This window comes from Acomys minous (genome assembly GCF_964271855.1).
Source record: "Acomys minous genome assembly, chromosome: 14".
Lineage (NCBI taxonomy): Eukaryota > Metazoa > Chordata > Mammalia > Rodentia > Muridae > Acomys > Acomys minous.
Genome location: NC_140496.1, coordinates 84,738,568 through 84,982,360, shown reverse-complemented (window position 1 = coordinate 84,982,360; position 243,793 = coordinate 84,738,568). Strand labels below are relative to the sequence as shown.

The 243,793-nt window shown below is 44.0% G+C and overlaps 1 protein-coding gene, 2 long non-coding RNA genes and 2 pseudogenes across 6 annotated transcripts; 3 read left to right on the top strand and 2 right to left on the bottom strand.

The window, feature by feature from the left end:
- Positions 1–1,220: 1,220 nt before the first annotated feature.
- Positions 1,221–104,625, bottom strand: ELOVL6 (ELOVL fatty acid elongase 6). Of its 2 annotated transcripts, none has more exons than XM_084756841.1 (5): positions 104,522–104,625; positions 103,683–103,803; positions 31,671–31,802; positions 7,849–8,000; positions 1,221–3,258 (listed from the first exon to the last, which is right to left on the bottom strand). In XM_084756841.1, the coding sequence occupies exons 2-5, from the start codon at positions 103,769–103,771 to the stop codon at positions 2,828–2,830; spliced, it is 804 nt and encodes a 267-aa protein (XP_084612967.1). In that variant the 5' UTR covers positions 103,772–103,803; positions 104,522–104,625; the 3' UTR covers positions 1,221–2,827. The 2 variants fall into 2 exon arrangements, with proteins under 2 accessions (XP_084612967.1, XP_084612966.1); XM_084756840.1 differs by lacking the exon at positions 104,522–104,625 and adding an exon at positions 103,954–104,093.
- On the bottom strand, positions 86,049–103,672 carry LOC311583343. Its single transcript, XR_014774461.1, has 3 exons — positions 101,309–103,672; positions 98,836–99,079; positions 86,049–87,446 (listed from the first exon to the last, which is right to left on the bottom strand). It is a non-coding gene; the product is annotated as an uncharacterized lncRNA (long non-coding RNA).
- On the top strand, positions 87,434–97,277 carry LOC311583344. The gene is made up of 2 exons (XR_014774462.1): positions 87,434–87,510; positions 94,203–97,277. It is a non-coding gene; the product is annotated as an uncharacterized lncRNA (long non-coding RNA).
- Positions 104,626–173,843: 69,218 nt separating the features above from the next.
- LOC311582496 (large ribosomal subunit protein uL6-like) lies at positions 173,844–174,558 on the top strand (annotated as a pseudogene). The gene has a single exon. The product of its transcript is annotated as a large ribosomal subunit protein uL6-like (transcript).
- A 5,628-nt stretch (positions 174,559–180,186) lies between these two features.
- Positions 180,187–180,953, top strand: LOC311583654 (small ribosomal subunit protein uS17-like; annotated as a pseudogene). The gene has a single exon. The product of its transcript is annotated as a small ribosomal subunit protein uS17-like (transcript).
- The last annotated feature ends 62,840 nt before the right edge of the window (positions 180,954–243,793 follow it).

Here is a 243,793-nt window from a genome sequence, read left to right as displayed (position 1 = left end):
GTCAATAGAAAGATAATCTATTGCAGCATAGTGGGGCAGCTACAAAAACTTGCTCGCCCGGAATGTTCACTGATAGCAGTAGTATCCATGTGGCAGTCGGTTCTCTGGCAGGTTTCAGATGTGTCATAGGCCAGTGGTCCAGCCTCGTATCTCAATATAATTAGAGCAGCTAAGCTAATGCATTGAAAACAGTGTGCTGAGCCTATGTCAGAATTCTGTTTTGTTTCGTTTTAAAAATGTGACTTTTTCTTCCCATGATGAACACTGGAAATGCCTATAAGCTATAGTTAGCTGGTTTAGGAACTATTTATTAGTTATTCATCCTGCAAATGAATAGTCTTAAGTTATTTTACAAGTGAACACGGCATGAAGCGAATGTTAAAGTGCTTTGGAAGCATAGCTTAGTCTTTTTAAAGTTTATGCTTATTTCCATAGTGTAACCTGTATTCTATGATAAATATCTGAATTAAACCGATTCAACGTGATGAACCTCAGCTTGGCCTTTTGATTGGATTCAAGTCAACTGATAGGTGGCCTCTTTGTCTGTTCTCATTATTTTTCTCACTTTCCTCTATAAGGCAAGGGGAGGGCTGCTGACTGTACACTACTGTGCATTTACAAAACGCAACACTCAACGAAGTGGCCCTGTACTTTCCGCACCAGTCAACTTCCGCCCCAACAGTTCATCCTTCCGATTGTGTGTGACTCATCAGGCACCACACAGTGTTAATATGGATGCCACGGATACCCCAGCCCCTGCTTGGCTCCCTTCCCTGGTCTTTCAGTCATGACTGGATCTGCATGGACCCTCTGTTCACTGTTTGACCCATTCATACAGAATGGAATCAAATTTTATGCTCTTCCAATTCCACACATAAGGAAGCCACTGAAAACACCCATGCCTTCTCTCACAGAAAGGCTGAGTGGCTGTTTCACAAATGGCAGCACAGTTAAAGCTAAAATAATATAAAAATAATTTGAGAAAGAAATCCCTTTTACTGTACACGCTCAAGTAAAGGAAGGTAAGTGATAGTTTCTGCTAGCCAAAAATTGTGTTGCTATTCATTAGTACCTCACACTTCTGTGTGTATGTGGTTATGTGTGTGTATCTACGCAGTGTAGTAGCCTCTAATTGTTTCTTCTAGTTTGCCTAATCATTAAGCTACTTAACCAATTAGAATACTATTATATCACATTGAACAACTTTACATAATTGCGTCTTTGAAATATTAGGAACATCGACACATTTATTTGGCTTGTAGAGGACTGAAATATTACAGATAACATTGTCTAGCTTTTTTCTTTCTTTCTATTTTTTTTTTTTTAAAGAATATGGCTCTTAATACATTGACTTTCTGAGTTCCCAAGTGAAAGTCACTTTAAAAATTTATGAAGCTTACTTGAAGCAGAGAGGTTCTGTTCTGATTTGGTCAAATGTATGACAGGTGTTCTGACAGCACGTAAAAGTTAGGGTTTAATCTATGCAGGCCCTTTGTGGTCAACTATTTTCAACCTATTATGAAGTGTGTTTGTTGTAGTTTCTCACTTGGCCAGCAGAGGGCACTTCACACGCCTCTGCATTGCTTAGTGAGCAGATGCAGAAACACAGTGTTTACCTCAAATGAGGCAGAGCCCCAGATCTGATTTTGAAAGTCACAAAAAATATAGAAAACACAGACTGTGTCACAGGGCCTTATTTAGAGATCCAGGAGTATGTGTGAAGTCAAACAGGAAGGAGACATGAACACACTGTCCAGCTCTGGTCTCTTGTCACAGTCCTTCCTCCTTTTCCAGCTCCGGTGGTGACAGGCTGAGTTTTGCCACGGACAGTACAAGATACCATTTTCAAGTCACCCGGTTGAGCTTCTGTCACTTCAATTCTGCATCTACTCTTCTGTCCTACAGTCCGGGGCAACTGAACAAAGGATGCATCACATCTCAGGGAAGCGCAGAAGTTAACGGTTGTCAATCAACGTGAGGCTTCAACTACAGGGTCTGCCGTGGTGGGGCCACTTTATTTTGGGGGTGGGGGGGGGATGTGGGCTGCATGGTTTCCATTCTCCCAGAGTGTGTCACGGGGAAGTGTTGTCCATTTTGGTTGTAGCAAATGTACTGGCCTGAGGCTGTGTCGTGAAGGGGAAAATACCTATCCTTTTCATTTCAGTTGCAGTAAAAATAGTTAAGACATCTTTTGCCAAGGGGTTACAAGCTAACCTTTCTTTAAAAGGCCTTGAGTTTTTTGTTTTTGTTTTTTTCAAAAGCATTGTCATTCTAGATATAAACCCTGTGTCTCTTCCATGTTTATCTTTTCTACCAGCTCTGGTTATATGTTGAACAGATAGAAAGGACTGTGTGTGTGTGTGTGTGTGTGTGTGTGTGTGTGTGTGTGTGTGTGTGTGTGTGTGTGCGCGCGCGCGCGCGTGCGTGCGTGTAAAGGAAACTCCTTTATCCTCGAGAAAAAGAGCTCTGAATAGATTTCCCCCTCTCGTCCTGTAGTGTTTTGCTTGCTTTCCACTAATCTCTCTACTTGTTGCTCCCTTTGGGTGGAGCGTGTTCTAGAGTTGACGGGTAAGAGGGAAGGGTCCCCCAGCAACGCTGCTGCGAGATGGAGATGCGCTCAGTGAGTCCTCACCCGGAAAGGATCATAAACTTACTGGGTTAAGTCAACCTAATCATCACCCCCAAGCTGCCTTGGGTTGTGAGTCTGCTCATAACGTATGTTTTGTTTTGTTTTAGCTGCACCATTTGTGATTCCTTGTGCCATTTTCTTTTGTCTGTTATTTTTCGTGATGCCCCTGAGCTATGTCTTCCTCCTCAGCGCGTGAGACTATTCAGCCTTCGTCGTCTTCTTCACTTTGCCGATATAGGCCTCAAAGAAGAAATGGCAGAAGAGCACAAGGTAGCTGAGGTACATGAGCGAGGACCAGAAGATGTTCTGAAAGTGGGAGTGGCACTGGCCATGGTCGTGCTGCATCCACTTGAAGACCAGGTAGTTAATGACACAGCCCATCAGCATCTGAGTGATCTGGGACAAGGTGATGAACATGGCAAACTTCCGGGAGACTCGGAAACCCGCAGCCCGCAAGGCATAGTAAGAGTACATGACGGCATGCACGCCATAGTTCATAGTCATGAACCAACCACCCCCGGCCACCATGTCTTTGTAGGAGTACCAAGAGTACAGGAGCACAGTGATGTGGTGGTACCAGTGCAGGAAGATCAGCTTCTGCTTCCTCAGTATGATGAATATCGTATCTCCTAGAAGACAAGGAGAGGAAACAAAGGGATGTGAGTGAGTGTGGACGGCAGCTGCCTCCGTAAGGGTTGGAGGGCCATCCTGGCTGCTTTTTCAAGATAGTCAATAGAAAGTTGTTGTGATCTGAAATGGACATTACCAACCAGACTCAACCATATATGTAAGAGTATGGCTGAGTATGAGCAGTAGGGGACGGGTGACAGGTCTCAGAGCAAGCACGGCCAGGAGGCAGCCTGAAGTGCAAACTCGAATGGCCAGCAAAATGCTCTGAGATTGCATTGCAGACAAATGGCGGCAGCACACACCCAAGTCTTCCTCCTCATACTTGGTGGATGGCCTAGGGTTCTTGGTACAGGCAGGGCCACGTAATGGGGGGCCCTGGGATCCCTACTGGGTTATCAAACATAATTACTTCATTTTTTTTTTTTAAAGCAGAAAGCAAAGTTGCCAGTGGTTACATTTCTAAGCCTATTATATAAAATTTCCATTGCAATCCTCTTCTCTCCTGTGAGACACTGGTTCTTATTACGCCTGGAAATGTCAGATGGGTAGAAATGACAGAAGGCAATGGGCCAAATTCTACTTGATATAAAACTACACTGCCAAGGGCCTCCCTTCCTTCTCTGGACTGCCTTTGTTAATAGTGGAAAGAAGGTGGAAGTCTAAGGAATTCAAAACAAATTTAGTCAGTCCTAACCAAGATGGTTTTTAGTGAGTCTCTTAACATTCATTAAAAACGTCAACCGACATAATGCCCAATTGTAAGAAAAGCAGTTTGCCATACGTAAGCACATCATCCTGCCTCACTGCTTAGATATCATTCGATCATATCGCTCTGGCACGATGAACTGCTTGCTTAACGAGACAGGGTGGGAACAGAAGCAAGGCTGCAGCACTGAAGGACTCTGTGCTTTCTCCTGTCCGTGGGGGGTGGCGGGGTCGGGGGGGGGTGGGTAGGGTGGGGGGGTGGGGCAGGTGTATGCTGGAGTGTCTCAGTAGGCCCAGTTACTTTGAGAGGAATGTAAGAAATGCGGAACAATCTGTCAGGAAATCCTGAAAACATAATCCATCTGAATTTACATCCGAGTCCTTTTCAGAACTCCTGTTCAGAACACTGGACGATACAGATGGTTATGAGCAGCTCTACTCAAAGCTACATTAAACTTACTGTCCCCGGCAATGGTGGCTTCCCATCATATATACATTCCATGGCAGGGTTGCCGAAGGGCCAGCCACAATCTCCGTGGCTTTTGCTGTTGCCATGAGTTGTATACCTATGTCTTCTGATCAAATGGCCCATTTCCCTGAGGCAGGCCAAATCTGGGAAATTTTAGGTATGGCAGAAGCTATAGAGGAACTAAGAAACGCATGCCACCCCAAGGACCGTGATGGGCTTGATGGGGGCCAGCCAATCTTTTTTTTGGGGGGGGGGCAGTTTCGAGACAGGGTTTCTCCATGTTGTCTTGGCTGTCCTAGACTCACTTTGTAGACCAGGTTGGCCTCGAACTCACAGCAATGCGCACCTGCCTTTGCCTCCTGAGTGCTGGGATTAAAGGCATGCGCCACCATGCCCCGGCCAATCTTTCTTGAGCAAATGTCCCTTGGTATTGTGGAATTTCTGTTGGCCAAGTATGAGCCCAGGGTTTTAATCTCTTGAAGGTGTCTGCTTTGTCATTCTGTTACCCTCCGACTCATAGCTTCCTGTTTACGCTGACCCCTACACAACCCCTGGCCCAGGTACTCCCAGCCAAGAGACTACTAGCAGACAAGACATGGTGTATCTTGTACCCGAGATCTCTGTGTAGCAATTCTCCTGCTGGGGCAATCACGGCCACCGAGAGACGTGTTGCTCTAACTCTGTATGTGGCTTGTTGCTGATGGCTGAGCTTCTCTTGGCGGCGTGAGTCGGAGTGCCGCTGAGTGAGGCCTTCAAAACAATGACAAGCTCGGCTGAGCAAGGGCCTTGACTCAGAGCAGATGTTTCCAAGTGGCAACAAAAGCAAATCTCAGCAGGTTCTAACAGAATTCAAACTGTAGGCGCTGCAATTTGGCACAAAGAGTAGAGGGGCGGCTCTCTTGCTTGCACTTGTTCTGGTGGAGCAGAGTCCTTTAAATACACTGAGAGGAGCTCACCATTTCCTCAGAGACAGAGAGCACTTATTGCCATTATTAAGAGTGGTGAGTGAGGTCAGGTGCAGCTGAGGGAGATACACGCATTCCAGAAATGGATGGCATGATGGTCTCACCACAGTGCTGGGGGGGTGGGGTGGGAGGAAAAGGTGGTGAAAACTAAAAGTGTGTGCTTTGGGGAGGATTCGTGTATGTGTATACACATATATATTTGTGTGTGCCGTGTGCACACATATATATTTGTGTGTGTACATGTGTGCACATATATATTTGTGTGTGTATGTGTGTACACATATATGTGTGTGTGTGTACACATCTTTCTCTTTTGTAGTCATAAAGGATTCCATATGTCTTAGACTATAGAAAGGCTGAAGGTAGAATCTAAAGATAAGAAAACTTAATTTGCAAACATGCTGCTGTTTTGGGGACAACTTTTTGGATTTTCAGACTTGTGACACTCAGCAGACAGGGCCATTGTTACACAAGCTGTGGAGTATTTGGAGGTCACTGTTCCATATTTTTAAATTAGGAAATGTAGTCAGGTCTTAAAATACTTCCATGAAGGAGCTGAAACCATATGACGCATATGTCACCACACTAGCGTCACTGGAGCACTGTCAGCATCTTGCAGCGTCTCTGTGTTAGTCAAGGTGAACACTTCAACAAGCAAGAGGACCTGTGTGCATCCTCAGAACTCATTAAAAAAAAAAAAAAGCAGGATGTAGAGCGATTGTCAAAGGAAAGAGGGGGAAACAAGCTTGGGGGAAACTAGCATGGTGTGCACACTAGCTGAACAAGAGACCTTATTTTCCCCTCTTCTTTTGTTTGCTTGGTCTTTTTGTTTTGTTTTCATTTTTTGTTTTTTTGGTTTTTGGTTTGGTCTTTGGTTTCTGGAGACAGAGCTACACTGTGTAGCCTTGACTGCCCTGGAACTTACTCTGTAGACCAGGCTCACCTCCAACCCTGTCTCCACTTCCTGAGTGCTGGGATTAAAGACATGTGTCAACACTCCCCCAGAGACCTTATCTTAAATGGTGAAAGGTAAGGACTCAGCCTCCAAGGTTGTCCTCCAACCTCCAAATGGATTTCATGCCATGTATATGCCACACACCAGCCCACAGTCACACAACATTTCCTGATCTGTAGTTTTCATATTGTAAAATCCTGCATAAAGTAGCTTTGCATTCTAATGGTAGGTGCTTATACAAGTTCATTGGCTGACTGAGTCCATAGCAATGCATTTTATTATGAATTTGTGTTCATGGGACTCCATGTATATGTGCCTACCGTGTGTACACACACCACTGTTTGTTTATGTATTCACTCTGGATCATGTAGAGACCTGTGTTTAAATTCTGACCCTCATAGGAAAGGTTTTTAGATAGAGCTTTCTTAGTCTTCCTTAGGAGTGGCAGACTTCCAGCACATTGTGGCAAATGGCTTAAATGGGTTAAATAACACCGCTGTAATAATTATAAGCCTAATAGTAAGCATCTATTAGGCCATACTTTTAAGAGCAACTCGCGTCCCTTAATTCCACCACTCAGATATTTGTACTAAAGCCATAATTATTAATCCTGGGTTATAAATATGAAGTCTCCCAGAGAGAAGAGTGACCTGTCTTCCTCAGGAATATATGCCACTTTGTGAGCCATGGGTTCACTCAGAGTTCCACTCTCACCAGTGGATCCCTTACTGTGGCAGTAAGGACACGTCCCCAGAGACCTGTGCCCGGACTAAGCCCTTGTCACTGGTCAATGCTTCTGTAACCCATGTCACCCTGACTTTCCAGTCCATCAAATGGCGAAGAGGGGATCTGTAAACAGAGCAAGAATGCTCACGAATTCCCAGCAGGTGCCCTACGTTCACTTTCCCCGGGGCCACACTCAGGGATGAGTAAAATCAAACAGCAGCACTCAACAGTTAGCATCTGCTAATGAGAACACGAACCCCACAAGCAAAGCTTAATTTCCCAACCCGAATCCGGAACTCCAGAGATGAAGCCCTGCTTATCTCTGTGACTTGAAAACTGATGTGCTGCTCATTCCCCCCGCCCCCGACTTTAGTATCAGCTCAGCTGTTAATGGGCCTCGGAAAAGAGGCTGTGTGTTATCATATATATTCCCAGAGAGTGGCTTATTTTTAGTACTGCTCGGAAATGGGCATTTGAAAACTCGCTTTTCTGTCAATATCCAGAATGTACAGTTACTTAAAAAGGGAGAGAGCAAAGGAGTGGCAAAGAATCAAATTCTTCAAATCCATACATTCTAGCTTTTCAGCAACCAGCAAGGACAGACCTACACACTGGGTGTGTCTTTGGTTCCTTCTTTATAAGCCCTGTGTGTGTGTGTGAAGCTGCAACGGTGGGGGTGGGTGGGGGGTGGGGGGATGGGATAGTGGGGGCTGGTGGTAAGTGGGGGAGTGGGGGGGTTGGGGGGTTGGGGAGAGGGAAAGACACTCACCTAGTTCGGGTGCTTTGCTGAGCACAAATGCATAGGCCCAGAATTTGCTGACAGGTCCATTGTAAAAACTCTGGTCACATACTGACTGCTTCAGGCCTTTGGTCATCAAAATGTACACCATGTAAGCACCAGTTCGAAGAGCACCGAATATACTTCCGGAAGGAACAGAGAAAAGAAACAACAGTTAGGGACGTGATTTCACTTATGACATTAACCTTTTGTCACGGTCTGAGTGTGAAATGCTCCTCCCCCCCCCCCCCCCCCCCCGCTCCCCCGTGGTCTCATTCATTTGAACACCTGGCCCCCAGCTGGTAGCCTGTTCTGGAAGGTTCTGGTACCTAGGTCTCTTACACCCTTGTAAAGGAGCTAACCCAACTCCTGGTACTTGGCTTTGAAGACCGTTTGCTCCTCATCAGCGTTCCCGAATGAGGTCATGGAAAAGAAGGCTCAGTCCTCAGCAGGATCTCATGTGGACCGCTTTCCGCTGAGGAACTATTTCATAGACAGGAGACAGAAGAGCTGTGTGTCCTTGGCGTTACCTCAGTTCTGTCTGCATCCAGTCACTTTCCAAGCCCCACTGGCTCTGATGATCCTTGAATGTCTATGAGTCTCTTTAAGCTAACTCTGTCTCCGCATCTGGACCAGATGCCTTGGCTCCTGTGGTAGGATCCAAACTGCTGGGCCTGGCCATCTATTTCTGCTCTTTGCTCATCTTTCTCATCACATCAGAAGTGGTGCCTTCTAGGCTTAGCTCAACCACCAGCCGTACTATGGACTCCGTCCACCCTAGAAGTAGTCACCCAAGGGTGTACACAAACTACCAACACGATTCTTCGATATCTTTGCCTCTACATAGTCACAAATGTTCAAAATGCCAGAAAGGGAGGGGAGAACATCTTACTAACAATATAAACAATATAAATGAAACAAACAAAAACCCTTTTTAACTTGGGCCTGATAAAGGAACAGGAGCATTTTGGAACATATTGAGGTAGTACTGTAACTGGAAGACATGAACGGACTTAGTAACTGGAGCAAGGGGATGCCCTTGTGTATGTGTCCCAGTATATGGAATCTAGTCTCTACGCACAGAGAGCTGGCTGGGCCCATGGAGAGATATGACAGCCTTCCCTTTGTCCCTCCATGGGATACCATAGTCTTCCAGAAGCCAGTAGGAGCTACTGTGGCATGGAGTGGCATCTTCAACCAGATTGGATAATGGAATTATCCAAGGAGACATAGAGACACTTTTTCTGTGTTAGCGTTGTCCCAGAACAAGGCATTCCGCTAGGATAATTGGACTATGAACTTTGTCCACTACATAGAACTAAGAGTTAACTTTGCTGAGACTTAGTAAGATGATATCGGCTTTCTGATGACTGTAAGCAGCGTCTCTTAGTTTAGTGTCCCTCGTTTCAATACATATTGCCACTTTTTGGTTACCGATGCAGTTTGTCCTTTGGTGGCTCTCTGCTCCTAGAACCCTTTCCTATTGCTCACCAAGGAAGTACATGATTCTGAAAGGGCATCTTTATTGCCCATCTTCACCTCCTGATGTTCTGCTCAGTGGGCCAGACTGCTGGCATTTCATGCTCTCTGCCTCAGGACCATGTGAGTAGTACTCTTTGTTCTGGGAGCTTATCTGTGTTCACTCCAAGGCTGGCTCATTGTCCCTTTCAAATCTCAAAGAGGTATCCTCCTGATGTCCTGATGGAGATTATTACACAAACACACACACACACACACACACACACACACACACACACACACACAGTCAATATATAGCCCTAGTGTACAGGGCTGTTTACTAGGTTTTACTGGTCACGTAGGATAATGGAAATTTTCATTCTTAGCTTGATTCCCTCTCCCCTCCCCCCTTACTTCCTTAGGTGATGGTTCAACTTTAATTTAAAAGGTTCCAACTTCTCCAAATTAAGGTTTAATATATTGGATACTCTATTCCTTTGGAAGGTATCAGAAACACAGATGTGTCATCCAGTGGCTGGCTGGCTGGCTGGTAAGACAGTCAGCCTTTGTTCAGAGTGTCCCAATACCTTATTCTTTTAAGAAAATCAAACACCTTATCTATACTTTAGGAGCAATTTTGAGTATCTAAACCAGCTTTAGCACTGCCCCCCCCCATTTTTCTTAGTAGAGATTTGTTAGGGGTACATGTGGCCAGTTCTAGCCAATGTGATGGGTCGGGAACGGTATCTTTGCTCTCTACTAGGCATTGTTTGAAAATACAGCAGGCATTTTGCCACGATGAGGGCAAAGTCAACCCAGGATAGCAAAACAGTCGGTTTGGATGTGGCTGAGGCGGTGAATGAAATCATGTTCCAATTACCCTGGCTTAAGACTTCCTGCGTTTGGGAAATACATCTTAATTGCATAAGCCATTTGGAAAGTTTCTATTACTGGAGGCCAAGGCCCTAGGTAAATACAATATGTGGATCTGGTTTTCAGTTGATTTTGTTTCTTTAACATTCTGTGCGGAAGTAAGTTACCTTTGTGGCTCAAAAGAGCAAGTAGTCATTGCGACTGCTGGTACAGCATACTACGTCAGTTATCTCTGATAGAGTCACATGCCAGTAGAGGAATGATTAATGACTTTTGCTGAGTCTAAAGCAAGCAAACAGGTGTGATGCCCTTCTAAACAGGCTGGCTAGATCTTGGAACATACAGTTTATATGTCCCAATCTTCCTCATCGTACCAACCCATCATACATACCCCAAACCCATGTGGCCCAGAGATATTTCTTTACTGTACTGGCCCCCAGACGGACTATGAATAGAGCAGAGGCAAAATAATCTTCCCCATGTTGGAAGTCTCTGTAATTTATTACTAATTTTTATTCATTAATAATTAAACTTAACATTTCAACTGTTAACTATTTAGCACAATGGTTTTGATAAGTTCTGGGAAACTTCATGGGTGGGGTAGACATGTGACCAGCTCTAGCCAATGTGGGGGTGAGAGTGGCTTTGAGTGGGAGAACGGTTCCTTTGCTTAGTATGTGTTGTCTGGTGATGAGGCAGACATTTTGGGGCATTTGAGCTGAGGGTAAAAAGCAATTCGCAGGGTTGAGGGTTAGAGCCTGGAAAAAGAAAACCATTGCAGAGAACCTTTGTCATCACGATGACCCACAGTACTGACAACAAGTGCATAGCAAATATTGTTGTCTCGTATCTGGACATAAGCGTCATTCCCTGAGCTCGAAACAATAACTCTGACTCAGAACTGAGGACAGTGGCACTTCTGAGGGACTGTGTCAGTGCCAGCCATTGGGCCCATGTGTTCGGGCCAAAGGCGCATTGTTGGGCTGTGACAATGCCGCTGCTGGGGAGCAGAGGAGGGCTGCTCAGCCAGTGGGGTGACTGTAGGAAGTCTGTAGGAAGCCACTTGCTCTGCCTCTGCCACATCTCAGCCATGTGGGCTTCGGATCAGGTGGCTCTTTCAACAGCACCGTGCTGTGACACATTACTAAAATATACTTGAAAGCGAGACCTCTTTGTTCATAAGCTGCGTTACTTCTAGAGGCAGTGTGACCCGGCTGCAAAAGCGCCAGCTTTGGTTCTGTGATCGCTCTTCCCTGGCAGGCTTGACAGGGCCTTTCCCTCGCTGGGACACATCACTGGCCCCTTTTATAAAGAAATACTCTATCCACACCTACAACTGAAGTTCAAGTTTTCTGGGCCTACAGAGGAACAGTTGACAGCCATCTTTCTCTTTGAAGTCTTCCCTGTGAGGTTCTGGCAGGGTGGCCTGCAGAGGTCGCTATTGAGAGGCTGCCTGGCTGCTGTTGAGGAGCCCAACGTGGGGGAGGGGGCTGGAGAGGCACTCTATACCAGGTTGGCCTAGACTCGCGGCTCTCTTATCTAGATCGCAAACACCATGTCTGCCACCCTTTCCACAATCTACATAAGCTAACAAGTTCATAATTGGGCGGACAGCAGCATTTCCCAATGAACACCCTGAAAGAGAGGTTTTTGGCATGGAAAAACAGCTAATTCCTGTGCGTGGTATATATATTTTTTTTTTTAATTTTTTATTAATTTATTCTTGTTACATCTCAAAGATTATCCCATCCCTTGTATCCTCCCATTCTTCCTTCCCTCCCATTTTCCCCTTATTCCCCTCCCCTATGACTGTTCCTGAGGGGGATTTCCTCCCCCTGTATATGCTCATAGGGTATCAAGTCCCGTCCTCTGAGTGCCTTATTTAGTCAGCTGACAAAGAGTACTCCCAGGAGCATGTACTCCCAGGAGTCTGTGGATACTATGGGCAGCTGACCACCACAGTAATGCCTGTAAAGTCATGAATTCCTGCTGTAAAGTCACACTCATCACACTCTAAGGTGTTTATTAGTTCTGAAGGGTATATGCTTTCTCTCACTAAGCTTAGCTTTGTTTTCTTTTTTAACAGCCATGGGAGAACAGAATGCCCTGGGAGGCAGTAGTATGCCTCGCTGCCCTCCCCACCATGTTAGGCATAATTGCAGCGAGGAAGTGGATGCAGTGCCCTGCTTAGCTGTGGTGCTACCTCTAGCCTCCTGATTCAGAGTGAGTGCAAGGAAGTGTGTGCTGAGTTACTACAGGAGACACCTGGAATAGCTAGTTGACACTAAACTGGGAAGGAAGAACCCACAGGTTGTCAAGAACCATGTTCTTTTTACCCCAAGTATAAGCACTCAGTATTATTTATTAAAAAAAAAAAAAAAAAAAAAACAGAAAACAAAACCAAGCACACGAATTAGACTGACATTTTAAAAAACTGCTTAAATGAGTGGCTGATCACCAGATACACTGGATAAACAATAATAGAGGTACTAGAGACAAGGCTTATGAGCCTGACTGTTCGGTGTGAAGAGGAGATGAAATATTAAACACTATGCATTAATCACAAACCGGCACTAGGATTGTTGGAGAAAAGTCTGATTCATTTACTGAGCCACCAAGTAAGTGGTTAATTAGAGGCAAGTGTCAGATACTGAAGTACTCACGGGGAAGGCAAAGCACCTCTGTGACGTGCTGTGGGTAACAGGCATTTGACACATGAAAGACACACACACCATAAAATGATTTCTTTACCCAATCCTGGACGTAATTGTACATTTGGTGCATACCGTGGAGATAGCTGGTGGTGTTTCCCTAAGGGACCATTTAGAATCCAAATACCTTGCAGCTAAGGCATATATATCAAAAGCAATTGCAAAGGTATAATTACTTCCAAGATTGGGTAACAAAGCTGCTTTGATACTTCTATTGTAATAGGTGTCTGAGATTTTGTCATTTGTTAAAACCTACCAACTGACCCAGCAGTAGCAGCCCTTTATAAACACAGGAGAGGCTGCTGATATTTCTGATAACAAAAATCTGAGCTGACATTGTTCTTGGACAATATCCACAGTGGGATGTCCAGTGATCCCAGAACAGGATCATAGAAATGAAAAATACAAGTCCCACCCCCAAAACCAACCACCACCCAGCATCCACTGTAGTGGATTTACACTAGGAGAGGATGCAGACTGCTAATGTGGTCCAGAATCTAGGCATCGCTACACCCCTTTCATCTCTACCAGTGACACGTAGATCACCTCCTGAGCCTTTCTACCCCAGAAGGCTGCATTCTCAGTAGAGAATGTCAGGCTCTAGGGGAGGAGTGTTTAGCCTTTACTAAACTGTTTTTCAACAACACAGCAAGCCAAAGTATGGACTGTTTTTTGTGCATTAAGCCAGCAGCTAACTAATCTAAGATATCTGATTGCTTACTCTGTCCCTCCACCATGCGAAGTGTATATAACTATATAATTTTTCTTTAGCTTTGATGTTGAGAAGCATTTCTGTAGGCTTTATGTATTAATTTAAAATTTTATTTTATGTAGCTTGATGTATGTCTGTGCATCATTGGCCTGCAGTGCCCATAGAGGCCAGAAGAGGGTGTTAGACTCCCCTGGGAGCCACCATGTGGATGCTGAGGATTTAACCTGGGTCCTCTGGAACAAGACAGTGCTCTTAACCTTATATTCAAGTATTTGGACTCAGAAGTACAATACAACCCTCTTCTTTCCCCCCAAGAAGCTACTGGAAAACGAATTCTAAGCTCTCATTGTTTCCTTTCATTTTTAAACCAGTTTATATTTTTAATCAACACACAAAGTAGTAGATTTCTGTGTGTTATGAAACTCTCATTTCTAATACGTATAGTGTCGATTTCATATTGTCTTTGGGATTCATTTTTAGTATTTAATTAAGATACCTTCAGAGCGCTAATGTTATGGATGCTTCCTTCTTGAAGAGCAACACTCATGCAAAAGGATAGAAATGAGTACTTGGAACTGAAGATGACGATAAGAAAGGAAAGCACTAGGGGTAAAGATGAGCCCAGCTCGTGATAAAGAGGAAAACAACACGTCACACTGGAATCGAGAAGTAGCTCCCAGCTCATATTCATGTCATGCCATCTGACAAGTAACTTAAAACAATTCATTGCGCTCATAGGCTAAGTAAATGCTACATGTTGCGGTATGGAGTCCACTAGGCCTGAAGGCTTCGTGCAGGCCACGGTCAGTGGGAAAAGTCTCAGAGAACAGAGAGGCTTTGGAAGTGGCTCATAGTGTGCCCCCAGAAGACTGTGTACTCTGGTGGGTATGCAGGGTACAGCTGCTGTCTCTAGTTTACAACAGCCCCTTGGTTTGAAGCCAGGGAACTCCTTCTTTAAGCGGTTGTTCTGATTATGTCGGATAGGATGAGCTGGCTTTGTTTCATCTTCAGAAAAATTTAAAAAATAATAATAATAAAAAAAGAAAAGCCTTAAGGGTCCAAATGTTGTTTAATAATAACTCCTTGTCTCCCAGTAACCTGACATGTTAAGCATAGCTGAGCATGGTCCCTATAGCTGGAGCGTATGACTTGGATGTGACCCACCTGGCAAAGGTACTGACACTCTGGGGCCAAGTGTTAATGACTTAACTTGATTAGCCTTGCAGAGTGGGGAGGCGAGTGGCAAAGAGGAGTTACAATAAATCATGAGGGTAACGGGTACCACGGTGGATGCCCATTAACAGCTGCCGTAGGGAATAAGATGTATGGCTGTCGGATCTGACACCTTAGTGTGGGATCATAGGTTTTCAAAATGCCACAAGATCTTCCTATGCTGAAGCAACTATTATGGGTATCTATCCGGCTAGCAGATATAGCCAGATAAGTTGTGGCTTGAGTTCCCTCGGGACCAGTAAGGGAAGTGTCACTGCCATACGCATCCTCAGTTCCAGACCTACCAATGGCAGCTTCAGATGGGCCCGGCTCAAGCTTGATTCTGCAACCATCTCAGTATGTCTCATGTTTGAGAAACTTCATTGAGCCCTAAGGTGATGCAATCCCCTAGCTCCATGAGGCATTATCATCTCTATTTCATAGGCGAAGGCATAGGAAGCAAGAGGGTTGTGGGCTAGCCCGAGGACCTCCAGTTCCTATGCAGCAGACAGTCTGTAGCTTAGCTTAGAGTTGCATCTGAAAACTCACCAGGCTGTCACTTAGGGGAGTGACTTGGTTTGTCCAAAAACAAACAAACAAACAAACAAAAAAACCCAAAACCAAACCAACCAACCAACCAAACAAAACCTCCAGCAAGCCCTAAAACAATTTCAATGCCTGGGACAAAGCTCAGACCAAGTGTTGGGAGCAATGATTGGTGCTAGCTCTAGTCTAAGAACATTCTGGAGACTTCCCACTTCAAGATACCATCTTGCCTGTCCTCTTGCTCCCTAAGCATGTGCATGACTCTACAGTCTGTAATCACTGGAGGGAGTCACCCATTTATGAGCCACAGACATTCAAGCAAGAACCCTTCTCCTTGAGTTTGAATCGAGAGCTCTGTTTAACTTTCCAAAGTCAGTGTCTTGTGCAGATATACTTTCTCCTCTGAGTTATCTTTTTCTCTCAACCACTAATGAATGCAGTGCTGCCCAATCCACTGAGAAGTCCTGAGAAGACTTGCCCAGACCCAATTTCATATGGGAAGAATAAATCGCAGGTGTCTGGACTATTATAGTGAGAACAAAACACCACCATTATGGACGGGATTACTAGAGAGCCTCACAGTTATACGGACTAGAAAGAACCTGAAATGAAAGAGGCTACAGTGAAGATTAACACTGAAGCCAAAAACCAAACCAAAGCAAATCAACAAAAGAAAACAACACCCCAAAATCAACCAACCAACCAACCAACCAAAAACCACCACCAACACCAACACCAACAACAACAAAAACTGTCTCATGAGCACCACAAAAATGGTTAGTCATCCTGTTTCTCCATAAAGCCCATCGCATTTGGAATATGAGCAGATCATTAGTGCAGTAATGATTCCAGTGCCAATAGCCTTGCTCCATCAGCAGCACTTCACAGCCACAGGAGGAAACCAAACTCCTCCACGGGTTGACTAATGACAGTCTCGAGGGTAGAGTTCCTCAAGCATGTTCTACAGAACAGTTTGTGTGCAGCCTCTCCCTGCGACCTAATTCAACCTAACCCAGGAGCAGAGGGAGGTAGAGTGAGGCCACAGTGGCTCAGTTTCTCACAACCTCGAAATGAACGGGCTGGAACGGGTACCCCTCAGGAGCCCAGAGCTCAGACTTACACCTTCAAGGAAGAGAGGAGCCACAAATCACTAAGCTTTTGCTCTTTCACATATCCAGTTTCTTCCTTTGGGCACATTAGCCTAAAGGCCCATCAGCTCTGGGTCACACTTAAACAGCACATTAGTTCCTTTGGAAATTGTCATTCTCATGACATAACTAGACCGTTAGTATCACAAGGCATATCAGAAGAGGTAAAGTTAATAGGTGGTGATAGGCTGTACTCTTCATTGAAAGGAGGTTAGTTTTGCTTTTCCACATATCTAATTATTTTTACAGGGTGGGGCATATTCATTCACTAAATAGTAATGTGCCTTTCTCTATCACTAACTCCCCCCCCCTCCCCTCTCAAGGGAATAAAGTATCTTCCTTTTAGAGGGAACAGAGCTTCCATCTTAGACCACTAAGTGGGATTTCTCTCCCCACCTAACCTTTCAGTCTCAATCTTCCCTCCTGTGTCTCTCCCTGACTCCCACCCCCACCCCCGCCACCTTGGCAAAGCTCACAAGTGCATATAACCCTTTGAACAGGAAGCCAGGCATCCATCCACATGAGGAACCTGGCATTTTTCTTTACCAAGCAAATGACCAAATAGTTATCTGGAAAGAGATGATAGGAAAAGATATTCCTTTTTAAATGATATCTTCGACTGGTTAAGGAAAGGCAGAGATAGGTTTGGGTAGCGGTATAAGTATGTTGGGTAGTTGTTTTTGTTTGTTTTGTTGTTGTCATCTTGACACAAACTAGAGTCACCTGAGAAGATGGAACCACGATTGAGAAAATGCCCCCATCAGATTGTCCTATAGGCAAGCCTGCCGGGCATTTTAAAAATTGATTTTTGATGTGAATTGACTTTTGACTGTGGATGGTTCCAGGATGGTCCAAGGGTGTAGAAAAGAGCCAACTGTGCAAGCCATGGGAGCAGCTTGGTTTCTCCAGTTCCTGCCTCCAGAATTTTTGCTCTTATTTCCCTTAGATATTAACTGTAACCCAAGAGTTGTAAGATGAATTAAAACTTTCTCTCCCCAAGTTGCTTTTGATCAGAATGTTTTACTGCAGAGACCTAACTGAGAAAGCAGGATTGTTCCCTGGGGCTTGGCAAGCGCTTTGTCAGATGAGCACAGAGAAGGCAAGGTCCATCCCCACAGGCCCTTTATCTGAAACATTTGTTTTCATACACTTCAGTTCACCACCTTGAGATGAGAAAGACAGATTGGTATGGCCTGTGAACCAACCCTAACTGACTTGCTTGAGTGCCTAACTCCTAGCATCTTGACAGTGATCCTCCAGAACACCGAGTCTGCAGGATTAAAGAAAAAAAAATAGAGACAAGGCTTATAAAAACAAGTCTTTGTACTTTTATTAAGAATCACAGGAGAGAGAGAGAGAGAGAGAGAGAGAAAGGGGGAGAGAGAGAGAGAGAGAGAGAGAGAGAGAGAGAGAGAGAGAGAGAGAATAAAAGAAAAAGAGGTACCTTTTACAGCTAGGCTTGGTGTCGCATGCCTTTAATCCCAAGCACCCTGGAGGCTGAGGCTGGCAGATCTCTGTGGGTTCCAGGCTAGCCTGGTCTACAAAGTAAGTCCAAGACAGGCCAGGGTTCTCATTACACAGAGAAACCCTGTCTCCAAAAACAAAAACAGGAATCACAGGGGAAGGCTGGAGAGGTGGCTCAGTGGTTAAGAGCACTGGCTCCTCTTCCAGAGGACCCAAGTTCGATTCCCAGCACTCCTATGGTAGCTTACAACTGTCTGTGACTCCAGTTCCAGGGACCCGGCATCCTCACACAGGCATGCATGCAGGCAAAACACCAATGCACATTGAAAAACAATTACAAAAAAGAATCACAGGAATTTGGGCAGGGATAGATACATTAGAAGTTACAAGCACTGGTTGCTCTTTGAGAAGATCAAGGTTCAATTCCTAGCACCTACATGGTGGCTCATCCTGTACCTCAAGTTCCTGGGGATCTTATGTCCTCTTCTGACCTTCTCAGGCACAAGGCACACACATATTGTCCACAGCCATCCATGCAGGCAAAACACTTATACACATAATAAAAATAGATTAAGTATAGGAATTTACCTTCTAACCAACACTATTCAGCTTTTCAGCTGTAACGTGTGCAGTATGGCAGTCCTCCTAAAAGTTGAAATCACATGACCACATTATTCAGCAGTCTCAGCCGGGGCAGACAGTTTATCAACAAGAACTAAAAAGAAGCCTTAAAAAGTTATCTTCACACACACGTTCCAGGAACCTTATTCATAACAGTGTTAGAGGCAGGAGTAACCCAAGTGTCTGTCAGTGAATGAACGGAATTGTCAGATGATGTATCAGTGGGCCACAAAAAGAAATCCTGACACAAGCTACACCAAGGGCAAACCCCGAGGACTTTGTGATAAGTGAAATAAGCCCACTACAAAATGACAACTTCTATGTGACTTAGATTGTCAAATAAGTCAAACATGTATAGACCGAAGAAAGGAAAGTGGTGACTCCCAGGGGTGCACCAAGGTAAGGGAAGTGGAAATGGGCAGTTATCTTTTAATTTGGCAAGATATACAATGTTGTTAGGTTAACACACTTGATACACACACACACACACACAGAGAGAATAGTTGATATCAAAAGTAAAAAAAAAAAAGGGGGGAGAGGAAGCTGTACTGGGAAAGGGTTTTTAGATTTACTAAGACAAGTTAGGTGTGTTTCTTGATTGATGACAATTAAGATGTTAAGGGAAAAGGGGAAAATGTACGGTAAAAGTATTGGCCAGCCTGTGCTCTTCTATAGGAAGGCTTTGTCCAAGCATCACCCACCTGCCCACACAGTAGGATGAGCTTTTGATAAAAGTGCTAAAGTGGCTTCTTGAAATTAATCAAAAGTTCTGACAATGAAGAGATGAAACACAAGTTGACTGAAGCTGTAGCAGGCACAGGCCTGCTGTAGGCCACAAAAGCCAGAGCAACGTGACAGAACACAGCAAGCAGATTACAGACATGGACACCGTGTCACAGCCAGTCTCCTGCAAGGGGATCTGGGGAGGCCCTGTTGGAGAGCGACCCTGCATGTCAAGCTACAAATCAGTTCATGGATGTCATGAGATGAGACTGGCTAAGGACAGAACTGTCTCAATGATAGCTGGGTCAGATTTGCAGGACGAACACAGAGTCAGTCAGGACCACCACGGTCATCTCAAACCAATGGAGCTTTCTGTGTTCAGGCAGGTCCATGTAAATGCCGTAACTAGTTAAAACAGTCACAACAGGAATTAGTGTCTCACCTGAAATAAGCTGGGGAACACACAGACAACCACCTACAAAAAAACTCTGGTTTAATTAGAGTGTCTCTATCTGGGTTTATTTTTAGAAAGACTTAGTCTACACTTATTACATGTGAGGTTCTCCTTAGGATCCCAGAACTAAGAAAACCAAGACAGGAAAGAAATCTGTTTTACCAATACTATATTCTGCTAAAATCAGCCAGCCAGCCAGCCAGCCACAGCCACAGACATACACACACACACACACACACACACACACACACACACACACACACACACTTGTATTTGATTTCATGTAGTGCTTAAATATGCTTAGTAATGACAAATCTTGACAACATGACTGTGTGAGTATGAGGGGGCGGGGCAATCGATGAGATGGGAAACCAAAGTGGTGACAGGGGAGCTGATAATGGAATCCTGAGAAGGCACCTGTCCTATCCAGCCTTGGTATGAACACACTGGGCAGACAAGGCTCACAGCAGACAAGCCGGGCATGCTAGTCCAAGGCCAGGAAGGCTCGTCGTACTGGGGTGGGGATGAGATTTGGCTTTGTAGGTAGTATGGCCCACAGCTTGTAGAGCCTCTGAAGATTTTATAAGGCACAATAACTAGCAACAATAAAATCATTTTTATTGGGATATCATATGGTTTATACTTTTAGAGATAATGTAGGTTGCCACGTGGAGAAAGACCAAACACGGGCTATAAGAAATTCTGCATTTTTAACATATACAAGTATGTGTTTTTAAATAAAGAATATCTATTATTATCACACGATAGGGTAACTAAACAGGGGTAGCTCTCTTATTCCCAAGAATGCTGGTGGCTGGTAAATTGTAACAACAGACATGAAAGAAAGACAAATTTGTAATGGTCTTTTAGCAGCTCTCTGAAACAGTCACGGGTGTCGCATGGCAAGGAAGAAAGAACTAAGGGCACTGGCCTCAGCAATAGGAGTCTTGAGATAAAGAGGAACTAATTTAATTATTAACTTATTTTCTGATTAACTTGTAAGGAATTCTTAGTTGACTAAAAACATTTCCTAAGGCTCTTCAGAGCCTGCTAGGTTTGAGGCAAGGTGAACTTCTGACGAAAGAAAACGTAGACTGATGTGAAGCAGGGATTCAGATCACTCCCTCTCAGAAGTCACCAGAGGGAACAGACTCGCTCTAGGGTTAACCGTCTCTCCCGGCTCTGCCAAGATGGCACTTGGCCAACTAGGAAGCGGACTGGGGAAAAAAAAAAGCCACTCCCTGAAGTGAAAGTTTACCCAGAGCAGTGCTGTTATCTCAGGTGAAGGCAACTAGTTAATAGTCCACAGGGGTGGTGAAACTGGCAGTAGAGAGGTCAGCTTATGAATACAGACAAGCATGCCAAGTGGGCGAGAATCCCAGTCAGACTGGCCAGAGCACAGCAGGCCACACTGGGCTCCCTGTTTTGACATGTCCTACAGCCCCTGGCTGTTGAAAAGAGACGTCTAGGCTGGAGCCTGGAACTGTGGCTGTTATAATAGATGCAGGTTTTCAGGCTCAGCCACCAGAGGCTCCAAGGCTTGACGGGAGAACACTGAAAACACAATTTTTCTTAACAGTCAGATGCTTGTATGTAATGGCCGCCAAGCCAGGAGCTTGAGAAGCCCTCTCTTGTCTTCCTCACTTATCTCCTTTCGGCAGCACTCTAACCAGGGAGCCATACCCCAGCCCAAACGTTCTCACAAACCAAAGCTACCTAGCCCCGTTCAAAACTCTGGCTGTCCAGGCATGTAACATGGGACTGGGCTGGAGAGATGGCTCAGTGGTTAAGAGTGCCATCTGCTCTTCAAGAGGTCCTGAGTTCAATTCCCGCAACCACATGGTGGCTCACAACCATCTATAATGAGATCTGCTGCCCTCTTCTGTAAAGCACTCATATGCAATAAATAAAATAAATCTTAAAAAAAAAAAATGGGACTGAGCAAAGAGCACTTTCAAGTTAGACCATGCTGTCTGTGTCCATGTCTGTGGGGGACATGTCTTCCCACTCTGTAAGCTCATAGGAACACGGATCGCAGCATTCTGAAATATTCCTTTTATATGATATGCTGTGGCTAATGCATACAATTCGGTGAAATGTGTACCCCCTTCCCCCATATCTATGCTATATTCAAGAGACAATTTCAAACACAGCCATGAAGGAGCAGCCCTTGCATCACCTTAGCAATTCTGCTGACTGGGCAAGTCGTTAGGTCCCCAGTCTGACCCAGGTGGAAACAGTGTTGGGGATGGACTTTGGGTGGGCTGAGCAGACGCTCCAATGCACTGAGCTATACTGCCAGACTGACTTGCTGTTTTTAGCCCAGGCCATCCTCAAAATTGCAAGCCTCCTGCCTCTGCCTCCCAGGCCCTTGCACCATGCTACATTAGTGTGCTACCACTCTGGACCAGCTGCGACAATTCCTGCTGGTAAACTCCAGCAGTGCTATTCATGTCCCCACTAAATGGGAGTGCTAAATCAACCAGCCATCAGGGCCACGCTTTCAAATAAAGAACCCCCAGCCCCAGGATGGAAAACTACTGTTAGAATGTATTCGCTGTGTTTAAAATCATGTTTTGAGCTAGGTGTGATGGTACACGCCTTTAACCCCAGCACTCGGGAGGCAGAGGCAGGTGGATTGCTGTGAGTTCAAAGCCAGCCTGGTCTACAAAGTGAGTCTAGGACAGCCAAGGCTACACAGGAAACGCTGTCTCAAAAAACACACATCATCATCATCATCATCATCATCATCATAATAATAATAATAATAAATGTTTTGAAACACGAAGTTACATGGATATGGATCTATGTGTTCTGACAATCCCTGCTTGAGTCTTATTCCCATGGGAAAGTTGATCCTGAGCTATAACAGTTCAGAAATACTTGGCTGTTCTGACTATTGAAAGAGCTTGCCTGCCATAATTAAAGGTTACAAACCTAGTTAGTATATTCTGAGTAGGTTGTTTGTAGGATGGTGTGGATAAAAAAAAACCTGACATAAATTGTATAAATTGGTTGTTATAAACTTTGAGGAAAGCCTATAATCTCTCTGTTTTCAACAGAGGAAAGCTATTCATTTTAAATTAAGGTAAAACAAGTTTTGGAACAGTGAACATTTCCCGCTAAATATGGAGGGCATCTTCCTCCCTCAGCTCCATGGTGGCTGGCTCTGCCTTTCTTCTCCTGTCCTTTCTGCAGAAGGCTTGGGTAGGGGTGGGCTCTGGGCAGTAGACCAGCCCTTGAGGGAGGCTCCCACAAAAATGCTGGTTAAAGGGTGCTCTCCCCCTGTGTACCTCGACCCAGGTCCATGTCCTACTCAGCCTTCCCAGTAAATGATCAGAGTCATCCAAACAGCCTGGCAACTTGGCAGTGAAATTCTCTTCACTTTTGGACTTGACCCAAAACAGGAAACAATAAAGGAGTCCTGGAACATTCCCAAGCCAGCTGCTGACAACATTTCCCAGTCGGCAAAATAATATCTGAATGGATTTCTTACTGTGCCCCCGTCACTAATGTCACAGCAAGGACACTCACTTGCTCATACAGTTACTTAACTACGTCTATGTTTTTATTTAACTTTATGGGTTTTCAGATAGGGTCCTATGGCAGCCCAAGGTGACCTAGAACTCTCTCCATTCTCCTGTGTGGTACCAGGCTGGTGCTGGAGGGAAAGGCTTGCGCCACAACACTTGGCTCACAGCTATGGGTCTGCATGAAGAAACAATACTTTGCAACTTCTGGTGGGCGGGTGAAGGAAGAAATAATTTTTGTCTTCAGCTTATGTGGTTTTCACTACAAAATGCTTCTAATGGAAAAGATTTCTGGTGACTTTGTTTTGTTAAAAGGTAGTTTTAAAGACAAATTTTAGAGATTTGTTATTTTTACTTCTATGTGTATATGTGAGCCTGTATGAATGCTATTTATTAAGCACATGCATATAGTGACACAGAAGCCAGACAGGCCATCAGATGCCCTAGATATGGGTTTGGAAACAGCTTGGGCTGTCTGTAAGAGCAGCAAGTGTTCTTAACTGTGGAGCCAACGCCTCTCTCCAGCCCCTAAAGATTTCTTATTTTATGCTCAGTAATTAGACTCAATTTGGCTGTCTTTCTTTATTAGATCCCATCCGTTGGAGCAAAGATGGGACATGCATGAGTACTAAATGTTGTTTTAAATTATAAATCCACTTACGGGTTTACAGAACACATCACGGGGTTAGCTTTTTAAGAAAACCAGAACTAGAGGACAGGGAGGCTGAGACCACTCTGACCATCACCAGTCTGGAAACTTCCAGGCCCACACAGCATTTTGTGTCAAAGGGGCCGGTGGAACTGTGTGTGTATGGAATTTCCGTAATCCAAAGCCAAGACAGGACTCTCATTAGGGTGCAGAGGCTGTGTACTTCATGGGAGTCAAAAAGAACATGAACATGAATTGTAATCCTATAAAAAAAAAAAAAACCAACTGACCACAACAACAGCGAGAAATTATGGGCAATTTTTTGCAGAGATACTCCAAGAGTTTGTTAGCTAGAACTTTTGCCAATTATGTTTTCCCTGTGAAAATATGCATACTAATCTTTTTTATTATGCTATCCACTTTCCCCTCTTTTCAGTAGTTGTTTTATAAACTCGACTTAGCATAGAATACTTAAAGGGGAAAATTAGCGGTGAAAACAAGTTCAGTCATCTCATAATAAACAACCGTGAAGGCAGGGTGTGTGTGTGTGTGTGTGTGTGTGTGTGTGTGTGTGTGTGTGTGTGTGTGTGTGTGTGCGCGCGCACAGACATTTAGCCCAACTATACAGACTGTTTATAAGCCCAGAGTTCATTTCTACAGCCAGTTTCAGAAACTATTTGAAATTTACTTAAGAACCTACACTTTTTTGGACATGTAAGCAGGGAATTAGGACAACAGCGGCCATAGTCTGTTGATCCGAAAGTGCTTGGTCAAGAGAACTAGGGAGCAGACAGACCAACTGCATTGTCAGAGCAGGCCACTGCCCTGGACCTGTGAATTACAGATATTACAGGGAGAGTTTGTCTGTCTGCCTGCCTGTCTGTCTCTGTCTCTCAGTCTCTCTCTGTCTCTCTCTGTCTCTCTCTCTCATTTTTTTCAGATAGGGTTTCTCTCTGTAGCCTTAGCTGTCCTGTAACTCACTCTGTAGACCAGGCTGCCTTGAACTCAGAGATCCATCTGCCTGCCTCTACTTCCCAAGTGTTGGGATTAAAGGCATACGCCACCACCACCAGTGAAAGTTTTTCTTGTAATTCAAGGCCATAAACACGACACATCTTTTTCCTAGTCACTGATCTTTTTAAAAAATATTTTATTAATTTATTCATATTACATCTCAATTGTTAGCCCATCCCTTGTTTCCTCCCATTCCTTCTTCCCTCCCACTTTCCTCCTACTCCCCTCCCCTGTGTCTGTGACTGAGAAGCCCCCCTCCCCCACTGTATATGCTCATAGAGTATCAAGTTTTTTCTTGGTAGGCTGCTATCCTTCCTCTGAGTGCCATCAGGCCTCCTCATCAAGAGGATGTGGTCAAAAATGGGGCACCAGAGTTTGTGTGAAAGTCAGTCCCCACTCTCCACTCAACTGTGGAGAATGTCCTGTCCATTGGCTAGATCTGGGTAGGGGTTCGGAAGTTTACTTCCCGTTTTGTCCTTGGCTGGTGTCATAGTTTGAGCAGGACCCCTGGGCCCAGATCTGCCCATCATAATGTTCTTCTTGTAGTTTTCTAGGACACTCTGGATCCTTCTATTTCCCCATTCACCCATGCTTCTCTTGCCTAAAGTCCCAATAGGATGCCCTCCCCTCTGACCCACTTTCTTGGTAAGTGAAAGCTTTCATGGGACATGCCCCTTAGGCTAGTGTCTGGATATAAGTAAGTATATACCATTTGACTCTTTCTGCTTCTGGGTGAACTCACTCATTATGATCATTTCTAGTTCAATCCATTTGTCCACAATTTTTGGGAATTCTAGCAAGCTGGCATCCTTGATTTAGAGCTGACTTTTAGGTCCCACTGAGTTTGTAACCATACCTTGGTGTTTGACCGTGAGAGGAGTAATTGTCAACGTATTATGAAGGCAGGTGGAAGGAAGCCCAGTAAAATAGCCACAGGTCAGACACAGGGGGCGGAAAGCAGACAAAGCAATCTCAGTGGAGATACTGGGTCATGACTTTGTTTGATCTCAAGCTATCAACTTAAGGAGCCATGCTATCAAAAAGAACAAAAAAATTAGGTACGTACTCTATGCATCAAGTGGCAGATTACAGGATGCAATAGTGTGATCCCTTTACTTCTGGCTGTGATGGAAATGAGTCCTTGGTTTCAGATGAAAAAAAATGTGTGAGATGGCAGGAAGCAGAAGGTCCAGCAGAATCGCCAAAGCCATCCAAGCCTGGAGACAGTCTTCTTCTTCTTCTTCTTCTTCTTCTTCTTCTTCTTCTTCTTCTTCTTCTTCTTCTTCTTCTTCTTCTTCTTCTTCTTTTTCAAGACAGGGTTTCTCTGCGTAGCTTTGGTTGTCCTCGATTTGCTTTGTAGACCAGGCTAGCCTCGAACTCATAGAGATCCTCCTGTCTCTGCCTCCCGAGTGATGGGATTAAAGGCGTGTGCCACACCTGGCTAGGCAAATCTTCTTAGCTCATTTTTCTGATGCATCGTTCTTGATTATTTACTTATTTAACCCAAGTCAGTATGGGGATTAATCTGAAGTTAAATGCTTTCAGAGAACCCAGACACTACCATACATAAGATAACCCCAAATGACTGGACAATTTTTTTTTACCACATTAATACAAAAAATGGGCAACGATGAACAACCATCTCTCCTGGCTACTCCCGTCACCTGAGCACACCCTGTTATGTTGCTAATGCTCTTTCACATCTCCAGGATGTGAGTGGAGGAGGAGGAAGGGAAAAAACTTCTCTGTGAGCCATTGTATCATCATAAATGAAAGGTGTCAAAGAAACCCATTGCTCACATTAAGAACTTGCATTGGGCAGGCAATGAAATATTCTCAAAAAAAAAATCAGTCATTTGAATTATACACATCTGGCGCTAAGTCTTAGGACTCTGTAAACAATGAGTAGTCTCTGATATAGCAATGAATTCAGTGGGGGTTGTTTGGCAGCCTCAAGCAAGTATAAAAATTTAGTTGTAAGTGAGACTAAGAAGGAATCAGAAAGCCTGTGCCGATTTTCACTCGTGAATTCTCTGCAGTGAATGGTAGGCAATGAATTCCTAAGAGAGCTAGCTATTAACTGAACAAATCCATCCACTGGCAGTACTGGTAAAAACAGTTGCAAGGAAGGAAAAAAACAAAAACAAAACAAACAAACAAACAAAAAAATCCCAACCAGACGAATGCTTCCTAGGTCATTGCCAAGTCAAGTGAGACCCAGGCACTGTCAATACCACAGCAGCACCCCAAACCATCAAGCACCACTATTTGGAAATGAAGAGGAAACATGCTGAAAGCTTTCAGGAAAGAACTGTTAAGACTGGGCTCGTCAGTGGCCTCCACACATCGTCTCACACAGGAAAGGAAGGGACTATGTTCAGAGAAGTCTTAGTGCCGAACCAGCAGAACCATAGAGTGAGCCAGCAGTGCTTCTGCACCACCAAGGGCCCAACTGTTTTGTTTTGGCTGTCTGCTCGCATCCGTACCTCGAGGACATGCGTGCTACTGAAGAAGGAAGGCTCAGAGCTACTCAGAGGAATCTCCCCAACATGCGTGCTACTGAAGAAGGAAGGCTCAGAGCTACTCAGAGGAATCTCCCCAACAGGAATGTCTAGCACCCACTCATGTTACTCATTTTAATTTTTTTCTGCCAATCAACAGATAGCCAAGGTTACTTCAGATTAATGATGTCTCACCTGGCACATTTCAGATTACAGAATTAGGCAGTTTCATAAAAACTCACTCCTTTGCTGTATGTCAAATTCTTGACACATACATACACACACACACACACACACACACACACACACACACACACACACCACCACCACCACCACCACCACCACCACCATGCAAAACTGTGGCAAATAAGGTCCTTTGAGGATTTGTGAGGTAACACAGGAAATTTATAAGATCATAATCTTTAGCTTAATCCTTCATTCAAAAGGATCACTATCCAATGATGCTGTTGTAAGCCCATGTAATCGCCTTTAGAAAAGGATGCTATTCCTCAGCCCAGTTTCTAGAAGACCTAAGGCGTTAGTGATTCACTTACTAATGTCTCAGAAAAACGTACGCACCTTGGGAGCCATCTGTATTATATCGTTATGGAAGCCATGTTGCTGGTCAAACTCAAATATTCTGTTCCAGAGAGTTTAAGTTGTGACAAAAGATTATTGGAAGAGCATTCATCAAAATACTAAGAGTAAACATCTGTGGGTAATGGCATTTAAGACTTTGTATGTGTGCTTTTCTTCCTTTTTTTTTCCTTTTCACTGTTTTTGTTCTCATGAACAGAGACTTCTTGTATAACTAGAAATTAAATTTTAAAAAGCTACTAGATAACTTAAAAGTAAGACTAGCAACAACTACTGGGTAGCGTTTCTAGTGATAGGTCATCAAAGGCTGTGGCTCTGTAATCTACCTGTAAAACGGGGAGGGGCTATAACCGGAAGCTGTTCTCTGTGAAGGCATGATCCTGCTGTGTCGGGTTTGTGTGCTTCCACGTCTAAAGAAGGAGAATGCCCTGCACGTCACAGCCCATCACAAGACAGCAACCTGTCCACACTGGCCAGAGCCCATGTGCTGTCTGCAGAGCAGGAGACGTACATCTTCCTGACTTCTGTTCAATAAACTCCTCCTATACCAGCTGGGAAATCCCTCCCACATATCCTACCACAAGACCACGCCGTGAATTTACTTAATTATCTAATAACTACTTTCTTGGAAATACCCAAAACTCTGCATTCAATAGGCCTTATCCCCTCTTGTAAAGAAATATATAACAGTTGTTAGTAAAGCGCTTTCCTTGATTTCCTTTAATTTTAGAAAAGGAGCTTTTAACCAGACCAGGCCTTGTTGTCTTTAGCTATGAAAACGACAGCAGGTGTCTTTCCTGCAGGCAGAAAGGCAGAACCAGGGCTCCTGAATAAACAGAAGGCGTAGTTTTCCAATGATGGTGGAGCTTTAGTTTGCTGTTTACAGCACTTAGCTACTTCCTACTGATCTCTGTGCAGGGGTGAGGTGTGTAACTCAGCGTCTGACACAGCCCTTGCCTGTCAGGTACCATGGTCCCTGGGCGCTTCTTCCTCATCTGAACTGCTTCCGGAAGGAGTGGAGTGCGAGAAGAGTATGACTCTACAAAGGAAACTTTATACATTCAAACTTAAAAAAAAAAAAAAAGACAACTATATCTGCTTTTGTTCTAAGTAGGATAATATATCACAAAGAAAAAACTTTTACGTTTCTAAATCACCAAATCCACTAAAACCAAGCAATGTTACTGAAATTTGGCTCTTTTCTAGTGAGAAAGGGTATTTAATAATTAAAAGAATGTCTTCTTAGTCTTTCCATGATGTTAGTTTTCCTCTGGTATCTGTTCAAACACTTTTACAAATATTTAAATTTATTAATGAATGACATACAGATGTTATTGTTAACAAATAACCTTTGCACATACATTAAGATTTAAAAAAAAAAACATACCTCAACCTATCTGCTTTGTTATTATAACCATACCAAATATTTCAAAATGCTCGAAAAATCTATGTGCTTCAGATTACTGGCTGTGGTGGTTTGAATAAAAATGGCCCCTGTAGGCCCGTAGGGAGAGGCACTGTTAGGGGGAGTGGCCTTGTTGGAGAAGTGTGCCATTGGGGGTGGGCTTAGGGGTTTCAGGTGCTCAAGCCAGGTCCAGTGTCACTCTTTCTGCTGCCAGCAGATCTGGCTACGGAACTCTCAGCTACCTCTCCAAGCGCTATGTCTTCCCTCCCGTGTGCTGCCATGCCTTCTGCCGTGACGACAATGGACTAAAGCTCTGAGCTGTAAGCCAGGTCCACTGAAATGTTTTCCTTTAGAAGAGTTACCATGCTCCTGGTGTCTCTTCACAGCAATCTAACCCTAACTAAGACACTGATACAGTAAAATTCTTATAGAAAGTTTTGTGAAATATTAAATATGAGTATAATCAAACAGCTTATAAGACATGCAGGGTTCAAAAGAGTAAAACCAAATAAAATTCATTCCAGAAGAAAGTCTATGGGATAAAGTATACAGAGTGAAGGGCTGGGTTTCCTCAAAGGAAGCATCAGAGAAGGAATTGGGGGGAAAGAGAGGGCAAGAAAACCTTGAGGTCTAATGAAAATACGCAGACCTCATTTTGGCCCAAGTAGAAAAACTCGAAGATTCAGCAAAGCAAGAATTACCATTAATTTAGGTGAGGAAAGGACCCTGTGCTCATTTCTTTGAAAAGAGCCTTGGCCTTTTAGTGCTCACAGAATCGCTTCAGTCTGTATTATTTCCAAATTATTTGGAGATAAAGGAAAAGTTAGGTATAGAGAGGAGACATGACCCACTGAAAACCAAGTGTGCAGTAAGCAGGCTCCTGTACTCTAATCTGTTTATGGGTTACAGATTAGCTAGGGGAAAAGGCTTAGGGGAATATTGAAAAACCACAATTTTTCAAGACTGTCCTCTTTAGAATATGGACACACACACACACACACACACACACACACACACACACACACACACACACACACACACACCCACCACCACCACCACCACCACCACCAATATCAAAGTTCTTTAGGTGGAATATAATCAACCGGAAGTATAAATACAAATGCTACTTCTTGACAGGAAAAAACCTAGAACTCTTCCGTTACAGACCCAAGGACAAGCGCTTCAAATCCCCCAGCCTCCCCAAATCCAGTGAAATAAAAAGTAGACCCTATAGAGAGACAAGCACTCAGGGTTCCACATGCAGGCAGCCAGCATAACGGAATGTGTAACTCCCGGGGCTCCGAGGGAAAAGCCTGAGTGATCCTAATATGCTTTAGGTGACTAATGAGCCTTTCAATGCCATCCACCTCTCCTTAGTGCTAAACAAGTTAGCGTATCATCCCAAAAACCACAAATGAAGAGTCGCAAGACGACAGTGACGTGTTCTGCCTTGCATGCATCTCCTCCATTCTGCCCCCATCGACCCTCCCGCTAAAACCCAGTCACAAACTCTGATGTATTTGAAAAGCTAATCACAAATAGGACAAGTGACACTGTCAGCACTGTAGGAGAACTCTGGTGCCTCCTTGGTCTCCAGCTGGGTGCTAACTGGCCTCGTGATGGCTTACATGACCAAATATTAAAAAACTATAAATGCTCCCTAAAGCTTCCAGAGGAATGCGCTTGCTTGCAGGTTGACTAGCATCCCTGGAGGAAGCAGGCATCACCTCCACAGCTTCTGTGTTGAGTTCTGCCAGGTGCACAGGAAGACCTCGCGGTGTCAGGAAGGAGCAGATGGGGCCACCTTGGGGAACGCAGAGCAACAACGCTCTCTGGTCTAGTGATGCTTGCAGGGACTCAGTCAAGTTCTTGCATTTCAGCGCTATCTTTCGATTAAGTACCAGTAACAGCGCACCCATGACACCTGGTTTCCAATGGACTTAACTTACTTGTGTGTCTTTGGATTTCACCTTCCTCTTACACTTAAGCACCTAGAATTACTGCTTGGGTAGGAAGAGACGGCCCATGACTTTTTCCAATAAAAGAGTGTGTATACCAGAGCCAACGTGACCAGAACAGAGTGTTTCTCTGTCCATGATTTTATGTTCATAGTGAATTTAAAACACTCAAAACTCTCAGAAGCAAGGATCCCTTTCTCTCGGCAGCTCTGGGCAAATGAGAGGACTACAACCTACCTGAAGACTGCAAGGGTCAGTGACCAGAGCACTAGCGGCTTCCGTAGCTCAAACTTTGCCCGCTTGTTCATCAGATGCCGGCCACCAAATATGAAGGCAGCGTACAGTGCAGAAAACAGGAAAGACTTCTTCCTATGAAGAAACAAATGGACCAAACCTCGTGAGACAGGAGCTGTGCAACACAATAGCTTCCTGTCTGTACTAAAAGACATTTTCACCTCAATGGAAAAAAAATTGATCTACTTCGAGACATGTCCCGTTGGCAAATGCATCCTGTGCTTGCCAACATGACACAGTAAACACCATTCAGCAGAGACAGATGTGCTTTCAGGACCTAAAATCAAAATTTTTGACATAGCACCAAGGTACAAGAGGTGAGCTTCTCACTAGAGGAATCATCTTTATTCTTCTTTTAGATAAATGAATTTAAAGCAGAATCATGGTTTTAGAAGAAATGTATTAAATTTCAGCATTACCATTAATTTAAAAAAAAGCATAATTGTCAGACACACACACACTGAATTTAAACACATTTCTGATAGAACCATAGGACAACTGAATTTATCTCCTTATAGTCAGTCCCTGACTGAAGATCCTGGACTTATCAGATTAAATCCACCTTGAGGGACACAACACCCACATGCATGTAAAAAACAAAACAAAACAAAACAAAACAAAACAACCCCCCCAAAAAAACCAGGATTCTTATTTGAATAAACTACTGTTAAAAGGAAGTTGTAATGAAGTAAAAATGCTATTGGATGGATACACATTCAGATATATTTATTACTGAAATAGCATCTTAGATTTGTCTTAAAATATCCCAGGAAACAAACGAAAGTGAACAAGTAGGGAAATGACACCAGGCAGATAAAAGGTACGATGGGACTGGGGCTCGTCATCTCTCCCCACTTCTCTCTTGCAAACACACAAAAACCACTTTACATAGTGAAAGGCATAAAAACATTTCAAAACTTAAAATATCCCATAATAAGCATTTCTAAAAAAGACGATTAGATTGGAAAACATGTACGTATTTGAAACCTGTATTGGGACAACACGGGAGGGGGTGGCCACTGCTGGAGTTCCTGTGGTCTCACTCACAGCAGGGTGGAGGTTAGATTTGAGGGGGTTGTCAGAAATACATCAGTAATAACACAGGAGCTCCAAGCCCCCAGGAACTGCTAGCATGTCACTGTACAGAGTTTAGTAAGGCCAAACGGTGCAGAGAAAGAGTGAGAGATGGAAAGGGGTGGAATGGGATGTGCGGACGACAAAAGCCTTGTAACCAATTTCATCAGTCACTCAAACTTCCAAGAGATAGAAACCTCTCGCTTAGAATGGCTATTCCTATTCAACTAGACAACAGGAAAATGGTTGAAGAATAAGTTGCAAGACATGTACAAAATCAGAACGTGCTGAGGAATGCAGTGTGTAAAATGTTTCAATTATTCACCTGAGTGTTGGCATAGTCCTATGTATCCAAGAAACACTGCTACTTATAGAGGCAGTGGCCTACTGGGTGAGCCCCGCTTCATAAAGCTATGAGTCCAGGAATGAACCCATTAGTAAACACTGAGGAAATCACTTCAATTGCAACCCTGCAACCTTGGCATATGCCTGCTGAGGCGCGTAGCCCTGGCACTAAGTAGGCTCTTAGTGAATACACGGCGGCAATCTCATGCTTTCAAAGTTTTTGGAGGAGGCAAATAACACCCACTGACACCACAGGTCCTCATAAACATTGAACGAATGGGCGGCTGGGTACACGGAAAGATGACTGGGTGTACTGAAAGCAGTGCATTGAAAATCAACCCAAGTCCAGCGTGGTGCCACACGCCTGTGATCCCAGCACTTGGGAGGTAGAGGCAGGCAGATTTCAGTGGGTTTGAGGTCAGCCTGGTCTACAAAGTGAGTTCAGGACAGCCAAGGCTGTTACACAGAGAAACCCTAACTGGAAAACAAAACAAGACAAAACAAAACAATAAAACAATTGAAGAAAAATCTATTCAGAAATAGATTATAGCACGTTTTCTTTCTCCAAAACAAAGCAACAAAGTAAACTAAGCAAATTTAAGAGATATTTTCATCCATAAATGCACACACATGACTATCTTTGCTCTAAAATCTGCCACGGGTATATTAGCTCACACAAAAGGAGATCCACTCTTTCTATACTCATATTTACTTAAGATACATGAACATGTAAAGCTCATGCATAAGCAATGACCTGCTAGAAAAAAAGAAAAAAAAGAAAAAGAAATGGAAACCTACTGTTGATGCAGACCAAGGTAGCATTAAATTAAGCGTGGAATTCTTTTCTTTACACAGGTACCAAGTGACTGCAGCCACAGGTCCTTATTTACTCAGCGTTCTCCTGGGTGGATAAAGGCCTTATCTCTTAGTCTTCTGAACTACCTTACCTTGCAGCCAAAGAGCTACTACCATCACAGAGAAAAAAAGAAGTGGGCTTAGGGGTTAAGATGCCCTTGGGCTTGCCTGTTCCTCTAAGTAAACTACAGCTAAAAGAAGGGTTCGTTCTTGATCTGCTGTCACTAAACAGTAAACCACTTTCCCATGAAAATCCCAAGGCACCCACCCAACACCACGATGCTCCAACGGCTGCTTCTCCCAGGCCTGTGAGCCTCACTGCTTCGAGAATGCTCAAAACTCTTCTATGAAGGCGACACTTCGTTGTTCTTAAAGATTTATTTTTATCGTATGGGCACAAGTGTGTGCTTGCGTTTATGTATGTGTGCCACGTGCAAGCCTGGTGTCTGGGGAGGCCAGAACAACGGGGTGCTGGGTCCCCTGGAACTAGAGTCAGAGAGAGTTGTGAGCAGCCACGTGGGTTGTGGGAACTGAACCTGGACCCTCTGCAAGAGCAGCAAGTGCTCCTAACCACTGAGCCATCCCTCCCACCCCTCATCATTAGTTCTTCGCCTTAAACCAGATCCTGGTTTTGGATTCATGAGTTGAATTTCTTGTAGTCGTGTGCCGACCAAGTTAAGTGATGTTTCTTTCTAGCTCTCCAGAGGAGAATAAAACCTTTCCCTTGTCCTTTTGTTTGTTTAGTTATTTATTTGCTGTAATTTCACACTTCTTGAATGAGAATTAGTTCAAAGTCACTACTAACGTCCTTGAATACCCAACTTTCTTTCTTTTTAACATGTGTCTTTAAAATGCTTCCATAACTCCAAGCACGGCAACAGATACCTGCAGCCCTAACATCCAGCAGAGGCAGGAAGATGAGTAGTTCAGAGCAGCATCACTTTGCTTGACCAGTTCGAGGCCAGCCTAAGCTATATGAGGCCATCTCTCTGAGAAAACCCTCAGTTCAACAGCTAAGACAAGCAAGGTAAACAGTGGCTCTGAACTTGACAATTACAAGGGACCTTGGCCGTAGAGTCCGGGGAGAGGTCAGAGGTCAACTCCCCCATTCTATAGGAGAGGGAATAAGAAGACTAATGGCTCATGTTCACCAGGCGTCTTCTACTTTGGTGAAATCTAAACCACGTTTTGGGTGAGTTTAGAGCTAAATATGGTTCTGCCATAAAGAATGGGATTGTGGCCTTTGCAGGGAAAAAGGATGAACCTGGGTGTCTTACTAACAAGGACAAGAAGCAGATTCAGAAAGACAAGTACAGCATGTTTTCTCTCCTATGTGAAAGTGGCACGAAAGAAGAAAGCAAAGGAAGAATGAAGAGGAGGAGGAGGAGGAGGAGGAGGAGGAGGAGGAGGAGGAGGAGGAGGAAGGGGGAGCAGGCTGCGACCTGACAGCAGAAGCGGGACTTAGTATTGGGTCGAGGCAGGCAGAAGGAAGAGGGTGACAGAATGGATGGGATTCAAAAAACACTATATGGGTGCATGAAAATATGGAGTAAAAAGTTGCGTTTTCTTTCTTGTTGTTTTTGGTTTTTTTGAGACAAAGTTTCACTGTGTAGCCTTGGCTGTCTCGGACTTTGTAGACCAGGCTGGCCTGGAACTCACAGCAATCCACCTGCCTCTGCCTCCCAAGTGCTGGGATTAAAGGTGTGCGCCACCACGACCAGCTTGGAGTAAAAAGTTTAAGACTCCCTCAGTAAGAGAGTTACTGTTGAGTATTAACTGCCTCAAAAAGTATAACTACTTTTCCATTGTTTTGAAGGCTTGGCAAAGTGGGCAACTGAGGTGACTGAGCGTCGGCATTGTCACCAGCACCTCTCTGGTGAAGGTTCAACTGAATTCATGTTGAGCAAAGACTGGCCACTGGCCTATTTAGTATTTAGGATAGATAGATTAGTGCCCGGTGCTTCAATAGTAATCCAATAATTCTCCATTTTCCTGTAGGCAGCCAGGGATGGGAATAATAGGATTACTATAATGCTTTATTAGCAGATAATTAGTCATTTCTAGGTAGCACGGAGTTACCTTGCTTAATAAATCTTAATGTACATCACACAGCACAACCCTTCCTCCCGGGAGTTTAAGTACTTTCAGGGTGGTGAAACTGGAGTTGATTGCTAGGCACCGAGCCAAATAGGTGACAGGGGAAAAAAGCAAACCTAATGTGGGGCCTGAGAAAACAGCTCCATAGAGGAGGACCTAGCTCTGACACTCCAGTACCCACGTAAACTGCCTCACATGGCCACGTGTGGGCCATCACTGTGAGGCTCACTCGGGAGGACCACGAAAGCTGTCTGGCTAGCCAGTCTACTGGGAAACTAACTGTGAGCTTCAAAAACGAAACAAACAAACAAAACCCACAACAAATGACAGCAATAAATAGGCGGAGGAGAAGCAACCCTAACACCCTCCTCCAGCCTCTGCAGTGGGGCTATGGGCACAGGCACTTACACAGGCATATGTGCAACACACACACACACACACACACACACACACACCCCTAATATATGTAACTCTGTTGTGCTTGTACTTTTCCTTTTTAACATACAGAAACTTTTTGTCCCTTACATTTCTCTCAATAATGAAAGTGAATAATAATGGAAATTAGTCTGTAATTAATTAAAAAAAAAACAAGTAAGTTACATACTTAGAGATTTGGATTTCTCTATAATACTGCTTTATCCCTAACCATGTATAAATTCAAATGCAATTTCTTCTTCTTTTCCTTCTTTTTTTTCCTCCTCCTCCATCTTCTTTTAAACTTATGGGATGCCTCCGAAACCAGCACTTAGCTTACACCTCCTTAGAGTTCACAGGGAAATCTGACAGCTATCAGGCTCTCCTCCAAGAGTCAAGCTAGCTCATTTTCTAATGAAAGAACTGTTCATGTGGGTGGTGTTTGAACACAGGACAACTGCTAATGGGCACCTTGGAAAGGCAGCCTGAGTTCCTTCCTCAATCGTTCATGGTGTATCTAAATGGCCTTGTTTATGGCTCTCATGCATGTCCAACCCCCCCCCCCCCACACAAATGGTGGAAGTGAAAAAGCCAACCTTCCAGAGGGGAATAACAAAAGAAGAGATCTATACACTTTCCAATTCAGTTGATATAACTTCTTTCGGTTTTTATTTTTTTTTTTGGTTTTTTCGAGACAGGGTTTCTCTGTGTAGTCTTGGCTGTCCTAGACTCGCTTTGTAGTCCAGGCTGGCCTCGAACTCACAGCGATCCGCCTATCTCTGCCTCCCGAGTGCTGGGATTAAAGGCGTGCGCGATATAACTTCTTTCATGAAAGGGTTTATGCTGGCTGGGCATGGTGGTGCACGTATTTAATGCCAATGCTTGGGAAGCAGAGATGGGGGAGGGTCTTTGTTAGTTCAAAGCCAGCCTGGTCTACATAGTGAGTTCTAGGACTGCCAAAACCCTGTCTCAAAGAGAAAGAAAGAAAGAAAGAAAGAAAGAAAGAAAGAAAGAAAGAAAGAAAGCAAGCAAGCAGAGTTTACATTCCAATGGAATCTAGCTCAAATGCTGACTCAAGCTTTGGTATGGTCTGAAAAGTAGCTTCTTCAAAGTTGGGGATTCCAGAGAGTAAATGAGAGCACATGCTGTTCTGGCTGTCTATGGTGGTTCCAATCTAGTAGGAAAATAAAAACAATTTTTTTTTCTTGACAACTATGTTTTTTCTTGAGGTCATTGGGTTGTACTCTTGACGTTCCAGAGATGGCTGAATTCTGTCACATTTTTGAGAATTTTAATTTTTTTTCTATGAAAGCAATCAGAATTTCATCTGTAGTTTTAATATGCAAAAACTAAACACATGCTTCAAAATTCTGAAAAATAAGTTTGTGAATAATGGAAGTATAGCCATGATTAACAGAGGCTTTGAGACAGCAAGGCAAAGCATTAACTACAGAAAAGGGTGGTGTTCTCATCTGTTAAGTTTTGACTCAGGAACCTAAATAATGTGTGATTTCTGAGCTACTTTGAGGCAAACACCTCTTTCTCATTTACCCCACACCCAGGTGCTAATCTAGAGATCACAGGTTTTCCTTATGTATTTTTTAAAGGTGAGAAAACCATGATTTTGTAATTTAGGTTTTTTTTTTTTAATCTTAAAGTAGGTCAAAATATAATTACATTTAGTGAAATTGATTGAACAAAGTCCAGCCTTCGCAGCAACAGGCCTGGCATAAGGCTGTCTATGTTATCAAACAATGCTTCCTACTCACCATATTTTTTTAAAAAATGAAAAATAAATAGGGCTGGAGAGCTGGCTCAGAGGATAAGAGCACTGTCTACTCTTCCAGAGGTCCTGAGTTCAATTCCAAGCAACTACATGGTGGCTCATGACCATCTAAAATATGATTTGATGCCCTCTTCTGGTGTGCATGTGTACAGCCAGGCAGAATACTGTATACATAATAACAAATTTTAAAAAAAAGAAATTTTTGGGCTGGAGAGATGGCTCAGCATTTAAGAGCACTGGCTGCTCATCCAGAGGTCCTGAGTTTAATTCCCAGCAACTACATGATGGCTCACAACCATCTATAATGTGATCTGATGCCCTCTTCTGTCAGATGCTCTGTCACATGGTCATACATGCAAATATGCAAATAGAGTGCTTCCAAACACACACACACACACACACACACACCCAAGCAAACAAAACCTGAGTGAGCTGGATTGTATTTGTTTCAAAGAAAATTGGTTCCTCATAATTAAGCTGTGGAGATCCCAAGTTTGAACTAAGTCTCTTGTGGCTAAAAGTTCCTCCTCTTGGGTCCAGGCAGAGTGTTTCTCTGCCCCTCACAACACAGAGGCCCTGGCTGTTCACTGCCTCACCGCCACCTTCCAGGCATCCTGCTCACAAGCCCTGCTGGTGCGGCCGTATCCACATCTCTGACTCTCAGCCTGCTGTGCCCTTTCTAGGTTCTTGCAGTCACTACAGGCCTGAGATCATTCATGACCACAACCTAGAGGGCTCTTCCGATCAAGGACTCATGAGGTGTGGTTGGCTGCACTTATTCTGAAATATCTCCCCACTTCCGCTTGCCTTAACTTAAGCCCAACTAACTGCGTGGTCTCTTGACATTACATGAAGCATGGGGACGAAAGACTAGCTTGCTGGGTCTGCTGTATGGAACCCTGAGCTCACCTAAGGACTTCTCCACTAATACCAAGAACACCATGAAGTGATACGTTTGTCACTAAGAAGGTATATGATGCTATTTCCCCCCCCCCCCCATTTTCCAACTGGCAGAGAAGTGGGAGATGGCACTTAGCTCCTAGTGTGTAGACTCTCAGGAGGCTGAGAGCTCCATCAGTCCACTACAAAACATGACCTCGATGGTGCTGAGACCAGGAAACGAGAGAGAGAGAGAGAGAGAGAGAGAGAGAGAGAGAGAGAGAGAGAGAGAGATTAATTAGGAAACCCAAAGGCATATACAGCCTCACAAATACATTTACTGAGATAGTCCAGATTATGCTCGGATGAGCTCAAACCCCGCTGGTGCTGCTACCAGATTCCAAGCAGCGTCCGTCCAGCGAGGCCTTACTCAGCAGCTCAAGTTAAAATTGAAAACCGCCATCACGGGCCCAGAGTTTCTCTCTTCCTTCTTGGAGACTATTTCACCAGTCTCACAGTCGTGGAACAGTGGTCCAGCTGCCCACGCAGGCTGCTCGATTGACTCATAGAAACAGCTGGAGCGCTGCAAATTTTCTTTGCTACACTTGAATATGCATCTACGCACAGGACCGGAGAGGGGAAACTGAGCAGAGGTAGAGAGCACTGCCAAGACATCCCCACTCTCAACCCACACAGAGTTCAAGTTCTTGGAGCAGTGTTCCAGATGTTGCTACTGCCTTCGTCTTCCCGTTCATCTTCATCTTCACAAGGTAATTATACAAAAACCAGTCTCAACGCAGCAGGGAGCAGCGCTCCCACCACCCTGCTCCCAGTTTCCGTGCAGGCAGCATGAGAGTGGTCTCAACCATGTTCAGGACACAACAATCTGATAAGCTTTCTATGGGAATCGCTCCATGTTTAGGAGCTGGAATTATAAAGGAACTAAGTGTTGGTTGTGACGAACGCATTCAAGGTCATGGAAGTGGAAGAAAGAGTGAATCACCCTGTTTTACAGCTCCGCGGAAGGCTTTTGTTCCTCTCTCTGTTTGGCAGCGTGGCGAGCAGCCGTTCTACTGAGGACACAGGTAGCTAAACAAGTAGTGTCGTCATCATCGACAGTTCCTACCCACCCACCCACCCACCCACTGTGGCCATTCTTTCTGTATGCACTGGCCCTCAGTTTCTGCAAGGAAATCCGAGTGACACTGGCCACCAGACAGTCTCCCAGCTGGCTCAAGAGCCTTATCTTCATAGTTTATATCTATTCCCATCATCTTCCACAAAGACTTTAGTGTCCCTCCTCCTTTATTCATAACTTCAAAGCCAGAAGGGAAAAAAAAAAAAGACACAAAGGCCTCTTGGGGGGTGGGGGTGGGGTGGGAAATTCCTAACAAGAAAAATGTCAAGATCGCTCAGAAAAATAAGCATTCATCCATTTCTTTGGAGAATGAACGGCTTTGTTTATCTGTAAGATTCTGTTGGTCGGTGAGATGGTCAGGTGATGCTGCTCGAGGTTACGACTGATGTGCGGCTGGGGTTGATTCCTCAGTGTGGCTTCAAAGAAAAGACTCTTAACACCCCCGTTCTGCCAGCCCTGTTCTCTTCACACCACCCCAGAAGCAAGGAAAAGAGGCATAAGCAGGAGGAAACAGGCTCCTTTCTCTTGAGCACTGGAAGACTGGTGTACCTCACATCGCCGGGGGCACTCCCTTCAGGGACATGTGTCAACTGGCACCCCACACACCCACACACAATCGTTGTCACAACAGCAGAGGACAGTTTTGCAAAGTCAATTCTTTCCTTCCACCATTAATGGGTCCCGGGGGTCAATCTCAGGGTACCTGTCACTCAGCAGGCTCCTTTACCCACTGAGCCGCCTCACCAACCCCAACTTTTGGCGTTAAGACTGTAGAGCACACCTGAAACCCACCTGTTCTCTAAGAAAGCATTATCTTTCCTCGAGCCATGATCAGAAGACAACTTCCCAGGGAGAAAAATAGATAAGAAAAGCTGAAAAGCGGTGTCCTAGATTAGAAGTGTTCCTCCCCAGGGGTCTGCATGCTTAGAGTCAGCAGCTGACAACTGCCTTTCCACCAGAGGTTTTCCATGCAGACTGACAGAGTTCCTGGACCACATAATGGCGGGATGTAATAGACGATGTTTGGGAGGCAGGACAGATACCTCAGTAGGTACGTGCCTGTTGGTCAAGCATGAGGACTGAGTTTTTAGATCCTCAACACCCACAAAACATCAGCCATGTTGGGCTGTAAGCCTAGTACGGGGCAGAAGGGGCTGGAGGGGTATAGATGGATCCCTTCCCTCAATGAAGCTCAAAGTTCACAGAGAACCCGCCTCAAAAAGCAGAGCAGCACACTTGGCAGGCACGAGGCAAGAGGAGCTCTGTGGGTTCGAGGCCAGCCTGATCTACAGAGCTAGTTTCAGGACAGCTGGGGCTACTCAAAGTAACTTTTTCTTGAAAACCATAGGACAGAATGGGGAGCATTTGTTGGCCTCTGAGCTTCTCACGTGCACTAAAGTACTGGAGTACACATATGCGTATGCCCACAGGGATTTGTACACACACCACACAAGCACACAACACAAAACTTAACTGCTATGTCACCCAGATGTTTGTGTCTTCTCACTTCAATTGTTTCTAGCTGTTCTAAAATCCACTATGGAAAAAAATGAGCCCACATTTAAAAAAAGAAGTATCAATAGGGAACTATACAAGGGCAAGAATTTTGTATTTTATAAAATATACGATTTTATCTTTCTACAGCCAGCCATGCTGTTTGTTCAGATATAGATTCTAACTTGTCATTTAGCTGATGTCTGTGAAGTCTCTAGTGTTTTGAGTTCAGCATCACCATGCTGTTACTTCTCTTTAACCTATCTCTCCTTTGTGAATCACGGGCGAGTCAGCGGGCTTGTCTCCTCTTCAAACTCCAGGGCTGCCCATAAGTGGCTCTCTATTATACAAGCGAATAGATCGCATACTGAGTATTTACAAGAGCTCGTGTTGCTGGATATGAGATGGCGTACCACGGATCATACAGCTCAGGATGCGGGGGCACGCTGATCTGAGCTTGAAGCCAGCGAAGTCTACGAAGTGAATTCCAGGCCAACCATGGCTACACAGGAAGACCCTGGTTCTAAAAATCAAGTCTGGCATCAGAAAAAGAAAATAAAATGGGGGACCAGGAGGGATAATATATGCTAAGGCGGGCTGTGAGTCTGTGCCTCAAACTCACTACATTCTAAGCCTAGACACCTAAACCCTGATTTTGTGGCTTTTCTTTCCCAGGGTGCTAAGTGTCCAGGAAGTTAGCGTAACCCCACTAGGTTTTTGTTTTGTTCTGTTCTGAATGTTTGTGGAAAGCTTGCTGTGTCGTCCTAGGCAGGCTGTTTCTTCTGCAGCTCTACGGGGCACCGCTGAGTAAGGCTGTAAAATGGTGGCGTCTATATTCCTACTCCCTGTGGGCCTAGCACCACCTACTACTTTCTCAGTGTGACTGTTGAAGTCAGCAAAGACAGTGTGGACTGGAAGAACTGGCATAGGCGCCGTGAGCGCACAGCCTTTTCCTCCCACCAGCTGGGTCCTCCGCCTCAGCCATCGTATTTGAAGGACACTTAAGTAAGCATTGTGTAAGCCAGGACTTAGTAAGCAAGTGTTTCCCACGAAACATTTTTTTTCCATCATCCTGAAAATGGGAAGATGCAATATTGTACCACACACAATAATTGGGATATTTCACTCAAAGAAATTCCTAGGGGGACAAAAGCATTTCCTGACCGAGCCTGATGGCCTGCGTTAGAGTTGCCAAAGCCACAGTGCGAGTGGAGAACGTATTCTCAAAAGTTGTCCTCTGACCTCCACACACATGCAATAGTATGCACAATCCCACTCACATGTACACACACCATACACAGACAGACCCCCCCCCACACACACACATGCACAATAGAAAAAAGATCCCAGTTCAGCATATAGGTCACAAGATTCTGAGCTGAGGTACTGCAGTACTTAAAAAAAAAAAGTTAAAATAAGGAAGGATTGCGCTAAAAGGGCTCTTATTAGCCTTCTAGAGGAGGTGTTTTCTAAAAGAAAGTTTTGTTTATTTTTCGAGACAGGGTTTTTCTCTGTGTAGCCTTGACCATCCTGGATTCGATTTGTAAACCAAGCTGGCCTCAAACTTAGAGAAATCCGCCTGCCTCTGCCTCCCCTAGTGCTGAGATTCACCTGGCTCCTGAAAGAAAGTTTTAAAAAAGATTGGCTTTTTCCTTCCTGGCATATTTATCACAGAAGAAAAAGCTCCTTAATTACTTACTGAGCAGCAGTTAGGAAAGGAGTCAGATGCCTCCATTAGGTTGATTCATGCAAAACTTAAGAGGCCCCTTATCTGCACATGCTATTTTGCAGTCATGAAACCCAGACAGCAAACTGCTTGCTCTTTTCCCCCAACCAACCAGAAGTGCTTAGTCCCAGTCCCTTTCAGGCCGGTAAGCACTGGCTGGGCTAGATTGGCCATTCAGAGTGGAGTACGCTGTTACAGCCTGTAAGTGTTATAAAGGTCATTGCTCTACTTTGGAGTGACAGGTGCAGGACTTAGCCCAAGGCTAAGTAAGTAGGAGTCTAACATCAGCTGTGAGTTTAAGCTGTGAATTAAGCTGGAGGTGCAGGCGTGGTGGCACCATCGTCAGATGGCCTGAACTAACCATGGGCCAAGAATCTGCCCTTCATCCTACATACCTGCTCGGGGGTGTGGGGTGGGGTGAACCCAATTGACACTGAGCAAACACGGGCGTTTTGAGAGAAAGTAGCACTTCGCCTTTGGGCCATTAGTAACTCATGCTCTTAGGATTTTAATATCTACCCTTTGCCCATAAAGCTCCCACAGATCCTTATATAGAAAGAAGCGATAACCCAGGTCACATAACCAAAAGAACTCTGAAGTGATGAAAGGGCCTGGGAGGTCTCCTCTGTCAATGCCCTCTTTGTATTGCTCCCTGAGGCTGGGAAGGACAGAGAACAGAACAGTGGACACCCGGTGTGTCAGCTCTGCCTGCCCCTCTGTGAGCATAAGCCGAGCTGGAGACAGAGGGACCCGGTGTGTCAGCTCTGCCCGCCCCCTATGAGCATAAGCCGAGCTGGGGACAGAGCAGTTCTGGTATGTGGTGACTAGAGAGAACTTTTTACCCAGAATGGCCTGTTGGGCTGGTCAGACCGTTCAACAGGTAAGGGCGCTTACCTCCAAGCCTGACATCTTGATCCCAGGGACCCACATGGTAGGAGGAGGGGGAAAGTTATTCTCTGGCAACTGTGCAGTGACAAGCAAACATATACATCCACACACACTAAACAAATAAGCAGACAGTTTTAAGGACGGCCTGTGGGCAGCAAAAGGCTAGTTTCTGTGTGTTATTTTCTGTTTTTGATTTTGTGCTCTGCCCCCACAACTTCAGCCCTCTCCATTTACAGTTAAGCTTTCCTTTTTCACAAACCCTTGATGAGGTGTATCCAACTATAGAAAAGTCTACCCCAGAGAAGCACCCTTTGCCCAACTGAGGGCTTTTGTGGTCTTGAATTCTTAGCCATAATTGTGTACGAATAATAACACAAGTAGAAGACGTTGGAAATGACACCATAACTTGCTTCTCTCTCTCTCTCTCTCTCTCTCTCTCTCTCTCTCTCTCTCTCTCTCTCTCTCTCTCTCTCTCTTCCTATGCTTAATTTGTTTATCTATTCTTTGGCAATTTCATGCATGTATATAATATATTTCAGTCATATCTGCTGCACAGTTTTTGTCCTCCATGATGGACAGTTATACCATTTGGACTAGTAGCCATAGTTTGTATTTGAGCAATACTTCTGAGTTATGTAGCTACAACCAGCCCTGCATAGCTGTGAATGTAATTCCCGAGGCTGAGACAGAATGACCAGGTTGAGGGAACTTGGGCTGAACAGGAAGCTCTAGGATGGCTGAGCTACAATTATGAGGCACATGTCTTTAAAGAAACAAATAAGCAAATAAACACGATACTGGCAAAGCCTCCCACTAGAGAGATTTACTTAACCCTCTTTAGCAAAGAATGCCTGTATTGTTCTTCCCACTCGGGCTTCTCTTGCCAACTCACACCTGAATATCTGGAGAGTGAAGGGCACAGCTGAGGAGATGGCTCAGTGAACAAAGCAGTTGTCATACAAGCACGAAGACCCGAGTTCAGATCTCCGGCTCCCATCTAAAAAAGCCAGGTGGGCACGGTGGCAAACCTATGATCCCAGAGCTCAGGAAGCAGCAGTAGGGGACACATGGGTCAAGCTGGCTAGCTTGGATCGTTGAACAGCTGAGCTCCAATTCTAGTGGCTCGGTAGGTCAAGAGCAACTGAGGAGGACAACCAAGTCAATGTCTGATATCTACGTGCATTCATGTACACACCAGAACCTCACCCCACCCGCACACATACACACACACCCTTCCCCAAAAAGGGCTGGCTAGTTTATTATAAACTCAACTTCTAATTTATTCACTTGACATCCCAATTGAAGCCCCTGCCTCTGTCTCCTCCTGGTTCCACCCTCCCTCTTTCACCCCACTACCCCTGCCAGTGCTCAGAAAGGGGGAGCCCTCCTCCCTTATCATCTGACCCCAGCCCCTCAACTCTCTTCTGGACAGCCTGCATCGTCTTCCTCTGAGGCCGGCAAGGCCACCCTGCCAGGGGGAAGTGATCAATGAGTAGGGCACCAGAACCTAACCCCCCCTCCCCATATTAGGGGGGACCCACAAGGAGACTGTGCTGCCTATCCACTACATCTGAGCAGGGCGTCTAGGCCCTCACCGCTCATGGTCCTTGCTTGGCAAGGCCTGGCTCTTTAAGAAAGTTGCCAAGACAGTTTCTTAGTTAGACAAGGGCCTGACTGCAGGCACATGACTCTGCTTTGCCAGCAAGCTGGTTTTAGGCCCAAGACTGAAGAAAGCGTGGATTCTTGACAGGGACACAGAAATTGATTTTCAGTTTTCTTTGTGACTCAGCAGGGAGCAGAGTACACAGGTGACTTTACAGCGCACGCGCTAGTGCACCCTGAGTGACACTGCAAAAATGAAACCACTGAGAGAAGGCATTTAGTGAATGAAGCATGGCCTTTAATCTGAAAAAAAAAAAAAAGTGAAGAAAACCTAAGCTTTACTAGCGGGGCCCGGTTATCTATCTGTGTTTCCTTTTCCAGAGCTGGGATTACAGCACACCAGCCACTTCAGGATGATGACACCTAACTCAGGTCCTCATGTTTGCGTGGCGAGCTTTTACCGACTGAGCTATCTCTCCAGCCATGTTCACACTTTCAAGTATTTCTCAAAATGGCTTGCTGCCTGCCTACCCACAGAACAACCCTCTCTGGATGTCAATAATACAGATTTCCCAGTTTCAAAATATGCAACTAGACCACAAGTAAAAAAATCAATGATATCCTATAATAAAATTAAACATCAGCATCTGCACACACACACACACACACACACACACACACAAAGAATAAAAATGAAACTAAAATAAAAAGAACAGTCTCTTAAGGGGGGGTGCAAGACAAAGTGACATAGTAGACCCTCTCCCGTATCTGAAGACAGGCTCTGTCACTGGCGTGGTTTCATCCCTACAAAGGAGAACCAGTGTCTCTCCAAGCTCCCACATCATCTCACACATGTAAGAATCTCACAAAAACATCAAAAGGGTCCTCACTGTATCTAAATAGAATCTGAAACCTAGGAATAACATTTCTCTTCACAAATCATCAGCTATATTGGGTGAAACCCACCTGCCTTCCAGGGACTGTTTTGGGGATGACAATCCAGTCTAATGACAGAGGTATTTATTTACTAAAAGATTGGAATTGGAAAGTTAAGAGAGAGGGTGGGGAAAGACAAAGGCCCCAAGAAGTATGTGGAAGCAAGAAAGTGGGGGTCCAGGTGGTGGTTTGAATAAAAATGGTCCCTATAAACTCATTGAAGTGGCACTATTAGGAGGTGTAGCCTTGTTGGAGGATGTGTGTCATAAGGGGTAGGGGGTTGCTTTTAGATGCACAAGCCAGGCCCAGGGGTCCTCGCTCTCTCTTCCTGCTGCTTATGGATCCAGACGCAGAACTCTCAGCTCCTTCTCCAGCTTCCCGTCCGCCATATTCCCCACCATGATGACAATGGACTAACCCTCTGAACTGTGAGGCAGCCCTAACTAAATGCTTTGCTCTGTAAGAGTTGCCACGGTCATGGTGTCTCTTCCTAGCAATAGAACCCTCAGTAAGACAGCTCCAGGGGACCATATGAAGTTTCCTCCAGATCTGAGCAGTAGAGAGCCACAGGTGGTTCTCCATGAAGGAAGCCAGGCTTGGACTTGGGCATCACTTTGGGGTGAAATGAAAACAAATGTCAGAAGGAGTGGCCTAGGCTTAACAGCGTCGGCCAAGGCTGAGGATACATAACCAAAGCACCATGGTAGTTTGGTTACATTCTCAGGCCAGTACACCCCAGGCAGGAATCATGTCTGAGTAGTGGATCAAATGTTTCACAGAGGTGGAAGCTTGTCTATATAAAGGTTCAACGCGTGCTTTCCGCAAACGGTTTCTCTCCCTGTTTATCGGCAAGCACTGGGCATATGGTCAAGCCTGACACTTCCTCTCTTGTTTTTTGGTGTTTAATCTTGGCTCAGAGATCTTCACCCACTATGTGTCAATGGGGCCAGCTTCAGGACTAAGAAAACTGCCACCCATGTTCCCAACCAACAGACAGTAAGCCCTCGGGGTTACCTGGAGATGTTCAAGAGCTAAAGATGGCTGCACGGGTGAGCATAGGTAAATATGAGATCTAGTGGGCAAGATAACCCTGCTGGGGGCCTCAAACATAAGACCAATTTTGTTTTCATAGAAATAGCTATTATCTTCTAAGATGTGACAAATCTACTCTGAGGAAAGGATTATAAATGTTTCTTTTGATGCTCAATTGTACTTTGAAAATATTGAGGGGAGATTTCCTCCCTGAAGAGAAAGCTTGTGAATATCAAATATTAGTCCTTAGTTCTGTATTTCCTTGGGGACACAATACTGCTGGAAGTCTTTTCCTCCTTGCCCGCTAAATAAGAGTGTTCCAAAATCCTTAAGTCTTGCAAAAGATGCCACAACACCAGAATGGGCAATATAGTCCTTGAGGTGCCCCCACCAGATGTCGTCCAACGGGAACCTAGTTTGCACTGGGCAGGTGTGCTGGCTGCCTCTCTAGGTTGACTCAACCCTACCTACAGCATGCCTCCCTCTTGCTTTTCCTTTCTAGTGACAATGGAGAAGCCGAAAGACAGAGCTGTGACAAGACTACTTAGATAGAGGTATGGCTAACTAGCATGCCTCTAAGAAAGAATCTGAAAGTGTGTCCAGACTGGTGACACATCTTTTGGGCATTTTCTTCCACCTTCCCCTGACTCAGACCTGATATTAGCTATCTTGTGCCATGAGAGCCAACACACATAAGAAAGACAATGAAAATAACAAAGGAGCTCTTATTGATACTATCAGTCAGCTTCTAAGTTCTACATTAGGTAACATGGACTTGTGAAACAAGGAAATCCCCACCCCCCCCCACCTTCAAGGTATGGCTGGTTGAGTCTTCATTACAGGCAGCACAATCTAACCTCAACACTGTTCAAACGCGAATGCGCCATCCTAAAGCCTGTTTCTATGAACTGTATAAAGAATTCTTAGTAAACACACACATCCCCACGAAGACATCTATATAGCCAGCCTCCTTCTATGAGGACACTTATCTGACCTAACCTGTGAGAAAGAGCAAGAAAACAGAACTCAAAACTCTCCACATGCTTCCTGGGCATCTTGACCATAAATTGTCCCATTTGGTCAAGTCACACGCATATCAAAATCAACTAAGAAAAACCCAGGATGCAACACACTTCCCCCACCCCCCAACCCCAGGAAAAAGGAAAAGGACAAAAGGTTTCTTGAAAACCCTTAAGGAAATTAAAGTAACATCACCCTTCCCCAGCCCTATTGGATAGTTCATTTGAAGTGAAATGGGTCATGTGGGCTGCAAGACCGCAATCACTCCATGTATGTCCTGGGGCACAAGCTGTCTAGAAGGCTCTAGGAGTCTTAGATTGGATTATGTGAGCAATAGCATTAAGATATCAAAGGCAGCGTAACGTGCTTGTATCTGTGTTTGAGCTGTAGTCACCCACACATGGCTAAGTCTGCATTTCTGTTCAAAACCATAGTGTGTAGGCTTCACACAGCTGAACTCCCACTTCCGGACAGAAACCCTGCCTGCAATCTTGTTTTACTGTGACTGTTCAATGTAATAGAGGCTTCCTAACTCACTAACACTTACATCTGCACCTTGGACAGCGAAGCAAAAATAATGAAATGCTTATGATGTGTCTGCCACAACATCGCTACTGCTGGGGGAGGGGAGGCGCGATGGTGGGGGAGGGGGGCTAATCTGGGCTTTGCACTGATTCTAATTTGTCTGAGCACTGTGAGACAACATGCTTGGCAAAGGAGTTCTCGTGCGGATTATTTTTAACCTGAACTATTTGCATCGTTTGCTTATGTTGATCGAGATGCAGGCCACGGGATTTCCAAATCCCCACTTCACTTGAGGACATCCAGAGAAGCAATCTTTGCTCTGAGAACTTCCTATTTCATAAACATGATGCATATTTTTAGGATTATCAGCAGCAAATCTAAATTACTGGTGTGTATGTAAATGCAACAATATGATAAATGGATCCATTTGGATTTACTTATTTATTCTAAAATGTTTATTAAATACCCTTTTAATTAGAGGTGTAGTCATCCCCAGTACACAGGAGATAGAGACTAGAAGACTTCAAAGCCAGCCAACCACACAGACACAGACACAGACACACAGACACACACACACAGAGAGAGAGAGAGAGAGAGAGAGAGAGAGAGAGAGAGAGAGAGAGACAGAGACAGAGACAGAGACAGAGACAGAGACAGAGACAGAGACAGAGAGCGCACAAACACATTTTCAAAAGCTAGGGATTCTATTATAAGCAATCATATGGATTCTGATTCTCAAGGTGTTGTGGGGGTGGTGAGAGGGTCCAAGAGATTGTGACATCTTCAGAAGGACTCAGAGGCCCACTGTAAGGGACACTGGCTTATGCTCCTCTAGATGGTGGGGACACAGACCACACATTGCTTATGTTTGCCATGCAGAACTTATGTGTTTGCATCTAGAGCCTACAAAGATTCGCACTTGCCCTCTGCCCTTCAGACTGTTCTTCGTGGGTCAGCAGGAGTCAGCAGTCCCGAATATGTGGGACACACAAAGTAAAACACAGAGAAGACTAAGATACAGGCAAGAGGGATGGAGAAGGCAACGGGCTTCATGGAAAGTCATCCCAGAGAGGTCTCCCTGCTGTTGAGACACCATGGAAGCTGAGTTCCAATATAATAGAAGGCTTAATGGAAGCCGTTCACTTCTTCAAGTATTTAAAGCCTGAAAGCATAGCAAGTGAGTTCTAGGGTCCTTGCCAACGTGGATGGTATAAAATATACAAGCTGTGGTGTCGTTCTTGTGTGGTAAGCTGACCAAGCACTGAGAAGTGAATTTGTATGCAAACATTATTGCTCTCATACTTGAGTGAACAAGGAAAGAAGGGGATAGTGACAACTGCCTGTGAGGACAGAAGGAAGGAAGAAGGGAAGCAACAGCTTGCTTGTCTTAGGACTATCCTCTTAGATCTGATTAAGGGAACTATAAAAAGGATAAAGAGTCATTATTTATTTCCCAATATATCTATTGTGGTGTGCCCCCCCCCCCCAGAGATAGTCAAATTCACCAAGTTAAATCAATATGTTTGTATGCTCTGATATCATTTCCAAATCCAGCTCACCTCTGACTCCTAATTACTGAGTGAAGCAGCAGCTACAATGTCTTTCTTAAAATTTCTCCTAACAAGAGCCAGGGCTAGAGCAAAGGCTCAGCAGGTAAGAGCACTCAGTGCTTCTACAGAGGGCCTGGATTCAGTTCCCAGCACCCCAATGGGAACATCCTCCTTTCACTCCAATCCCAGCATGGGGGAGGGCGGTCCAGTGCCCTCTTCTGACCTCTAGAGATTTCTGCATGCATATACACATACATACAACACTAAAGTGTGTGTGTGTGTGTGTGTGTGTGTGTGAGAGAGAGAGAGAGAGAGAGAGAGAGAGAGAGAGAGAGAGAGAGAGAGAGAGAGAAGGGGGGAAGAAATTGAAAAAAAATTAAGGAAAAACAAACAAAAACAAAACCCAAAACATCCAAAGTCAGTGATCCTAGGGTGCTTGCATACATTAGAAAATTGGAACTAATAATATCCATCAACATTTTCACACTTAAGCTCTACTGAGAGGTAGAACATTCTAGTGGGAGCCAGAAAGAAATGAGCAAACAATCCTTAAGATGCATGGCTGACTGTGTCCTCGTGGTTAAGTGTTGGATGCACAAAACACAACAGGTGGAAATCAGAGAGATGAAGGTCTAAAGAGAAACCTGACCACAGAAGCCTCCCAGGGTTTTCTGGGACAGTCAACTAAAGAACCATGTAACTGCAGAATTACCTCCCGCCCCCTCTTTCCTGCTAGAAGGCCAAGAGCACCATGACATTAAATATCACACACATCAAAGCTGGGAAAGGAAATTAGTAACTCTGGAAACAGTAAGTCTATGTCTCTCCATATACAGATACAGGTCAACAAATAAAAACCAATTCTTATTTCCTTAGAAGACCAGCAATCAAGAGAACGTAAGACTTTAAGGTTCATAAGAACAACTGTAAGTTCTAGAAGAACTGGAAGCCAGAGTTGGAGCCAGGATTCAGTCAGCCTTCCCAATAAGCAATGGCTCGGATCACCGGCTAGTCACTGGGATTTTTTTTTAACTATTGATTTTTGTTTAACCCTATAACAATAACAATAGAGCATAAGTCTGTTTGGGCTTTATAATTCACAGAATACTTTCACTAACGCACAAATTTTCTTGGCAACTGAGTTTTGTCGTTCTAAAACACAATAACCATCCTCTTTGTGCCGGTTTCCTGTTAAGTTAATCCTGGCTAATAAACACAGCGGAGAGGCTAAGGTCAAAGTCAGTCCATCAGAAATGGAGCCAAGTGACCTTTCACCTGGTGAGCAGGCTCACTTTGGAATGGCAGCAACCCTGGCTTTATAAGTGAATGCTTGCAACTTTACCGGGTTAGCCGAGTTTATGTTCTCATCAGATCTAAATATAAAAAGGGTTTTTGAAAGAGCCAAGTCAGTATTAACAGAGCCCTCTAATTTCATTGATAGAATCCGTGGAATTTAAAACTATATACCAATAGTTACAATAGAATATAATTCACAAAATTAGGACACTAACTAAATTTCCTTTGACACCGCACACAAATTCCATGCCAACAGCATTTCTTATTATTCTGTTAGCAACTACCCAGAACTCCTAGACAGCTGTCTTCGTGAATGACAAGACTGGGCAGTGACGTACGTGATGACATTGGGATCTAAAGAAAGCTCATATATCACTCACATCATTTGTACAGACAAACTTACTGCCTTTACAGATAAGAGAGAGGTTCACAGACTCATTAATGAATGACTAATGCATTCCAGAGGCAGGTTCAGAACCAGACCATTTCTTTATTCTCCCTACAGCTTCTGCTTAAATTTTTTACAGGAATGCATAGAGCCTTCCTGCTCCCTCCTGTTGAGCAGCATGCCCGTGTCCGCTTTCTAGGGGGTGACATGAGCCACATTGATATCACAGCAACACAAGATCGGGGCTACTAACACTTCCTTACCAAGGAACGGGTGAGCTCATGGGGTACACAAGTTGGTGATAGCAGCATGACTCCCTGGTGTTAATAGGTGATACTTGTCTTCCATGGTGTAGAAGCCTACTACAATTGCCCATACTCAAGAATCCCCAACCCATATTCCTGTAGACAACCCCAATTAAAGTCATTGGTTCACTAAGTTGGACTTGAGTTGAGTTGCTTTCTGGGCAGCTGCTGTCACTTACCTGTGGCATTGCTTCACTAAGGGGCCCACTTGCAACTTTTAGTTTGGAAACTTAACTCTGAAACACCAATGAAATGACAAAGCCTCTCTTCGTGGCATCATGAGTTTGTACCCTCTTACCATTTTGGCTACAAATACTTCTGGGAACCTAGTATCTGTTAGGCCCTATGAGTGTTGGGTACACAGTACTGAGCAAGATGGTCATTTACATGAGCCACACAGGCCTTGGCCTGATCACTAGAGAAAAGACTGTTGTTACGCATGAACAAATCAAAGTAACCCACAATAAGTTATTCAGTAAAGTCCACAGGGTTCTGGAAAATGTGATGGATGGATGGATGGTTTTCAAGGGAGAATGGAAATGTCTCCCAAGAAATGGCAAATACAGCAACATCACAGAAGACAGCCTGGATGGAAGGAAGAGGTCCCATGGGAAGGGGGTGCACTCCAGAGAACCTAAAAATGAGAATTCATCTTTATCACAGCTCAGAACAACCAGCATTTGGTGGCAAGACAAGGGCAGTCCAGTGTGCCAAACTCCTGCTTCCTAACCATGTGGCCCAAAAGCCACAGCCAGAACAACTGAACAGTGAGCCCAACACTACTGCAAATAAAACACAGAAGGCAGAAACGTCAATATTGCTACCATGTGTTACCAAATTAACTACGTAATCATAGCTATGGAGGCAGATACACTGATGAACACTGGTCATCTCTTTCATAAAAGAAACTGAGTTTTATCTCTGAGATTATGGGCAAGTTGCATTTGAGGATGCTCATATTAATTAAGAACAAAGTGAGACTGTCTTCTACACGGGCTGTTGAAATTAGTCCTCTAGTAAAAATATATTGGGATCATTTTGGAGATCTTGTCGGTCCATAGTTTACTCTTCAGAGACAGACACCTACTGACAGCTGTGGCAGCTTAAGCAAGCAACATTCTCATCTCTGTAGCTACCCTTCGTCTATTTAGATGATTTTTTTTTCCTAAGGCTTGGGCATACTTTTTGTGAGAATAGGCACAAACATCAAAAAATTTTCCCCATGCTCTGCTGGACCCAGACTTTCTCTCTCTGTCCATTCTTTGTCTTTCTTTTAGGAACTGGGTCTGCGAGCAAAGAAAGACCTGCTATAAAAGAAATGCTACTTTTCCTATCCAAAAAACATGTGGGACTTATTATTTTCCACCTTATTTTTCGGAACAGGGTCCCTCAAGGGCCTGGGTCCTCCTGTCTCTTTTTCCCGGGCTGAGGATCCAAATTCTAGTCCTCACGGCATGTGGTAGGCTAGGTTTTTTGTTTTTTTGTTTTGTTTTTGTTTTGACAGCCATCCTTCTAGGCCCTTGATTTACAATTGTTGAGCAGAAGTTAGCTTTGCTGGCCTAGGATGCCCTGCTCCATCAGGGACCACAGCTCTGCTCGCATTCTCGACAGCTGACAGAGCTGCCACAGACCTGGGATCTGTGGCACCCTTGCAAGCTTGTCTCATTTTCCTACTTGGTTTTAAAACTGTTTTTGCAGCCTCTACGTGTTCGATAGCTGTGACCTGTCATAACCCTTCCCCCGCAGGGAACCTTACACAACCCACCCTCCAGGCTGCTCATTGACCCTTCATTGCCAGCTGTGTTTGCTTGGCACCTCCCCAGTGTTGCCATGTAGCCACCAGCCTGGCCTCAATTCACCGCACATCTTTCCAGCACTAACGTCATCCCAAACTGGCTGTCAGCCCTTGGTTCTCTGGGTCACTTGTGAGAAGGTCAGGGCTGGCAGCTCTATGAACCGCAACCTGACTTGTCTTTCACAGAAACAGAAAGCTTGACACTGCTTCTGTATTGCACCTTGGTGGTTCGCCTTTTCTGATTCCTATACACTGTTCAAGCCCCACCCGGTCGGTGGCCACTCAGACGGGCAGCAGCCATATAGGGTGTCTGAAGAAGTGACCTTAATAAACCACTGATTGTCATCGAGCCTACCAATCCACTTTTTAATTGGTAGCACTCTTGGGAGTGCTTACCAAATGCTGCTAATGCCCTGTGTGTCACAGCCCTGTGGGGTTGGCAGTCTGACAACCAAAAGGGAAACTTGATAAGATTATAGAAAGCACTTTTGCTTCCTATCTCAGTTCCTCATGGGAAAAATGTCTCTTTCTTCACTCTGAGATAATGAAATTATTGATTCTAAAATGAGCAGCTCTCCTCTCTAAATAGGATGTTTCCTGATTAAATTCCCCCAAAGGCTAGTAGTGCCCTCCAATATGAACAGGTTTTGAAATATTTTCCATGTATTTTCTTCACAAGAGAAGGTTACCACATCCCCACTGAGGTATCTTTCTGCTATGGCAAGTGGGTGGGAAATAGCTCTCTACCGTGGGTAGCACACCAGGACATGCTCTCTGGACTCCAAAGAATTTCGTCGTCCTGAGGGACCATAAACTTTCCAACACACACAGTTTAACCGTGACTGTGAACATCAGATCTGCAGTTTCCTCCCTGTATATTGTAGTTTTTTAGATAATCACATCTCAACAAAGGTGCTTCTGGTTAATTTGGCATCCTGTAAAAATGCATCCTCCCTGACTCAAAACAAGCTCAGGGCTTCTACAGTGTCTGGCACGGAAACACTACGGGTGTGGGAGCTTAAAGGGTACCACACTCACTGTCTTAACCAGCCGGTGTTCTTATTTTATAAAAGGAATTGATTCTTGCATGTATTTTCTGAGACTATTACACTGCATTTCTATTTTGTACTCTGGAACTTAAAAACATTGGGTTTTTTTTTTTTTCTTTTTCAATCCTACATTAAAAAAAAAATAGATAAAATCCAAAGCCATTTGGATTTCTTAGCAAGAGTGCTTTTTGGTAACATTCCTGCCTAAAAGGATGACTGTGCTGCCTGCTACATTGGCAGCGTGGCTATCATCCTGTCACCTAAGAACTGGAGCCTGACATGGGTGTAGAGGTGTAAGTGCTCTGAGAGCTGATCTTGGCCTTTATCTGTCAACTACCATCTGTGTTTCTTGGGTTTCTGAGGGGTGGTGAACTTCCTTCTGGATAGCCTGCCCTTTTCTAATGTTCAGTACTGTCACTGGGTCCTAGGAAACTTGCCCAGTTTCTTTAAAACAGTGGTTCTCAGCCTTCCTAATGTGGAGACCCCTTGCTATAGTCCCTCAAGTTGTAGTGACCCAACCATAGAATTATTTTCGTTGCTACTTCATAACTGTAAGGTTGTTACTGCTGTTGAATTGTGGTGTTTCCCAATGAACTTAGGTGACTCCAAAGGGGTCACAACCCATAGGTTGAGAAACGCTTCTTTAAAAGAAATTATCAGCAGGCTGGAGAGATGGTTCGGTGCTTAAGGGCACTGGCTATTCTTTCAAGAGGACCACGATTGCATTCCCAGCTCTCACACCGCAGCTGATAACTGTCTGAAACTCCAGTCCTAGGAATTGTAATGCCCTCTTCTGGCCTCTGTGGGCACCAGACATACATGCAGGCAAAACACCTATACACATAAAATATCATCATCATCATCATCATCATCATCATCATCATCATCATCATCAAAGTAAGCAAATCTCAAAAACTAAAGAAAAGAAACTAGCAGGATTGGCTTTGGTGCCGGGCTAAGCAGAATTTACAGGCACAGCTTCTATTCCCACGTAGGCCCACGTGACCACTGATGCCTTCAGTCCCTACAGCTGGTCTACCTAAGGAAGCTGTGATAATACAGTCGGAGGAACTGCTTAATGTACCATCCAGAACGTTCAATTAACTCTTGCTCTCTTGATATTCCAATCCGTTCTTCCTCCTCAGGACAGACCATGGCATTTACCTTATCATAATGAGTAACTAAATGACATAAAATTACTGACTCCAGGCTAATTTTTTTTTATACCACTTAATGCCCTGTGGCTGGGAGTCACCATTTCCTCCCACACTTATCAAGCACGCTGCCATATTGATTTTTCAGTACAAAGTATTTTCTAATTAGGGGCACATCTTTTCAAAAAGTTATTAATTATACCAACACAAAATCTCTTTAAATTAATGGTTTTCTGACTATTTCCCATATGGATCGCCCATCTATTTTCTTCAGAGTATACAAAATGACTTTATCTCCTTCAAGTTCCTTAGACTCTTAAATCTAATGATTTAAAAGTTAATAACTTGGAAGAGATGGGGGTTGAAAGGGGGGTTGTCAGGAGCTCCACAAGGAGACTGTCAAGGCTGGTGGATCTGGACGGGGGTGGGTGGGGGCACAAACTGATGCACCAACCAAGGACATTGCGAGCAGAGAACCTGGACCCTCTGTTGAGATGTAGCCAATGGACAGCTCATTTTCCACATGGGGAAGGGGAAGGAAGACCAGGGAACTGCCTCTGATGTGAACTCTGTTGCTGGCCAGCCATTTGATCACTGCCCCTTGGCAGAGAGGTTCCATGGGAACAGAGGAAGGGGATGTAGGCTATCCAGATGAGACCTGATAGGCTGTGGTCAGATGGGAGGGGAGCAGGACCCCACATGTCAGAGGTCTAGGGGAGGGGAATAGGGTGGAAAAGGGAGGGATGGTGGGAACAGGAAGATAAGAGTGAGGAGGGGATTAAAATTGAGATGTAATGTGAACGATTTAATAAAAAAACAAACAAAAAAAGTTAATAACTCTAGAGAAATGGAGTAGTGTGTATGTATGTCAGCCAGGCACGGTGGCACATGCCTAGAATCCCAGCACTCAGAGAGGCAGAGGCAGGTGGATCTGGTCTACAGGTGAGTCTTAGGATAGATAAGGCTACACAGGGAAACCTTGTCTTGAAAAACCAAAAAGTGTGTAATCAACTATGACTCCAACTCCAAAGAGACTCAATGCCTCTGGCATGTATGCCCATGCCCATATACCCAGATAGACAGACAGACAGACAGACAGACAGACAGACACACACACACACACACACACACTTCTCTTTTCATCCTTTAAAATGAAAAGCCTATTATCTCTCTGGCATTGCCTTAGTTGGAGTTTCTACTGCTGCAGTGAAACACCATGACCAAAAAGCTCACATTTCCAAGAAAGTCAGTACAGGAAGTCATACAGGGCGGGATCCTGGAGGCAGAGGCCATGGAGGGGCGCTGCTTACTGCTTTGCTCCTCAGGGCTTGCTCAGCCTGCTCTCTTACAGAACCCAGGCCCACCAGCCCTGGGATGACACCACCCACAATGGGCGGGGCCTCTGCCACTCATCACTCATTGAGAAAATGCCTTCCTTATGTCTCGATCTCATAGAAGCATTTCCCCAACTGAGACCCCACCTCCTCTCTGATGACTGTAGCTTGTGCCAAGGTGACACAAAAGTAGGCAGTACAACCATATAGGAGTGTGTGCTGATGTTTAATTTTGGATGAGTACATTACGATAGAACATGGAGTCATTCCTAAAATACAAAAACAACCTGGTCCACATTGCTGGGTACTAATGGTGTCTGTCAGGCATGTCAGCTCCAATACAGAGTCCTTTATATAAAGTAAGTCCACTCCCCCAGTGTCTTTTTTTAAAATTATATTATTTTACATGCATGAATGTTTTGCCTACATGCAGGTTTATGGACCACGTGTGTCTGACTGTTTTTCGTGGAAGCCGGAAGAGAGCATCAGCTTCTAGGAACTGGAGTTACAGGTGGTCGTGGTGGCCATGTAATTGCTAGGAACTGAACTTGGGTCTTCTCAAAGAGCCACAAATTCCCTTAGACCTGTTTCTTTCACTTATCTTTAGGGTAAGCTCTTTCCTAAGAGCTGTCTGTCTTATGCTTTGTTCTTTGTGACTCTCTTGCTCTCCAGGGAGAACAGGAAACACTGCAGGGTTAGAAACACAGATAAGCTACAGATTGGTAATACCACAGAGGGGCTTCTGGTTTTCATAAGCCTCACCTCATGAAAAAAAAAATCAGTAATAATTTTAAGGTAGACTGTCTATGAGCAACATTTAAAAACAAGGAGCTAAGGAAGAAATTGTAGCCACTATAGAAATTACACACACACACACACACACACACACACACACACACACACACACACACACACACACAAAGTCCCTGGCTGGTTTTTCCAAGCTTTTTCTAACGTTTTTCCAAGGCATAAGTGAGGATTTCAAACGTGTGTTTCCTGACTGCACAAAGCTGCACAACCGAGCTATGGCTTCAGCCCAGGAGCGCGGTGGTAAATCAGCTGCCCCTCCACCAAGAGATGTGTGAAACAGCAGATTTTCCCTGTGTGGAAAATGGGGAACTGCAGTCAGAGTTGCCTCTTGAAATGAAGACTTCCAGCATAAGAATCCTGCAAACATTTTTTTGGTACTAAGAAATGATCCGAGGAGTGGTACACTGTAGAAATGAATTGATTGCCAACCAATGTACAGCTTCTTAAAAAATGGCACCAATACTCCAGTATGTGTGATCACAAAATGCCCAGTGTATGTTCCCCCTTTTTGGATCTTTTGGGGGAAATGTTTTTTTCCTCCATATTTTGGGACAGGGTCTCTTGTAGCAGGCGTGGTCTCCAAGTCACTATATAGCTGAAGGTGTCCTTGAACTCCTGATTCTCCTGAGGGTGGCTTTGAACTTCTGACACTCCTGTCTCCACCTCCTGAAGCTGGGAGGGCAGGTATATACAACAAGCATGTGCAGTTTACCCAACTCAGTCCAGTGCTTCAAGTATTCTGGGTGAGTTTCTACCAGCTCCAGTCCCACTCCACCTCTGAATATTTTGGATGCACATTACAACTCTTTCCTTTTGTTAGTTCAATTTTTCTTTTCTTTTCTTTTCTTTTTCTGTTTTGATTTTGAGACATGGTTTCTCTGTGTAGCCTTGTTAGTTCAATTTTAAAATACAACATTTGTATTCATAGAATGACTTTAAATTTTTACAGAAATATCTATCCTAAAATAAAATTTTTTAAGGAGAAAAGATGAAGACAGCAGCTCCATTAACACTGACTTAAGGAAAAATCTCTGTTGCTTACTACAAACTTCCTGAAAATTCACATTTCGTGGGATTCCCTATAGATATTTAGAGGCTTACAAAAATGTTACCAATATTGCAATTAAAGAATTTGTTTTCCATCTTTAAAAAAAAAAAGGCAGTAACAAGAACATAAGATGAGTCATTTTCACACTATCATAAGAGAAATCTTGGGGGGGGGGGGGAGAAGTGAACCAAGGAACTAATAAAGCAATTTGAAGGGCACAACAGTGACTCTATCACATAGAGACATTTTCTAGGGCACACCAGTGAGATAAGAGCAATTCCCATGAGCACACACAAAAACCACCCACAAAACTAAGTAGATGTCTGCATTTTGTGTAGGTACTCTCAAAAGGGATGTGCACCCCTGGGAAGCAGCTGTGAACTTTATATACAAAGGATCTCTTCAACACAAACCAAAGTACTTGGCTTAATGCATGGCTTTATGGTATATATGCTATACTGGTATAAAGTTTACGCCTGCCTACCTCCTTTTCCAATTCTTTGATGGGTTCAAGAACATGTCACGGAAGTGCCATTTTCCCTAGTTGACCATGGCTAGCCATTGGTGTGTTGGCGACTTGCGGGGTCCTGCTTCAACACTCCTCCTGCCTTAGACTGCTATTTGCAGAAAGAATGTGATGGGAGAGATGATGACTTGGGTGGAGGTGGGTTATACCCTTGCTTGAGTACTACGCAAGGATGACCATCGCCACTCATCGGGCTGCTAGTTGGTGCCACAAGCATCTGAGAAAGAATCCTCAATTGAAAAAAAAAAAAAAACCACCTCCACCCACTTGGCTTGCAGACAGGTCTCTGGGGCATTGATTTGATAATTAATATGGCTGGGCCCAGTCCAAGATGGCTGGGCCCACCCCTGGGCAGGTGGTCCTGGGCTGTGTGAGAAAGCAGGCTAAGCAAGTCAGAAGGAGTAATCCAACAAGCAGTGTTCCTCCACGGTCTCTTGCTCTTGTCCCTGCATCCAGGTTGCCGCCCTGAGTCCCTCCCTGCCCTCATCTCCCTTCAAGATGGACTGCAATCAGAGTGTAAGCCAAGGTTGTTTTTGATTAAGGTGTGTTTACCTCAGCAAAAGAAAATCAAACTCATAGAATTACCAACTCTTTCGACAGCCTCTGCTTTGCTTTGAAAAGCTGAGCTAATTCCAAGTGGAGCAATTCTATCAATGCGAAGAGGAAGCCTGCCAAAAACCACACGGTTAAAAGATGGTAGAAGAGTCCAGCTCTTAAGGAGATTTAATTTAAGTGACAGAAGCCATGGGCTGCTGAAAGTCAATTCTTCTTGTCCTGTCATCAAATAGCCACCTCTCCTTCCGCAATGGCCGAAACTGCAGTACTCTCAACACAAGCTCCAGAAATGTGTGGTGGCCCTGAGAAGGCTGGTGCTCAGCATGCTGTAATGTAATGGTGGTAGTGGTGGTGGGGATTTAGGTGGTCCAGGGTGGAGGGGAATTGTCTGTCTGCTGGTAGTGAACAAGACACACAGATCCTACTACAGGGAAGAAGTGGGAGGGGCAGGCCATGTGAGGAGAACTAGAACCCAGCTCCTCACAAACAGGACTGGCAGAAATAAAGGAGAAACAGCCCAGCCAGCCTTCTGGGGCAATTCTTGTTAGTCTGTCTGTCTCTGTCTCTGTCTCTGTCTCTGTCTCTCTCTGTCTCTCCCAACTCAACCTCTAACCCATAGGATAAGACACCCAAACGCACAGGATATCCACGCAGGCGTCTTTTTCAAAGCCAGTTGGCTCTTGAGTTGTATAGGCCAGTCTATCCGTACCAAACAGTAAGCCAATAGCACAATGTTTTTTTTTTATTAACTATGAGATGTGGCTTTAAGAATAAGAGATGTGGGTTTGAATTCTATCCAGACCTCAGATTCTATCACTGACCTTGGCGGGTTTGTCTAAAACAGAGGCAATAGCTCAAACTTTTAAAGCTTGTGATGCAGAGAAATCAAAGGGCGGGGTGGGGGGTGGGGGGGTGGGGGAGTGGCAAACAAAGAGGCGTGCGTACCCATTTCTCCTGCATGGTTTCTTGAAATATTTTGAAGTGGCTGATAATTGCCTCTTGCCACTTCTTTTCCTAAGACAAATTAAATGCCTACGTGAATGATGCAAAAATGATGCAAGCACGCCAGAAATAATTGATACGCAAATGAATGGACTCTTTGTCAAAGACCAAATCCTACAGGCTTAGGGAGCTTGTTTGTTTAAGTCTCTCTCTCTCTCTCTCTCTCTCTCTCTCTCTCTCTCTCTCTCTTTAAGTCTCTCTCTCTCTCTCTCTCTCTTTAAGTCTCTCTCTCTCTCTCTCTCTCTCTCTCTCTCTCTCTCTCTCTCTCTCTCTCGTGTGTGTGTGTGTGTGTGTGTGTGTGTGTGTGTGTGTGTGTGTGATGAAGGACAGCCATAGGTGTCATTCCTCAATTTTTTGAGGCAGTCTCTCACTGGCTGACCTCCTTGACTACCATCCTAACTCCGCTGCAGTGCTGGACTTACAAGGATGAGCCATTCCTGGTTTCTTTCTTTCTTTCTTCCTTTTTTCCCTTTTAAAAAATTTTTAATTAATCTATTCAGATTACAACTAAATTGTTATCCCAACACTTGTACCCCTCCCTCCCTCCTGCTTTCACCTTAGTGCCCTCCTCTTAGGTCTATGACCGAGGGGGCCCTCCTCCCCCACTATATGGTCATAGGCTATCAAGTCTCATCTTGGTAGCCTGCTTATTCTTTCTTTGAGTGCCATCAGGCCTCCTCCTGGTTTCTTTTATGCAGGATCTGGGGGGCAATCAAGGTCCTTGTGCTGGACAAGCAAGCACTTGACCTACTAAGCTTATCTCCCCAGTCCTGAATATCTGCATCTCTTTATGGCAGCGTAAGTTCCTGGCGACAGGAGCCTGGGAAGTAGTAGTCTTAGTATCTGATTCATCAACAAGCCAAGAAGATCAGCATTGGGGTGTAACCAATAGGATAGACACAAGTGGGTGTGCTGAGCCTGTGTGTAATTATTACCAAAAAGATTGTGACTAATTAGAAGAGTAATGGGAAGGCTTTACACGCTTACTCATTAAGAGTTAGTGCTGCCCGGCCTCAAGGAAGTCTAGATGGTATTCAATGTCAGAAGAGCTGCAAGAACATGCATGGTTATTATTAAATAAACTAACCTTTATCCTCCCAAGCCAATGCCGCAAGTATTTTGTGGAACAGTATCTTCCATTTGCTTGGTTTTTTTTCAGTTTATTTCTTTTTCTTTCCTTCTTTCCTTCTTTCTTTCTTTCTTTCTTTCTTTCTTTCTTTCTTTCTTTCCCCTGAGACAGGGTTTCTCTGTGTAATAGCCCTGGCTGTGCCCGACTCATGGAGATCTGCCTGCCTCTGCCTCCTGAGTGCGGGGATTAAAGGTGTGAGCTGCCGCCACCACCTAGAGTGCCTTAGTTTTTTTGTTCAAAGTATTTGTAGCCATAGCACTTACTTCTTAGTCTATCTCTTTTGGGAATTTGTTTTCACTTGGTTTTTGGTGTTTTGAGACAGGAAGTCTTGCTCTTATCTCTAGCTCAGACTGCCCCAGAATGCACAGTGTTCATCAGGCTAACCTCACCTTGACTGCCCTGCCCCTTCCTCTCAAATGCTGGGACTGGAGCATGCACCATCACACCCAGCTCTTTGTAAGAGCCTTTTGCTTTAATTAGTGTGAACATTTCATAGCTAATTATAAACTGTGGGGGTAAAGACTCCATTACTGTGGGACAATTTAAGAACTTGTCTGTTACAGAGGATGAAAAATTGACTCACTGATAAATATCAAGGGTGGAGAGAGAAAACAAAATAAACGCTTCTTTAAGCTGGCATGGATGGCACAGGGCTTGTAATCCCAGCACTGTTGAGGCTGAGGAGGAGGCGGGAAAATCTATGGAGGGGGTCGTAGAATGACAGCCAAAGCTACGTCCCAAGACACCCGTCTCAAATAAGTAAATAAACAGTTCTTAAGATTTATAAACTAAGCCAGACACAGAGGCACACTCCTTTAATTCCAGCATTCAAGGAGGAAGAGACAGGGAGATCTCTGAGAGTTTGAGGCCAGCCTGATCTTTAAAGCAAGTCCAGGATAGCCAAGGCTACACAGAGAAACCCTGCTTCGAAAAACTGGGGGGAAAACACATTTTATCCTATGCAAATCACATTCTTCATTTTCAAACTTTATTCTCCCATACAAATCAGGAATTAATCTTTAAAAAGTTTAAATTCTATATTTTTAAAAATGCTAATACTGAAAGGGTCGTGATCTTAAATTTTTTAAGGACTTAAATGTGGGCTCACAGAGGAGCTAAGCTTACAGATTGTTGTTTAAAGCAAGGTCCTTCAAAGCCATCATTCCTGAAATAACTCTCAGATGGAAAATCGGGCTCTTCTTACTGTGGACCAGCTCACTGCAAATGTAAGCGGCTTTCAGAGGCTCAGCTCAGCAGGCCCTGCTGGCCTCACAGCATTCTTCCCACAAGGGAACAGAAATGGACTTTTCACCACTCTTTTCTAGCCAAGTGCAGACTTTGTCTAATAAAAGTAATAATCACAATCCTGACCCTTGGCGAGCTGAGGCAGAAGGAGGATGGGTGGGGCAGCCTGGGCTACACAGCGAGGCTGACTCCAAATCAACAAAAATCTCTTTTCGTTTTGTGGCAGTGAGGAATTTGAAAAGCGCTGGTCTGAGGCTGGTCACTAGTAATTTCTGAATGCCACCTTTAACGTGTCATTTAAGTCTTGTCCTGAAATTAGCTTTCAAATACCTTTCATCAAATCCCAACTGTTTGGATTTATCAGCAGCCAGCTCTTCTCTCCCAAGAGTCCCACTGGGGCTGAGAAAGAAAGCCTGTTACACTATGAAAGGGCAGTATAGGCTGTGGTCTGGATTGTGGAGCCCTCCCCACGGGCTCCGGCTGGGGACTGAAGACTGTAGAAGGTTGGAGTGGCCCACTGCGGGTGGAACTTGGGGCTTCTTAGCCCAGCCCCACTTTCTGCCCTGGTTGCTTCCTGACTTCGATACAACGCAGCCGGCTCTCTCACAAGTCCGTGGTCAGGCCTTTCACTGGATAGACTATCTCCTTTCAACTGTAAACCCAAAATAAGCGCCTCCTTCTTTATGTTGCTCTCTCACAGTGAGAGTCCGGTACATGCATCTCTGCCATGGTCCCTTGCATATATTCAAACAGAGAAGAAACGCTATGCTCACTGTAAGGCCAAACAGAAACATGGAAGCAGCAGAAAGCACAAGAGCTTTCCAGAGAGAGATGGCTGACAATGCCCTGTGACAATTATTTATTCTGTGACTGAGGCCCTCACTTCCCAAGATACCATCTGTTTCTTGAACTATTACTGTAAACTTACTACATTAGTATAGTTGATGCATACGTTAAGCATTTGGTACATTTTAAAACTTTTTTTTAAAAGATGCATTATATATACTGTACTCTGCCTGCATGTGTGCCCACATGCCAGAAGAGGGTATAAGATCTCATTATAGATGGCTGTGAGCCAACATGTGGTTGCTGGGAATTGAAAATCAGGACCTTTGGAAGAACAGGCAGTGCTCTTAACCTCTGAGCCATCTCTACATTCTTGCTAGGCTCCAACACAATATTTTTTCTAAGCAAACATAAGGTACAACTGGTAGTACATTTTTTAAAAGGTCCATAAAAATGTAAATTTGAAGTATACACTGAACATGTTTATATGGGGGGGCCACGAAATCCCTTTCACTTATTATTAAGTTAGCAATTGTGTTGATTTTTCTTCGAAAATGAAATTATGATCATGACTTTAAAAATCTCTCACATTTGATGACAGTTGTGTTAACAGGTTATCGTGCTAGAGACCAAGAGCACAGTAACTCATCTAATCAGAGCCAAACACTGTACTGTGTATTCATCGGTTTTGTTTTGCTTTCTCCATAATCTACTGAAATGCAACTACATCCCACTGCAAAGAGAGTATTCTACAAGATTAAAGTTTCGCAATTTGTACCACAAATGCTGGGGTTGAGTTATGCTACTAAGTTCTGTTGTGATGCTTAGTTTTACTCTAACACAATTCAGTTCTTTCCAGATAGAATTGTCCCAAATTATCTGGCTCATGTATCTCCAGCCAGATCCACAGAGAGCTCAATGTGCCATGCCAGAATGGCTACCCGCTGCAAGGGCATTTGAAGCAATCACGTAAAAGTCTTTGTGTTTCTAATATTTCTTTAATAACTGGTTCTCCTCATACTCTTGCAGAGATGTCAAGGTTTTTGGTTTTGGTGATTGGAAAAAGCTTTCCAGGAAATTTCCTAGTAAGAAGCAGAAATCGGGGGCTGGAGAGATGGCCCAGTGGTTAAGAGCACTGATTGCTCTTCCAGAGGTCATGGGTTCAATTCCCAGCAACTACATGGTGGCTCACAACCATCTATAATGTGATCTGATGCCCTCCTCTGGCCTGCAGGTGTACATGCAGACAGAGCACTGTGTACGTAATAAATAAAGAAATAAATCTTTAAAAAAATTGCACAAATCATGTGAAGAACCATGGTCCTAAATGGCGGCTGTTGCAAAAAGCATAGGGATAATAAAGTACACAGCATTAGAAAGTTGTACGGCTGGTGAGATGGCTCAGAGGGTAAATGTGCTTGCTGCCAAGGCTGAGGACCTGAGTTCAAGCCCTGACAGCCACATGATGCAAAGAGAGAACTAACCAGAGGAAGTTGTCCTATGACCTCCACACATACTTGGGGGCTTGTGTGTGCACAAATAAATCAGTACAAGATTTCTCAAAAAGGTCTACAAACACTCCCTTAAATAGCGCCTTAGAGCCAGGAAGTGGTAGCCCACGCCTTTAATCCCAGCACTTGGGAGGCAGAGTCAGGCAGATCACTGTGAGTCTGGGCTACAGAGAAACCCAGGAAAAAAACAAAAAATAGTGCCTTAGAAGGCAGAACCCTTAACTATGACTGCCCTGCTCTGAATGCCTATTCAAAGGCAAGAAAGGCACAATAAAAACAGGAAGGCACACTCAGGAACCAGAGACAGGGCTACACGGTGAGACTATCTCTTTTAAAAACATAAAACAAAAGGGTTGGGGGTGGGGGGAGCCAAAAGCTGTGAAATAGCAAGGCTTGGGACTGGCCACCCTGACCAAACCAGGGCAGAGCAATCATAAGACCCTGCCAGGGTTGTAAGATCTAAACATTAAAATATCTCCTGGAATGGGAGGTTTTGAAATGGAGGATTAGATGACAAGTGATCTACAGTTAGAATGTATACAGAGCCAAAGGGCTCTGTACAATGATGGACAACAAAGGGCTTTCCCGAGGATGGTTCCATGCCTGACTGGCCATAGGCTTATCGTGGGCCAGCCTAATCACAGACATGAACAGAAAAAAAGGGCTCACTGGCAATCTTCATTTTTTTAAAAAAGGAATTAGCATATTACCTTTAGGGAAAACCTTTAAGCATATCATTTGGGATTTCCTTGGTTAATAAAATAAATAGGATTAATCAATGTCTGCCACACAACAAAAGATCATGGGTTTTGTTGTTGTTTTATTTTTTTAAATAATAAGAAAAGAGACACGGTTTAAGAAAAAGTACTTCCGGGAATGGAAGTGAGCAAAAAAGGACCAGGAGAGGTGTGAACCTCCAAAACCCCAGCCTCCCTCCGTCTCCACCCTCACACAGGGAGGGGGCTGACAATATATGTTACATGCAGGTGGGAGGTGTTTCCAGCTTTTCTGCCAACTGACTTCTTTCATAATGTTAAGTTGGATGCCTCCTCTCGTTCCAAGCCCTGTCCTCTTGCCCTAGCAGGAAGAAGCAAAAGTCACTCATAACTCAGACCTGAGTGTCTTAAACTAACCCCACAAGGGCCACACGAGCTCGCCAAGTTGATTAGTCACTTAAGGAGAACACGGTTTTCCATCTATAGTAGCTCTTTATCCCTGGAGGGGGTGAAGTACCCAAGTCCCTGTGTCCACAGTAAGGCCATCTAAGGACAGCTGATCCTCTGCTGAAGCGGGGGCTTAGGTCACTTCTTGAGTCACGTGGCTCAACCTCCACACACCCGGTTTAAACATCATTTCCATCTCGGTATCAGCTGCGTCAAAGATAAACACAACACACATGGTCACCTGGAGCCACCAAGTGAACTCTTTTCATACCCAGGCAAGCCCAGGACTCTCCATGTTGGTAAGAATTTCACGAGGAGTCGATATGAAACAGAGGTGGAGTTTATTAAAAAGAGATTTTTAGCACAAGAATTAGGAGGAAGAGAAGAAGCACTGGACATGGGAACGGGCTTCTCATAGAACACTCACCCATGGGGGGAAAAATGTTCCACAGCAACAATGAATCCCATGGCTAAATTTGTTTGTGACTAACAATAAACATCATGTAAACCTAGCAAAAGATGTCCTTTCCTCTGCCACTTACTGACTAGTAACAGTTGGCAGAAGCTGGCCAATCGTCTGGTCAATCCATCTCTAGATACGGGAGTGCATATGAAGGTTGGAGATCGGTGTCGACTGTCTGCCTTGAACACACTCCACCTTGTTTTTTGAGACAGGATCTACCATTAAACTTGGGATACACCCACCGGCTAGTCTGGCTGGCAGTGAGTGTGCTGGTACGAATGGAACAGGCCTGTGAAGCACTTCATTGATTTGCCATCTCCCTAGCCAGCAATCACCCCAACGCCACCCCCACCCCCCCAGGAACTTTTGACAGATTTGCAGAGGCTGCTGGTTCAACCGGAGAAGGCCAGCTAGCAAAGAAGTCCTTAAGCAAAGCCAAGACCTAGCACAGGCCAAATGTGAAGAAGGCAAGCCTATCTAACCCACTGTTGGCTAACCACCCACTGCACTTGGTCTCTTCCCAACTTACTGTGCAAAATAGGAAAGTCCGAGGGACTCTAGAATGTGAGGCAAGAGTACTTCGCACTATTCTATTTTGAGTAGCATGTGCTCAGTAGTCTCACACAATAACTGGAGAGAAGTAAAAGAAACTACCGAATACCCTGCCATAGTTAAGATGTTTGTCTTCCCTTAAGGCAGTGGCTCTCAATCTTCCTAAAGCTGCGGCCCTTTAACACGGCTACTTTGTAACTTTATAAGTTTGTTGTTATGAGAGGCAAGGTAAATATCTGATAGGCAAGATATCTAATATGTGACCCCCCCTCCCCCCAATCCACAGGTTGAGAACCAGGCTTTAAGGAAAAAACCCAAAACAACAATAACAGCAAACCCGGAGCCATTTTTCATCCATTCTGAGCACCGACCACCTCAAAGAACCCGAGTTCTTGTGCAGACAGCAAAGCCCTGAGGAAAATATTCAGGTTGAAATAGATGAGATACTTTGTTTCTTTATACTAAGTACATTGTTACAAGAGTGAGAACTAGGAAACAAATATTTTTCTTTTTTTGGGTTTCTCTGTGTAGCCTTGGCTGTCCTAGACTCAATTTGTAGAGCAGGCTGCTTCGAATGCACTTGAGAGTGACTGGAGGAAATCTTTTTCTTGGACAGCAAAGACCAAGAAGATAACATTTCCGTGGTATAGATCTGCACTTACTTTATATTAAACACAAAAGTAAAACAAAGTTTATGGATGTAAGTGGTGGTGGTTGGTTTGAATGAAAATGGCCCCCGTAGGCTCATATTTTAAGACATGGTTGACAGTTGGTGGAACGCTTTGGGAAGGAGTAAGAGGTATGGCATTGTTGGAGGGGGTGTGTGACCGAGTCACGCCCAGTTAGCTTTCTCTCTAAGGATCAAGATGTAAGCTCTCTGGTAGTGCTCTTGCACGGTGGCTGCCTGCAGCCAGCATAGATGGACATGAACTCTAACTTTCTGCAACAGTGAGACCCTCAATGTAAATGTTTTCTTCTATAAGTTGAATCGGGCACGATGTTTTGTCACTAAGCACATGGAAAACAAGCAAACACAGTGGCCAGTCAGTTAACTATGTCTAAATGTATCACTTTAAAATTGCTGCTTTTTCTTGACCTAGGTTCAACTGAGAGCACTTGGCATATGTTAAAAAAAGTCAATCATATTATAATGCATGTTCTACTTTCTATTGAGGACTAGTCCATCTTCTCATGTCATGTACTCTTCAACACAGTCACATAGACGACTAAGGGGCTACCCAGTAGGTCATTCTATGCATGACTTGTAATAATATAATAGGTACTATTTTGAATATCACACACAACAAAATAACTAAGCATGACCCAAGACTACGTTTGCCAGTATCCGATCAAGCTACACTTTCTTTCAAACATTCTAGTTTATTGAATTAGGAACATATCTGTATCTTTGGCAAAAAAAACCCACTATCCTCATCAAGGTCTAGAACCAGGGGAAAGGTCACAACCATCTTCAAAGATGGGTAATCCAAACAGCTCATCATGACTCAGATTTCCAACCCGTTTTAATACTAAATATATTTGGCACAGTTTTGTTTTGTTTTGTTTGTTTTAGCTAAGCCTACTTTGATCACTTTTTTCCCCCCTGAGACAGGGTTTCTCTGTGTAGCCTTGGCTATCCTGAACTCACTTTGTAGACCAGGCTAGCCTTGAACTCATGGCGATCCACCTGCCTCTGCCTCCTGAGTGCTGGGATTAAAGGAGTGCGCCACCACACCCGGCTCTCTTTGATCACTTTTTGAAGTACTTGGGCATCTGTGGATTATCTCCTCTCTTTTAATCATAAAAAGTAAAAGCTATTATGTGTATGACACGCATAGTAGGAATACTGGGCTGACGGACAGCTACTAAAGAGACTTTTCCATGCTGCTGGGGAGATGGTTTAGGTTGAAGTGCTTTGCGAGACAAGTATGAGAAGCTGAGCTCAAATCCCCATTCCACCCATGTAAAGGCCTGGCCAGCCTAGCTCAATCAATGAGTTTCCCGTTCAGTGAGAAACTCTCTTTCAAAGAATAAGATGGAGCCTGTTCAAGGAAGACACCAGTGTCAACTTCTGGCCCCCATGATGGTGCACACACTCACCCCTACTACCCTATTTCTCCCTCCCCCAACCCCACCTACATACTTGACTTTTCCATGATGTAGTTAGCAAGCTTCCATGAAGGACCCACTACATGCTCATTACTTGGGGCACGAGCCAGATAATCAGGAAACAATTTCTTCTTTACTACAAAAACTTTCTCTGGATATTTTTTGGGGGGCAGGGGTCAGTGGGAGTGTTTGTTTGCTTGATTGGGGTTTTTTTTTGAGTAACAGAGCCCTGACGGTCTTGGACCCGCTTTGTAGACCAGGCTGGCCTCGAACTCAAGAGATTTGCCTGCCCCGTCCTCCTGAGCGCTAGGATTCGCTCAGACCCTGTGTGAATAAATAAGTCAAAAGTAAACATGCAAAATAAAAACTTTTCATCTCAATTTCATACCTCCAACTTTACACATTACTTGTGTTTATTAATAGATGCATGTTGCAAAAACCACGACAATTCACTGTGAAGCTTGGCATCTGTTACACACTCCGACATATTTCTGAGATCTTTCTTACCAACTTATTTTTAACAAGTAGAAAACCCAAAAAGCACTTGAAAAAGTGAAGGGAGTTCACACTTCCACCAAGAGCATTTTCCTCAAACACTGATTGCTCAAAAATTTTAGTGTCTAAAAACCTAAAATAATCGCAATTTTATCTCTTTCAATTAGGAGTGCACTTCTTTTTTTAATATGTCAGAAAAAATGACTGAGTAATATTCTTTTTTATGTGATCTTCCTATTCAGGCTTTTGTGCTAAGTTACCTATCCCTTTTCTTATGAATCTGTAAAGCCTCTTAACATCACAGGTGCCTTGTAGATAAAACAAAGTTTGATGCCATTAAAAAATATCTGAGGAGCCAGGCATGGTGGCACACACCTTGAATCCCAGCACTAGGGAGGCAGGGGCAGGTGGATCACTGTAAGTTCAAAGCCAGCCTGGTCTACAAAGTGAGGCCAAGACAGCCAAGACTACACAGAGTCTTGAAAACAAAAACAAATGAACAAACAAAAAAATCTGAGGGTGAATTGGTCATTACACATGTGTGTGCACACACACATAGATGTAAGCAAGACACACACACACACACACACACACACAGAGAGAGAGAGAGAGAGAGAGAGACAGAGACAGAGACAGAGACAGAGACAGAGACAGAGACAGAGAGGGGGCAGGGGAAACGCTGCCTAGCTTTTACTGTAACTGAGTTCTGAGGATCTTTCCTGAACAGTACCTTGCACTTGCCTTCACTTTTTAACAGTTATACAGTATTCCACTGCTTGGTGTGTCAGGCTTTTGCATGTCAGTTGCATGTAAGTTGGTCCACTTAGTCCACTTTAAGGACTTACCTGGAGCATACTATGGTGCAATAAACTCCCTCCCACCTCTTTCTTAGACATGTGGGTAAGTAAGGGAGGTCATAGTGGGCAGATAGTACCAGAAGTTCCCCAAGAGGACTGCAGCCATCACCTGCCTGCTTACACTCCCCACACATTCAATTGAGAATTTCCAAGTGCTTCCCAACGAGCCTGCAAGTCTGTCTAGCCTCTTCTCCAACTTGACGCTCACCTGTCTGTCCCGAGTCAAAACAGGCTTCTTCCACACCAGGCCTGCTCACTGGCCCCTTCTTCATTCTACCCCTGCCTTTACTCGAATAGTCACAGAAACATCTTCCCCTTCTTCCCACTAAGAGGAGCCATCGGTCACAGCAGACACATAAACTACAAGTCAGAGCATCATGTTCCGTACTATTGGTCTATCTCTTGCTACTTGAAATGAGAGGCTCATGAAACCAAAGTTGAGTAATCTGCATGGCTCCGCCATTTTACAGTCTCCGCTAACCTCAGCTTCACAGTACCAAAGCTCCTACAGTCAGCCTTTGAAGCTATCCTTCTGCCTGTTTAGCAATACTGAAAACAATGTTGCTGTTGGTTTGTTGTTGTTGTTGTTGTTGCTTCCTAGTATATTATTACAGTGCGCACCTAACTCTTGACTCAAACTCTTTTTCTGTGGGGAGTTTAGGAAAGGTAATGGCAAACTGTGCTGTTGGAAGAATGGGGACCTTCAATGGTGGACCAAGGCTTCCTCCACCCTCACTGAGGCAACTGAGGTTTTAATGGTTGCTTTTCTATTTAGTGAGTTCGTGTAGTCACTGATTGCTCTGACAGGGTAGACCAACGGAACAGACAGAATTCATTCTGCATGCAATGGGCAATGGGTACAGTGATTGAAGAAAGCCATCCTTCTTGTAGGAGGGGTGGAAATGCATACATAATAGACAGTCACTATGGAGGGCAACTTGACAGGACCAGCTTATGTTTCCAGTGCAGTGCAGCCTTTGTGTATCTACAAATGCATATATAGGCACGCATGTCTATATGAATATAGATAAATATGATTATTTGCAAAAATGAAGGACTATGGAATATATAATCTCAAAACCAAAATGTAATATGAAGCTCCTACCCTAAGTGAAGTGAATATTAATAAAATACAATTAAAATGCATTCTTAAGTAGACAGGGCAGTGCAGAACATCGTGTCTTAAATGATATACCACTTGTTCTTTAAAAAAGAAAGCCAAAAAGCGTATTTGATTGTCATCAGCATCCACTTTATTGTTATTCATGTTATGTTATATTATTCTTTATGTTACTATTGGTTTTTTCAAGACAAGGTTTCTCTGCGTAGCCCTGGCTGTCCTGGAACTCACTCTATAGACCAGGCTGGTCTTAAACTCAGAGAACTACCTGTCTCTGCCTCCTGAGTATTGGGATTAAAGGCATGAAACACAATGCCAAGCCTGGCTCATTCACCCTTCTTACAAAAATCGATAACCATGGCCTCGCCACAGTGACTCATTGGAGTCCCCTGGCAGCCATCCCCAGCTGTGGTAGAACAGGGCAGTACTCTGAGTCCGGTGTCAGTGGTCACACTGTAAATAAGGATCCTGCTCATGGTCATATTTAATGTCTTTCCATTGTGTGGTTTTTGTTTTTTGTTTTTGTTATTGTTATTTACTAATTAAACTGTCCCTGAGGTTAGGGTAGAAGAGCTTGTACCTTAGCACACGAAGGCTATGAGGTGCCTCAAAGAGGAAGTGTGTATGAAACAAGGCTTCTCAGGCATAAGAACTCAAGAAATCAACAGCACCTATGAGATAAAGAACCTTTAATCAAAAACACAAAAGCAAGGCAATGGTATTGGTCATTTGTCAAAATGCTGTGCCCAAGGGCTGGAGGGATGGCTCAGTGGTTAGGAACACTTGTTAGTTTGTTTCCCATTGCTCACATAATGACTCGTAAGCACCTATAACTCCAGTTATCCAGGATCCCGTAGTCCCACAGAGGACAAGCCTGCAGTGACCCAAAGAACTCCCATAAGGCTCTACCCTGAAAGGAGAGCATCACCACTCTCTTCCAGCATCCAGGAAGATGGTTATTAGACACAGAGCACCTGTCTTATCTTTCAGATAGTGAGAGAAGCTGGCAAAGGGAAAACTTCTCTATTGTCTACTCTTTGCAACACTCAAGGAATTCCCTGGCAACACTTACATACATAAGAAATGTCCCTCCAATACTAATTTCTCCATCCAAGGACAGACTGGATCTGGCATGGTGACCAAGCTGAAAATCCACTCGGTCTCAGCGACCACCTCCACCACACCTGCAAGCACAGCAGCTTGGATGAGTAGGACTGTGCACCTGTCTTGCTTCAGAACACCCAGGTGAGCAGCACTGTCACAGTGGGCAAGGGTAGGACCCTAAGCAAGATGGAGTCTTTCAGCATGTTTAAGACCACCAAGGACATTCGTACCAAGGAGCGTTTCTAGAAGTGTTGAGGCCAGATGCTGGCCCACACCCTTAAAATGAAGTTTCCTCTACCTCTCAGTAGTGCCTTGTATGGGTCCCAGCCTTTACCATGTGGATTTTTTTGGGAGATCCCTGTGTACCAAACTACAGCAGAACATAAACACAACACATACCGTAAAGGATTTAACTGTATCTTGAGCTTATAGCACATGCCAGGCACTTGATGCCCATCACTTCCTGAGAGTCTTCTGCCCACCACCAGTCAATGGGATCCTTCCTCAAGACAGGAAGCCTGAGTAATGATGTGTGGGGGTGTGGGGGTGACTTATATAGGTGATAAATGGGAGACCAACGATTTGACCTCAATGTTCTGTGTCTCAGAACACGCAATGGAACAGGAGCATCCTGTGAAAACAGCCAATAAAAATATCTCTGACCCATATTGAGAAGAGGCAAACTCAAAAAACCTGACTCATGAGTACAATCAATATCTGAGAAATGTTACAAAACAGAAAGGAAAGCGGGCGTTTACAGTGGCTCAGATGGGAGAGGAAGCTACCGGCCTGCTGTGTCGTCTGGAGCCTCCTCAGCCACTGCCTGGGCGCTGCCATGGTCTGGAGAGCTTGAGGGGTGGTTCTCAGCCTTGCTAGCGCTGTGACCCTCATGTTGTGGTGGCCCACAGCCATAAAGTTATTTTGTTGCTACTTCGTATCTGTAATTTTATTATTATTATGAATAACATAAATTATAATGTAATTCAGATATTCAACCCCCCCAAGAAAGGGTTCATTTGACCCCTCCCCTGCCCCAAAAGGGCCCAGAACCTCCAGAACTGATATTTTAGGGCCCCTCCTGGCCTGTTATCCACGTTTAGTAGCTTTGACACCATTGCATGTTATGACAACGGGGGTCTTGGGCCATTCTAGGCACCTGGCAAACAGCATCCAGGAACATTTATAGTATTGAGTTGGTGAAACTCTGCGGCTGTGGCGGAACCCACACTGCACAGTAGATAGATGGTGGTCAAGCCGTATCAGGAGTAGAACAGCTGTAGCCCAAAGGACTAAGCATCAGTGACGAGAAAAGCCACCGCTATCCAACAGGAAGCATAAAGTGAAGAACCGGGGAGTTCAAGCACAAGACTCCAAACTACCAGAGAACCTTAAAAGACTTTATGAGGTGGCAGCAAGAATAAGAAAAGGTGATGTACTCCAGGTGACATGCTGGCAGGCCAGCTGGCCAGAGTCCTAAGCTATACGCTGGGTGAGGAGCCTTGAAGGCTGAAATAATGAGTTGGAGGCAGAATATGAGGAGTTATCAGGATGGGAAATTAAGAGTCACCATGATAGATAGGTAATTTGGCAAGCAATGAAAATCCTGGGCAGGATGGTGACACAGCATTCCTGCACCCTTAAGAAGTAAAAAGCACCGTGGAAGCTGGGCGTGGTGGTGCGTGCCTTTAATCCCAGCACTTGGGAGGCACAGGCAGGTGACTGGATCTCTGTGAGTTCGAGGCCAGCCTGGGCTACAAAGTCAGGACAGCCAGGACTACAAGAGAAACCCTGTCTCGGAAAAACAAACAAACAAACAAACAAACAAACAAAAGGGCACTGTTGATAGGAACTTGGTTGCTTTGCTGAAAGCAAGGTGCAAGGTGGCAACACTGGGGTTTCTGACATTCCTATCAGCAGAGCTACTGTCTACAGACGAACTACAAAGTGCCTGATGCTATGTAAGTCACACCACAAACTGCTGCCTAATTCTTAGGGCAGCCCCATTTGATTATCCCATTGGGCCCGCTCACTGGAAAAGCCTGTGCTCAGGTTCACAGACCTAGCACTGTTCAACTCTTGGACTTGCATAAGAACCCATAAGGCCCCACACTTTAAAGTCACTGCTTCCCCTGGTAAGGACGGAAGAGGCCGTAGCCATCTTAGACAAGGAAAGCTGCAGGTATGTATGTTTTGAGAACCCTGAGCAAGGCGGTTAAGTGGGCACTGTCACAGAACTCAGGCGTCACAGGTCAACCACTCCAGTGAAAGCAGGCAGCATGGAAGAATTGATTAAACAGTGCTGCCGCCGCCGCCGCTGCTGCCGCTGCGTGTGGCCTTTGTGTGGTTAGTCTTTTACAATACCCACCCAAAGCATGGCACACACAAGCCCGTGAGGCGGGTTTGTTTGACCTCTGTTTTGAGGGGGTTAGAAAAAAAAAAAAGATTTTGGCTTCAACTAGTTGGACAAGCCAAACCACCTACCTGGGTGCTTGCTTGGCCCCTGCAAGCAGCAGTTGGCCAGGACAGCGGCCTCTGCATTATCCTTCACATAAAAGCAAACGTGGGAAGAAAGCCATACCCGGAAACCTGCTTTGGTGGGGCCATGCCATTTCATAGGACCAAATGAGCACCTTTGTATCCATCATCCACTATACTATTTAAGTTCATGTAGGATGAAGCGCCTCAACCATCCTGTTCCTACTTGATACATGTGGTTCCTATCTGTCTCCCGTATCTTTTTCCGGCTCCTTAGGCTGGTCCTCCTACTCTTGCTCAGGTACCCAAACTTTACTCTTCCCAATAAACCCTCGTAAATCTCAATCGAGTCCGGCTGGTTTCTCTTCTCAGCTGTTGATGCTTATCAGAGCAGCATTTTAATGACACAAGTGGTGCTGCGTGGGCAGGGGAAAGTGTAGGCCCTGGTCTCAGTCACACCTCCCATATAGTGTGTGGGTTGGGGGGGGGAGAAGGGGGGAGGGAGGGAGCTAACCACCTCTGCCGAAACTCTATCTGCTGGATTTCCAGGCTAACAATGTTAATGCATTCCTGCCAGGATTATCAAGATTTACAAATGAAGGTGTGTGGTAACCATCAAGGTCTCACGCCTGCTTGGAAAAACAGAACATTAACCCGCGAAAACTCCAGGAGTTATCAATCCCAAAGACACCACCACACTGTCTGCCTGTACCCTGGGGTCCACCAGGGAATGTGGGTGGGCAGGGTTCTCTTCTCTGAGCAAGATGGCCGATTTAGGCTTCTCTAGGCTCCAAATAAACAGCTACAACAACTCTCCAGAGCTTAGCAAAATCTAGCCTGGCCCAGAGCTGATCTTAGGAGCAGATACCAGGGGCACTCTCTGTTCCTCAGGCATTGTATGTAACTTGCAGTCGGCTATCAGGTGAGATCTCCACGAGATCGCTCTAGCCATGTTTGTTTAGCCCCTGGACTGTACGTTCTTTGACATTTTTATTTCTAGCTTGCCCCACCCCACCCCACCCCCTTGAGTCTTTGTCTAATACCTTGGTTTGCCCTTAACCTGTGAAAGCAGTAGGCTCCCTCCAACACTCAATAGACATCACCCCTCCTTTCGGGTCAGAAGAACACTCTTAAATTCTGTGCTATTTTTGTGGGTAGCCCTCGTGCTTTTTTGCGACATTGTTACTGTCATGGAAACGCATGCACCACAATGGGTGTGCCCCCCTCCCCTTTTGCCAGTAGTTGCTGTATGTATGCCAGCACCTGACCTGTATTTTGCACACACATTTTTTTCCCCTTCCTGGATAGATGGTAACTCAAATAAGTTGAAATAGTTAAGGCTACCTTGCCTGCCTCCCATAATAACGGCTTACTCTAAGCATCCAGCACACCCCAGCTGGCTGACCAAAGGGCAGTTTGCACAGCCTCGCTGCACACAGCTGCGATGGGCCAAAGCTCTGAGCTAGCAAAAATATTTGGTGCACTGGTTTACTTTTAGTTCCTTGACAATATGTAACATTATACCCTCTCCTCACAGTTAGAATATGGAGCAAGTGTAGACGTTAAGTCCAAATCCTATGCCAATTATGTTTTTTTATATTGTGTGCATGTGTGTACAGTTTTAGTGGTTACATAAGGGTCTATGCTGAAAACTCCACAGGCATATTTTACTATATAGTTGATCTTTGTCAAAAATATGCAAAATAGCCCTCTGGACTTTTTTTTTTAAATCACATAGACTTCTCTTATTTATTTATTTATTTATTTATTTGTTTATTTAAAATTGGGGGAAAATAACCAAATGTCTCTATTTAAAGTTATTCTGATTTGTTTAAAAACAAAAACAAAAACAAAAAACAAAAAAACTCATTGAGGCCTTTTGGGGCTCAGTATCTGACCATTTAAGGAAGTTTCCCTTGTGTTTTAGGGTTGCTACTCCAGATTAAGTGCTTGAAAGGGCTAGTTAGGGAGTGTTTTGCTATTTATGATTCACGTCTTAGTAGAAATGTTGTTTTCATGTTGCTTTATGAGTACCGCCAGAATTTCAGTGACATAAAAAGAATCATTCAAAGGAAAACGTTAGCATTCTTTAGAGAGTGAAGCAGCAATCTGGCCTACATTTTACTCTGTGTAATATACTGCTAGGAAGGAACAGCCACTGGTAAGGTAAATGGATGCTGTGCGGTTTTCAAGCATTGGTAGCTCATGTGTTTTCACTGAGCTCAACTTTATGTAATGAAATGCACCCCTCAAGAGACCCGTTTCATGATGTTTCAAGTTTGCACCAATGTCTCAAGACACAGGAAGAAGTGGGCACCACTATCTGAGGACCCTACCAGACTGGGTTTGAAACCCGACTCACTGACTGGCAAATGCAGAACACTCTGCAAGTTACTCGCCTCTCTGTGCCAATCCTGTCTGCAGGGCTCAGGCACAAGGACCCACTTCATAAAACACAAGGCGGTATACCATCCCCAAAGCCCTCAGTGGGCACACGGTAAGCTCTCCGTAATTACGTAATGGCCTTGGTACATGTCCAATACAAGTCCCAGACTGAGATTAAGCAGACACCATAAACAAGGAACCCGATGTCTGCCTGAGATGAGCCCCTTTCTCTCTGGATTCTTACCTCCTTTAATTATGTTCTCTAACCCCAACTTTAAAAGCAGGCTTTCGTGACTTAGACGTGAAAGAAGACAAGGACTTACTTGGCTTCTCAGTGTCCGATGGGAAAATATTTTAGGTGAAATGCTGCCATTATAACTGTAAGTTAGCCAGGGCCAGACACAGATGTGAACTTGGCCCTAGGCTTTTCTCAGGGCCTTGAGTATGGTAGGCAAGAAAAGGCTCCATCACGGAGCTCATCCTCAGCCCCATAAAACTTAAACTTTGGATATTACTTTTCACAAGTGCAATCGAGCCATATCATTGAGAATTCATCTCAGGAAAATAGATTTAAAACGTCATAGTTTTAGCTATGATCAAGCTCTGTTGCACACGTGGATGAAGTTCTCAGTGAACACATCCGTTTGCAGGGAACAGTGGCACGTCCCTGTGATCCAACCACTAGAGGAGGCAGAGGCAGGTGGATCTCTCAGTTTGAGGCCAGCCTGGTCTACAGAGCCAAGGCTACACGAAGAAACCCTGTCTCAAAAACCAAACAACAGCCGGGCGTGGTGGCGCACACCTTTAATCCCAGCACTCAGGAGGCAGAGGCAGGCGGATCGCTGTGAGTTCGAGGCCAGCCTGGTCTACAAAGCGAGTCAAGGACAGCCAGGGCTACACAGAGAAACCCTGTCTCAAAAAACCAAAACCAAAACAAACAACAAACAAGGCCATCATATTTCTTTTGCGCATGTGTACCCGTGGTCACTCGCTCTCCTGCGTAAGGCAGGGAATAGGCTTAGACTTGATGGCACATGCGCACTGAAGTCAAGATGGTGGTCTGCCTTCTTTGACTTTCATACTATATTAGAACACTTACCATTTCCTCAGTTTCTTTTTTTTTTTAATCTTTTAATTTTTATATATTCATTTTACATCTCCATTGTAGCCTCCTCCCTCCTCTCCTCCCAGTCCAACCCTCTCACCCTCTTCCCCCTATGCCCCACTTCTCCTCAGAAAAGAGGAGTAGGCCCCCACTCCTGGCAGCACATCAATTTCAAATCAGGACTGAGCTCATCCTTGTCCAGTGAGGCCAGACAAGGCAGCCCCATTAGGAGGGAGTGATAGAAAAGCAGGCAACAGAGTCCATGTCATAGACAGCCCCTGGCTCAACTTACTAGGGGACCCACAAGAAGACTAAGCTGCCCATCCATTATATGTGTGTATGGGCGTAGGTCCAGTCCATGCATGCTCTTTGGTTAGGGTTTCCGTCTCTGTAAGGCCCCATGCGCCTAGGTTAGTTGATTGACTCTGTTGGTCTTCTTATGGTGTTCTTATCCCCTCCATGTCCTTCTATCTCCCCCCCACCCCCACCCCATTCCACAGGACTCCCCAGCCTAATGTGTGGGTGTGAGTCTCAGCATCTGATTCCATCAGCTGCTGTGTAGGACTCCTCAGGACAGTAATGCTAGACTCCTGTCTGTAAACAGAGCAGGGTCGGGTGAGTCTCAGGCTGGGCCAGGCCTTGGTTGGACATTCCCTCAGTCTCTACTCTATCTTTATCCCTGCACATCTTGTAGGTAAGGTAAATTTTGTTTCGAAGGTGTTGTGGGTGGATTGGTATTCCCCTCCCACCACTATAGGGCCTGCCTAGCTAGAAGGTGGCCTCCCCAAGTCTCCATGTCTCCTGCTGCGAGGAGGCTCAGCTAGAGTCACCCCCATATCCTCCCAGTAGCCTGCCCTGTCCCAGGTCTCCAGCTTGTCTCAGAGATGCCCCGCCCTCGGTTTCCCTTTTCTCTCCAAGCCCTCTCACCTCACCTCCCCACTCTCCCCACATCTAATGTGCCTCCTTGTTTCCCTCCCCTCACCCTCTCTGACCTACATCCCTCTCTTCATCCACTTCCGCTGTCTATTCTATTTCCCCATCTGAATGAGATTCAGGAAGGACCACCCTTGGGTCCGTGAATTGTAGTATGGTTATCCTGTAATATGTGGATAATAACTGCTTATAAGTGAGTATATACCATGCGTGTCTTTCTGGGACTGGGCTATCTCACTCAGGATATTTTTCTAGGTCATCCATTTGCCTGCAAGTTTCAAGATTTCCTCGTTTTCAATAGCTGAGTCTATTGTGTAAATGTACCACAGTGCATTTTTCAGTTTTGGGACATCTAGGTTGTTTTCAGATTCTGGCTATTACGAATAAGGCTGCTGTGAACATAGCTGAGCAAATGTCCTTGTCGTGTGGTGGAGCATCTTGCAGGTATATGCCTAGGAGTGGTATAGCTGGTTCTTGTTCCTCAGTTTTCTTAGTCACAATATTTTCACTTAAAATGGCCCCTAAGACTAAAATGCTGTATAACGCTCTAAACACAAGGTGTGATATACGCTGCAAAGAAATGCATTAAATGAGCTACTTTATCATGTGCAGTGAACTGGTGATACATATGCAGTAAGGTGTCCTTAACAAAAGCACACATAAAATAAGATTGTATATTGCTTAATCAGTCAGAAGTATTTGACCAGAGACTTTATATCTCCCCTGGGAGCAATGGCTCAGTATTCGACACATGCTGAGCAGACGTGCAGGTTTAGGAAGAGAGACTAAGGTCCACCTGCATTCCTGTGTATGGAATTAGTGCCTCTGACCTGTTTCTCCACCTACACAGAACAGACTGCAGGGCGGCACTCGGAGAGGCCTGAACAAGTGTGAGGCGCTTGATAAAGGAAGCACGCCCCAGTGCTGTTGCAGACCAGTTTTCTGAAAGTGAGGAGTCCCTTTGGCCTCAAGCCCCTCTGATGCTCCTGACAACAGGGCTAGCACAGCTGGCCACCACCCACGGCTAGCCATTCACTTATTCTAAGACATTCAGTCTGATAGACCCTGGAAGACTGACACAGAAAACTTCAGTGGTCCTGAGGAAGAGACTAATCCCTGACCTAATTTCATGAAATGCAGCAAGCTATCAAGAATATAATTTCCCTGTTATTAAACCATCCAAGGAACTCAGCCCTGGCTGCATTCTCACGGGCTGGTCCTTATGCTTGGGGAGTGGGGGTGGGGTGGGGGATAAAGAGTCCGGGAGTGAAGGCACAAGCAAGGAATCTCTGCATATCAGACGGTTAAAGTAGTTCAAGACCAGCCTGGGCTACGTGGTTCGATTCAGCTGTTCTGCCTCAAACTCCTCTCCCAGCTGACTGATTCAATCCGGCCTCTCTCAGCTGACTTGCTCTGCTTGGCCTCAAACTAACTCTAACAATCTCTTCTAGTCTTCTGGCTCCTTCTCTCTTCAACTTCTCTCAAATAAAAACTGCAAAAAGTTCCTCTCAATTCCACAAATTGAACTGTCATAAACTCAACTCCACTAAACTGTCTCTCAACTCACTAACTCGATGGAACTGCCTAGAACTCAGGAGCTCTGCATGCCTGTCTCCTGAGTGCTGGGATTAAAGGCGTGGACCACCACACCTGGACCTAAGCTTTTCTTTACCGCAAACTTGCCCTCTATCGGGCTGCCCTTTAACTCAGATCTGCTTGCCTGTGTCTCCTGGGATTAAAGGCGTGTCTGTGTTCCAGGCAAATAACACAAACCTAGAATGTGTTTAGATATGATCTCTAACCAGAAGAGCCATGTTCTGAATTTAAATTCCTCTCCAGCCTAAGGTCACCTAGAAACACACAGAGATGCTCTAAAGCATAAACCAAGAATGTAGCTCAGGGGTTGAGAGTTTTTTCCCAGCATGCACGAGGGTCCTGGATTTGATACCCAGTACAAACAAAACGGTAGCAGGAAGACAAAGCACCCCAGGATATACAATTGGCTTGTGCTCCCTCTGAAGGCAAGGTCAAAGTTCCAACTTCAGAACAGTTGCAATAGGAAGTCCATAAATTAGCCGGGTGGCGGTGCTCGCTTGTAATCTCAGCACTTCCGGAGGCAGAGGTAGGTGGATTGAGGCCAGGACAGCCAAGGCTACAGAGAAAACTATGTCTTGGGGGGTGGGGGGTGCGGGTGGGGTGGAGAATATGAAGCTACTAAGTAAATTTTTAAAAAAATATTGAAACATCTTTTTTAAAAAGTCGATGTTAACACAATTATAGGTTATGTTTAGCATTACTGCTGGGTCAATGTTTCCTCATTTTAGAGATAAGGACACAGGGTTCAGAGAAGACTTATGGCCTCCCACTCTAGAACTAATCCTGTCTGGCCAATGGTCAGAAGCCACACAGGGTAGAGTCGCACTCTTTCTATGGTCTGGGATGTAGAACGTACTAACAGCACAGCACAGCGCTGCTTTTGGAAAGTTGAGTAAGCTCTTCACATCCTGAGCGAAGACTCAGAGATTCTTTCTCATGGTCACAGTATTTAAGCACCTCTTACCTCCCCATTTCCATTCGGAAGCCAGTACTCACAGCTCTGTTTTTAAAGACTGAAGAGTAATTCACATTTAACATCATTAATAACTCAATGCTTCCATGTTTTTAAGCATATTCTGTAAGAAGTGCAAGATAAATAGGATTTCTTTTAGCCTCAAAGTCTTTTTTTTTTTCTTCTCTCTCTCTCTCTCAGCGTCGGATGCTTTAGCCAGCATGGTCAAAGTTCATCTTATATGCACCTCCCTGTGCTAACACAGACATTACTGGTATAGCAGCCTAAGGTCATCAGTGTCTTTGTTGAGAGTAGGGCAAGAGACTCCAGGCTCTTTGCCAGTGAAGGATCTAGAAGTGAGACCTGCGACCTGGGTTTGGCAGGGCTAACAGACAGCTCTGCAATAAGGGCAAAGCCTTGTGTGAGGAAAAACATATTAGGGGTCAGCGATATGGCTCAGCAAAAAGTTCTTGCCACCAAGCAAGACTAATGATCTGAGTTTGCTTCCCAGCATCCACAGGGTAGAAGATGAGAACCAACCCCCACAGGTTATCCTCGACCTCCACATGCATCTTATGCAGACACACACACACACACACACACAAATTTAGCAAGTGTGACCAAAAGATATTGCCTTAAAAGTCCCTCCTTGAGTCGGGCAATGGTGGAGCATACCTTAAATCCGAGCACTTGGGAGACAGAGGCAGGCGGATTGCTGTGAGTTTGAGACCAGCCTGGTCCACAAAGTGAGTCTAGGACAGCCTGTTTCAAAAAAAAAAAAAAATAATAATAATAAGAAGAAGAAGAAGAAGAAGAAGAAGAAGGGGAGGAAGTCCCTCCTTGAGAGTGGAGAGCGTTAAGAAAGATGCCTTCTTTCTCATGTCCTTTCTGTTTGGAAGTTGGTAGGAAGCTGGTAGAAAGGCAGTCATCAGTTAACTACACAGAGAAACTGACTGTAGAGTAAAGTTAACGGAACAGCGATTCAGATAGAACCTAGAATTGAACATGAGAATCCAGTGAATGGTTAAGCTTCTGGTTGTCTAAAAGACTTAACCATCTTTATGATCTGAACCTTAAATTCTGTTACTTGTGGCCAAAGAAGCTCTAGAGTCCTTGATTGGCAAACACATTCCGCACAGGACACTGAGAATAAACACCACCAAGGAGGGCATGGCACAGGGAAGAATAACATGAAGATTAAGGAGAACCTGGGGAGAGGAAGGGGTCCTTCGTGCCTGGTGTCTGGTTAAAGTCTCTAAAACAGCTAAGAGTTAAGATGTTTGAAGCTAAAAAATTCCCGGGAAGATTGCCTGCATATAGATAATACTACCTTTTATTTATGAAAAGACATTTCAAATAAAAATGTCAAAGTAACAATGAATCATGCATGTTTAAAGTCTAAGTATATACAAACTTTAACCTTTCCTTCCTTAGCCATAAACTGGAAATTTCTGAAAAATCTCATACTAGGAACTTTGTTTACAGTCAAAATGTTTCTTAATGTCCCTGTGACTTATAGCAAGAACTTCTCAAACTGTAATCTACCACCGTGCCTCAAAAACTAGCCCAGGATCTCATTTACTTAAAAAGAGGGATGGACAAGATGGCTACACACACACACACACACACACACTGTATTCTTCAAAAACACCCTAAAGCATGTATTTCAGAAACCACCCAAGCCATCCATCCATACATACATACATACGTATGGAGACAAGAGGCAGGTGGCTCTGAGGTCCAAGCCAGCCTGGTCTGACACTGAATTATGCTGGGCACCATGCTCACTCATGGTGCACATTTTTAACCCCATCACTCAAGGCAGAGACTGGCATATCTCTATGAGCATCAGGCCAGCCAAGGCTACACAAGCTTTAAAGAAAAATAAAGAACACTGAAATGTGATTTAAAGGTCAACAATTCTGGATCCACCTGAGTGGAGGTGTTGAAAGAAAATTCCCCAAGCCGCCACAATCTGCATGGAGCTGTGACTCTCCACGTTGACAACATTTTGTACTTCAATGATCACAGCTAAATCCCTGGATGAGGCAGGATGGGGGTGGGGTTTGTTGTTTTGTTTGTTTGGCCTCCTATCAGGGCCAGCCTTGAACTTAACTAGTAGCTGAAATGTTAATTTTCTGATCTTCCTGCCTCTACCACCCCGACTCATGTGGTCCCAAGGACTGAGGCCAGAGCTCTGATCAAAGGAAGAAGCAGTGACTGTGTTGAATTAACTCCCTGGCCCAGAGTCAGAACCTTTGAAAAGCTAATAGTCAGAGAAACTCCACCTTTTTGTTTGTTTGTTTGTTTTGTTTTTGTTTTTCAAGACAGGATTTCTCTGGATGTAACCTTGCCTGTCCTGGATGAGGCTGGCCTTGAACTCACAAAGATCCACCTGCCTCTGCCTCCCAAGTGCTGGGATTAAAGGCGTGGGCCAAACCCCGAGAAGCTTCCCATTCTTAAAGTTCCTAATTTCCTTTCTCCACACTGGTTGTAAGAGCAGTATCTAGCTTTCCATGCAACTAGATTAAAGAACCTTTCCACATACTGTTTAGTGCACTAAACATCCATTCCCTTTTCTCGTAGGGCACACCAATCATCCCAGAATTTGGGGAACCAAGGTAGGGCTTCCATCAGTTTGGGCCAGCCTGATCTGTATACTGAATACCTGGCTTGCTAAGGCTATGCAGCATGACCCAGTATCAAAAGACAAACACAAAGGTAAACAAACAAAAAGATTATAGAGAAGATAACAAATAGTGCGAAAACATTTGTTTCAAAGCAAACAGGAGCCTGGAACAGTGAGACATGCCTTTAATATCAGTGCCAGGAAGCAGGTGGCAAAACCTCCATCAATTCAAGGCCAGCCAAGGTTAAATAGTGAGACCCTGTCTCCAAAACAAAAGATGGGTTGAATGTTTTTTAAAAAAAATATTTGTTCTAAAATGTAAGCACCCTGCTGGTGGTAACATTTTTTCTTTTTCTTTTTCTTTTTTTTTTTTTTTTTTGCTTAATTATATTTTCCAAATTTTCTACAATGTATTAAAGTTCTCCTTTTCTAGGCCTATTCATAGCAAGCAAAAAGTATTAAATACAGCAGCTTGTTCCTTTTTAAACTGTCCAAGGGTGAGCCAGGCATGGTGGCACACACCTGTAATCCCGGCACTCAGAGAGGCAGAGGCAGAGGCAAGATTTGTTAGTTCCAGGCCAGCCTGATCTACAAAGTGAGTCTAGGACAACCAAGGCTACCCAGAGAAACCCTGTCTTGAAAAACCAAAAGAAAAAGAAAGAAAGAAAGAAAGAAAGAAAACCTTAAGTTTAATGAGTGGAAGTTTTAATACTGACAAATGTAAAAATATGTGGCAATAGCATATAAAGCCATGAATAAACTTTTATAATTTATTCTGGGGTAGCTAATTGTTTAAAAAAATGAACTTTAAAGTTTTTTAGGTTTTTTTGGTTTTTGGCTTTGGTTTTTCAAGACAGGGTTTCTCTGTGTGGGGACTGTTCTGGACTTGCTTTGTAGACCAGGCTACCCTGGAACTAACAGAGATCCTCCTGCCCGTGCCTCCCCTGATGCTGGGATTACAAATGTGCACCACCACACAGGCTAATAATGAATTTCTGTGTAAGAAAGTGTACCTTAAAAAGGGCTGAAAAAGAATCATGCTTTAAACACACACACACACACACACACACACACACACACACACACACACACACGAGTCACAATGTTGAGCAGATGCAATGACTAAAGTACTGTGGCTAAATTATCCTGTGAGGAAACTGTTACAATGCTGTTCTTTAAAAGCCAAGTCTAAATGCCTAAAACATTAATTATCTTAATTCAACTAGTATATGAATCATTAGCTTATTAATTCACCCCAATACTGATTCTCCACAGCATCTGTTTTCAATAACATCCATACAGAAACAACATCCTACTTTCAAATCTACAGTTTGCTTTTTTTTTTTTTTGCATTCAGTAGTATTTCACTCAGTCTGTGATTTAATAACGGCATTTCATCTAAATCTTTAAAAAGGGAAGAACCTTGAGCATTCCTGACCCTTGCTGAGGCTTTTCAGAGCTGTGTCAGCTGTATTAGAAGCGGTTTCTAGACTATCTCCTTCTGTCTCCCTCCATCTTGTTTCTTGGCATGGCCAAGACTAGACGCCAAGTGAGCCCTGGACTAAGCTTAGCTTCCTAGACGTGGCTAACTCACCAACTACAGGATAATGAAGATGAAAAACAAAAACCTAGCTTACTTCCTACACACTTGGAAGTGATACTCCAAGAGGGAGCGGGGTCTAGAAGCACAAAGATGCCAAGACAGGACCTAGAACCATTTGTTCTGTGAAGGAGCTGACCATTGTTCTGTCCAGACCATGCAAAGGAACTCCCTAGATCCATACCCGCGCGTACACTGGTCTCTAACAGCCCTAACTTCCGCAACAGGACCCTTTTATTTTAGCTCCCCTACATCCAGCCTAGGTGCCCTTCATGTGGGACAGATTTGCTAATGAGACAGCCCAGGAATGTGTACAGCTCGTTTCCAGGTGCCACAAGGTCCCTCAGCCAATTATGTTATTCACTCTTTCTCTCTAGGGGGAGGTTTGTGTATAATCTTTCACCACTATTAGATTAGATAATTCTGCCCCAAGGGAGCCTCAGCCCCACTAGGTCCATTCCTAAGCCTGTGCATAAAAATACTAAGGTTAATTAATGTCTTTTAACCTTCTCTCTTAAAGAATATGGTCCTTTCCTACTGAAAGAAAAGTGACTATAGAATTTATTACTAGAAAAAGATCTTAAATATGACATCAGACTGTGGGCTCTCCATTACCCCAACCCTAACCCAAGAAAGCACATGGCATAAAGAGTGCAAGGCATAGTCCTTTTAAACTGCTTCTCTATTTACCTGTAAGCTGGCCTTAATGCTAACTTTAAAACATAGTCACTTAAAAACATATTGTCAAGCTGGGTGTGGTGGCGCACACTTTTAGTCCCACCACTCTTGGAAGCAGAGGCAGGCAGATTTCTATGAGTTTGAGACCAGCCTGGTCTACAAAGCAAGTTCCAGGACAGCCAGAGCTACACAGAGAAACCCTGTCTCAGAAAAAAAAAAAAATCAAATAAAACATATTGTCACCTGGAACTAGTTGCTATACACACTAGATGTTATTGTAGACATTTTGTAAACTAATAAAGAAAAGATCCAAGGACTCACATATACTCAGAACTACTACAGACTGCAGGAAATAGTAACAGCACAAAGAGACATTAACTGACTGACATTGACCGACTTTATACAATTACTTTTTAGTACGGTTACATTTTCTTCTACTCTCTCCTCCAAGGCTTCCTCCCTGTATATTTGACTCTGCCCTTCCACACCCAGTTTCAGGGAAATTCCTTCTTTTTTGACAGGGGTGAGGGAAGAGGGTTCAGGATGGGATTTCTCTGTGTAACAGACTTGGCTGTCCTAGAGTCTCTTTGTACACCAGGGTGGCCTCCAACTCACAAAGATCTGCCTGCCTCTGCCTCCAGCTTACTGGGATTAAAGGCGGCCAATACCACGCCCTGTTGGGAGTTCATTCTTAAATGTCATTTCTTTGTGAGTGGAGTGGATGGTGTGAGTACCTAGGGAAGAACTAACCATCCCCCAAATTAGCAAGCATCCCTTGAAAGTTAGTCAGGCCAAACTGCTGGGGTTTTTTTCATCTTAAGAATAAGAGCAGCTAATATAATTAAAACATAAAATTTCAAGACACTGGGTAATCTTCTCCAACTGGCTAAGGAAATAAAAAGATGTCCCAGAGGACAATCAGATGCATTTGAACATGGGATGCTTTCACCCCTTGGCACTGGTACACCCATCCATTCTCCTAGGCAATACACAGTGTGTAACTACTGATACACACTGTGGTTGGCACAGACTTTTACTGGAAGAGAAACAGCAACCCTTTTATGAATCAAGTGAAAGCAAACCACAAGGAATCAACAATGGATTCTGACAGGCTGGGAGGAGAGCCACAGCAGGTAACCTTAATAAGGTCACAGGTATTGAAGAACCTCTCAAAACATAAACAATGGGAAGCCACTGTAAACTTAAGCACAGATAAGATCTGAGACTTAAGATAGTAATGCTGAGGACTGAAAAAGGAAGAGGCGCACGAGCAACGGAAGACAACAAAAGATAGTGGTGGAGGCAGGACAGTGAGTTCAGAGAAAGGAAGCCAGAAGCAAGTCACACAAGAGATCTGTCTGGCCTTGATCTCCTGATAGGAAAGCCCAGAGGTTTACTGCCTATATTTTCCTTGGCTGGTGCCCTATGAGCATATACAGGGGGAGGAGGTCCCCCTCAGTCACAGACACAGGGGAGGGGAATAGGGGGGGAAACGGGAGGGAGGGAGGAATGGGAGGATACAAAGGATGGGCTAACAACTGAGATGTAATATGAATAAATTAATAATAAAAAAAAGGAAAAGAAAAGAAAAGCCCAGAGGATGGCTTAAGGTGAGTTGAGTCTGAAATCCAGGGTTTGGGGGGCCAGCCCAAGACAGCACCAAGTCACAGGGAGCAGGGCCACTCCATTTGCCTGAAGCCCGCCATAGACCTGCCAATCTGCACTGTGAGAAATGCCTGCGCAGATCCAAGATGACGCCTGCATATGGGTACATACAGGAGTAAGGGGGAGTCCACAAACTTGATTCAAGAGTGAAAACCTAAGTCATGTTTCTAATCAGTACAAAAACACTTTACTAGTTCTAGAGACCTAGAGAAAAACCAAGTACCAACAAAGAAGTGTCATCACAGTCAGGAAGGACCCACAAGATGCAGGCTCACAGTAGCGGTGCTGAAAATACAAATATAAGAACACCAAGTGAGCTGGCTATGGTGGGGGACGCCTTTAATCCCAGTACTCGGGAGGCAGAGGCCAGCTTGGTCTACAAAGAGAGTCCAGGAAAGCCAAGACTACACAGAAAAACGTGGGCTTACAAAAACCTACCAGCTGCAACGGAAGCTATCCATGGTGATTATGTTTCCTAGAATTTCATAAACAGTAGGTGTTTGGGGGAAGTGTCCACTCTTTCCTTCAGGCACGTCTCTATCACAGGCTCCCTCATTTGAATGTGCCGGTGTAAAATGTTTATAAGCTTCAATAAGTTTCTTTGTAGTATCCCAAGAAAAGCACTTTACTGCTCAAACCCAAGGATGTCCAGACACTTATTTTTAAAAGCATCTATGTTGATTACCCGTGAACTACAAATGACATTTGAGGAATTGTATTAGAAAAAAAGGCTTAAAGAGAGGTCAGAATAGGCATTTTTAAAATAGCAGTGGTGGCCTTGCAAAAGTAAGGGTAAAGTACAGTTAGAATCAGAACCATGAAAGACTGGTAGTTTTGAGATCAGCATATAATCGAAGAACCCCGTAGTCACAAAGCCTCTCAAGCGATGAGAGCCACCAGGGTGGTGGACTGAAAGTCACCTATGGAAATTCTGCCGTTCTATTTCTAAACTTGGGCCACCAAGTCAAGAATGAGCACTTACCTAGTTAGTTTCATGGGTCTGGTGTGTGTGTGTGTGTGTGTGTGTGTGTGTGTGTGTGTGTTAAAAAGCAATGAAGAATTGCTTCACTTCACATAAAATAAATAAATAAATAAATACCATATATCCGAAGGATTTAAGATACTAAATCTGAAAAGGAAATCACCGTGTAGCTCTACAGAGAGAAAACCCATTGATAATATAAGAATTAGATCACGCGTGCTCTGCCTCTGCCCCGCTTCAGCTACAAGGCCAAAGGGCTCCAGTGCGGCTGGCCTAGCAAGGCCCTGCCTGAACAAGTACATAGATGAAACACCTTACTCTGGGCTCAACAGTAAAAGAAACTAATATAGGACACTGTTGAATTTTAAGTCCATAACAGAACAGCAAGGCCTATGCCACCAAAACAAAAGACTGTGTGAACGAACAATGGCCAAACATATCATGGAACTACAAACCTGTGAACTCACAGATGCCAAATGTTCAGCCACTCTCATTTCATTGACTGGCAAAGCAATTATCTTCCGTGTAACAAGTAGAGAGCTTGCATGCATTTGATGGTGAATAAATGACTGAGGTAATCCTTTATGGAAAATATATTAGCATTCTTTCTAACAATAGGTTGTCTGTCTTTCATATTGCTCATTAGGCAGAATAGCAGACAAAACACACACACACACACACACACACACACAGCTTTTCAAAATGTTTGAAAATGTGCACAGCAAAGGCTTTTGATGAAACCACATTAATGTCATGTTTTCTCTTGCCAAGATCTTCCAAAGTGGATTACAGATTTCTTCCAAGTGGAGTTGAAGTCATACTTCCTTCCCATCCCTCAGGACCTACGCACTGACACCTGACAGTGTGCAGGGTTGACACAGACCCATCTGGAGTTCCCTCAGCAACTGCATGAGCCACAGACTCCCTTGTCTCTCCTGAACCCACAGGGCCAACGGTGAGGGTGACTGTAATATATATATATAATAACAATGTATGTGCTAGGGACGGAACATACAGGATTGTATTCCGTTCTCCCAGCCTGCGCACAGCTGACTTCACTGCATCACTGGAAGCCAAAGAGGAGCATCTCCAGCTTGCAGAGGTGATAGATAACCAAAGCCGAGCTCACTTGGCTTCTACAAGGGAGAGCAAGAACACTTGAGTCCTCAGTCTGTATGTACACTTACAACCTCACTATCTGGCCATTGCAAGCACTAGCTGCCACACCCCTGAAAACCTGAAAAATAAGTGCAGCAGCAAGAAAGCCCAAAACTGGCCGGAAGCCAAAGAAACAAGTAACTTCTTTATGGATGAATCTAATTAATAGCCTTCTTCCTGAGACAGTGGACCCATGGGTTACTATACAAACAAGCACAAATGTTTCCACTGATTTGATATAAAATGTCTCTACTGAATATACTAAACTGGCTTTTGTTTTGTTTTGTTTTTCAAGACAGGGTCTTAATTCTGTAACTCTGGCTGCCATGGACCTCACTATGTAAACCAGGCTGGTAGAGTGTTGCCTGCCTCCGCCTCCCAAATCCTGGGATTAAAGGCGTGTGCCACTATCCAGCCACTAAACTGGTTTCTCTTTTGCTCCAAACCGTGTAATTAGTGCAGTAGAGGCCACACTAATCCTCTCAGAGAAGAAAGTATGACATCATGCTAGACAAAACACAAATCTCCCTATACATCCTGTAGTATGACACTAGCTGGGTGGAAAAAGACAGGAGTAATAATTTGCAAGAGCAAAAAGGAAAACAAAAAGAAACTGGATCTCTCTGGACAAAGAGACAGAAATTAAAACAAAGGGATATCATTCCAGCCTTACCAACCTATTTACGATTTCTAACACGGAATCACCATCACTGTCACCGTTACAAGTTTAAATCCTGCCTGTCCTTGCCAGAGTATAAACTGACCCAACTTCTGTAGAGATGAGCCCTACTGTTAACATCACGATCTTTTAAATTAGAACTTATATTTCTCCAAAGGAAATCCCTCAGGAAACAGGAGGATGGAGGACCATCTAAGGATGTTTGTCATCACCTTGGGGCTCTTGCAGTCAACCGGAGTTTAGCCCAAATTTAGTTCCCAGCACCCATAGTGCTGCACAAGCACCTGTAACCTCGGCCCCAGGCGTGTACATAGTGCAGACACATGCAAGCACTCACTCATAAAATAAAAATAAATATAAAGATATCCAGGGGATTATTCCAAGAACAAACTCCTAGAAACATAACACACTACATATTAAGTGTTTACCTAAGCTGGATGTGGCGGTGTATACCTTTAATCCCAGCACTTAGGAGGCAGAGGCAAATGGATCTCTGTGGGTTCCGGGCCAGCCTGGTCCACAGAGTGAGTTCTAGGATAGCCAGAGCTAGGCAGACAGACCTTGCCTCAAAACAAAAACCAAAGGCAGGGTGGAAAAAATAAATAGTTACCTAAGAGAAGGTAAACAACCAAATACTAAGTAGCCACTAATGTTAAAGTTGTAATAACACCCCCCCCCAAAAAAATCTATTATGTAAAGACAAAACAAGCAACATAAAAAGGCGTGAAGAGGTGGTGTGAAAATGCCAACTGCCCGGTTCAATGCCAGCACATGAGTCATCAAAAGCCTTGCAAAGTGAATCAAAGGAAATGTATGGAAAGAGCAGTGGTTACTTCTAAGTAAAATTAAAGGATTCTCTCTCTCTCTCACTCTCTCTCTCTCTCTCTTTCTCTCTCTCTCTCACACAAACACACACATGATTTTTATGTTTCCTATAACAAGTTTTCTTTTTTTTTTTTTAAATGAGTTTTATGTTTCTTACAGCAAGCACTTTTGCTGCTTTAGAACTGGGGAAAGTTTCAAATGCAAAATGAAAGACAGGTGTTTTTAGGCATTCACACTGTAGAGCTAACCTCTGAGAGCAGGGCTAGTCCCAGTCCGTGTTCAGTGCTTTCATCAGCAGATCAGCAGCTAAAACCGGCCCCCAGGGAAGCACAGCAAAGGCCTCCCACCTGTGGGGTCTAGAGCCATGCTAGGTGTAAGAGAAGTGGACATCACAAGGAGGCCTGTTGTCACATGCCTGAAATCCCAGCACTCTGGAGGAAGAGGCCAGCCTGGTCTACAAAGACCAAAGCTTAAGGAGTGTTGCAAATCTCTGTGCCAGTGTTTTAGATGAAATCTTCCATGTCCTATAATTCAAATATCATTGAAGATGCTGAAACAAGTACTATTCAGAAAGGAATACTTGCGAAGGTTAAAGTATCCACCCGGCTTTATGGTCACCATACACCTAACGTTAACAAGGGCTTTCTGTTATTCTGGCTGTAAGTGTTTAGGATCCACTTGAAGAAAATTAAGACAACACTTGCAGACCATTGACTAAAACCACAGGAATGTTTTGGTACAGCTAAGTTTTCTTGTACTGACCGGATACTTACTAATATTTAAACAGTAGGAGGATTGGGGCTGTACTCCTTTCCCCCATCCGACCCTTAGGTAGGCCTAAATCCTATCTTTGCACTTGTCCCTAGAGACAAATCACACACAGGGCCTGGCTTCTTTTGGGGTAAAAAAAAAATAAAATAAAATAAAGCAGTACAACTTTGGTGCAGGGATGAATCAATGGCTTCAAAACCTCTGGAAAGAAACTTTGCCACCAGTAAGTACCTGAGTTAATAACAGCTGTTCATATCCTTTCCCGACCGGCTAACCTACTCTACTTTCCTACATCCTTAATTCTAGACCGAAAAGCCATAAAGTTGCCGAAGTTGATGTGTAAGGTGCTTGTCCTTGTAAAGTTGCCTTCTAGTGAGCTTCCTATCGACCTTCTTAAGAGATCATTTACCCAGCTCCTTTGTACTTAAGGTACCCAGGGGCTTCGAGAGAAATCCTAAAAAAGGATTAAAAACAAAAGTTTTGGGAGACATATCTTTTCATAAGTTCTTTGTTTTCACTAATGCTCCCAAAAAACGGGGCCTTAGAACTCCAGCTTCAAAGCATTCAGTGCCACTGCCTACCGTTCTCCTGAAAGCTTCATCCTCCTGAAAGCCCATTACTCAAGGGAGCCTTACAACTGATGCCTTTCACACAGTATCTAACATCTCTGTACAGGTGCAATAGACAGACAGACACAAACAAACAAACAAAAAACCTTGAGTATTTTAATAGTTATTAACCATGAAAAACAAAACACCAACAACAGAATACCCCAGCAATAATTGGGGCAAATATAAGGATACATGTTCACTTCTTTTTTTTTTTTTTTTTAAATATTTTTTCAAGATTTATTTATTATGTATACAGTGCTTGCCTGCATGACAGAAAAGGGCATTAGATCACATTATAGACGGTTATGAGCCACCATGTGGTTGCTGGGAATTGAACTCAGGACCTCTGGATCAGCAGTCACTGCTCTTAACCTCTGAGCCATCTCTCCAGCCCCTACATGTTCACTTCTTACAGCCTTAATACTTATTAAGTCATAGTACTTGCCTTTTGGTGTTTCCATATTTGTTTCTTTTGAAATAGTCTCACTGTATAGTTTGGCAGGCATGGAGACCAAGCTGGCCTCAAACTCAAAGATCTTCCTGATTCTGCTAGATTTATTGAGTGCCTGAGCTAGCTTTAAAAAAAATAAATAAATAAAAAATAGCATATTGTAAATTTTATTAGGACCTTACCTAACTGCAAATTTTAACAAAGACTGTTTAACTCAGAAGGCTTTGTAGAAAAGGTTGCTGTTGTTTTTTTTTTTTTTTTGATGGGTATCAGTCTGCAGTATTCCTAAAGCCATACTTAGCATGTGCTGTGTGCACGTATGAGCGCTATCATACAGAGCATCTTTCTAGGTACGTCCTGCTCTCTCCTAGCAAAGATGAACCGCAACCTCACAGTTCCCAACCATCTGTACACAGTCTTCAAAAAACAGCATCCAGGTAACCCTAAGAAGTAACAGTCACTCAGAAGTCCAACCTAAGTCAGAAAAAAACATTTTTTTTCAAGGGCTGATGTCGATAAAACTAAGGCATAGGGCTGGAGAGATGGCTCAGAGGTTAAGAACACTGGCTGGTCTTCTAAAGGTCCTGAGTTCAATTCCCAGCAACCACATGGTGGCTCACAACCATCTATAATGAGATCTGGTGCCCTCTTCTGGTCTCAAGCAGAATACTATATACATAATAAAATAAATCTTAAACAAACACACAAACAAACAAAGGGGCTGGAGAGATGGCTCAGTGGTTAAGAGCTCGGCCAGCTCTTCCAAAGGTCCTGAGTTCAATTCCCAGCAACCACATGGTGGCTTGTAACCATCTGTAATGTGATATGGTGCCCTCTTCTGGCTTGCAGGAGTACATGCAAGCAGAGCACTGTATACATATAAATAAATAAATATTTATTTATTTAAAAAAATAAAATAAAATAAAAAAACAAAACAAAACTAAGGATTAAACTAAGGCATCTGGAACTCCCTTTGTAAGCTAATGAGGTTGCCTGGCTGGAGAGAGGTCAGAACTTGCTAAAAGTTCCTAAGCCTGTAACTCTGGCCATTTGTACACATGTGATGCACATACAGACAAGCAGGCACACACATATACACCTAAGTGAAAATTAAACATCTCCTGTGCGGCTGGAGAGATGGTTGGTGATTAAGAGCACTGGCTGCTTTTTTTTTTTTTTTTTTTTTTTGGAGGCCTCAGGCTTGGTACCCAGCATGTACATGGTGGCTCACAACCATCTGCAACTCCGGTTCCAGAGGATCTCATGTCCACTTCTGGTCACCAAGAGCACCAGACATGTGGTGCACAGACATACATATTCAGGCAAAAACACTGTACACATTAAAAAAATTTTTTTAAAAGAAATACATTGAGAAAATGGAGTTACATTTCACTTAAAATGTCACTCTAAACCTCATGCATGAAGTGACTGTCAATATAATACATTCCCTGTAACATTGCAATTAACTCCCACAGGTGCAGAAAGAATAATGAAATAAAGCATGAAGCCTTGAAAGTAATAGGATGAAAACATGTGAAAGCCACGAGTGGCTGTCCGTCATTCTGCTAATTGGCATGCATAATTTACCTCAGTGCCTGATCTACAGCTTCGATGCACAGTTGTTTTAGCGGCTTCACTGGTTTGTTGGGGGGTTTCGGTTAGTTGGTTGGCTGGTTGGTTTGCTTTGCTTTCTTCCCTTGTGTTCAAAGGAAAGGCTTAAGAGTTCAATTTCAAATGTTTGCAGAGGGTGACTAGTTAAACCAAAGGTGTCCCCAAAGGGACTGGCGGTTCCAATATCCAGAAATAAAGAGCCAGGGAACTAGTTGGGGAAGGGTAGGGACACACTGTCATTCTAGGACTGAGGCAGGAAGATTTGCAAGGTCCAGATGAGGTCGGCTGTTAATATACCCAGAGCCTGTCTCAAAAACAACACAAAACCATGAAGGCTAAAAAATCACAAATCCTCCACGTAGGAAGGGAGGAATGAAGCAGGATAAAGAAATGCCCAGACCTCAATTTAGATGGTTTCTCATAGCCTATTTTTTGGGTCATCTTGTAAAAAAAATAATAAATAAATAAATAAATAAATAAATTCCTAGTTTCCTACCCTACAGCAATGTTTTTTTTTATAAAAGCCTACTTTATTTGTAAAAATATATTACTGGAGACCAAAGGTAAGCAGTGACACTTAAAAAAAAAAAAAAAGACTTGTCTGAGTAATGTGCAAGCATTACGTACCTGTACCTGCCTATAAAGTATTTCGAAGTTCTGGCCAAATGATGGCTTCACGCAGATTTCACAGGATCATCTACAGGAATCATGAGTTCAACTAACAAAGATGCTGGGAAACGAATGGGAGCCCGAAGATCGGAATGCAGGGACAAGCAAAGGAAAAGCTGAGGCAAGCCTAATGGGCTAGTATCTGACTTGTATTAATAAAGCATAGCCCAGCTCACCTGTCCACCTGTGAAAGATTAAATAGGTCACCAAGGCAAGATATTTTGGAAAACTAATTTCAGAAAATACTTGGACCTAGCATGTTCCAGATCACTGACACGGAATGAATTCCTGACTTGCTGTAAGATGGTCACACTCTTCATTTTTACTTGCTGGCTGATGACTAAGTGGGTGGGTTATCTCCTCCTGGGCGTTTGAAGGTCTCCTTCCCTCTTGCAGTTTTTCCAACTTTTGTTGAGTCTTCTTTCAAGGAAATACAATAAAGTGGCTGTTGGAGTGGGCTGACTTTGGGGTTGAATTCTAATCTGTACCAGGACACCTCCAGAATCAGCAATGGAAAGGCAATGAGCAATTTTCCAGAAACAAAAACTACCAATATAACAAGAGGCCTTATGCAAAAACAATAACAACAACAACAAACAAAAAACAAACAATAAAAAACCAACAAAAACAAAGACCAAACCAAAAAACAAACAAACAAATACCCTTCCTATATACTTACAAAACATACAGATAGATACTTACAAACATATAGATACTTACAAACATATAGATACTTACAAACATTTAGGTAGATAACAGAATAACAAAGTATTCTGCATTAAACTGGCTTTCATCCCCCAGGGGCCCTGAACAAGGAAAGACCTATGAGTGCATGAGAGAAACTTGAGGAAGCTCAGGTCAAAGCTGGAATCCACCCATAAAGCTTTTTATTACGTCCTGTGTTACACTATGAACCACGATGCTCTTCTCTATAAAAGCGAGAGCCTTATCTCTCTTAACATATATGGCACCTATCTCTCTTAACCTATACCCTAGAGTGCTCTGGAGTTCAAAGTGCCTTAGACTCCGCAGTTCGGATATTAGCAAGAACTATGGTTCTCCAAAATAAGTGACAACTGCATGCTGAATTCAGTACAGACGCTATTTTCCTAGACAGCAGACCCAAATCACATTTCCCCTTATGTGAACAAGCACTCAGTAAGACTCTGGCCTATTTTGTCCCACACCGTGGACACCACGGTTTCCCAGCACTTTCCTCAGATGCGTGCAGCAAGTTACATGGAAAAATTCTGCAGCAATTCACAGCAGTTCTCCCTAAGTCTATCCACTTGGAAAAATGTAAACTGCTGACACAGATTTATAATACGATACAATCCTGACATGCTACGTCTCGCTACTTTCGAAACTTCATATATAAGAAAGAATGTAGAGACATGCAGCTCCTTTTAAAGTCCGTTTTCCCCTTTGGTAAAAATAAATGTGTGAATAAAAATGTTTTCTCTGGACAGCATTTCATTTTAAAACTTCTCGACTCATAACCTCAGAATACAGAACACAAATGTGAAAAACAACAAAGGCCTTCTAGAAATCACCACAGGAGGAAAGTCAAAGAAACATACAAAGCACTCAAAGCTGGATCTGCGGAGGATGCCGGGGGAGGGGGGAGGGGCTCATGAGGTTCCAGGCAAGCCCTCTGATGACGTCACCCCACATACATAAATGTTTCGGCAGTCAGCACAGGCCTCCTGCTTTCCTATTGGCGAACACCGTGTCAGCCGACATCAGAAGATAATCATCATTGGCCAGGCAATTACAACCGGAGCAACTTAGCATCCCGGGTCGTTAGCACAAGCCTGGCAGGCTGCAGAAGGGGAGAAAGCACAGCCGACTTTCCTTCTCAGTGAATTGTATGTCTCCCTTCCAGCCTTTCCGGTGGCTGGGGAACTGCCCCCTCGCTCGCAGCATTAGCTATTGGTGAGCACAACAGGTAATGGCCAGGCATCTCACTAAAAGAACAAAATGTCTCTACAGCAACGCCGTTAAATCTCGAGGGCCACTCAGTCTAAAACTGGAACTCAGGAAATGTTATTTGGGAGCTTAAAAAGCAGGCATTTTCATCTAGCTCGTGTTAGAAACTGCGCCAGAGAATATTACCCAGGCTATTTTTAAAATGGGAAGCAGTTTCAAGAAAAATCACACAGTGTGTATTCCAAATACATAACTACTTTGCACTGAAATTGCCGTGCCAGCCTATTCTATATGAAACGATTTGCTACAAAAACAAAGTCTACAATATTTCATATCTGGGCCAGTGAGTATCAGGTTAAACACTGGAAGCAGCAATAAACCTCACCAGTGTGTCTCAGTTCAGCAGGCAAGGCTTTAATCACACACTACCCCGAGACCTGGGGCTGTATTCCATGAACGGACGCTGAAGTAGCTAAGAGAAGCAAGCATTATGGGGCTGGATTGACCAACTCCTTATTTTGAGCCCTACTTAAACGATGCTGGGCTGTACATTCAAAGTACTGAATGCAAGACACATGCCTTGGCTCCCCACCTACTTCCCCGCCCCCTCCCCCCCCCCAAGCCTTCAGATGCCCTGGCAGCTCACTGACTAGAGACACGGTACAATTAGTAGCAGCTTTGTTTAGACTAGGTCTAAGAGATTTTACAAAGAACTCTTACAAATAAGTTCTCAAATGACAGGGCAGAGGCTTCTCTACACTTTTTTTTCTTCCAGGAGCTATTTCAAATCATTCTAAGGGACTAGGTCACGTGAAGGCGAGCCTTCCTTTCAAGCCCTCGACAGAAGATGAAAAACCTTCGTTTTGTTCAAGGCGTTTTGGTTGTTGGGGTTTATCTCGGGAGAGCAAGGTGGAAAAGTTCTAAAATCTGGGTGCGAGAAGAAACAGTGATTAGGAGGAGCAAGCAATCCAAAAATATAAAACCAAAGACCAAAAGGCGGGAAGGCCATAATACATTCTACAGTGTGCCTCGAGAAGCATTCAAAACGCAAGAAGCCAAGTATGCTGAACTTCGGACACGAATATGAGTAGGTAGTGTTGGCAGCAAAACGACCGTTTTAATTGAGAGCTAATACGAAACAGAAATTGGTGCGTTAGGGACATTTTCAATCCCACGAGGGCCAAGGACCTGTTTGGTTCTGACAAGTGTGGTTGTCACTTACTGAGTATCTGGAGAAAGAGGCGGGAAATGGTCCTGGGGTAGGCACAGGAAGTAGCCTTAGGGGGGAAAAAAAAAGACAACAGAGACAGCATGCACCAGGGTGGTGCAAAGAAGGGCAGTGTCATGTGCCTGCAGAGGCTGGAAAAGGCAGGCCCAACTCGGATGCCGCAAAGCAAGAGATAGCACTTGTTAGGAAAGGCGAGCAGAGGGCTGCTGGAGGAAGAAGGCAGACTAGAGCAGTGCAAGGGACGGTGACAAACTGTCTCAAAGAAGACCGAAGCCCCAGGCAGGAGACCTGAACTCGGTCACCGCCCCCAAACCCCTTGCAGGAGGAAGTGCACCTCTCTAAGACCCCTGAACGCCAGCCCGAGAGGGACGGGCTTCCTGCAGCGCCCGGGCGGCCATACGACTGCCCCCTTACGGGGCGATCCAGACACCCCGGGTGCAAGGACCCTCCGGACCCAGGCCCGCGCCCTCGGCCTCGGCGTCCCAGAGGACGCCAACGATCACACACCGAGCTAGCTCTGTGGCTCGGGCCTCTCATGCCTGGCAGCCGCCATGCCGCAGCCCAACTCGCGCGCTCCGGAGCCTGGCTCCGCCCGGCGGTCGCCGTAAACCGCCCAAGGGCCCGACTTGCAAGCTGAAGGCCATGGGTGGGCGCGCGCCCCGCGGGCGGGAAAGGGTGGGAGCTGCGGGCCCGGCCGAGGAAGTCGAAGTCCCGGCCTCCGCCGGCTGCCACAACCTTCCCCAGCCTGGGCGCGCCAGCGTCTCCGGTTTCCCATTGATGAATGGAGGGACAGAAGGCTGGTAGAGAGCGCCCTCGCACGCGGCAGCGGAACCTCCCCTAGTCCGGAAGCCCCCCGACAGACGGCCGCTGCGCGGAGGGGGGGGGGGTGAAGAGGAGGAGGAGGAGGGGGTGGAAAAACCGCAAGGCTTGCATTAAACCAGAGCGAAACGTCTCCACCACCGCACCGTCTACAGGAAGGAGGGAGCTCCCTTCTTAAATATTGCAAGGTGACACTGGATCTCCCCACACAGGGATTTTTTTCCAAAGACTGACGGAAGCAACACAGTAAATGTTTTCTCTGATTCCGAGTTCTGGGGAAGACCCCTCTCCCCCCAGTATTCTGCCTGGCAAGACCTTTCTAGTATCCAAACTCCTGCGCCCCGCACTGAGAAACGTGTCCAAAAGGCGTTTCCTTTACATAGAAACTTAATAATGGCGTGGCTCCACTTGCTCTGGTTCATTCATTTTTATTGCCGTTTTCATTGTCCCCCTCCTCCCCAATGTCTTTATAAACACAGAAAGTAATCTGAGTGGAGAAGGGGTCCTGGACCCCAGGCATCTACGGATGGAGGCGGCACTCAGGGGAGGGCAGTGAAGTCGGAGAACTACAAGGAGAAAGGAAGGACACGAGGGATGGGGAGAGCAAAAGGACCATAGAGAGGCAGGCTGGAGAGGGTTAAAGGGAGCGGAGACCGGGTCCTCCCTCCACTTCCTTGCACGCTCCAGTTGCGGGAGGCCAAGCAAAACCCCCAAATCTACGCGAAAGCCGGGAGACATCACAGGTGGGGTATCTTGATTTTTAACATGCCTCCGTTTCCCTTGTTTCCTGTATATCGTCCCGGGCACACATATTATATGTTTTACGTTATATAATCTACACAAAGATGCCCGCGTGGCCGCGGCTCACACAGGGCACCCCCAAACCGTACGCTTCATGCAGCCTCAGAGTCTCCTGCAGACATGAGACCCGAGAACTCCACAATCTGCTGCCTGCTGCCAGCACTCTATCGCTCCTCTCACGCTCAGACCTGGAATACCGACATTAATGCACTCCCGGGAACAGTGTCACGCGAAAGCATCACCTACCAGTTTTCCTGCATCCATTGGATGGCTTCGTTTTCGTTGAACTGCTTTTCGAATTCATATTCTTGTAAAGCCAACACTGACATGTTCATTGGGGCTGATCTTCGGAGTCGCTACGTGTTCTCTATACAAAATAAAAAAATCTGTAAAGAGCCTTTTATTTTGAGTGCTCTCCTGTCTGCTTTCCCCACCCACCCCCCTAGGTATTGCCCCGCCGTCTGTCTAGGCCGATCTCTCTCCCAGCCTCTCAGCTACATCCAGGGTTGAGCATTGCCTGCGCCTCTGCTCCCAGCTCCTGGCTCAGGGGCTCTCCTCCCGGCGTCCGCATCCACGGTAGGAGGAAATGAATGCCTTGCGGTCTTAGTGCCCGCACGTTTGTCCATCACGCTTTTTACTCGTCTACAGGGAAATCTCCTCCCCCTCGTGTGATTGGGAAAATTAACCCTTCGCGCTAGAGGGCGTAGAAGAGCAAGACCTCCCCTCGCCCGGGGGGACAGTTTTGTTTACTAGAAGGTAGTTGGTGGAATGGGGATTGGGGGGTGGGGGAGAAGGCCTCCGAGAGGGAGGAAAGGGCCCTGAGGTCATCCACAAGCCCATTAGCAACCTCGTGGGCCTCCCTGGCTGGCCTTTGAATGAAGTTTCAGCGTGCGAGGCGCAGCCGGGAGGCGCGTGGACCCGAAAGCCTGGCATGTAAACAATTGGGAAATAGTCAAACCTGCCAGGTCTCTGGCATGAGAACTCCAAGCAAATGAGCTTGAGGGTCGCGTCCTCCATGCCTCCCTGACCCAGCACTAACCTTTGAGACCTCCTTTCCTCCCTGGGCAGCTTGGGCTTAGACTCACCTTGACCTCAGGGCCAGGTGGCCCTTGGAACCCTTAGATCACGCGCAAACGGGATGCTGAGGAGAAGGATCTGGGAAGTCAAGGATGACTAGGAGGAAGGGCAAAGAAGAGTTAGGATTGGGGACCTCCAGGGGATATTAGCGAGCAAAGGAGGAAAGGAATTTGGCATACAGAATTAGGCCTATTGGTCTAATGCCAAAACTTTATCCGTAATTTTTTCTTTAGTTCTGCTTTATTCTTATGCAATTAGGAAGAACAGATTAATGTAGGAGAGAGGTGAATGTAATACTGGACACTATAATCTTATTTTTCCCACATAGTTCTCTTATTTTCCTGGGGGATAGTATTTCTAGTCCTCAAAGGGAGAAAAAGTGACAATAATCTATCTGATAATGTAAGATTTACATGCAACCATAAACAAAAGATAGTGATCAACAACCTATTTAATTTTTTTTTTTTTTTTAGTGTTTTTGGCTTTTCCCTGGCTGTCCTGAAACTGGCTCTATAGACCATGCTGGCCTTGAACTCAGAGATTCTCCTGTCTCTGCCACACTCATGAGTCCTGGGATTAAAGGTATGTACCCTACTGCACAGCTAACAATCTATTAGTTTAAAGATGTGTCTGGGCGTGGTGGTGCACTCCTGTAATCTCAGCAGAGGCCAGCAGGTCTCTATGAGGTCGAGGCCAGCCTGGTCTACTAAACGGGAATCCAGGACAACCAAGAACCGCAGAGAAACCCTGTCTGGAAAAACAACAACAACAAGCTGGAGACATGGCTCAGAGGTTAAGAGGTCCTGAGTTCAGGGCCCAGCAACCACATGGTAACTCACAACCAGCTATAACGTCATCTAATGACCTCTTCTGTCATGCAGGCATACATGCAAACAGAGCACTGTATATACATACTGAATAAATAAATCTTTTTTCAAAAGAAAGAAAATTAACAACAAAATAAAGATGGACTTCAAGACCAGAAAGAATACATCCCCTGTGATGTACATTTTCCCACCTGCAAACTAGTGTGAAGAGAAGCCACTTCACCCAAATGTAGTTAATCCTTTGTAATCCCAGCATGACATGAGAGGCTGGGGCAGCAAGATTGGTGCCATTGGTGCTAGTAAAACTGCCAGAAATGTAAGGTCAGTCAGGAGTAACAGTGACATCCACACCCCCAGCCTCAAAAAAAAGGAGGGGAGTATGCAGATATAAGTGAGTATATACCATTTCAGTCTTTCTGCTTCTGGGTTAACTCACTCATTATGATCATTTCTAGCTCAATCCATTTGTCCACAAATTTCGGGAATTCCTTGTTTTTAATAGCTGAGTAGTATTCCATAGTGTATATGTACCACAGTTTCTTTATCCATTCTTCTACTGACCGAAAGCCTTCACTTACCAGGAAACTGGGACAGAGGAGAGGACATCCTATTGGGACTCTAGATGAGAGAAGCATGGGAGAATAGCAAAGTAGAAGGATCCAGAGTGTCCTAGAAACCCACAAGAAGAACATTATGAAAGGCAGATTTGGGCCCAGGGGTCCCGCTCAAACTAAGGCACCAGCCAAGGACAATACAGGCGGTAAACTTTAAACCTCTACCCAGATCTAGCCAAGGGACAGAACATTCTCCACAGTTGAGTGGAGAGTGGGGTATGACTTTCACATGAACTCTGGTGCCTCATATTTGACCATGTTCCCTGGATGGGAGGCCTGGTGGCACTCAGAGGAAGGACAGCAGGTTACCAAGAAGAGACTTGATACCCTATGAGCATATACAGGGGGAGGAAATCCCCCTCAGGAACAGTCATAGGGGAGGGAAATAAGGGAAAAATGGGAGTGAGGGAAGAATGGGAGGATACAAGGGATGGGATAACCATTGAGATGTAACAAGAATAAATTAATAAAAAATTATATATGTATGAAATTGTCAAAGAACAAACTCAATAAAAGATTTTTTTAAATGTAAAAAAAAAAAAAAGAAAAAAGGAGGGGAGGGAACCAGATGTGGTGGGGTATGCCCTCAATCCCTGTTCTCTCTGGAGTAAGAAGCGTGTGTATCGTTTGTGAGTTTGAGACTAGCCGGGATCCTGTCTTGTTTTGTTTTGTTTTGAGACAAGGTTCTCTGTGTATCTTGGCTTTCCTGGAAATTGCCTGACAACTAGGGTATAGGGAGGTGGGGTGGGGGGCTCAAACTTAAGAGATCCACCTGCCTACGCCTCCATAACACTGGGATTAAAGGCTAAAGGTGTATATCACCATGTTGGGAAATGGCTCATATGAGGACCTAAGTTCAGATTCCCAGAACCTGTAAAAAGCTCGCCAGGGTGGATTATGCTTTAAGGCTACCCTCGGAGGCTGAGACAGAGGGAACCTGGCACTTGCCAGTTAGCCAGTCAAACCTAAAGTAAGAGCTTCAAGATGACCGAGAGGCTATCTCTAAAATGAAGATGGAGACGTCTTGAGAAATGACATCCTCAAGTCCACCTCTGGCTTCCACATGCACCTGTTCACCCTAACAGAGAAGCACACGCTCACACACACTTTTTTAAATAAAAAAACAAAAACAAAAAATAAATAAATAAAGCCTGCATAGTAACCCATACCTATAATTCCAACATTTTGAAGGTAGAAGCTGGAGAATCAGGAGTTTGAAGTTACCTTTAGCTAAGAGACAAGCTTAGTTAAGACTGCCCTAACACAGAGCCATGCACTTGTCACAGTCTCACAGAGAACAAGTGCAAAAGACATAGAGTTAAAAACAAACAAACAAGCCAGGCGTGGTGGCGCACGCCTATAATCCCAGCACTCGGGAGGCAGAGGCAGGTGGATCGCTGTGAGTTCGAGGCCAGCCTGGTCTACAAAGCGGGTCCAGGACAGCCAAGGCTACACAGAGAAACTCTGTCTCAAAAAACCAAAAAATAAAAATGAAAAATAAAAACAAACAAACAAACAAACAAAACCTTTGGTTTTGGTCTTTTTGAGACACGGACGGTTTCTCTGTATAGCCCTGGCTGTCCTGGACTTGCTTTGTAGACCAGGCTGGCCTTGACCTTACAGAGATCTACCTGTCTCTGCCTCCCGAGTGCTGGGATTACAGGTGTGCGCCTCCACTGTCCAGCTCACACAGCAATTTCTAGTTAGTATAAGATAAAGAGGGTACTTGGTCTCAAAAACAAAACAAAAACAAAGAAACAATGAGTTTGAATTTGCAGGATCGCGCATGAAAGACAGTCTTAATCTCAGGTTATCAGTGAGGAATATATTACAGGCTGGAGAATGGATAGGGCCCAACTGTGGAGCCTAAATAAACTAAGATATTTAGAGTTAGATTTCATTGTGAGTGCAATGTAGGGTTGGGTACTGTCATTTGAAGCATGCTAAAATGAGGAATGTTCTTTTTTTCTTTCTTTCTTGTTGTTTTTGGTTTTTTGAGACAGGGTTTCTCTGTGTAACCTTGGCTGTCCTGGACTCCCTTTGTAGACCAGGCCGGCCTCAAACTCACAGCAATCCACCTGCCTCTGCCTCCCAAGTGCTAGGATTAAAGGCGTGTGCCACCACGCCCGGCATTCTTGTTTTGTTTTGATTTTTATTTTGAGACATGGTTTCATTCAGGTGCCCAAACTTGACTTGCAAGTCTGATCCTCCTAGCTGGGGCAGGGATGGCACACACCTTTAATCCCAACACTGAGGAGGCAGAGGCAGGTGGATCTCTGAGTTTGAGGCCGGCCTGGTCTACAAAAGGCGTCCTACCTAGGACAGCCAGCTCTTCACAGAGATATTGTGTCTTAGCAAAACAAAACAAAAAGAAAGAAACTGTGATCATCCTGCCTCAGTGTACAGAGTGTCTGAAGTTACAGGTATGTGCCACTGGGCCTAGCTTCTTACATGTTTAAGGAAGATGACGAGAGGACGGAAGGCCAGGCCTGAGTGACAATCCCAGGGTGATAACACCAGCATTCCAGGGAGTATGATGAGATTCAAGGCATAAACTCAAGGCACACCTGGGCTACACAGGCAAATTCTGGAACAGCTTGCAGCTTGGACAACATAGGAAGAACCTGTCTGGAAAGAAAGAGAGATAGGGGCAGGGGAACCTACTGTGTGCATTTTTTTTTTTTTTTTTTTTTTTTTAGGAAAACCCCAGTATTTACCAACTGTGGTGGTATATACCTGTAATCTTAGCACTGGAGAAGTGGAGACAGGAGGATCAGAATTCAAGACAGGCTCAGTTACCTAGTGACCTTGAGGCCAACCTGGGCTATATGAGACCCCCACCTCCAACTTAAAACAAACATTCACAATGCTTTGTTGATGCTTTATATATTTAGTGCAGGCTAGAGATCAGACTATCAGAGTTTCTGTGTAGCAAACAGGTCACATTGTTTATTTTTCTTTAGTACTTGAGTCCTATGTACTTGTGTATATTTTAAGGATTTATTTATTTACTGATTATTCATACAGTGTCCCGCCTGCCTGTACTCCTGCATGCCAGGGGAGGGCACCTGATCTCATTATAGATGGTTGTGAGCCACCACGTGGTTGCTGGGAATTGAACTCGGGACCTTTGGAAGGGCAGTCAGTGTTCTTAACCTCTGAGCCATCTCTCCAGGCCTTATAAACTTGAATTTCAGTTCTTTAAAAGTCAACAAAAATTAGTTGGACAGTAGAGAAAATAATGAGACACTTTTCTACTTTAAAAAGTGAATATTGAAAGCTTTTATGTGTGATATAATATTAGGAACAAAACATTTACAATATTTTTGTTTGCATTTTGTTTGTTTGGTTTTCCAAGAGAGTTTTTTCTCTGTGTAGCAGCCCTGGCTATCCTCAAACTCATTTTGTAGACCAGGTTGGCCTTGAACTCACAGATATCCACCTGCCTCTGCCTCCCAAGTGCTAGGATTAAAGGTGAGCACCACAGCACCCAGCTTAAAATGATTGTTTTCTTTCTGGGCTTATTTAACATAACAAAGCATTTTAAGGATAAGAAAGAAAGGATGCTGGGACAAAGCCGGACAATAGAACTAAGAATCCTTATCCCAAGTTTTCTTGTGTGTGTTCCTAAGGCATAACCAGACAACCAGTTAATATTGAATATGAGTAATTGGTGCTCCATCATAAGAGGCAATTTTTAGTTGATAGTAAAGTTCCCAAAATTGAGCCCATTCTTTTTACCTTAAAAATGTTAAATTGAAGCTGGGTGTGGTGGTACACACCTTTAATCCCAGCACTCAGGAGGCAGAGGCAGGATGATCTCTGAGTTCAAGGCCAGCCTGGTCTACAGATCGAGTTCCAGGACATAGAAAACCTCCATCTCAAAAAACCAAAACAAAAAGTTAAACTGCTATTATTTTGTGAGTGTCTGCTCATGACGTGTGAATATGTGCACGCCTGTGCCGTGGTGGGTGTGTGGACGTCAGAAGACAACTTCATGGAGTTTTCTTCCACCTTTACTTGATTTCCAGGGACCAAACTCAGGTGGTCAGGCTTGAGTGGACACTGATTGCTGTTACTAGCTGAGCCATCTCACCATCCCATAGAAACGCTCTGTAAGACAAATTTGGAAAGGAAAAAAAAATCTGTTCTACAAAATATTCCAAATTTAGTCTCATTCCCTACTACAGACCTCACTTTTTGACCTTAGAGAAAATAAATGGATTCTTTAATTTTCATTTCTCTCTATAAAAAAAATAGGACGAAATGGATGACATTTAATGCTAGCTCTGAACTTATCTATCATACTGTTAGGGCTCAGGTAATCTGCTGAAGAAAGACCCCAAGGCAGTATGCAAAAGCAAAGAGCAGGTTTTTGTTTGTTTGGTTGGTTGGTTGTTGGTTGGTTGATTGGTTTGGTTTTTCAAGACAGGGTCTCTCTGTGTAGCCTTGGCTGTCCTGGACTTGCTTTGTAGACCAGGTTGGCCTCGAATTCACAGTGGTCCGGCTGCCTCTGCCTCCTGAGTGCTGGGATTAAAGGCATGCACCAACATGCCCAGCTGCAAAGAGTATTTTTATTCCAGCATGCTGGGATCTCCTCTCTCCTCTAGAGGGGGACCCAAAAATGAACACACAGGCTCAATTTATAGACAGTCAGAGGGATTGGTGATAAATTTTAATTGATTGTTCAGAATTGAGTCAGAATATATGAGAAGATTTAGGATTGGCTGCTTGTTTGGTTACTGGGGACTTCCTGAGTCACTGAAGTTTTGGTTCTTACTCAGGAGTTGGCCTTAAATTTTATTGGACAGGTCTAGCTGTGTTCTTTACCAAGGCCATGAAGTAATAAAAACACAGTATATAGTCATTTTGTCCTATAAGCTGATTAGCTGCCCATAACTTGTGGTTTTTCCAGGAATTGTTAGAAACTTGGCCTAGTTAGGCAGAGTGAAAACCTGAAGCCTGTCATGGAGTTGGACTGGGGTTTTTGGGGGGTCTGGAGTCATTGGGGGCATTTTAAATGTGCATATATCGTTTGTGGGAACTTCTGACAAAGACTCATCTTTTTAGACCTTTTTCCTTAAACCAAGTTGGTCCAGTTGACATCTCAGAGCATCCTAAGGTTGGTCCAGTTGACATCTCAGGGCATCCTAAGGTTTGCCTCCTTCCTGACCTTTTAGCAGCCTCTGCTTGGAATTCTCTTGCCTCCCAACTCTGCCTCCTGTTTCTGCCTGTAAATCCACTTTGAGCCTTCCTATGAGGTAGCCTCTACTTGAAGCCTGTCTTGTTCACGAAAATGTCTTTCTTTTTTCTCCTAAACTCTGGAAGCCTTTGTTGGCATGATTCTTCCTGACCGTATTTCAGCTATCACAGCTCTTAGCTCATCTGGCCCACGTAGGACATTATCAGTTTTCTTGAGTAGAGGGATAATGACTTTCTGATTGGGATATTTCCTAAGGATGTTGTGGCCGTTTTCTGTGGCCTAGCTAAACAACATTAAAAAGAAATTTGCCAAAGATAATGAGTTTGTATTTGTTGGTTTTTGGTTTTTCGAGACAGGGTTTTTTTTGTGTGTGTAATACCCCTAGCGATACTGGATTTGCTTTGCAGGCCAGGCTGGCCTTGAACTCACGGAGCTCCACCTGCTTCTGCCTCCCAGGTGCTGGGGGATTAAAGGTGTGTGCCACCAAGCCTGGCTTACCAATAATGAGTTTAATGTGGGTCTAAGGCGAACCTACAGAGTAGAGGTGTGGCCGGAAACCATGGGTGTATTCAGAAAGTGAAGAACTTCAAAGGTAAAGTGAAGAGAGCTCCATATTATTTTGAAGGTATTATCTTTGAGTTGCAGGACTCAGTAACAAAAGTGACATCAGTCCCAGACGGGTGTGGTGGCGCACACCTTTAATCCCAGCACTTGGGAGGTAGAGGCAGGAGAGTCACTGTGAGTTTGAGGCCAGGCTAGTCTACAAAGCAAGTCTAGGATAGCCAAGGCTAACACAGAGAGACCCTGGCTAGAAAAACAAAAACAAAAACAAAAACAAAAAACAAAAAACAAACAAACAAAAACAAAAACCAAAAAAAAGTGACATCAGTCCCTGGTTGAATAAGCATTTACTGGCATATATATATATGCACTCGAAGACATACCTTTTATGTTAGGTTGTGCAAAGCTCTTGTTCACAAATGTTCGTGAGAAAGTTCCCTTTCTTCACAACCTTCCTACTGCTTGCTTATTTTTGTTAAGAGTTTGACACACTGACTCCATTTTCCTTCCTACCTCATTCACACCACATGTTGGGCAGCTAACAGGGCAAACGACAACGTCTGAGATTCAGGGTCAGTGGAGTGCTTTCCCTCTGGAGCCTGTGCTGGAGAACTATCCCATGCCTGACTCCTAACACGTAGTGGCTACCAGCAATGTGGCACTCCTTGCCTTACAGACACCATCTGTCCCCTTCTTCAGATCTCCTTCTCCATCTCTCTTCCTTTATAATCTTGTTCTTGTTGGGTTAGTGCCTACCTTACTCTAGTGTCCCCCATTGTGATTCTTACTGTTGTCACATCCCCAGTGACTGTTAGTCTAAATAAGGCCCCATTCTGAGGTCCTAAGAAAACTACACAACCCGATACAGCAATTCTAGCTGGGCCGGAGAGATGGCTGCTCTTCCAGAGGGCCCAGGTTCAATTCGCAGCACCCGCATTGCAGCTCACAACTGTCTACAACTCCAGTTCCAGGGGATCTGACACCCTCCCACAGACATAGATGCAGACAAAACACCAATGCACATAAAATAAGTTTGGAAAAAAAAAAACCAAAACATCAGCTGGGAGTGTTGGCTCATGTCTTTAATCCCAGCTCTGGGGAGGCAGAAGCAGGCAGATTGCTGTGAGTTTGTTGCCAGCCTGGTTTACAGAGAAGGTTCCAGGGCAGGTCCAGAACTATTAAACAGAGAAACCCTGTCTTTAAAAAACCAAAACAAAGGGCTGGAGAGATGGGTCAGTGGTTAAGAGCAGTGGCTGCTCTTCCAGAGGTCCTGAGTTCAATTCCCAGCAACCATGTATGATCTGATGCCCTCTGCTAGTGTGCAGGTGTTCATGCAGACAGAGCAATGTATACATAATAAATAAATAAATAAAAATAAATATTTTTTTAAAAACCAAAACAAAGCATCAGTTATAGCTTCACATCAGCCTTGCTTCCTTGTGATTTCTGCTTACAGATGATTCTGGTATCGTTCCAACATGTAGGTGGGACACAGAAGCATTCCCAAGAACTCTAAACTCTTTAACTGTAAAAATCAAGCCAACACCCCACTGCATATTACTCCCCTCTTTTTCCCTCTGTCCAGAGAATATGTATGTTAAACCCCAAAGAGTCAACTCTACTAAATTTAGACCATGGAACATAGTCTACCTGTGTTTCTTTCTTGTACCTCTTGTCTCAGAGAGCATTGGCCAACTGGATATTTGTAAAATGGGTCTCTTTGGAGGGAGGAGGTCTTGTTCTCTCTGTCTCTCTGTCTGTCTCCCTTCCTCCCTTCCTTTCTTTCTTCTTGTTTATTTGTTTTTGAGACAGGTTTCTTTGTGTAGGTATTCCTGATTGTCCTGGAACTCACTCTGTAGACCAGGCTGACCTAGAACTGGCATTAAAGGCGTGCACCAACATGCCTGGCTAAGAACCTCATTTTGTTTTTTCATCTATGAAGGGCTGGAAAATAGTTTCTGTTGCCCTGAAGTAGTTTCTACACCTGATTTAATTCTGGGATTGTGGTAGCTACAAATAGACTTATTAGAGACCACAAAAATTTTGCTGGAAAATAAGATATTTTTTGGTTTGGTTTGGTTTTGGTTTTTCTTTTCTTTTCTTTTCTTTTCTTTTTGTTTTTTGTTTTTTCAAGACAGGGTTTCTCTGTGTAGCCTTAGTTTCTCTGTGTGTCCTTGGCTTTGCAGACCAGGCTGGTCTCGAACTCACAGAGATCTGCCTGACTCTGCTGGGATTATAGGAGTGGGCCACCATGCTGGCTAGAAAATAAGATATTTTTAAGACACATGGCAGAGAACTAGCTGTCTTAAATAAATGGAAAGTATCTGTAAATAAATAATAAATTTGTATCTTCCCAACAAATGAATAAGAGAAAGGTTAAAACAGTGTTGCATGAGATAATCAGTAGATAAAGAAAATATGTGTTAACAGAAATAATAAATATTATCTTGTATGTCTCATGTAATGTACCTTATATGCTGACTTTAAACATATTATTTAAATGTTTTTATAACAAGTTCATGAGAGAAGACTTTTAAAAGATTTATTCATTTTATTTTATGTGTTTGAGCATTTTGCATGTATGCGTGTACATGTATCATATGTGTGCACACATGTACCACATATGTGCCTGGTGCCCATGGAAATCAGAAGACGGTGTTGGATCCCCTGAAACCACAGTTTTGGGTGGTTGTAAGCAACCATGTTGTTTCTTGGAACTGAAACTGGGTCCTTTGCAGGATCAGCAACTGCTCTTAACTACGGAGCCATTTCTCCAGCCCCAAGACAAGCCTTTGTCTTTCCATTTAATGGGTGAGAAAACAAGCTGGAAAATGTTAAGGACGATTCCAGTTTACTACCTGTTTGGGTCGAGTTTCTAACCCTGATTTGTTCCTCAGGCCATCTCTCCAGCCTCCTTGTCTGATATGTTTTGAATGTGTACCAAAGGGCAAGCCTTAGACACATAATCCCCAGGGTGGTGGTGATGAGAGGTGAGGGAGCCTGTAAGATGCAAGGCCTGTTGGATTAAATTGTGGGGCCCCATTATCGGGGAGATTAGCGTTGGCTGTGTGAAACGAGTTAGTTTCTCAAAGTGGGTGTTCATAAAATGAGCCTACCTCCCACGCTTAGCCCTCTCTTCAAGCAGCTGTTTGCACGTCTGCTTCTCCTGTACACTACTTTATAACTGTTGGTACACAGAGGACTGCCTGGGGTTGAATTATGAGTGATTTAAAATTTCCTTTGTTTTAGGAATAAAACTGATACGAACATAGTTGAGCAAGTGTTCTTTGGGTATACGACCAGGAGTGGTGGAGCTCAGAAATAGCCAGATTGATTTCCAAAGTGATTGTACAAGTTTGCACTCCCAGCAGCAATGGAGGTTTTATACAGTGTTAGTGACCAGACCTTAGCGTGTATAGCTGCTATTAGAATTAGTTGCTTTTCTCTTGCTGTGATGAGACACCATGACCAACACACAATAAGAAAAACTTTATTTTAGCTTACAGTTTCAGAGGGATGAGCCCATCATGCTGAGAGGCAGGGTAGCAAAGACACACGCACAGGCGACAGGAACAGAAAGCTAACAGTTTGCATTATCAAGTGCAAGCATGAAGCAGAGAGAGCAACCTGGAAGGAGGGAGGGTTTTAAATCTGTACTACAGAGCTATGCTAATAAAAACTGAATGGTATTGACATAAGAACAGACACACTGATCATTGGAATGGAATTGAAAACTCAGACATAAATCCACACAACTATGGACACCTGATTTTTTTTTATAATGGGGAAAAAGAAAGCATCTTCAACAAATGGTGCTGGCCTAACTGAATGTTGGCATGTAGAACAACGCAAATAGAGCCATATCTATCACCCTGCACAAAACTCAAGTCAAGTGGACCAAAGACCTCAACATAAAGCCATAAAAGAGCAAACATAAAACCCTCATAGGAGAGAAGTGGGGAATAACCTTGAACACATTGAGCACAGGAGACAACTTCCTGAACAGAACACCAACAGCTCAGGCACTAAGATCAACCATAAATGGGAGCTCATGAAACTGAAAGACACTTCTATAAGACAAAAGGCACTGTCAGTAGGACAAAATAGCAGCCTGCAGAATGGGGGCTCTACAACATCTGAAAGAGAACTAATATCCAAAAAATATAAAGAACCCAAGAAGATAGACATCAACAGATCAAATAACCCAATTTTAAAAACGGGGTACAGATCCAAACAGAGGGTAAGAGCACTTGTTGAACAAGCATTAGGACTCAAGTTCTGATCCAAGCATCCATGTAAAATTCCAGTTGTGTGTGTGTGTGTGTGTGTGTGTGTGTGTGTGTGTTTTGCCTATATCTCCAGTGCTGTGGGGTATAGGCACAAAAGAATTGTTGTGGCTTGCTGCCTACCAGCCTAGCTGCAGGTTCAATTAGAAACCCTACCTCAAAGGAAAATAGCATCACTCTACATCCTGCTCTTGTTTCTCCATGTGTGCACATAGAAAAGCACACCTGCACACACATAACACATGTACCACACTCACATTCTCTCTGTGTGTGTCTCTGTGTCTGCCCCTGTCTCTGTCTCTCTCTATCTCTCTCTGTCTCTCTCTCTCTCATACTCACACAGAAAAGAAGAGAGATAATACATTTAAAGAATTTTATTATGAACAACAAAATCCAACTATACACCCAGTTTAGTGCTAATGACACAGGAGACTGAAAATGAAGGATAGAGGTCAATGAGGTGGCTCAGTAGGCAAAGGCAGCTGCTGCCAAACCTGGCGATTTGAGCTTGGTCCCAAGGACACACATGGTGGAAGGAGAGAGCCAATTCTGGCAAGCTGTCCTTTGATGTCTGCATGCACACTGTGGCACATCTGCACTAAATCAATAAGGAAGCAAAAGACAGAGAACATGGAGCCAGGCATGGTGGTATTCATCCTGTGATCCCAACACTCAGGGAGGCAGAGGCAGATGGGTCTCTGTGAGTCCGAGACCAGCCTGGTCTACAAAGTGAGTCCAGATAGCCAAGGCTACCCAAAGAAACCCTGACTGGGGGAGGAAAAAAGAAAAGAAAGGAAAAAAATAGAGAGAACATAGGCGATCTGAATTGAGCCAAATCCTATGAGTCCTCCTTTCACCTCCACATGCATGCCATGGCACATGAGTGTATGCACACCCACACGGGGGGGGGGGGGGGGAAGGGGGGAGAGAATAAATTATTGTAAACAGAATTTTGTTGATTAAAAAAACTTACTAGAGACAAAAGATTGCCATTAACTAGTGATAGAGAATGCAGCTGACCAGTTTAATCAGTTTGATATAACATTTTCAAACACACTTGAGCGTAAGCATGTGGACATGTGAAACAGATGAAGGACATAAAGAAACATCATGGATCCATGAGGAACAGTCATAGTTGGGTGACTTCAGCACCCCACTTCCCCCAATGGTCAGACCATTTAGAAGGACATGTGCAAAGGGATGCTGGATTTAAACCTCATTTTAAACCAGATGGACCTAATGACACACATAGATTTTTTTTTTCCCATCCCATAGCTGGGGAGTAGATGCCCTGATCTGGCAGGTATCAAATGTTCTGAAGTCCAGACCCAGTACTGGGCCAGAAAACACTCCTGAACAAACCCAAGGAGCTTGAAGTCACGCCAAATAGTGTTTCTAGACACATTGTTATGAAATCAGTAACAGAAGAGATCTTAGGGCTCTCACAAGCAATGTATATGTATCTGTCAGTCAGTCAGTCAGTCTGTCTGTCTGTCTGATAGACTCTTGCCTCTAGGGCCATGACAAACAAAAGAACATGAGTTGTAACTAAGCTGTGGTCTGACGGGGCATACTTATTTACGGTAAGGTTTCTAAGCAGAAGCAGAAGTTCTAAAGCAGCTATAAAAAGTAGAGCATAGGTAGGGGCTGGAGAAGTGGCTCAGTGGTTAAGAGCACTTAAAATTCTTTCAGAGGACCCAGGTTCAGTTCCCACAACTACCTTGAACTTCAGCTCCCAGGCAGGAAACCCTCTGGCCACCTCAGGCACCTTGCATGCATGTGAAACATATGAACCCACACAAGCAGACCCAGATCCAAATGTAGATAAATTCTTAAAAGAAAAGCAGAGTGTGGAAAATACATGACCAGTAAGTGACGCCTGTGGTCATTGCACAGTACTGTTTACTCACAAAGCTTCCCAGGCAGCAGGCCCGATGACCCCAGTGTCCCCACAAACTGGCTTACCCATGGGACGTGGCCAGGGTTTCTCAGGTAACCCTCATCTGCCAGGGCTAAAGGTTCAGGCCTTACAGTGGCAGCAGGGATGGATGTCCGGGAGGCCTTCGGATCCTTCGGGCTGTTGCCCTTGACAGTGGCTATGTGGCATGGTACTGGCATAGAAATAAGCTGGTTGATCAATGGAATCAAATTGAAGACCCAGAAATAAATCCACACACCTATGGACATTTGATTTTTGAAAAGAAGCCAAAACCATGCAATGGAAAGAAGACTGCTTCGTCAACAAATGTGGCTAGTCTAACTGGATGTCTACTTGTAGAAAAATGCAAATAGATCCATATTATCACCTTGTACAAAACTAAATTCCAAGTGGATTAAAGACCTCAACATAAAACCAAACACACTAAATCTGTTACTGGAAAAAGTGGGGAAAAGCGTAGAACTCATCGGCACAGGAGACAACTTCCTGAACGGAACACCAACAGCTCAGGCTCTAAGACCAACAATTAATAGATGGGACCTCATGAAACTGAAAAGCTTCTGTAAGGCAAAGGACATTATCAACAGATCAAAGCAACAGCCTACAGATTGGGAAAAGATAGATCTTTACCAACCCTACATGCAACAAAGGGCTAATATCTAAAATGCATAAAGAACTCAAGAAATTAAACACCAACAAACCAAATAATCCAATTAAAAGATGGGGTACAGGGCCAGGTGTGGGTGGTGCATGCCTTTAATCCCAGAACTCAGGAGGCAGAGGCAGGCAGATCACTGTGAGTTTGAGGCCAGCCTGGTCTACAAAGTGAGTCCAGGACAGTCAAGGCTACACAGAGAAACTCTGTCTCAAAAAAAAAAAAAAAAAAAAAAGGGGGGGGGGGTACAGAGTTAAACAGAGAATCCTCAACAGAGAAATATCAAATAACTGAGAAACACTTAAAGAAATGCTCAACAATTGTAGGTTCACTTTTCTTAACCAATATATTTCATTACAAATTTATTAACCGAGCAAATGTCCCTTATAACCCGACTAACCAAAACAGTAGGAAAAGAGGATTAAGGAATAACAAAACCGTAAGAATATCAGTTCCGAGGAACGATTCTCCTGGCTTTGCCAGCAGGATTTCTTCTGCTGGAACCTGGAGTAATCAGAACCCGGAACCTCAGCAGGAGCCCGGAGCCCTGAAGCCTTCCCTTGAGCAGTTCTCTCTAGGAGCATCTTGAAGTGGAGTGATGAACAGCCAAAACTATCCCAAGTCTCCAAAAGGCCCCGTCTCATGGTTCTGGCTCACTTATGTATCTCCTCTCAGAGTCTGTTCACAGGATCTTTTCAGCTGGCAACAATCAAGCTCCCACATGAGGTGGTTTGCCTTCCAGTGGATTAACCTCACCTGTTCTCTCACAAGACCATTCCCCATCCCACACTTGGGATCATAACAAAAACAGGTTTATCTCTCCTTCAAACAACCTTAGTGACCAGGGAAAATCAAATCAAAATGACTCTGAGATTCCATCTTACACCCATCAGAATGGCTAAGATAAAAAACTCAAGTGACAGCACATGCTGGCAAGGACATGGAGAAAGGGGAACACTTCTCCATTGCTGGTGCAAGTGCAGACTTATACACCCACTTTGGAAATCAATCTGGGACTTTCTCAGAAAATTGGGAATAGTGCTGCCTCAAGACCCAGCATAAACCTGAAAGATGCTCCACCATGCAACAAGGACATTTGCTTAACTATGTTCATAGTAGTTTTACTTATAATAGCCAGAATCTGTAAACAACCTAGATGTCCCTCAACCGAAGAATAGATAAAGAAACTGGGGTACATTTGCGCAATGGAATATTACTCAGCTATTAAAAACAAGGAATTCTTGAAATTTGCAGGCAAATGGATGGAACTAGAAATGATCATCCTAAGTGAAGTATCCCAGACCCAAAAAGACACACGCAGAATATCCTCACATATAAGTGGAAATTAGCTCAAAATAGGTCTTCTTTGGGAGATTCTACCCAGTGGGGGATCCAGACAGATACTGGGACACAAAGCTAGACTCTGGGAGGAGTGCCGAGAGTTTGTAGAGAAGAATGGGGGGTATAGAAGGTCCAGGAGGGACCAGGAGTTCCACAGGGAGGCCATCAAGGCCTGCAGATCTGTGCAGGGAGTGGGTGGGTGGCTGGGGGCTGTGCAAACTGATGCACTAACCAAGGACAATGGATACAGAGAACCCAGACCCTATGTTCAGATGTAACAATGGACTGCCGATGGGGGTGGGTGGGTGCCATGGCAGAGAGGGGAGAGGGGACTGCTGCTGAACCTTTGACATGCACTCTGGTGCCCACTATTTGGTTACTACCCCTCGGCAAGACGGCCTAGCAGGCACACAAGGAAGGGGGTGCAGGCTATCCTGATGAGACCTAATAGGCTGTCGCTAGGCAGATGGAGTAGGAGGGCTCCCCATCAGAGGTCTAGGGAGGGGACTAGGCAGAAGAGGGAGGGAGGGTGGGAATAGGAAGATAAGAGTGAGGGCATAGTAATAGGGATGTAATGTGAATGAATTATAATAAATAAAATATACATTAAAAAAAAAAGAAAAAGAAAGAGGGCTGGAGAGATGGCTCAGAGGTCAAGAGCACTGTCTCCTTTTCCAGAGGTCCTGAGTTCAAGTCCCAGCAACCCCATGGTGGCTCACAACCATCTCTAATGTGATCTGATATCCTCTCCTGGAGGGCAGGTATACATGCAGGCAGAATGCTATATACATAATAAATAAATCTTTTTTAAAAAGAAAGAGTTAAAAAGAAAAAAGAAAAAGAAATAGAGTGGCTGTGTGACTCTTGGCCTCTCCTCACTCTCCCTTTTCGTCCTTGAAATGAGGTGAGCAGCTTTTGCTGAAGGTAAAGGTGGTCCTGACTCACCGGCCTCTTGCCTTAGCCTCCTGAATGCTGGGATTACAGGCATGTCTCACCGTTCCCAGCTTTTATGATCTTACAAGGTCATCTTGTATATGTGCTCCATCATTGAGGGAGATATTATGTATTATGGTGTTTCTAAGTGCAAAAGACTGTCTCTAATGGATGATAGCTCCTGTATTCATAAGCTTTCCAAAACCGGGATAAACGGAGGGAAGTCAACACAGAAGAGGAAAGCTGTGTTGTGGCTTACCGTCACAGAGTTCTGGTCTGTGCTCATTTGGCTTTGTTGCTTCTGAGCCTGTAGCACGACAGAGAGAGCATCCTGGTGGCTGAGGAAGGTGTCGGGGAGCATGAGCGCACCTCCCCCCAACTACCACCACAACAGTCAGAGCAGGGGACAAAATACAGGCCACAGAGGCACTGACTTCTCCCTAGGCCCATCTGTCCATCACCTCTACAGCTGCCCAGCTGCACAAACAGTTATGAACCAAACCACAAATCCACCAAGATCTGGGGACTTTTCCGATCCAAACACTAACGGTTCTTGTAACTGTGTCTTTGAAGGTGCTGTTTTCTTTCTTTTTTTCTTTTCTTTCTTTTTCTTTTTCTTTTCTTTTTCTTCGAGACAGAGTTTCTCTGTGTAGCCTTGGCTGTCCTGGACTCACTTTGTAGACCAGGCTGGCCTCGAACTCACAGTGATCCACCTGCCTCTGCCTCCCAAGGGCTGGGATTAAAGGTGTGTGCCACCAGCGCCTGGCCCGAAGGTGCTATTTTCTTCCAGTTAGAAATTGTTTTTATAAGTGGTGGCCCACGTCTGTCATCCCAGCACTCAGGAGGCAGAGGCAGGTGGATCTTTGTGAGTTTGAGGCCAGCCTGGTCTACAAAGTTAGTCCAAGACAACTCCTGTCTCAAAACTTTGCCCCACCCCCCACCACCAAAAAAGAATATTTAGTCCTCAATACCACTGTTTTAGGTTTTGGTGTTTTTGTTTTGTTTTGTTTTATTCTGGGACAGGGTCTCTCTGTGTTAGCCTTGGTTGTCCTGGACTTGTTTTGTAGACCAGGCTGGCCTTGAACACACAGTGATCCACCTGCCTCTGCCTTTGCCTCTGTCTCTGCCAGGATTAAAGGCGTGCACCACCACACCTAGCCCTTAATACCACTGTTATTGAAGCCCAGAGAGACAAACACTTAACCCAGATTCGCCAGCTGGTGAGTAGACACAGGGAGCCTGTGTGAATAGTGTCCTCGTCTCACTCCTTAAAACAAACACTCATACCAAGGCCAGTTTCCATGCCATAGGCCTGTAACCCTAGTGACTCTGGAGGCTGAGGCAGGCAGGGGCTAAGGAGTTCAGTTGATAGAAAGCACGTTTTGCATTCAGAAAGCCCCAGCATCCTCTTGGACCACATAAAACTGAAGGAGGTATATGCCAGGTCATCTGCCACACAGCAGGTTCCAGGCTAGCTTCTACCGCCATCTCAAAAGCAAAAGCAAGCTAAAGATGGCTTAAGATCCTGTCTCATAATGAGCTCAACACACAGCTGCAGATACAGCTCGGTGGCAAAGCACTTGCCTAGTGTGCAGGAGGCCCTAGGCTCAATCACCAGTATAGGGGCAAAGGGTCATTTAACTGTGTTATCTTAACTTACAATAAAACTGTGAGTTTGAGGCTGAGGAAATAGATCAGCCACTAAGAGGACTCGCTGCTCTTGCAGACATTCTGTGTTCTGTGTCCCGCACTGATGTTGGTGACTCACCACCATCTGTAACTGCGGTTCTAGGCAATCCGATACCCTCCTCTGACTTCCTGGGACACCAGGCATGCAAAGAACGCACAAGGTTCACCTTCATACATGCAGGTATTCATACACATAAAACACAAGTAGATGTAAGTCAGAAAGTGAGCTTTATTTAGTTAGTTTATTTAAGGCTATCTATTTGTGTAACTGGGGGACCTAATGACCTGGATTAGTCACCAAACTCTGAAGATGAACAGGTGGCAGATGTTGGACAACAGCTGACACTTGGAATGAGTTATTGTTTCCTTGATGAAATGTTTAGGTTCAGCTTCTTTGGGTTATTAACTTTAGTCATCCACAAGTAGGAGTCAAACAAAGACCAAGAGCAAAATCCCTTTCAAAAAATGTCTCCATAGATGGAGGAGGCTGGCCTGGATTTGGCCCTAAGCCTCTTTCACTTCTGAGAGGCAACTGGAACCCTGGGCCTGCTCTCATCCCAGGGACTATGCTGACCTCATTTTCAGAGAAAACAAAAGGAAGAGAAACAGAACTGAATACTGATTTAAAGTGTTGTTTCTTCAAGCGCTTTCATGGGAAGCCTTTACTGGCACTGTAAATATGAGATGTCTGGCCCTTCCCTGTTTCTTAGACATACATTGGAAATATTAGCACAACCTAAACCGCGGAGCTGTTGTAAATATTAAACAAGACAGTGTATACTGGGCAGGGTGGCACACGCCTGAAATCTCAGCACACAGGGAGGCAGAGGCAGGCAGATCTCTATGATTTTGAGGCCAGCCTGGTCAACAAAAGTCCAGGACAACCAGGGCTACTCAAAGAAACCCTGTCTCAAAAAACAAAAAACAAAACAAAACAAAACAAAAAAAAACCCACCAAAGATAAATACATAAATACATAAGAAAGAAAGAAAGAAACAAAGAAAGGAAATGTATGTAAGGTGCTAGTTAATGTTCTGGTGAAAAATAGTGGACTGCTGTTTTTCTAATTTTCTAAAGGGAAGCCATGGTGCTCGAGAGAAGGCTCAGTGGTTAAAAGGTGCCTGGTTGTCAAAATGATCTGAGTTTGATCCCTGGGAACCACATGAAAGAAGGCAAGAGGCAACTAACTCCCACAGGTTGTCCCTTGACATCTCCACACATGTACTTGGTATACTTGTGTAGGCAGACACTCATACACACACACACACACACACACACACACACACACACACACACACAATATATATATAGAGATAGAATCTAAAAAGAAAGAGGAGCCACCAGGAGAAAGTCCTAAGGTCTAAGACCATGTTCTGTGATATAATTCCTTGACAAGTGATGTTGAGCCAGAGGCCCCTATTTAACTGTCAATCTTGGCTTGTGCTAACTTCCTCTAAGACCCTTACCCAAACCTCATGGCCTGTTGGCCAGCCCCAAGAGCATCTACATGAATCCTTGCATCATTGCGTCTTAATAGCTGGATTAGCTGTGTGGATGAACTGCTACTTGTGGTTTCAGTGTGTCCCTCCAAATTCCAGTGTTGAAACTATGATCCGCAGTGTTAAGGGCATTGAGAAGTAGGGCATTTAGGAGGTGTACAGGTTATGAGGGGGCCAGTCTCTCCTTAGGCAAAAGTAGTTAATGCTACTAGAAGAGGGAGTTTCTGATGAAAGAAAGGGTTTGGTTCTCTCCCCACCCGTTACTTTCCTTCCCTTCCTTCTCATTATTATGCCTCTTTGTCTTTCTCTCTCACTCCTTTTGCTCCTCCCTCTTTCTTTCCCTTTTCCACCTCCCTCATCTTCTCTTTTGTCTCTGTCTATTGCCAGGCAATGACTCATCAAGAAAACCCTTATAAACTGGGCACGGTGGCGCATACCTGTGATCCCAGCACTTGGGGAGGCAGAGGCAGGTAGGTGGATCGCTGTGAGATAATGGCCAGCCTGGTCTACCGAGTGAGTTCCAGGACTGCACAAAGAAACCCTGTCTGGGGGAAAAAAAAAAAGTTAAAAGAAAAATCCTCTCATATCTGTGTTGTATTTTCTCATGTCTATAATCTCAACACTTGGAAGGCTGAAGGGTGGGCAGGGCTCTATCAGGAATCTGAGGCAGCTTGGGCCACGGGTTGAGAGTCCATCTTTATTTAGAATTAATACAAAACACTGGGCAGTGCCAAACAGGAGGCAGAAGCAGGCTGATCTTTGAGTTCAAGGCCAGCTTAGTCTTCCAGGACAGCTAGGGATTCCCACAGAAAACCTGTTCTGGAAAAGTAAAAACAATGAACAAACAAACACAAACAAGATAAAACAACCACTAAAACAAAACAAAAACAAAAACACCCTTCCAGCTAGGTGATAGAGGCATATATGCCTTTAGTCCTGACACTCAGGAGCCAGGGGAAGACGTATCTCTGAGTTCAAGGACAGCCTAGTCTACAGAGGGATTTCCAGGACAGCTAAGGCTACACAGATAAACCCTGCCTCTAAAAATCATAAGTAAGTAAGTAAGTAAGTAAATAACACAGCCCCTTTCTGGCCTTTAGAATTATAAGAAACCTCTTTTCTTTATATGCTCCAGTCTGTGGCATTCTGTTACAGTAGCCCCAAACTGCCAAACGCATTACTCATCACTCCCACTGGGCTATGTGCGTTTAAGTGCTTCCAGCATTTAGTGGCTAACACAGAAGCACAAGTGAATGCATAATATAAATCACCGTTGGGGGTTGGGGGGCGGGGAGATAATGAATAATTACTTTGTTTTTCTGGTTCCAAACCAGTTCTGCTAGCACAAAATGGCTTGCCAATTGTCATGCGAGGTTTGGACAAATCTTGCAGTCCTTACAAAGGCCATCATCCGAAGGAGAACTAGAATTGGAAAGACCCTAAACCTAGAAATTGTAGATGCTACAGATGCAGGTGGTTGATTGTCCTGTAAGGAATTAGGTCAGGGAGATTGGAAGTTAAAGGCTCTTGTGGAGGACCCAGGTTGGGTTCCTAGTGCCCATGTGGCAGTTGACAGCTATGTATAACTTCCATTCTGGTGGGAGTCTGATGCCCTCCTCTGACCTCTACTGGCCTCTACAAGTTGCATGCACAGGGCTGGAGAGATGCCTCAGAGGTTAAGAGCACTGACTGCTCTTCCAGAGGTCCTGAGTTCAATTCCCAGCAACCACATGGCAACTCATAAGTGTCTGGTCTACAGAGTGATTTCCAGGACAGCTAGCGCCACACAGAAGAACCCTGTCTTGAAATGCAAACAAACAAACAAACAAACAAACAAACAAATTCAGATAGATGGATGGATAGAAGACAAATAGGCCAAAAATAAAAGTAAATATTCCACTCTGACCACTTGGAGCCTCATTTCATTTTCTTGTGATGTCTTTTAGAAGCACCTAGAATTTATCTCCTAATTACCCATGGATCCTTATCCCAAATGGTCAGTCTCAAGAAAGAAAACTTACATGGAGCCAACTTAGGTGTTCACCCCAATGAATTAGCTTTTACAACAAATAAGAATGAATCTATACCATTTGTAGGAAAATAGATGCAACTGGAGATCATATTCAGCAAACTTTGTCTCGCTTGGTAAATCTTGACTTTGGCCCTCGCAGTGGTTAGCTGACAAGCCTCCGAAAGGTTTGGCTGGGGTCTCTGGTTCTCCAGGAAGACTTGAAGTCCTCCTCCTGACTGTGGCTGTGGACATCTGTTGCCTATAAGGGCACCAGCCCAGGAGCTCTTTTTTTAGTGCTTTGTGAAAGCCTAACCCCTTGTTTGCAACTGAAGGATTCTGGGTAAGGCTACGCTTTGGTGCGACCTGTGAACTGTGGGAAAAAGAAATCTGCTTGGTGTTGTACTGTGTAAGGGAAGTGGCCACTTTGGCATTCCGAGAGCCTACACTCTCAACAGGTGGTGTGGGTAGCAGAGACAGCTTGAGAAGGATATATAAACTTATACTGATAGGTCTCACTTTCCCCTTTCACTTCTCACTAACACCCTCCTCCCACACACTCCACACTTTTTGGGGGTGGAGGGCATAGTTGATGGTGTCCGTGCTCACCGGCCTGTATTCAGAGTCTAGCACGGCTTTTGCTTTCTCCAAGGCAGTGAGCCTCCCTTTCCCTGGGACTGATTGATTGATTAGTGGCCATTTTTTTCCTTTGAGGTTGGTCTGGCCTGACTAACCAAACAGGTTTGGCTTCTGAGTGGAACCAGATAATGCCTGTTGTGGACAAGCCAGTGTGATGAGACCAAGTTTCCCCTTTCCCCCACCTCCGACACTAGGGAGGCCTTTGCTCTCAAGGGGTGCCTTCTGGCTGAAGAATGCATGCATGTGCCTCTAATAGGACTCATAGGAAGAGTGGCCTTTTGTGTTGTCTGACCCAACCCTAGGGTGTAGTCTCAAAAGCTGCTCTAAATTGTTTCCTCACAGTCTCACAAAGAAAACACTTTCTTTCTTTCTTTTTTTGTTTCTTCCTTTCTTTTCAATATTTATTTATTTTTATGTGCATTGGTGAGTTGCCTGCATGCATGCCTGTGTGAGGGTGCCAGATCCCATGAAACTAAAGTTACAGACCGGTTGTGAGTTGCCATGTGGTTGCTGGGAATCAAACACGAGTCCTCTGGAAGAGCAGCCAGTGCTCGCAACCCCTGAGCCATCTCCCCAGCCCAACACTTATTTTCACTTGCAGCAAAATTCTGAGATATCTTATACCCAAGCTTTTGTGTCTTTGTCAATGCTACTCAGCAGTGTGGGGGTGCTGTTTGTGCCTCATTAGATTCCCTTCTTGCCCCACTAAACAACTCAGCCCCCAGAGCCTGTCTCTGATGACCCCTCTTTTGTGCACATTTAAGCCCTCTCCCCTACAGTCCATCCCTCCACCTGTTAACTCTGTTCCCACCCCTCGCTCTTCAGCATTTCCTCCATGTCCTCCTTCCTTCAGGACTGCCCCATACAGATGGATTACCAGCATACGCTCTCTCCCACGTGCCCTCAGGAAGTTCATGTTAAAAGCCTCCACCTCAGAGAACAATCTCCCCTTTGCAGGGTAGATATTGGAACACCGGCACCATTTGTTAACCTGTCCACCTCAAACGCAATGCAAGGTAGAGCTGGCTAGCCAGGCCACCTCAACCTTCATTAAGGAATCCAAAGGGCTCCTGGTAACTTTTGATCTAATGTGCCAAAACAATCCTATCACCCCAATAATCTGCTGCCTCTGACTAGGCTGAAGACATTCCTGCTCATAAAAGAATGGCCAGGCTCCATTGCTGTGCTTGCTGTGGAGCCTAGCTTGTCATATCAGGCCACAGACAGAAAATGATGGGGCGAAAAGCCTGCTAGAATCATATGATTACCTACTTATTAAAAGAGACGAAAATGGCTATTATCAAACCCATTAATTATAATGAGTTGTAGGACATAACAAAGAGTTTCCAAGAGCCTTCTTCTCTGTCTACCGCGGCTAGCTAAAACCATGTGCACATGTGCCAGTCTGTACGCTGAGAGTGAGAAAGGCTAAGCCATTCTGGCTGTACGTTTTATAAACTGAACCTTTCCCAGACGTTAGATACAAAAGCTTCAAGATGCAGCCTTTTTTCTTCTTCTTCTTTCTTCTTCACTTTATTAGCTCTGTCCTTCAAAGTCTTTAATAACCAGGGGGAGACTTTGAGAATGAGAAAGGCCACAGCGGAGGAGGAAAGAGATAAGTGGCAAGCTTAGCAAATGGTTGCAGCAATTGCCTGGGCCGGGTCTTGTGGGAAAATCTGAGAGTTCCACATCTTTCAGCCACATGGTTCAGTCCAAGGAAGATACCTAGCTGTAGGTCAAAGGACCCTTTCTTGCTATGGCTGTGGTCAGCTAGGACACTTCAGCCTGCAGTTCAAAGCTACTGGGCTATAAGCCTTCTCCAGCACCGTATCCAGTCTGTAGAGAGGGATGCCATGGAAAGCAGGAATATTCCTCCCTCTCTTGTGAAATAAGGTCAACTTCTTTCAGAGTCAGTCCTAAAAAATGACAAATGCCTCTGACCTTGTTCCTGGGCTATGAGGAGCCCAGCAAATAAGACTTTCCCTTTCCTTTGGGATCTGACAGGACTCTGGAGCTACATGGGCCTCCATATTCTTCAATAGTGTAGATGACACTTGAAGAACCTTAGGTGTGGAAGGGACCAGCATTATATTCTTTATCAATATGGAAGCTACACTTTGGACTGTGAAAGTATCTATTTGTTTTGTTTTATTTTTTATTTTTTTGAGACATGGTTTCTCTGTGTAATAGCCCTGGCTGTCCTGGAACTCTCTTTGGAGACCAGGCTGGCTTCAGACTCATAGAGATCGACTTGCCTCTGCCTCCCAAGTGCTGGGATTAAAGGTGTGTGCCACCACGCTGGGCATGAAAGTATCTTGTATTTGCTTGATTTAATCGTCACCTCAGAGGCTTACTGTCTCAGTCTGCTAACCTAGGCCGAGTCCTGGAAGCTTCTAGCCTCCATACAATCTAGTCTAGGTCTAGAATGTTTTCAGCCTCTGAGACTTACTGTTGAATAAGCTCACCCTTTCTTGTTCCTTCTGAACTCTGGCTGGCTAATGCCACCAGTTGTTCTGGCTCAAACTCCTCTCCAAGTTGACTGATTCAAACCGGCTTCTCCCAGTTTCTCACGGAATTGCTCCGTTTGGCCTCAAACTATAACAATCTGTTCTAATCTTCTGGCTCCTTCTTACTCTCTGAGCCGTTCTCTCTTCACCTGTGTTTAGCTTGTTCTCTCTTCAACCTGCCTCTGTAAAAACTCTCCTGGTAAAACTGCCTCTGAATTCCACAAACTGAACCACAACAAAATTAACTCCACTGCACTGCCTCTCAACTCACTGACTCAACAGAACTGCCTGACCAGAACTCAGAGATCTGCAAGTCTCTGTCTCCTGAGTGCCAGGATTAAAGGCCTGTACCACCATGTCTGGACCTAAGCTTTCTTTACCTCAAACTTGTTCTATACCAGGCTGGCCTTGAACTCAGAGATCTGCTTGTTCCTGTCTCCTGGGATTAAAGGCATGTCTGTATTCCAGCTGGATCACACAGACAAAGGAAATCTTTGGATGTGATCTCTTGCTAGAGTCATGTTCTGAATTAAAAGTCCTGTACATTGGACCCTGACCACATTTTCTCTTTAACCTTCTTGTCCTTGTGGCCCTTCTCGGTCATCCTTTTTTACACTCCTCTTTACCTGTAAGGTACACAAACACCTTTTCGCATGTTCATTTTGAGAATGAATCCTACCTACATAGTTGCTACGTGGTCCTCCTAAGTAGGGCCATCCTGAGACTACAGAGGCTCTTATGCTATTTCTAACTATTTTGTCAAAGTGTAGAACTGGCTGTTCTCCCTATAATCTTTAGTGTGGATCCTTACATCAAGCAGGAAAATTGGGATACCTCCATTGCTGAATTACTAACAGCCTCTTCTTTTATGATTGCTCTTAAGGACCGTAACAATTTTGCACGAGGGTTCCAGAATCCTTCAAAACTTGGAGTATGGGGATGGAGAGTTGGCTCAGTGGTTAAGAGTACTGCCTGTTCTTCCAGAGGTTCTGAGTTTAATTCCCAGCAACCACATGATGGGTCACAACCATCTATAATGTGATATGATGCCCTCTTCTGCAGATAAACCACTCATATACAATAAATAAATAAATATTTATAAAATAAATAAATACAATTATGGTTAATGGCATATACCTTCTCATTGATAAATTCCTGACTACTGTGCTTCTGTGTCTGTGGAACTATCCATGTAACCCTCCTGTCTTGCCAATAAAGAAGTCTAACAGGCTGGGCGGTTGTGGCACATGCCTTTAATCCCAGCATTTGGGAGGCAGAGGCAGGTGGATCCCTGTGAGTTCCAGGCCAGCCTGGTCTACAGCGTGAGTCCAGGACAGCCAAGGCTACACAGAGAAACCCTGTCTTGAAAAATAAAAAAAAAAGAAGAAGAAGAAGAAGAAGAAGAAGAAGAAGAAGAAGAAGGAGAAGAAGAAGAAGAAGAAGAAGAAGAAGCAGAAGAAGAAGAAGAAGAAGAAGAAGAAGAAGAAGAAGAAGAAGAAGAAGAAGAAGAAGAAGAAGAAGAAGATGTCGTCCAATAGATGTCTATAAAATGGGATAGGACTTGGAGGACTATAAGTAAAGTCATGGTCCTGATCCATCTCACAGTTCCCATCTCTATCCCATGGGGAAGACTTCCAACCTTATCTCTTGGTTTAAGGGTGCTTTCTTTAGCAGTCACAGTCACTCAAGCACTCCCCACTTGCCTTCAAATGACAGGGCCCTTTCACTTGTGTTATTCATCGCTTGCCTGGAGTGCCCAAGCATCTCCCTATACACCTTTTGGATGGGCCTTAGGCAAAGACACGTCCTCAGTTTCCCCCCAGAAGTCCTCAGTTTCCCCCCAGAAGTAGCTTTCTTCAGGATGGTTTTATATTAATCTGTAACCCAGTTCAGATCAAAACAGAGTCCTAACTTTTCCAAAGCTTGCCTTGTCTGGACATAGTGTTTCTCCCTCTGAGGCAGAGATCTCCCCAAGAAACATCCAGTTCTTGAACTTGAACTGAGCGTGAGCAGAAGACGCTATTCCAGTCACTATAGAGACCTCGTTTTAACTATCAGAGTCCCAGACATAACAACAAAGGTCTTTCTTGGACGGGAGGGGATTTTGCTGAGTCTGAATTCTGCACTTCAGCCTGATCATCAGCGCCCCCCTCGTGTCTTAAGGAGATCAGAAGAAACACTTTTCATTAGATTGGAACCCTCTTTTTTTTTTTTTTTTTTTCGGAGACAGGGTTTCTCTGTGTAGCCTTGGCTATCCTGGATTCACTCTGTAGACCAGGCTGTCCTTGAATTCACAGCAATCTGCCTGCCTCTGCCTCCCGAGTGCTGGGATTAAAGGCGCGCGCCACCACACCTGGCTTTGGAACCCTCTTAAAATAGATACTCACTTCCACCTCTGCATCAGCTCTCTTACTAAAGAGCTCTCATACAGCTTTTCTCTGTGTATGAACGAGCAAAATGTAGTCACACCAATTTTAGTCCACATGTTGGGGCCTTTCAAACACTCAGTTTGCTTATCTTTCCAAGTCATTAGCTTTGTGGTACAAGGCTGGGCCTCTTGCCTTGGGGCACTGGCAGCTATGGCTGTCTTGGTCACAAGGTCTGTAAAGAAACTCTGGGGCAGAGTACGCAGGCTTACATGCCCCAGCAGGTCTGAGAAACACTCCACTTGAGAGCCTTCCACTGAGTCCCACACTCTTGTCTCTGGGGGGGTGGTGGTGGTAGTGGTTACCATAGACCTTGGCAAACTTTCCATCATACTATTGAAAGGCAGTTCCTAATCCGGAGGCCTTTCTACAGCATTCCTATGCAGAGGCAATTGACTTTCCCTGCACTGCTAGACCAGCTGTACAGCATTTCCTACTTGCTCAATCAGAGACTACCTGTCTCACAGACAGGAAGGTTCAAACAGGCAGGGCCTGGGCTCCTCAGGTATATAGCACTACATCACACAGAGGTCATGGGAGCTGGGCCTTCCCTGGATAATTCCATGTCAGCATCTGAAACAGAACTGCTTGTTCTTCGTGGGAGCTTGCCCACGGAGGCAGGAAACGAGACCCAGTGCTTACATAGACTGGGCTTGTGTGTTCCTTGTGCCCACGCCTGCCATCTATTCAGAGAAAAAGCAGCTTCCTTACTACTTATAGTCCCCGGGTCAAATAAGCACTGGAGAGTTTTGGCTGTGCCAGAAGCTATCTGTCACCCAACTCAGCCATTTGTCTTAGGATTCTCTAAAGGAACAGAACTGATAGGATGGATGTAGAAGTCTAAGAAAATATAAAATATCAACTATATTAGATTGGTTTACATTATATGGTCCGGGTGACACAACAGTGACTACTTCACATGGGAGAAGCCAAGAATCCAGGATTTGCCCAGTTCACGACATGGGATGCCTCAGCGATCTCAGTCTGGTACCAAAGCCCTGGAAGAGTCCTCATCCCCATCCTATGTTGGAAGCTCAAAGAGGCTGGATTTGTTTGGTTGGGTTTTTGTTGTTGTTGTTGTTGTTTTTGTTTTTCTTTTTTCTTTTTTTTTTTTTTTGGTTTTTGGTTTTTTGAGACAGGGTTTCTCTGTGTAGCCTTGGCTGTCCTGGACTCACTTTGTAGACCAGGCTGGCCTTGAACTCACAGTGATATGCCTACCTCTGCCTTCCAAGTGCTACGATTAAAGGGGTGTGCCACCATACCCAGCCTTGTTTGTTTGCTTGGTTGGTTGGTTTTGGTTTTTCGAGACTGGGGTTTCTCTTGGAGTCCTGGTTGTCCTGGATTCACTTTGTAGACTGGGCTGGACTGAAACTCACAGAGATCTGCCTGCCTCTGCCTTCTGAGTGCTGGGATTAAAGGCGTGTGCCATCACGTCCAGCCCCAGGCTGGTTTTAGTGCTGGTGATGGAAAACTGCAGCAGCAGGACAAACAAATTTACCAGAAGGAGTGGAAGCAAACAGGTAAAAAGTAAAGTTTTCTTTCCCTCATCCTTTAATCTGGGATGCCAGCAGAGTGCCCCAACCACATTTAGGAGTTTGCCAGCTCAGATAATTTATTCAAGCAAATCCTTCCCGGGCATGCCCAGGGCTTATATTTTAGTTGATTCCAGATGCAGTCAAGTTGACAACCGAGATTAGTCATCTCATCATTATGTATTGCAAGGCCCATCAAAAAGACTGCCCTACACTCAGGGAAATAACGGAGCAGATCAACAAACTGAATGAATGGTGCCACGGCTTTCGCTCCTGGGTGCTTAGTTTCCAATCTTGTTTCCTGTGCCCACAGCATACGTCTTGGGAAACCCCAAAGGCTTTAGATCAGGCTTCTTAACCACCCCAGAGGAGTTGTCCCATAGGCCCCTCAAAACAAGCTTCTACTTCCTAAGTATTCTCTTCTCAGTGGAAAATCCTTGATAATTTTCATAAACTACATGTTTTTTGGGCCATGGTCCCCAATCCTAGTTAAACCTTTCTTCACAGGCACAAGAAGTCTTGGGCCCCTGGAGCCCTTGGCTGAGCAATCCAAACCCTTTCCAGTGGTTTCAGGTCCTGATGTGTCTGTCCTCCAAATGATTGGCCATATCTGGCTTCCCGCGGAGGGTTTCACTTGACACTGAAGTTTTCACTCATAGCATCATTTCATTTTGGGGTTTCTGGAGCGTTTCCATCTCTTTACTGACTGTGCCTTTAAACTGGGAGTGAAAAGAAGCCCTTTCTTAAGTTGTTTTGTTACAGTGATGAGAAAAGTAACAAAGGGGCTGGAGAGTTGGTTCAGCGGTTAAGAGCACCGAGTGCTCTTCCAGAGGACCCAGGTTCAGTTCCCAATACCCATATGGCAGCTCCCAACTGCCTGTAACTCCAAGATCTTACATCCTCGTGCATGCGGACAAAACATCAAGGCAGAGTAAGAGAGCTAGAGAATGATATCAACAGTATCCAGACCCTCTCCTTTTTGTCTCTCTCTCTTTCTTTCTGTAAAGAACATTCTGGAAGAGAACACAGATTCATCAAGCCCCTTTGCAAGGTAACGTTAAGGAAAATGAATTGATTGGCTCTGTGTGAGTCATGAGTCCATCTCCAGAACAGTAACTTGGCCCAGAGACTGGGACACTAAGACTGCCCTTGCCCAGGTCATATCCCTATTTTATTCTAGCAATTAGATGGGAGAGGGGTGGGGACTGCCCTGTGAGTGACAGCGGTTGTGTTAGAAGCGTGAGTAAAATATAGCAAGGCAGTAAAAGTGAAAGGGATAAGATTAAGGGTAGGATGAGGTTAACAATGCGTATCATATAACTCCCAAGTTGCCTCTGAGTGTTCTGACAAGGAACAAAGCACAGGCTTCTCTGTAATAGACCACTTATGTACGGTGACAAAATTACTCACTACTGGGCTCAGATGAAAATATTCTTCAGATGTTTTATATAATAAATTTATTTGAGGCTTTTTACCTTTTTAGCTTACCTGGTTTAAACCAGCCTGAAAAGTTATTCTTGAGAGTTTGATTAGCATTCATTGTTATAAGCCCCCTGCCTCAGGGTGTTCAAAAGCCCTCTTCAATTTCATGTGATAAAGCAGATCATCTGCTCATTGCTCATCTGAAGGGCTAGGCATGTGGCTGTAGACCATGCTGGCTTCAAGTTCAGAAATCTGCCTTCCAAGTGACTGAGTTAAAGGAGTGTACCACCATATTGATCTTCAAGTACATTTTAAAACATCTATCTATCTATCTATCTATCTATCTATCTATCTATCTATCTTTCTATCCTATGATCATCATGTGTGTGTGTGTGTGTGTGTGTGTGTATGTGTGTGTGTGTGTGTGTGTGCGCGCGCGCGCGCGCGTGCACGTGTTCCTATATACCACAACACGCATGGAAGTCAGATGACGACTTGCAATAATAGGTTCTCCCTTTCAGCCTGTGGGTTCTTGAGAGTGAATTCAGGTCATCATGCTTAGTGGTAAGTCCCTTCACCTTCCCAGCCATCTTGCTATCCCAAGTCTTACATTTAAAATGAATCTATTCATTGTTAGATACTTTGTGCACCTTTTCTTTTCTATTAGTGTGGATAATGGTGAGCAAATGCACTTTCTTGATGTGAAGCTCCTCAATGTGTGCACATATGCATGTGCTCACGCTCACACACGCACACACACTCTCTCACACATATACACAAACACACATACTCACAGACACACACAAAGACACACACAGTCATAGACACACACACATACAGAGAGAGAGAGAGAGAGAGAGAGAGAGAGAGAGAGAGAGGGAGAGACAGAGACAGATAGAGACAGAGACAGAGACAGAGACAGGTAGGACTCTTTTAGAAAGGTCGAAGTCTGGCACTTCCAAATAGCCTCTGAGCTAGGTATACAGCAACAGCACTCCCTTTCTCATAGGGGTTCCCTCTCTGAACCTTAGAAACTCTAAGGAGCTTCACATAGCCCTCAGGAAAGATTACAGGGCCTACTCTTTCCTGATAAGAAACCTGTTCAGCAAGCACCCAGGGATTCTTGGGGTCCCACCCTGCTAATGAGATCCTAGCCTTCAGCAAATGACCTTTAATCATACCTGGAAGTTCTTCCCCCACCCATACAATAATTAACTACTGTGTTCTCCTTTTTGTGATAGGACCCATGCTACCGCATGTAAATGAGGTGCTGTACCACTGCATATAAATCAATTATCCCTAGCATCCTAGTCCCAATGAATCAGACACATTCACCTTCAAACCCCTACCCAAGGTTTATAAATCCCTCATTCATAAAAATAAAGGCTGTCTCTCTCTCTCTCTCTCTCTCTCTCTCTCTCTCTCTCTCTCTCTCTCTCTCTCGTGCTCATGCCGTTCCTTCACTATGACCATCTGAGACTCCATTTATTCTAGGGACGACTCATTGCTAGACGCCTGGGACTTGACTTCTGGTCAAGGCAGTGATGGTGGAGCTGCTTTGGCAGCTGCTGAAGCCTACTCCATTAATGATAGATCGATGCTGACTGCTGGTGAGGCACCTGCTGGGCCTGCATCTCACCCGACCTACCTTCCCACATCCTCTGCTGTGTTTAGCATGGCAGCTTAACCAAGTACCTGTATAGTATCCTCACAGGTATTTGGAATGCCTGAGTTTCTACTGCAGTCTGATACTGGCCATTTCATTCTAAAAGAGCTGAATTGTAACACCCAGTGGAAAGTTCATTCCTACCAGCCCTGAGCCTCTAACCTATCCCTGAGTGAGAAACAGGACCTTTGACTTTGAGCACGCAGAGACTGGACCAGCCGCTGGAAGTAGAACCCAGGTAGCCACCAGGGGCCCAGGCTACCCTCGGAACCCAGGTCACCCACTGGACACTGAATAACAGAGAGAGAGAGAGAGAGAGAGAGAGAGAGAGAGAGAGAGTAGACACACACACACACACACACACACACAGAGACAGAGAGAGAGATAGAGAGAGATAGAGACAGAGACAAAGAGAAAGAGAGGAGTTTTATTGACCGTGCAGAAGAATCTCCAGAGGCTTTCCTTGTAGTGGTAGCACCCATAGTCCTGCAGGGGCTCTGAGATCTTAATGCCAGAGCTGAGGTATTTGCTCTCAGTATCAAATCATGTTCTCTGGGCTCACATATATTACGATAATTCTTGTAACCAAGAACAATTTTGTACACACACACACACACACACACACACACACACACACACACACACACGCATGAATTGCATCAGAATACATAAGCACCAAGCACAAACACTTAGCTTACTTGGCTGTCTTTTGCAGAGGCCCTGAGTGTCTAAGGTAAAGGCAAACTCCTCTTGACCTTGACAGCTCCCTGTCAGTAACTATCAAAGTGAGAAGCTTTGACCCAGGGACTCAGGCAAAACTGTAGACAGTGAGGAAGACATTTTCAGGATTATGAACACCCTAGGGTACAATGTGACCATCACAGTCTCTTATGACATTGCCTTTATTTATTTTATTATTTTTTTTTCAGACAAGGTTTCCTATGTGTCCCAGGATGCTGTCAGATCCCCAGCCTTCCTCTCTCAGCAACTCAGTGTTGGGGTTATAGGCATGCATCACTATACTGGGTCATGATTCTTTTTCATCTATATATTTAAATTACTTTATGTGAATGCTGTTTTGGCTGCATGCATACCTGTGCGCCATGTACATACCTGGTCCCCAAAGAGGACAGAAGAGGGTGTTGAATACCCTAGTCCTGGAATTACAGATGGCTGTGAGCTGTCATCTGAGTTCTGGGAACTGAACCTGGGTCCTCTGAAAGAGCAGCCAGTGCTTTTCATGGGTTCTAAAACCCATGGAAGTTCAAGTTCTTCAGATGAAAGACTGTCAGGTTTCCATGTAACCTGCACATACCTTCCTGTCCCTCACTAACTTACGGTTTGATGACTTACGTTGCCTCATCTAATGCAGTCACCACGTAGCTAATTCTTTAGGGTAGTGCTCAGAGAGTGTGCACACTACACAAGAACAAAGTATGGAATTTTCTTTTTAGCCATACCAAAGGCTGTTTTGATGCCAGGATTCTCAAAGACAGAGGAAGATTTGTGGTGCCGACTTAGAGGCTATCCTGGTTTGCTTGGCTGATGAAGACCAACCTGTTTTAAGTTACACATTAGTCTGTCTGTCTGCCTGTCTCTCTCTCTCTCTCTCTCTCTCTCTCTCTCTCTCTCTCTCTCTCTCTCTGTGTACACAAGTGTGTCATGGTGCATGTATGAAGGTCAGAGAACAACTTGTGGGCGTTGGTTCTCCCCATCCACCATGTGGGCCCTGGGGATGCAACTGAGGTCCTCAGGCTTGTCATCCAAGTGTCTTTAATTACTAAGACACCCTGCTGACTCTGTTAAACATGTCTTTTTGTTTGTTTATTATTATTGCACAATCTCCCAAGGTATTTGTTCCACCTACACATAGAGAACGCAGTTTGAGTGTTGAACTTGAGCCAGAAGAGGGAGTCAAATTAACCCTATGAGAAGAAGCACAGGAAAACCATGGGAGGCAGATATGTGGATGTCGTGAAGGAAAATGGCCTTACAATAGGTCTGCTGCTGAAATATACCTGTTCAAATAGTCCTCACAGGACCAGCGACGGCTTTATGAAATCCATGCCACACAGGGTGACATTTCTGGTGGACTTCCAGGAAAAGAGCCTAGGGGATGACTGTGGAGTTCACTTCACAAGAAGTAGCCTTGACACAGCTGTGCTGTAACAGCCGAACTGGTGTTCTGCAGCAGCTAAAGTTACAGTTCATTATGATCCACTATGAAAGCTTAAGGCCACACAGTGACAGGTTCCTGTGGCAGAGTTAGGACAGGCGGAAGGTAGGGCAGTACTGGATGAGGCTTTTAGGGGATGAGGCTATGAGTAGCTGTTAGGACCACAGTTATGGTTATGATGGCTCTAAGGATGCCTATGGATGGATTTGGGTCAAAAAGATTTGGATGAAGCCAGGCGTGATGGCACACGCCTTTAATCCCAGCACTTAGGAGGCAGAGGCAGTGGAATCGCTGTGAGTTCAAGGCCAGGCTGGTCTACAAAGCAAGTCCAGGACAACCAAGGCTACACAGAGAGACCCCGTCTCGAAAAATCAAAAAAGAAAAACTTAAAACAAAAAAAAGGGGGGGTGAGACCTCAAGTTTTGTTTTTAAAAAACGTCTGATTAAAAATATGGGGCTTACTTCCCAGAGCGCAATGGAGTACTCTGGACACACGCAGAGATTATCTTACAGAGCTACTTGGAATAGCTGGGATTAAAGGCGTGCGCCACCATGCCCGGCTTGGAATAGCATTTCTAAATGTTTTATTGTTGCTTTGTTTTTGTTTGTTTTAGCAGTTAACTTATCAATACATGCTAAGATATCCTCAGGCTGGCCTTGTAGTCAGCACTTGCCCGCACCCTGAGCGCAATCCCCAGCACTAAGGCCAACAAAGACAAAGGCAAAACCAACAAAAACAAAAACAACACAGTCAGGTAGAACTCATCTTGACTTTCAGCCCTTGGAAGCAGGGTTGCTTATGAAAACCAGTTTCGTGACCATCCCACAGCTGTCTAACTGTGGAAAGGGTTCTTGTGGCCAGAACAGCATGCGTTGCTATGATCACGTCTTGCAGGAAAACTCTTGAGAGTTTTAATAAGATTTTGCTTAAGTAGCCAACGATGAAATAACAGTAACTGCTGCTACAGTAATGCACCTTTGGGTATAAACTGAATAGGAAAGCGATCTACAATGACCAGTGTGGTGGCTTAGATAATAATTGCCCCCATAGGCCCACAAGGATTGGCACTATTAGGAAGTGTGGCCTTGTTGGAGTGGGTGTAGCTTTGCTGGAGGAAGTGCGTTACTAGAGGGTGGACTTTGAGGTTTCAGAAGCTCAAGCCTGGCCAGTATTTTTCTAGTTCAAAAGCACGTGGGGCTTAGTGCTCAAGTTTGTTGAGGCTGCAACTTAGAATGTCTGTGAAGAACATGGTCCCCAACTTGTAAACATTGGCTATCATAATGGACAATCACAAATAGGTCGAGAGTTGCCAGGAGTTGGATTATTCCAGAGGAATCAAAAGTACCAAAGCACTAGGCCCAGATCACCAGAAACCAAATCAGAAGTGGCCTGTCCCAAAACCATGCTCCTCTGAAGTCAGAATGAATGCCTAGGGTTTTGAGCTTTCTGCCAGATACCGAACCAGAAGCGGCCTATCCCTTAACCAGGCTCCACCTAAATCAGAAAACCAGTCCTGGTCTGGATGCCCTGAAAAAGATCCTTAGTCAAAAGAGTCACATAAAGACGAAAAAAGGAAACAAAGCACAAATGACAAATTCAGACATCCTGGCACACACAGGCAGTGAGCCTTCGATCTCTCACTGACCTGGAAAGCAACCCACTTTGTCTCCAAATTCACAAGTAGCATCCAATCTGCACTGAGTGGACCTGGAACATCTTCCCAGTCTTTTCAGCATGTCCCCTTTGACCTTCTGCAAGCTGATACAGATTTACAGATTCAAGCCCATTCCAGAAGCCAAAACAGAGACACAGAAAGAGCTCTCAGATAAAACTTATTGTTCGACCATTGGCCCCACAGTTTGGGGGTTTATAAGAGTCTTGGGGATCCTGGGATGAGCCCTCAAATGTTATGCCCAGATTGCTAGTCCCAAAAGACCACCAGGATTCTGAAGCTATATGTAAAAGCAAGGAGCCTTTATTTCTGCAGAAGTCCAGCATGCAGGGATCACCATTTAGACAAAATGGCGACCACTCGGTGAGCTCCGCAGGCTCTTTTTAAAGGCATTCAGGGAATTCCAAAGGATGGGTTGGTGACCTTTATCATGATTGGAATATTCAAACTGAAAAAGCACAGGCAGACTGAAAGGGAATGGGCAACCTTAGTCGGTTGTCATGAGTTAGTCATAAGACAAGATATTTCCAGATCAGCAGTAAACTAACCTTAAGCAATCTTGTCTTCCTCCAGCCAGGTGGCTAGGCTGTCCCTGATTGGCTGCCATTTTCTGTAACTGCTGAGCTCATTTCTAAGGAATGGAGGCTCAGGCATGCTCCAAGTTAACATGAAACTGAAGCCTGTTATGGAGTCAGCTAGACTTATTTCACCAGGCTCCCTCACAAAGCCAATTGTGACAAAGATACCCTCCTTGTACAGTGAGAAAAGTGGCCCTAGATAAAGGTGTGCTTGTTTCCCTTTTTGTTTTGTTTTGCTTTTTAACTCAAAATAGGATTATATTTACATTAAAAGTGAAATGTTTGGCTTGCTTGTCAACTCTCTCATTCAATACTCTGAAAGGCATGTGCACTTATCCTTGTTTTGAAGTTAATGGAAATTTAGATACGTAATATCAATATATTAGATGTTTGTATAAGACCCTGGAGACTTCACTTATATATTTCTTTTCTTTTTTTATTATTTTTCAGTTAAATTATATTAATTATTTAATTAATTTATAGGTAGGGCCTCATGTAACCTGGGATAGTTTCAAACTCACTGTCTAGACAAAGCTGGCATTGAACTCCCTGCTCTCCAGCTTCCACTTTGCATGTGCAAGGTCCTCTCTATGTGATGAGTTCCTCTTAGGCAGGTTGCTCTAAGCAAGCTTGTCACAGACTCTTTTCTTCAAAAACTAAACAAACAACAACAAAACCCCACAAATCTAAAACTAACAAGCAAACAAAAGGGCACAGAGAACAGGTAGTGGTGTACGTTGTCTAAATGCAAATTTTGAAAAGTATTTTCAATTCGTGTTTTGTTTTTGTTTTTTGAATTGGAGAATGCAGAGCTCCTAGAGGCAGGCCACTGTGTAATCATGCAAACTGGCAAACTGAGTTGACCAGCCACTTTGTCACAGCAGAAGAAAGCTGACTAACACGGCACACAGCAATATTCTAATATTTTGCCTCCACTCCCTTCTTGAGAAAGACTCTCAGTAGGCCAGGCAGGCAGAGCTGGATCTCACTAAGTATCCTTGGCTGACCTTGAACTTGTGACTGTCCTCTTGCTTCTGTCTCAAGAGTGCTGATTACAGGTGTGCATTGCCACTCACTAGAAACCTGTATTTGACTTCCATAATCACTGTCGTAGATGCTCTTCCTTCTGAAGTTCTGGGTTCAATAGACTGAACCTCTTTTTGTCTGGTGTTCCCTAACGCTTGAGGTGTCCTCACTCAGATGTACTCTTAAAATGTCACCACGCCTTCACAGACATTCTTTTAATGGTGTGATGCTGAAAAACCAGGTGTGCATGAGATGCGGGGAACTCTGAGGAGCTAGAGGCAAGTGGTCTGAGGTTACCCTGCCCAGAGCTTACTGTGACACATCCTTTCTGTGGATTCTGGAAGTCAAGGAAAGATTGCAAGTTCCTTCCTCTGCAGCCAGATAATTTTGACTTGATTAGATTTGAAGCGCCAATCAGACACCGCCGATAAGGGTTTGCCAGAGCCTAAGTAGAGTTGAAAACTCTTCCTCGCCCCTCCTGTTCATTTTGTTTGTTTTTAAGGCAGGGTCTTACACAGGGTAGGCCAGCCTCAGACTATCTATGCAGCCGAGGCTGTAGAATTCCTTATCCTTGGGCTGGACAGATGGCTCAGAGGTTAAGAACACTGGCTGGTCTTCTAAAGGTCCTGAGTTCAATTCCCAGCAACCACATGGTGGCTCACAACCATCTATAATGAGATCTAGTGCCCTCTTCTGATCTGAAGCAGAATACTGTATATGTAATAAAATAAATCTTAAAAACAAAAAACAAAAAACAGCAGAAAAGAATTTCTTATCCTCCTCCACCAAGAGTCAACTGACAAATGAAAGCCTGCCTGCACCACTGTGTGGCTTCCCGTTCATCTTATGTTTAGAAATCAAGGGCCTAGAATCTTGACATTTCTAGAGAAACAAGTGTTAGCATACCAGAGAAGATTTACAGCTGTGGGGACCACAGAGAAGACATTTTGTTCTAGATGAAATTGCTCATTTCTGAGCATGTACTGCAGGCAAAAGGATTCTGTGAGGTCTCAGGTGCCTCAGGAAGGTTCTCTCTCCCCCAAGCTCTCTCTCTCCCTCCTCCCCCATCCTTCCTTCCTTTCTTCCTTCCTTCCTTCCTTCCTTCCTTCCTTCCTTCCTTCCTTCCTGGCCTCAAACAATGGCATTCTCACCTCAGCTTCTTGTGCGTGCTGAGTTTACAGGCTGTGGCTATGGATATTGGGTCTGAACTCTCATGCTTGGAAGGCAACCGACTCACAGAGACGCCTCCCCCTGCCCCCCCTCCCCCCAGTACAGCATGTTATTGGTACACAGAGGCTTGTGAAAAACAGGAGGACCAAAGCAAGCAAACAAACAAGCAAATCCTCCTACAGAAATTTCTAGAGGACATGAATAGAAATAACACAGAATTCACAATGTCCTTAGTCTTGGAAACAAAGAATACATAGGCTGGTCTACTGATGAACACTCCAATGACTGTGCAGAGCCTGGAATGCCACTCATCTGACAGGTGAGTTACATGTTCTTTCTGACTATCTGTAGCCTCCTAAGCAGCCACTCCTTGCCCTGTATCAGACCTAGCATCCCAGTAAACAGATAAAAAACTTTTGGAATGTATTAGCTTAACAAAACCTAATTCTCCACCTCTGAAAGGTTCAAGAATGCTATTAGATAGCAACTGAAGCCTATAGCTGAGATTCCTCTGCCTTGCCGTAATTGTCCTTTTTAATCTTTTTACCATTGTATTTTCAGATTGCCTTGATCTATAACTTTCGTTGTTCTGTACTATAAAAGGTCCATGAGCCTCCTCCATGTTGGAATATTGGACTTGGGGAGATCTGAATATATGGTCTCAGGCCAGGGTCACTCAAATTTGCCTCCAGAAGAAATTATTCCTTATTCTCTCTCTTCTTCTTCTTCTTCTTCTTCTTCTTCTTCTTCTTCTTCTTCTTCTTCTTCTTCTTCTTTTCTCTCTCTCTCTCTCTCTCTCTCTCTCTCTCTCTCTCTCTCTCTCTCTCTCTTAAAGATTTATTTATTGGTCAAGGTGTGGTGGTGCACCCTTTAATCCCAGCACTTGGGAAGCAGAGGTAGGCTGAAAGCCTAGTCTACAAAAGCGAGTCCAGGATAGCCAGGACACAGAGAAACCCTGTCTTGAAAAACCTAATATATGTGTGTGTATGTGTGTATATACATATATATTTGTATTATATTATATTATACTATGTTATATTATATTATGTGTGTGTGTGTGTGTGTGTGTGTGTGTGTGTGTGTGTGTGTGTGTGTGTGTGTGTATACAGTTCTCTACCTGCATTCCAGAAGAGGGCATCAGATCACATTATAGATGGTTGTGAGCCACCATGTGGTTGCTGGGAATTGAATGCAGGACCTTTGGAGGAGCAGTCAGCACCCTTAACCTCTGAGCCATCTCTGCAGCCCCTTCCTTAGTCTCTTTAAAGAGGGAGCTGTTTGCACATCAGTAATCTATTGACTTTTTTTTCACTTGAATCAATTCAACAGCAATTTCCTTTAAAAATTAGATGGGCAAATGAAGCAGATATATTTGCATTAAATAAATGTCACTCTTTGTTTAGCACAACACTCCGACCTATGACAAAGACCTACTACAAATATTTCAGACAGGGCTCTTCTGAGGAATAAACTCAACAGGTTGTGTGTATGTGTGTGTGTGTGTGTGTGTGTGTGTGTGTGTGTGTGTGTGTGTGTGTATGAATATCTAGTCATCCCTATGCTGGACAGGCAGAGAACCTAGAAACTGCTCAGTCTAAGAAACTGGATACTTTAGATTGTAGTTGCAGTTTGGTGCTAACAACCTCAGTGTCCCATGACGAAGTGCTGGCATTGGTTCTGTGTTGGATGGAAAGCTGCAGAGTTGGGGGCTGAGGTCAGTGGGAGATCAAAGCACGAGTGGCAACAGGACTCCTCAGAAAGGAAGGAAGGCAGGTGCAGGCACATGGCTTTAGCCTCTACCTTTTTTACATCTGGATTACCTCACTGAGGGTGTATCTGGCACCATCTCTGGAAACACAACCTGAAGACATTCCCAAAGTGTTTCCCGGGTCATTCTAAATCCAGCCAAGTTGACAAGCAAGATGAACCATTATCAACCACACTATCGAAAGCAGTGGTTCTCAACTCCTGGACTGCAGTCCCTTTGGGACACTGCTTCTCAGATATCCTGCGTATCTGATATTTACATAAGGAGTCATAGCAGTAGCAAAATTACTGTTATGAAATAGCAACAAAATAATTTCATAGTTGAGGTCACCATAACAAGAAGAACTACATTAAAGGGTCGCAGCATTGGGAAGGTTGAGAACCACTGACGTAAAGCTTTTTTTTTCTCTTGTTTTTTTGAGACAGGTTTTCTCTGTGTAGTCCTGATTGTCCTAAAACTCACTCTGTAGACCATTGCTGGGAATTGAACTTGGGTCCTCTGCAAGGACATGTGTTCTTGTTTTGTTTTGTTTTGTTTGAGACAGGGTTTCTCTGTGTAGCTCTGGCTATCTTGGGCTTGCTTTGCAGGCCAGGGTGGCTTCAAACTCACAGCGATCCCCCTGCCTCCCCCTCCCAAGTGCTGAGATTAAAGACATATGCCACCACGCCCAGCTCAACATGTGTTCTTAACCACTGAGTGTTGTCTCCTGTCCCAGTCCCTAGTCTTTCAAGATAGGGTTTTGGTTTTTCAAGATAGGGTTTCTCTGTGTAGCCTTGGCTGTTCTGGGCTCACTTTGTAGACCAGGCTGACCTCGAACTCATAGCAATCTGTCTGCCTCTACCTCCCAAGTGCTAAAATTAAAGGTGAGTGCCACCATGCCCCAAATCCCCAGGCTTAAATGCATTTGTAAGCAGTCATGATGCAGAGCTACAGAAGAATCATGAAAAAGATGATAAGTACAGGTTTCTGTATATTACAATCACGTTATTGAATTAATTTCACTAATTAATTATGGGGATGAATTGTTCCCCATGAGGAAGGACAAGGAAACGAAGGAGAAACAAGAGTTACTTCACTGGAGTATCTGAGGAAGACTGCCAGTGATGATGAAAGTGGTAGAGATAACGCAAACAGACATTTATTATGGCCCTATTAAAAAGGGAATTAAGAAGGCCAGGCGGTGGTGGTGGTGGTGGCGGCGGCGGCAGTGGCGGCAGCAGTGGTGCACAACTTTAATCCCAGCACTTAGGAGGCAGAGGCAGGTGAATCTCTGTGAGTTTGAGGCCAGCCTGGTCTATAAAGTGAGTCTGGGCCAGCCTAGGTTATGCAGAGAAACCCTGTCTCAGAAAAAAAAAAGGAATTAAGAATAGCACATTTACACATCTGTCTCTCAAGATTGAGCCACCTTGTTTATCCAGGAAAGGCTTTCCATCTGTGCCCTCTTGTGTTACTGGTTATCTGACACACACTGCTAGAGACTTCTGGAACTCTCATGGCTCTTGAGCTCAAAGTGCACTGGGGTTTCGTTTCACTGCTCTAATACTGTGACAAAAGAGGTCAACCTAGATTGAGACCTCCCTGTCCCCCAAGCTGCTGCACAGTGCCATTGAGACGTCTTGAGAAGCAGCTAGTGTGTTTCTGTGCACCAGCCAGGCAGAAGCACTCACCATCTCAAGGCCCTGGGTAGTACCTGAAATGCTTGGCCCCTCCTGCCCCTTCATGACCCAGAGAAAGAGGTGGTCAGATATCCTGAGTGCCTCAGCTCTCCAAGGCGCCTGGAAGGTATTTGCTTGGCTCTGCCCATCCTCTCCGAAGCTCCAAGAGTTACAAATGCCTCCGCTCAGAAGTTTGATCTATGGAGTCCTTGAACAACAGATGGGCAGGCCACCCCAAGAGAGTAAGCACTTGAAGCCACCACGGAGTTACCCATGCAACCCTTGGCTACAGAGTGTCATTTCATCTGGGTCCAATGGTGTGGCCTGGCTTCTCTGTGGCTTTCCTTAGGACACTGTAGCACACACCTGGTGTTGTAATCCCACTGTGTTGCTGTTTTTGCTATTTGGCCATCCAAGGACATCACTGCCTTTGATTACAGTTGAAAAAGCTAATGCACACACACTGAGGTGTCCTCCTGGTACCACAGCCTCCGAACATCACACAAGGACAAGTCACCAGGTCAGTATGAAAACTATCTGTCACCTATAGTGAAAGCAACTGATCTGTCAGACAAGCATCAGTGTGGGGACATGCAAAGCATGAACAAAGCAAGGCAACATATTTCTGGTTTGGGGTGTTTGTTTGTTTGTTTGTTTGTTTGAGACAGAGTCTCTCTGTGTTAACTTTGGCTGTCCTGGACTCGCTTTGTAGACCAGGCTAGCCTCAAACTCACAGTGATCCTCCTGCCTCTGCCTCCCAAGTGCTAGGATTAAAGGTGTGCGCCACCACGCCCGGCAAGGCAATTCATCTCTACAGGTGCATGTTACTCACTGGCAAGGGATTTCAAAGAAAGGAAAACTGATGAGTTGTCTAAAGGAACAGTTCAACATAAACATTTTGAGGACATTTGATGACTTATGGTTCAGTGAAATCATACAATTTATTTATGGACCACAGATGAGAAAATGAACAAATATAAAAAGAGAGAAATTAATCAAACAGAAATCTCAGAGCTAAAAAACATCAACAAAAGAGATGAAAGGAATGAAGATAATTAAAAGCCTCAGCATTAGAGAGCAGCAGGCAGAAGAGAGGCTCGCTACATCTATAGCACTTGATGACGGCTCAGACCCCATCTGAGAACTTTGTTCCGTGGAAGGTGCTTCAACCACCAAGACTCAACGTCAGTTTAAGCATGGAAAATAAATGTAGTGCTTATCCATAAATGGGACAGCCAGATCAACTCTAGCCCCTACCCCAAGGGTCAGAGACCATCTCAGAAGAGGGGGGAGCCTGGAAGAGGCAGAGGGTGAAGAGGAGTGGATTGAAACAGTGCCTTCTGAATGGGGTGGGACTGGGTACGCATGAACTCATAGTAGCTGTGGTTGCCTATGCTAGAGCAACACAAGATCAAGCCAGTCAATGTTCTCCCATGAGGGAGACAGGCTCTCAAGCCTTCACTGCAACTGAGCAGCTAATGCTACTAAATGGCTCCTAGGGTAAGGACAGTCACTTGTCTTTAAGGACATGACCCTTGGTAAGTGAGTCATACTCCAGGGGATAGTCCCACTTCCGTGAGAATAAGGCCAGCCCAAGTCCTTAGCGTCCAAGGCAGTCATGACTGACTAGAGGACCTAGTGACAAGCCGACTCGGAAGTCCATGGATATTAATAGTCTTATTAAAGGTTAATTTGTTTTAGCCAAAGGTGTTCAATTAGTCACTTAAGAGGTTTTGAAATGGAACCAGATGTGACAGTGTATGTCTACTATCCCAGCACTTGGAAGACTGAGGCAGAAGGATCTCTATGAGTTCAAGGCCAGCCTGGACTATATAGTGGGATCCTGTCTCAATAACAGATCCCTCCACCCCCCCAAAACTCCACAAAACTAAGAAATAAAACAAAATGGAATAAAAACAAAATAAAAGGTTTTTTATACCAAATAAAAATATCACAGATTCCTTCTATGACTACTCCTTGGTGTACGCTAGATAGTATTAAACATGCTGCCAACCATGAAGTAAACTTTATTCCATTGCTTCTACTTCATAAACTCTTGCTTTTAAACATATGTCACTCAAGCAAATGGGTGCTAACTAAAGGCAATGGAGGTAAATTGTGGGGAAAGAAAGCTTTCCAATGACCCAGGGATACCATGAGATAACTTGTCATTATAAAAGAAGAATCATTTTCCCCTCGTGGTCCCATGCTGAGGGTGATATACATCCACTTGGTGAACGTCATAATTTCATTTTTCTTAACAGCTTAATATTCCATTGTATAAAGACATCACATTTTCACTGTCTATTCCTCAGTTGATGGATATCTAGATTGTTTTCAATTTCTGTTTATTATGAATCAGTGAGCATGGCAGAGCAAGTGTCTCTACAGTAGAGTCCTTTAGGTACATGCCAAAGAATGATACAGTTGGATCTTGAGGTAGACCTGTTTCCAGCTTCCTGAGCAAGCTCCACACTGATTTCCACAGTAGCTGTCACAGTTGGTACTTGCACGGGCAAGTGCTCCCTTTCCCACCTCCTCACCAGCATGTGCTAGCATTCATTGTATTGATTTTGCCCATTCTGACTGAGGTAATGTAAAATCTCAAAGTAGTTTTGATTTGCATTTCTCTGCTGGCTAAATGTTCTTTAGGTTTCTTTCAGCCATTTGTGCTTCATCTTTTGAGAACTCCATGCTCTGTGCCTTATTTATTTATTTATATTTTTTGATTTTTTTGCGACAGGGTTTCTCTGTGTAGCCTTGGCTGTCCTGGACTCACTTTGTAGACCAGGCTGGCCTCGAACTCACAGCAATTCGTCTGCCTCTGCCTCCCAAGCGCTGGCATTAAAGGTGTGTGCTACCACCACCCGGCTGCACCTCATTTTTAATTAGGTTATTTCTTTTCTTGATTAAAAAAAAAAGTTCTTTATATATTCTAGATATTAACCCTTTATCGAATGTGTAGTTGGTAAAGATCTTTTCCCGTTCGGTAGCTGGTGCTTTGCCTGAATGATGGCGTCCTGTGCTGCTCACAGCTTCTCAGCTTCACGAGGTGGTTCCGTTTACTTAGGTCTTAGTGTCTGTGTTAATGGTGTCCTGTTCAGAAAGCCCTTCCCAGTGCCGATGAGTTCAAGTGTGATACACATATGGACTCATGGAGACTGTAACAACATGCCCAAGAGCTGCACAGGCTCAAACCAGATGAAGCAGGGTGTGGACATGAGCTCGTGTCCCTAAGCAAGAATCTGTTGATATCCTCAGGCAAAGGACAAATCAGTTTTCTTCAATGGCGTGTTCCTGGGTGTAGCAAGCACACTCCAGGAGGCCCTGTGTTCAGGAATAGTTAGTTGGTCAATATAAAATGAAAGTCAGTGTTGTTTTTGTAGACTTTCTGTTTCATCTTGTTCTGTTTGAGCCTTTTCGTCTTATTGGTTTTATTTTTCTTGTTTATTTTGATTTTTGGTTTGTGTGCACCATCACTGCCAGGCTTTCTTCTTCTTCTTCTTCTTCTTCTTCTTCTTCTTCTTCTTCTTCTTCTTCTTCTTCTTCTTCTTCTTCTTCTACAACACAGGGAGTGAAGGAAAGAATGCAAAGTTGGGTGGGTAGGGAGATGGGGAGAATCTTGGAGGTGTTGACAGAGGGGAAATTATGATCAAAATATAATGCATGGCTGGGCAGTGGTGGCGCACGCCTTTAATCCCAGTACTGGGGAGGCAGAGGCAGGCGGATCTCTGTGCGTTCAAAGCCAGCCTGGTCTACAAAGTGAGTCCAGAAGAGCCACGGCTACACAGAGAAACCCTGTCTCAAAAAAACAAAACAAAACAAAAAAAAAAGAAATAACCTAGGAGAAGAATTGAAGAGCATATTAGATATAGTTGAAAAGAAACAACCTGGATTCAGGCAAGACATTTTTTTTTTTGTTTTTTGTTTTTTGTTTTTTACAGTTCCCTGAGCTTAACAGGAACTCTGGGGCCCTGTGACTGGTTGTTGTAGGGACTTTCAAACATGGCATGTTTTTGCTTTCCTCCTCCTGCAGTGTGTAGAGAAATCCCAGAGATTTGGGAGACCATATTAGCAAAATAAATTGAGTTACTAAGGAAACTTTGACCTTGATCTTATGGCTTATAGTTTGCTTGCTCTCAGATCTGGGATCTTTTTCTGTTGATTGCATAGAACAGAGTTACCACATTCTGAAATCTGCCAGGCATGATGGTAATCCCCTGTAACTTCTGTCATGCCAACAATTGAGAGACCGAGGCCCAGGGGTTAAGAGTTCAAAGACATGTACTGTCACTTGAGTTTTTGATCTTAGCCATTCTGATGGGTGTAAGATGGAATCTCAGAGTCATTTGTTTGCATTTCTCTGATGACTAAGGATGTTGAGCATTTCTTTAAGGGTTTCTCAGCCATTCGGTATTCTTCTGTTGGAATTCTCTGCCCCATTTCTTAGTTGGATGGAACTGGAAATGATCATCCTGAGTGAGTTAACCCAAACCCAGAAAGACTCACATGGTATATACTCACTTATAATTGGACACTAGCCCAAAAGGGATGTCCAATGAAAGTCTTCACTTTACAAGAGATCAGGATAGATGCGGGAACTTCCTGCTGGGACTGTAGGTGAGGGAAATATGGCAGAATGGGGAAATAGAAGGATTCAGAGGGTACTAGAAATCCACAAGAAAAATATCATGATGGGCAGATCTGAACCCAGGGGCTCTGCTCCACCTACTGCACCAACCAAGGACAATGCATGCAGTAAACATTGAACCCCTATTCAGATCTAGCCAATGGATAGGACATTCTCCACAGCTGTGTGGAGAGCAGGGACTGACTCTGACATGAACTTTAGTGCCCCATATTTGAACACTTCCCCTTGGTGGGGAGGCCTGGGGGCACTCAGAGAAAGAGTAGGAAAGCTACCAAGATGAGACTTGTTAGGTAATGACTTTATGGTGGCAAAAAAGGTCCCCTTCTGTCACAGACCTAGGCGAGGGGAAAGGGTGAAAGAGGGAGGGAGGGAGGAATGGGAAGATAAAAGTGAAGGGATAACAATTGAGATGTAATCTGAGTAAATTAATAAAATAAAATAAAATAAAATAAAGAGTTCAAAGACAGCCTGGCTACAGAGAAACCATTTTTTTAAATATAAATGTGTCACTGCCATTACTGGGCTTAAAAGTGACATTTAAATTCTGCTCTGTGGGTCTTGACTTGTAAAACTTTGTCTGCACACCACTGGGGAATGATGTCATCAGCCTGTTCGAGGGCTACTGCCCTTTCCCTTTCTTCCCTTCCTGTTCCAGGTTAAATCTCCTAGTCTTTTCTGCAATAAATACACCATGAGATTGTGATCAGGGAACACTCGGATGAGCCAGTATAATCTTTCCACCTCAAGGCCCTGCCCAGTTATATCTGTGAGGACGTTTGTTTGTTGGTTGGTTTGTTTGCCATAGAAATTAATATGTATAGGTTTTCTGTACTGGAATACTTTATTTAATGTTTGTAGAAATTTCAGATTCTTGTACGACTCAAGTCTCAGGGTACTTCCTGGATTTTCAGTGTTTCATTAGAGAGTATGAATGAGTTTAGGGGAGGCATAGTGTGCTGCTAGGTTTTTTGGTCAACTTGACATTGGGGTACCTGGGGAGAAGAAACTTCAAATGGAGACAATGTTTCCATAAGATTGGCCCCACAGCCTATGGCATTTTCTAGATTAATGACTGATGTGGGAGTTGTCCAGTTGTCCAGGAGGTGCCACCCTTGGGCAGGTGTTTCTAGGTCGTATGAAAAATAAGCAGGAATGAGCTATGGAGAGCAAGCCAGTAAGAACACTCCTCCATGGTGTCTCCTTCAGTTCTGGCTTTGGGGTTCCTGTCTTGAGTTCCTGCCTTGACTTTGGTTGATGGGCTGTAACCTGTAAGCAAACGTGGGACTCTGTTGATTAGGGTGGAAGTCTGGTCCTCTCTGGCTCTCTGGGACTGTGCTTGAACTATGAAGAATAGACTCCGTTTCTTGGCAGGGCCTCTCACCCTACCTGATTTGGTCACTCAAATTTTATAAGGGGTGTCACATAGAAAATACAGGCCTGAGGCTGGGTGTGGTGGTACACACCTTTAATCCCAGCACTTGGGAGGCAGAGGCAGGTAGATTGCTGTGAGTTCAAGGCCAGCCTGGTCTACAAAGCGAGTCCAGGACACCAGGACAGCTAAGGCTAACACAGACAGACTCTGTCTCAAAAAACCAAGAAAGAAAAAAAAAAGAAAGAAAAAAAGAAAAAAAAAAAAGAAAGAAAGAAAAGAAAATACAGGCCTGGAAACAAGCACAGGGACTTCCAGGGAAGGCCCCCCCCCCCCCCCATGCGGAGATCTTAGCCTCCAACAAATAGCCTCTAATTGTACCCTGGCCATCCCCTCACACATAGGGCAATTAAGTACTGTCTTCCTTCCTGTGATAAAGGCAACATGTTATGGAGTTACAGTACCACAGTATGCAGATGAGGTCTCCTGGCTCCTTCAGCCCTAGCCAATCAGACGTGTTCCTCCTCACTCCCCAGGGTTTATAACCCCCCTAATTCACAAGTAAAGTTGCCTTAGACTCCTCACTTCATATGACTGTCTGAGACTTGCCATTCTGGGAAGGGCTCCTGAGACTCCCAGGGCTCCTAGCCACTAGCCAAAGCTTAGAGTCACCAGCTCCATCAGGGCCAAGGGTAGCCGACCCTTGGGGAAGCACTCACCAAGCATGCTCTCTCTCTCCCTGTCTCCTGTCTCCCCATCTGCAATGCTGTGCAGGGTGAGGGTGTGGGGGATGGGGGCGCGATTAGGGGGCCTCAGATGCAAACCTGCCTGCTTGCAGGGATCCAGACCTGCAGGACCCAAGTCATGTTGATTATCAGAGCAACAGAAAGCAAACTAGAACACATAGGTATCAACATCTCTATATTTAGGTCCAAATGAGCATTTCACCTGCCAGATTCCTTTCTTTCATTCTCCATAATATTAAACAGTTGGAAATTTGACAGTCCTTAACCACAGTTCATGAATGACTGGAAACTACACTTAATCACCTCATTGATATTCACAGTTGCCAGGAAACGTGAGTTGCATCTCTCTCTGGCTTTCAATGGAATAGATTTGCTAAAAATAATTTCCCAAGCGACGCCACCACCTTCCATCATGTTTTTCTGGCACTGAGTAATTTTAGAAGGTACAAAATATAGTCTACTGTATTTCTAGATGATGTGCCATGGTGCAGCATCTTCGATGGACGTTGGGAAGAATGGCCTCTGCTGCTTCTTGCAGGCTCCTTGTAGACTCAGTGCCTTTATATAAAAGTGAGGGTAGAAAGTTGAGAGTAGGGCTGACCACTGTCCTCTGCATCTTAAATCTGTTTACAAAGTAAGCCCTATCAGATGTAGTCCTGGTGTGTTTGGAGGAAGCTTATGGCCCTTTGGCTTTTTGCTTGTAGCTTTTTCTGCATCTGCTTTCTATAGTTTTCTTTGCTTTCTGGATGTTAAAATACAGATGTGGCAGAGGCAGCGATGAGCTTTTACCGTCTGTGTCCTGGATCCCAGCTGTAGTGGTAAGATCTGCTCTGATCCTTCCAGTAGTAACCTCAAAGTAACCTCAAACCCTTCAGCAGATACTTTCTGCAACGTTCCAGGAACCAACACCCCTGAATGTGTGGTCCAGAGCTCGCTGCTTCAGCCATACTGGAACTGTTAAGCCTTGATTTTCTGTAGTCAGTTTCCTTCTGCTTGAAAGCTCCCAAGTGGTCTGATGAGAACTAAGTTGGAAGTGGTTTGTGTTCAAAAGGTTAAAAAAAGAAAGGTACAATGCAACCTTAGATAATCTCTTTGAACAAACAGTAGTTAGGGAACTCCAGAGGCTAAGTGCCAGGAGGAGGCTTGGGCTGGGCCCTAGCGCTGAAAAACCCGGTTGTCTTAGCTTGTTGGCTAATTCTGATGGCTTGAGCTGAGATTCCTTTCTCCTTTCTTCCTTTTCCTTTGCTTATTTTTTTTTGGAGACAGGGTTTTGTTCTGTACTTCCAGTTAGCCTCAAACTTTTCATCCTTCTGCCTCAGTCTCAAGAGTTACTGGAATTGTAAGAGTACATTCTCTCTCTCTCTCTCTCTCTCTCTCTCTCTCTCTCTCTCTCTCTCTCTCTCTCTCTCATTTAAATTTTTTGTGTATGGGTGTTTGTTTTGCCGGCATGTATGTTTGTGCACACCATGCAGGTATATGCTTGGTGTCACTGGAAAGTAGAAGAGGGTGTCCAGCCCCCTAGCACTGGAGTTACAGATGGCTGTGAGTTACCACGTGGCCTCTTGGCATGTAGGTTGGTTCAGCATGATTCAGCACACTTCATCTCTTAATTTGAGCTTAAGCAGTATCAGAAAGAATATTTGAATTTACTGGTAATAATCTTAACAATTTCCTGATTGTTCCAAGATCCAGCTAATTTGCTATGTATTAAAAATATTTCATAGCAAGCTGGTCATGATGGCATACACCTTTAATCCCAGTCCTTGGGAGGCAGAGGAAGGTGGGTCTCTGTGAGTTTGAAGCCAGCCTATTTTTACATAGTGAGCTTCAGGCCAGTTAGGGCTCCAAAGTGAGATCTTGTCCAGAGTAAAGGTTCAAATGTGGCCTTGGTTGGCCTTGGCTTTGGCCCAAGTACTTTGAGAGAGTATGGGATGCCTCCGATATCACAGATGTCATGATGGACACTACACAAGGTGCTGGGCCTCATGGCCTACACCTGTAACCCCAGCACTTGGGGAGGCAGAGTCAGGTGGATTTCTGTGACTTTGAGGCCAGCCAGGTCTACAAAGGGAGACCAGGACAGCCATAGCCACACAGAAAAACCATGTCTCAAATAAACAGACAGACAGACAAAGAAAGAGAAGAAAAGAAAGTTATACAAAGTATCACATTAGTAATTAATTTCCTTGTGATGAACCACCCTTCCTCTGTTGTCCTGGAAATGGCAACCAGGTGGAATGGGGGATAGCTTTAGCCAGATTTAGTTCAGATGCTGGGAACCGATCAGTTTAGGTAAGGCTGGGCTTGGAACTGGTAATTAGTATGGGATTGTATCTGATTGAACTTACAGCTGAGTGCAGAACCACAGTGCTAACCATCCTGCTGGGGCAGGCAGGAGGCCATCTTAAGCATCAGTGTGACTTGAAACTCAAGTTTAAATCCAGACTGCTGGGTTTTTGAGCACTTGGCAGATGTAATGTGGAAGACAGTTATTCTAGAACTATGTCAGACAGTTTAAGCTGACTGATGAAAAACTTCCCAACATTCTTTCCTGTGTGTGTGCAAGCTTGGCACTTTATAGTCCTCAGCTCTAAACTAGGCATCCAGTTCTTTTGGCTACTGCATACTTAGTAGCATCTTCAGACAGACAGAACTTAAAGGGCGCATGGCAGCGGCTGTTGGCTTCCAGTAAAATGGTCATTTTTTGTCCTTTCTTTATTATGTCTTCTGTGATACTCTGATGAAACTACAAAGAGCCAGGGAGGCTTCTGGCTTTCTTTCTTTCTTTTCTGTTTTTGTTGTTGTTGTTGTTTTGTTTTTCAAGTTCTCTGTGTAATAGCCTTGGCTGTCCTGGACTCCCGTTGTAGACCAGACTGGCCCTGAACTCACAGAGATCTGCCTGCCTCTGCCTCCATGCCTGGCTGATTTCTGCTTTTGTTGTTGTTCTGTTTTGTTTTTTGAGATAGGGTTTCTCTGTGTTAGCCTTGGCTGTCCTGGACTCGCTTTATAGACTAGACTGGCCTAGAACTCACAGTGATCTGCTTGCCTCTGCCTCTCAAGTGCTGGGATTAAAGGCATGTGCCACCACACCCGGCTGATTTCTGTTAGCTTTTTTTTTTTTTTAAATGACACAATTATGGGTCCTGCCCAGGTGCTGTTTGGGAAGCATTGCAGGAAGGCCCTGGACATTTGCTCATCTAAGGGCATTAGTCTGGATATATAGTCACCATGGCATGTCTGAGAAGGAGCAAGGCTGAGGCTGGAACCATTTCCATGTGCATGTCAGAGTAGAAAACGAAATGAAACAGAACAAAACTGTAGACTTTAATGGCTCTTTTGAGTGCTGGATCTGCTTCCCTCTGCTGCTTGTTTCCATTGTTTCCTGAGAAAACAAGGAAATCATAAATACTGAAGCCAGCATGAACTGTAGGTAGCTGGTTAATCCAAAGAATACAACACTACTGTGCTCAGTTTAGAATACATGTGTATGGCATCTTACATGTAACAGCTGTACAGCTGTGGCGTGAAGGATGAGGGTAGTTAATGTTGTTTCTGTGTGGTGGTAAGGCTTCTCTCTCTCTCTCTCTCTCTCTCTCTCTCTCTTTGGTTTTTTCAAGACAGGGTTTCTCTGTGTAGCTTTGACTGTTCTAGATTCTCTTTGTAGACCAGGCTGCCCTCAAACTTACAGAGATGCACCTGCTTCTGCCTCAGGAATGCTGGGATTACAGGCGTGTGCCAGTGCTTCTGTCTGGCTTATACCTTTTATGTTAAGTAGTGTAACAGCTGCTTCTAGTACAGTGCAAAAAATAATTAAGGAGAGTTGATAAGGATGATACATGCAATCTTCATCAGGCCATTGAAAATTAATGTGGAGATAGTTTTGAAAGTCCACAGATGGAATGACAGAATTTGTTTTGCTTGTTTGGCTGGTTGATTTTGGTTTTTTGAGATGAAGTTTCTCCGTGTAATTACCTTGGCTATCCCAGAACACACCAGGTAGAGTGGCTTGCCTGGAACTCATAGAGATCCACCTGCCTCTGCCTCCACAGTGCTGGAATTAAAGGCGTGTACCACCACACTTGGCTTGGAACAGTGGAATTTGAAAACATTCAAATGTTCCGAAAGAAGACAGTAAACATGAGGCAGAACAAAGCAAAACAGTATGATGGTTTATCTAAACCCATCTACCTTGGTAACATCGTGTTAATAGAAGAAACACTTGACAGAAACTCAGGGTGGTGATGCACACCTTTAGCCCAGCATTAAAGAGGCAGAGGCAGGAAGAGGCCTATAGCTTAGAGTCTTCCCTGGTCCACATGGTGAAATTTAGGTCAGACAGCTAGAGTAAGACCCTGCCTCAAAACTAAGAGGAACAAAGAAAGTGTGTTGGTTCGAATGAGAACGGCCCCATAGACTTATGGCTTGGACTGCGTGGCCCATAGGCACTATTAGGAGGTGTTCGCCCTGTTGGAGGAAGTGTGTCACTCTGGGGACAGGCTTGGAGCTCTCATATCTGGCCAAGTAACACCTGGTAGACACGTACAGTCTCCTTCTGTTGCCTGTGGATCAAGATGGAGAATTCTCCACTCTCAACTCCTCCTCCAGCAGCATGTCTGACTGCTCAACACTATATTTCCCACTATGGTGACAATGGACTAACTCCTCTGAAGTGTAAGGCAGCCTTAGTTAAATGCTTTCCTTTATAAGAGTTGCCTCGGTCATGGTGGTGTCTGTTCACAGCAATGGAAACCCCAACAAAGACAGAAAGCAAGCAGGAAGTACCAGAATGAATTACAAAGAAAAGCTTCACTGAAACTGAAAGCTGGCTTTATTATTATTATTATTATTTTATTTTTTTTTGGTTTTTGAGATAGGGTTTCTCTTTGTAGCCTTGGCTATCCTAGACTCGCTATGTAGACTAGGCTGGCCTCAAACTCACAGCAATCCTCCTGCCTCTGCTTCCTGAGTACTGGGATTAAAGGAGTGTGCCACCACACCTGGCTCTTTTTCTTTTTGGTTTTTTGAGATAGGGTTTCTCTGTGTAGCCTTGGCTATCCTAGACTTGCTTTGTAGACCAGACTGGCTTCGAACTCACAGCGATCCGCCTGCCTCTGCCTCCCGAATTAAAGGCATGTGCTACCATGTCTGGTCTGAAAGCTGGCTTCTTGAAGGGATACTTACCTAGGATGGAGACCGTTGGTTGCATGGGTGGGAAGGTAGGTGGATGGATGGACAGATGGATGAGAGGGAACGTAGCATAGACTAAAACTGAGACTTAGTTAAAATGGAAACTGTAAAACTGTGGGCTGTGTGAAGAGAGAGCGCTCATATTTATAAAGGAAATCCTTATTTCTTCAGTATTAGACACCCTTTTCCACCATGTGCTGCAAACATCGTTCCTGGCCATCGTTATCTTAAATTTCTTTAGGCTGATTTTAGATTTCATTAGTTATCTCGAAACAAATATAAAAGCCAGGCTGCAAGCCAGGTGTGATGGCACGTACTTACAATCCCAGTACTTAGGAGGCAGAGGCACGAGGCTTGCTACATGCCCAAGGCCAGGCTGGTGTACACAGTTCCAGGCCTACAAGAGTAATATAGTGAGATCCTGTCTCAAAATGAAAACAAAACAAAACAAAACAAAACAAAACAAAACAAAACAAAATTAAAAGTGCTATTCATAGGGAAGAACAGAAACTTGAAAGCAGTGGAAAAATAAACAAACTGCCTCACGTTTGGGGCTTACACAGATGCTATTTTTAGTATGGATATGCTTGGTTTAGTAAGACATGTATTATGAAAGTACACAACATTGTATGCAGCGCTTTGGAGGACTTCTGTGCTCAGAAAACTGAAACCATTTAAATATATATACTATTGTGTTTTTATCACCACATGTAAACAAATAATTTATTTAACAAAATTCAGTGTTCAAAATGTTCTCTGATTCGTTTCTGTTTGTATAGCATTTTTCTTTTTGCATTGAGGGTAAATGTTTAGTGGTACAACTTTTTATATGACTGAAAGTGGTGATCCAAGCCAGGTGCCCGCTTATAATCCCGGCACTCCGGAAGCAGAGGCAGGTGGATCTCTGTGAGTTCGAGGCCAGTCTAGTCTACAAAGTGAATCCAAGACAGCCAAGGCTACACAGAGAAACCCTGTCTTGCAACAAAACAAAACAAAAAACCCGACAAGACAAAAAAATAAAATTAAATTAAAAATGCAAGTCCTTAGACATTCACCTGGTTTATGGGTAGTTTTGACTTTGGCAGAATTCCAGCCAGAAGCTGTATACTCTAAAAACTTTGTTTGGATAATACTATCAGGGAAGCAGAAATAAATAGCTTTTAGCTCACAGCTGTTCATGCAGATGGTCTTTTGTAAATCATTATCATCATCATCATCATCATCATCATCATCATCATCACCACCACTGTCATCACCATCACTATCACCACCACCACCACCACCACCACCACCACCACCATTATTTGAGATAGGGTCTGTACATAGCCCAGATGGTGAGTTTAAACTTACAAACATTCTGCCTCAGCCTTCCAAATTCTGGGACTATTGGTGTTTGACACTATTTTTTTGTTTGTTTGCTTTTTAAAGATTTTATTTACTTATTATTATGTATGCAGTGCTCTGCCTGCATGTACACCTGCAGGCCACAAGAGGGCATCAGATCATATTACAGATGGCTGTGAGCCACCATGTGGCTGGTGGGAATTGAACTCATGACCTCTGGAAGAGTAGCTGGTGCCTTAACCACTGAGCCATCTCTCCAGCCCCTGTTTGGCACTATTATGTTTTAATGCCACCTTGCCACAAATTAGAATCATCTAAATAGGGATCTGTACCTTAATGGGGGTCCCGACTGTCTTTGCTGATGTGAGAAGACCCTTCCCAGCTGTGGCCTGTGCCCTCTGGGATCAGCCTGGATCACAGGATCATGGAGAACTGCCATCAAGGTAACCTATCCTGTTGTTGCTGCCGATTCCTTCCTTGGCTGGCGTCAGAAGCAGCGCCTCCAAGCTTTTGTCACAGACCAGGGTCTGGAGCGCTCAAGGAAACTTCTGGGCCTCGGGGCCAGATTGGGACTGCTAAGGCGCCAACCTTGTGGACTGCTTGTCAGCCCCCAACTCCCTACTGGGCAATGCCATTGTGGGAGTTCTTCAACTGCCTAGGCACCGAGTGCTTCTGTTCCTTAGAGAACCCTGACTAACACAGACACCACTCGCCACTCTGGTTTAAAGCCATTTGATTATTCATCTCTCTCTCTCTCTCTCTCTCTCTCTCTCTCTCTCTCTCTCTCTCTCTGTCTCTGTCTCTTTTTCTTTTCTTCAGAAAGTTTTTTTTCCTTCTCTTGGCTTTGTAAATTAAAATTTCTCTCTTTTCTGTTTTAAAGCATTTTTTTTCTTAAAAATATATGGGTGTTGCTTACATGTACATGCCTGGTGCCCATGGAAGTCAGGGGGATGTTGGAGCTCCTGAAACTAGAGTTACAGACAGTGGTTAAGCCTCTAGGTGCATGCTGGACTTGAACTTGGGTCCTCTGCAAGAACAACAAATATTCTTCTTCTTTTTTTTTTTTTTTTTAAGATTTATTTATTTTATTATGCATACAATGTTTCACCTGCATGTGGGCCTGCTCACCAGAAGAGGGCACCAGATCTCAGCATGGATGGTTGTGAGCTACCATGTGTTTGCTCTGAGTTGAATTTAGGACCTCTGGAAGGCAGACAGTGCTCTTTTTCTTTTTTCTTTTTCTCTCCCTCTCCCTCTTCTTCCCTCTCTCTCTCTCTTTTTCTTTCTTCTGAGACATGGTTTCTCTCTGTGTAGCCTTGGCTGTCCTAGAACTCACTTTGTAGACCAGGCTTTCCTCAGATTCATAGATCTGCCTGCCTCTGCCTCCTGAGTGTTATAACCAAAGGCGTGTACCACCACTGCCCAACACTTAACCTCTGAGCCAACTCCTCCACCCTCAACAAACATTCTTAACTGCTGAGTCACTTCCGTCCTTCCTTCTTTGTTTGTTTCTTTCTTTTTTGGTTTCTGGAGCCAAGCTTTCTCTGAGTAGCCGTGGCTGTCCTGGACTAGCCTTGTAGATCAGGCTGGCCTCGAACTCACAGTGATCTGCTTGCCTCTGCCTCTAAAGTGCTGGGATTACGGGCACGTGCCACCACACCAGGTGCTTGATTATTTTCTTTATGGCCATCCGAGTAACACTGTATAGCAGGAACAATACGTGTCCTAGATATTTCATGAGAAAAATGGCAACATGCACTGAGCAGCACTGAAATCATTGCACCCTGGCTCCTGTGTTGTCATATCATTGAGTGAAGGGGGTGCAATAGGAGTGGGTGGCTGGGTCTTTTAGCGCACAGGTTTTCGCAAAGGTAAGGACTGTATTTCAGATACAACAACTAAAGTGCTCCTGGGCCTGGCTTAGATGGCCGCTTACGGAGTCTGAAGTGGTGGTAGAAAGAGATGAGCTTGGAAGCCTTGAGAAGAAATGATAATGCACAGCGATGGTATCCTTGTATGCTGGTAAAGCGATGTGTACAGTACGTGGCTGGATGGCATTCTGTGCTGGAGGAAAGAATGCGCACGGTGTCAGCTCAGCCTCCCTTAGGAAGATGCCTGGATTCTCCTGCCTTTGAATACATCTTGGGTCTTGGGCCTTATCGAATGAATGTGGTAAGGCTGAGTGATAGATGACATGTGGTTTTGGAGGCTGGCCCTTCAAGCCATGTGTGTTCCTCGTCTCAGAGGAAAGTAAGATACCATGCTTGAAAATATAATACTGGAGCGGCCTCTGCAGCAGTTCTCGTGAGGAAGCCTGGAGGCGTCCTGCTCACAGGGCATGTGGGGTACCCTGCGGTAAGGCTGCGAGTTGGCAGTCCGGAAGCAAGCCTTCTTCCTGGATCCCTTACTCACACGTTGGGTGACCGCATCCTTTGCTGATAATCTACTGTAGCCACATGACATATTCTGAGCCAGCAACACCTAGCCAGGGCTTTTCTACATTTTAAGCTGGGCACAGTGACACTTGTCTGCCACCCTAGCACTCTGGAGGCTAAGTTAGAAGAACTGCAAGTGCCAAGGTGGCCTGGGCTATATACTAAGTTTGAGATCAACCTGAGCTTCATAGTAAGAGCCTACCTCAGAAAACAGAAGAAAAATCCCATTCACGGACATTATAAGGTAATAAATATTTGCCATTTTACAACCCTGGTTCTAGGGAGCATTTGTTGAGTAGGAACAGGAATACAGTGGCATATGGTGATGTTCCAGGTAGCTATGGTATATATGTGTGTGTGTGTGTGCGCGCGCGTGTGTGTGTGTAGTCATATATAATCAAACTGAGACATCTCAGCACCTCACAATAGATTGCAGATCTTGTGAATCTGCAGGGGTTCAGCTGGGCTGCGCCGTCTTCCAAAAAGTGGGGTCTTTCTGTAGTGAGCTAGAAGCCTTCCTGCATCATCTTCAGTTTCCTCTCCCAGATGTGTCTTACCTGGGTGGGCAGGACATAAAGCCAGTCATGCACTGACTTTACTATCTCTGGCTATGTCTGCCCACCAGTGCTCCACTGGCAGAATCGAGGCCTAGGATGAGGAAAGAGAAGAGTAGACACTGTTGATGACATCTATCCCATGGGAGGTGGAGAGGGAAAGAAAGCTGTTTGGAGGACAGGAATGGTGTGTGAGCTCTCCCGGCCAATGGCAGTACAAAGTCTCTCTTGCTGAGAGTCCACTGATAACACTACCATGGTCGTCTTTTCCACAGAGGCTACTGGAGGTCAGATTGCAAAACAACTTTTTTTCGTTGTTTAGATAAGGATGAACACCACAAGAGACACAAAGCTTCCAAAGTCAGGCTAACTCCAATGTAATAGAAAATGAAATGGCCACGAGGCTCTCGGGTTCATCTCTGTGAGAGGCCTAGGGCCTGAGAAGCAGGAGGCACCATGAGCTTGTAAAGGGCATCCGAAGCAGGTGCCCATCTGACTTGTATTTGTGTGTTCTGGAACTTTTGTTTTTAATCAACAAAGTTGGCATTTTCATGCTTGAAAACCTTTCTCCTAAACATGAAACTCTGCCGGTGAGATTGTTTACTGGAGAAAGGCACCTTCCACCCAGCTCCATCTCATGAGTTTGATTCCTGGGACTCAAATGGGCAAAGGGGAGAACTGGCGCTGGAAAGTTGTTCTCTTATTCTGCAACTACACAAAATAAATACAATGTTTAAAGAAATTCTCAAAAAAGAAAACCCTCTTTAAAAAATCACATAAACCTCTATTCAGTCAAGGAAATATTTATTACTTCTGAACAATGTAGTCTTATTCCACCATATTCAGACATAGAGATACGGACTTAATCAGACTCAGGGATTTGTGACATGGATGGAGGCAAATCTACAAGTCTAGAAATTCAGGGAAGGTGATGTACTTAAGTTACCTTTCACCTCATGAACGAGAGTTGAGCGAACGCTTGTAGGTCAGTGGCAGATCAGCACTGTACTATTGGCTCATACTTGAGAAAACCAAAGTTGTGGGGTGACTTTTAAAAATGAGAGAAAGAGATGAGACAGAGAGAGAAAGGGAGGGAGAGAGACACACACACAGAGACACACACACAGAGAGAAAGAGAGACAGAGACAGAGAGGAGGCAGGGATGTGGGACAGAAAGAGAGCTAGCTACCCTGGCTTAGTCCTGAACTTGATCATTTTATTTTCACAATAGTCTTTCTACCTAATTTTTATCATCTGTAAACTGGAAAAAAGAGACTATATCTACTGGTGTGTGTGTGTGTGTGTGTGTGTGTGTGTGTGTGTGTGTCAGGATATACACGGGCAGTGAATTTCACAGGAGCCCTTCACAGACACGAGCACTCATGTATCCTTTGCTTTCTTCTGGAAGCTGGGGAGATCAGTTCTCTCAGACCTGGAACAGACAGTGTTTCCTCCCTCCGTTTATATTTGAGAGTTTGCACTAGGCTCTTTCCCCATTACCTGCTAACAGTAAAAGATAATAATTCACTTGAAGTTTGGGGAGGGGAGGTGTCTCCTAATATTACCCCCAAATCTCAATTTAAAAAAACCTGGGCTTTTCTCTGTATTTAGTGGATGCGAGTGTATTTGAGCAGGGGCAAGCTTTGCATAATGTGCCGTTTCTGTGGAGTACTGCTTCTAAAGATTTCGTAGGTGGAGCTGCAGGGATTGTCTGGGTAAGAGTGCTTTAAAAGCTGGGCGTGCTGCACGTGCCCATGAACATAGCACCGCAGAGCAGAGACAGAGTCTAGGAGCTTGCGGCTGAGTTTCAGGTTCAGTGAGAAACACAATATAACATACGAGGTGGAGAGAGATAGAGGAAGATGCCCCTGGCTTTGGCATGTAGGATCCTGGGTGGGGGCACCTGCACATCCATGTGCACACAACACAACACACACACAAACACACACACATATACATAAAATAAAGATTTTTACATGAAAAATCCCAATGATCTGGAAACAATACTGCATGCAAAAGTTAAAATGTGTTATTATGGTGTGAGAATCTGTGACTCCCGCTGCCCCTTTTTCTGAGATTCCCAATGTTCTAGACTGCGATGGAATTGTTTTATACTTTAAAGAACAACACTTGAATGAAAAGAGGCAACAGGGGCTAATATAGTAATGTCAATATGAGTTCCAGAAATGTTCACTATACTAATCAGAAGATATTTATTTATTATTTTGAGACAGTCTCTTACAGTCCTGGCTAGCCTGGTATTTGCTATACAGTCCAAGTTGTCTTTGAACTTAGTTGCAAATCTCTTGTCTCAGTCTCGCTAGGGCTAGGATTACTGGATGCACAGCACCATTATGCTCCATTGTGCCAACTTAGCATAAAGCCTTTGGTTCTAAAATGTACGTCTAGGCCTGCTATTGGACATCATCCCACAGCTTTCTGCTGGGACTGAACAGGCTCCTCCTAGAGTCAGTCACTACCCTGGCTTAATCTCCATGCTTAAAAGTTATTTGTTCTATGTATGTTACTTGAAGGCTAAAGATCTCATGTTCCTTTGGGTATCATGGATAAATACAGAAGGCTGAGTTTTATAAGGGGATGCGATATAACAAGTGGATGTTCAGATGGTCAGTTTCTATGATGCACACTTGGAGGGAATGGTCTTTGTGGTGCTGAAGGCACCATGTAGATCAAGGCGTGCTATCCTTGTAGTTCAAGATGTGCTATCAGGGGCTGGAGCGATGGCTCAGTGGTTAAGAGCACTTAAGAGCACTGCTTGCTCTTTGAAAGGATCCGGGTTCAATTCCCAGCACCCATATAGCAGCTCACAACTGTCTGTAACTCCAAGATGTGACACCCTCACACCAACACACATAAATTAAAATTAAATAAAAAATATTTAAAAAAAAAGAAGTTAAAAAAAAGAAAAACAAAACAAAACAAAAAACCCAAACCACCCCCCCCCAAATATATGTGCTATCATTGTGGTTTTAAGTATGCTCTGAAGTTTAAAAGGAAACCAACACAGAGTATCTCTACTGTCCACTCAGCAGGTTTGAAGGCATTGTCCTCAGTAAGGCTTCTCAGGGCTGAGATTCAAGGAGTCTTCCTTCCCTGTACTGAGGACTTACTGACTGTGATGATTTTGAGTAAGTGACTGGATAGCTCCAGGTTCCATTAAAGAAGGCAAAACCTGTGCTGTAGATCATCACTGAGCTTCAGGGGGGAAGTGACGTCATGCAACGGGAGGCTGGGTAGGAGTCAGGCTGCCTTGGAAATTCCAAGTTCTGTCATTCCTAACCTACCTAAAGTGTGGTTTAGGTAGCATATTTTCTCTTCCTCCCTCCCTGTCTTTCTCTCCTTCCTTCCTTCCTTTTCTTTTCTTTTAATAAAGCCAAGTACTCATTTTGTAGTCCAGGTTTGACCTTTAAGTAAGAATCCATCTATTTCAAATTTTCATGACTGAGGTTATGGACAGATGTGTACTACCACACCTAACTTTTCAAATTAAATAAACAAAAGCCTATGTGTATGCATGTGTATCCTTAGCCAGTTTTAAATTCATAAACAACACACACACACACACACACACACACACACACATATTTTGACAATTTTACTAAGGAAAGTAGACATTGCCATACTTTAAGAATACTTAGAATGTTTTGTCTTAGCTGGGCACATGTCTTTAATCCCAGTACTCGGGAGGCAGAGGCAGGCGGATTGCTATGAGTTCAAGGCCAGTCTAGTCTACAGAGCAAGTCTAGGACAGTCAAGGCTAACACAGAGAGACCCTGTCTCAAAAAACAAAAAACAAAAAACAAAAAAAAACCCAAAAACAACAACAACAACAACAAAAATCCAAAAAAAAAAAAAAAAAAGAATGTTTTGTCTTAACAAAATAGATCTTGCCAGGTTTGATGACACATGCCACTGATTCCATTACTTGGGAGACAGAGAAGGTACATCTCTGTAAATTCAAGGCCAGCCTGGTCTACATAGTAAGTTCCAATCCAGCCAAGACTACATGGAGAGGCCCAGTGTCTCCCTTCCTCCTTCTCTCCCTCCCTCCCTCCCTCCCTCCCTTCCTCCCTGCCCACCCCCACCTCTCTCACACACACATTTGTGATATATATCCTTATGCTGCCTTCAGCAGCACATATATTAAATTTGGAATGATGAAGAGAAAATTAGCATGGCCTTTGCACAAGTATGGCATCCAAATTCATCCAAAATAAAGCACAATAAGATAAAACAAAAACTATCACATAAAAGTTGGGCAAGACAAGCCAACAGAAGAATAAGAGCCCAAAAGAAGGCACAAGAACCAGAGACCCACTCATTAGCACACTCAGGGATCCCATAAAAAACGCTAAACTGGGCCAGGTGTGGTGGCGCACACCTTTAATCCCAGCACTCAGGAGGCAGAGGCAGGCTGATCCCTGTGAGTTCAAGGCCAGCCTGGTCTACAAAAGGGAGTCCAGGACAGCCAAGGCTAGTACAGAGAGACCCTGTCTTGAAAAACCAAAAGCAAGCAAACAAACAAACAAACAAACAAACAAACCAAAACACTAAAGTGGAAGCCATAATATACGCACAGAGGACCTGGTGCAGGACCTGCGCATGCTGCTCGGTCTCTGCGTTCATAGGAGCTTTGCTCATGTCGATTTAGAGGGCCTTTTCCCATTTTCTTTCTTTCTTTCTTCCTTCCTTTCTCTCTCTCTCTCTCTCTCTCTCTCTCTCTCTCTCTCTCTCTCTTTGTTTTTTGTTTTTTGTTTTTTGAGACAGAGTTTCTCTGTGTAGCCTTGGCTGTCCTGGACTCACTTTGTAGACCAGGCTGGCCTTGAATTTACAGAGATCCGCCTGCCTCAGCCTTCTGAGTGCTGAGATTAAAGGCATGTGCCACTACACCCAGCTCCTTTTTTTCTTGTTTGGTTTTTTGAGATAGGGTTTCTCTGCATAAGCCTTGGCTTTTCTGGACTTTGTAGAGCAGGCTGGATTTGAATTTACAGAGATCCACCTTTAATGGGATTAAAGGTGTGTGACATCACCTCCTGCCCAGGCCTTGTTTTCCTGATGTCCTTCAGCCCCTTTGGCTTTTATACTCCATCTTCCCCGAGCTTTGGAGGGAGGGGCTTGATGAAGACTCCCAGTTAGAGCTGAGCGTTCTGAAGTCTCTCAGTCTCAGCTTAGTGTCTGCCTTGGAGCCTTTGTATTTACTATCTGCTGCAGGAGGAAGGGTCCCTGCTGGTCGCTGAATAAGGCACTGATCCATAACTATAGCAGAATATCATTAGGAGTCATTTTATTACTACATTTTTGTTCTTAGGCCACTATTATTTGTTTTTTTACCATAGGTCCCTAGAGTATCTAGTTTCTGTAAGTTCGAGGACAGCCTGGTCTACAAAGCAAGTCCCGGACAACCAAGGCTACAACAGAGAAACCCTGTCTCAAACCACCCCTCCCAAAAATAGAAAGAAAGAAAGAAAGGAATATGAGAAAGAACTTAAAGTTGGTTTGATAGGGAGAAAAAGAGGATCTGGAGGGACTTGGGAGACAGTAAGAATATGATAAAAATATATTTGAATTTGAAAATTCTTTTTTTTTTTTTTTTTTTTTTTGGTTTTTTGAGACAGGGTTTCTTTGTGTAGCCTTGGCTGTCCTGGACTCGCTTTGTAGACCAGGCTGGCCTCGAACTCACATCGATCCGCCTGCCTCTGAATTTGAAAATTCTTTTAAAAATAAATTAAAAAAAATAAAAACAAAGCAAAACAAAAATATGTAAATAAGCAAACATTTAGGTAAAAAAATTCTTTTAAATAATGACAATTTTATAATGATAAAAATGCAAACAAAAAACCCCAATACATATTATTATAAGAAACTCGGGTCCATAGAGAAGCTGACTAAATAAAAAACATTCTTCCAGATATAGTGGTGCACACCTTTAATCCCAGCACTCAGGAGGCGGAAGTGGTTTCAGTGAGTTTGAGGCTGGCCTGGTTTACATAGTAACAATGTTCCAGACCAGACCAGACAAGACTACCAAGTGGGGCCCTGCATCAAAAACACAAAACAAAAACGCACCTCCACTAGACCCTGAAGTTATGCCAGCACATTCTCTTCTACGTGCTCTTGCTTATATTATTTTGATAATTAGCAGCTATACATTTAAGATTGAATCGTGATTAGAAGTCAATTCTTGATAACTTTTCCTCATTTCTTCTTATATAGTAAAAAGCATTTTCATTTGTAAGAAATCTGTAGAAAAATCTAAAGAGGGGAATGAAAACACAACATGAGACAACATCTATTTCTTATGTCAATGAATGTTTGTGTCCGAAAATTGAGCTTTTCTGTCTTGACTTCTGCTTTCTTTACTTCCTCTTCCCCCTGTTTTCTAAGGCCACAGAGGAGCCAGCTGAGTACGAGGACGTTACTACACTGTTTAAGGATGTCAACAAAAGGCGTCCTGAAGCCTCTGCGTGCTCTCCCGCTTCGTTCCCAGGGGAATTTTCTGGTTTTTGCTTCATCTTCTTCCTGTATTCTGTTTCAAAAAAGATTGGGAGAACGGTTGAACAGTTGGAAAAATTGTGAGTGGACACGGAGGGGCCTGAGAAACAAACAAACAAAGAAAGGATAAAATAGGAAAATCAGAAAGTCACTCAATTCTCTCATTTTTGAAAGGATTGCAGTTGGCTGTGCAACCACAGAGTTTGTGGGTGGAGATGGAGGCGCTTGGGAAGTGAGCAGTGTCACTGGAAAAGGGAGAGCAAAGAGCTCAGACCTCATAACTGAGAGCCAGAGCTTCCTGAAATTGCCACCTCACGCCACTCTGTGCATTTTTGGTGCCAAGTTCCCACAGCCCCTGGGCAGACTGGGAAGCTGGGCAGAGCAGACAGCCACCCAGGGTAAAAGAGTTAAAGAGAAACAGCTCATTTCGAGAAAAAGAGTTAATCTTTCTTTTTTAAATTTCATTAATTTATTCATATTACATCTCAATTGTTATCCCATCCCTTGTATCCTCCCATTCCTCCCTCCCTCCCATTTCCCCTTACTCCCCTCCCCTATGACTGTGACTGAGGGGGACCTCCTCCCCCTGTATATGATCATAGGGTATCAAGTCTCTTCTTACTAGCCTGCTGTCCTTCCTCTCAGTGCCACCAGGCCTCCCCATCCAGGGGTCATGGTCAAATATGGGGCACCAAAGTTTGTGTGTAAGTCAGCTGAGGAGAATATCCTGTCCACTGGCTAGATCTGGGTAGGGATACGAAGTTTACTGCACGTATTATCCTTGGCTGGTGCCATAGTTTGAGCAGGACCCCTGGGCCCAGATCCACCCGTCTTGAGTAAACTGAGCTGCCAGAGGAGCAGCCTCAGGTTATGAGGTCACCACAATTAGTTCTCCCAGAAGCCATAGATATACAAAAACAAAAACAAATAAACAAACAAAACAAAAAACCTGTTCTCATTTTAACCTAAGTACTCTTTACTCTCAATTCTCTTTATTTCAGGGCTTGCAATGTGGATGAGATCTTCACAGTTGCTTTGTCACATTATCTGCACCTGTCATGACTGCTAACATTGTTTTCTCTTCCATGATCTTTCTTTCTTGTATGTGTTTACAGAGAATACATTGTCAATGACAAGAATCATAGTGGAAGGGAATTTTATAGCAAACCATGAAAACATATTACAAAAATGGCAAACTTATGTGTAATTTTAATTTGTGGACTTTTTTGTTTGTTTGTTTGTTTTTTTGCAAGACGGGGTTTCTCTGTGCAGCCTTGGCTGTCCTGCACTCACTTTGTAGACTAGCCTGGCCTCGAACTCACAACGCTCCACCTGCCTATACTGGTATTAAAGGTGTGTGCCACCTCCGCCTGGTGACATTGTATTTTTCAGTTGTATACTTTTAACACTATTATTTCATTTTTCTGGGTTTGTTATTTTCTTTTTCTGTTTGTTTGTTTCTTGACATTTTCAGGGAAATGCCCTGAGACAAAATGATGTTAATTGCCCAGCTATATTTGGGCCTGGACATGCAGCAGACTTAAATATCAAACTGTCTGAAATCTCATTCTTTTTTGTTTTTTCAAGACAGGGCTTCTCTGTAACAGCCCTGGCTGTCCTAGAACTCATTCTGTAGACCAGACTAGTCTATAAACTCACAGAGATCCTCCTGCCTCTGCTTCCTAAGTGCTTGGACTAAAGGCATGTGCCACTACCCTCAGCTCTGCAGTCCCATTTTTAAGTGCAGTGACATAGGAGGAAGAGGGAGCTGAGAACCAAGAGGGTTAAAATTCTGTCTACATGGCTTTTTACTTTATTTCATTAAAAACATAGTTTTGGAGCCAGGCGGAGTGGCACATGCCTGTCATCTCAGCACTCAGTGAGGCAGAGGCAGGCAGATCTCTGTGAGTTTGAGGCCAGCCTGGTCTACAAATAAAGTCCAGGACAGCCAAGGCCACACAGGGAAGTCCTGTCTCAAAAACAAACAAACAAACAAACAAACAAACAAAAAACCCCAAACCAAACCAAAACCACAGTTGTGGATCCCAGCATGGTGTGGAGGAGTGACCATCCTCTCCCCTAATCCAGGCGCACACATGCAACTGTCCCAAAGGCCAGTCTTATCTGCCCAGGACCTCCATCACTGATTACTACTGTGCCTTTAGGGGGTGAGCAGGGAAATCTTTGTGTGTGGTTACCGTTCTGGAGCACAGTAAAGCCTATGCACTGTGTCCAATGTCGTTTGCTCAGGTACCACACAGACAATATTCCTGAGAGGCCTCATTTTTATCCATCCAGGGAGCCTCCACATCTTTCCTCTCAAGAGCCACTGGGCTGCCTGGGGGCTTGTGAGTCCTTCCAGATCAGGGGACAAGATCTGTTAGCTTCTTTTTGGTTTCTGTGGCCTTGGGTCTTTCTGCAGACTCTTTCCAAGGTTTGGAAGTGGGCTAGTATGAGCTGAAACATTCCAGGCATACTAGGCAGTGCCCCCAGACCCTTATATCTGCCATGGCTCTGTTGGGTCTCCATGTGACCTACATTTTAAAGCTTTAAACCCAGGAATGAGCTCTTCTACGTTTTGCTATCTCCTGACACATTCTTTTTGCTAAGGAGCAGAGAACAAGCAATCCAGTTGTTTGAATAGTGACAGGAAGAAAAAGGGACGCTGGAGTAGGGAATACTGGGAAACAAGGCAACGTCTCAGTATTTGAGCAGATCTGTCATTTTGCTTTCATTTTGCTAGGCTTAACTGATACCTTCAAAGGAATCATTCCTTCAATTTGAAATAATGTAGCACCACTACCAAAAGGAATGCAATTTGGCACATTCCTGGTGACAAATTTACGCAGCAGGTCACTGCAGTGTAGTTGTGAAATTATGTCAGAGGTGACCAGCCCAGGGGTGTTAGCTCTCTGGACTTGTCAGGTGTATGGGGTGGTGTCTGGCTATGAGCCAGAGGACTTAAAGTTACAGGGCAATGACCTTCCAAATGTAGTAACTTTCTTTCTTTCTTTCTTTTTGATTTTTCAAGACAGAGTTTCTCTGTGTAGCCTTGATTATTCTGGACTCACCTTATAGACCAGGCTAGCCTTGAACTCACAGTGATCCGCCTGCCTTTGCCCACCAAGTGCTGGGATTAGAGGTGTGCACCACCACTGCCCTGGCCAAATGTAGTTACTTTTATGAGATGGAGCATTTTCAAGCCTGGGATTGAGGGTGAGTGTCAGGATTGTTTCTTTTGACTACATCCTGGCCTTTTCACTCTCTCTTTTTGAGCTGCTTTTAAGGTATCCTGGGGTATCGGGGAGGAGGAGAAAAGTCAGCCTCAACACCACTGTCTTCCTGGTTTGGGTTGATCCTATGTTCTGGCTTCTGAATATGCCACTTTCAGAAGTCTCGAGCATTAGAGAAAAGGTGGGTGGGAAAAGCATTCACGTGTGCAGGCTCCTCTCCCCTTAGCTTTGCTCTTGAGGTCTGGATTAGATACAGGGGTGTGCTCAGATCTTAAGCAAACAGTTTGGTGACTTTTTGTGTATGTGCACACACATGTACAAACACAGATTTGATCATAGCAGACAGTAGTTCACAACCCTAGACAGTTGTCCTGTGCCCCTCCTACTTCTGGTCACTACCACTTTGCCATCTGGCATCTCTGTGGTGGACTCTCTGATGTTTTAGACTCTTTCTCTTCTGCCATCTGGTTTCATCATTGCCTTGACCAGAGGAGGAGGGATGCATCTTCTGGGCTTTGCTCTGTCTTTTTGAGCCTTTTTTTTTTTTTTTTTTTTTTTTTTTTTGGTCTTGGTCTTGTAACATAGACCATCATGGACCAGAACTTGCCATCCTCGTGGCCTCCCAGGTTCTGGGATTGTAGGAATATGCCACCAAACCCTGCTAGAAAGTAGTTTTCTTGTATGGGCCTACGACTGTCACTGCTTTTCTGTTGCTGTTCTTTCTTTCTTTTTCTTTTCTTTTAAAGATTTATTTAGTTATTGTTCGTAGAGTACTGTGCCTGCATGTACACCTGCGCTCCAGAAGAGGGCACCAGATCTCATCATAGATGGTCATGAGCTACTGTGTGGCTGCTGTGAATTGAACTCTGGACAGTGCTTTTAAGCTCTGAGCCATCTCTCCAGCCCTGGTGGTCTTCTTTCTAAGGCTGAGGAGACTAGGAAAGAACGCCTACGACAGAAGAGGCTCGAATGCTCAGGAGAGAATGGGTCAAAGTATACATTGACCTGTTTGGATTCTGGGTCTTCAGCTGCCTTTGGCTGAATCAAATGGTTTCTCCAATGAGCCCGACATTCATGAGTAAAAGGGAGGTTGTTCCTGAATTCTAAGCCAATATCCTATTAAGCGGTACTAGTATCCCTGCTGTAGCTCATGGCTAGCAATAACGATGTGGGTGTGGCCTGAAGAACAGCGTTGCAGCTGTGTAGTTACTGGTACTTAAATATTACAAGTACTTGCCTCGTGTTGTGGAGATATCTTTAAGGTTTTGTAAACTCAGCCAGTGCAGAAGTTTTAACATGTCCCTCACAGATTCACGTGCGAGAAACTTGGTCACTTGGACAATGATATCAAGGGACAGCATCCTTTCAGGGTGATTGAGCCATTTAAGGCCAGAGTGACGCCTTTCTTACAGAGCAAATGTTCGCAGGTTTATTCTCTCTTCCACCATGCCAGGACCCAGCCAGAAGCCTTTACCAAATGCTGAGCATGGACCAGCCTCCAGACCATGACCCAGTACGCCTTTGTAAATGCCCAGTCATGCTCTGTCCAGTCCACAGTGAGAACGAAGAACATTCTCAGCAATCAGACTGTCAGCATCCCAGAAAATGTCACCATCACTCGGAAGGGGCGCATCCTATTGAAGGGGCCCAGGGGAACTCTGCGGAGAGACTTCAATCGCATCAGTATCGAGCTGAGTCTTCTTGGAAAGAAAACGAAGAGGCTCCAGGCTGACGAAAGATGGGTAACAGAAAGGAACTGGCCACTGTCAGAACCATCTGCAGTCACACTCAGAACATGATCAAGGGTGTCACGCTGGGCTTCTATTACAAGATGAGGTCTGTGTAGGCTAACTTTCCCATCAACGGCGTCCGTTCAGGAGAATGGGTCTTTGCTTGAAATCTGAAATTTCTTGGATGAAAAGTACATCCGAGGGTTCGGATAAGGACAGGTGTTGCTTTTTCCGTCTCTTAAGTCCAGAAGGATGAAGTAACCCTGGGAGGAAATGATATTGAACTTATTTCAAATCCAGCTGCTCTGATTCAGCACGCCATAACAGTTAAAAAAAAAAAAGATCAGTAAGTTTTTAAATGGTTCTATGTGTCTGAAAAGGAAACAGTGCAGCAGGCTGATGAGTAAGACGGAAGTTACCCAGTTCCAGAAACAAGATCCTAAATTATAAGTACTATTTGAATGTCTTTGGGAACAATAAAAGCCTTATATTGAAAACAACAACAACAACAACAACAAATGTCCAGACATTCAGTTATCGCATCCAGAGACAGTGTAAGCCTTCGAGAGAAGGGTGGTTCTTTTGCTGTGTTTTCTGGCTCTTTATAAAAATGGTTCATTGAGACAGTGGGTTGAAGCAATCTAGCTTAATAGATATTGAGGTTATGGCAATGTGGTTTTGGCAATCAGTGACGCAAACTGTTGAAAAACAAGTCTTACTCTGAGCACCGGAGTATGTCAGGCTTTGCAGGTAAAATGCTGTCGGTTCTGAGTGCAGACAGGGATGTAAGGAAACAGATGTTGCTTGTGGAGTACTAACTTGCCCAGTTTTTACATGGTAGATGTTGCAGATACACATTTGGCTTTGGACTCCCTCGACACAGACCACATTCAATGTTTGCGTGTCCCTGGAACATTTCTGGGATTCTGCCTTGCTGAACTCATTTTTTCACTGCTTATGCCCTGCTATCTGTCCTTCCCTTCCTTCTTTCCTTCCTCCCTTGCTGCCTGTCTATCTTTCTGTCTTTTCTTTTCTTTCTTTTCTTTTTTCTTTTTTTTTTTCCAGACAGAGCATGCCCTGCAGTGTTTTTAGGTTTTGCTTTGTTTTGTTTTTTTTTCAGCATCTGATATGGCACATTCTCACAGCACTTTGGTGTCTATAGCACTTTTCTGTGGTTTTACTGTCTGTCTCAGAGACAGACACTGTGCTGTCTCAGTGATCATTTCTTGGTCCTCAAAAGTTGACAGGAATATTAGATCCTTGCTGTGACAAAGCACCATGAGCAAAGCAACTTACAGAGAGAAAAGTTTACTTGGACCTATGCATCCAGAGGGGTGAGAATCCATCATGGTGGAGAAGCATGGACGCAAGCAGTAGGCATGGTGGCAGGAACAGAAAGCTGAGAGCTCACATCGTCAAACACGAACTCAAAGCAGAGAGCACTATGGAAGTAGGCAAGGCTTTTCATTCTGAAAGCACCACCTCCCCCTCACCTCCCCACACCCTGTAACATATGCCCTTTGGCAACGTGGCATCTCCTGAACTTTCCCAAATGACTTGACTGGGTACTAAGTCTTTAAATATCTGAGCCTATGGGGGAACATTCTCATTCAAACCACCACTGAAGGGTGCATTGGCTCACACTTTGGAGAGACCGTCCATCACAGCGGGGAAGGCATGGCGGCATGACCATTAGGAAGCTTGTTATATTGCATCTGCAGCAAGGGAGGGATGGGCGCTGGTGCTCGATTTCTCAGCTCTGTACACTGCCAGGAACCCCAGTCCAAGAGTGGTACTGCACACATTCGAAATGCATCTTTCTACCTTAGTTAGTTCAGCTAGGACCCCCCCCCTCCCCCGAGACATGCCCAGTGGCTTGTCTCCCAGGTGATTTCTAAAGAAAAAATTATTTTTTATTAATGTGCATGTACTCATGTCTCTCTGTCCTTGCGTGCCCAGAGAGGTCAGAAAAAGGCACTAGCTCCATTGGAGCTGGAGGTACAGATGATTGTAAGTCATCTGATGTCTACACTGAGAATTGAGCTCTAATCCCCTTTGAACCATGCTGCTTTGCCTACTTGGAAAGAAGTCTCTCCTCAACCAAAACTCTTTTAAAAAAAAAAAGATGTCCCAATATTACACTGTGTCATCACAATGCTGTATGATAGTTCATGCAACAACTCTCCACACCATACAGAGGCAATCCCATAATAGAACTGAAAAGCTCCTGTTGTCAAGTGATGTTCTTGCCATCCTAATAGCAGAGTGCAATGTGCCAGTTACACACTTGTGGTGACGATTTTAAACCTGATGTGCTGCCCGAGTACATAGCCGTTCTGTACAATGGAGAGTCCTTGATAATCCACTATGCTGCTGGACTGTGCACTCGCTATACTATATTTTCATAGTTAATTTCAGAACACCCTCTTTCTAATTATTTAAAAAGAAATTTACTGCAAAACACTATGCCATGGTATGCGGGCAGCCGCTGTGTGCCTCTTGGTTTGACGACATTCCTTGGTTGTATAAGAGGCCTTGTAGCGTGACTGGCCTGTGCCCTCTAGGTTTATGTCAGGACACTTGGTGATGTCTGGATTATGGACAGCACACTTCTCAGAACTGTCCTCCACCCTGAGGTGATGCAGGCACTTGACTGAACAAGGCATGCTCAGTGTGAGGCTGGGCCAGGCCTGTCGAACAGCATCTAGGTCAGGCTTTGAACCCCCAAGGCACTTCTTTGTCTATGCATTCTGACTTTGAGCCTGTGTGTCAGTGGTTGAGGTTGTTCCTTACTGCAATGGTGGCTTTAACCATGCACTGTTTTACAAAGCACGCACCCCCAAGTAGGTCTTTAATAAATGTAATCTTAATTGGAGTGATAATTACTTAGCATATCTGGCTTTTTTTTTTAAGTAGACTCTCACTCATCTACTTGTCCTAGAATTTATGTGTAGTCAACTTTGACCTTAAACTTCTGATCCTCTTGCCTCTGCCTTCCAAGCGCTGGGATTGCAGGCATTTATCTGGTTTGTGTGGTGCATGCTAGGCACCACATAAACCATGCTGTATGGAGCCTTTGGGTGATAGTTATGAGGAAATCGCATTGTGCTGGGAACTGCATTAGAAATATCTCTTGGTCAGAGTTAGTCTCATGGGTCTATGTAGGTGGGGTATCCAGGCAGGTCACCAATGAGGGTTACTGTTTTAGTTAGACTTAAGGGTGGAGGAAGGCCTTATTTGGACTCACAGTTTTAGAGTCATGAGTCTATGGTACTGGGATGGGTGTGGGAGAACAGGATGGTCCACATCACATCAGTCAAGAAGCAGAGAAACATGCTGCCCGTCCTTAAGCGTGGTCTCCATTTCCTCCCATTTAGTCTGTCTGAACCCCCAGCTTATGTGCTCATGAGGCACAGGTCTCCCTCAAATGTCCTCACAGCAAACGCAGAGCATGGCTTCCTAACCTTGGGCCTCTCACTCCAACCACAACAGACAAAATTAACAATCTCAGTAACCCTGTGTGATGAATAATCAGAGCCCTGTAGAAGCACAGGACAAGATCTCCAGACTCATAGCTGGAACTCAAGGCCTGCAGAGGAAAGGATGCCAAAGATGAGACTGCAGGGCAAGTAGGCACAAGGCAGGGAAGCGTGGGAAGGAGCCCTTGGCAGTGTCAGTGGCTCACACTGATCAGGGTTTAGGGAACCAAGGAAAGGCTGTCCAAGGGCTAAGGCTAAGGAGATGAGAGTAGAGGCTGGAAAAGAGGAGGGATCGGCCAATAAGAATTTTATCTTTGTTGCTCTGTTATGCTTTTAAAACCATGTCCTCCCAGGACTGTATAGCTGCTAAAGGTTTTCCAGAAATGGGTGGGCATTGTCTGAATGGCTGTGGAAGGGACGCCAAGCAGGCCAAGCAGAATCTAATGACTCAACTAAAACATTTCTATGTGGCTTACAACCAGGTCATTGCTGGCCTTGCTGAGGTAGTTTGCAGAGGAGAGAGAGGCCAGGTAGCTTCAGGGAGTGATATGAGCTGGAAACAGGAAAACAATTACAATTAGCTTATCAGACCATAGATGTCTTATGTGGCCAGGAACTTGTATCTATTATGGTGGGCTTTTTTTTTCTTTTTCTCTGTTTGACTACAGAATTGGGATTTAATCTAACTGTGTATCAAAGGTAGATGATTTTTGATTCATTTTTTTTCTTAAAGTAACCTTTTACAGACACACTTTGAGTTATTTTGGGGTACTAGGTTGCAGCTTACGTTAAAATGTTACTACTTTTGTGGGACAAGATCCATGGTAAAAGTGGTCTGGACTTACTGTAAGGCAATTCTGTTAATATTGTACTAATTCAAATGTACATTACAGGATTTTGTATCAAGCTCACAGATTTCAGTTTGCAAAGAACCTCTACCCCCTCAAAAAAAAACAAAAAACAAAACAAAACTCAACCCAAACCAACCAATCCACCCACAACCAACCAACCAAACAAACAAAAGCTTTCAGATAAAGAATCTACAGCCCAATTTCCAACTCAAAAGATACTCATTAAACATTACAAATTATGGCGCGAACCCCAAATCTTGCATACTATTCAGAGCTAATGTCTGCAGTGAACCTAAATTTGCACAGCATTGGTGTTATGAAACCCCAACTTTCCAAAGTATGTGACAAACAGGTATATATACAAGGACTATGACTTGAAACAAGGCCAACATTCTTGAAACCTATTGGGCTTTACCTATATCTCAGTAGGCAGCACCTGTCCAGGAAAAGGTGAGTGGAAATTTACTGCTGAAAAATGCAAATCTTACTCCCCCTTTTTGCCAGCTTTGTTTCTCTATCATCAAAACATCATGCTCCCTGGGCAATATTTAGTTTTATTGCCAATCTTTATGAGACCATTTTCCCACAGAGTCTTACTAAGCCAGGCTGACTTTCATAAGGAGCAAGGAAAGTTGGAAAGTCAAGGTTTCATCACACCAGTATCCTGCCAATTTAAAGGTTCACTGTAGACCTGAATTCCGAGTGCTGTGCAAGATTTGGGGTTTGTGCTACAATCTGTAATGTTTAGTGAGATTCTTTTGGACTGGAGATTTGGCTGCAGATGGTTGATTTGAAAGCCTGTGGGAGCTTTGTTGTTCTTGCTATTTCTTTTCTTTCTTTCCTTCCCTTTCTTTGTTTCTTTCTTTCTGACCTTCTTTTTTTCTTTTTTCCTGAGACAGGATTTCTCTGTGTATCCCTGGCTATCCTGGAACTCAATTTGTAGATCAGGCTGGAACTCAGAGATGCACCTGCCTTTGCCTGCCCAGCACTGGGGACTTCCACCACGCTTGGCTTGACTTTCTTGCTATTTCAAGCCTCATTCGATCTACTTTGGTCCATAAAGAGTTATGTGTGTATGTGTGCCAAAGCTCCAAGAGACAACTCCAGTTAAACTGCTCCCCATCTTTAAAATGCACACCTGTGGTTTGCTTGGGATGTGTCTGCCCTCAAGGCTGAACATTTGCCCTCCAGAGCTGGTGGCTCTGTAGAAAGGTGAGAGGCTCCTGAGGTCTCTGGACCAATCGATGGACTAAGCTCTTGCTGGATTCCTAACGTGGTGTTACCGAGAGGTAGGATTTAGTTGTAGGAAACTGGGTCACTGAGGGATACCCTGGAAAGATGTACCACATTTGTGAGCCTTTGCTTTTTTCCCCTCTGCCTCCTGTGTACCATGATGTAATCCCCCACCACATACTCACCACTGTGAAGTTCACTGTTGCCTCAGGTCCATAGTGTTAGAGTCAGTGAGCCATGGCCTAAAATGTCTGAATCCACGGAATGAAATGAGCATTTCCTACTTAAGTTGTTCTGCTCAGGCATCTGTGCCTGCAATGGAAACCTAACATATATAGAAAGCCTACGAAGTCTGAACTGACTCTCGAGTTTTCTGTACTACTCCTACAAATGAAGTTATTTCCTATAGGAGTCTGTGGAAGGAAGCTGTGGATTTACTATGCACTATGGATAAGGCAGCGTACAGAATGTTCTTTCCAGTGTATGTTCTGTGATGAATGAATGCACTTGAAAGCAAGGGCATGAAGGGAACTCCCTGGAAGGTTCACGTTATCTCTGTAAGAAAGACAAGCTCTTTTTCTCAGGCTGCCGGGAAGATGGCGGACATTCAGACGGAGCGTGCTTACCAAAAGCAACCTACAATCTTTCAAAACAAGAAACGTGTTTTGCTGGGAGAAACCGGCAAGGAAAAACTCCCTTGGTACTACAAAAACATCGGTCTAGGCTTCAAGACGCCCAAGGAGGCCATCGAGGGCACCTATATAGACAAGAAATGCCCCTTCACAGGTAATGTCTCCATCCGAGGTCGGATCCTATCTGGTGTCGTGACAAAGATGAAGATGCAGAGGACCATTGTCATCTGCCGGGACTACCTCCATTACATCCGGAAGTACAATCGCTTTGAGCAGCGCCACAAGAACATGTCTGTGCACCTGTCCCCCCTGTTTCAGGGATGTGCAGATTGGCGACATTGTCACTGTGGGAGAGTGCAGGCCCCTGAGCAAGACTGTTCGGTTCAATGTGCTCAAGGTCACCAAGACTGCTGGCACCAAGAAGCAGTTTCAGAAGTTCTGAGGGGGCACTGGCCTGCTCCTCAGAGCAAATAAAGTTATTTTCCAACTTAAACAAAAACAAAAACAAAAACAAAACAAAACAAAAAAAAAGACAAAGGCCTGGGAGGGATATACTTGACTCCTTTCACACGCCCAAACACGGTAAGACGTAACACCAGCTGTATTCCCTCCCCACACTTGTGTTTGCTTAAGCTAAGCACAAACGTCGCCTCATGTTTTGCTTGCTTTATTAATAAAAAGGAGAAGTGCTTTGTTTGCACCATTATTGAGCTCGGACTCTCAGACTTCCCTGGAGCCTTAAGCAGGTGTTTGGAATATGTTTTGATCCACAAAACCTTAGCATCACTGGTCACAAGGTTAGGCTGACAGTTGCCCATGTGCCTTTTCTCTTTCAGACTGATATTTCCTTTACTCAACTTTGAGAAACACCAGGAAGGAGTGTGGTTTCCTCTGCCAACAGTGAGAGCTCTCTGTCTCTCTCTGTCTCTGTCTCTGTCTCTGTCTGTTTCTGTCTCTGTCTGTCTGTCTGTCTGTTTCTCTCCTGATCCCTGTAGATACACTTTCTTTGTAGGGAGTGGCGGAAACTCCGGGTAAGTGAAGTCTTGAGTGAATGTGTATTGTTGACATGAGCACAGCCATGACAAGAATGAAGCCTCAAACCCACAGAAAATTGGCAAAGCCTTTCCCTGTATGAGTCAGACTCAAAGCTGTCCAACCATTCTTCCTCTGGTCTAAGCGTGAGATGACCAGTGTGTACAAAAGCTAGCAGCTGCAGCTAGCCAATCACTGTCCCAACCCCTGTGCAGTACATAATAAACACGCTGAGCTTCTGAGTGAAGCTGGCAATGGGTGACCCCCACCCCCACCTGACCCCAGCTTTTCTGTACCTGTGTCTGTCCTTTCTTTCCCTGTGCTAGCAAGTCCCCATCCAGGACTCATGATGCACTTCTTGAGATACACTGAATCCGAAGAAGCCCTTCTACACGACCATCTCCATGTCCGGCTGCAAATGACACGTGGGCAGTGAAGGGGATTTGTTTTCAACCATTCAACCTTTCTACTCTTTGCCACCACTCCACTTAGGTCTTAGGTGGCACTGGCTACATCTCTGGGGTCTTTGGACACCCTCAGAGCTAAGCTGGACAACTTCCAGTGGCCTATTGTGGCAAAGCCTGCACAAACTCAGTCTTGCTGGTACTGTTCTCTGCACTATCCACGGAAGGGACTCAGGGCATATTCTGAGGCCGTCAGTTAGCAATGAAGAGGCTCAGCTTCAAGCACTCACTCAGTGCTTTCCCTGTCTCTGCCCAATAGCCAACTATGCAGTGCCGCAAACGAAGCATTCTTTGTAATTGGCACTTAAGCGATGGTTGCTGACTAGGCAGATTAGTGCTAAGTTTTGCCTCCGAAGGGAACAATAAAACTGCAATTTGATGGCTTGAAGGACTAGAGGTGGGGGAGATTGTACTGAAAGACTAATTCTGATTAAGTGATGAAAGGGTAGGAAGCAGGGAAGGAGGGCTGAGGGGATGGGAAGACTGAAGGGGCAGCCAGAGTAAGACTCTGAGACAGCAAAGAGCAGGGCACCAGTTACACAGGTCAGGGTGAGGAAGGTCACCCCAGGGACTGAAAGCCCAGGAGGCATTGTTTAGAGAGCTTATGTTCTCTTGTCATGGGAGCTGTTGGCTGAGAATGAGAGAGAGGAGGAGAAGCAATAGACAGAGACTAGGTCTGAAACAGTCACTAAGATGAGCCTTTACTGTGAGTGCAGAGTCACCAGTGTGTTTCAGGGCTTTGAGACAGGACATCGGACGTGTGTCGTTTCACTGGTGTACATCATGACTGCTTCTCTCTGCTTCTGTTAAACATTTACTGTCTCCATGTAGTTCTCGTATGAAATGAATTGCCCCGTGTGGCCTACTGTAGGTGCATAAGGCATCTTTACAGTGAGTAATCGTTATTGCAGCAACCGCTGGCAAGGGAGTTGTTTGAACGAAGGTGTCCAAGTATGGCAGCTTAGAAATAGGAGGTGAAAGGCTAGTTTTCAGGTCAGCAACGTTTCTTTCCAGTCCTGGGGTTTCCCAGGCTTGGAATAGTATATGGTGTGATGCGTGACATCTACAGTTAAAGACTGAGAAGCCATTGAAAGCAATAAAGGTAAAATTACTATGGATCAGTCTAGAATATATAGAACATTAAAATAAATACCCTGGGGTGATTTATCAAGACATCTGTGTTAAGAAAAAGATCAGATAACATTTGGCTTGATTTCTTCAAATTGAATCAAATAACAAACCATAACTGAACTCTAGCCTGCTACAAATGAATGTTCTGAATTTTCTTCTAGCTTAACAGCTCTCCATACAGCTTTAGAAGAAACTGAAAGAGAGATACATTCATACACATAAATAATATACCAAATATGAAAAGTAATTTACTGGTAGAGCACTGGTATAATAAAGAGGATTTTTTTATTGTTGTTATTACTGATTTTTTTCCTGTCTCTATTTTAAAAAGACTCTTAATAGGCAGGACATCTAAATTGTTTTGAAAATGTGAACAAGGTGTGTAATGCCTCCCAGCAGAGCAAAGATCCTAAGAACTGACAAGATTAAATGCTGTGAGAAACTGAGGCTACAGGAACTCATAGAAATTGCCAAGTGAAATGCAAAGCTATTTAGATACTTTGGATGATTTAAACAAATGACATGTTCATAGCAGCATTAATCATAATTTCCAAAATATAGTAGGTGAGTGAAAAAATAAGCTGCAGAATATCCAGCAGTGGTTTATTTTTTTTTCAACAGTGGTCTATTATCCAGCACTGAAAAGGAATGCTTTTCAAGACACAAAACATAGGGAACAAATTTAAATATTTATTACTAAGTGAAAGAAACCAATATTAAAAACCTACATACTATATGACATTCTGAAAAAGTCAAAACTATGGAGACAGTAAAAAACAAAAACAAAACAACAAAATAAAACAAAACTGATAACCAAGGACGAAGGAGAACTAAAGATGAATATATTTAACACATAGGTTTTTCAGAACAATTAAACTATTCTGTGTAACATCAAAACGATAGATACTTGCTATTTAACATCTCTCAAAACTCATAGAACACACAATGCTGACAGTGAGCTCTAATGTAAATCAATATGAGTGATTAGAAAAACAGCATTCTGGCCATTGTGTATATGTCTACTCATCTATGCAGACAGGTATTGATATGACCTTATTATTTCTGTTTTCTGTAATGTCATTCTGTCTAGAGATAAGATGAATAAGAGAAATAACATCCAGCTAGGGGGTTTACTGTCACCTTTGGTCAGTATGTTGATAGGTCTTGTTGATAAGTATTGCAGAGGTGACTGTCACTCAAGAAAGACACTGGGACGTGCAGACAGCTTATGGAATGAGCACAGGCCTTGCTCTGAGGTGGCAGGTGCATGACAGGAGGCTGAGGTTCTTGGCTGGCCATTCTAGAAGTACGTGGAAGAAGCTGCCGGAAAATCCTACCTTCATATAGGATCTTTTCTCTGAACACTTCAGGTCTTCTGGGTTTACCTTCTGGCTTGCCGGACCTCAACATCCATCTGTGTTCTGTATTGCTCATATGCTGTGAGCACATGCTGTCAGAAACAGACCACATTTATGTCTTACAAGCGTGAGGTTCCAGGAAATCTGCTGCCTGTGGATTTCCCAGAAAGCACCTAGTGCCCACCACATACTGCGAACCTGGGGGCTGCAAAAACAGGCAATTGGACTTGCCTTGTGTTTTGAAAGACAGTTTATCTGGGTCTGGCAAAGCCATGCTTTCTCCCCTCTGTGCTCTCAAATACAAACGCTGCTCTCAGATGGTACAGTGCATTCCTCTGCACCCCCAGAGGCCATGCCACAGGGTCTGGGGTGGGGGACAGTGCCTCTCAGACCAAGAAAAGCCTGCTTCACTGTAGAGGTTGATCTGAGTTGTCATTCGCTCATTTTTTTTTATTCCATTTATTCGCCCATTTTATGTCCATTTATTTCTTGCATTTTCTCACATGGAAGTTGGGTTGGTGTGAGTCATAGGTTTGAGAGCAAAGATACAGGGATGGGTCTAGCTGCCAAGGCTCAAGGGCAGGACTGAGTCCAGATGAAGGAGCAGGAGATGGACGGAGCTCTACACAACTGTCTAGGAAGATGGATAAACGGCCATTGAATAGGCTGTGCCAACTGTGGGGAGTGAGGTGAGCTGGTCCCCAGAGACAGTTTGGAATTCTCTGCCTGCTGGTTTTCAGTATCAGACCAGGTGGTGTATGACAGGTTGATGGGGGATGTCACCACTATTTATGGGGTCCAAGTGAGGGACTTTCATACTTTCCTCGGCCTGGTGGGACCAGAAAGTTCCCGAGTCTGGTTAGTCAGCACGGTTTTAATACGCTCAGGTGTCACTACAGTCTTACTTCACTCAGGTAAATCTACAAATTAGCACCTCTCCACACCCAGGAAGAAGTCATTTATCAGTCAGTGATGCCTGGTGTTCATGTTTCCACCCAGGTGCACAGTCGTCTTCAGTCCTCAAAATGCTCAAGATCTGTTCGTAAACCACTGTGCTACACAATGTGGAGTAGATGAGAGCAGGCCATAGTCTCATCCCAGTACTCTCTCTCTCTGTCTCTCTGTCTCTCTGTCTCTCTGTCTCTGTCTCTGTCTCTGTCTCTGTCTCTCTCTGTCTCTCTGTCTGTCTGTCTGTCTGTCTGTCTGTCTGTCTGTCTCTCTCTCTCTCTCTCTCTCTCTCTCTCTCTCTCTCTCGTGTGTGTGTGTGTGTGTGTGTGTGTGTGTGTGTGTGTGTGTGTGTGTGTGCATGCTTGAGTGCTCATGTGCATATAAAGAGATTTGCTATTGACGCATTAACTTTTCTGGGACTAGGAAAAAATAATACTGCCCAGATAGGTTCGAAGGGCCAAACAAAGTACAGTTTCATCTGAGTCCAACTTGGGAAAGGAGTGGGTTTATCAGGTTTGCATACAGAACACAGGTGAGGGGCTACTTACAGGAGCATGGGTGACCTCAAAACATCTGCATCACTGCAGAGTCCCAGCCATTTCGGGTGATGTCCTTGTGGAAGCTGCAGCACGGAGTCCCCCTTTCCTACACATGCTAGTATTGCCCAGGATCACTTAAGTCTGGCGGGTGGTACAGGAAGGAGTCTCAGCTGAGGGTCATGTGACCCTTTCCTACTCTCTTCTAGTAGGGAGAATCATTAGCTCCAGCATCCTACCATAGACCTGGCTACCACTTGTATTCTGTTCATTAGTAACCACTGGAACATGATCATCTCTACTCCAAGATGGCATCATGTCATTCCCAGAGGAAAACATGCTGCAAAACAGTTGGAAAGCAATGGCTCTGGTGATTATGGAGGCTCACAAGTTTCAGCATCTGCAGTCAGTACACTGAACACTCACAGTGTGTAGCTCTAGAATAAAAGGTACAGGCCAGAAGATGTCCCTGGTAGGGGCAACTGCCAGGGACTACATGAGTGTCCAGGGGTTGTATATAGCTGGACTTGCCCCTCACTGGATGTGGTGCTCTGGAAAGCTGGCCACATCTCTCACCAGCAGCATCAGTTGGTAGAGCAGTGCCTGCGCCTCTCCTGGACAGCACAGAAGAGCTGACTTTGGTGGCAGGGGCACAGGTAAGCCAGTCTTGAGAGCAAACGCATAGGAGAGCTGGCCCCAACACTCATCTGCCATGAGGTGGTGGGGGTGTGGAGGTCATGTCCTCCTTATCCCTCATCACCTTTGGCAGTTGGGAGAACTGGCCCTGGGATCGTGAGAGTGGGTGAACTGGTCCTGCCCCTCATTGGCTGTAGCACTTGAGAGAGTAGGCCCTGTACATCATCTGGACGGCACAGTGGAGCTGGTCTTGATGGTGAAGGCACGGTGAGCCAGCCCTGGAGGTGCTGAAAGCAGGAAAGCTATCCCACTCACTCATAGACTGCAGTACTTGTGAAAGAGTGGCTTGCACCTTGACTGGGCAGCACAGGGAAGCTGGCTCTGGAGGCAGGAATATGAGTTACCCAACCCTGAGGGCACGAGAGCAGGAGAGCTGACCCTGTCTCCTGTCAATGGTGGCATTAGGTGGCCTAGCTGGAGCAGTTCTTTAGAACTCATCCTGGTAGTGTGGATAAGGGAGGACCATCAAAGCTGACCAGTTCAGCTCCCACCCAGGCCCAGATCCAGGGCTCTGTATTGGCCCACTACAAAATTTATATCATCTGCGGTCAGTTGGGATGTGTGAAAGGGCCAGTCCTGCTATTCCAAAGCTGCAGGATCTCCATGATGCACGGCAGCAACAGGATAACTGAGAGGAGGTCCTGTAAGAATCCAATATTGATAGTATTATAGAAGCCAGAAATCTCAGATCATACCAATTACTCATTGCAATGAACATTTGCAAATAAAGATGTGTGGACAGAGGGGTATACTGTGGGACACACTATGATGTACTACAGTTTCCATGATGAGATGTTTTCTATGCTTTTTAATGTTGTTGTTGGTGGTGGTGCAGTGGTGTGTGTGTGTGTGTGTGTATGTGTGTGTGTGTGTTTTATTTTGGGGGGCTTACAAGGGCAAAGGTTCCACATTTGTGGAAAAAATAATTAGGCAGTTTCAGCAGGCACAGGGATCTCAATTATAGCCCTCAGATATTACATGGCACCATTCTTAGCCCTTCCATTGGTAGATAACAGGTTTTGTGAACTTAATGCATTGCAAAAGCTGTTGTCTCCTAATCAGGATGTTAGGTCCAACACAGAGGTGGGCAAGGGCTCTTTACAGGGCTGAAGAGAGCTCCAGAGAGTGTGTAACAAGGCTATTAGATCAGCAACAGTCCAGTCGCCCCACAGTCATCAAAGTGTTCATCAGTACATCAGCCTGTGTAGCCAGCTTGGTTTCCGGAACGACTCATTCACACATATAAAATGATCTAGCCAAATCCACCCCAAATTCTCCCTTAACTACTCCTACCGCGTCCCTTGCCAATGAAGTTCTTTTTCATCAGATAGTTGATCACCTCGATGACAGAAGTACGTAATAAACTCATGAAGATGGTATCAGAACCCAGCCCCTTCTCCGCCAATTTTCTGTTGGGTTCCCAGTTGTCCCTAGGTAAGCAACCTCACTCTTCTTTATGTTCTGATATTCCACTTCACCCAAGCACCAGAAGGGCAAGCCGACTGACCCTGGACCGAGACCTTCAACCATGAGCCTGAACTAACTCTTCATTGGAAGTTGAGTTTCTCTAAGGTTTTGACTCCAAGTCCCAATAAAAGACCCAACTGTGTCCTGCTGCTCCTGAGATGCAGCGAAAGCCCCTTGAAGGAGAAGCACTCCCTCACCATGGTCAGCATGAACCCAGATTTGTCTCATCAAGAAGCATTGTCAGTAATATTTTAGGTTCTGCCATGCAGCATCATGGATACTCTCTGAACTTGCAATCTGACCCGGTACTTTCTCTCCCTCCTTTGCCGATTCCATATTCTTCATACCATTTCATGCTTTACTTGTCAATGCCAGTGTACTCATTGTGGTGTTTGTATTAAACGGGACTTACCCATCAGAAAGGCAGATGGTCAGGTGTCTTTTTCTTTTCTTTTAAAAATATTTGCATTTATTTATTTATTGTGTGGAAGCTAATGGTGCCCTGTGAAGATCAGAGGACATTTTTTTTTAAGTATTTAGTTTTTGCTGGAAAAGCAAACAGTTTTCTTGACCACTGAGCCATCTCTCCAGCCTGCCACCGCCCCACCTTCCGCACCCCCTTCCAGGTGCCTTTTTCCAATGCACAGTATATTGCTCACACACAGGGGGAGGAAAACAACTCATAGCAAAGAAAACCAACAACCTAATGATTTAGCTCTAATGAAACTTCTGATACTCAGAGGCAGGGCTCATTCTCAGACAGCGGATAGACATGGCACAAGCTGGTTGCAAGTGAAATTGCCAGGGCACAGAAAGCCACCATGTCTGTATCCACTGCTGGCTCTGCAGTGGATGTTCCCTGAGGGCCATGTTCCTTGAGAGTAACAAAGGCCACCCTTGCAGTTGTGTAGCTATGCCAACCAGAATGTCTGACACTCAGCAGTTGCTATGGTCAGAGCCAGGCTGGAGGCAGGAGAGCCTGGTGGGAGGTTCGATCCATGGAAGCGTCCCTTGTTGCTGGCATATGTGGCTTATGTATGTTGAGGTTTGGTGGTGCCCAGCATCCACTGAGCTGCCAGGAATTTGTTTCTTTTTTCTAGCCCTTTAGGACCCTTCAGAGGTTTATCTCATTGCAACCAGATATGGATGATACAGAAATCAGTGTTTGAGTTACACAAAAGCCATATGCCTACATGACCCAGTGAAGAAGAATCAAGAAAAGAAAAAAATAGGACTATTCTGAACAGAGAAAGAGAGGAGGAACTCATGGAACCATGCAAGTAGTGATTAGATAGCTAAAGAGAATATATATAGGAAAAAGCGATAGTACAAAGAAGTGAGCCAAGCTGAGCACAGCTCCAGCAGCATGGCTTCCCACTGGTGGCAGGAGAAGTCCCATCCAATAATAAACAAGGACGTGCTTGTAGAGACAGACGAACAGTTCGACCCTCAGGCCAAGTCTTGCTCCTTATTGGCAAGGAGCATTCCTTGTGAATTGAAAGCAATTTGGAGAGTGAGGTCACCGAGTCCTGAGTCAGCAGGTGGACCAGCCTCTCAGCACAGGGACTGAAAATCTGATGCTTCAGTGGGTCACGTGACATCCACAGCTGCATCACTCCAGAAAAGACACTGATAGGGACTCAGTATAATTCTTAAAGGAAAAACCCTTTAAATTCACAGTGAAGCATAAAATACCTGACCTCAAAGTATGCTACAGAGCCACAGTAACAAAAACAGCATGGTATTAGGCCTAAACTAGAGGTGGAACAGAGAGAAACCCACACTATTAGAGGCCCCTAATCTTTGACAAAAGTTGTCAAAATATACATGGGAGGAAACAAAAAACCATCCTGTTCACCAATTGGTGCTTGGAAAATTAGATTCAAATATGCAAAAGAATCTAGGTACTTATTTTTCCCTAAACACAAATCCATTCAAAATGGTCAAACATCTTATTGTAAAAACTAAGACACGCCCGGTGGTGCTGGCGCACGCCTTTAATCCCAGCGCTTGGGAGGCAGAGGCAGGTGGATCATTACAAGTTCGAGTCCAGCCTGGCCTACAAAGCTACTCTAGGACAGCCAAGGCTACACACAGAAACATTGTCTTGGAAAAAAAAAATCTAAGACTCTAAACCTACTCTGGGGGAAATGTAGGCAAAACAGCTCTAGATCGAGGTATTGGGAGAGTCTTTCTAAAATGGACTCTAATATCATAAGAAACAACTCCAAGATTTAACGAATGGTATTTTACCTCGCTGTGTCAGCTTCTCCCTCAGGGTAGCCAGGTCACCTGGCTGGGCTGGAAGGAGTGATGACACTTAGCCAGGCATGGGTGAGTGCAGCTCAGGGTCTTGGTCGGTGGTGAGTGTGCGGGGAAAGAAGACACCCAGGAATGACTTCGGAGAACTGGTACCATTTACTGGAGGTGGGGAGGAGTATTTGTGGCCCTGGGGGCTCTCTTGGGCAAGGTTTGGGTTCAGAGAAGGGGTGTGCTTCATCTGCAGACTCAGGGCCTGTGGGGTTGGGAGAAAAAAAGCTTACAAGGTCAAACAAGGAGTGAGGCTTGATAAATTGTCAGGGAAGTAAACTCTCATTAGGGTTAATGGTGGGGAAGCTGGTTTTGTGGTGCCAGGCTGAGAGGGGCGGGGAGGTAGCCAACCCATGCAGTGCTTGTGTTTTGAGGTATCAGGGTTGAAAGCTTCTTCTACTTTTCTTCCATAACACCAGGCCATTACGGTCCCACAGTATTTCTTGGAAGCAAAGTACTTTTGTACAACAAAGGGGAAAAAAAGTCAGCAGTATGAAGAGGCAGATTATAGAATTGGACAAAGTCTTTGCCAACTCTACATCTAGATCAAACACCCAAAACCAGCACCCAACCAATAAATGGGTTAATGAGCTGAATGGACAGTTTCAAAAGGAAGAAATGCAGATGTTAATAAATATTTGGAAATATGTTCAAGATTTCTAATTATTAAAAAAAATTGGAAATTTAAGCTTTTCTGAGGTTCTAGCTCACCTCAGTCAGAATAGCTCCCATGCAGGAGGAAAAAAAAAAAGACAACAAATGCAGGCAAGGATGTGGAGAAAGAGGAAAACTTAGAGCCAAACTGGTGAAAACCAGAATGAGAATATGAGAATCCTATCCTCACCCCCTAAAAACAAAACCCTAAGAATAGAGCTACTATATGATTGTCTATTTCACTCCAAGTGAATCTAAGTCAGCATAGAGATATTTTCACAAATGTATTTATTGCTGAACTATCACAATAGTGATGACCAGAGGCTCATCAATACAGGAATGGATAAAGTAAATGTGGTACATATGCACAATGTGTTTTTATTTAGCTGTAAAGATGAATGAAATTATATTTGTAAGAAAATGATTGGACTGATAATCATTATGCTAAGTGACACAAATCACACTCAGTAAAAGAAATAATGCATGTGTTCTTTGATAGCTTGGGTAATAAAGGAAGAACATGTTTCAATAAACAAAAAACTAGGAAACATAAAAGCTTGTAAAAGGGAGAACTATTGAAAGACAAGGATTGTTTAAAGAAACTTGTTTTCATCAATATACAAAAATCTTTATAATTGTAAAGCAAAAATCCCTGGTATAACAAAATATTATAAGCAAGACATCAAACCGCATTGCTGGAGAAAGATAATATAACTGCAGGGAGAAAGAAAGGAATCACAGAAAAATTAGTAAATAAGTAACAAAATAAGAGTAGAAAAGCTTTACAATAGTTTACTTTAAATATAAATGGATCAAATTTTTCAATGAAAAGGCATAGAGTGAATAATGGATAAAACCCAAACCTCTCCTATACAATGCTTATTCACTTCGGCTGGATGCAGTGACATATGCCTTTAAATCTCATAACTCAGGAGGTAGAGGCAGAAGGATCTCTGTGAGTTCAAGGCTAGCTTCATGTACATAGCCAGTTCCACACCGGCCAGGTCTTCAAGGACCCATGCAAGTAGACTCTGAATGATAGTACAAACATGCATATTTACCTCAGATAAAAAAATTTTTTTTAAATGAAACCTAATAAAAAGAAATAAGGAGGGGCCTGGAGAAATGGCTCAGAGGTTAAGAGCACTGACTGCTCTTTCAGAGGTCCTGAGTTCAATTCCCAGCAACCACATGGTGGCTCACACTCATCTATAATATGATCTAATGCCCTCTTCTGGCCTGCAGGGGTACATGCAGACAGACTATTGTATACATAATAATACATTAAAAAAAGAAATAAGGAATTTCATAGTATAATAATAGAAAGAAATATTAGCTTTAAATATGTGCCCCATATCAGGATATTTACATATTTCAAATAAATATTAACAAACCTAATGGAAGAGATTTATTCTAATACAGAAATAGTAGAGAGCTTTAAAACTCCATTTTTAGCAATGGACGGATGACTGAAAATGAAAACTGAAAAATAAACAGCAGAAGTAAACTTCACCTGAGAGCACATAGACCTAACAGTTGTCTACAGACCACTTCACCTAGTGGCTTCAGAGTAGAATCCTCCTGAATGACACATGATTATTTCCTATCAGATGGCAGGTCACACCAATGTCTCAATATATTTTTTAGACAGGTAAACTGTATTAAATATCTTTTCTGGTCAGAGTGCAATTAAAGTAGAAATCAATCATGAGAAAAAACTTTAGAAACTGTATAAATAAGTAGGAATTAAACAATGAGCATCAGTGAAGGAAAGATTTGTTCTGCTCCTCCCCCCCAAATAAACAGGATTGAAAGAGAGAGAGAGAGAGAGAGAGAGAGAGAGAGAGAGAGAGAGAGAGAGAGAGAGATTAGAAATCAGAGATGAAAAGATGAAGCCTAGAAACAGAATCTTCAGAGATATTTTTTTCTGACAGCCACATAACAATTTTGATAACCTAATGGAAATGAACACATTTTGGGACAAATACATCTTACTAATATTGAAACAGGAAGAAGTAAACCTCAGCAGACAGTGAGAAAGAATATTGAATCAGAAATATGTATCTTCTCATACTCCTAAACCCTAATATATCCAAGCTAGTCAACATTTCTACATCTTGTTTTTCTTAAAATGAAGGAAATTAAATCAAGGTAATCCCCTATGCATGTTTTCAAATAGCAAATACTGTGTACAAGGTTGTAATGATAATAATGATATTGCAAATGACAATGGTCAACTTTATGGAACATTTTCTATACCAATTTTCTGAAATCTCTGCCTGAGCTCATTGCTTTCCACACTCAGTTCTTCACTCTTAGGAAGTAGGAGGAGACAGTCTCCTTTAGCTGTACCTACTTTGTATTCTCCTTAGTGTTGTTTCCATATTCTTAAATGTGTTTAGATTGCTATTTCCTCATTTTTCAGTTTCACCTCTTATTTTGAGATAGGGGGCTCCTCTTAAAGATACATCCATAACTCTAGCTATTTGGTTGCTATGGAACAGCAGCATACAACAAATGAATATGGCTCAAGAGGATTGTATCTGTAAAGAAGAAACACACAATAGACTGTGATAACTGTAGAGAGATGCGTACAAAACACAACTGAAGCAATTAGTAACAGAAACAATAAGAACAGTTTATCAACCATATCAGGCCATAAAACTAAACTGTGAAATCACCTCTCTCTTATTCTCACAAAGAAAAGAAAACTTGGGCGGAGCTATCCTCTGAATGAGGGGTACACAGGGTGTGGAGCTAATTACTGTAGGATTAATGTGTGTTGTGTTTCACACTTTGCTCTTCCAGAAGTCCTGAGTTCAATTCTCAGCAACCCCATGGTGGCTCACAACTACCTATAATGCGATATAATGCCCTCTTCTGGCTGGCAGGTGTACATGCAGGTAGAGTACAGTACACATAATAATAAATAAATGAACCTTAAAAAAAAATTCTACATCTTAGTGAGGCTGCAGTGGTCATTGCCGCTCTCTGAGCTTCGCCATGCCACCCAAGGATGACAAGAAGAAGAAAGATGCCTGAACGTCAGCCAAAAAAGACAAAGTCCCAGTAAATAAGTCTGGTGACAAGGCCAAAAAGAAGTGGTCCAAAGGCAAAGTTTAGGACAAACTCCAGTCCTGTTTGACAAAGCCACATAGGAAAAACTCTATAAGGAAGTTCCCAATCATAAGCTTATTACTCCAGCTGTGGTCTCTGAGAGACTGAAGCTTCAAGGTTCCTTGGCCAGGGCAGCCCTTCAGGAGCTACGTAGGAAAGGATTTATCAAGCTGGTTTCAAAGCACAGAGCCCAAGTAATTTACACCAGAAACACAGAGGGTGGAGATGCCCCGGCTGCTGGTGACAATGCATGAGCAGGTTCAATCAGTGGTACATTTGGGAAAATAAAACTTTATTAAATCAAAAAAGAAAACCATTTTAAGAATGGGAGAGAGGTGGGCAGGAACTGGGAGGGGCAGAGGGAGGGGAAGCTGAATTCCGATTATATTGTAAGAGAAAAGAATCTATGATAATGAAAGGAGTGAAATCCTTCTATATTTAATACTACTCATTGTGTAATCTGTGTACTATATATAACTATTTTGTCTTTTCTTCTTAATGAAGAGCTCATTTACAAGCAGAATGAAAGAAATCAGCCTGACAGGGGTGGCGCAGGCAGTGGTGGCGCAGGCAGTGGTGGCATGAGGTAGTAGAGGTGGGCAGATCTCTGAGTTCAAGGCCAACCTGGTCTACAGAGTGAGTTCCTGGAAACCCAAGGTTACACAGAGAAACCCTGCCTTGAAAAAGAAAGCAAAAGCAAAAAACAAAAAAGAAATCAAGATGTACAATAGGAGTCAATTATTTTAAGACTTTAAAGGTATAGTTAAACTAAGCCTGTCTTATGCAATAGAAACTGGTTTTGTTTCTTTTCAGTGAGAGCACGGCTTCTGAAACAGGAGCAAAATCTTTTATGTATTTCTCATCAAGCTGCCGACAGTTGAGGCACATTTTCATTTTATCCATTTTTAAAGAGGCTTATTGGTTTATATAGGGCACATTTTAAGCAATAGTGCCTGGCAGTTCGAAATAGGATGTGCCAACACTGGACTGAATTAGTCCAGTGGTTTATTTTCTCTACCTGCAAGGCAGAAGTGCAAAGATAAGCTGGGCCCTGCGTCAATATTGAAACCAGTTCAGTCAGAACCTTGGCAACACTCCTGCAATCACCCCATCCCCGGCTCCATGTCTGCATGTGAGGGAGGCATGCACATGGAATGCCTCTGGCAAAAGAGAGCGGCCACCCAGAGCATGGTGCAAGAGCTTGTGTCCTTTACTCCCTCTGGGTTGACACAGTCATTTGGAAAGGTCACTAAGCTCATGAGAAAACTGGTGGTGTCAGAATCAGAACACGATGCCATGTTCTCCTCAGTGTATGCCAGTGACACATGCTGCCCGTACTACTCTGGAAGACCTTAGGGTGACCCTCCCTCCCTCCCTCCTTCCCTCCCTCCGTCCTTCCATCCTTCTCTCTTTCCCTTCTTCTTTGTGTATATGTGTTCACATATGCGTGCAAAGTGGAGGCCGGAAGCACTGTTCAACTTCATTTTTTGAGCAGCATCTCTCACTGGCCTGAAAGTTGCCAAGTAGGTAGGCTGATTGTCCAGTGAATCCCAATGACCTGCCTATTGCTGCTTCCCCAATCCTGGGGTTGCAAGTATCTATGTGCCTCCCGCGCCCACCTTTTTGAAAACAGGATCTGGTGTTCGAACCCAGGTCTTTATGCTTGCAAGGCAAGCGCTTCAACAACTGGGCTTCCCTAGCCTTAGTTCATATTCTTAAAAACAAAAAACTGACTAAATCCTAGCTTCTGTTAAGCATATTCTGATATTCTAGTGAACCACACTGGAGTGGCTTACAACTCTTGATTTTAGGATCATGCAACCAAATTCTACGGATTGAACATACACAAGGGCATGCCATAAGAACTTTGTCAGTGGCAATCACTTCACTTTTGGAATAATTTCTGTGAGTTAAAATATTTGTTAGTAGTTTGTTTTTTACTCTTTCTTGCTCTATTTTCAAGGATATATCTGGCCCAGGCTAACCTCTTGCTACGTAACTGAAGGTGGCTTTGAACTCTTGATCCTTTTCCTCCTCTATTTTCCAAGTGCTGTGAGGATTGCGGTGTACCGCCACTCCTGGCTTCAGGTTATTATTGTTTATATTCCACTCCTTGAATATACCCAGAAAATGCTCTACCACACAACAGGGACATATGCTCAACCATGTTCGTAGCTGCCTTGCTCATAATAGCCAGAAACAGCCTAAGTGTCCCTCAGTAGAAGAATGAATAAAGAAACTGTGGTACATTTACACTATGGAATACTATTCAGCTGTTAAAAACAAGGAATTCTCGAAATTTGTGGACAAATGGATTGAACTAGAAATGATCATAATGATCAAGTTCACCCAGAAGCAAAAAGAGACAGATGGTATATACTGACTTATATCGAGACACTAGGCCAAGGAGTATGTCCCATGAAAGACTTTACTTACAAGGACAGTGGGTCAGAGGGGGAGGACATCCTATTGGGACTTTAGGTGAGAGAAGCATGGGAGAATGGGGAAATAGAAGGATCCAGAGAGTCCTGGAAACCTACAAGAAGAACATTATGATGGGCAGATCTAGGTCCTGGGGTCCTTCCTGCTCAAACTATGGCACCAGCCAAGGAAAATATAGGCAGTAAACTTCGAACCCCTACCCAGACCTAGCTGATGGACAGGACATTCTCCACCGTTGAGTGGTGAGTGAGGTCTGACTTTCATACAAATTCTGGGGCCCCATTTCTGACCATGTCCCCTTGATGGGGAGGCCTGGTGGCACTCAGAGGAAAGATAACAGGTCACCAAGAAGAGACTCGATACCCTATGAGCATGTCCAGGGGGAGGAGGTCCCCCTCAGTCACAGACATAGGGGAGGGGAGTAGGGGGGAAGCGGGAGAGAGGGAGGAATGGGAGGATACAAGGGATGGGCTAACAATTGAGATGTAATATGAATAAATTAATAAAATTAAAAAATAAATCCAGACTTGTAAGTCTGACAGAGGAAAGTATATTTTGGACTTACACTGGCCAGCATGGTAGCTGTGAGCCACATGTGATTAGTAAGCACTGAAACACGGCTAGTTGAGATGTTTCTGAATTAATTTTTAAAAGTAAATGTTAAAGTTATTTTTATAAAACTCGGGAGGCAGAGGCAGGCAGATCACTGTGAGTTCGAGGCCAGCCTGGTCTACAAAGTGAGTCCAGGACAGCCAAGGCTACACAGAGAAAACTGTGTTTGTTTCTCAGTTTTTCTCTCAACTTGGCTAACACACAAATAATTGTGATTCTATTATATTAATTTAACAAGTTTAACAGCACAAGAAATGAGCAGCTATTAATCCATTCTTAACCCTCTAAGCTAATTTGGCTTCCTTCCAGGGTGTATCCCAGAGCTACCTGACTTTGTAGCTTTCCTTCTCCAGCTCCTCTCCTGACGTCTTCCAGGCCTCTCCCAAGGCTGAATCCCCCACTTCCTTCTCTAACTCCCCTTCTCCTGCCTGGTAGGAAGTCCAGCCCTATTCTCTTCCCTGCTCAGCAATTGGCTATAAGCTGCTTTCCTGGCATATCAGGAGATAATTGGGGAGTAGTGTTTATACAACATTGACACAGGAGATTCTCAGAACGATGACTAAAACCAAATACGGAGTCTACAGAAATCAGCATCTGAATTAGACAATAACGTTATGCCTACAAGTAAAGGGTTTCACTAATTTTTTTTAAGTGATTACCTGATGAATTTGGTAATAGTTAGGATATACTGAGTTAAATGCTATGTAGTTAACTATGCGTAAAAATTCATTTCAACTCATTTGTTTAACTTTAGTTTTAGACAAACAAGTGATTAATGCTATATTTCCATTGCACTGAATGGCTATGGAATTTTCTACTCTATGGCAAGAAGATGGTTTTCAAGTAAAAGCATAAACAATTGCAACAGACGTAGAAGAGTCAAGATCTTGCAAATAAGCTCAACGATATTTGAGCTAGGGAAGTGTGTTCACGAAAGAAGGGTTTCCTTCCGCTTCCTTTTGCACTACAGTAGTTGGTCTACTATTCTTCACCTGCCTGCCTCCTGAATAGTATGTGAAAAGACAAGAGGGGGAAAAACAGATTTCTTCTGGAGTCATACTTTATAATAAGCAACAAGGAGTGTAGAAAAGTTAATTGATGCTGTCACAGTAAGCGGCACAGTGCTATCCTTCCTGTTTTAAAGTTCTTTCTATTTAGTTCTGAGATTCCATCCCTAGGAGAATAAGTAGCAGACTAGCACTCTGAAAATGTACAAGTAACTTCATGAACAGGAGAAATATGCATCTGCACATTTACATTATGAGTCCCTAAGCTAGGCGAGTCCATCGGCAGGGGATAATCAATAGCAGCCTTTCCAGAGTCCTCACTTGTTTGGTTTTTGATGACATTGACCAACATCTGACATTTTTGCTGTGTTAGAGAGGGTTGTAATTTGCATCAGTGGAATAAATATTTATTTATTTACAGTGTTTCTTGCCTTCATTCTACTTTAATTTTTTTTCCTTTTTATTGATTACAGTTTTCTCTCCCTCTACTCCTTTCAGTTCCTCCCCACCTCCCGTCCTCTCTGGATCCACTCCCTTTCTGTCTCTAATTAGAAAATCACAGGCTTCTAAGAGATAACAACCAATCACGACAACGTAAAACATAGGAAGATAAAACAAAAACCATCATATTGAGTCTGGGCAAGGCAACCCAACAGAAGGAAAAGAGACGCATGAACAGGCACAAGAATCAGAGACCCTCTCATTCATACACTCGGGAGTCCCATAAAAATCCTCAGCTGAAATCTATAATATACATGCAGGGGACTTGGCGCAGACCCATGTAGGTCATGTGCTTGCTGCTTCAGTCTTTGTGAGATCATATGATCCTTGCTTAGTTGACTCGAAGGGCCTTGCTTCCTTGGTATCTTCCATCCCCTCTGGCTCTTGCTTCCTCTTCTGTGGGGTTTCCTGAGCAATGAGGAGAGGGATTTGATGGAGAAGTCCTATGTAGAACTGTTTTCCAAGGACTCTCTGTATAATGTCTGGCATGGGTCTCTGCATCTGTTCCCATCTGCTGGAGGAAGAAACTTCTCTCATGATGACTGAGTAAGGCTTTGATCTGTGAGTGTAGCAGGGTATATCATTGGGAGTCATTTTATTGACATCCTTTTCCTATTCTCTTTCTTTCTTTCTTTCTTTCTTTCTTTCTTTCTTTCTTTCTTTCTTTCTTTCTTTCTTAACATTGTAGTGTTTGGTTTTACCCTAGGTCTCTAAACTATCTAACCTCTGGTTTTTTGGTCACCCAAGCGATGTTGGGTCTGGGTTCCATGTCAAGGCATGGACCTTAAGTTAAATCAGACACTCGTTGGCTACTCCGACAAGTTTGGTGCCTAGCATAATCTCTCAGGCAGGACAGATTGTAGATCAAAGGCTTTGTGGCTAGACTGGTATTTATGTTTCTCTTTGGGTAACCTGCAGAGTACCTTCCTGCACTAAAAAGAATGAGGGGTGAAGACTCTATGTAGGCACCAGTTACATTTTTCCACGTTCAATGAGTTTTTGTGTGGGTGTTATCCTCTGCAATGGGGCCCCATTGTAAGTTTTCAGAGGGCAACAATTGTCTTGACAACAGCCTGGGTTGTTAGAGACTTTAACTTAAGAATTATTTTGGGCCAGGAGATGGTGGCTCATGCCTTTATTCCCAGCACTCAGGGAGGCAGAGACAGGGGGATCTCTGGTCTACAGAGTGAGTTTCAGGACAGCTAGAGCTACACAGAGAAACCCTGTCTTGAAACCCCTCCAAAGGGCCGAGTGTGGTGGCGCACACCTTTAATCCCAGCATTTGGGAGCCAGAGGCAGGCAGATCACCATGAGTTCAAGGCCAGCCTGGTCTACAAAGTGAGGCCAGGACAGCCAAGGGTAACACAGAGAACCCCTGTCTTGAAAAACAAAAACAAAAGACTCCATCAAATAGTTTGGATAATTCTTTCCTTATGTATTAAGTTAATTACAAATTCAATATTGTGAAATCATTAAATTGGTCATTCATAAATTCCCTATGTTTAACCTTGTCATCAGTTTATTTTATCAAGAATAAAGTAGCAGCATGACATTTTCTTACATTTAATTTTTCAATAAGTGTTTACCTACTTCTTATATATCAAGAACTATTTGAAGTAGTAAGGTTCAGCATAGTCAAAGAGGGGTTTGGATATTAGTTCAGTCCATAGGATGCTTGCCTTGCAAGCACAAGGACCCAAGTTCAAGCCTTAGAATCCACTTAAATAAGCTGGTTGTGAGGGCAGGGCATGGTGATGCACGCCTTTAATCCTAGCACTTGGAGGCTGGGGTAGGCAGATTGCTGTGAGTTTTAGGCAAGCCTGGTTTACAAAGCAAGTCTAGGACAACCAAGGCTACACAGAAAAACCTTGTCTTGAAAAACTAGGAAGAAGAAGGAGGAGGAGGAGGAGGAGGAGGAGGAGGAGGAGAAGAAGAAGAAGAAGAAGCAGCAGCTGATTGTGGTGGCGTGTGCTCGAAATCCTTTTGCTGGACAAGCAGCAAGAGATGAGATTCTGTGGCTCACTGGACAGCTAGCCTGGCCTGTGGCTCACTGGACAGCTAGCCTGGCCTGTGGCTCACTGGACAGCTAGCCTGGCCTGTGGCTCACTGGACAGCTAGCCTTACTTGTAGTTCACTGGTTAGCTAGCCTCGCTTGCTCAGTAGTCTCCAAACTCTTGTCTCAAAAGCCAGAAAAATGAAACCAGAGGTTGTTCTCTGGAGTCCCTTGAGTACATATGTACTCATGTGTTCACACATTTACCTACACAGACAAATACACACACACACACACACACACACACACACACACACACACATACACACACACACACACACACGGAGCCAAAGACATGTTCCATGATGTCATCTTACTGTTAGTCAAGTGGAAGAACCTGAGGGAGGGGGGAAGATGGATCAGACAGAAGAGAGGAACTACCCTCACCCCTCAGTGAATAGAAGGAAGCGGCTCAGGAACCTGTCAGGGGGAATGTATGACAAGATGAGTAAATAAGTGAGAAAGAAGAGCATCATTTTGTTTTTTGTTGTTTTTTGTTTTTTGAGACAGGGTGTAGCTCTGTGTAGCCTTGGCTGTCCTGGCCTCACTTTGTAGACCAGGCTGACCTCGAACTCACATCGATCCACCAACCTCTGCCTCCCAAGGGCTGGGATTAAAGACATGTGACACCACGTCTGGCAAGAGCATCATTTTTTTTCCTAGAAAGGAAAGTAACCAAGGTAAGGAGACATGAAAGAACTCGATGGGTGATAGTGGTGGGCAGGTGTGTGAGAGAGTGAAAATAAACCGGGGTGGAATAGAATAGACCGATTGAATAGACTAGAAAGATCCACTAGAGTTCAGGTGGTGATGAGAGTCGAAGCTTTAGGATTTCTGTCTCAAAACAATGAATTCGAGAGCTGTAATAGTTTGATTTTTGAAAGGAGAGAGAAATCTTCATATTCATTAAAAGAACAAAACAAAACAAAACAAAACCTCCCTTTCACAGTGAAAACTAAAGCTGTGGGAACTTAGATATAAGGAAATGCACTCTTCACTTATGCAAATGTTCAAATTGAATGGAGATTTCTAACTCCTGTATTTGTGAATGAATAATTTAATTTCTCTGTGCAATATCACAAATTAAGATGGCATAGAAGACAGAAGAAAATTTATTGTGCACTGGAAGGAAACGAACTTTTGTGTGGGAACAGAATTCCAGCTAAGCAGAAAAGCAATAGTTATTACGAAAGCCAAAACTACGTTTGAATGGCTCGGTTGGGATCCGTTACAGTGTCACATGTATACAACCCCAGTATCTTCAAGGCAGAGGCAGGGCTGTAATGGCGTCAGATTGGACTACAGAGTAAGTTCCAGGCCAGCCTGAGCTCTATGGTGAGATTCTATCAACAAATGAATCCATAAATAAAACAGAAAGACATTGAAAAGCCACAAGCTCTCAAATGACTTTTAAGTGGCTACAAGTCAGTCTTGCTTACCTGATTGTTACGACTATGGAGTCTTGTGTCAATCAATCTTTAGTTAACTTGGTATGGCTTTGACATTTCCCGTTTGTGGGTACTCAGGACAGTCAAGTAATTTTTGAAACTTTAATTTTCTCATAAGAAAAATGAACATATTAATAGTACTTTATGGAGTTATTGGGAGGACTAAAAAAACAATTCCTAGGAAAATTTTTAGCACACATTGGGGGACATACGTGTTTAGTAAGTGGTGGCTATTGCTAGGAATCTATTTTTTAAGCGATTACTTTTTTTTTTGTCTCATCGGTTATTATCTCTCACTGTGCCTGGCTCTTTACTTCCTGCCAGAGGTCAGAGGGCAATTAGCAGAGAACATGATTCACAAAGAGCTGGATTCACATGTAACAAAAGCAACCACCTGCTTCTAGTGATTTCTTTCATAGAAAATTTCAGGGGAAATGTTACCAGGTGGCTAACACAGAAGGTCAAAACATAAGAGCCTGACTTATATCGAGAGTTATGTCTGGTGATACTGAGTTCTGTAGACCACACCACTGGCTGTCTCTCAGTCTCACTTTCCCTCTCTATAAGGGGTTGAATTAAATAATACTGAGCTCTTCAAATTGTATTAATGAGAATTAGGGCCAATTAAGGCTAAAATAGAAAAACTAAGCGACACAAACATTTGTTCCTTTATCTCAGAAATGTCCAGGCTATTGCTATTAGAGATGGCAGACCACACCTACTCTATAGACACCCTGAGTTTTAAAAGTCATTAGGAGATCCCCCAAAAGTGCTCCATCTTTTTCATTCAGGAAGGAAGACGGAGGCCCAGAGGTACAGCTCTGATCAGGGTCAACGTGACAAAGGCTAACCTGCAGAGGGCGCACTGGCTGCTGCTGGTTCTCATGGTGTTTCTATTGATATCCCAGGAACCACAATATTCACAGGACTACTCCTGGCCTATGAATGGTTGGATAATATAGTTTTTATTCTGAGGAGTCATGTACCAGCAACAATGATGATGATGATGATGACTAAGAAGAAGAAGAGCTTTTGAAAGGCAGTACTGTCACATAAGACGTTTCAGCATCTACTCTCGAGACACTATCATGAAGTTACTGAAATTTATGTTGCATTGGTTCCTGTGCATTGAACAGTGCAGTTCCTCCTGAGCAGTGGAGGTGTCTCCCTTACACATGTGACTGAGAATACTAAAGTAGAGGGATGGAGAGCTGCCTCAGTGGTTAAGAGCACGTGATGATGCCCTTGCCTCTGGCAGGTCACACTCACCTGAACTCCAGCTCTAGGGAATCTGATGTCTCTGGCATCTGCAGAGACCTGTGCTCACATGTACATTCTTTGCTTTCTTTCCTTCCTCCCTCTCTCCCTCCCTCCCTTCCTTCCTTCCTTCCTTTCCTCCCTTCTCCCTCCTTCCTTCTTTCTCTCCTTCCTTTTTTTCCCCCCTTGGTTAAGTTCAACTTGCTTCAAGCCCAGTTTTCTACAATAGGCCTTGATTCCAGCTACTGGGAAGGCTGAGGCAAGAGGACCACAAATTCAAAGCCTGCCTACAATGCAGAGTCACTTAAGGCCAGCCTGGGTATTAGTGAGACTGTCTCAAAATGAAAACTAAAAAGAGGCCCATGATGTAGCTCAGTGGTAGAATGTCTGCCTCTGGTGTGAGGCTTAAGTTCAGTCCCTAGTACTGAAGAAAGGAGGTTCTAAATTTAGCTTCTGTCCTCCGCTTTTCTGCCTGCTCTAGGCAATTACATTCCCTCAGCTTCTCAGCCCCAATCTTTCATACCCTCTGTTTGTTTGAGACAGGGTATCTCTATGTAGCCCAGGCTGTCCTGGAACTCACTATGTAGACCAGGCTGGACTCAAACTCACAGAGATCCATTTGCCTCTGCTTCTCTGATGTTGGGATTAAAAGCATGAGCCACAATGTCCAGCTAACTCCTGGCATCTTTCTCTCGCCTCTCATATCCGAGTTGAGGCAACCCAGTCACTCTCATCCCCACCATCACTGTCTTTTCCCATGGGTGACCACTGAAGTTGCCAGGTCTTCTGATGCCTTTAACCTTCCAGCTCTTCCATCAGCTGGCAGCACGTTGTCAGAGTAATTCTGGAAAAACGTGACCCAAAGGGTTAATCTTTTAAAGCACATGGCAAAAGCACTTGTAAGTAAAATGATAGGACACTTGGGATTTAGTTTTAAAGATCAGAGCACATATCCATTGGTACTGGAGGGAAGGGAGATGAACTAAGAGAATCGCCCCACTTACTTTCCTCTTTTCATCACTCTTTCTTTTCCCTTCTGTTCTCGTTTCCACATTGTCCTTTTCTATTCTTCTCCTTTCTCCTGTGTGTTCTCTTTTCCATTTTTTTTGTTTTTCTGTTCTCTACTTTTGTCTTTTCATTTTTTCTCTTTTAACCTTTTCTTTCTTTCTTTCTTTCTTTCTTTCTTTCTATGTTGCCTCCTCCTTTCCTTTCTTTTCACAAAGGTCAATCATTTTTCCAGCCTAGATTTAGCATGTTCAAGGATGAGTGGGAAGCTGACTAGATGCCCCTTTTCTCTAGCTCAGGACATCTGACGATTCATACATGTTGGTCAGGGCTTAAGGAAAAAACAGCCCCTTCCCTACTCTGCCTCCTTCTTTCCTTGCGCCTTTCCCTGGTCCTTCTGCCTCCCTTTATTTCCCCATTCCTTCTTTTCTTAAGTCTCTCTTCCAGACAGGGTCCTACTTTATTCCAGGTTGGCCTCAAACTCACAATAACCCTCCTGCATTAGCCTTCAGTCAACCATAATGTGTGCGAAAGTGTCACTGCAGACATGGCACGAAGAAGGTCATTGCTCAGGGTGGTGGTAATGTGAACTCACAGCAGCTGTGACTGTAGGCAGAAGATCTGCCCAAGATAAACCAGCCAAAATCCCAGCATGGAGCGGAAGGAGCTCATAAAATGCCATGTCCCTATCTGAGGGACTATTGGCAACTGAGCGTCTTTATTGCATCCTGCGATGTCCCTCAATCAAGAATAATGGTATTATATCAGGGGCTATTAGGCTGAGAAAATGAAAACAAGCTGACAACAGGTAAGAAAATGACATCTGAATGCCAGTCTTCAGGAAAAAGCCAATTATTAAAAAGGCTGTCCTATATAAGGTAGTATGACTAGGGGAGGAACATTGTTTCCTTCATGGACTTAACCTCTAATTGGTTACCCCTGTTCTAGTGGATGCTCCTAAAGCCATTCACTTACTGGCAACTCTAAGTGGACTCAATGGGTAAAAAAAAAAAGTACATGAAATTGGAAGAAAGAGTGGTGAGTAGGATGTAGAAGCTGGAGGGGAGGGAGGGAGTGATACATCTGAGCAACACATTATATATACATATGAAATTCTTGAACAATGATTTTTTAATAGGAAGTCACTGTGTTCTTAAGAAACAAATAAAAAGGTTAAAAAATATTGGTAATCATCAAAGTTGGATATATGTGTGGAGACTTACTGCATTTATTATTTATATTTTGGATTTAAAATGTTTGTAATGCCTGTTTGCTTTTTTTTGTTTGATTTTGTTTTTGTTTTTTGTTTGTTTGTTGTTGTTTTGTTTTTCCGAGACAGGGTTTCTCTGTGTAGCCTTGGCTGTCCTGGACTCGCTTTGTAGACCAGGCTGGCCTTGAACTCACAGAGATCTGCCTACCTCCACCTCCTGAGGTCTGGAATTACAGGTGTGCTCCACCATGCCCAGCTGGCTCTTTGCTTTCTAATGAAGAAGAGAAAGGGAAAGTGTAGATTTGGGTTAGTGGGGAGGATCTGGGAGGAGTTGGAGGAGGAAAGACAATAGTCACAATGAAATGGGCCGGGCATGGTGGTACACACCGTTAATCCTAGGACTCAGGAGACAGAGGCAGGGGGACCTCTGTGAGTTCAAGGCCAGCCTGGTCTACAAAGTGAGTCCCGGACATCCAGGTCTCAGTTCCACAGAGAAACCCTATCTCAAAAAACAAAAAGAAAGAAAAAGAAAAAATGCCAACAATAAGAAGACTTTTAAAAAAATGTGAACCAGTTTTCTGCTCACACTGTTCAGATGGAATGATACAGTCCTCTCTACTGTCTGTGTGTTTAACATGCGTTTCCTGAGCATCTGCTGCAAGGAGACCAACAAAACAGCTCTTGTGAGCTGGGTGCAGTGGCACATGCCTGTAATGTCAGCACTCAGGGAGGCAGAGGCAGAGGGATCACTGTGAGTTCAAAGCCAGCCTGGTCTACAAAGCAAGTCCCAGACAGGCAAGGCTACACAGAGAAATCCTATCTTGACGACAAAACAAAACAAAACCAAAAACCCCACAAACAAAACACAACCAACCAATCAAAGACAAAGAAACAAAACAAAACAAACAAAAATCCCAGCCCTTGTGGCCTGTCCTTGTCTTTTAAGCCTTTGCTAACTCCCATTTTCTCAGAGATGTCTTCCTTCATCACTTGTGAGTTCCTCATTGAGATGACATTGCCACATCCCATAGTTATCTTTAAGTATATGTGTGGGACACTCACGGTGTCTGTATAAACGCTACCTCTAGCAAGCACTGGAAAATTTTTTTATCATCACAAAGAAAAGCCACCATTTTCTCAGGAGGTCACTCATTTACCTCAGATTGGAGGCACCAGGCTTCCTATCCCCCTTCCTGAGTTTTGTCTATAAACTCATTTCTATTTCATTAGTCTCTTATGGCTGCAGCAGCCAGGTACCAAAAGCAAGGTGGCTTAGAGTTCTGGAGGCTGGATGGCTGGATGAGAGCAAGGTGCTACTTAGGCTGGTCCCTTGGCAGGCTGGGAGGGACAATGTGCCCATACCTTTCCCCTAGCTTCTGACATATAGCTGGTGACTTACTTCCCTTTTTTTTTTTTTCAGCACTGGAGACCGAGCCCAGAGCCTTATGCCTACCAGGAAGTGCTACCACTGAACCCCAGCCCTAGTGCTGTTAGTAATTGGTGGTCCTTATTGGTGCATCATAGCCATCGCCTGTCCATGTGGTTCTATGGGTGGATATCCCTGTCTGTACTCCCCTGATTCACAAAGGGTAAATTATGGGCTGAAGAGATGGCTCAGAGGTTAAGGGCACTGACTGCTCTTCCAAAGGTCCTGAGTTCAATTCCCAGCAACCACATGGTGGCTCACAACCATCTATAATGTGATCTGATACCCTCTTCTGGCCTGCAGGTGTACATGCAGGCAAACACTATACATAATGAATAAATATTTTTTTAAAAAGCCGAGTGGTTGTGGTGCACACTTTTAATCCCAGCGCTCAGGAGGCAGAGGCAGGTGGATCCCTGTGAGGCCAGCCTGGTCTAAAATGAGAGTCCAAGACAGCCAAGGCTACACAGAGAAACCTTGTCTTGAAAAAAAAAAAAACCAACCAACCAAACAAACAAAAAACCAAACAACAACAACAACAACAACAACAAAACCCCCAAAGGATGTCACCATCCTTTCAGTGTTTCCACAGTGGAATTATTTCCAGATAAAGTCACTGCCTTAGATACCAGGGGGGTTCAGATTTCAGAAAATGAATCGGTGGGAAATTGTTCAAGTACAGCTCAATATACTGCATATTTTGTCTGTTGTGCCTATTGTTTGTTTCTCTTCAGTCGGTTCCCAGTTGCCGTGAAGGCATGGATGGTCTACCCTCTTCACCACGTCTGGAAATGGCTGGACAACTAACAACTAGAACGTGACCTCCTTGAAGAAATGGTCATGTCTGTTGGGGAGTCTCCTGAATCACCATCGTCTAGAACAGAACCTCGCACACAGCAGAAACTTAGGACACATTTGTTGGATGGGTCCTCCACCTTTGGAGACAGATGGGCTGCACTCTGTGATGAGCAGTGAGAATTTGTAACTGCATAACTGAGCCAGTTATGAAGATAAAAGCCAAGATGTAAAGATTGAAGAAAGTATCCTAGCACATTTGGTCATGATGGCTAGTTAAGATCTTAAGCGATTAACATACCAGAAAACTAGAATTGCTAACTTAAATCTTTCCTCACGCTTCCAGAGATAAAATATTCTACATTTCCACACATGAACCACACCCTTGTTCTGTTGCTCTTCTACATAAGTTACATAGCAATTACCCAAGTTCTTTTTTTTTTTTTTGCTACATTTTTTAAATATAAAATAAACACAGGTAGAACAGCTTAGTTCATTTAAGATACTACACACTAGAAGACCGTCTTCAGTTAACCCACAAGGACATGCTCAGAAAAAGAAAGCGATGAGGAGAAAAGGAAGGGGAAGGAAAAGAGGTTGCCTGATGAAAGTTTCACATGGCAATGTGGGAAATACATCAACCTTAAACTGTTAAAATGCTTTAGTGAGGCATCTCAGCGGGGTCATCAGACAGCAGGTGGCGCTATTCCCTCTTAACTTAGGAGCAGCCGTCTACCTTGGAAAGGAATGAAAGAAGTAGCCAGTCCCCTTAGCGCAAGGTAATTGGGACAAATGATACAGACCTTTCCCTGAATACTGCACCTTCACAGTTAGCTAAGTATGACCATCTATCTAATGACTGAAGTTTAGCAAAAGTAAAGAAGTGAGAGACGAAGTAGAAATCCGTTGCTGTTTATTATAAGAGTGGGTGTTTACTTAGTTGGTTGGTGCTTTACAGAGCTAAACAGAGAATTCTCAACAGAGGAATATTGAATGGCTGAGAAGCACTTGAATAAACGTTCAACGTCCTTAGTTATCAGGGAAACGCAAATCAAAATGACTCTGAGATTCCTGTCAGAATTGCTAAGATCAAAAACTCAAGTGACAGCACATGCTGGTGAGGATGTGGAGCATCGGGGGAACTCAGAGCAATCCACCTGCCTCTGCCTCCCGAGTGTTAGGATTAAAAGCCATCATGCCTGGAGTAGGTTTGTTTGTTTGTTTTTCAAGACAGAGTTTCTCTGTATAGCCTTGGCTGTCCTGGACTAGATTTGTAGACCAGGCTGGTCTTGAACTCACAGCAGGGAGTCAAGGACTCCACAAGAAGACCTACAGAGTCAACTAATCTGGGGGCTCACAGAGACTGAACCACCAACCGAACAGCATGCATGGACTGGTCCTAAGCCCCATGCATATGCAGCAGATGTGAAGACCACATGGTCTTCATGTAGGTCCCCTAGAAACTGGAGTGGGGGCCCCTCTCTGACTCTGTTGCCTCCTTTCGGGTCCCATTCCCTGATCCAGGCTGCTTTGTCTGGCCTCAATGGGAGAGGATGTGCGTAGACCTGCAGAGACTTAGTATGCCATAATGGGTGCTGACCATGTACCCAGTGCACTCCCACATGCTCAGTGGATGCTGACCATGTGCCCTGTGCACTCCCACATGCTCAGTGGATGCTGACCATTTACCCAGTGCACCCCTACATGCTCAGTGGATGCTTACCATGTATCTAGTGCACTCCCACATACTCAGTGGATGCTATGTGCCCAGTGTACTCCTACATGCTCAGTGGATGCTTACCATGTATCTAGTGCACTCCCACATGCTCAGTGGATGCTTACCTTGTGCCCAGTGTACTCTCACATGCTCAGTGGATGCTGACCATGTGCCCAGTGTACTCTCACATGCTCGGTGGATGCTGACCATGTGCCCAGTGCACTCCTACTCGCTCAGTGGATGCTGACCATGTACCCTGTGCACTCCTACTCGCTCAGTGGATGCTGACTATGTGCCCAGTGCACTCCTACTTGCTCAGTGGATGCTGACCATGTGCCCAGTGCACTCCTACATGCTCAGTGGATGCTGACCATGTGCCCAGTGCACTCCTACTCGCTCAGTGGATGCTGACCATGTGCCCAGTGCACTCCTACTCGCTCAGTGGATGCTGACCATGTGCCCTGTGCACTCCCACATGCTCAGTGGATGGGTATCCAGGAACAAAACTTACAGAGATTCCTATATTGGGTAACACTTATGTTATAGCAGTGGAAGAAAGACAATAAAAAGAAAAAAATTAGAAAACTGCACAACAGAGGCTGCAGAGGTGGTGCAGCAGTTAAGAGAGCTTATGGTCCTTTTGTTTCCTAGCACCCACATAGCGCAGCTCCCAACTGTCTGTAAATCCAGCTTTAAGGATTATGATGTGCTGTTCTGGCCTTTGGAGTCACAGCATTCAATATGCACAAAGTCATGCAAGTGCAAGTGCGTGCACATGTGCACGAGCACACACTCACTTTTTAAAATAAAAGTTAAAATTCTGAAAAACAGAGAGAGAGAGAGAGAGAGAGAGAGAGAGAGAGAGAGAGAGAGAGAGAGAGAATAAAATGGTATATTGGAAAATGGTGACACCATGAAAAAAATAACATGGACTGAGAAAAAGGGCCTCAAGAGTGGCCTCAGTAGGTGGTAGGAAAATTTTATTTTACTTATTTATTCATTGAGAACATGACATTTTAGCAAAGGAAAGAAAGGGCGCAAGTGAATTAGGAAGGTAGCTATCTGGAGAGAGAGTATCCATACTGAGGAAATTGCTCCTCCATTGACCTCAGTGTGGGATCATGTCTGCCTCATTCGAGGGGTTCAGAAGAAGCTGGGGGAGTAATAGATGAGCTCAGAAGGGTGACGTGGTCTGGAAGGCCCTCAGGCCACCGTGGGAAACTGAGCAGCACTGTCAGATCTGAGTGAAGGAATAAGTCCATCTACCCTGTGGTTTTAAAAGGTGCTGAGGTCTTGTGGTGAGGAGAGTAGGCTTCTCAGGACCAGAGGCAGAAGGAGGGAGCCTTGCTACAGCTGTGACAGCAAGCCAGTCAACAGCTGCCAGGGGTCTAAGCCAGCAGGCAGTGAGAGAGACAAGAGAAGCTTCATGGAAGTCATAGTTTCTAGACATTGGTTTTGATATCAGAGCTGATGTATTTGCTCTGATGCATTGGATGTTAAATGTGAGAATAAAAACTATACTAAACAAACAAACAAACTTTAAAAGTTCCCCTTAGGTGTCAGGTGTGGTGATGCATGCCTTTAATCCCAGCACTTGGGAGACAGAGGCAGGTGGATCCCTGTAAGTTTGAGGCTAGCCTGGAATACAAAGCAAGTCCAGGACACCAAGGCTACACAGAGAAACCCTGTCTCAAAAAAAAAAATCCCCTTAGGGGCTGGAGAGATGGCTCAAAGATTAAGGGCACTGACTCTTCTTCCAGAGGTCCTGAGTTCAATTCCCAGCAACCACATGGTGGCTCACAACCATCTATAATGTGATGTCCTCTCCTGGAAGGCAGGTGTACATGCAGGCAGAGCGCTGTATACATAATAAATAAATCACTAAAAAAAAAAAAAGTTTTCCCAACCTAACTAGAATGAAAGAAACACTATGGGAGGACTGAGTCTTGAAGTTTAAATTGACAGTTGCAGTTGACAATGTTGACTTTGAAACATCTCCCATTGAAATGAGAATGAGGGTCAGAAAGGGCAGTTTCGGCTCTAAGATGTCTGGTGGCCATCACGTTGGCAAGAAAGAGTCTCTGAAGATGTTTGCGTAGGAAATAGGGTCTGTCTCCATTAGAACAGGAAGGACTGGCACACAGGAAATGCTGGAGGAGGCTGGAGCAGCCTGGGCCGGGTAAAAGGAGCCGGAGCTTGAAGTGTGACTCAGGTAAAGGACAGAGGTTCATGGAGTAGGCCTACCATGGCTTGGCATTTGCTTATATCTGTAGGTGAGAGAAAGAGAGAAACGGCTGGCATTAGATGGCCCAAGCAGTTACAGCGCTCCTTGCTCCTACAGAGGACCTGGATGTGATTCCCAGCACCCACACGGTGGTCCACAACCATCCCAAACTCTACTTCCACAGGATTAGGTGCCCTCTTCTGACCTCCTTGGGCACCAAACGCATGGTGCTCATACATAACATCCAGGCAAAACATGCACTGAATAAATCTAATAGAAATGCAAAAAGTGCCAAAAACAGGAGAAGAAACCAAAGTACTGATTGTTAGTCTGATGATTGGATCATATTCTAGTTTTGATTTTTGAGGGACCTCCATGATGGCTGTGTACTGCATGTAAATTTTTGAAAAAAAATCTTATTGAGTTATGGGTATTTTTAGTGTCATTATCAAGAAGTTCACACTGCTTTTTAAAAACGAAGTAATATATTTCTTTTGAAAATGAATATCTCAGGGAATGCATTTTCTATCAAGAAAGAAGGAAGTACCTCAGATCAAGCCTGTTCAGAAGAAATGGCAACAAGCCCCAGTTCCCATTGGCATGGAAATATTTGCCCTTTCAATGCATGTATTTGCAAAAGGCCATCTGCCTTTCTAGTGTGTGATGTTCTTGCCGTAATTGCTAACAGCAGTGTCTGGAGAGAAGAGCCAACAAAGGTGGTATTTGACTGACAATTTGCAGACGTCACGAAAGGAAGTGAGCTCGTGTTTCCAGCTGCACTTCCAATCTATATGACATTTTAAAGTGGAAGTTTTGACCGATGTCATATTCATTGTTATTCAACACATGGTCACAGCTACATTGTGTTCAGGATGTAACCAGGCAGAATTATAGCACGACAGATAATGGCCATCGTTCCTCACTGACGTGGTCAGTCTGCTTCCCTGACGAAGCAGCCACAACAGAGCTTCCCTGCTTATTTTCTTTTCCTTCCTTCCTTCCTTCCTTCCTTCCTTCCTTCCTTCGTTCCTTCCTTCCTTCCCTCCTTCTTCCTCTCCCTCCCTCCGTCCCCCTCCCTCCCTCCTTTTCTCCCTCTCTCCCCCCTCTTTTTCTAGACAGGGTTTCTCTGTGTAACAACTTTGGCTGTTCTGGAACTTGCTTTGTAGACTGGGCTGGCCTCAAACTCACAGAGATCGACCTGTCTCTGCCTCAGCCTGAGCCACACACCCAGGCCAACAATGCAGCTGTCTAATAATCCTATCAGTATTGATTCTGTCTGACAGAGACCCTGGGGTACCATAGATTGTAAGAGACACTCTGATTCTGTAGGCTAATTTCCCTTTTCAATCTGGGGGATGGTACTACAGCTTTGTGACTAAGTTTCCTGGTTGAACATAATCCTCCAGCCAGTAGCTTACCAATCAAATTATTTTCCTCCCTAAATATTGCAAAGCACTTCAGCCCTAGGAACTGGATTTTTAGCAAGGGGACTTTATTGCAGAACAGTGTGAACTAATTTCTATCACTGTGTCCCTCCTGCTTACATTATAAGCACTATGGCAGTTACATTAACATCTGGCTCTTGCCTTCTAAAATTAAAAGCCAGGCAATTAACACAGGCAAACTGAGCTGCAGGCTGAGGATGCTGCGGAAGAGAAGAAATTCACACACGGCCAAACATGAGGTTTCTGTTTGCAATTTCAGACTATGGTGTGAATGTGGTACGCACTGCATGGAAATTATACTTCAAAATTTGTATTTTGGTTTTCTTCTCTGGCTGCCTGGCAATATGCCATGACTCCTCTGGGTGCTGGGTAACAGGAGCCAGCAGGCTCTCAGTAAGTCACAGGATCCCAAAGTCAAACAGCCAGTACTCTACTGTGCACTTGGTTACGCGTATTTTGTGGATTTTTTAAAAATTTAGGTAGTTAATAAGTTACGTGAGCTAGTTAATATCTTGTTGCAAACACGGGCATGGTGTTGATGCCTCCCTCCCCCCTCCCCCCGACCGTAGGCTGATGGGAGTGTCCTGAGCATATCTTAGGCAGGCCAGGCTAGGCCAGGATGCTCATTTACAAATGTGTTAACTTTTGGTGGGCTTCTCAGGAGGAACACACTGCAAATCCAGGGATGTCTGTAATGGAGTGTGCATGGGGAGGGGAACAAGATTCAGGGCTACAGCCGTCAGTACAAGCACCCTGCAACAAGGCTCCCACGAGAGGAGAGTGAACGCAACCAAACATTAAAAAAAAAAAAAAAAAAAGATTTATTTATTTTGCATACAATATTCCGCCTGCATGCCAGAAGAGGGCACCAGATCTCATTATAGATGGTTGTGAGCCACCTTGTGGTTGCTGGAATTGAACTCAGGACCTTTGGAAGAGCAGCCAGTGCTCTTAACAATTGAGCCATTTCTCCAGCCCCCAAACACTTTTAAAAATATTTTTTAAAGTGTCATACAGAGTGGGAGGAACCTTCTCTGTCTTCTCCCCCCCCCCCCCGCCCCGCCCTCACCTTTCCCATTTCCACGCCCCTCTCCTCTATTCATCTACTCTGCTTTCTCCTCCTCGGTGTCTCTTCCCCTCTCACTCCCTCCCCCTCCCTCTTTTCTCTCTCTCACACACACAGAGAATCTCTCTATGGAGCACAGGTAGCCTGGAGTTCTCAGTCCTCCTGTTTCAGCTCCTGAGTGCTGGGATTACAGACACTGGGAAGAAGGACCTTTCTTGAACTGAGGTTACCACCAAGGTGCATGCCGACAGCACACTGGCCTGGCCAGACTTTGTAGCCTAGCATGCTCTTCTACTCTCAGGACTGTACCTGTCACTGAACTTTGGCACCTGGACAATAAAAAGAGGCAATGGCGTAGGTGACCAGACAAAAACCAGTGACTCCCGACTTAGCCTTGATCAGTACATATCATGTGATCAGGAGAGACATTAATCCCAGTTAAGGCTTTGCTATCTAAGGTTCCATTGAGGATCCTGTAATGTTCTGCCAGATATTAGTGTTACATTAAAATCAACTCTAGCTTTGTGTATGTTCTCTCTGTCTCTCTGTCTCTGTCTCTGTCTCTCTGTGTCTCTGTCTCTGTCTCTCTCTCTCTCTGATTTTTTGAAACAGGATTTCTCTGTGTAGCCTTGGCTGTCCGGGACTCACTTTTTAGACCAGGCTGGCCTCCAGCTCACAGAAATCCACCTTCCTCTGCCTCCCGGAGTGCTGGGACTACAGGCACGTGCCACCATGCCCAGCTGTATATATTCTTGGTAGGAAATAAATGGAAGGTCACTTTTCTTCAGGTGTAATGCCCTTCAGTAGGGGCTTTTCTTTCCTTTTAACCTCAAAGTTTTTAAGAAATTTTAAGGTGATCAGTTCACAGAAAGTCACAAATATGATATAGCTGGTCCCATGTGCCTTTTACTCAGTGTCCCCCAAAAGAGATAATCTAATCTTATGAAATCATAGTATGATATCAAAACTGGGAATTTGGGGCTGGAGAGATGGCTTGGTGGCTAAAAGCACTTTGCTGCTCTGCACAGGGTCTGGACTCTGTTCCCAACATGCACATGGCAACTTACAACCATCTTCAACTCCAAAAGATATGCTACCCACCAAGCGTGGTGGCACATGCCTTTAATCCCAGTACCTGGGAGGCAGAGGCAGGTGGATCTCAGTGAGTTCAAGGCCTGTTTGGTCTACAAAGGGAGTTCCAGGACAGCCAAAATTGTCACACAGAGAAACCCTATCTAGAACCTCCCTCCCACCACCCCTACCCCTCCAAAAAAAAAAAAAAAAAAGATTTGATACCGTCTTCTAGCCCCTGGGGCACGGCACACACACATGATGCTCATACATACATGCAAGAAAATATTCAGGCACATAAAAGTTTTTTTTTTTAACCCAAGAATTTGACATGCCATTTTATCTTGTGTGGACTTGAGTAATTACCAGAGAGGTGGAGCTAGTCCATTTTTTCCTGTGTTTTCCCACAGCTGCTCTTGTTCCTGACTGTAGCAGATCCATTGTCTTTCTTTACAGCTGGGTCATTTAGAAAGTACTATATAAGCCGGGCATGGTGGCACATGCTTTTAATCCCAGCACTCAGGGAGGCAGAGGCAGGCGGGTCTCTGTGTATTTGAGGACGGCTTGATCTAACCAAGTGAGTCCAAGACAACCAAGCCTACCCAGAAAAACTCTGTCTAAAAAATCCAAAAGAAAGAAAGGAAGGAAGGAAAGGAGGAAGAAAAGAAAAGAAAGAAAGAAAGTACTATATAAATACAGCATACCATCCAAAGATGGTGAGTTTTCTCATGATAGCCTTTTTGACTCATTCAAATTGTGCCTTTTACTGTTGGGCCATATTCCACAGTAGGAATGTGGACACATTCCTTTCTTGAAAGACACGTTGCATGTGTGTTGGCGTGACAAATAAGGCTGTTATGGACAATTATATTCATGCTTTTATGTGGGCACACATTTTTGTTTCTCCGGATAAATGTGCAGGAGTGAGATTGCCACGTTGTATAGGAAGTGTGCATTTAGATTTCTAAGAAACCACACAGTGATTTTTTGAGAGTAGCTGCAACATTTAATGAGAAACAATCATTTTTTAAAAGGCTCGGCTCTACTCAAGATTTCCTTTTAAGTTGAGAAGGCTGTAATCACTCTATTGGAGCAGCTTCCTGGCTCTTTCCCCCTCAGGCATTCAGTTCCCAAATCAGCCCTTTTCCTGTTTCCCACCCCCCTCAGTGAAACTGGGTTTATCCCTAATACACAATTTAAAAAAGAAAAATAGACCAATTAGCATCAAGAGCAGCATTCTTAGTTTTATGTTCATGAGTCAGAAATGAGACAGCTCTCTAAACAAACAGACAAATGACAAAGGAAACCTAAGCAAAAACAAACAACAACAACAACAAAATTAAAATACCACCCCAAAACTCCCTGGTAAAAATCTGTACACAGGTAACCGAGGCCCTCCTGGTTTCAATGCTCTCTGTGTCTTCCTATGCAGGCTTAGTTTCTCTGTGCCAGGGCTGAGTGTAATTATTTTGATTCCTCTATTTGCTTAAACGCTGTCCTGAGGGGTACCTCCATCTGGTTTGCTCTCAGCCCTAATTCCCGCCAATGTGCCCTGTCACCTGTTCACTTCATCAGGCATTCCTCTGCACAGATGGGCCCTCTGACTTCACCCCAACATTTCCTCTGTCCTCACTGGCTTTATTATTTACTTATCTATTTGTATAGTTGCCCCATACTGAGGGTGTCTATTTGTCACTAGTGGTCTCACCTTGTTAGAACATTAGCTACAGCAGTCTGGGGTTTCTGTGGTTGATGGTTCTCATGAGCCTGAGATGGTATAAACCATAGGCATGCAATAGACATGGGATGGATGAATAAGTCAACAGATTTTATAGTGCCTTCTTGGGTAATCCTGTGGCCATGCTTTGCCCTCTGTTCTCTGTTTTTCACTGAAAAACTTAAAGTTCTCACCCAAAACCATGTATCTAATCAGCTTCCTTGCCACAAAGCCTTCAAATGACCCTTTGTATTTTTTTTATGAACGCTAACCTCATCTCAAACAGTAAATAAGTGAGAATTTATTTTTCAGATAGCTTGTTGGAGATGTGTTTTGTTTTGTTTTCCTTTTTCCTTTTTTCTCCTCCTCCAATTTACAGGCCAGCTTCAGGAATTCACTTACCTGAGCTGACCATGCCATATAGTTCCATGCCAAGTAAGTTAAAACAATTGGAAGACATTGTTTCTGACTGCACTTCTGCCCTAAGTCTCAACAGACCAGACCAGACCTAAATGGAATCACTCATGCCAAATACCTCTAGCCAAACAGGAACTCTGAGGAACATAGGTTCCAAAAACAGATTAGTTCTTTCTGAAAATGGAAAATCCAAGTCTATTCAAAAAAGGATCTTGCCTCTGATTCAATAAAAATGTAACCTAAGGGCCTGAAGAGACAAACTCCTTCCTGCTCAGAGGACCTGTGATGGATTCCCAGCACTAACATGGTGACTCACAACCATTTGGAACTCTGGTTCCAGAGGAGATGTTACTCTCTTCTGGTTGCCTCAGGTACTGTACACAGGTGGCACACATATAATACATGCAGGCAAACATGCACACAAAATAAATATATTTGTAAAAAGTAATCTGAAATAATGTGGTGCTGACCTGCTCTTTCTTACTGTTCTTTTTCTCCCTTACAAAGTCCGCTTACCGAATTGGAGAGATAATTCGGTAGGTAAAGTATTTTTAGGTCTAGATATGTTTTAAATTGATAGATTAGATATGATATGATTTACATTCAGAAATTTAGACTCGCCAAGATAGGAAAATGTTTTCTTCAAGGTTGCCAAATACAAATAGCCAAAACACTATAAGTGTAACATTAATATAATTCCTGACTATTTTGTGGTTCTTCTTGCTCTATGTAGTTTATTTTATGTATGTATAATAATATAAATGTATATGTAAAAATAAAAAATATTATTAAAAAAAGAATACTATATACAAGTTGGTGTTGGTTGGCTATCAATAGTTTTCAGATTAATCATCAACTGACCAGATCATATTAAGAAAGTAAAGTTCTGTTGGGCATAGTGGTGCACGCCTTTAATCCTGGCACTCGGGAGGCAGAGGCAGGTGGATCTCTGCGAGTTCAAGCCCAGCCTGGTCTACAAAGCTGGTTTTGGACAGCCAGGTCTGTTACAGGGAGAAAAAAAAAAGATAATGAAATTCCCATTTACAATACCCACAACATAATAAATATATACAAAAGCTGGGCAGTGGTGGCACATGCTTTTAGTCCCAGCATCTAGGCAGAGGAAGGAAGATCTCAGAGTTCGAGACCAGCCTGGTCTGTTGTAGTGTATATGAGCAGCTCTATCCTGTTCATTGCTAAATTGTATTCTGAAGCTGCATTTGTTCCTATTTTTTCTTTTTCTTTCTTTCTTTTTTTTTCTTTTTTTCTTTTTTCCGAGACACAGTTTCTCTGTGTAGCCTTAGCTGTCCTAGACTTGCTTTGTAGATCAGGCTGGCCTCGAACTCATAGTGATCTGCCTGGCTCTGCCTCCCAAGTGCTGGGATTAAGGGTGTGCGCCACCACGCCCGGCTTTTGTTCCTATTTCTACACCAGTAATATGAAAATCTCTTTGTATTAGCTACTTATCCTTCATTTAGCTGCAGAGGATGCAGTCCGCCATGTCAGGGAAGTTATGGAGCCAAGACTGAGAGTCAGCTGGTCACACTGCATCTAAAGTGAGGGAGCAGAAAGAGATGGTGGTCAGCACAGTTAGGGTGTGTGTTTCCACCCTAACTAACCTAATCATCATTGTCGTTGTCGTTGCTGCCGCGGTCATCATCATCATCATCATCATCATCATCATCATCATCATCATCCCACTTTCATATCTTCTCAAACATACTCAGAGATTTGTTTCCATGCTGACCCTATCTGCCATCAAGTTAACAAAATTAACCACCACACTTTTCAAGATATATTAATAGAAGCTTCAATTTTGAAATGTTTCCATGCCTTTGGCTTCAGATGACCTGTACTTTGCATCTTATACAAAAGCTGAGATGCTCTCACATGTGGTGTGGGCAGCATATTATAAGCCTTTGTGCAAAGCCCACACAGTTCATGAATAAGGACTTGGAGAGCCCACTAGTGAAGCACTCTCCAGTTTTGCAGGGGTCTGAACCTAACCCTTCCTCTTGGGAATGAGGATTAGCTGGTGTCATGTGAAGGAAAGAAACTAAAGATGTGTAAAAGGAGCTTTTATTCTCCTGATGTAATTGTCTCTTAGACTTACTGCCTCCATCTGCTAACCTAGGCCTAGTCCTGGAACCTTCTAGTCTCTATACAATCTAATCTAGGCCTAGAATATTTTGAGTCTCTGAGACTTAACTGCTGAATAAGATCACTCTTTTTTTCTTCTTTCTGAACTCTGGCTGCCTGGTTCTATCTGCTGTTCTGGCTCAAACTCCTCTCCAAGATGACTGATTTAAACTGGCTTCTCTCAGCTTCTGAATTGCTCTGCTTTGTCTCAAACTAATTCAATTTGTTCTAATCTTCTGGCTCCTTCTCCTTTTCCAGCTTGTTTTGTCTTCACCTGTGTCTAGCTGGCTCTCTAAGGAGCCTGTCTCTGTAAAACTCTCTCAGTAAAACTGTCTCCTTTCTCTCTTCCTCTGAGCTGCTCTTTAAAGTCTCTGCTCTTTCCTCTCTGCTCTCGTGAGAGTTGGGTATATCCTGTTCTGTCAAATCTTTCTCTGACTAGCCACTCTGTCTGCCTCTCAATGAGATTTCATTGTCAAGCATGGGTTCCTCCTTCTACAAACTCACTTTACCTTCATTGTTTAAGATTAAAGTTGTGTAGTTCAAGGCATGTCTGTCTTCCAGCCAGAGAGATTAAAGGTGCATGCTAAGGGTCATGTCTTGTATTCCAGCCAGGGTAGTCAAGTTGCTGGATTAAAATTCCACCACAAAGATGGTAGTGATACAACAAAGGCTTTTACCTGTATTCCCCTGTGTGGAGACTTTTATACTATCTCTATTACTTCTCTCAACAGCTATAAATAGAAAAGACATAATCCCTATCCCATAAGCAATGAAAAAGACTAGGTTAGAGCTAAAATCTGGTAGAGCTTAGTTCAAGTCCAAGAGCCCCAGCACACATGTCACGTAAACTCTCTTGTCCCAGTGTCTTGCGCCTAGCACCCCCTCACCCCCACATCCATGTGCTGCCCACTAGGTGAGATGATATATAAGTGAAATTTGTCACTGTTTTACTCAAAGAGAATAACATGCCTGGGGAACTAAAAGAGACTGCCTGTCTAATATGTGGTTTCCTGAGCAAAACCAAATGGTGGGACACCCTACTTAAAAATGATTAAGAGCTTTGAGCTGGCCTTGTATCTCAGTGATAAAGTGATTGATAAGCAGGTACAAATCACTGGGTTGGAGTCCCACCATTGGGAGAAAAGATAAATATTTCAAGATGTTCACAGAAGAGTCTTGCATTAGGTGCTGGGCCCTCTCGGGCTGTACAGACTCCAAGCTCACACAACCGACTGGGCAAAGACTGTCATATGCCTACTAGGAAGGCAGCACCAGGTGTCCCAGATGGGGGTGTGGGGCAGAGTGGGTAGGTGACAGTTACAACGATTAGGAGCCTGACCACTAAGACTTTATGCTCTGTGCTAATATTTCCAATTTGTCCCAAAGACAGAGAAAGCCACTGAGTAACTGTAATGGAAAGAATTGCAATTATATTTATATTTTGGAAAAATCAAGCAGACATAAGAAATTCAAAGATGGGTTTTTTTGCATATTTAAAAAGAAATTGATTGTGAAAAAAATATCAGGAATCCAGGTTAGAAAAGACTTGGGTTGATGATGATGATGATGATGATGATGATGATGATGATGATGATAATGTATACAATGTTCTGCCTGCATGTACACCTGCAGGCCAGAAGAGGGCATTAGATCACATTATAGATGGCTGTGAGCCACCATGTGGTTGCTGGGAATTGAACTTAGAACCTTTGGAAGAGCAGTCGGTGCTATTAACCTCTGAGCTATCTCTCCAGGCCCCAAGATTTGGGTCTCTTCTGGCAAAACTGAAAAGCAAAATAATGGTCAGAATGGGAAATTCAACTCCTTGCCTCTGGATGTCCTGGACCCATTGCACCTGTCTCTTAAGAGGTTTCTAGTACTTTTCTTTGAGATAACTTTTAAAACTTCATATTTATTTTTCTTCTTTTTTGCATATGTATGTGTGTAGTGTGAGTATGTGTTCTCATGTGTGGGTACACATGCATGTGCAGGGGCATGTAATGTGTGCATTGTGAGGAGATTGGTGCTAATGAAGTTGTCTTCCTCCATCTCTCTCTCTCTACTTAATGGTTGAGGCAGTCTGTGGCTGAACCTGGGGCTCACCTACTCCCCTTAGATACCAGGTTGCCTCATGTGAAACCCTGTCTCTGCTTCCAAGGGCTGGGACACCAGGCAGCTGCAACATCTACCTGTTTTTGTTTGTTTTATTTGGATGGTGGAGATACAAACCCTAGACCTCACACTTACATAGCAAGTGTTTTGTTCACTGAGCCACGTTCTACACACCAGTCCAGAAGAGAACTTTGCTTTGATTTCTTTTGTCCTTTCCTCTTCCCCTTCCTCCCTCTCCCTTGCTTTAACTGACAATCCTCGCATTTCTGTGCAGCCATGCCCAACTTGCTTCAGTAACTCCTATCTTTTTCTTTTATTTTCTTTTTTCTTTCTTTCTTTCTTTCTTTTTTTTTTTTTGAGACAGGGTATCTCTGTGTAGCCTTGACTTTCCTGGACTCGCTCTGTAGACCAGGCTGGCCTTGAACTCACAGGTTCAAGTGCTGGGATTAAAGGCCTGTGCCACACTGCCCAGCAGTAACTCCTATCTTATAATTTAAGAGCAGGATTATTTGTGATACTACAGTTGATCCCTGCCTGATGTGCCCTCTCCCTGTTAGAGACAATGGCCTTGGTGTTTCACATCAGAGAGTAAGATAATCTCTCAGTCAACTTATCTGTGCTGGCTCGGCAGTTCTGTATGCTTACACTAGTGTTTATCAGTTCACAGAAAAAAAAAATCATGCGGTATCGACTGTAACTTAAAATACCAAGGAAGAGCAAACATTGCTCCAAATAAATCTTTTCATACTGCGTCGAACTCAGAAACATTGAATTTTCAGAAGAAAATTTGTTTCTAGGGAAGGAAACATCCTGTGCACTGCACGGCTCTCTAATTTTCATGGCTCAGTACTTCTCCCCACTCAGGACGTGGCCGTGACTTTAGCTTTAGTTTTCCAGGTGAAACTCTCAAGGAGTCATTTTTCTCTTAGTGGCTCAGCTAGCATGCCAGTGTATCACACTAGATGGTTCAAGTAGTCTGGCTTCATCAAGATTAGCCAACAGGCACAGCATGCTGTGCTGCGTTTTGTGAGATGATTATCATCTACTTGCGTTGCTTACTCCTGATCTTAACAAACAAACAAACAAGCAAAAAGGTTGCTTTAGGCGTACCTGTTTTCTACACACAGCCTAAGGAAAGGCTGGTACTTGAAGCTGGTTTGAGACGGAGACAATCTGGGGTAACCCGGATCCAAGCAGACGGTGTCTGGTACTCACTAGACCAAGCACGGTGAGGCTTCCTCTTAAGAAGTGAAGCCAAGGCAATGTCTCTCTATGTGTCACACATATATTCTCACATCTGCATAGGTATTTAACAGAGGAGATTCAATATAAGGAATCAGTTAAGCATACGTCAGAGATCTGAAAGCAAAACCACAGGGGAATGACGCGATAGAACAAGCTTACACACACATATGCATACGTGGGCAAGAGTAGGAAGTTTATAAGGAGTCAGCTTCCAGCAGTTACGAGGATGTCAAGCCCAAATCCTGTGATCCTGGCAGGATGGGGAGCCAGGCAAGTTTCAGCATGAAGGTTGGCTGCTGGCAACCCCTGCTTATCGTGGGGGTGGGGTGGTGGGGTGGGGGTCGGGGGTCACTCTGCTCTGTAAGAACTTCCTGTAGATTGGAAGAAGCCTGCATTTGCTTTACTCAGCATCCACCAACATTAATGCTAATTCCATCTAATTATCTCTCCCAGAAACAGCTAGAATAATGTGTGATGAGGGTGCACACAATCACATGATGCACTAACAGGCACATTTCCTATGTAAAACAGTGACAGAAAATACCGTGTAGAATTGATAAATATGACTGGCATTGGTGCACTCACTTTTAATATGTGAGTTAATTTATTTTCATTCTATTTTTTTTCTGTTGGCGTGTGCTTGTATGTTGTATGCATATGGGGGTGCATACCTATATATGAACATGTATAAGTTAGAAGAGAACATCGTGCGTCCTATTAATCTCAGCCTTCATCCTTTGAGACTGGAACCAGGCTGGGGACCAGCAAGGTCCAGCAAGCCACTGTCTCTGCACCCCACCCCACCCCCAGCACATAGGTTCAGACGTGGGGGGGCCATGCCAACCTTTTATGTGGGCATTATTACCAACTGAGCCACCTCTCTAGCCATCACTTTTATTCTCTTTGTGTGTATTGCGTGTCTGTCGTGTACATGTGTGTGGTGCACACACATGACAGGGTATGGCAGAATGACAAGTATCTCCCTCTGTTGATCCCAGCCTTATTGTCTTAAGACAGGGCTTCTCATTGAATGGGAGCTTACAATTTCAGTGAGATTGTCTGTACAATGAGCTATGGGGATTCACCTGTCTCTGTCCGCCCTCCCTCCCCAAGTGCTGTACTGCAGTCCTGCCTGGCATGTAGCCATGCCCAGACTGAATGTGAGCGCTAGGGATGAGAATCATTTGCTTGCACAATGAGCACTTTAATTTACCAAGCTGTCTCCCCAGCATTGACTTTATCTTTTTAAAACTGAAACTAGATCATAACAACATTTCCCTCTAAAGCAGCCACTGGCTTTCTTTAATACTTTGAATAGATGCTTAGACATGATCCGTGCATTTTGTGGGTAACCTGAATAGAGTAGGCCAATAATATCTGTGACTACGAAAGTGCTTATAACCTGCAGTCATACATTCATGTTTCATGTTGCAAAGAGCTAAGAGAAAGCAGACCTCAGTAACAGAATCAGGGACAATATCAAGCCCAAGATTTGTTCTGAAGGATTCACCAGATTCCCGGTAAAAAATAGACTGTGTGGGGCTGGAGAGATGGCTCAGTGATTAGGAGGAACATTTTCTATTCTTGTAGACTAACTGGGTTTGGTTTCCTGTACCCATGCAGTAGCTCTCAAACAGCTGCAATGCCAGTTCCAAGGAATCCAGCACTTTCCTCTGACCTGTTAGGGCATCAGACAGGCATATACATACATAACTACAGGCAAAACAATACACATAAAATAAAAATAAACAAGTCCTTTTTTCTTCTTGTTTTTGTTGAGACAGGAACTCTCGATTTAGCCCTGGCTGTCCTGGAACTCACTAGGCTGGCCTTGAACCCAGAGATCCACCTTCCCTGCCTCCTGAGTGCTGGGATGAAAAGTGTGTGCCATCACACTTGTCCTAAAAGTAAAAACATATACAAACAAACAAACAAAAACTTATAACCCCCCCCAAATAAACAACAACAACAAACATTAAAGTTCTAACTCTTCTTTGCCCACGTTCTTTGCTATTCTTTAAAGTTCTAACTGTGCTTGCCCATGGATAAGTGGAACTAGAGGAAACACAGCAAGAGACAAGATGGCGCTCAACTCAGCTAGAGTATGCTGGAGGGACACTGAGCGGTGCCCTCTCTCCATCTTTAACTCTGTAAGTGGAAGCAATGAAACCATCAAACTGACCACTTCATGAGATGGTCATCCAGGGATGAAAATGTTTCTTTTTTTTTTTTTTTTTTTACAAAGAAACAGTAAGAAAAAGTCCTATGGAAGAGCCATGTGCCATGATTTCTGAACTCGTCTCTAAGGACTTGCAATGCCTTCTTGTGCGGCACAGGTCGCTCTCTTCACTTTTCCTTTGAACATTTAATACAGTTTGCACTTGGATGTCTCGTCCAATAACCATCTAGGTTATGTGAAGGTTAAAAACCATATCTAGTTCTCCTTCATCTAGTGTCTGGCACAGTTTCTAGAAAATATTGGTTGTTTACTATATATTGAACAACAATGGATGGTAAATAATTTTTTTGTGTGTCAAGGTCATCGTTGTGTAAGTTTCCACACGATGGAAAATTCCATGCTGCAGGGATGTTCCTTAAAAGGAAGATAAAAAGCTCAAAATAATTTCAGGAAGTCTCTGAAACTGACAAGGTTCTCTAGGTCCATCCAGGACCAAATAAGAAACAAAAGCTGAGAGTTTCTCTTCAGAAAAGCTTGTAAAGAACACTTTGAGACAAGATCAGCAGCCAGGAAGAGGTTTAGACCAAATGAGGTGCCTGGAAAAACATTCTCCAACCTGTGGAGGTGCTGTTCATGCTCTCAGAGTTTGGAGACCTATCACTGTGCTGGGGTGGGCTTTACTGAGGCAGCAGTCTTTGAGTCATTTAGTCTTCTGTAGTTAACCTTTCACCCATATTCCTATAAGTAACTCCAGTAAAATTCATCACTCACCAAGTTGGTCTTTGCTGGTATCTGTACTTTGGTCTGTTGTGGCCTGCCTGTATGGGGTGAGTAGATGTATGTGTTGCATCTCTCCAGGAACAGTTTTGCCACACAATCGTAGTCATTTTTGATGGGTTATCTCTGCTGACAAAATAAGCCAATTGAAGCCAGATTAAAAGCATAAAAGGTCTTTTTTTTTTTAGGCAGAATTCTGTCTGTGGTAGAAATGAGGACATTTTCCCCAGTGGTTTGTTTGCCACATTTGAAGCCATCTCCATAAGGAGGCTCTTTGATGCTCATCATCCTCTTTGAGGTAGGCTGGGTGTTGCTGGGAGTTAATCTGTCTTATTGTCAGTGAATCTTTAAAATAATAAAAACATTTTAAATGCCATATTCTGCATGTCTCTGAGGTTTTTGAAGACCTTAACTAACTGTCATACCATATAGAATCATATCTACCTGCCATACCTAAGATGTATATTCTTGTGATAAAAGTAGACTAGTAATTGACATGACTGTGATTTGATCAACTAACAATTAACTTGTATAACTTATTTATCCTAAACAGCCTGAAATAGCACTTTCAAAGTATTGGAAGTAAACCTTGTATTATAATTGCATTATATGGGTATAATGCCTCATATTAGAGTATATATGTGTATATATATAGTGTGTGTGAAGAATAAGCTTACATTTGAATTCTATATCAACTGTTTCTAGAATTAAACTTATATTGCATCTATATATAAAATTCTATACCAGTGAATTAAAAATAGCCTTGTGAGTGACAATTGAGGCATTAAGTTGAAGAGTAGATTCACTAATGTACTTTTTGTTCTATCTTCCTGATATATTTCTATATCCCCCCCCCTTCTTTCTTTTCAACCCCTATCTCCAAACCTAAGAATGTATGATAAGGTAGAGACTTTCCTTCGAGGGGGCAGGGTTATAGAAAGATGTGTGATTTATCAGGCCATGTAGGGGAGGAGGAGGTCAAGTGGAGATGTCAACCAAACAATTTCATTTGAATTTATCTGTTGAATATACTTGCATAAGTTATAAAATCTCCTTTATCCTTTTTTTTCTACTTAATAGGAAAAAAAGATGAAGAATTGGTCCCAATTGTTGTTACCTACTAACCAATAGCATGAAGTCGATGAGCTCTTCCTTATATATTCATTCCAACCATCAATACATTTAGGTTCTTCATATGTAGCATAACTAGCAGATGCTATAATCAATACTTGAATCCAGGGTTCAGGGTTCAGGCTCTCGTCTGCTTTCTTTAACGTTGATGCTGAAAGACCCCCAAAGGGAGACCCTCACTCAAGCCTCGGGATGGCGCGCACCCAAAGACACACAGATGACCGTCTTGCTGTAAACACATGAGGCAGTTTATTGGCGGAGCTCCGGGTTGACACGTATCTCACGCAGGAGACAGAGGGGTCGACCCAGAAGCCCAGGGGTTAGGGGTTTATATGGGCAAGGGTCGGGGGGGAGTGGGAAGTTTTGGCGCAGCCACACATGATTGGTTGTTTCAAACATTTGAACATCAGCAAATTGCATAGGCAGATCTGGGGTAAGCTCAGACTTAATCACATGGGAACAGTTCTCGGTTCCTGTTTTTCTTGGAACCCGAGGGTAGATGTTTATCTGAGCTAACGACACATCTGGTCAACTCAAACCTGGAACATTGTGTGCGGGCCTCAAGGGGGGATTAAGCAGACACCATAAGATTGGATGAGGGGTCTTGGCTCATTACTCACTCGACCATGTCCGGTACCTGTTTCTCTCAGGAATTTGTCCTTGTGTATCCTCCCTATCTTTTATGGCCAGCTGGTCCCGGGAACACTCAATAGGCCTTTGTCTCCTATCTCCGCATTCTTTGTGACTTATCATCTGGGACCTTGGGCTAGCATACCTGTCGACCTGCACTTATGAGTTAGAGAGCTCTGCTGTTCTGGTTGCTTTAATGCTAATTAAAAATTTTCCCTTTCAATGCTAAGTACCGAAGATACTTGCCATTGAACTTCAGAGTGGGGAAGACGGAAAAGAAACACAAATTCCTCTTGCTATTTTTGCCTGAGGTTGGCCCTCTTTCTCCAGGTGAAATGGGAGGAGGCTAAACTGCTTGGTCACCTAGACAACATCTGGTGGGCTGATGCTTATGGGAAGAACACGTGACTCCGAATGAAAGGTGCAAACCTTGTATCGCATAGCCTTTAATTTTGGCACTGTATTTCCAATGGACTTTAAAGAGTGATTTTCCTAAGGTTGTTTTTGAAAGGAAAAAAAAAATGGTGTCTTGTGACCTAACCCTCTATTTAGCACTCCCAGAGTGACTCCATGACCTTAATTGCAAATGTTCTTCTTTCGTTGTTCGAGACTCCACAAAATTCCACCCATGATGTTTAAGTAGCCGATAGTTTCTACCCTCCAGGAGCCTAAATTTCAAACAAGATGAAGAAAATTCATTAAGAAAGAAATATTCAAGCCAGGCATGGTGGTACATGCCTTTAATCTCAGTATTCAAAGTATTCAAGAGGCAGAGGCAGGCAGATCTCTGAGAGTTTGGGGCCATCCCAGTCTACAAAGATAGTTCCAGGACAGTCAGGGCTATTGCATAGAGATGCCTTGTCTCAAGAAAAAAAACAAAAACAAAAACAACCAAACAACAACAACAACATCTTCCCTGTCAGATGCCTGAGATACCCTAGGCTGTCTCAGGACAGCCAAGAGGACATACGGAAATCATTGCGCACTCAAGGGTTTAGTTTGGCTTCTATACCACCATTTACGAGCTTATCCGTATTGAATTACTTCCTGGTTCAGACTCCGCCAACACAAACTACCCAGATCTCCTGCTGGGGGCTCAGGCTGTCTTCCAACATGTCAGCTCCTTTTGTTGACGTGCCATGTTTAGATAAAGCCCTTAAAAAGAAGTCATCTGATGGCTAAGCTCTGTGCTAACCAGCACATCAGTCTTACGTATCTTTAATATTAGCTTGCTGCCAGATAAATAAAAAGAGCTCTGTGATGTTGAAAACCACACTTGAAACTAATCTTAAATCTCCTTATTTTCTTGTTCTTGAGGGATCTGTTTCTATCTTCTCTTTAGCTACTGGAAAAGCGTCCCTGTTATCTTGCCACCAGGGACATTTGGCAATGAGTGGGAGAATTCATGCTTCCCCATTCATGGGAATTGGGGTCGGGGAAGGCCCTCCCCTCCTGGACCCTGGATTAGGCACAGACCACACCCAAACACCTGTTTTCACAGAGAGATCTTTTATTAAACTGGGAAGACAACTTAAAATGGCTCCTTTATGCCTCGGGCCGAAAAACAGCAGCAAATGATCTTGTAGGTATAATCTTTAAGAAGAGAAAAAAGGAGAGCTGTGTGTTAGAACGGGCTAAGATTCAGCAGTTTTGACTGGGCATGTTAAGTAGGTGAACCAAAGGATGCTTTTGATTGCTGGACTTCAATACTTTGACAGCTGGTGCTTGGTACTTAGTCTCAGGAGGAAGAAGTGGCCAAATACAGGACTAGACCTTGGTGGCTAGCTTTAGGAATGTAATCTAATGTTTTTGCTGTGTTCTATTTTGTTTTTAGCCAGGCAGAGGGAATGGGGGAGAAGGGCAAAGCCTGCCAGAGTCATGTTTGCCTGGGCTAGCTAACAGTGTGTTGCTGTGGAGTATGAGGGGCTGGGACTTAGAATTTGTAGCTCAGTGGTAAAGTTCTTGCCTAATGTGTGTGAGATACTAACGGTGAGAACAGGACATGGAACAGGGGAAGGTGGGCCTCTCAGGCGATAGTTCTAAGGGTGTCCTTGCTGAAGGTCATGGAAAAGAGTTCTGGTTCCCGATTCCTTGTTATCTCCTACATTTGCCTAGAAGCTGTAGGTGAGGGTGTGACAAAGTTAGAAGAGTCATTTGTGAACCTCTCAGTTGGGTCAACTAGACTGACTGGCTCTGCACCATGCCTCACCTCAGTTTCTACCATTAAGTTCATTAAAAAGTCCCCAGATTAGCATCTCAATATTATCCAATTTTAATAGTTTTCAACCTGTGGGTGGAGACAGGTTGAGAACACGGATATTTACATTACAGTTCATAACAGTAGCAAAATGACAGTTATAAGGTAGCAACAAAAATAATTTTATGGTTGGGGGTCACCCCAACATGAGGAACTGATTAAAGGGTTACAGAATTAGAAAAGTTTAGGGCCTATTTCCTGGAACCCTCTCCAGCTGAACAGGATGTCCCATTTCTCTGGCTTTCTCTTAACTGCCACCTACGTATGGTAAGCTCTCTGCTCTCTAAAACTCATCCTCTGTGGTCTGTAAAGCTGAACGCTGCACAGCCTTAGAGTGGCTTTGACGGCCATGGAATTTTCTGGAGCCCTAGCTTCCCAAGATAAGCTTACCAAAAGCTGAGAAAATCGCCATCACTCTTGAGGACATCCCCCCAAACTTTCTGTAACAGTAGGTTCAAACCACAAGTATGACCAAAGGGTGGGAGAAAATAGGAGGGGTGTACATACCCTTGAGATACCTCTTATTTATAGTTGTCAAATCCATGTTTATTGGCATTGAAGTAACCGATATTTATGAATGGGGAGGTGGGGGGCGGGGAACACAGGCAGAAATTATGAAGATTGATCGCCTACCACCCACATGGTCCTAGGCTTTTTGTGAGTCCTTTTTATATGCAGCATGCTCTAGCTCCGTCCCCCCACTAAGGAATTGCTTTCTCCCCATTATGAGAGATGTAACTGTGTTCTGAGACGCTGGTTATGGTGTCACAGAACAGAGTCAGGACCCAGATCCACGCTTGATTCCAAAGCCCATATTCTTCCCACTGCAGCCCCACAACGTTCCCTTCTCATTAGAAAACACAATAGTAGAATTCTCAGCGCTAGCCGCAGGGGCTTTTCTTGTTGCCCTTTGATCCGTTTCTTTGACTAGAAATTCCTGTCCCCCAGCCTCGGGCAGGTGCATCCACTCCTCAGCTGTCTCCAGTCTCAAGCTGTTGGACCTCTCAAGCTCCATCTCCACTCTCCACTCCAGCCCTCCAGCTCCAGAGAAAACTGTGCAGAAAGGGTGCCCCCCGCCCCCACTACCCGGTGGGGGTGGCCCAAGAGCCTTCAATTTATGCGGCACTTGCCAGTCCTCAGCAAAATCCACAGTCGGGTGTTTTCTTGCGCCTTTTAGAAAATGACAGTTGGGTCAGGTAAAAATTTAAAGGGCACATGGATTTTCAAGGAGCAGATAGAGCATCAGAATCCCAACCTCGTCGTCCCTCATTAGCACATTTCACATTTTGTTCTCTGTGGCCAAACTGCCCTTGCCAGCCTCTCTTCTGTGCTGTTAGCTAGCTCGCCTTGTGAATAATTCTGTGGCCCCTTTCCCAGAAAATGTCAGGCTGCCGTTTTGATGCACGTGGTTAAGGAAATGACCGTTCCCCAATTAGTTCATTCATTTAACAGTGTTGGGATGATGTTTAGCCAAGCTACTCCCTGCCTCTCTCTCTCTTCAGGCCATGTGTGTGGCTAGGCCCAAATGTGTATAAAATACTAGGCTCACTTCCAAACACCTTAAGGATGTCCACACTTACCCTACCTATTAGGACGTTTTCTGGATTTCTCATCTTAGGCACTCCTGACTAACTGTTCTCTTCTCAAACTAAGCCGTGGCTCCTGCCCCAAGGAAGTTGTTCAGTTAGCACAGCTGTGGCACCTGGGAACAAAAGCTCTTCTAAGGTGGGAAATTGGCAACACTGGGGTTGAAATCTTCATCCTCATCTCCCACCAAAGTGAATTCCAGGGAGTGCCATGTGTTGCAATTGAACATTCCTGACAAAAATAGGGGTGAATAGCCACTGGCCTTCTACATCAAGGAAGACTTTATATGCTGGGGGAAAAAACCAAATTATTCTCAGAGGAATATAGCAATCAGCTGGAAAAGCAAGCATGGGAAAATTGTCTTCACCACAAGTTGTACATAAAATTAGAAGTCAACAATGGAGAAGTGACTAAAGGGAATAAAAGTGAGCTTCTAGAACAGTGGTTCTCAACGTGTGGGTAGCAACCTCTTTGGGGGTTGAACAACCTTTTCTCAGGGTCACATATCAGACATTTATACTATGATATATAATAGTAGCAAAATTACAGTTATGAAGAAGCAATGAAGTAATTTTATTGTTGGGGATCACTACAACATAAAGAACTATATAAAAAGGTCTCAGCCTTAGGAAGGTTGAGAACCCCTGTTTATAGAGGGTCCTAGGGCCGTCCATAATGATGGTGGTCCTGTTTCCTAATTTTATTCTGGTTACATATTCTATAACAATGCTGTACACACATTTCATATTCAGATATTTATATGTCTGTGTAAGTTTGCACTCCCATTAGCAATGGCTGAGTGGCTCCCCTTTTTCCATATCCTCCTCAGCATGAGCTATATCTTGCATTATTGATCTTAACCAATCTGACAGGTATATGATGGAATCTCGAAGTAATTTTGCCTTTTCCTGATAGCTAAGGATATTGAACATTTCTTTAAGTGTTTCCCAGAGAATTCTCTGTTTAGATTTGTACCCCATCTTTTAATTGGTTTACTTGGCTTTGTGATATCTAGTTTCTTGAGTTCCTTAGATATTTTAGATATTAGTCCTCTATTGGATGTGAAATTGGTAAAAGTCTTTTCCCATTCTCTAGGCTGAAGCCTTGCCTGAGTGACAGTGTCCTCTGCCTTACAGAAGCTTTTCAGTTTCATGAGGTCCCATTTAGTAGCTATTGCCCTTAGTGTCTATTCTTTTGTGCTCTGTTGGGAAAGTAGACTCCTGTGCCAATGTGTTCAAGGTTATTCTTCCTCACTTTCTCCTGTATCAGTTTCAGTGTTTGTGCTTTTGTGCAGAGGCCTTTGAGCTGGAGTTCTTTTTCCTCTATTCCTACTACTTTAGGTTTCATCTTTTCATGGTGTCCTGTACTTCTTGGATGCTTTTTACATTTAACATTTTCTTTGAATGAGGCATCCATTTTTTTTTTTAAATCCTGCCTTCAACACCTGAGATTCTCTCTTGTATTCTGTTGGTGAAGTTTACCTCTGTGCTTCCTGTTCTGAAGTCCTGAAATTTTCATTTACAGAATTCTCTCAACTTGTCTTTTTAAAAAAATTGATTCTATTTCCATTTTCAGGTCAATAGTTTTGTTTCCCTCAACTGTTTGTTTTTATTTTCCTGGATTTCTATAAGGGATTTATTCATTTCCTGTTTAAGGACCCTCATCATCTTTGTGTGTGTGTGTGTGTGTGTGTTTTGTTTTGTTGAGATAGAGTTTCTCTGTGTACCCTTGGCTGTCATGGGCTCAATTTGTAGACCAGGCTGGTCTCAAACTGAGAGATCCACCTACCTCTGCCTTCCAGAGTGCCGGGATTATAGGTGTGCAGCACAATGCCTAGCTCATACATGTGGCTTTAATAAAGATCTTTTTCTTTTGCTTCATCTCTTTTTCACTATTTAGGGCCTGCTGTGGTAGAATAGCTTGGCTCTAGAAGAGACATATTGTCATAGCTGTTACTGGTTGTCTTTTTACCCTGGTATCTAGGCAACTGAGTTTGGGATGGTTATAGGTCTAGGGGTTGATTCTGGATTTGTCTTTGTTGGGTGGGTGCTTTATTCCTTGGTTTCTGGTTCCTGTTTGGAGATCACTCTGTGTGTGTGTGTGTGTGTGTGTGTGTGTGTGTGTGTGTGTGTGTTGCGTGTTTCTCTGGACTGCTCAGCTGGTGTGTTCACAGGGAATGGCTGTTGGTGTTAGAGTCTGGGGTATTGGGGGAAGAAAGTTTGGAGGAGAAGGTCTTTGTGATCAGTTGAGGATGGGGTCAGAGAGGAAAGGAGATGACAGCAGCTTTTCTGCTACAGAGCTGGCGAGGAGACTCTCTCTCTCTCTCTCTCTCTCTCTCTCTCTCTCTCTCTCTCTCTCTCTCTCTTCGTGTGTGTGTGTGTGTGTGTGTGTGTGTGTGTGTGTGTGTGTGTGTGTGTGTGTGTTGGTTGGGGGTGGGTGGGGAAGTAGGGGTGGCAATGACTCTCCTCTCCTCTCCTCTGGCACTTCCTTCCTTCCTTTGAGTTTTCTGGGCCTCTCTGAGCAGTTCCCCTAGCTTGGTGTGCATGCCCCCCCATTCTCTCTCCCCAGTTTTACAGCCCATTGCCTAAGCATGCTGCACCTTACTCACAACCTTCTCTGATCTGCTTGGACCTGGGACAAACTCCAGTACCCTCAACTGTCTGTTGGCCCCTGGCTGGTGCCCTGGTTTTCAGTGGAGATGCCTTAGAGGGCCTCTTATCTGCCTCCTGCTATTCAAAGTGCCACAGAGCTGTCCTGGGTTCCATTCCTTTAACCCTTCTAAGGACCCTCTTATTCTAGTAATCTTCAGGGGAGAGGAGTAGGAAGCAGAAGAGAGCTGATGTGAATTACCCACACACCCTCTGTCGGGATGCGTGGTAGCTTTGTGTCCCCAACCTTGGCAAGGGTTATTGTTACCTCATTTTACAGATGGAAGACTAAAAAGTCAGAGGGTTTGTTTTTAGAGTATCTGACTCAACCGTTTCCCCAGAAAGGACCAAAATTCAGCCACATGGAAATCCCAACAGCTTTTCTTCCATTTGCTGTGTAAGGAAGCTTCATCGTTCATAAACTGGGTGACCTTTCCTAAACCTTGGTGAAGATTCTCATTTGCTTTTGTGTTTTGAAACTGTATCCAATTGTAAAGCTGGATTCTGTGACACTAGTGAAAAACATTTTCGTGAGAAATGGATCATAGCAAAAGAACTGTTTTCCCACTCTAGACTTATTAATTGTAGTCACTGCCAACCAACAAAGTAACATTTTCCCACAAGTTATACAGCAATTGTACCCCAACCCCACCAAAAGCATTTAGATTTTACACCTAAATATGCTGCAGCAGTTTTACTGGTTCATATTCTTATAACTTCTTATATTTGTTTGCTGTTATTTTCTTTAAGTAATTTCTAAAGTTTTAAAACAGTAATATAATGCAATAGGGGAAATGTTATTTTGTTATAGTTCCATTTTATACTATCTTAATTATCAGGCGTACTAGGAACTTTTGATATAAAAATCATTTATAGGTCCTTTTGTGTATATCTATTCAACTTCCTGTAGACTTTCCTAGTGGGTCTTTGGCCTACTCTTACTGATTCACAGGAGCTCTTTACATATTAAGGAAACAAACACCACATTGTGGGCTGACTATGAAGCGTGCTCCTACTGTTTTCATTGAGAAGTGAAGCATAGCATAAAGAGATGTGTTTGGCTGCTGAACTGATAAAGGGTGAACTTGAGATGCTTAAGCTTGGTTACCAATTTGATTGGCTCTGTAATCGACTAAAAGAGAAACCATCTGGAGTATCTGTAAGGGATTTAAAAAAAGAAAATCAGGTTATTTAAAATAGAAAGATCCAGGCTGGAGAGATGGTTCCGCTGTTAAAGGTCAAGCTCACAACCAAAAATATAAAATGGAAAGATCCATGCTAAATGTGTGCAGAACCTGGCAGTGGCATCCCAGATAAAAGGAGATCTGGAGGTAAACTTTGCTATTTGCCTGCTTTCCTTTACTCTTGCTGGCCAGCTCATCTACTTTGCGGCTGGTACACCTCAACTCTCCTTCTTTATGGACAGTGACGTGCCACTGTATGGATACAACTTCTGTGTTTGAGGCCTGATTTCACTTAGTTCTGACCTTCAGGTGAGCAAGACACCTAATATTTCTGAGCTTCAATGTCCTAAACTCTAAAATAGGCAATAAGAGCTTGGATACCAGCCTTACAATGGTTCCTTTGCGGAACAATGGCCTCAATCAGTTGTGTGGAGGGCAGACGTTATTAATTGAGACACTGTCAACAGGGGCCTTTCTGGATAATTATACTCAGCTCTTGAGAGTAGAAGCAGACCCAATGTAGACCAACCTTGCAGCTACAGCTTTGACCTTTGTCCTACCTGTGTCTTTTCTCATCAGTCATAACGGGCCTAATCAGCTTCGTTGAGGGCAGATGTTATTAACCTATGCTCACGTGGTCACTGAATTAGAGATAGGCAGCTTAGCTATCAATTCCCATGTGGGTCTCAGGCTTTCTGTTTCAGTTCAGTTACCTACACCTTCCCTGACTACTCCCAGATGACGTTTAAAAAAAACTTTTTATTTATTTATTTGTGAATTTCTCATCATACATCCCGACCCCACTCATCTCCCCTTCCCTCTGTACCCACCTTCTACCCTTGCAACTCCCCCTCACCCCGCTGGGGGGCAGGGAACAAGACATGACAAATCCCCAAAACAACAACAACAACAACAACACCCCATCTCATCATGGAAGCTGTAGTGTGTCATAATGTGTCTCACAGTAGATACTTTTGTCCACACATCTTTACTTGCAAACGTTCATTGCAGTGAGTCATTGGTTGGAGGCCTTCTGGCTTCTGCTATACTATAGGTACTGGATCCTCAGGGGAGTCCTTTCGGATACCCCCTCTGTTGCTCTGTGTCATGGAGATCCTGCAGCTTTCGGTCTCCTGGACCTGTCCTCATACCCACCCCCAGCAGTTCATAGACGGGGTAGATGTTGGAGTGGGCCAACTCAAAGCTCTGGCTCTGGGCCTGGGTGTTAGCTGAGTGGGTCAGCCTTCCAGCTCTCCTGCATCCTTACTACCAGAGAGAGCTCTTCGGTTCTCCAGAGTGCTGCAGCCAGGAAGCGAAGGGGCCAGCTCTGCCCAGCCCTGGGACATCAACATGGTGCAGGTGGCCGCCCAGACCAGGGACGTCCACATGACATTTGATGGTAATATGAGCCACAGACATCAACAAAGAGCTCTGCAGCTGCATAGCCATGGACCCAGACATGTCCCTCGGTGGGGTGGCAGCGCAGGTCAGGACTTCATCATGGCCTTAGGTGGCAAGGCAGGCTGCTCACATCAGGCTACTCCTCTCCATGCTTGTGTCTCTAGTTCTGCCTTTCTTCATAATGCTCAAACCCTTCCATTTCTCCCTCTCTCCCATTTGCCTACCGCATACTTGCACATCTTAGTAGCTCCTGCTGCGGGTTGGCCACGTGGACCGGTGGGCAGGCAAGTGGGCGGGCCTCTGGGTGTCTTCAGACCACCAGCATCTCATATTGACAGGTGGGACTCCAGATGACTCTTATTGGAATCACGAATTGATTTCCTTACTTCATTCATCTATTTGTTTCTCCTTTCTCATCACTGATTCTTTTAAAGTAGCATTTCAGCCATGTAAGTATCTTGGATTTGGTGGTTATTTTATTATCTTTTGGAGTTTCTGTGTTCTCTGCTTTAACAGTTCTTATATTTTTGCACTACAATTTGGACATCTTTTGGATTGGGCATTTTTCTGATTTTATTTGAGAATCTTCTTGAGAAATCTCCTCCACTCATGGGGGAGTAAGCAAACTTCTGTAACAGCACCAACACAAAACAAAACAAAATAGGGAAATATACTTAAAATTGTATAAAGCTAGTAGAAAAGAAGTTTAAAAAAACAATGCAGGGTATATTATGAAGTTAAAAATGTATTTATGGTGAATGTAAAAAATAGTTGAATAAAATAAAGGAAGGGGTGGGATTAGTACCCAGCTGGATAGTTTTGTGTCAACCTGACAAAAGCTGAAGTCATCTGACAGGAGGAAACCTCAATTAAGAAAGTTTGCTCCTGGTACTGGAGAGATGGCTCAGTGGTTAAGAGCACTTGCTGTTCTTCCAGAGGTCCTGAGTTCAATTCCCAGTGACTACATGGTGGTTCACAACCATCTATAATGAATGCTGGTGCCCTTTTCTGGTGCGAAGGCATACATACAGGCAGAGCACTGTATATGTAATAAATAAGTAAAATCTTAAAAAAATAAAATAAAACAAAATTATCCCCTGTAAGGCATTTTCTTCATTAGCGATTGATAAGGAAGGGCCCAGCTCACTGTAGGTGGTTCCATCCCTGGTCTGGTGGTCCTGGGATTTATAAGTAAGGAGGATGAGGAATATCCAGTAAGCAGCATCCCTCCATGACCTCTATGTCAGCTGCTGCCTCCAGGTGCCTGCCCTGTTTGAATTCCTACCCTAACTTTCTTTGATGATGAGCAGTGTGATAAGGAAATGTAAACCAAATAAACCCTTTATTCCCCAAGTTGGTTTGGTCATGGTGTTTCATCACAGCAATGGAAGCCCCAACTAAGACAGTACTCATCACTACAAATAAAACAAACAAAAACAAAATGCAAGTACTTTGCATTACAAGAGGTTGTGTTTGATCCTCAGTAACACACACACATAAATAAACAAACAGAGGCAGGCAGATCTCTGTGAGTTCAAGGCCAGCCTGGTCTACAAAGTGAGTGCCTGATAGCCAAGGTTATACAGAGAAACCCTGTCTTGAAAAACCAAAACCAAAACCACATACAAAATTAATAAAATATGTAATTTTTAAAAAGATGGGTGGTGGAGGTGCACCTTTAATTAAAGTGCCTTTAATCCCAGTACTCGGGAGGCAGAGGCAGGAAGATCTCTGTGACTTCAAGGCCAGCCTGGTCTACAAAGTGAGTCCAGGACAGCCAAGGCTACACAGAGAGACCTTGTCTCAAAAAACCAAAAAAGGAAAACTTAAACAACAACAACAACAACAACAACAACAACAACAACAAAAACTAGACAAATGTAGTCAGGCAATGATGACACACACCTTTAATCCCAGGACTCAGGCATCAGAGGCAGTCAGAGCTCTGTGAATTCAAGGCTACAGAGTGAGTTCCAGGACAGCCAAGGCTACACAGAGAAACCATGTTTCAAACAAACAAACAAAAAGAAGAAAGAAAAAGAAAGAAAGAAATGTAAGAAGAGGAACAAATGGAAATGTAAGACTTTTTAAAAGGAAAGAACAAAGTTAGCTCTTATTACCCTGAAAATAGAGTAAAAGAAAAAAGGATCATCAGAAGTTGACTCAGCAGCTAATGGTGTTTCTTGCCCTCCCTGAGGACCTGGGTTTGCTATCTAGAATACACATGGTAGAAAGAGAGGATTGGCTCCATAAAAGTTGCTCTCTAACCACCACACATGTGCTGTGATGAACTGCACAGAGAGCTTTGGACATTGCTTTACTGTTTTGTTTTGTTTAAGTCATCTATAGTAGGATTTCTGTACTGAAAAACAAAACAAAACAAAACAAAACAAAATGTTGCTACATGTTCACATTGCCCTCAGAAATCTAGTATGATCAAGGTGTGAGAATTTTTGATGTCATGTGTTCTTGGCATTAAAAGTCATTGGTGATATAATAGGTAGAAATTATATCTCACTTTAATTAGCATGTCTTTAAGGTAAATGCGGTTGAGACAATTTCAATGACTTACTAACCATTTACATGCTATTATGAATTACATAATCATGTCTTTTTTTGTTTTTTGTTTTTTCAAGATAGGGTTTCTCTGGGTAGCCTTGGCTGTCCTGGACTTGCTTTATAGACCAGGCTGGCTTCAAACTCCCAGCGATCCTCCTGTCTATGCCTCCCGAGTTCTGGGTTTAAGGATGTGTGCCACCAATGCAGGCTGAAGTCAGGTATTTAGAGTCGGGGAAACACTCTCCAGATAAAGCAGGGAAGGATTCTGAAACCAGAAAGGGCTCTTGCTCCTGTTCTTCCAGGCCACAAGGACTCGTTAGCCGGCCTCATACTTAACTCTCTCCATTTGCTTGTTTCACACAAATCCGGCTGCTCTAGGCTCATCGGGGTGGCGCATGCTGGCTGGTTGTTAGTGGCCATCCAGTGGGCTAACCTGAGAGCAGTCTGAGAGATCCACTCAGCTGGTTGATGTCTGATACCATGTTAGAAGTAGCTGGAAGGGACTGTTTCACGTCATTACTTGTTCTCCTGAAGCACTTCCTTGTTTTAAGTGTAACCAAGACATGAAGAAGGCGTTTCATCTTCTCCCCAGGAGAACGGAGTGTGGCTGCCAATAGTGAACGTGAGGTGGGACTGTACATTGGCCTTGAAGGCTGTCTTTTCAATGTAAGTTCTTTGTAAATACCTGTCAAGACTGCCACTCAGAAGACTGAAATAGAAGCTTCTGGATTCTGTAACTCTTTCTATGCTGTTTCCTCTATTTAGGCTGAGCACCCACTCTCTTACAGACACTGTTGTGCTCAAGGGAATTCAGATAGGCTGGGGAGGAGGCTTTTAAAAGAGATTTATTTATTTGAAGCATATAAGTATATACTTAGACACACACACACACACACACACACACACAAGTATATGAGCACTCTGTCTTCATGCACACCAGAAGAGGGCATCAGATCCTATTACAGATGGTTGTGAGCCACTATGTGTTTGCTTGGAATTGAACTTAGGACCTCTGGGAGAGCAGCCAGTGCTCTTAACCTCTGAGCCATCTCTCCAGCCCCTCGGAGAGGAAGCTTTTATCCCTAAAGAGCTCTTCATTTAATGGCAATGAGATGACTCAGTCAGTCAAAGTCTCCCAGGGGATCAGATAGAGTGACATGTTCACAGAGGCTCAGGTGGTGATTTGGGGGCACAGACACTGAGTTCTAAAGTTAGATAGAAGACTGGTGTTTTCTGAAAGAATAAGAGAGGAGTGAGAGAAAGTGAGGAGGAGAAAGAAAGGGACTTCCAAGGTGACTCCAAATGCTGTGCAGAGAGTTAAGAGTATAACATGCACTGGGAGAATAAGATACTCAGTGAGGTGGAAGTCAGGGTACATATCAGAGTCCACACAGCAGGGATCAGGGACACAGGACAGGGAGGGTAAGACCAAAGGCTTTTAAAACATTGTGTGTTTGTTTGTTTTTCAAGACAGAATTTCTCTGTGTAGCCTTGGGTATCCTGGACTTGCTTTGTAGACCAGGCTGGCCTCGAACTCACAGAGATCCTCCTGCCTCTGCCTCCCAAGTGCTGGGACTAAAGGCATGCGCCACCACCGCCTGGCTTTTTAAACATTGTTATTACACTGTCATCCCAGTCATGGAATTCTGTCTGTTACAGTGGTTGCCCTTTCTCCCCTTACTTTAATATGCTTAATGCAGTCCCTGAATGATTTGTTTGTGCGCACGCACGCGCGCGCACACACACACACACACACACACACACACACACACACACAGAGAGAGAGAGAGAGAGAGAGAGAGAGAGAGAGAGAGAGAGAGAGAGAACTTTGAGAATTCTGTACAGTATGTTTTGATGATATTCCTTCCAGATCTACCCCTTTCTTTCCTACCCAACTTTGTGCACTTTAAAACATACAAAACCAGCACCTGGGAGGCAGAGGCAGAGGCAGAGGCAGAGGCAGAGGCAGAGGCAGAGGCAGAGGCAGAAGGATCTCTGTGAGTCCAAGGTCAGCCAGATCTACAAAGTGAGTCCAGGACAGACAGGACTGTAAGAGAAACCCTGACTCGAAAAACAAACAAAACCATTTGGGAGGCAGAAGCAGGTGGATTGCTGGCCTATAAAGTGAGTCCAGGACAGCCAAGGCTACACAGAGAAACCCTGTCTCAAAAAAATAAAAAAATAAAAATAAAAAAAGGAAAAAGCAAGCAAGCTAGCAAACAAACAAAACATCTCTTCAGCTCTAGAGGAGGTGTGCCCAAAGGATAGGTTGAAAGTGTGGGCGGACAGCCAGTTAGATGATCTTGCTGGAATATTGCTTTAAAAAAATGATAAGGCCTCAGCCAGAATAACAACCTGGAATAGGAAAGTGCAAAGTGGCTCTAGCCAGTGTCAGGAAGGTAGGCGGTGACTAGATGGGACGGATGCAAGGAAGGGGAGAATCTAGTTTTCTTCTTATTCTGGCTTGAGCAACTGAGAAAGTGAGTGTGTTCAGTCCCACAATGGAAAACAGAACTCAGTGGGAAACAACTGATAAGAAGTGTAAATAGGCTCTGGCTTTTACAAGGGTTTTAAACTATTTTACACTAACTGGGTGAAAGCCTATTGAAGGTGGTGATGAGCCTGAACTATCAATGAAATTGGATTCTTTTAATCAACTCAAATTGCATGATGTTATACACGCAAGTGATTTGGCTTTCCAAATTCTTAACATACACAAAAATGCACCATTCTAGAAACTGGTGATGCGAGAAAAATCCTGTTTGCAGGATCTGTCTGTTTGATGTGCACATGAAATGAAGGGACCGTTCTGGAATACTCATCGCAAATCCTCATTTAACGTTAACCATTATTATCTTGCAGCTCACAGAAACTAACATTTTTACTATAATTAGATTCAGCTATAAGTACCTGAAGCAGTACAACAGCAGATTAGACAAGATAAAAATCTAACTCTCTCTCATGTCAAAGTCTAGTGTCTTATTATGAGAGCCTGGCATACCCCCATAAAGTTGCTCCTCCAATTTAGACATTATCTTCACTATTTATCATCACCTAGCCAACCCTTGATTACTTCATAGTAAATGTTTAGCAACTTTTAAAATTGTGACTTCAAAGAACAATGTCCAAGTGCATACGCAATTAAGATGATGCGATTAAAGGTGAGGAGAGGACGGAAACCGCTCTTTAAAGCATCAGCAGAATTGAGCCGAGAGGGCGAACGTTTTGAGAGTTGCAAGGCAGTTAGGAAGGAGTCCCTAAGAAGAGGAGCAGTGAACTCAGTGTTACTTGACGATAGCGTTGAGACAGAGTAAGAGTAAGAAATTCTGGGGGTACCAACACCGAGCGAGTCACATCCTGAAGTTCCTTAATAGTTTACTGTCCAGAAAGGCTTCCTGGGTTTGGATTTGGTGCTGTCTTCTCCTTGGCCTGGGTGGCATTTTTACTTTGGTCTGCTTGTGGCACTGGATAGGTCACTGAGAACACTCCGTCACAGGACCTGGTATCCATCCTCTTCCCCTTTAGCTAGAGAAGTAGCGGGTCCGCTGTAGGGGTGCTGGATCCTTCTGGGGACCCTCAGATTGGTCTGAGGGAGCACTATGCAGAGAACAGAGGCCCCGCTTAGGTCAGCTGGTTATCCTGGTTGATTGCTTTATCTGACCTCCGCTGGTGTCGCCAGCTCAGGGAGAGCCTTTCTGAGGAACGGCAATGGTAAATCCACACAGGAATTGAAGTCTACATCAGGAACTGTATTAAAGAGTAGGATAAAGGTTTGCCCGTAGCTTTCTGCACACACCTCACAGGCCTACAAAGTGCAGCAGCATATTCAAGAAGGGAAAATTAGTTAAATATAGTAGTTACTAAGGAATTGCTTCTTTTATTATTGCTATTTTTGTTTGTTTGTTTGTTTTTGTTGTTTTTTATTTTTGTTTTTGGGTTTTTTGTTTTGTTTTGTTTTGTTTTTGTTTTTTGCTTTTCAAGACAGAGTTTCTCTGTGTAGCCTTGGCTGTCTTAGACTCACTCTGTAGACCAGGCTGGCCTTAAACTCACAGCAATCTGCCTGCCTCTGCCTCCTGAGTGCTGGGATTAGAGGTGTGTGCCACCACGTCCAGTTTTTGCTATATTTTGTTTTTGAAACAAACTTGCTGTGTAGCCCAGGTTGAGCTTGAACTCATTATTAGTACAGCCTGGCCTTAAACTCACAGTTTACCTGCTCTGACCTCATCAGTGCTGTGTTTATATGAATGTGCCACTATACAGTCTGAGATTTCTTATTCTGTTTGAGTGTGTGTGCACGCATGCACCCACTTGCACATGTGTAGTATGTGTGTGTGTGTGTGTGTGTATACACATGGGTACTTATCTGTATTGGGACTGGAGGTCAACGTGAGAATCCTCCTCCTTCTGTCTCTCCCTCCCCTCCCATTATTTTCCAAAAGACAGACTCACCGAGTCTGAAATTTGCTGATTCAGCTAGATGGACTAGCCAGTGAGCTCCTGAGATCTGACAATCTCCACCTCCCAGCACTGGAGTGCTAGGTATAAGCTACGATTG

What these genes read in the sequence shown, in the direction of transcription:
- ELOVL6 (XM_084756841.1), bottom strand. Translation starts at nt 103,771, where the DNA reads ATGAACATGTCAGTGTTGGCTTTACAAGAATATGAATTCGAAAAGCAG. An exon ending in CTGACCCTTGCAGTCTTCAG is followed by an intron (nt 8,001 to 31,670) that starts GTAGGTTGTAGT and finishes TCCTTCCGGAAG; the next exon opens with TATATTCGGTGCTCTTCGAA. An exon ending in CAGCAAAGCACCCGAACTAG is followed by an intron (nt 3,259 to 7,848) that starts GTGAGTGTCTTT and finishes CTTGTCTTCTAG; the next exon opens with GAGATACGATATTCATCATA.